The sequence below is a fragment of the Ostrinia nubilalis genome, chromosome 18, assembly GCF_963855985.1.
Source record: "Ostrinia nubilalis chromosome 18, ilOstNubi1.1, whole genome shotgun sequence".
Taxonomy (NCBI): domain Eukaryota; kingdom Metazoa; phylum Arthropoda; class Insecta; order Lepidoptera; family Crambidae; genus Ostrinia; species Ostrinia nubilalis.
The window spans coordinates 13,849,327-14,112,206 of record NC_087105.1 but is presented as its reverse complement, the minus strand read 5'-3'; the positions used below and the strand labels follow the sequence as shown (position 1 = coordinate 14,112,206).

Here is a 262,880-nt window from a genome sequence, read left to right as displayed (position 1 = left end):
AAAGCAACATTTATCATCATCATCATCATCATTTCAGCCGTAGGACGTCCACTGCTGAACATAGGCCTGTACCCTAATGATTTTCATAATGACCGCTTGGTAGCGGCCTGTATACAGCACCTTCCTGCTTATCTTTATAAGGTCGTCGGTCCACTTTGTAGGTGGATGTCCTACGATGAGCTCTCCGGTACGTAGCCTCCACTTGAACCCTGCTGCCTCAGTTCTGCGAACTACTGTGCCTTGCCCTTTGCAACTTCAGCTTGCTGATCCGTCGGGCTATGTCAGCGACTTTAGTTCGTTTACAGGTCTCCTAATTTCTGATACGGTTTCGTAAAGAAACCCGAGCATAGCCCCTTCCATAGCACGCTGTGCAAAAAATCCACGTTTCCGAGCCGTGTATCATCACGGGCATCTGTCTATAGGCACATTTATAAGGTGTAAAACAAAAAATAAGTAATCACAAAAACGCAGAACGGACGGCCGATGGGGCAACAGGGTTCAAGTGGAGGCTACGTACCGAAAAGCGCATCGTAGGACGTCCACCTACAAAGTGGACCGACGACCTCATAAAGGTAAGCAGGAAGGTGCTGGATGCAGGCCGCTACCAAGCGGTCATTATGAAAATCATTGGGGTACAGGCCTATGTTCAGCAGTGGACGTCCTATGGCTGAAATGATGATGATGATGATAAAATGTTGCTTTATTAAAATTCCTACGCCAAAAATTATCCATTTGTATTTTGATGCCACTATGCAGTCCTAGTTTAACTATTACGAGAAAAACTCATTTTTGCAGTTTTCATACTAGTTGCTATTCAAGTAGCCATAAGATAAAAACAATACAGAATACATAAGTTTGTGATACCTTTTCAGAATCTCAATTAATCAAGGAAGTTTTTAAGGTAATGGGCACGATGGTCTTCCTACATTTTTTTTACACGACGGCTGATCAAAAGTGCAAGACAATGTATTAATTTTTCCTTCTTCTCTGCAATTTCTTAAAATTTTCATACTTTTGAACTAGTTTGTTGAACTTTAATCTTTTCTTTTGATAGCCCAACTATCCCTTGTGATAAGGAAAAAAACTAGATTGAAAAGTATCCTCATTTGTAGAAATGGCATGAGAAAAAGTAATCGCAGGTGGCAATTTTCTAAAAATGCACAAAAACTTAAAAATCTTGAAAACGGTGATATTTTTACTGGGGTCAAAATTGGACGTTAGGGAGGCCATGGCGAGCCCTATCGATGGTTACAGGGTTATCCATTGTTTTTGGGACACCCTGTATATCAAATTAAAGACAATTTAATACACTCCTTTGGCTCGTGTAAAACTTTTAGTAGAGTATAAGACATTTTGTAAAAAAATGATTTAAAAAGTAGTATCACAACAATGTCAAAAAAATCAATTTTCCTTTAATTACTAACTAAAGGTTGATTTTATCGATACAATTTATACTACAAAATATCAAGCGCACACGTAGAGCTTTGATTTAAATAAAAAAGTAATGTAATCGGACAAATGGTTTTCAAGTTATGGTTGATTTTCTAAAATTGACTGCCATTTTTGTTAGCTTCCACTTAGAGATGCCAATCATTGTTTTATAATAGCGTAATACAATTATTAACCTCCTGTGAGAAGGGAATTGAGTATCCTCAAATTAAATCGATATCTTGGCTTAATTAGGAATACATTAAAATCGCGCGCGTAAATGCCTAATTCTGGTCAAAAAGCCAATTCTGTTTTTAAAGTATTTATGGATTTATTGGTTTTTAAACTATTTTAAACCTTGCTGTGACTCATTTTGTACCCTAAAATTTCATAAAAACGCTATTTTTGTATTACTTATAGTTTATTTTAGGAACCTCTAAAATAGCAATTTAAAAAATTTTAAAGGACAAGTAGAGGCCTCAAGATGACAGATATCTAATTAAATTAAATGCTAATCGTAATATATATCGCCCATTTGCGACGACACTGTGACATCTCGACATATACGATTTTTTGTTTTACCGAAATTCTGAACCGCGATCTTGCGCTCTTTTATCTCCAAAAACAGGGTATTTGTTACTCCAAAAACAACAATACTATGAGAGAAAGAGACAAAATATTACGTTATAGCGCTGGCTCGTTCGGCGATCTAGTTGGCTTCGACACTGTGACAGTTCAGTTGCCACCTGCGCTTTGAGATGTGAAGTGCTCTTCGTTTATAAGAAAAACGTGACATCTCGAGGATACCGCGGTATTGATGACAAAGGTAAAATTTTAAAATATTTTTATTTTATTCGACAATGTGGCACGTCATACTTATCACAGTGTTCTTGTAAAACAAAAAGCAAAGTAAAAGAGAAATTATTTATATGTCACGTTATTCTTGTAAGAAAATCGAAGTATCATCGGGACATCTTAACTAGTAACGTTGTAGATGATGAAAATTTTTCCTATATTGAAAATATGTTGTAGGTCATTTGTTGATGTTCTGTTATTGCAGAATACATGTTATTGAAATTGAATGGTAAATCTACTTGTCACGTTGTATACGCTAAACAGTAATACTAAACTCCAGATATCATTACAGATGGGGACTAGCAATGCAAAAAAGCAAAGGTTAACATTTGTGGCGATGCACTGCCTGAAGGAATTCCACAACCTAATCCGACAACATGACTAACAGCGCTATGCGAGCGCTGTGAAAGGGTCTCTTTGAGCTACAATAACGTCGGAACTAATACGAGTAGATGTAGACTGATAAACATACATTCGTTTTGAAGAATAGTTCAAATACTAGAAATACAGTGAAATAAAACATACTTATACGACTGTCTGTTTTTACAGACACAACAAGCAAAATATTTTATATTATCATACGATAGCCTTAGATTAGCTTAATCTAAGACGATAGCTAACAAAATTATCTATTAGTAGAAGTATGCTAGAATAGCAATGCGTTAGATGACCCCAGATATTTATTTATTTATGTAATTATTCAATGTTACTTAGCTGTATTGGTTATGTTTTGCTTTCTGCAAAAAATGTATTTTAATGTTTTAATATAATTACAGATAATCAGCAATTGATGGAATTTAATCGCTTCTTGCCCAAATATACTTTGGCGGGTGCAACATTGTTTTGTATAATAACATTGCAATAGGTATAACTATTTCAGAAAAACTACGCCAGTAAAATGGCTACATTATTTATAAATAGTGGTTGTTATTTTTCACTATTAATACATTTTTTAAATATCTCTTATAAATTTAATTTTAAATAAGTATTAAACAATTAAAACACCCTAAAAGGTACCAAAATGTCGCTTCTTTGCCATTTTATGCGCCGGAGACGGCGATTTTTGCGTTGATAATTTTAGGATTAAATTGTCATGACTAGTCAGTTAAAAAACATCTATTTACTAACCTAGTAGGTACCTACAATTTTTTCTTCTGCATACATACATACTTATACAGTTTCTCTTACTGTGTTTTTTTTTGTAGTAGTTTACGAGGTTTTACTTTTGAGAGTTTTTCGTTTATTTTGATAAGCATTAGTTTTTAGAATAAGAAAACTTAATGTGAGCTTAAATATTGTACGTATACAACTGTCTGTCTACTTAGATAATATTTTTATAAGTGTAATTTAACATGGCAAAGCGAAATATTCGCCTGTTCCAATAATTACCTCATTTTTACTGATTGTAATGTTATTAAAATAAAATAAAAATTTTCAAGATCAACGTTTTATCTAAATAATGACTTATATAAATATATTTTTTTACATCATCTTCAACGTGACAACTGAACTTACCATCTTCAAAATATTATTTTTTACTAGAACAACGTGATAAGTTCTCTCTTTTTTTTTCAATCGCTATAATTTCATCAATTTAGACGCAAAGCTATGTCTTACTTTAAATATTTAAATTCATTAATAGTTAATCTTTAAACGTTTCATACACAGTTAGGTAATCCTAACCTTCTATTAAGAGTTATGGTCATTCAAAAGTTAAAAAGTCGATTTCTGTAAAACCACTGTTTTTGATATATCACAGTGTCGTCGCAAATGGACGATATGTCAAAACGCAACTTTTGACACCTGTTGCGTAACCGTAGCTCAAAAAAAATTTTTTCCCATACAACGACGGGACACCCTACTGTACACAGTATGTATGTATATCTAAGCAACGTAAGTAATCTATTTTTTTTTTATGTGACAGGAGAAATTTTATTTTTTGCATAATTTTAATTAAAAAATAATTACATTGACCGTTGCGAATTTTTCGTTTCGCTGTATCACCATCCCGCATGTCTCAAAATTTGCATATAGACTCGTGAACACACCGCAACACTTCATTATTCACGAAATAATGTATACCGACCGCCCCTTTGACGGGGGCTAGATAAATTAAAATAAATAAAAAGAGAGGAGACATGGGAAAAATGGTGTAGCACTTTCTGCGGACCCCAGTTTGTCCGCGTCTGGTCGTGCCTCCTAACTCGTAAATTACCCCCGTCCACCCATTTCGGTACATATAAAGTATTTTAATACTGTACAGTAACGTTTGGGGAGACGGGGGAATTAGCCGTACGGATAAATAATTAAAAAAGCAATGCCATTTAAAAGTAAAATGTATTGAATGGTTCCACGGATTCACACGGTTTGTAAATTAATTTTGTAATGGATGGCTCGGTTAAAGCAGTGAAAATGGTTCTGAGAAAATTGTGTTTGTTTTTTAAGCTCGTTAAAGTTTTAATAAATTAACATCTAAAGCTAATATAAATTAGTGCTCCATTCGCATTTAAAATGACATCTTGGCTTCGGCGAAAATGCTTAGTGCTTAACAACTATTTGAATTTTCAGAAATTCGCAGAAAGCCTGATAAAGGCAGAGACAAAGTGATTTTCAGTTGATGATATATTTTTAATAAGTTAATAATACCTAATATATACTTGAACATTCTATATACCTCCTTCTAGTTTCAAACTAACATAATTGATACTAATAGATACAGGTCAACAACAAAAAAGTTTTATTTATTGACACATAAAAACAACAACTGTCGCAAAACCAAACATTAAAAAATTTAAGAGAGATTATTGGTCCTTGGAAAAGATACATTTTGTGGAAACAGCCTTTTCATAATATTTCCACTTATGTAAGAGTCTCGTGGAAATTCATAATTATATATAATGAAGACAACAAGTAGAATAATTTATATTATAATTTTCATCAGATTTGTAACAAAATATTTCACGAAAAAGTATTTTATAAACCGTATCAAAACATGTCGTATTCGAAGACATACATTTATTAGGCCATCGATCACACATAAAATTACCCACCTCCCCTTTTCTAGTAAATGGGGGATGACAGGCGCTTTTAACCGATACACCCCGTGAATGGTATATGCTATGGTGTATACTCATATTTTTGGGATTGCGGAAAAATTCTGTAACGATGATACACATTTTTCTATTGAATAAAACATTCGGGTTTAACACAAATAAGGAAGTTTGATTGACAATTATTGATTCCGTTGATATCGGTCTGATATAATACCGTCAATTCTGTTGGTTTATTTTTCTTTTGCCTTTTGGTGTCACAGTGTTTGTAACAAAACTCCTACGAAACATTTTGACCGATTCATATGAAATTGTTCTGAGATTATAGGACATAAACTATTTTTCACACAATTAGGGTGATTAGAATTTTTCACCATAGTAGTAGTAGCTCACTGCGTGATCGAATCAGAAATGAGGAGATCCGCAGGATAACCATAGTGACTGATATAGCCCGCAGAATCGCTAAAATCAAGTGTCAGTGGACGGGGCACATAGCTTGTGTAGAGCTGATGGCCGCTGGGGTAGAAAAGTTCTCTATTGGCGATCACGAGCCGGAAGACGTGGCAGGCCTCCCACTAGGTGGACTGATGATCTGGTGAAGGTCGCGGGAAGTTGCTGGATGCGGGCAGCGCAGGGCTGGTCTTTGTGGAAAACCTTGGGAGAGGCCTTTGTCCAGCAGTGAACGTCTTTCGGCTGAAACGAACGAGCGAGTAGTAGTAATTCTTTTTCTAAAATATAGGTTGCTAATCATCATCATCATCATCATCATAATTTCAGCCACAGGACGTCCACTGCTGAACATAGGCCTCCCCCAATGCTTTCCATGTTGATCGATTGGTAGCGGCCTGCGTCCAGCGCTTCCCTGCTACCTTTACGATGTCGTCGGTCCACCTTGTAGGTGGACGTCCCACGCTGCGTTTTCCGGTACGCGGCCTCCATTCCAGAACCTTTCTGCCCCATCGGCTAAAATCTCGTCAAAATGACTGGTACAACAAACAGGCAAACAAAAGATACATAATACTTCGCGTTCAGTTTACTGCTATTTTAACGTTGTAACTTGTAATACAGTCTTCAGTTACATAAAGTACCAGTACAAGATTCAATTAACTTATTAAATTAGAACACAATCAATTTCACGGGATCAAAACCATTTTAAATGCTAATAGGTTCTAATCATCGTTCTCAATTACCGCAACAACACATCGCTTACCTAAATAATATATGTGGATTCAATCTACAAGTATAATTGCGGGTAGAACCCAATTTACATTTCTATTTTGATCTGTATCACGTTTGTGTAATCCGATAATGACGACTATTTGGCTGAAATATACAATGTAGTTGGATTAGTTAATAGTACTGCAAACTGAGTTGTAAGTGGGCATCCCGCTCTACGTTTCTAATTTTTCACCATCAATCCCTAATTTTTAAGTGACCCCTATGATAACACATAACAGGAGTTTCGTTTTCATAGGGTTCACTTAAAAATTAGGGATTGATGGTGAAAACGGGCATAAGTTTCGTTAAAACTTCTACAGATTTAGTTGATACTTAGACAGATTTAAGTATACAGCCCACTTCCGTTACGAAAGTATCGAAACTCTCAAACTCTTTTGTTCGTTGAAGAAGAAAGCTAAGTGGATGAAAAAACGGCTGATCGTAATATCTGGGTTCTTCTGGGTTGCACCATCTCACTTTGACTGTGACAAACGTCAAAAATCTGTCAAACTCTATACAAAAAACACCGGTTAACGTTATAGTTACGGTCAAAATTAGGTGGTGCAACTCAGCCCAACAAACAAAAAATCTAAAACATCTGTTGTAGATAATTTTAATTACTAGTTTTTCTTTAATATAAAACAGGATCACAAGGCTACTCTAAACCCGGTAGTGAGACATTATTCATAATTTACAATTCAATATTTTAATAACAACTTAAATATGAAAGCTTCAACAAGAGCGTCCATCGAATTGAAATAATTTTACAAATTAAATCTGACACAATAAATTAAAATTATCCGTATTCGTTATACTTAATTAAATTACCTAAAACACAACGGTTAATAAGGAGCCCGTTTACATGAAACGATATTTCAAACATAATGATTATTAATTTAAATAATTTCAGTCCTAAAATTGATACGAGGTTTTTAAATTAACGTGACATTTGCTCGACATTACTTTTTTACCCGACAGCGCCAGAATGAGGGTTATGTTTTTTAATAAATGATTTAATATTAAAGGTGTGTGCAATGCATGTGTCAAGAATCTTTTTTGATTTTTCTTTTTATGTATGTTTAAATTAGTGTCCATTGTTTCTGGAAGCGTACATTACAAATGGTACCTATGTAAAAACTTGCAATGCTCGCATCCAGAACAAGTATTTGACCAACTTATAACACTTACTACTTAAACTTCATTTAACTGCACTTAATAGACTTATAACAAGAATAATAATATCGTCGCAATAGTCTTGGTCAACGACTTCCCAACTTAAATAGCACTTATATTCAAAGCAATTAAAACATAACCCAACTCGGTCGTGTCGTTCCCATCTCGTCCGCTGCAAACTCAAGTTCGTCTCCGTTTTTAATGAGTTCCAGTATATCCGCTTACTGAGCAAAGTCGGGGATTATTGCTGTATCATACAACTATAATGAAATTCCCATGGCTGCCATTGTGATAAGCACGTGAGTGTAAATTGTGTCGGCCAACATTGTACGACTTTGACAAAGTTGAATTTCGTAATGTGTTTTTGAGTATTTTTTCATAAATGAGACTTTTTCGTTCGCCTTTTATTTTCGGGTTCTCTTAGGCTGGGTTGCACCATCTTACTTTAACTTTGACCAACGTCAAAAATCTGTCAAACTCCATACAAAACACCGGTTATCGTTATAGTTACGCTCAAAGTTAGGTGGTGCAACTCAGCCTTAATTTGTACAGGTGAAACATTTAAAATAAAGTCAGAGCAAAAGTTGTTAATCGTTATTAGATGTATTGTTTCTCTTGAATAAATTTAAACGTATAAAAGTGACTGGTTTGTTTAGGATTATTTAATTAAGTTAAATAAAATTCATTTATTCTTAATACGTTGTTTCAGAGAGCGCTTATACTTCTCTGCAATTTCTTTAAGACCAACCCTACCATTGCGGCGACATTGGACATATCGTCACCGTCGTGGCAGAATTAAATAACTGACACTTTTGGCAAAAACCACTTTTTCCACTTTTTGTATAGTAGAAAGTGTGACCTATATTTTGATCTTACTCTCGTGGCAATATCTATGATATTTCCAAAGATATCTTCAGTTTAGTGAAACTATTGACCATAAATTACAACTCTGTTTGTTGTAGAATTTACGTGGCAAAACTGAATAAGTGACTTTATTTAATTCTGCCACAACTCACTGCGAACGTTGCTTCAAAATACTTGTACTAAGAAAGTCAACAAGTGACTTTATTTCATTCTGCCACAACTCAATCCGAAACATTGCTTCAAAATACTCGTACAATTGTGTTTTTGATTTATTTCATTTTTGTAACATTACTTTAAATATTACTTTTAATTTCAATGTTCATTACTCAGATGTTGAATCTGGATAGTTACCTTCATCATTATCATCATTTCAGCCATATAGGACTCTACTGCCGAACATAGGTCTCCCCCAATGATTTTCAATATGACCGGCTGGTAGCGGTCTGCATCCAGTGCTTTTTTGCTACCTTTATGAAGTCCACGTTGTGCTTTCCGGTACGTGCCCTCCACTCCAGAACTTTGCTGCCCCATCGTCTGTCAGTTCTGCGTACTATGTGCCTTGTCTCTTGTACAGAAAAACCGAGCATAGCCCTCTTCAAAGCACGCTGTGCAACTTTGAGCTTATTTATAAGGCCTATAGTAAGAGGCCGCGTTCCCGAGCCATACATCATCAGTGGTAACACATACAGATCGTAGATTTTCGTCTTTAGGTACTGAAATATTTTGGATGAAAGGATGTTGTGTAGTTTCCCGAACGCTACCCAGCCGAGTTGGATTCGACCTCTTTCTCTACCTAGTTGAAACGTTTGTCCGAGGTAGACATACTTGTCAACAATCTCGAGATTCGAGCTCCTAACCGAAACTGGGTAGGGCGCAACATAGACATTCGACAAAACTGACAAAAGCTTCGTTTTTCCATGTTGTTCACCCGAAGGCCTACCTTTTGGGAGATTAAGGTCTTCGAGCATTGTGCCGAGGTCTTCCAGTGATTTTGCACTGACCACACAATATCGTCGGCAAACCGAAGGTGAGTGATGTACTCGTCGTTGATGTTTATGCCGAATCCTTTCTATTCAAGGAGTTTGAAAGCGTCTTCCAATGCAGCGGTGAATAGTTTCGGAGATCCGGAGATATAACATCTCCCTCATGCCTCACCTGTACTCGGACCAACATGGTGGCGTGTATAAGCACTTCAGCACCTCGATATGTACCGATACTTTTCAGAAACCGGCTTGTTCGGGAAGCTGGAAGTCATCGAACCTACGCGTGAGATCATTCGTGATAACTTTAGAAAACAGCTTGTAGACATGACTCAGAAGTGAGATTAGTCAGTAATTCTTCAGCAAGGTTTTATCCCCTTTTTTGAAGAAGAGTACCACCACGCTTCTGTTCCATGCCTCTGGCGTTGTTCCCTGGAGTAAGACGAAGTTAAATAGTCTCTGAAGGACTTGACTTTAATATCGATGTTCCACCCGCGTTCAGAAGCTCCGAGGTTATTCCGTCATCACCCGGTACCTTGTTGTTCTTTAGGTGTTTGAGAGCCATCCTAATCTCGTATAGGCTGATAATGCTGATATCCACAATATCTTCGTCGAGGTATATAGCTGTCCATAAAACTTTTCAATCTCACCCAGAACCTCGGCTTTTGTTGACGTTACACTACCTTCCGCAGTCTTCAGCTTCGTAAGCTAGCTTCGCCCAATAGAGTAGTCTCTTGCGAACACTTTTGAGCCTTGGTTCCGCTCTATTGCCTCTTTAATACTATTTGTATTAAAGTTGCGAACATCATGTTGCAAGGACTTCCATATCTGTCTATTGAGCTGCCGATGTGCCTTAGCGTCAACGGAGATCTGCAGATACATTGAACGTCGTTCTGCTATAACGTTGAGGGTAAGGAATCCCTAGGGAGAGATCCCTATTACAGTTTTATTGTTTTTGGATTATTTTAATTTTGATATTCATTTCGATGTTGGTTCTTTCAATTGGACCCATTTATGCAAACGGGAACCAACCCACAGTTTGAGTGAAATTGAGTTAAGTACATAGATGGCGCTCAAATAACGCATTCTATCTTGTAAAAAAATTTGGTTCATTTACAACGACTAACAACAGAGATACAGCACTGTCACTTGCGGAACCAACCCGCTTTGGCCAACTTTTAAAAAACTGTAAAGAACTAAACAGCATGGTCCCTAAACACTTAATTAAACTAATTATGCAAACCAGAACCAATGTTGGTTGGTTCCATTTAGCAAAAATAGTTACAATTTTTTTATAAATAAACAGAACCAAAGAGTTTTGTTCTTGTTTGAATAATGCAAATTAGGTTAGTCTTGAAGGAACCATATAGCATAGTTCTTATTCTCGCAAATTTCCGCAGTATTTATACGAAAATAAAAGATCCATGTAGCATAGTTCTTAATAGTGTTAAAATTAAGCTTTATTTAAAAATAAAAAATCCGTTCTTATCGTTGCGTTGGTACCTTTAACATAAATGATTTGAATAATAAATTTATGAAAAGAGTTCTACTCAAGAAAAAATAAAGAGATGAGACGAGGCAGTATGATCGACGACGACTAATAACGACGTTGACAGATCATGAATGAGACGATTCGTGATGACTCTCGAAAACAGCTTGTAGACATGGCTTAGAAGTGAGATGGGTCTATAATCCTTCAAAAAAGTTTTTTTGCCTTTTTTGAAGATGAGTATCACCACACTTCTGTGCCATGCCGTAGGCGTTTTTCCCTCGAGGATGACGGAATAAAACAGCTTCTGAAGAGCCTTTAGTACCGGCGTTCCTTTCAGAAGCTCAGCCGTGATTCCATCATCAGTCATCACCCTGTGCCTTGTTGTTTTTCAGCTGTTTGAGAGCCATTCTAATCTCGTACAGCCGGGATATCTTCGGTATAGTGTCGGGTCAATCTAGCTCTTGGGTCTTCGGCTAGATTTGTGACAGGTGTACGTACAACTTCCGTACGTTCCGTATCTTCCGTCCGTAGAACTTCTCAACCTCTTCCAATAACTCAGATCCCAACGAGATGTCTCTGCCATCCTCGGTCTTCACCTTGGTTTGTAGGCTTTGGCCAACAGGCAGATCTCTTGCGAATACTTTAGAGCTCTTGTTACGCTCAATCGCTTTTTTTATACGGTCTGTATTAAATTGGCGTCGGTCGCGAGTCAAAGATTTGGAAATCTGTCTGTTAAGACGCCGATACTGAGCAGCATCTTCAGAGGACTGCAGAACCAAGTTTCGTCTCTCTTCCATAAGTTTATTGGTGAGGTCAGAGATCTTTTTGGTTTCTTTTTAACGACGGGTTTTAAATAACTTAGACCCAATTGTCCACACTACTGGTCGTTTGGACAATTTTTACAAACCTGTCATTGTATTCGTCCACATTTTCACAGTCTCCTAGGCATTCGAAACGATTTTGCAACTCGAGCTGAAAGCTTTCGGGTTTTAGTTGGAAGGGCGCTGGGCGGAGCGTAGACTTCATCAGTCTTGGGTCTGATATTCATTCATCCATTCGGTGATCACTTCCTGTTTTGACCGAGTTGATCACAGAGACATCATTGAATATATGCTTCTTCGTCAACAAGATGAAGTCGATCTCATTTTTTATAGCGCCATTAGGATGCAGCCATGTCAACTTTGTCTGCTTTGGCTTCCTGAGGAAGGAGTTCATCATAAAGAGGCTCTCCCACTCCATAAAGCCAGCCAGCAGTCGGCCACCTGCGTTCCTCTCTCCGTACCCAAATAGCTCCACTTTCAGCTTATTATCGGTTCATTTACCCAGCTTCGCGTTGAAGTCCCCCATCATAACGGTAAAATGGGACCGGGAGCTATGTATGGCTCTGAAAAGATCCTCATATGTACATATTCTCCACTTTGTCGTCGGGCTGTTCCGGGGTCGGTGCGTATACGTATATGACCTTCAGCCAATACCGTTGTATAAGGTACGCTACCCTCGCCGAAACACTCTCGATCTGGACCACGTTGTTGACAAGGGACTTGTGGATGATAAACCCGACACCATTCTAGGACTGCTGGTCGCCCTCCCGGAAATAGAGCAGATTTCCAGATTTGAGGATTATGGTGTCCTCCCCCTCTCTTCGGACTTCACATAATCCTACGATATCCCACCACAACCTGCTCAGTTCTCCCTCGAGTTCGGCGAGCCTCATGTCAGTCCACAGTGTGCGAGTGTTAAAGATTGGCCAGAGGTCGTCGGAGTTGGTAGCCTGGCATTATCCGGTGATTCTTCTGTTGGCGGTGGGGACGAGTACCTATTATTTATGGCCGTCCCCACACGGCACAAAGAAGTTAATATACAGAAAAATATCAGAAGCAGGGTCGTGATAACCAAAAGTGATATGGACTACAAAACCCTGAAATGTAGCAACATAGAAGACAATAATATCGACGGTTTTACCGGGCCTATCGATTTTGAGGTAGAAGACGATAATAATAGTGATTTTAGTTTAAGGGTTCGTGATTCCATCGTATAATTTTCGTATTAAATGAAAGATAATGATTCACTATGTAATAAATGGCATTAAAAACTATATTTTATATAGAATGACTTTAATTTTTAGAAATATCACAACAAGAAATCTTACATCCGTTTTGCAAGAAGGAACTAAGCAACAAAATATGTTTTTGCAAGAAAGAACCAACCGGTTTTTAACGATTTACTTTATATTATAACTTTATAAAATTTATAAATCTGATATTCCTAGATAGGCTGCAGTATCCCACATAAGATTAACAAGTAATCATTCATTAATATATTATGTACGCATTTTGCAACATTTGTTTACAAAAGTCTCGTTTTCTCGAAACCACCCTGCTGTGGGTTGGTTCTTGTTTGCATAAATGGGTCCAATTGTATTTCAATGTTATAGGAATCTGATGTTGATGGTTACCATACCAATTTGTTAAAAATTTATAAGTATTAAATAAGTAGGTATATTCTAGTATTATTTAACAATTTTACAGATTTTGACTAAAATTGCATTGACAAAACAAATAAAATAAAATGAATAAATCAACATTTAGGTCAATAAAAGTGTGGCAAAATTAAACAAGTGTACTTATTCAATGGAAATATTCGTTTTTGTAATACCTTGGTTGAGGCAAAACTAAATAAGTGACATACAAAAACTAAATAACTGCAACTTAGTTGTAAAATACGGTTGTGGCAAAACTAAATAATTACATTTTTATTTTTTTATTTAAAACAATACAAAGTAACATCATCGAATACTATTGAATTAATAAAGGTAAATTTGCTGTATAAAATATCAAAAGACCGACAATAAAATATTTTAACCCTTAAAAGTTATCGCCATTTTTAACGAAAAAAAACACAAAAACGTGAATATCTCGCAACTTTGGTTTTGTCAGTTATTTAATTCTGCCACGACGGTGACGATATAACGTACGGCAACCTAACCTTTCTAAAGAAGGAACTACATTAGTTATATATAGGTCACTAAAAATTAAAGCAGCAAGAATGAAAACTTCCCCAGTGCACTAAGAACAGATTGGATTGGATTTCCCACCTAAAATCGGAAGGTTGATTCATTGTAAGTCCACCAGAGTGCGCCTCTATTGATTGTAACCTGAATGCCGTCCTAAAAAAATAAAGGAACTAGTATGTCCAATGATTAAATCTGCTGAGGCAGCTTTTGAGGCTGGGCTCTAGTCCTTTGTTGGGAGAAAGGAATTAAAATGGTGGTGAAGGTAGTATAAGAAAATTCATTGGAGATTCAGCATAATTAATATTGTACGTAGTATACCTTAATTATTTTTATATTTATTTGAAGACTTCTTTTTTACCTTGACCAGAAGATATAAGTAACGGTTGAAGTCCATACCTAAAACAAAAACAACAGTTTATATTAGCAAAAATGTTGACTTAAAATCAATTTCATGAAAACCTCTAACAAACCATCTTCTAATAACTATACCTAGTATCAACTGACTAGCTATCAGTTCTAAACAACTAAATAAAATAATGTTATTTGAAATCAAACCAAAATATACTTATTCATATTCGAAAGTAACCATAGATATTTCAAATCATTCCCATGGCTCCAATGAACGATAATCACGGCCCCCATTTGTGTTGTCACAAAAGGGAAAACAATTGTGACCTATATCGACGTGGATGGGGTAAAGTTCATGACAAAAGTGACAATAGCACTGACCTGCTTCCTATAATGGGGGACATTGAGACTATGAGTAGCGGCCATGGTCGGACTACACGCATTCGGATTCGAATATTGTTTAACCAGCAGCATCGACTCAAACATACTTAAGGCTGTGATACGTGTAGGTAAAATTTAATAAGCTATACGGATAAGCTTGAATCTTGGAGGCTAGTTTCCTAAAAAAATTTTTTTAGTCCGTCAATTTTATTATAAAAAAATATTGGACACGTACATTTTTAATTGTCAATCAAACAAATAATTACAAAGTTATAGTGCGTTGAAGTTCCGCGCGACGTCACAAAGTGCTGCACTTTTACGCACTCTCTGACGTCACGGGCCTTTTCTTTAGAACTTTGGCACGCTTTATCTCTTTACATTTTCATTAATTTCAAAAAGTGAAAAATACGTGTTGAATAGTTTTTGATAAGCTAACTGACAGACTAATTAAAACTCTTGCTTTTTTAACCAGGATACGACCTGCAAGCTTTCAAGAGGAGAGCGTATCTTTACCTTAAAGGCCGGCAACGCACCTGTAACGCCCCTGGGTCTGCGGGTGTCTATGGGCGACGGTAATCACTTACCATCAGGTGATCCGTCCGCTCGTTTGCCTCCTATCACATAAAAAAAAAAAATCCCTTATATTGGTAACCCAGCACGGGACTATTCCCACTTCTCGTTCTCAACGCTGCAACTCCTGTGTAGCCAGGATCTACAGCTTGACCGTCAATGAAAACCCAACCAATGAAGGTCAAGTTTGCGGGGGAAAGTTAAACTGTCATTGGACCGCAATGTAATTAACTAAAAGAACATAGGAGGAGTTCGAAGTTAAGGTTCGCCTGCCTACCTACCTGCCTGCCTGCTGCATTTGAAGCGATTTAATTAACGTTTGATTAATTAATTATAACAAAGATATCACATGTAGCTTGGGAACTTACTCCTACAAAAAAAATTGCTTTGAGCACAAAATAAAATTTTCCATACTGTGAGCAGTATCAAATCTCAAATTTATAAAGCAGCACAAACAACAAAATGGCCGAAACCACACTGACAAATTCTCAAAAGGGGACAAGACCTTAAACTATGGTTAGACCGGTCACTTTACACCTACCCACCTCACGGGCAAAACTAACATTACCTAGAATGTTAAATCAGACAGGTAAATCGGTGAAGTGGCTCGCCGACGGAACACTCAGGGAATACAGTTTAGTGGACCATTATACCAGCTGTACCCTAACCCGTTGTATTAATAACTAATGGGGTTGCGGGAGTCACGTAAGGCATAAGCTGAAGCGGGAATAGGAAGATTTTAGTCACATGCCTGAATTTTCGATCGTCACTCATACAATTTAAGTTTTTTTTATGCATGACAAGGCAGGTATTTGACCGCAATCGCGCCTGGTGTTAAGTGAGAAGCAGTCTAGAATGGTACATATCTGATTAAATGTATACAGGGGCTAGATTAAAATTTGACTTACTTTCGCATAGAAAGCACGTCAAATTTAGCCTTTAGTGATACTTCATAGTGATAGTCCTGTAACTTTAATTCTTTAAACAAAGGTTAATGCATTCAAAATCAATACCGCAATACCGCTTTATTTATGCATATTTCAGAATAATTGTAGTAACAAAGGACTCGCGCAAGGATTTCTACGGTACCATTCAGATGCTTCCCGCAGCCATCTATTGTGGAGGCCTCCTCATTTCTGATTCCATCACGTAGGGAAACTCTAAGGATAGCAAAGGCTATTATGAAAATTAATAAGTGGGGATGTTAGCTGTCAAATTATAATGTTTCAAAAATCGCTCTCTTTCGTTGCTTGTCCCACGCCCAATCCAATGGGTCAAGTTTATGGGCAGTCGTCTGGCGGGCAGAGATAATTTTTTTCCCAACCTGATAGTTCCCCGGACAACAAGGCTCTGCGGTAATCGCCGGTCGGAATTACGGTGCGTTTTAAAGTTTTAAAAATTCATGCGCGAATGTGGACTAGTAGGGGTTGTTAGTTTGTAAATTGCACATTTTATGAGTAAAATTTTGGTTAGTTATTTTCTCGCTGAAAGTGTATGGTCTATTTGTAACAAAATTATACTTTTAGATGTGCGAGAACCAAATCACATGATGCGTTGCGAGGCGGTGCGACGCCGGAGCGGTGTCACTGTGTCGTCTTACATAGAAATACTTTCATAATTTCCTGTTTGATTTATTATCATCGTTGTAAGTATTTATGTATTATGTATTTTTTTTTCATGTAAGAGTCTATAACTGTCATCAATTTCTCCGTATTCGTCCGTCATTTTCGTAATATTAAGATTCAATAACCCACAGTTACCACGCATCCTAAAATAATCTTATTTTACATACAATGCCAGAAATACCAAATAAAAGTAAATAAAATCGACATTCCTCGAAGTTGTTTTCACGTGGGTGTTCGTGGGTTTAATTACACGCAGGCAAAGCAAAGGTCTATCAATAATAAATTTAACACGAAGGACCGTGTACAAGTAACTAACTAATGACATAACAGCATCCCAATCCCGAACGGAATCCTTTCAAAAATACCAGAAACAAAAATGGAAAACCGCTGGCACAACATAAGCAATTACAACCAATGAGGGATTAGATTAATCAAGCAAAAACCTCCCTTAACGGTCTGCGGGACAAAGCTTGGAAGGATTAAAATCGCCCAACCGTTTTATTGTTTTCGAATATGCTGAAAATAGAGATGCTGGGTGGCTACGATGTGTATATCGATGATATAAATCCATGCAAAAAGAAATTGAGGTGCCGTTTTACCTACAATGACATAGCAAAGCCTAATAGATTTTAACGTTCCTGGTATTCCTTCCTTTTACTCCTACAACTGCAACTGTAACCGACACGCTTGCGCTTAAGCGATATACTCGATCAGTTTATAGGTTTAGTTATCCACTGAGGAACTTTAAACTATCATTATGAACGCAAACCGAAATCAATCATAAGAATATTGATATAATAATTATGTAGCAGATATTGTTTAAAAAGAGAAAAGATTTTTTTTTATTATAATAGCCGTTGCTTTTTCCCGAACACTATAATTCGGGCATATTCAAGGTAAAATTGAACAGGGCAGTACCTACTAGTACAAACATCCTAGATCGCATCTCACAGAACAGCAGATGTGATTGGAGTCAAATAAGTACTGCCTTATTCCGCATAAAAACATCTGAATGTGGTATCGATATTTATCACTGTATCGATACACAATTTTTCCACCTCTAGCTAAAAGGGTGTGTAGATTGTACCAGAGAGCGAAGTGATTCATCTAAATCCAGAGTGATCCAGTATGAACCAGTAATCTGAATGTTTATTGGATCATTTTGTAGGTTGGACTAATTGCTGTAATCTGCGATAGAGAATTAGTAGGAATTGGATTTTGTAATTTAGTACAGTGAAAATAGGGTTTATGCTCAGTTATTGCTTTATTTAATGTATCCTACTAATATTATAAATGCGAAAGTTTGTGTGGATGTTTGTTGCTCTTTCACGCAAAAACTACTAAACGGATTTTGTTGAAACTTCACAGTGTTATTGTTTATAACCCAGAATAACATATAGGCTATAATTTATGACGATATGTGACAAACTAAATTTCACGCGGGTGAAGCCGCGGGCAAAAGCTAGTTAAATATTTACCTGGTAACGTAATGGCGCGGTATATGCTATGGATCTAAGATCCTATTCCTGGTAGGATCAATAAAATTCAGTAAATATTTATGAACTCATCAGGGTCTGTTGGGGAAAACCTTTATTCTGGGATATACAGCACAGTGATGTAGTTCTTCACTTTCAGACCATATAAAAATAGAGGACCGAAGTCCACTAGAAAACTGAAAAGCTTTTTGTCTGTAAAGCTTAGCATCTGTTTTTCTATAAATCAATTTATTTACTCGTATACTCGTATCTATGACTACACCGAAAATATCTAATTTAAAATAACTCTTCTTAATGATTTCATTTATTACAACTTATTTGATTTATAGTAAAATTGCAAGATACGATAGGTACCTATATTTTACAGGTTTAATCGATAACACAGTCGTCTAAACATATTTGATGCAAAATAGCATTTGCTACAAGAATTTAAAGTATGTGGACTCTACATTACCTCTGAAATGGTTACCTAGACAAGATCCGACGCGCCGATATCAACGCAAGCAGCGCCAGAGAAAGGCAACTTGTATAATATAAAAGCTTTCAGAAATACAATCGAAGAGTTTGTATAAAACGGAAGAAAAGCGGCAATTCCTATGTTAAACAGGCGTTGCAGTCCGATGACATTTGCAATGCCAACTGGGCTCCTCGCAACGTGCATTTCGAGTGTTGCAGGGCTGGAGATAAAGAAAATGGTTGCTGGTAGTAAAAGTATGATTCGTTTGGCCAAGGGAGATTAAATGAATGAAAATTTGGAAGTGTGTTGTCGGGCGAGGTTGCGGTGCTCCCGCTTCTACAATTTGTGAGAAAAATTTCTTACATGGCAAACAATGGAAAATAGTTTTTTTAAATGATGATTGTAGTGAGAAAGTTGTAGATTCTTGCCGACCAAATAAGACATAGGTATACAGTCATGTACATTGTACATACACACAATAACTCGTACATAAAATGTTTATAGGTCACAATATAAGTGCTAAATGCTATTAAAATATTAATGGTATCAAAATTACTATTAAAAAAAGATGGCAACATCTGTTTAAAACAGGCAGTGATCCCGTCATTACGACGTTCATGCTTCTGCTCATTACATTAATATTTCATGACTACCGCAGTATTCGAACTGGCATCCAAAATGGGAATCATCTATCCAGGTGACTGGGAAAGTTGTTTGTTTAAAATTTCGTGTGCTGCATCCAGATCTCTTCTTGCATTACGACTAGACAAAACTTATGATTTCTGACAAGGCCTACATACACCATAGCTAACACAATTGTTTGTTAACCAATCACGCTGTTTGCGGCGCCAATGAAGAATGTTCACTAATTTTGTTTTTTAGCTTTCTGTATTCTCTGTTAAAAATAAAAAATACACGTGAAAGAATTATTTCGATACGTTAATTAGTTTCCAAGATATTGAATTTTAAAAGTGCGGGCGGCGGCCGGCCCGCCATTTTATGCGCGTGACGTCATATTACAACGACTGGCTCATATTTGTATGGGTGGAATCTTGCAAACTGAATTAAGACCCACTTCCAGGCAACCGATTAAGCTGAAATTTCGCAAACACATGTGATTTGGATGACCATGCAATATTATGATGACATGGAGCTGATCTGATGATGGAGCTGGAAGGTGGCCATAGGAACTCTATAATAAAACGACTTAAATGCATCGAGTTTGGGCTCGTTCGTTTTGTATTGATGAGTATTTTAATTCTATATAGTAATCGGGGTCTAATGATGGAGCTGGAAGGTAATTCGCAATAAAACGACACAATCGCATCAAGTTTGGGTTTGGTTCAATTTTAATTTCTGTGATGGGTCTGGGTGTTAATATGTATAATAAGTTTGTATTTACAAAAAAAAATATATTTAAGTATGTTTATATCCGTTTTCTAGTGAGCGGACGCTGTGAATGTACGTCACACGGGGTCACGTGACCGTTGGCGGGATTAAATATTTAAGCGAACTTTGAATGCCTATAAAATCATAACTACTGGGTATTTTTGAATGAAATAAAAACTAATGTATTTGTAAATGTAAAAGCTTAACTGTAACATAGGTTTCAAGTGATTTTGCATACCTAGTAACATTCTCAATTATCAATTGTGCGCGATTAGCTCCCTCTGTTTATCAATTAGCCCTTTGAACGCTGCAGCGACTGCCAAATGAGGATTATGGATATATTGCACTATTGTGGTTGGAATCTAATTGGTTAGTTGCGAACAAAGTCACTTAGGGCTTCGTTAACCATCTCTGTGAAGTGTCAAGTAGTCTACTCGTCGCTTAAAGTCACGAGAAGCAACGAAACTATGATACTGACAAGACTTTGACGCAAAAATTCTTCTTACGTTTACAAATGCTAAATAGTTTTAATCATGAAGTATACATACATGTCATCGTTTCATCCACGATGACGCGCCCCACCAATTTTCGGTTGAGGAAAGCGCGGGGTTTCGGGGGGAGTTTGATCCGAGCAATCCGAGCGTCATTATCGTAGTGTGCGTGTGCACTCATGGATGATTTAGCGTGTACCGATAACACTCAAACATTAGCGGAGGAATGGTGGGGCGCATCTTCGTAGATGAAACGGTCTATGACTATTTAGAATTTTAGTCGAAGATCGTAAGGCCTCTAATATAGAATGAAAATCAATACCTAAAAGGAAGTAACTAGCTAGGTATTGATCTACAAGTGATTGTTACTAGCTAGGTATTGATTTTCATTCTCCCTTTCATTGTGTGGTAATGACGTTTGTCATTACCCAGGTTGTCAACCCCAGTGTCAGAATTTGTAATGGCTCAATAAGTGTCAGGTGAATACCTGACACGATCTGTCAGAGGCCAACCTTGATTTCTGTGCTAAGCGAGTTTTTAACTCTATGTTGTGTATGACAGTTGAATGGGTAGACGCAATGATTTAAGACCAAGGGGTATCTTTGAGATTTTTTCTATCGAGTAAAGTTCAACAGAACATGCGATTGAATGCGATTTTGACTAGACAACATGACCCTTAATTTTGTATCATCTTTTATATCTACTATATTCTTTAACTCAGATTATATTAAAAATACTTAAATTCGCGCCCACCTAGCCATAAATTTCAGATGGGACATACTAATTGAAAAATCACTTAGTAAAATGGTACTCATTTGGATCAGGATATTCCTGGCTTTAATCGACCTGGCAGTCCGGTACCAGAATTATCTGTGCTCGAGAGGGATCGTTAATCTGTCAATCAGATAGAGCTCGATCCAGCACTAGCTCCCTTATTTCAGGTTCTATCTGCCGCAGTGTCCTGTGAGCATATTATTTGTGAATGAGAGAGATAGGTGTATAGGGAGAGCTGCAGATTTAAATCTTCTGACGATTTTAACCTGAGGAAAGAACATTTTGCTTTTTTTCCTAGGGTGATGCTCGCTTTCCTTGATAAACCATTATTCTAAGTTGGTTTGGTCCAGGGCGCCAAATTTAGGTTATGAACAGGTTTATGGGTGTTTGAATGCAAAGTGTATCCCCAAGTCAAAAATATTAAATTCCTTTGTTTAATTCTAAAGCCTATGGAGGAATGAAATGATGGCACGACCGCATGAGTGCAAATGTGTGTACTTTTCGCATTTGATCCAAGTCGGCGACGCAAATTTCAGTCTTGTTTACCATTATGCCTATAAAACCAGCCCAAATTTATTCAAGGAATCCCCCATTGAACTACATTGTTTATAGCTTTACACAATATTGAATCCATCGAATTACACGGCCAATATCAAACTGAGAGTTTGCTAAATATAAAGTGGAGAACACAATAGAAGGGTTCCTTTGCCTCCATAAATTTGGATCCGGTTCCTTTGTTTAATTCTAAACACGATCTCCTAAATTTATCGCCGCTGAGCAAATGGTAACAATTACGCCCTCTGGATTGATTTTGACTAATTAAACAGTTTTATTGCGCTGCGGTTTTGGAAGGGTTACAATCGCTTGAGAAACTCGTGATTGCGCAAGAATTTGCCTTTGAACGGTATTTTTTGAGCTCTTATAATGAGGTATTGTTCCTTTGATTCTGTGTCGCCAAGTGGCAGGAAAGGATTCTTGCCTAATCTATGAACAGAATTTACAACAGAAAAAAGTGTTTCCTTTTAAAAATCAAATAAAGCTCCTGATTATTAGAACTTACTTTATAATTTTATGATAGGAGTATATCTTTGTTAGCTATTTAAATATTAAAATAACTTTGTATGAATCAGAAAGAGCAACAATCCCAGTATTGAGCCTTGGGGCACTCCCATTTTTAGAGGGGCGCCCGAAGAGTTATTTCCGTGAATATTTACTTTTTGTAATCTGTCTGAGAGGTAAGAGTCAAATGGGCTTAAGGCCTTGCCTGATACGCCATATTATTCTAGCTTAAATACTTAACAGAGTTTGATGATCAATTCAACACACATCGGTTCACAGCTTCGCTACACATCCTCGCTCCACTTAACTTCCTAGCACTTCTCTGGTGGTAACGCAGCGGTCTTACTCTCATATCTAGCTAAAAACGTACATATAGTTTATAACTATTGCAATATAACTATATCGACAGAAAACAAACGACCCACAACGGCGGCAGCGGTCGCACTCGCGCCATAATCCGTTACGTTCAATAAAGTGTTGTTAGTGAACGCCGTCCGATGTTTCGAAGTTCATTGCAGCTAACTACACCGCAGTAACTTACACAGAAGTTTGTTGCTCGGTTTGTTGCTGGCAATCTGCAACTATCCGGTGGATTGGCAGCTGAAGAGAATTAGTGAAAGAGCGTCAGAAAACCTAGAATCCAAAGTGAATATTTTTAAATTGCATTGATGATAGAGTTTGCTGTTTTTTTTTAATTATTAAGAGCTGTTATTTTGCATATAGAGCCTAGAGGGAAGTTTTATATACCTACGTCATGTTCAAGAGTATATCTTACTAAGATGGCGATGCTACAATAAAAATTTCCACTTCACTCTGTTTTGCGCCACTTTTCGCAAGTAATTTTCACAATTTTTATTTTTCCATCGTACAGATCACACTACGTTTAAGTCTAGTATATCATTTGTGTGTATGCGAAAGAAGTGCGGTGCATTAGGCACTTGCGAGCGTGGTACGTATAGGAGATATTAAATTAATACAAGCGAACACACACTCCCTTAATAGTGTGAAACAGATCAATAATGAAGTCATCATGCAGTTCCTTTGTTTATACGGCATGTCTTAACCCCATACAGGCCATAACTCACTTAACCTCTTGATTGCCGTTTTATGCAAAACACACCCCAGTTAGCGTATCGATTATAATATTACATACCATTCTAATAGAAGCCGATGTTTGTAATTGTTGGTATAGCTTGAAATTCAAATTTCTAGGAAGCTATTCGCTTGGTAGCATTGAAGTATTTTATGGGTAGGTTTATTGCTTTTAGTTGATAGTTAATTATAGTGGGTACTTTGTTTCCTGTAAGAAATAATTATATTCTTGTAAGAATAAAGATAGGTAAATAGATCTACGTGTACTTATAATGTAAATATTCAGCTATTTTAAAGAAAGATCGACCACTTGAATAATGTTATCTTTTAGTTTCAGCGCTATTTTTTTTATCGCCAGAATAAGTTTAACACAGGGCTGATTGTTCAATTGTCAAATAACTTTTAACCGAAGAAAAGTTTGGCACATTGACAGTTTCAGTATGGAAAAAACTTAAACCCAACTACGACAACGCGTGACTACGCCTTTCCAAACATGAAAATTACTATACTATGCAACTACATTGGCAACTTTGTTCAGTTCAGTATGCTAAAAATCTTGTTTTATACTTTTTCAGTGTCGTTTTTTGTCGTAGTTGGGTTTTAGTTTTTTTACTTTTTATTATTTGTACTATTTTGGTGTTAAAGTGTATTTGTGGCGCATAATATTAACAAAAGTTAAATTGATGAACTAATAAGTAGTAAAGAAGCTATGAACGAAAAGATGTGAATTATATGCAATCAGCCCATGAATACAGGTAAAGTCACAAGCAAATGCTAGTAATAAATATATATTCGAAATGTACAAGTAAAGCGCTTTCAAATGATACCAAACACGGCATATTTATCTTAACTTTATTTTTTTACTCTGTATGTTTTGTCCGCTAGAGGGCGCCACATTCGATTTTGTGAAACCCCATATAGCCTATAGCCAGCGGACAATTAAGACGCTTCTAATGATATGTCATTTGTCGAATTCTGATAAGCAGTTTAGAAGTTACGAGGGAACACACGAACATACATACATACATACATACATACATAGCCTGTCAAAATCATAACCCTCCTTTTGCTTTGCCGTAGTCGGGTAAAAATTTCAAAATGTCAACTTTGAACTAAAGTTGTCTGACGATTGAAAAATCAGCCCTTAGTGAATCCAATTTGGCAGCTTTCAGCTGTCGCGTTTATTCGCCGGGGAAAACGGTTTAAGTGCCACCAAAATACCGCTTCAAAATTGGCCAAGTTTCACAAAATGTTCGAATCCCTTAACTGTTAGTTTATAAACTCCTGCTAACCTTCCAAAGATTTTATTACGAAAGTGCCACTCCGACCCACTTTTTCCGCGTAAGGGTTGACGTTAACTAGTTGCTAGCTATGTCGTTTTAGCTGGTCTCTAAAGATTTTATGGACTTTTATAAATCGGGATATTTTCTTTCCTTGGCAAGTGTTTATTTTTCTTGCGATTAATCCGGAAAACAGGTTGAAACATATTGTTTTTCTACAGGTATATCATAAAGGTTCAAAGTCAAAGTCAAAGTCAAAATTTCTTTATTTGTTTGGACTAATAAATAGTTCTTACAAATCGTCATTTTGCTCTTAAGGAGCCTCTACATGTCTCATAATCTTTTTACCCTACCAGCGCTTCGAGACCAACATTTGGCAAGTGCTGAGAAGAAGCGCCGCAACAAACTCAGTCACCACTGTCTGCCGGTTAATATAAATAAATAGAAATAGCAGTAGTAGGTACATTCGATTCAGGAGCAGTTCACTGAATTTACCATGCATTCTTGTATGGTGTATCTTATAAGAATGGGTATACAAGATTGCGTGGTATATTAAACAAGGTAGTGACGTGCTAATATCTAGACTTACATATTAAGATACTAGTAGAAATGACTCGCATACATAAATTTGAATAACTTGGATTGACCAGTCCCCGAAAGCAGCGCCTGTTCACAGACATGACGAGTGAACCAGCCATCGCTTCACTCGACCATATTAGAGGGAATGTAACGACCCGCCTCACTACGCCACCACCCCAGAGACATTTTAGTGAGAATGACAATTCCAAGTTATCTCTTTAAAAAAAAACTAATAATAAAGCTAAGTAACAGTCCAGATTGAGAAGCATGACACTATAACATTTGAGAAATTATTATTAGTTTATACATTACTTTTCATTTTAATTCTTTTTAGTGCGAGCATGAGAGGACCATAATCCTACTCCCAGGATGACTTATCATTAAGAAAATCTCGAGTTGTATAATAGGCTTTTTTAAGCATGTGATCTTTAACTATATCTTTAAATTTATTATACGGTAGCTCTTTATATTTATCAGGGACTTTGTTATAAAAATGGATACCTTGTCCCATAAAAGTAGCAAACACTTTATTAAGTCTAAAAGCGGGTATAGCCAATTTATTTTTATTTCTAGTGTTAATTTGGTGAATATCACTTTTCTTTTTGAATTCAGTAATATTTTTTTGAATAAATAGAATACAGTTTAAGATGTATTGTGAAGCGGCCGTGAGAATGCCAATTTCTTTAAACAATTCTCTAAGGGATGCTCTTGCTTTCATTTTATACAAGTATCTTATCGCACGTTTTTGCAAAATAAATATTGTTTCAAAATCTGCAGCTTTGCCCCACAGCATGATTCCATATGACATTAGGCTATGAAAGTAGCTAAAGTAGACTAAGCGAGCTGTTGAAACATCGGTTAATGACCGTATCCTTTTTATTGCAAAAGCCGCTGAGCTGAGCTTTCCCGCCAGAGTTTCTATATGGGGGCCCCACTGGAGTTTTGAATCCAGGGTAATTCCCAGAAATACAGTAGAGTCTACCAGATCGATTGCATTATTATTAAGTTCTATTTGTGTACTAACTGTTTTTACGTTAGGCAAAGAGAATTTTATACATTTTGTTTTCTTTGCATTGAGTTGTAAATTATTTGTAGTGAACCAACTTAAAACTCTTGTTAGTGCATTATTTACATCGTCAAAGTTATTTTTACTTCTATCGATATTAAAAATCAAAGATGTGTCATCAGCAAATAACACGATTTCGCAAGAGTCCTTAACAAAATATGGTAGATCATTAATGTATATAAGAAACAAGAATGGACCCAGAATGGACCCCTGCGGAACTCCCATTCTCACAGGTGACCCAGAAGACAAAACACCATTTATGTCAACTTTTTGAACTCTAAAGTTTAAATAGGATTGTATTAAATCCAAAGCCGAGTCCTTTACCCCATAATAGTGCAGTTTGCGAATTAGCGTTTGATGTTCTACGCAGTCAAAAGCTTTTGAGAGATCACAGAAGACCCCTAGTGCATTTTGAGAATTCTCCCAAGCCTCGAAGATATGTTTAAGTAGTGCAACCCCTGCATCGGTGGTGGAACGACCCTTGGTGAAACCATATTGTTCACTATGAAATAGTTTATTAGAGCCAAAGTGAATCATAAGTTGCTCCTGTATGATTTTTTCAAAAATCTTGCTCAGAGCGGGCAAGATAGAAATGGGTCTATAATTGCCAGGGTCGGTTTTGCTACCAGACTTAAATAATGGCATTAGTCTACTATGTTTCATGAGGTCGGGGAAGATTCCCTTCTCTATGCAATGGACAACACGCATAAGTTGTAATATTAAGTTAAATTATGACTTAATTTAAAGTTTAGATCACACACATTACACTAGTTTTTATTTCACCTCAATCCATCCAGTATTACCGAAGATAGAGCCTCGAGAAGTTTACGGACATTTTAAAATTTTCAAAAATTTCCAATATTCGCGCGTGACGTCACAACATGATTTTGCAGCCCCCGCACGTTAACCCATTTACCACTTTTTGTCTTTTTCCAACTAAAATAAAATTTTACCTATCTGACAACTATTGTTAGTTGTCATCGTTCAATCACATTTCAAACTAGGCGCTAAAAAGTAACCATTATTATGCCACCTATTGCCAATTTTGTGCACTATGAAGCCATTTTTACATTTATGCACTTAAATATAAATTTTCTGGAAAAATAACCAAGTTTGTGTCTCTGTGCTCAATAACGAGTAAATAGTCCAGTTATTTGTTAATTTTACTTGGAAAGTTTTCCGGAATTTTTGAAAATTGGTGAATAAATAGATTTCGATATGTTTTTCCGAATTTTGTGACCTCGTTTAATGTACCTGCTAAATTGCGAGTTCTTTTTTCTTTGATCATGGCAGGACACGCTGCCGGGTGTCCTAAATATGCTGAAGTATAAAAAAAATCGCGTTGCTGTAGTACACATTTTTTTTTGTCTTGTTTGTTTCTACATTACATAATTGTATCCTACTAATATTATAAATGCGAAAGTTTGGATGTCTGGATGTCTGGAAGTTTAAAATAAAGTAAAGTAATGTTTATTTCTCACCAACATAACAGATAATATTATGATAACAAACAATCAGGAAAAACAAAAAATAAGAATGTTGGTGATTGATACCTGAACTAGGAAGATTCCTGTGTCTCAGGTTTGTTACTCTTTCACGCAAAAAGTACTCAACGGATTTTGTTGAAACTGTACAATATTATTGTTTGTAACCCAGATAAACATATAGGCTATAATAAATTATTTATGCCGATCTGTGACACTAAATTTCACGCGGGTGAAGCCAAAGGCAAAAGCTAGTCGTGAAATAAATAGGAAAGTTTAAGGATCTGAAACGTGGTCGCTTACTATGGGCCTTATAAGAAGGCTCAAGGTCACCCAAAGGGTGATGGAGCGGGCTATGCTCGGGGTTTCCCTGCGTGATCGAATCAGAAATGAGGAGATCCGCAGGAGAACCAAAGTGACCGACATAGCACGCAGAATTGCTCAAATCAAGTGGCAGTGGGCGGGACACAAAGCTCGTAGAGACGATGGCCATTGGGGCAGAAAATTTCTTGAGTGGCGACCACGGCACGGGCTGGAAGACGTAGCGTGGGCAGGCCTCCTACTAGGTGGACCGACGATCTGGTAAAGGTCGCGAGAAGTACCTGAATGCGGGCAGCGCAGGACTTTTCATTATGAAAAACCCATGGAAAACCCAAAGGCCTCTCGCCTTTGTCCAGCAGTGGACGTCATTTGGCTGTAACGACAAAATAGGAAAGAATGTAATTATCAAAAATCTTCTCTAAGGCAGCATTTTTCCAATTTCGCAACGAGCGCGGCAATCACACTTAACTAACAGAGAGCATAGCGAAATCTATTTTAATCACCAATTTTCAAAACTCCCGGAACACTGGACTATAATTTAATTGATATAAAAATTTGGGTAGATCTTCTCAAAAACAAAAGAACTGGTGCTAAAAGGGTTAAGTGACGTTTAGACATTTGTAAAGGGGCTTGTAGAATGGGAGGCTATGGTGCTGAATGTGGATTAACTCGAGTGTCATAGTAACTTATTAGGCTGCTAAGCTTGATGATAAAACGAAATATATTTTATTCAATGTACATAGTCTGGTCATAAGTTCTGTCATATGATCTCGTTTTCTAGTTCTGAATAAAGTGATTAGTTATAAGTATGATACATAATAAAATTAGTTACATAAAGTAATATACGATTTACTTATTTTTCAAGACATTTTCCTATTATTATTACTGACGGGATTGCTACCATGTACCTTAGTTTTGAGTTTCCAATATTTCGGCACTGTTGCAAGCGCTATGGTCACGGAGTAACTGAAGAAATTAAAACCAGACATCGTTCAGATGTGCGTTCAAAAGACCTGAGATTTAAAAAAATCTCACGTATTGTTTAAACAGTAAGCGAAAAAAAAGTGACTTGAAAATGGAATACAAAATGATAAGGTATGGTAAATGATAAGTCTTTATCAATGAAGAAGCAGAAGTTCAATTTCATGTGTCCTCCATCTAGGCTAGTTTCCATCGTCCCTCAAAGTTTGGCTGCGGTCTCAAATTTGGGCTTAATTGAGGTATTTTTTGGGTGAGAGGCATAAGAACTAATGCCATTTTATATCAAAAATTCATACTTAGAGGTACTCAACCAGGTACAAAGTATTTCCTTGTATGTTAGTCTGCCACTCTTTAGTAAGTCCCGAAATCCCCGCTTCGGCTCCCCTACTAACCATTCTAACCATTGTACACAGATAATATCTTACATGCAGCTTTTCATGTTACTACGTCACATTTTCAAAATCCGCGCGGAAAATCGCTCCTAGCGGAAGAGCGCACTTTGAGCTTGAATATTTCAGTCATTTTTAAAGATATCAAAAAAGTAAAAATACAGTATTCATTCTAATTTTTTGTAGTTTTTTTTGGCATCTTCAACAAAAATTGTGCGCCATGTCCATTATTGAATATTATCGCTAACTGTGGGGAAATTATATCAATAATGTGTTTGACTATCTTGACAGAGATGCCCCAGATATCAGTTGTACTCTTTACGTTTAAAAGATTAAAAGTTTTAGTGATATCTAATGGAGTAATATGTTTAAAAGAGAAGTGCGAGTCACAGGGTGTCACGTGGGCTTTCAATATTTCTTCGGCCTCGGAGGGAGATGACTTTAAGTTGGCAGTTGTTGCTGAAGCTATATTCCCAAAAAAATTGTCAAAAGCTTCCGCTACATCTTTATCTGCAGATATCAAATTATCGTGAACTTTGAGAGAAAAGTCATTATCTCTTGGTTTTAGTTTACCAGTCTCTCGGTTGATAACATTCCAAGTTTCTTTTATTTTATTACTGGCGTTCCCTATCTTGTCCCGAATATAAAAAGACTTAGCCATGAAGCAAACTTTCTTAAAAATTTTTGAATACTTTTTTACATGCTCAAGAAAAGATATACTATTATTATACTTTTTCATGCCATAAAGTTCATATAACGTATTTTGACTTTTGTATATTCCCTTAGTAGCCCAGTCACTAAACTTTGATTTGGTATTTGGTTTTAATGGCTTTACCGTAAAAACTTTGTCATGTTCGGTTTTAATACATTCGAAAAGGTTATTGTAAAGAGCATCTGGGTCTCCCTGAACATACGGGACTAAATGCAATTTATTTTCAAGATTATTTTTAAAACGTTCTAGACGACTAATGGTTACAGGTCTACATACGGCATTTTTTTTACTTTTATTATTCAAATTATTACAAATAAATTCTACTTTAATACCACAGTGATCTGACGTAAGATTGTGTATGACAGCTTTATTGTCAGGGACACAGCTAGAGAAAATATTATCTAGACAAGTAGCTGTGGTTTCCGTAATTCTAGTTGCTTCCTTAAATTGACTAAACAAGTTAAATGACTGAAAAAGGGAAAGTAGTCTTACAGAATATGATGATGAGCTATCTAGTAAATTGACGTTAAAATCTCCACAAACTAAGACCTTTTTGTTGCTGTTACAAGTTTTATTAAGAGCATCCTCAATAGCCGCTTCAAAAATACCAAAGTCCCCAGAAGGGGGTCTATACACACATACAATGATGTAACTCTCAAGCTCGACACAGGAAATTTCGACAACACGCTCAACTGATAGCCCTACTACATCTTTGCGTTCTTTATATTTAATATTATTATTCACAAATATTAAGGAGCCTCCGTGAATGGCAGACTTCCTGAAAAACGCGCTACTTAACTGATAATTATCTATATGAAAAGAGCTTTCATATTTCTTTAGCCAGTGTTCAGTAATACATATTACATTAATATCAAAACTTTTTAAGAATAGCTCTATTTCTAAGACTTTGCTGGCCAAGCCTTGAATATTTTGATGAACAATCTTGAATGTTCCGGGCTTGGCCTTTGTCGAGTGCCTCAGTTTAAACAACTAGTAGTAGGTACAGTCATAATATTGTTACTATTTACATACTGAGATATCAAATTATTAGTACCCTCACTATGATCAGTTTTATGAATATAATTACATTTAATATTGTTTGCAAACAATGAGGCTAATTTATTCTTCAATTTTTTAGAGAGATACATTGTATCTACAGTCAACTTAAAGCTAGAAATAAATTTATTTACGTCAAAAAGTAAAAGTGCGTCGCTATGACGATAAGTCAAGTTATACATAAGTATATTTAAATCAAATATGTTCTTGTTTATCTTATTTAGATTATACCCTGAATTTACATAGGGTAAAGTACACAAAATTATATTAAATTTTAACCTATTTTGCAAATTTAATAGTTGGTCAATATTTTGAATTATACTCTTTTTATCTACAGAGTAACTATTACCATACATTATAATTACATTGGAGTTCTCATCTAATTCTTGGTTTTTACCAATTTCGTAAATTATCTCTGTCAGAAACCTGCCTGGATAGCAATAATTCAAGACCTGTGTATTCAAGTGCTCCCTGAGCATAGAACCTAACCCCTGACCAAGCTGATCAGAATAAATAAAGGTTTTCCCTCCATTACCGGTATCACTAATTTTTTTAGACAAGGCAGTTTCATTAGTTTGGGATTCAATTAATAATATGTCCTGCGCCGGCTCAGTTTGAATAGACTTTGGTATTATAGTGGGCTGAAGGCCATTAATACAGTTACAAGACTGTTTTTTTGATAAGGACTCAAAACGCTCAGTGTTGTAATTGCATAGGTCAACAAGTTTGGAAGTGGCCAGTACATGTTCATTGATTTGTTTCTGTGCAATTTCATATCGAGATTTGAACTGTTTAAGATAAAGTTCCAAGTCATCTATTTTCTCATGTAAGATCAAAGTATTATCATCATACAACTTTTTGTTTTGTTCTATTTTTAAGTTGTATGATTTAAGCTTTTCTTTTAAAAGATTTTTTTCTTTCATTAGAATTGACTGTTTAGGTAAACTACGTTGAAATTTAATTAATTTTTTGCATTTTTTGATAAATTTCTTGATTTTAATATATTTTTTAAGTTTATTATTACTATTAAATTGATAATTTACTGCTGGACCGGAACAGGACACATCACAGGTCAAGTCTATTATGGGTATAGTTGGATTCTTCGATTCATGATCATTGTTCATCAATTCATTATACAGGCTAACGGTTGAGTTGAATTCTTGAGCCTGTTTTTCTTCCTCCATAGATTTTATGGTTTTATGTGACTCACATAGGCTCTTTTCGAGGTCATGGATGCGATCCAAAGCCTGCTCATGAGTGTTGTTGCATTCACTGAAGGAATTCACCGTTTGTTGCAATTTCAAACATTGTTCAGCGAGGTCCAGATATTTGCCATGAAGCTCGGCAAGCTCATTCTTCAGTTGTGAGTTCCTGTTTACAACTTTTTGAATCTCCTGTTCACTGTCTTCACGTTCCCGGAGAAGCTGGTCGCTGACCTCTCGTGAAGCTTTGAGGTCCAGGAGAGCCTGCCTCAACTTAACTTCCATGTCCTTCATGGTGGCCTTACGGGTCAACATCATTGAAGCTTGTTGCAGTGAAGTTTACCAATGCAAATAGGATTTTGTGTAGCGAGCCCGATCGAAGAACCGAGAAAAAAAATACAAAAAAAAGGGTTTTAGTGATCTTGGCAATAACAGTAGGTGATAGACTATTAGGGATCTGTATTTGAATACTATCTTATTATCATTTAAAAGTCTTATTACAGAAAATAACCAATTTATAAAGTAAAGCTAAATTGTGTGGGTAGGATTTTTTGTTAGGTTAAATAATTCTTCTACTTATTTCCACTAAAATGAAATATATTTTACACGAATTGTGTTATTTTACAGATTAAAGTTTTTAAACTGAGTAATTAAAAGGCAAAATATGAATATTTACATGAAAATATAACCTCAACGTTGGGAATTGTAATGTTTTATTTTCAGTGTATAATGCAAAATACATGTAATTTACCTATAGATATTAGTTAATTAATGAATAAAAACAATACTCCCCTGTTAATTTGTTCCGTAAATTTGAATTTATGAAGATTTTTCGTTGACAGCTGACGAAATTTTGTCTTCACTTTTTTGTCTTAAATATTAAATATTTTCGTCGGATAACACTCGTATACATTAGTATACATTATTTATACGATAAACAATTGATTTCAGTATATTTTATCACAAAATTACACGAAATTATAGTAAATTAACATTAAAAATTTGACCCGTTAAAATTACGCGTCTGACAGCTAGGGATGCCAGCGCAAAAAAAAAAAGAAAATGAAAAAGGTTATCGGTACAAGTTCAAACAAAATAACTTTTAAGTGAAGTTTAAATATTAGAAAAATGAAAATTTATGCGAGACTTTTTTAGCTCACGTTGTTCTGAAACATAATTATGAAATTAACAATTATGATTACAGTTAATCAACGAGTCAAACTTCGATGTCCCAGCAAGGAAATTTACATAAATAATTAAATCCAAATGGCAAAAAGTCGGCCACAAAACCAATCTTAATTACTTTCCTCAAAAATAGCCCCCCAGCTGCGGGCCGAAATTTCAAAACAAGTGACAATTACCAAAGTAATACAAACTCATACAAACTCCTTTGGACGCAACGTCAAAAGTTGTGTTCTAAATTCGAATTTGGACGTAATGGCCGCTGAAGGACAGTCAGAAAAGATTAACGGTCTTGACGTTGAGAGAAAAATAATGATTTATTTAATCTTTATGACAAGAAAATATTTAGCAGACTTGATCTGTGACACTGCAGCATATTATGTTTTTAGTTTTATGTAATGAGTGTGCTATCTTGTATTTTAAAATAGTCTGATTTGCAGTCAACTGTACTTAATGGCTTAGTTTAATTATAAAAAAAAAAACACATTTTTATAGATCTCTTATCCTATCAGGAGTCTTGGTTAACCTTACAGCGTGTCTTAGGCTGAGTTGCGCTACCTTATTTTAACCGTAACAATAACAATAACCGGTGCTTTTTGTACGGAGTACCCGATAATGTTGAATATTATCAAATCCTAGACTAATCTAGCAACGACTGCGTATCGTGATCGGATCGATCATTAAATTTCAAGCAGACTGTACACTGTACACGCGGCCACGGACGGGCGTTGCTTGGAGTTGTGGTGATATAGCCGTTAGGGCTCGTGATAAGGCGTTGGAAACACGCCCTGCGGTTTCTGATCACGGCTAAGAAATTAGCGGTTTTTGAAAGAAAATGGTGTAAAATTACTTTCACAAAGCTGTAGGTATTTAGCTCTGATGTAAGTCTAGTGTCAACCGCCAATGGTGCCAAAAGGAACGAGTGGATCAGAGAAAAGACGGGTGCAGCGACGTAGTGGAAGAGATTGAGAGCCGTAAATGGAGATGGGCGGGCACATTGCACGGATGAACCAGGATCGCTGGGCCAGAAAGACCTTGGAGTGGAGACCCCGCAACAGCACTAGAGTGTAGAAGGCTCATAGTCCTGCAGTGGACTGTAAAATGCTGTTGACAAGACACATCAAGCCAAATATTCTGAGTTCTTATGTACTTGTGATTAGATATTATATTTAGCAAGAAAAGTCAGTTTAAGTGGTCGACTGTTACAATAACTACAGCCTGCCCCTCACTCACGACCCTCCCAAATTTATTGTTACAGTATAAAAAGTTGTTCAACTCTTTGCAATTCAAAAAGCTAACAGTTCTTATTGTACACAAGGATTACATTTCCACTCGCATATTTAGCGGCCCGACTGTAAGAACAAACTTTTCTAATTTATTCATAACATGAAACTCGGTTGTGAAGTTGCAAGAGTTTTTGCTAACAATACGGACGAGCATTTCAAAGAAAAATCATTTGCCCCACAAAAGATATAAAGCACTGAGATTGAATGTACAGATATATTTTACGGAAACAAATCCTGGTATTTTTTTTCAGCGAACAAAGCTTTGGCACAATCAATGTAGCTCGGAGTTTGCAAGTTTGTAGGTCACGTCTCAGTTTTATTGGATAATCATGTTTGGTGATGATTGTTTCGAACAAACCAGTTAGATAAGTGTGAGATTTGTTTATTAATTAACTATTTTTAATTTTATTTTATTCACTAACTAGCTTTTGCCCTCGGCTCACGGTAAACTTTGTACCGTTGCATCCGCTTATCTGAATTTTGGAAAATCCTTGTGAGAATGTATCCGTTTGTGATAAAAAAAACCTATCTGTAGGCATAGGATGTGCGCCGTGATAAGTTTTTATCGCGCCATTTTATCTATTCTACGTGATAATAAATACGTTTGTCGTCTAAAATCATCGATAAGATTTTATCACGACGCGATCCGTTCAGTGTTTTGAGCTTTGTGTTTATAGATTTGTCAGTAACAGTTAGTTCACTTTAAATTGTAGAGGTGTTATTTATTCTTCTTAAATAATATTCTTTTGCCTGCATCAAACTTACATTCGATTATCAAAATTATATAGCATGCTATGAAGAAGGCTATGCTCGGTGTTTCTTTACGAGATCGAATCAGAAATGAGAGAGAAGTGGCAATGGGCAGGGCGCATAGTATTAGAGTAAATACAAATGAGTAGGTCATCTTCATAGAAACGCCCGAGCGCGGTTTGTATGTGAGCGCGCCAATACGTATGCGGCGCGCACGCACACACTGACAAAATTTAGCGTTGATTAGCGGTGAGGTGCGTACGCAGCACTGACTTATGACATTATTTAACAAATTAAAAAATATTCTATAGACTCATGCTGCTTTTCTATAAACAATCCTAATTCAAATCCATCCATCAACTGTCAAAATATTTCAATATGTTTTTGGTCAAAATAACTGCGATTTTTGATGTTTATTAGACTACTAGCTTTCCGCCCGCGGCTTCGCCCGCGTTGAATTTTGTCTGTCACAGAAAAACAATATCGCGCGCGTATTTGCTCACTGTTTAGACCTACCCTGAACTACGACAAACATTTTAAAACCAAAATCAGCTCAATCGGCCCAGCCGTTCTCGAGTTTTAATCAGACTAACGAACATCAAATCATTTTTATTTATATAGATTTAAATAACAATAATGTAAACGCATCAAAAATCGTGGATATTTAATCTAAAACTGAATTAAGTTTGACAGTTAAAATCCGGATTAAGACAAACATTGAATATGGGAAACGGGCGTATGATGTTGATGGTCTCCGTTTGAAGTCTATCAAATTGGCTGATCTACGAAAGGTCAACCGCAAATAATGTAGAAATGTTCACCTTGATAAGGTCATTATAACTTTGCTAACGGCTCCGACCGCATTATTAGGGTTTAGAGTTCAAAGAAATGATGTTGTTACGGGTAACTATATTGTTACTGGAGTTGGTAACTGCTTATTTGGTTCAGTAATAAGCTTCTGTAATGCAATTTAAGGTAGCTTTATTAGTAAAGTTGTATTGACGACAAAACATCAAGCTGAACACTGGCACCTTTATGTGATTGTTATAAGTGTGATTTTGCATCAATTACGCAGTCTGACCTGCTGGCATCCGGATCTGTACAAGAATCTTTTATTTTTATTCAAAAAGCATGCTGTGTTGATATAAAAATATTTGCATCTACAGACATTATGTTCATACGCAATACCACGCTTAAGTTTGGCTACTATGTTCAACTGTTTGTTAGATCATTTTATGCTTTTTGTACGTATTATTCATATTAGGTATTTTCTAAAAACTTTATAAAAGACGACCTCATGAAGTTAGCGCTGTGCGTTCAGTGCCTTCCTGTTACTACCAACCAATTTGAAAATAATTAAATGAGACCTTTAACCCTTTAATCAGCAGTGAGAGTGGACGTCCTGTGACTGAGATTATGCCATGACTATAAAATTTTATTACACAGATTATTTTGCAAAATACACTGGTCATCACAAAAATCGACCCTCCCGCGACAAGCACTTTGAAACGTATGCATTCCCACTTCCCACAAATGTTGGCACCATTTGAAAGCCTAGTTCTAAAGATCATTTCATTAAAGGAAAGGTGTTTATCCCAAAAATGTGTCTTTAGAAGGATCCAGAGTCACTTCTTCAAAAAATAGGTAGTTACGCTTGAGCCAACTTTTATGGTTTTAATACTGTTAAGTTCGGATTAATCGCTATCCATCTGTTAAGAGGACACGTGAGATCATTATTTGGTTTTATAACCATAAAAATTGGTCTGATTGATACCAGAGGTGAGCCCAAAGTTAGGTCTTTTTTCAAGTCACATTTATTGTATATGTTTCAACATGTTAATCGTTTATCAAGAAATTAAATGTGTTTTTCTTTATGGATATTATTGGGCTTTCAAATAACACCAATATTGTTGGGGCACCATGATTGTGTCAGTAGAAACGAGAGTTTTTCTGTAAAACGTAGGTGGGCCGATTTTTGTGATGACCAGTATATTTATTCAATAAGTCTAAACCTAATATTATAAAGCCATGAATGTGATAATTGTCATTCATATACATAATCAACACTCGGAGCCGGCAAATAACGATTCGGATGACATGGCTCATGTGATATCATTAATGCAATAGGCAATTTGTTCAGCCATTGATGCATGATTCAGTAATAATCACGCGAACTATGACAGTAATGAGATTTCGTGTTTTACACTGAAAGTTGAATAACACTGTAATGACGTTAATTGCTGCTGGCATTAAATTAAAATTATTCCAATTGTTTAGTTTTTGGATAAAGTTGTTAATTGTAATTTTGCATAGTCGGTTAAAAGAGACAGGGAGACATTGTACCGATTGAGCGAAGTAAATTTTAGCATACCTTCTTAGTTTGAGTCCATTGCAAGCATCCATAAGACTAAGTAGTAGACATGAACCCTGTGCAAAAATCATACGTAGGTAGAGTTACTACATCTAGCAAAGCATTCCACTAATTCATGAGATGACACAGCACTTAGCGTGACGTGACATCAGTCACAGGTGATCTAAAAAAGTAAGTGGTTTAGAGTGGATACCGAACGAGAAATGGGTTTGAATAATAAGTATAAGACAGGCTATCCAGCTCGTGCAAAAATACTACTATTTTCGTATATCAGAGGGCATGAAGAATATTAATTACATATGAAGATAAGATACCAAATTGAATTCTAATAGGGTTTCTCGAAATAACCCGGCAGAAAAACGAGTGTAACCAGAGAAGCGTGGGGAACCGGATATTCTAATTCGAATGTTTTGTTAAAGCCCTTTTTAGGGCACTTCACGACTCGAATATATCTCGTTCACCAATTCAGGGCTGGTGATGAAAAGAATGACGCAAGAATCAGTTAGTTTTGTCAGTCTTTATTTAAACTCATAGCTATAATAAAATTGTTCTCTTTTTTAATAAACATCTGATTTTAAATTTAGCAGCTACCATAATGAGCTAAGTTTTCATCATCATCATCATTTCAACCACAGGACGACCTGAATTTCCATATCGGCCGATTGGCATTGGCCTGTATCCAGCACCTTCTTGCAACCTTAAGGCCTCAGCCTCGAATTCAGCGGGCAGCGGGGCGGCGGCGGTAGCGGCAAGATCTTATGCGTAAAATCAAATAGACCGGTTCTCGAAAACAGCGGCGCGGGAGCGGGCAACGAGCGGGCAGCGGCGCGGGAGCGGGCAACGAGCGGGCAGCGCACTCCTTCTATTGCCCACAATAAATCGAGCGTTAGGAATAAATTTGAATCGAAATAAAATTGTCGCCGTTGTTCAGACATTTCGTTTGCGAATAAAAACAAATATCTCGACAACACAACCCCGAACACAACACTTCGCCGCTAAAGCGCCGCGCGAGCTGCCCGCTTGTTTCGAGAACGGGTCAGCGTTGCCCGCCCCGCTCCCGCGCCGCCGCCTCTCCCGCTCCGCTGCCCGCTAAATTCGAGGCTGAGGCCTAAGAGATCATCTATCCACCTTCTATAGTCAGCGTCAAATTATGTAGTTGATCAGACTAAAAGGTGCCATAAAGTAGCAAGCAATACGTAACTGTTACAAATTTGGTTGTGTTGTTAACTTTTTGGCAACTTTAGCTGTCATGAAATATTTGACGCTGACTGTAGGTCGACGTCCTATGCTGTGCTATGTTATTCAATTATTTGTAATTCTAGCCAAAGATGGATGGAGCACGTTTACCGAAGCCGTTTTGCAAAATAGACCCTGAGAAACACCTCGCAAAGTCTCAATTACCCTAATTAAGGGGGGTAATTAGATCAAACCTTAGCGCCGGGTAGCGGATTTTATTTCGCGTTGTTTTTCATATTTTGCAAACAAAGGCCTTTCTCGGAAGGGAAATTAAAGGGAAATTGTGAGCGTCTGCGACCAGATATTGGGAGGCGGTGGGAATATGGATGGAGACGTTTCCCCAACAACAAAAATGATGATAATGTGTTAAATAAAACTATATTATTATCATCTAAAAGTGTTATTTATTTATTTATTTATTTAAAGACTTTATTGCACACACAACAATGTTCCGTACAAAAAGGCGAGCTTAATGCCATACGTCATTCTCTACCAGCTGACCTTGAGCAAAACAGAGATATTGAGTAGGCGGTGCTAAAAAGCTACAAAAATGTACACAATATAATACATAAAATGAAGATGAGAAAGAAGAGTTATGTGAAGATGTAAAGGAAAACGTTTTAACCTATTGCATTATTAAATGATAGGCCTGTGCCCATTTTGTTGAATCTCAGTCTTGTGACTGACACATTATAATGTATATAGGATTACCTATCCATCTATATCAAAAGCTCAGTTAAATTCAGTGTAAAAGGTAGGGTAGATAGGATCTTAACTTTTGACTCGTTTCGACGACTCAACTCGAACTAACGTCGCTGACATGGCCTGATGGATCTGTTTTGCTCAAGGTCAGCTGGTAGAGAATGACGTATGGCATTAAGCTCGCGGAACATTGTACGGAACATTGTTGTGTGTGCAATAAAGTCTTTAAATAAATAAATAAATGGATTAGTAAGCTCAAGTGGCGATGGGCAAGGCACATAGTACGCAGAACTGACGGCCGATGGGGCAGCAAGGTTCTGGAGTGGAGCCCATGTACCGAAAAACGCACCGTGATACGTAGCACCCACAAGATGGGCCGACGACATCACAAAGGAAGCCAGATGCAGGTGGTTACCAGCGGTCAATATGGAAATCAATTGGGGAAGCCTATAAATTCAGAAGTAGACATCCTACGGTTGAAATGATGAGGATGAAGATGATATATATCTCTTAAGGTTGTCAATTTATATCTTATCTTTCCTATGCATGATAAAACTGAGAAAAGGCTGAAGTTCAAACAATTTACCATATAATTTCACTAGCAACTACCGCGGGTCTCCGAGTATGCGTGAACAATACATTTACATAATAAACGAGGCACTTACGTATGTCATACGTTCCTTTAGACCCGCATCCTAATTTGCAACATAATTATATGGTTAATTTATTTCTAAGTACATTTGGTATAATCGGCTTGAAAGTTGTCGGTGTATTTAATAATATTAAATGGGACCAATCCTTATCATTTAGTGTTTTCTCGCTACATTAAAAAACCGTTATTTGTTTAATATTAGTCACGTTACCTGTCCTACACCCACTACACCTACTACATTTATGAAATTAACTTAATCGGTACAAAAAGTTATTATTCGTACCTACATATCTCTTATACCTACGAAAGTCAAGAAACTTATGAAATATCTACTGGTAAAAGAATTCTCGTATCATATCCAAAAGCAGGTTATACACAGATACTAAAAAACAAAAGCTATGTAGATACTAAAAAAACGAAAACGATATCAAACTTTACGACATGTATTTTTATTTTTTGTATAGAGTTGCAGATTGCAAGAAGTACATCAAAGTAGGTATCTACATTGTAATAAAACATGTAAAGTTATGTATAGTCACGAACTATTTTTAATATTGTTCATAATATTTCATTTTGCAGACATTGCAGGAGAGGCGAGGAAATACGCAACAAAATAATACATCATACCGTCTGTAACATAAATTACGTACGTTTCTGAAAATATCCGTTATATTGTATCTTTTTCATTAACTTTAAACGTTGTGTTATTGGCATTAATTTAACTCACTCTATGAATGTTATTTTGAGAAACTTAATTATAATAAAACATTTTGAAACAAAATATTTTTCGCATTACGTAGGTAGAAAATTATCTACTGCGATCATAAGTAACAGAAAAATAACTAACGCCCGTATGCACAAACATTACTATGAGGTCTCACAGTGCGCCTGGACGCACAGGGTGACACGCGAATCAATCACAGAGCTCTATTCAACACTGTGCGTTTGATTTTACATACCTACCTTGCTCAAATATTACTTTATACATTTTATCTGAAGATCTCTATAAAAACTTTCAAAAAGGTAACTCAACTCAAATATCATTAACCCTTAGACATCTCTACCAAACAAGCTAAAAGATAAAAGTCCCAATCTCGGCTATCTACAATGCAAAAGCTCTCAAACGAAGCAATTTGCTTGCATTTAATAAAAATAACGGTTTTTTAAACCGCGCTCAGCGTAAAGGGTTTTCGTTGGAGTAATCGAGTGTCATTACTTGACTATGAATAAATTACACAAGTTCACAGTGCCGCTTGCCGTGTGGTGCAAGCGAGCTGTGGGACGTGGGTTTATTCGGTTTGAAGAGTCGCGAACTGGCATGTGGTGATAGCATAGGTACGTTATGCGTTTACCATATTAAATGTAGATACATGACGTGGCTAAAAGACTTGAAAGAAAATAAATGAATCATTTTTTTCATTGATTTTACTTTTATTATATTTTGGTATAAAGGTAAATTTCGTCATTTAATAATTACTTTCATATAGCTCTCTTGCCGTAAATCATTAAAATCGTCAGCAGTAAGCGAGATAGAGGTCAAACTAAAATCCATCTTACGTACAAGCCTTTTGGGCACTTGTTTACATCCCAAATAGAGATTTGAGAGATTTAGAGAATACTTTAGAACAACACAGCAGTTTTAACCGACTTAAAAAAGGAGGAGGTTCTCAATTTGCTTTTGACTAAGGAATTAATAAACTGAAAATGGTTCTATAACTTAATAAAACTACACAACATTTGAAAATGTCACACAGTATTACTGGCGCTGTCCTTATCTTTAGACCAAAGCCACTCGGAACGAGCGAAATTCGTTATTACACCCCACTTGTACGGCCACGATAAAATGGGTCTCGGCGACGCAAATTTACTTTGGAAGGTGTAACCTTTGGGTTTTAAAATTGTTACAAGGGTTAAATAGTCACTTGTGATACTTTCCGTTTCAACCTTTGAATGGATTGTTGATGATTTGATAGAAATGTATGCAAAAATGATTTCTTTTTTAAACAAAATAAGTTGCTTGACAAAATGATACCAATTAGGTAGCTGAAAACCTAGACGTGGCAACTACGTAGATAGCGCTAGAACAATATAATATTTAGATAGGGATTAGGTAAGTAATCCCATTGATAATTACGTGAAAGTTTATGAAGATGGATGGATGCTTCTTACTCACACGCTACTGAATTTTACGCGAGCGAAGCTGCGAGCAAAAACTAGCATATGTAACTAATAAATACGCAGTAACCTTTAGAATGTCAAGCCTTTAAAAACCAGAGATCTAGAAGATGTTTACAAAACGCGAGGGGCGTATCATATCAAATACTCGTATTCAAGAAAAGTGGTTTTAACTGAAAATCAGCACGGAGACGAGACGAATATCAACTACATTTTTATTTATTCGCCGCTGAATGGAATGAAAAAGAAACGTTAATGGAACGCGCGCTGAAATGCTAATAAAACTGAGACCCACGTCTGCAGTACAGAGACATTCCAGACTTTTACAGTGGAGGTGGATACAGAAACTTTGATAAAGTTGTCAAGGATGTCTGCCCAAGTTTAGGAGCCAAATATGTTATGTTCGCATTGAAATGATTAAGAGATCTGGAGCAGGTGTTACCTAGTTATCATCAAAGTTATAATTTTAGCCCGCAGAATTGCTAAAATCAAGTGACAGTGGGCGGGGCACATAGCTCGTAGAGATGATGGTCGTTGGGGCAGAAAAGTTCTCGAGTGGCGACCACGGGCCGGAAGACGTAGTGTGGGCAGGCCTCCCACTAGGTGGACCGACGATCTGGTGAAGGTCCTGGATGGCAGTGCAGGACCGATCGTAGTGGAAATCCTTGGGGGAGACCTTTGGCAATGGAAGTCATTTGGCTGAAATGAATATTTCTGATTTTTATAATTCACAAAGTACTAAGTACACTTTATTACGCTTACTTACAGCCCTATGTTTTGCTAACCTTGTTATTGAAGACAAATGTTCATTGTATTTTTATTCAACGATATTTTAACCCTTAACCACTGACGTACGTACGTGGTACGTCGGTCAAACGGTTTTTCGTTCAAAACTTCATTTTGTGCGGGAATTTTTGCGTGTCCTTTTTGGTAGTTTCCTAGTGGCCAGAGATGCGTGTGCGACGGGAGAAAATAGATGGGTAGCACGTCCCTAAGTAGGAGAGCTAGACCACCCGACGTATGTGGTACGTAACGTCAGTGTTAGTGTAACTTTTTCAACATCGCTTTTGTATGTTGGTCCATATATAAAATTAACTGTTAGCAGTCTAATTTATTTACTTGGCCGTCTATGTATAAAAAACCTTATTTACGCCAAAAATTATTACAAATGACGAAGAAATTAGCAAAAAAATCCAGTGGATATTTTTTTTTATATTAGTTGCGGTTTTCGAGGACAATCATCATGATGGTGAAGGAGCTTTAGTTCGTGGCTTTGGATTTGACTTCTTCTGAAGATTGTATACCATATTTTCATATTTCCTAGCTAGTAAAGCACAGCAAACTGCTGACCAGGTCATCAAACAAAAAAAAAACTATAAAAAATAGCCTTCCTAAATGAACTGTATTAAAAAGTGACTTAATTTGTGAATTATTGCAATTGTGATTTTTTCCTGATTAAAACTGTTATTAATCTTTAATATGGTCAAAATAGAAGTTCCTAGTGTTATCGAATAATTTTGTGTTGATTTTTTAAAAAATGCCCGTCTAACTTTTATTACATCTGGAAGATTTCACCAATATCATACAATTTTATTAATATTACTATGTTTTTTTTACTATCTCTATTTAATATAAACATGTGCAAATAATTTAAATTAAAATTTCACCAAAGTTACACTCTATTGATAACATCAGGAGGTCTTCAAAGTTACGTACGTATGCCGTACGTACGTCAGTGTTAGTGTAACAAAATGACACGTCAGTGGTTAAGGGTTAAATAGGTCTATGCGATTCAAAATGTTTTCATTTGAAATGAATTTTAAATGAAAAGAAGTTTTCGTGGGTTTAGTCTATATTATTTATCTGAGTTAGTATCACAGTAGTACGTTGTTATTGTTCTGTGATCACTTTTGCTATTAAGAGTAGGTACCTGTAGTATATTAATAGAATACATATAATAATCTGACTTAGCTTCGTGTCTACCGCAAACACTATTAATAAATCCGTACCGCGCGGGAATAACTTGACATGTCATTTTTGCGTACTTTTCAGGGGAGCGATTTTAAAGTTTAGAGTTCTCTGGTAAATCGGAATTAATGATAATTGATATTTTTATGATTGAAATAAGCTAATTTAATGCGTATCTTTCGATTGGCGTAAGAATTTGATTAAATTATCTTCTTAATCTATTAAAAAAAAGACTTGTCAAGTTGTGTACCGACGACTTGTCAAGTTATTCACCAAAGAAAAACAAACATTTAAGGTGTAAAAATTGGATTTAAGTTAATTATTTTGAATGTAGTTTAAGTAAAAAAACAAAACATAAAAATAGAACATATTTTTATCACTTTTGCAATAAAATAGTAACAAATTTATTAGAAAAATCAAATATAATCGCAGATTATGATTGCTTTTGATCAGGTAATTGTACGTTTACTTAAAATTAAAAAAAAAAAGACAAATAAAAGAACAAAAGCCATGCTTCATAACAAGCACAATTAATTTTAATTATTTTAGGCTTAACATTAAGCTTAAAATAATTAAAATTAACTGGATACATTTTTGCGTAAGGTCGACACGCCCTTTCGTGTCCACCGTCCAGTTCACGTCCAAATGATGGATCACTCTAGAACGTAAGCTATTGCTCTGATTGCCTGAATGTATGACAGGTAAACCCACATTAAAAAAATCTTATAGCATGCTACCGTTTTTGCCAAAAATAAATCCCACGTGAGCAGGTGCGCGTTTCAAGGTAAGTTTTTAATATATTTAGGTCTAGTTTGGGATTTACCGCAGTCTCTAAGCCTTAACCATGAACCATACAATACGGATAATGATATCGGTGATTGTACTTTATTAAATGACACTTAAAATAAGGTGGATGCGAATTTACTACAATGAAATTTCCACTTTGCGTCAAAAGTGATCGCGGTCTGGTCTAACTGGGTCTAAGTTATTAAAATATACAAAACAATGCATGTTGTATATTATTTAAAACGTTATTTACATGACTTATCGAACACAAAGATTTTTTTCAGTACTTAGGCCTTTTCCTGGACGCTAATACACGCTCCAAATGTAGCTTACCCTTTGTGATAGCCAATTTGCGTCCACATTATCAAGACAATTTTTTAAATACAGACGTTGTAAATAATAATATTAAAAAGCAAACTGTGCCTAGAGAGGAGACCATATTGCAAATTGAGCCATACTATTGAAATTTAAAAAAATGAAATAAACTAAAATATAAATGTATGTTTATAATTATTAAGTGTGATACCTAAATATTTTGAATACCAATTAGTAAGATTTTATCTATATTTTTTTATTTCCATGCTGTTATTAATTATTAGTGATTTTGAATGCATTTTTTCTATATTATAGGTATTAATATTACAAAGATATTAAAACTTCAAATGGTTTAGAGCAAGTTTAATACTATACTTATAAAGACTAAAGGGAGCACAATGACAACAATTTTTCGTTCAAAATGATTACGAAAAATTGTATATTATTTTTATTCCTCAAATCTACCAACTCACTAAATGGACGAGATCTGGCGTATCGACCCTACTTATCTCATCATTATTCCTAATTAATGTCATTGATGTCAATAGACTATAAAAATATCCGGAACTTAAAGTTGACCTAAAAGTTTATTATTAGATTTTTTACTTATATTCGGTTGTCAAACGAAATCTTAGTCTGTTATGAAAAACCATTAGTAGATAGTACCTACCTATTGACTAAACTTATCCTTCTACTTTCAACTTGCTATTTAAACGTTAATTTAGTTTTAAACTATTGAAAATAGTAATAAAAGTAATAATTAACGCTTAAATATTTTAAAAATATATTTTCAGGGGTTGCTAAGTAAAAAATATTTAAAGACGCTCGAAATCCTGACAATGTTATATTTTAAAAACTGCTAATGATACATATAAAAATATGATTATACGAATGTAATAGCTGGATAACTCCAAATATCCAAACTCTTGACAGTGTGCATAACTAGACAACTGCACATATCATGGATATGTTTAGTACTCAGAGGGGATCATAACTTGATAACTGTTTTTGTCAAATTAAAAACAAAAATCCATAAATGTATAAGTCGAGATATTATTATTAACAAATACATGTTCTGACATACATTGATAAATCGAAATATAAATGTTTGTACGAATAATATTAATTGGATATATCGTTATGTCAAATATTTATTGCCTAAATTGGAGATATTTACTTATGAACAAGAGCTGTATTTTAAGTATTTTTGGGTATTTCGAGTTGAGTTTTTTATACCAGAAGGGTATAAGGTAGAGGAAACGTTTAAGCTAATAAAAAAAAAAGTGCAGGTCGAGATGTCAAGTTATTCCCGCGCGGTACGGAAATAATAACCGGTGCTTTTCCCATTTCGCTGATCCATCACAAAGCAGTTCGTTATTCCGCCATCATAAGTTTGATTTCCATCAGTTTTACCTAAAACGAGAAATCGACGTTGCCCAACCAAAGGTCAAGTCGCTAACTAAGCGTAACAGTAGAAGTTATAAGACAGTAGGTTCATAGTAACCAATGAACCTCTAAAAACAACATCCAATTAAAGCTGCAATGTCGATATGGTCAGGCCATTTCTTTGTTCTCTATTGCAGGGTTATGATCCCTTCTACTTATCAAAGGCAATGGAGGATTTGGTCTCACTCGCCAATGCAAACCGTCGTAGACTTCACATTCAAGGTTCTTATGTACAAACCATAGAAAGTCCATCTTGTGGGTGGACAGATGACATAGGTTGCAGGAAGGCGCTGGATGCAGGTCGCTACCGACCGGCCAAAATAATTGGATTCTTAGGGGGAGGCCTATGTTATGCAGTAGACGACTATGTCTGAAATGATGATGAATTTCTGTAATGAGAAATCTTCTATCTTTTTAAGTAAATGTCTTGTAGTTTTTGATAGATGCGAGAATGCTGAATCTTTTTTATTACATAGCAACTGATGGACAGATTACCTACATGAATATTTAATATTACGCAACCTTTAATATGGAGGAAATAACACACTTTGTTGCGTGCAATGTTGATAAGACCACGGTCTAGTTTGTTTTAATGATGCGTAGGTCGTTTTCTTCCATTTTGGTAAGTGTTCTTGTAATTGGACAACCTCTATAGTGACTCCAAAGACCTTTGGAAAGGGTGGCATAGTCGTAGAAAGGCAAACCTATTTATGGATTGACGGGTTTGAAGTAGGTACAGCGTCGAAGAGTTTGTGACACCCAAAGTGACCAAAAAGTTGACACAACCTTATTCCAATTGTACAAAGACGTTTTGCGAACTTTTTGGCTTCTTTGGGTTGGGTATCACGAACTATTTGATTCTGAGTAGATGAGGACACTGAAAATCAGGCGTAGCTTTTGACAGCGTCAGTCGCGAAATATGTTTATCTGAGTAGGGTCCCATTGCAATGGACGTTGCAATTGCGACAGGGCGGCACGCTTATTCCACTATCTCTTCTTTCTTTGTTTCTTCTTGTGCTACTGTTATGTGTTTAATGAACTAATTTGTTTTCGTGTGATATTCCATTGTCACAAATGCTACTTTCTTTCTTAAACAGTTATTGCTGTCTGATGCAAAAAGTTACGAATAAATCATCACTAAATAAAAAACATGCAATTTCCATCTCATGAAAGTCATATCACAAATTCACATTGCAATAAAACTGCGCCAAAGTTGAAGAATAAAAGTCAAATTGTAAACCAAACACGAATGCAGACTTATGTGTCTGACTGCGCATTTGTTTAGCCGGGCAATGTAAATTATTTTTTGTACCGACGCATAAATCAGCGCTGGCTTTCCAATGACATGATTTATTTGCTCGATTTTAGACACTCGTATCTATTAGGTAGGGCGCACGATGCGCTCTTGTTTTTAGATACAGGACACTGCCACAAGCTACTGTGGTAGCCAAAAATATACATAATTATGTTCGTTTCAGCCAAATGACGTCCACTGCTGGACAAAGGCCCTCCCCCAAGGTTTTCCACAACAAACGGTCCTGCGCTGCATGCTGCCCGCATCCAGGCTCTTCCCGCGACCTTTACCAGGTCGTCGGTCCACCTAGGAGGCCTGCCCACGCCACGTCTTCCAGCCCGTGGCCGCCACTCGAGAACTTTCCTGCCCCAACGGCCATCGTCTCTATCGTAGAGACGAAAATATATGAGAGGTACAAAATTGACTCTATGCTCATAATGATTCTCCACCCCAAGCCCGCCGACACCCCGCGGCGGCATGGTGTCGGCGACTTCACGTGACTATTAACAACTTGTCAAAAATCGACCACTCATATCGGCGGGTCAGCATGTGTGGTGTGTAGACTGCATAATGCTCATGGGAAAACTTACGTGGAGTTGGGGAAACAACGAAATTCTTTTGAAATTATGTCACGACGCACTTTACACAAAAGATGAGTGTTGTTGAGGTACTGGATAAATTACAATCCAATTGCAAGTACGAATGCCTGCTGGGGGCAAAAATCGCTTTAAATACAAGCATTGTCATTATAATCTGATATTAGGTACGTTAAGTTTAATTATGTCCAACTATTCAGCTTCACGCCCCGAGCTTAGTTCTGCGCATGCATGAACGCTCGTGTGGTTCACTGTGGCATTGTAGCGCCGCAGCCAGATTACATAATATAAAGCTGGTACATATTTATTTACCATACCATTTATTGGACATAACCCTATGTATAATCTGGCTGGTACTTATTTATTTATATTTATTCTGTGATAAGTATGTGTTTGTTTTCCTTTGTTTCGTGACAACAAAGGCTTATTTACAGCCACGCCATTTGAGGCATATTTTGAAAATAATAGGTCATGACGTTTCATTAAAAATACATCTCAAAATTCTCCATTTAATAGCGTCCAAAATATTTCTCATTAACCGACTTTAACAAAAAGAGGAGGTTCTCAAATCGGTTTTATAAATGTTAGGGTACAAAATATGGAATTATTGGATGCCGTGTTCAAGTTGGCCACAAAAAGAGTCTTCGTGTGCACAGCGCCTTATTCGTTTTCGTTTCGTTTCTAATGAATAAATGATTGTATTCTCAATAGGGGGTTGTATTTCACGGCAAGGATACCGATGAGTTTGGTTATTTAAATTGATTTTTTATTGTTTTCGTTCGAGCTTGATTTAGTGTGTTTAGTATTGTTTCCTGATCATATTACATAAATCCAACATAATCGATGAGCAAGTTTTTGTAAAGTCATAGCGTACACTTTAAACCGATTGTTTTTGATTTCTTTTTGACGCTTTAAGTTCGGTTATGATTCGTTGGAGAATATTCAGTGAATAGATTGTTAGATATTAAATTGCAAAAAGTATTAAAATATACTTAAATCTAAACCCCTAAATAAAAAGCTTACTGTCATTACTTATTTATAGAAATACAACAATTTGTTATGCAAAAACGACTTCATAAACGTACTTCTAAGTTATCGCTAACAACAATGTTTTAATTAATTTAATACCGCACATAAGCAGTAATTAATTCCTAGCACTTTAGTGCCTAACATAAGGCTTGTCAAGATAATATAGCGGCTGTAGTAACCACACGACATGAATAATGGGTAGACTCTACACGACACTTGTTTTTAGTCCATGTTCTTTTTAACTAGATGATATTTTGTGTCTCCATTTGCTAGTGATTAAAGAACCTGGCGTCTTAGGTTCAATTACCAGCCGGGACTTACACAAAGTAAAAAAACTTGGTATAAATTGTTTTCAATTTGATTGTGATGTAAATAAACCTGGCAATTATTAAATTGCCACTAGGTGAACAGACGACCTCAGAAAAGCAAGTGGAAAGCGCTGAATGCAGGCCGCTATCAAATTGCCAATCTGGAAATCGTTGGGGGTGGTCTATGTTCAGCATTGGACGTCTTGTGGCTGGAATGATAATGATTAAGATGAAGGGTTGGCATAAAAAATCCGTGATTTATGGAAGACGTTAAGCTGTCCGTAATTATGTCAGATTTCCATGGCGGCTTACAAAGTCTGACACCAATTACAATTACAATAGAAGAAAAATAACATAGGACTTTTGAAGTAAATTCTTAATACTATACACAAGTTTGGTCACCCTACTCTCGCCCAAATTATGACGCACTGCGGTGGCGTTTAAGTCGGCAAGTATAATTTATACATTTTATTGCGAACGATTAGTCGTATTCGAGCTTGCTACTTTGTCGGCGATAGGTTTAATATTAATGATTGAGCAGGTAATTTTCCATTAATTTGATTAAAAATAAATACTCAAAATATGTTTGGAGCTCGGTGCTTGTTTACTTATTTAGTTGATGCTTACAGTAAGAAGCGACTTGAGAAGTGGGTTTACCTGTAACAAAATAGAAAATATAATTATTAAATGGTGACATCAAAGCATTTTAAATATTACCGTTAACCCCTCGTGGTAAGCTAAAGATGCCTGTGTTAGTAGTGGATTCACTACAATTGTCCAGCGGTGGAGTAATTGGACTATTGCAGAGAACGCACTTGTAACACAAGCATATTAAATGAATAGGAGTAATTGTGTAAAGCTTTTGTTAAAAGGTAATTATGCCTTATCCATAAAAAATGTCTTCACCCCAAACTAAAGATAAAAAATAAACATTAAATTAAAACGTCAGCATCACAAAAATGTCCATAGCCCATTAACAAGGCGGCTCTCGTACCATAGATCGTGAATGAAAGCACCTATACCTTATCAAGATCTGATCAGCTATTGACGGGTTTAAAGCTATAGCTGCATCGAAAGCTATAGTTTTATAGTAAGCTTGTGTTGCACCATCTTACTTTAGACTTTAAAAAACGTAAAAAAACTGTCAAACTCCACACAAGAAACATCGGTTATTGTTATAGTAACGGTTAAAGTAAGATGGTGTAACTCAGCCTAAGACCAAACACTATACAAAGAAATGACTTATCTACTTATCTTAAGGCAACTACACATTTAATAAGGCCTAACAAATACCGCACAAAAACATCTAATTTAATATTATTTATTTGTTTTCTTTTTTACGACAAACAAATTAATGGAAAACATTTACATTCCAGAAAATTACTGAAACATTTAATAAATACTTAGCAAGATTTTAAGTATTAATTTCGCCACGCGATCGTATTTTTACGATTCTCGACGGCAATATATTAATTTGTTTGTTAAAATAAGGTACCTAAATATTTATTTGTTTAATTTATTAGTAGGCAATTCAGGTAGGCAGCAACAGATGTTATTTTAATCTCATTCAATTTAGTTGTTTTTCCATCAAAATAGTAAGAAAACAACAAGATTTTAATAGTTCCCTTCATCGTGGTTTACATGATACTATTGACTTTGTTCCTACATCAAAGCTAACAAAGGCCTTCTATCTACAAGTGGTTAACTTCCCTATTAATGATTCAGCCCAATCTTCGTGTGTGATCCCCTATCGGAATAGTTTACGCTCCTTTATGTTGATGCGCCTTATCCGAAAGATAAGCCAAGGAATAGCGTGTTCTGATAAAGGGAACCTTTGAATATCTAGTGATGTTACGTTTCGGAATTGTTTCGATGAGAAATAATGTCAGGCTTCGTCTGAAAAATCTTTGAAAGAAGGTTTTATTTAAAATTTTCTATAGTCTGGTCTGCGAGCACGTAGAATTTTGTCCAATAACCTCACACACTCACTGCGGGCACTTACGCGCGAGCGATAAGGATGGGTAGCTTGGGGTCATTGGACAAAATTCTACGTGCTCACAGACCGGGCTTTAGCTTAGTTTTTTAGCTCATTTTTAAGGTCATAGCGGACATTATCAACTCGGAAAGGGATCAACACCGTATCGTCTTTCGCGAGCTGTCAACCGGCAAGGCGTTTACGTGACGGCGCGGATAAGTGTGCGTTGCAGTATGGAGTTTCATGCAAAGAATACTGACCGCCTCGAGTTGATACGGTTACGATCCCTTTCCGGGTTGATAATTGGCACGTGCTTTAATTGGCTTTTTTCTTTTAATACTTTTTATTTGACTATGATCATCATCAGGTCATTAGTTTAAAATGCAGGAATCCAACCTTTTCCAATTTACCAAAGATAAGCGGAGGATTTAGCCTACAATCCCCACGTGGCCAGACGGGTTAGGGAAGGAGCTTTTAATGTATTACAATTTTGTCCTTTAATTTTGTAATTAGGAAGAAGGTATACTTATTTTTTCTTCTAAAATAGAAAGACACGGGTCTTAACGCGGCGTTTATTAATGAATTTTATGTACTCACGGCTTGACGTTTCGGCTGCTATGCTGCAGCCGTGGTCACAAGCAGACTTCTTATTCCTTGGGTATTTTCAAACAATAATTCACATAACGTAGCAGTTACCCTACCCACATTATGCGAGTAGGTGTCCATTGTTAGATGTTTGATAAGATGTATTGTGAGCGCTTTCGCTTCAAGCTTTCAGACAATTTGTGGGCAGCAGATAAGCTATTTTATCTTATATCTTGTATCTGATAAAGATAAGATTCAATCTTTCGTGTTTATTGTAAAATCTCTACAAATAAATCCTTCATTCTATCGTTGGTTATCTTGTGTGGGCTGTAAAGGTCTCCATGTCAGAATGTGTCGGACATAATAATATGCTTCTGACAGAGGCCAGATTGTTCTTGACACTTTTAAATGGGGTAGTCAAAACTTTGAACCTCATCCAAGAGTAGACTAAGGGTGTGTCCATCAGGTGTGTAATATTGAATAGGTTGCTAATGAAACTGAAATCTCGTTTCTAACACAGTGAAAATGTAAATAGTTATTAAAAACCGACAAAGTGTGATTAAGTTTTTGTAAAATTACATTTGAAAAGGTACATAAAACCCTCGGGTAAGCTAAATCCCACCAAAAACATTCTGTAAAAAACTAGCCAAGTCTCGTTGGAGCTGCTTGTTTATCTCTAAAAAGTATTGAAATCTAGACAAAGTCGTGCCAAGTCTATGGTTCCTTACTGCGATTTCTTTATTATTATAGTTAATGTTGTGTGACTTGTCCGTTGAAGGGTGACAAAACCAAGTGCTCCATAACACCATTGCACCAATCTGTCGCCAGAACCGCTACCCATTGACGATGGAAAATTGCCACTTGGAAAACGTTGATTCAACAATAACCAGTCAATTGTAGGTTTAATAAAGCTGCGTATTTCAATAATACTTATGTATGATTATCATAATAAAGATTGTTCAACGGCCAAGTCACACAACATTAACTATAATAATAAAGAAATCGCAGTAAGGAACCATAGACTTGGCACGACTTTGTCTAGATTTCAATACTTTTTAGAGATAAACAAGCAGCTCCAACGAGACTTGGCTAGTTTTTTACAGAATGTTTTTGGTGGGATTTCACTTCTTTTTGTAGAACGTGGCAAAATTATTTAACGTCGTCATTTTATCGACATTTTTTTACGATATTAAACACAAATAAACTCAACGACCTTTAAAATTGACAACGAATCAGAATTGTTTTAATAACATAACCTTAGCGAACCTTACGAATAATAAACGAAATCAACGAAATGCAAATTACACAACATTCAACTTAATCGACGGGGGGCTCTAGAAAGGAAAAAAATCTGGACACCGCTTGCTAGTGCTAGCGCCATCTAGCGGTGAGCGATACAGGCGAACACCACGGTGCCGGAGTAGTATTGATTATGAATGTGGTGTTACTCCAGATCTTCGATTTTCCTAGTTTTTATAGTTTTCCCTTTATGTGGCCATTAAACCCTAACTCTGTACCAAATTTCAGCTCTCTAAGTTTATGGGAAGTACTAGTTCTATTTTGATGATCATCAGTGAGTGAGTGAGTGTCGTAAATGCGAAACTTTGCTTTCGCTTAACTTCGGAACTAAATGACCTACAGACTTGAAATTTTGGATTTTAAGTATGTGATTATAGCTTACTAGATGACGAAAATTTCTGCGTTCTGGTCTTATCCAGAGGTTCTCAAATAGGGGCCTGAAAATGCGGCCAAATGGTTCCAGTAAAGGATGGTACGGCAGTGTTTGCTTCGCGCTCGACTTGGCGGGGGCACTACCGTGCCCCCAGATATTATTGACTGAGGTCGAAACTATTGGACTAGATACCTCGTGGATCCCGTTTTACCCCCTTAGGGGTGGAGTTTCGTAAAATCCTTTCTTAGCGGATGCCTACGTCATAACATCTTTCTGCATGCCTTTCAACCCGATCCGTCCAGTGGTTTGGGCTGTGCGTTGATGGATCACTATGTCAGTCAGTCAGTCACCTTTGAGTTTTATGTATTTAGATGTTTTGGTACAAAACTTGGCACAGCAATATTTGACACAGCTTATAATAATATGGAACACATTATGTATTAATACAATTTACTTCAAAGACTATACCAAGCCTTAGACGGGGTCCAAAACCTATAATTTAACCAGTAGCTAGCTCGGTAGAGTTACATAATTTATCACCACCTAATTAAGACTTCCAAACAAACCTTTCATTTGAATTGGACATGAAATTATTTTTCACGTTACCTTTCCATTTGAGCTCAAATATGACAGTCAACTTTTTGCCGCTTTTTGCGATGGCTAAGCTTATTTGCAATGCGTATGAGGCTAACTCGGCTCGAAGCATTTAATATATTATCGCGGGCAAGCTGAATATTTATGAGCCACCTCGAACTATGTAACGTTTGTTATTACGAGTACGTTTCCAAAAGAAAAATATCTATTTGTGTTCACGAATTCAAATTTTAGAAAACTCGTTGGATATTACTAAGGCGAGAGTAGATAGGCAATACGTTCGTTTCAGCCAAATGACGTCCACTTCTGGACAAAGGCTTTCCACAATGAACGGTCCTGCGCTGCCCGCAGTGGCGACCACGGGCTGGAAGACGTAGCTAAGCAGGCCTCCTACTAGGTGGACCGACGATCTGGTAAAGGTCACGGGAAGAGCCTGGATGCGTGCAGCGCAGGACTGAATAAGCATTTACAAGGCAGATATGTACCATCCTAGACTGCATCTCACTTAACATCAGTTGCTTTATACCTGCTTTGATCTGCATAAAAAAGTCGTATTTAAAATGGTGATATAATAATATTATGCAGAATTTTATATGAATATTGTTTTATGTGATAAAAGATAAGATAGTAAAAATACAAATTACGTAGTTTCTATATAATATGCTCAGTTTCTTGTAAATGGTTTATTTTACGACCGCTGTATAATTATTATGAGTTGAAACCAGCGTTAGGCAGAGTAATTAAAAGGTACTGGGTATTTTGTAATTATAAATTGTAATCCTAATATAACGTCCTAAGCTCTGTTATCATCCACCGATTCTAGGCATCTATTTATTATCTAAAATATTATATCATCTCATACGCAGGAGATAAGATTGGATAATTAAAGTTATTAGTTTTTTTGGTAAATATATTTAATAAGAAATTGCTAAATAAACAATCCTTAACAGAATTATTGACCTATGACTAGGTATTGCGCTTCTATAGTTAGTTATCTTATTCACGAGAGTTTTAATATTAACTTGTATTACATTATATAATTCCTGGCAAAATGGAACCAAAATAAAAAGGATTGAACAAACTCTCGTTCCCAAATATTTTAGGTTAGCAAACAGAAATGGCTAAAACACAGAATCCAAAATCTCCGGACCAATCATCAGTTAGCAAATACAGGGATCATTACAGTACAAGAAATTAAAACAACCCATCGAAATGATGAATCTAGTTAATATAAAAAATATATAAATAATAAAAAAACCTTATCAAGGCGAGAGTGAATAGGCACTTACAGGGCAGATATGTACCATCCTAGAGTGCATCTCACTTAACACCAGATGCTATTGCAGTCAAATACCGGCCTTGTCTTGCATAAAAAAAACCCAGTAGCTTTAACTAAGTTACTTGTTAGCTTTCGCGTGTCATGTTAATGAAACTTCAACTTGTGACCACGATCGGAAAACCCGTCTAAACGTCAAAAACATTTTGTTAAAACTAAGCACTTCGAATTTCAGAGAATTCAACAATTTCGTTAAAATTACCACTCTATTCAAAACGTTATTAAGTCCTGAATTCTCTTTGCTTCTCTTTCTCAATGTCGTTAATATTACAAAATTTTAAGTATGAAAGTATAAGATAGTTTTTGTCTGCTTTATGCCACAGAAAAAGCATGACTAAAATACTTATAAAGTTCCTGAAGAATGAAATAATTTTACTCGCTTTATACATATTCCCGGTAGAAACTATTTAGTTTTTACTCTTTTCAAAGTGGACGACATTTTTAACGACTCATTTCTGTCATAATACGTTTTAAGCCCGACTCTGTATGAATTAGCTATTCTCTTTGCACTGTACCCCGGCTCTCAAAATCTCGAAAACACTGACGATTGCACGCAAAAATCCATTCCATTAGGCAACCTTGGGGAAATATTAAAAGTATTTTTCCACCCTCTAATCCGGACCCTGACGAATAGTGATGGGCTAAGTCGATTTAATTATCGAGTTTTTCCTTGAAAGGATTATGCAATAACGTCTCAAGAACCGGAGTGCTCAAGTCGAATTTTGTACTCGCTATATTTCATTCATTTCACGTCTTGTTAGAGCGATAACTCGTTCCGATTCTATTTTCAATTGAAGAGAAACATATTGCAAAACAATTTCGGGATATTGATTTGTTCTGTTACATTGTCGCGTATTTCTCATCTTATTGTCAAATTATTGTCGGACACTTTGTTTTCCATTTTAGAAGATATTGTTTTTATTATGTTTGTTCACAAATCCGTACATAGTGTAGTACTTGGTGCTTTTTGTTGATACGTCTATTTGTCTACATTTTGGGGCTTATTACACAAAAGTTAAACGAGCATTGAACACTTATTTATTTATATTAACATTAGTATTGAAATGACATTTTCAACACATGTTCAACGTTTGCTTAGGTTTTTCTATAACACCATTTGAGTTCCATTTTCGCCAAGTCGGGACTTTGGTACTTTTTGAGTGAAAATAGCGGGATTCTTCCGTCAAAAGCGGGACATAGTAAAAAAACGTATATAATCAAAGGTTTTCAAATATTTATCTTTTTATTTGACTTAAAATTACGTTTACGTGACAATAGATAGCAAAAGTAGCCATAGAAAATGTATTATAAAAAAAAAAAAATATTTTAAATCAGATTTACTCTTATAGTTAAATTCGTCTTTAGAATAGAATAGAATAGAATAGAATAGAATAGAATAGAATAGAATAGAATAGAATAGAATAGAATAGAATAGAATAGAATAGAATAGAATAGAATAGAATAGAATAGAATAGAATAGAATAGAATAGAATAGAATAGAATAGAATAGAATAGAATAGAATAGAATAGAATAGAATAGAATAGAATAGAATAGAATAGAATAGAATAGAATAGAATAGAATAGAATAGAATAGAATAGAATAGAATAGAATAGAAAGTATTTATTTGTCTCAAAACAGGTTTCATTTACAGTTTTTCACAGATACAAAAAATCATAATAGACAAAAAGGTCTATGACTCAGTGATTGCAGGAGACCCACAAACCCTGTTATTCTGCCATAGCCAAGATATACATAAAAAAAGAAAAAAAGAACAAATATCGAAATTAAAAACGTTTTATTCTTTAGAATAATATTATGGCGTTTCAAACAATAGTTGACGTCAGCTGTTTTTACCAATCGTATCGCAGAATCGAAGAAGCGTGTCTGTATTGGAGACGTTAAAATTACCGTAATCGGGGCTCTGGTGAAGTGAGTGTTTCTCTCCGAAAAGCGGGACCGAGCCTGTCCCGCGCGGGACATTTAAATTTGATTTAAAAATCGGGACGTCCCGCCAAAATCGGGACGTCTGGCAACGCTGCTTGTAAGTGCCTATTCACTCTCGCCTTGAAAAGTTTTGGATGTGTTTGGGATAGACAAGAGCAATGAACACTTATTTATAGACAAGAGCAAGCAGCGAATTCCAGTCCCTAGCTGTTAGCATTATAAAAGAATGTGTCTTTCATCATTTTGATCATGCTTTTATACATACATATTATGTACTCCCTGCCTGTAATTGTCTGTCTTTTTTTTTATAAAAACTGAACAGATTCATCTTGAGGTTGTCATTGATCAGTGAGCTTAAGAACGTCATCGCTGGCGAGAGTTCGTAAAAAAATCTGATGATTTTAATTCTTGAAAGTAGGTATCCGCTAGGGACGTTGCACAATCTGACATATATTTTTACGCAGTCGCTAGCGATGACGTACGGTGTAAACTCGCACTAAACACACGTCATTAAAAATATCGACATCAACATGAAATAGCATCACTAATACTCAAACCGGGGTCCCTCAATATTTGGGATTCCAAGCACCTCTGGAGCAGGTCTGTTGTCTTTCCTCAAAAATTCGCCGGAATATCCCGGGTCCGATAATTAAAAGCAATGTGTAGGGTCGTTGAGAGGTCTATCAAAAGGCACCAAATTAGCAACGGCGAAAATGTTGTTTTGAATATTTACACCAGCCACCAAGAGTGGATATTTTTATAAAAATTAAACATCACACACTGATAAAAATGACTATACTAAGTTTGGAATGAATTACACCCGTATTCACAAACGATGCTTACTTAAATGAAGTAGCAAATCGAACGCACAGCGTTGAATAGAGCTGTCTGATTGGTTAGCGTGTGACCCTGTGCGACCTCATAGTAATGTTTGTGAATACGGGCGTTACTGTCCTCCGTATGAGTTAATTTTGGGTTAAAATATGGATGTTTCCTAGATCTTACGAGCAGTATCAGCAGTTTAAAAGTTCATCATTATCATCATCATTTCAGAGACAGGCCGTTTACTCTACTTCAGGACTGTAGGACTATTCTAATATTAAGTATAAAGTTAATTCACAAATTAATATTGTTATATTTTGTGTCAACCAGCTTAGGCTGGACGTTATCTGAAACGGTAGCGTTGAAATGTTTAAATAGGTTTGCTTAAGGTCAATAATGTCTAACCTCGGTTTGTACGCCTGTCATAATAGCTTTTACGATGAAAATACTTCTAAGTAATATTTGTAGCCTACACACAGCACAGTCAGCAGCTAAATTACAAACCTGATAAGTTAGCTAACGCTGTTTTATTCCATGTCTGCGAGCCATAGCAAACAAAAAGAAGACAATTGCTAATAACAAGAACGTTCAAACTTCGGCCAGACAAAAATAAAATCGTGTGATATTTTCTTGCTAGTTGTGTCGTAGACTCGTAGTTAAACTGAGAAAGTTGCAAAACACAACTTGGTTAACACTAAAAAGAAGGTATCATTTTTATATTTCTTTATTACCTTAGGTCGAACCACATGACATTGTCTTGTAAGATACATACAGCTAGGAACTGGAATTCGTTGCCTGCTGCTGTCTTTCCCGAAAACTATAATCTGGGCCTTTTCAAGGCGAGAGTGAATAGGCACTTACAGGGCAGATATGTACCATCCTAGACTGCATCCCACTAAACATCAGGTGCGATTGTGGTCAAATACCTGTCTTGTTTTGCATAAGAAAAAGATATTTTACATACTATTTATTGATTTAGGCTACACCCGCGGGAATTTCACTGTCACAAAAAAACTGTAATAACTTCCAAAAACTGGGAAAAAAACTATATTTTATTTGCCCCTGAATGTCTCACTAATCTCTTTACCAAATGTTATGTAAGTATGTGTAAATCGGTTCAGTGGTTCAAGCGTGAAAGAAAACAAACATCTATCCATACTCTCAAACTTTTACATTTATAACATTACTTGAATTGTGATTCCAATTAGTCCAGTAGAATTAGCTTTTAAATCGGAAATAATTCCTACAAAAGATTTAATTGTTTTAATGGCTTCATTGGTTGCCCATTAAGACTCTCCTAAGTTTTCGACTTCGACGGAGTTGTGCTTAAGTGGTGGGGGCCCCCGAAAGAGGCATTTTTTCGGTTTTCCGGTTATACCGCGTAAAGGACTTACCCTATCAAAAAGTGGTCTTCATAACGATTGAAGGGCACTTAATCCTGCATTGAATAAGACCAAATTCATATGTTTTGGACAAACCGTTCTCGAGCTAATGCTCGGCAAAGTAGAAAATATACGTATAATTAATGACCCTCTCCACGTCCAATGGTTTGTTACCCACAGGCTTCCAAGTCTTGAAAAGGGCCACCTCAACCAGTGTAACCCTATCAAGGCTTACGAGCTTGATGCGCGTATCCTTGTTCGTCCCAGCCGTTCCTTAACTGCGGTTGCTGCACCTCTTCCTGGCACTCACCTGAACGACTCTGTGTTACCTACTGTGGCTGCCCCTCTTCCTTGTATCCTCCTGCATGACTACGTTGCCTAGCTGTATGGCTGGTCTAAGGTTCGACGCCAAAAATCAACAACAACAAGTTCATATTAAAACGCTAAAGAGTTTTTTGTTTGTTTGTTTGAACGCGCTAATCTTAAGAATTACTAGTTTGATTGAAATCATTATTTTTGTGTTGAATAGCTCATACATTGAGGAAGGCTATAGGATATATACAATCACTCTACGACTAATAGAGGCGAAGCAGTAAAGAAAAATGTTGCAAGCACGGAAAATAGTATTTAAACTATTTTCACGCGTACAAAGTTGATTTTGTGGCGTCGAACCTTGGACCAGGCATATAGCTAAGCAATGCAATCGTACAGGAGGGTACAAGGAAGAGAGGCAGCCACATTAGGTAACACAGAGTCGTTCAGGAGAGTGTCAGGAAGAGGTGCAGCAACCGCAGTTAAGGAACGGCTGGGACGAACAAGGATAAGCGAATCAAACTCGTGAGCCTTGTTAGGGTTACACTGATTAAGGCGACCCTTTACAAGGCTTGGAAGCATGTGGGTAACAAGCCATTGGACGTGGAGAGGGTCATTAAATATACGTATATTTTCTACTTTGCCGAACTTTAGCGCGAGAACGGTTTGTCCAAAACATATGAATTTGGTCTTATTCAATGCAGGATTAAGTGCCCTTTAACCGTCATGAAGACCACTTTTCGATAGGGTAAGTCCTTTACGCGGTATAACCGGAAAACCGAAAAAACGCCGCTTTCGGGGCCCCCACCACTTAAGCACAACTCCGTCGAAGTCGAAAACTTAGGAGAGTCTTAATGGGCAACCAATGAAGCCATTAAAGCAAAAAAATCTTTTGTAGGAATTATTTCCGATTTAATCAATTTTTGTGTTTAATTCTACTGGCCTAAATGTCCTTTGTAAAATTTGTTAAAAAAGTCAAGATTTTTTTTTTTTTTATGTGATAGGAGGCAAACGAGCAGACGGATCACCTGATGGTAAGTGATTACCGCGGCCCATAGACACCCGCAGACCCAGGGGCGTTACAGGTGCGTTGCCGGCCTTTAAGGTAAAGATACGCTCTCCTCTTGAAAGCTTGCAGGTCGTATCCGTCCGGAAACACCGCAGACGACAGTCCACAGATGTAGTCAAGACATCCAAATTTCTACCAACGAGCCACGGAAATTCCAAATTCATGATTTGAAATCCTCTGGGATAACGTTTGAATATCATCTTTCAATTTGATACATTTACAAGTTAACCAACTTCAGTTTCAATGGATTAGAGCTTTACCGCAAATCAAATCAATGAAGGTCAACCCAAAATTGGCCCAAACCGCCGCCATATTGTCTCCCGGAAGTTTCTGGCTATTTTGGAACCTTCGAAATTTACTAGCTGTGTCCGTAATTTCGTATGCAGGAATTTTTTTCCTGTTTTATCTGACAGTCAACCTTCATCATTTACATAGACATCATTAGTTGAGAGGTCATAAATAACATTTCAGGACCCCAAAATAAGTTCCGTGTAAGTTTTTCTAACAAAATTAAAGAAATGATACGTTCATGGGCTTTAGTGCCTTAAGGAGACGTCACATAAAATATTCATATTGTATACAAGTTGATACATAGAAATACATAATATTTAGAGGCTATACTAAGTTAACAGCCACATAGGTACTTATAGGTCGAAGCGATCCTCAACCCATGCGTTATTCAAGAATGGACGTGAACTGACGATCGTCTGAAGAATTTGGGGTAGTAAAATTACAAACCTACACTCAATCTACCCCAGGCTATCCATTACTTTTAGGTGTTTTTGTTAAAAATACCCGACGAAGCATAATTAAAAACAATGTTTATTCGTTTAAATTTCAATATCTTTACATAATTAAGGTGACGTAATTGCCAGTATCTTCATTCAGCTCCAAAACCCTGAAAACTACGATTTATTTTAATGATTTATTAGTAAATTTATTTATTTTTGCACAAATTACTTGCTTGTGTAATGAGTGCGCTACCACAATAATCGAACGGCGGTGGGTTTCGAACGCGTTCCTCGGATCAGTCGTCCAGTCCGACCCCTTTACCGTTCAGCTATCGTGACTTCGTGATTGAATAGACATAAATTCCAGGAAAGTTACTCAAAGTAGATCGCTCTGCATCCTCGGATGAGTTTGATATCTAAAGCAAGCTCATTTCCTAGAAAAGGAAAAAGAAAACCAATCTGAACTAAAGTTCAAAGATTTCTTGAAACCGTAAAGTTGAACAATCCTTAAGGATTGGCACACTGAATGCGTTCTGCGGTCTACTTTCTACGGTCAGATGTACGGTCAGGAGTACTTTATCGTGTATGAACAACAATATGTCGGTCAGAGCATACAGCTGACTGTATGCTCGAGCGGTCAGCGGTCAGCGGTCCGAGCAATATAATCTGTCATTAGTGGTGATAAGGCTGACAGATGTCAGCGATACGGTTTGCGTTCTTTGCTTGTGCCCCCACGGTCAGATCGCATTGGAACAAAAAGTATAGAGAGCGACAAGGTTGTTATTCATACATAATGCGGGCTTCGTTCCTTTTTACCTGACCGCAGACCGTAGAACGCATCCCGCGTGGCAAATCCTTAAACGTAAGGCCGATGGGGCAGCAAGGTTCTGGAGTGGAGGCCGCGTACCGGAAACACACGACCGACGACATCATAAAGGACATCATCAGGAAGGCGCTGGACGCAGGCCGCTACCAAACGTTCAACATGACAATCATTGAGGGAGGCCTATGTTCAGTGTAGACGTCCTATGGCTGGCTGAAGATGATGATGGAGGACTATGTACATGTACATGAATCTAGGCTCAGTATCACGATACTATTTAAAATCGTGGTATTCGTTAAGCGTGTAGCCGTCCCCCAAGACTGCGACTAAATTACTTCGTTCTTAGTTAGTGGTTTCCGCCTTAATGAAAGTAATTTTCATGCAATTGCCTTTATTATTAGGTGCAGTCAATTAACAGTCGGGGTTCTATGATGGAATTTTTTAATATACGCTCCGGGAAATTGAAATTGCGTTTTGGCAGCCGGCGCGGAAGAGTTGCCAACTATGGCAACTTTGTTGCCCGGGTGTGATCCAATTTTAGAGGTCTTGAGCTATTTTGATTTACGAAGTTGCGCTCACAGTTTGCAACGTTTGAAAACGTCAAAGGAGACATGTACAGTCAGCGTCAAATAGTTCGTGACACACAATGGCCAAAAAGTTGACAACACAACCTTATTCCAATTGTTTTGATACTTAACAGTTGGCACCCCTGGCGATTGACAGGACCTTACTCTACAGTGGCGCCATCTTGATGAGTGTAAATGCGATAGTCCTCCTACCACTTTCGCGCTCACCAGTTGGTGCCACTGTCTTCGCTACTAGCAAGTGACAGGACCTTACTCTACAGTGGCGCTAACTGGTGAGCGCTAAAACGATAGCCCTCATTGTAACAAAGATGTGTTGCGAACTTTTTGGCTACTTTGGCTATCAATTTGATAGGTTCGAATTAAAATGGTTTTTCTATGGTGAATTTGATAGGTTCGAATTAGAAAATTCTCGCCAAATTAGTAGGAATGTTGATTATGCAATCACTACTACTACTGATTTTAGCTCTAGATATTAATTATCATTCTTAATAGCACCTAGAAATAATTACGAACTACTTATCAAGAATGTAAAGCTTCTATGTTTCAGTAGTATAAAATTTTACGTTGATGAGCATTTACCTTTTTTGGTGTTAGATATTTTATAAATGTTCTTCTTCAGAAATGAAACTCCGCCTTCCAGAATGTGGACTCAATATTACAGCAGACACACCATCAATTCTGTTTGTCTTTAATTTCGCCGAAAACGTCAGAAGTATACGGCGTAAAATTAAAAATACAGACTCGGGAGAAACGTTCCTAATCTCATAACAATGTCATCCCTGAGGACGTTTAAGTTATTCATCCCGTCTATCCCTGTCTTGGTTGATGCGAGTCCGTTTACGAGCATGGGGCCTATTCTAATAAAATCTGTACTTTTGACTACATCTGTCACGTTTCCTCTTGAAAGAATCTCTGGGTGAGTAAAAGAGATGGTAGAGTCCAAAATACGGATGACGTCTTGCAGAGCAGTTCTGAAGACTCTCGGGAACAGGTCAAGGCCTGACATGTTATGACTGTTGTAATATGTAATAAGGTTCGTACATAAGCTTGTTATTAGATTTCTGGATCAAAAAAATATGTTAGAAAGTAAGTGGAGTAAAATATTTACAAAAAAAAAGGGTTTATGTCCAAAAGATCCTTAGGTCAGATTGAGTCTTATCCCATAAAATGACAAACAGCTTATAATGTGCTAAACTAGGGTTGTAACTTAATTAATTAAAACCAACATGAAATACCACATTCTAAAAATAATTGAGAAAAAAAGTTCTCCATTGAAATCGATTATCCAAACAAACAATTCACTAAAAGTGTAATCCGGTTCGAACCGGTAACGGGTCCATTTGTGAGATCATTATCTGTCCAACGACCGGTTGTGGTCAAATAATAAGAGTCTAGTGAACATTATGGCTACGGTAGCCATCAACGCAACAGAACCGTGTAATTTGATTTTAGCAGTCGATATATCAGTGTAAAGTGATTTCACTTTTGTACAGATGATGTCACGTCAAGCGTAACACTGTAGCCGCTAATTTGTTAGTAAAATCAACTGCAGCTGCAATATTAACAGACTGTAAGATCCTTTTTGGTGGGGTAGGGATCACCTATAAAAATATCTAATTATCCATAGAGTACTTTGTCAACTTTTTATATTTCATTGTACGATATATGAGTTATATTCTGTCGGCGGCATATTTTATCTGCTCCTCTCGCTCGCTCTCAGTCGAAAGAAAGACAAACATTTATTTTGGTTCGAACTCAAATTAAAATCAGAAATTTTAATCAATAAAATAAAATTAATAAAATTAATTAAAATTACAGTTGAGCCAAAAATGGAAAAATGGCTACCGCTCAGCATGTGTCATACTCTGAGGTAGTAGAACCCAGACCATGACGCTGTTATTCTGCGGAAGCCAGTCGACTAAATAGGATGCCAGTTATAGAGGTTGTTGATATTTATCAACAGCTTAATGAGCAATACCTCAGTTCAACATAGCTGTACCAGATTAAAGTATCTGCCAAACGCACGCCTCTACCACGAGAGTAGATAGTGTTATGTATTCGTAGAATTTGATAACTTGGAGCCGCAGGCTAAGGCCCAGTTTTTTTAATTATAGTTAAAATAACTAATTGTTAAATTTTGCTATTAGTGGTTTAATATTAACAAACTGTAAACTAATAGTTAAAAAATGTACTAAAAGTCAAGCTAACCATTGTTCGAAAACCATTTTTTTCTGATATTTAACCACTTGTCATTTGACATCATTCTGTCAAATTTGACTATTGGTTATTTTAACTACGAATCAAAAAACTGGGCCTATGACTGTATTAGAGTGTTCAGCTTCACTGATTAGCGATTTAAGTGTTAAAGATCGCTGTGTTTGATCATAACGTTGCAAGTTATCTTTTTTTATTGCCATTTTATGGCTTTATTTTATGTAATTTAAGTAGCTGCATCAAGTTTCTAAGAAGCTATTAGAGCATTGTTTAGTGGTGTACTCGTATATTGCATGCCTGCTATCGCTCTAAGGATATGTACGATTATGCACATGGTACGTGCATGCATAGCATAATAGTTATAACTAAAAGAAAAACGCAAAAAATTGAGGTAAAAACTATAATTACCTAATGAATTTACTGACTCACTGACTGACTGACATAATTACGATAAAATGTCATTTTTTTTAACAATATTGACCTACATTTAATTAAAATAGTCGATTTTAATTAACATAAAAACACTGTGATCAATCAAGTTTGAATCAAAACATTTAACCCTCCACTGTTCAATATTGACCCAGCCCTTTAAAACACCGCAGTATTAAATTACCGACCAAAAATATCATGTTTATTACAAATAAAAGTCGAACCAAGGTAAATTACGGCTGTAATCTCTTTACAATCGTATTATCAGTCGGTTCATACGTTAAGCCTTTGATGTATTATTATCTGCTGAAATAAAAACGACGACCAACGATACTGTTTAGGGTTCAGCCGGATTATCGGTGGATTTGGTACGGAATAACGTTTAAGAAATGGGATACTCTATGACGGAATATTGGAGGGAATGTTTTCGAATATCTTTATTTATTGTGTATTTATCGAGTCTTTTATGTGATGTTTTTTTAAAATATCTCGTTTTCAATCAATAGTAAAATTACATAGGAAAACTGAATATTATACACTCGACGTATATAAAAATAATTCAATATGATTGTGTAATGGCCATAAATACATAAAATCTTTACAATACAATTTTATGCGAATAATATTAATAATTCAGTTGGTAAATCAACAAACTAAAACTCATTAAATTAACGCAGGTTTATTTTGTTTGTTTTTTAAATTACTCATGTATTTAATAGGCTATTCACACAAATGCGTGAAGTAAATGGCCATTAAATTTATGTTTACTATGCAATTGACGTCTGTTAAGGTCTGTATTTACTTTGAAGTATCTAATTAACAATTTGCAGTGAATTTGAAAAAAAAAGGGCCACAAAGATTCGCTAATCACTAATCAGTATAACTAAATAAGTAAGTAGGTAAACTCAAATGACTGGTAGCGACCAGCACCCATTTAACTTTGTTAAAAAAATACATTTTCCTGTTATAATAATGGTCATCAAAAATATTAGCAAAAGTATACTGAGACCTGCCCTGTCTTGCAACTCGAACTTCAAAATTAAATCCAAAGGCGCGCGTGACAAGGCCCCATAAAGCTATGCTATGACAGCTCAATGTATGTATGGCCCATGTGTATTGTGCCTTTAGCATTTAAAGGTTAAGCTTTGTAAGCGAATATGTCGACTTTTTATCGATAGTCGTTTGAATGCTACTTTAAATGTCGCGGTGCATTTCGTCGATTTGTAGTAATTTTCGTAACTTTACGAGTAGGTACTAAATGCATCAATGATCATGATATATTTATAAAACCTTTTAAAAAAATATAAATTGCCATATTTCTAGTTGAGAACTCTAGGTTGATATAATCACGTATTCTTCTTCTTTTCGTGTCGACAACAAACCTACACAGTGTCAGCCCAAACTCCGCCACAAGAGTGGCGTTGTCAGCAGCACTCATCAAATCCTCCTGAGTGTAGTTGCTTGAGGGTGCCCTCTCAGACGCATAACATTTTTCATCATAATTTAGTTTGGCATAACAGTATTTGCATAAAGTTTTTTCGCAAAAACTTTGATATGCATAGTTTTCTAAATGCATAATGATTTCTTAGGCATAATAATAACTTTCTCTAATTTTCAATACCATAATTTAAATAATCATAAATGTAAAGAACATAATTTTTATATACATAAAGTTTGTTTTTAATAAAATACTATAAACATAATGTAATTATTTATAACATTTAAAGTCATAAATATTGTCTATAAGAGCAACCGACATTGAAGAGTAAATAATTATGTATTTGTGATGTTGCGAACGATCCTCCTTCCACCTTTATACTCTTTCGGCCTATAGATTTGCAAAAACTAAATTATCTGTATCATTGTCATTTTTGTTCTTAATTTTTGACCTGTCTCTTAGAAAACTTAAGCTCGTGAAATTACATTCTGTTTGATCTCGAATCCCTCTTATCTATTATAACGCACATATTATACAGTCCACATTTCTTTTACAACATTAAGCTTGCCTGGTCTGAAATTATGTTGATCCCGACTGGCCGTGGTCTCTTCCACGTGGTACTAGTCTGCCCTATACTAGAGTGTAATTTAAAAGCCGGAGGCGCGGAGGGAGTGCGGTCCTCGCTCGCTGTAACATATATCCGGCAGGCATGCCGGGTATATGTTACGCCAGAGCGGAAGGACCGCACTTCCCGCAGCGCCGGAGATAAGGCAATCCTAATGCTTGCTTGCATGCTTGCTTGCTTGCATCCTTGCTTGCATCCTTGCTTGCATGCTTGCTTGCTTGCATCCTTGCTTGCATGCATGCTTCCTTAATGCTTGCTTGCATGCTTGCTTGCTGCTTGCTTGCATGCTTGCGTGCTTGCTGCTTGATTGCATGCTTGCTGCTTGCTTGCATGCTTGCTTGCTGCTTGCTTGCTGCTTGCTTGCTGCTTGCTTGCAGGCTTGCTTGTTTGCATCCTTGCTTGCATGCATGCTTACATGCTTCCTTGCAGCTTGCAGCTTGCTTGCATGCTTGCTGTTTGATTGCATGCTTGCTGCTTGCTTTCATGCTTGTTTGCATGCTTGCTTGTCTATTTATATTTCTTAACATTATGGTATTTTGTATATTATGAATGGTAATATTTATGGCATTGGTTTAGATGCCAATAAATGTTATGCCTAGAAATCGTTATTAAAAAAACGGGAATACAGAAAAAATATATACTAAAATATTATTATAATAAATGTGGTTATGGCAAAAAATATATGCCTTATGATTTATTCTGTATGAACGTTATGCGAAATGATGAGTATGCCAAAAAACTTTATGCACTCTTAAATTATGACAATATTTTTTATGCAACCGAATATGGACCCGTTGCTTGATGGGCACTCAGGGTACGACATCAAGTTATTAGTGTAGTCAGATAAATAACATTCATTAATTAAACCTATTACTATTACATTAGCGTCACGTCATCCTATTATACGCGAAAAGCGTATTATTAGGCATCACACACCATAATTATTAAAATCTATCGATAGATAGAGGGCCGGAATCTTCGTCCCAACCTTAATGTGACTTTGAAAAAAACCTTACGTTTTGTTACCGTGTTTCTGAGTAATAATAATTCCATATTAACATGGCTGGTTGTCTTTAATTGTGTTGTCTATGATTTGTGTGTTTTCGCCCGCTCGTACCGTAATTGGTGGATGATTTGTTGTAATAGAAACGAGCTTTTTTATTGTGTTATGGATTAAAGGGCCGTATTACTAAACAGGTCAGAACTCTATTCATATTAAAGTGGGTATACTTACACGATTATTTGTAAGGTTGGTTTTAGTGTCACGCGGACAGCCGATCTCTATGAATTGCTAGGGAGCGAGCGGTTCCTCCGGACCGCATTACTCTAAAACGCTTCCTAGAAGTTCATACAGATTGGCCGTGTGGCGCGGGTCCGCACCGGACGGTCCGCGTGACACTAAAATCAGCCCAAAACAGTTGCCTACAGAAGAAAGGCTCTTCTCATCTTAAACAACTGACACTATTAGGCTGAAATGCATCATCTAACTTTAAAACCGTTACTTTAATGATAACCGGTGTATTTTGTATGGAGTTTAAGAGATTTTTGACGTTTGTTAAAGTTAAAATAAGATGGTGCAACCTAGCCTTGGACATTTATGCAAAAGTAACTCTGACTACCTGTTACTTTTGCCTTTTTATGTTTAGACCACTGCACTGATTTTGATGAAATTTGGTATGGAGATACTTAGGTACTAACTCGTAGTTTGTAACCTAGGAAAAACATAACAAATGATATTTTATATGTATAGGATAGGATAACTTTTATCCTGGTGAAAGCCAGGTGGACGTACCTACAGTCGTACATATTCGTAGTGTGACAGACTCTTAACTCTTCTTAAGTGTTGAATCGTACTTTAGTGGTGTTTTATAATACGGGCCTTAGTTTCTTACGTTGATACGGTTTTGTGTTCCATGTTCACTGTTGTGTTTAAAAAAAAGGATGACACATGTTTTGAGAATTAATTATCGCTGTCAAAATATTAATAATTAATGAGATAATTATAACTTCGATGCGTGATAAATTATTATTGTGCCATTAATAAGAACTATTTTAATGATGTGCACTTTTTTCACTACACATTCTATAAATAATTATTTAAAATCCTGGTTTAAACTCGTCATAAAAAATACGTTCTCTACGTTATGGTACGTTGTCTAGGACCCATAGTTAAATAAATAATAATAAATAAATAAATAATCTTTATTCACAAATATCATTTCCTGTGATGTAATAAACCACAGCTTCTGCACTAGGCTCGCAGGCCTGTGTCGCAGTAGTTGTGTTGAGTGAGCATTACAGATTACATTTTTACATTAAATATACAGCTCCAAGCTACAGTTACAAGCTTTGCTTAGTTTGGGACTAGAGGCGCAGCGTAAAATGTCCAAGGGTATTTATTTATTTTATTTATTTACGTTATGTTACTTACTGTCTGTAATATTTTAGTAACAATAACTAATTGATGAATTTATTTTTATTTACTGTTGCAAGTATCATAGAAAAATACCTAGACCAATAGATAGCCAACTCATATCAAATACTCATGTTCAATACACAACATTTGCCCTCCGTGGGATTCGAACCCGGAACGCGAACCGTCAGATCAAACATCGTGGATGACAAGCCCAATATTTCCGTACCGCGCGGGAATAACTTGACATGTCATTTTTGCGTACTTTTCAGGGGAGCGATTTTAAAGTTTAGAGTTCCCTGGTAAATCGGAATTAATGATAATTAATATTTTTATGATTGAAATAAGCTAATTTGATACATATCTTTCGATTGGCGTAAGAATTTGATTAAATTATCTTCTTAATCTATTAAAAAAAAGACTTGTCAAGTTGTGTACCGACGACTTGTCAAGTTATTCACCAAAGAAAAACAAATATTTAACCCTTATCTTGGCATGACCTAAAATTCACTACGATTTTAATTTTTTTGATAATTATGAGTTAAGTATGATCCTAATAGGCCAATAAAAATGTTTAAAAAAATATATTGTTTTCAGTTTTTCAGAAACCATGTGTATCATATATGATACACTGCCAAGATTAGGGTATAGAAAATTAAAAAGCTAAAATATTCAAAAAAATATTTTGAATGAACAAAAACATACATAAATAATTTAAAAAGGTAATTTATAAACTTCCTTATCAAAACAGAAACTCAGAGTGAAAAGAATATGCCAAATCCAATTAAAACAAATAATAATTACTCAGACTCTAGCTTTTATACCTACTAATAATGATAAAAGTCATAAAATCGAATAACTTTTTACCACACATAAAAGTTGATTATATTTTGTGTATTTTATACTTAATCTGCCTATTTTTCTAGTTTTATATTTTCCACAAGAAATGAAAAAAGGCCAACATTGTCATACTTGACGGCATCAGAAGGTAGGGTGGATGGAGTTTAATAGATTTTTATGAACTAATTGCACACCACAAGCTTGTCCACTCTAATTACTGTATTTCCTAATAATGTAACACTAATATCTTTTAAAAATAGGCATTTTTTCTAAAATTTTGATTTAAAAATACATCACGGAGCACTTGGCAATGTAACATATATTATGATACACAGGCACATGGACGGTTATCAAATCGGCAAGTAGCAATACACACCATCCAAACCAAACGAAAAACTCAGAGTAATCCTTCTTCTATAAAATTACATACAGAAAATAACACAAATATTTTGTGATATCGCCAATAAACAAATAAACTTACCACGCGTTTGAAGCCAACATGCTCGTGTTATCCAATTTTGACAATAACTGACAGCCAAATGTATTTTTGTGTGAATAGTTTTTTTTTATCCCATTCTATGATATATCAGGAACGTGTTATGTATAAAATAAATTATTTCTAATGCTTTCGCTGCCCTCAGGATTTTTTAAATTATGATGTATCACCCGTGTTACGATGCCAAGAAAAGGGTTAAGGTGTAAAAATTGGATTTAAGTTAATTATTTTGAATGAAGTTTAAGTAAAAAAACAAAACATAAAAATAGAACATATTTTTATCACTTTTGCAATGAAATAGTAGCAAATTTATTAGAAAAATCAAATATAATCGCAGATTATTATCGCTTTTGATCAGGTAATTGTATGTTTACTTAAAATTTAAAAAAAGACAAATAAAAGAACAAAAGCCATGCTTCATAACAAGCACAATTAATTTTAATTATTTTAAGCTTACCATTAAGCTTAAAATAATTTAGCTGGATACATTTTTGCGTAAGGTCGACACGCCCTTACGCGTCCACCGTCCACTTCACGTCCAAATGACGGATCACTCTAGAACGAAAGCTATTGCTATGATTCCCTGAATGTATGACACGTAAACCCACATTAAAAAAATCTTATAGCATGCTACCGTTTTTGCCAAAAATAAATCCCACATGAGCAGGTGCGCGTTTTAAGGTAAGTTTTTAATATATTTAGGTCTAGTTTGGGATTTACCGCAGTCTATAAGCCTTAACCATGAACCATACAATACGGATAATGATATCGGTGATTGTACTTTATTAAATGACACTTAAAATAAGGTGGATGCGAATTTACTACAATGCAATTTCCACTTTGCGTCAGAAGTGATCGCGGTCTGGTCTAACTGGGTCTAAGATATTAAAATATACAAAACAATGCATGTTTTATATCATGTAAAACGTTATTTACATGAAGTATCGAACACAAAGATTTTTTTCAGTACTTAAGCCTTTTCCTGGACGCTAATACACGCTCTTAATGTAGCTTACCCTTGTGATAGCCAATTTGCGTCCACATTATCACGACTTTTTTCTAAATACAGACGTTGTGAATAATATTAAAAAGCAAACTGTGCCTAGAGAAGATACCATATTGCAAATTGAGCCATACTATTGAAATTTCAAAAAATGAAATAATCTAAAATATATTATGTCTGTTTATAATTATTAAGTGTGATACCTAAATATTTTGAATACCAATTAGTAAGATTTTATTCATGTTTTTTTATTTCCATGCTGTTATTAATTATTAGTGATTTTGAATGCATTTTTTCTATATTTTATTAATATTACAAAGATAATATTAAAACTTCTAATGGTTTAGAGCAAGTTTAATACTATACTTATAAAGACTAATTTAAAGGGAGCATAATGACAACAATTTTTCGTTCAAAATGATTACGAAAAATTTTATATTATTTTTATTCCTCAAAAATACCAATTCACTAAATGGACGAGATCTGGCGTATCGACCCTACTTACTTTTACCTCATCATTATTCCTAAATAATGTCATTGAAGTCAAATAGACTATAAAAATAAAATTATCCGGAACTTAAAATTGACCTAAAAGTTTATTATTAGATTTTTACTTAAATTCTGTTGTCAAACGAAATATTAGTCTGTTATGAAAAAACATTAGTAGATAGTACCTACCTATTGACTAAACTTATCCTTCTTCTTTCAACTTGCTATTTAAACGTTAATTTAGTTTTAAACTATTGAAAATAGTAATAAAAGCAATAATTAACGCTTAAATATATTAAAAAAATATTTTCAGGGGTTGGTAAGTAAAAAATATTTAAAGACGCTCGAAATCCTGACAATGTTATATTTTAACAACTGCTAATGACACATATAAAAATTTTATAAAAAAAAAAAAACCGACTCCAAAAAACCTACACTAAAACGTAGAAAAATAATTACTAATTACCTACTTATTTATTAGGACGAATTATTAATATTTATGTAGGTATACCATGATTGATACTTATGGAGTCGGTGCCAAGATTATGAAACATGTAAAGTTTGCCTGCACCGACTCCAAAAGTATCAATCATGGTATACCTACATAAATATTAATAATTCGTCCTAATAAATAAGTAGGTAATTAGTAATTATTTTTCTACGTTTTAGTGTAGGTTTTTTGGAGTCGGTTTTATTTTTTTTATAAAATTTTACTTATTTCTTGCTTTTTAGTTAACTAATTATTACCTTGATGTTACCACTGAAGGTAGGCAGTACACTGAGACCAAAAAAAATTGGTTCATAATCGGCGGAGATATTGCGTATAAAAAAGTTCATCCCCAATTTTCCACCCTTGGGGGTTATTTTTTTTAATTATTAAATTTAAATGGGACCACCCTTGAGGTATTACCTATACGCCGAAAAAAGATTTGTTCAAATCGGTTCATAATTGGCGGAGTTATCGCGTAACAAACATAGAAAAAAAAACATACGGGTCGAATTGAGAACCTCCTCCTTTTTTGAAGTCGGTTGAAAATATGATTATACGAAGGTAATAGCTGGATAACTCCAAATATCCAAACTCTTGACTGCGTGCATAACGAGACAACTGCACATATCATGGATGTGTTTAGTACTCAGAGGGGATCATAACTTGATAACTGTTTTTGTCAAATTAAAAACGAAAATCCATAAATGTATAAGTCGAGATATTAATAAATACATGTTCTGACATACATTGATAAATCGAAATATAAATGTTTGTAAGAATAATATTAATTGGATATATCGTTATGTCAAATATTTATTGCCTAAATTAGAGATATTTACTTATGAACAAGAGCTGTATTTCAAGTATTTTTGGGTATTTCGAGTTGAGTTTTTTATACCAGTAGGGTATAAGGTAGAGGAAGCGCTTAAGGCTTGGTATTTCTTCTAAAGTAGGTATTTCGCGCTGTCAAAACCTGCGCGCGCAATTCTTCGCCGAAAACAGCGCGTCAAAGAGCTCCCGCCACAATTTCCAGCTACACAGTATAGAAATACGCAGTTGGTTAAGTTAGGTTGACTTCCTTCCCTTCAAGCGTCACACTCACAATTCGAAAGGGTAATTTGACGGTGTTTGGGGAATTCTAGGAATAAATACAGAGTCTCCTCATTGAGATTGAGACATTTCAATTTGAGATTTCACTTGACATTGAACACAATCTGAAATGGATTTTTCAAACACTTGTAAAAATAAAAAGTAATTAAATCAAAGGCACTAAGTAGTATTGATATCAACTTCGAAGAAAATGACTGCCAAAATTACTTTCTACCCGTTCCACACGTCTTTCATGAATTATATTAAGGTATTGTTAAACTAAATTTCAAGTAGATTGAACCAAGGAATCACTTTGTCCCATACAAACTTTGCCCCCTTTTTTCACCCCCTTCATTTCATGACCCCATTTCGGAAAATCTTTTCTTATGAGATGCCTACGTCATAAAAAGAACACACCTTCCAACTTTCAGGTCTCTACGATATCCGTCAGTCATTTAGGACAAAGCATTTTTATTAGTTGTTCAAAACTCTATCGTTCCAGGTATGTCATTGACAGGAGGGCGCTACTATCTTAATGGGTTATTCATTAGTCCCAACTTTATGCCACTTGACATTTCAGAATCGTTTGACTTTAGATACCTAAGCGATTTGATATTCGGAGTCTTTTAATGAAATCAAGTTCTGAAATAACTTGAGGTGTTGTACCCGATCAAGCTTTTCATTGCAGGACAGTTAAATAGTTTTATTATTAGTTTCTTCTCTAAGTCTTAATTTGTCAGAGTAGGTAAAGGCTCCATGAGAGCAAAATTTAGGTTTATAATAGTTTTTAATTTTTTTCTTGAAATATTTGACGCCTTGTAATCTCTTGTAATCTCTCGTTAATATAGGTCCACACAAATAAAGAATGTTTGACTTCGACTTTAATAATTATGCTCTTACATAATTATAAATAAACTAGCTTTCCGCCCGCCGCTTCGCCCTCGTGGAATTTTTTGGTTTTTATATAACCTATTACACTCAGATATAATGTGGCTTTCTATTGGTGAAAGATTTTTTAAAATCAGTTCAGTAGATCCCGAGATTACCCCTTACAATTTAACAAATATACAAACACACAAACTTTACCTCTTTATAATATTAGATTATAGATAGGTAATTTGAAACCCTATTTTGTTTTATTCTTTTTTTTATTTTAAATATTTCACGATCCAAACTAATATTTACTGTAAGTAAATGCTAAATAGTAAATATTAGTTTGGATTGTGAAATATCCTACTAATATTATAAAGGCGAAAGTTTGGATGTCTGGATGTCATGATGTCTGGATGTTTGTTACTCTTTCACGCAAAAACTACTGAACGGATTTTGTTGAAACTTTACAGTATTATTGTTTATAACCCAGATTAACATTATGACGATATGTGGCAAATAAATTTCAATAAATAAATAAGACGTGTCTAAAAGCGCCATCTATCGTCATTGGTTAAAATCTACAGCACTGGACAAACTACGGTATGACGTTCGTAAATATTCATTCGGGGGAAACCGTGAAACGCCATCTATCAACATGGGTAAAATGAGGTAAAACATCATATCTAACGGGGGTAAAACGAGGTCCACGCGAACGAAGTCGCGGGCGGCCGCTAGTTTATAATAGGTAGCTTTCCCTCCGCAACCTTATTGGTATTCCATGTATGTGTCTTTTAACTGAGTTCTGTTAAACATTTCATGTAAAATTTGTCCAATTATAACTCTATTTACATCTGCATCTGTAAGCAAGGATTCATGTTCTCCAGCCCAGATGCCGAGTAAACAGAATCGTCTTTCAGTGACGTGCAGCTGCCCCTATATTTGACCCACTGACCTAATTTTTTATTATTTATTTGTGTCAGTGTGCTCTTCTAAAGAGTGAAGACGATTGTATATAGGTACTATTAAAATGTAATTTTAACTCATTGGTTTTGTCTCATATTTGAGGAATGTATCATGAGTAGAGTCTTAGCTTAAAAGGATGCCAACGATTTAAATTTCAATAGGTAGACAAAATTCAGAATTCTTAATTATCAAAAATTTTAGCTTTCTCCAGTAACACTGGTATTATTATACTGTGACTCATCAAAGTCATCATTGTCAAAAATATTGACAAATCGAGAACTGTCACGGCCAAAAAACTGGCACGCGTCCGTCCTCCGTAAGCGCCACCGCGCGACTGATTGAGATTGTCCAAGCCGTCATGGGCGATTTTTTCCACATTTTTTAACATAGTAACTAAATAAGACGCAAAATAAAAATTTCATCCGTTAAAAGCCCTCAAGTTATTTCTGAACTTTAGTTTAGTAAAAGATTCAGAATCTCAAATCGCTTATTTTAAAAATAAAACCATAATTAGAAAACGAATAGAGGTAACTTTGGGAATTTATTCTATCGAGTCAACTTCATCAAATCGTGTTTCCATCCGTTAATAGCCTTAGAAAATATCCTCAACTATGCCCAAAAAAAATCTTAGCCTTTTATTTTACTGTTTAGTACCTCAAAAATGAAAAATGAAAACCTCATTTTCGCCATTTTCTCTGTTACCTGGCCTTAAGCTAATAAAAAAAAAAAAGTGCAGGTCGAGATGTCAAGTTATTCCCGCGCGGTACGGATTTATTCCCAGTGATTTTAGAGTCAATGAACCTATACAAAGATCAATACGTTTTGTTGTTATTGAAATATTCAAATAAATAAAAAATTCACACATAACTTGAATTTAATATCAGACCATATAATTTTAACGTTAGATTAATATTACCTTTGTGTTCGTCGCGTTTATTAGAGGTGTATTAAATTATTGGCTTTATTGCCTATATTTTATATTGCGTATCAAAGTGACAGAATTTTATTGCTTTAAACAGATTAATACCACTTGATTTTAGTTTGGTTGTCATTTGTTTTATTGGATGAATTTATTTACCATTCATCACTATTGTATGATGTCAATGAAGGACAGGTGTTTCATATTATTTATTTAAATAGCAGTAAACATTCATAAAACAACTTGTCAATTTTGTTTTATTGCTTGGTAAATGGTTAATAATATCAACGTACTTTTAATATCTCGCTTCATAAAGTTTTTTTAATTTGAATTTGAATTTAATTTGAAGTTTAACAAGTTATAATTGCAGTTTTGCAACGTAATTTACGGGGAAGCTCAATGCAAGTCTATAATTTACTTTTAATTGCACTTCATGTTCGGAGATAAATAATCGTGAACTTAATGTAAGGTAGGGTAGTCACATTGCTACTGGATGAATGCGCTGCTTGCACTGAACGAGAGAATGTTTGTATCCAGACACAATTTAGTAGCAAATTCAGTATGTTTTTCTTTACCTACTTGAAAATTAATGACATAGATAAAGCCGGAACCACACGGTAGAATAGAATAGATATCATCGCCACTCTTCCCGTGAATGTAGTAAGAGCTAGATGACTAATGGATAAAGGTACATCAGACCTCCCTAACCAGTCTGGCTAGCAAGAGTGTAAGCCAAAGCCTCCATTTGCCTCTGGTAAATGAGCGAAGTGTCGTCAGCCTGTAGTAGAAACTAAAAGACCCGCTGCTGCTGCCGATGATAATGATATAAAAATAGATCATGACCCGAGAGTCACTTTGACATCGCAATGACTCTAGCAATATTGTCACTAACAATAAAATAGATAATCGTGTGGTTCCAGCCGAATTAAATAGGATCTCTACTTCGTCTCGTAAGAGCTGATATCGTAAGAGCTAAGCTTAGGGATCAATAAGCCTATCTCCATACCGTCGGCCAGCGCGGGGAGTTTAGGCCAAATCCCCATTTGCCTCTGGTAAATTAGAGATGATCGTCCTTCAGTGGATACTAATGATGATGAAGTAAGCAAAACTCACCTGGCTTATCCAAATCGCTGAGAAAGTCCTCCGTGTCCGTATAGGCCGTGGACCGACCCAAGGCCGCCAGGACAGCCAGCCAGGCCCACGCGGCGCACCGGCCCGGCCCGCGGGCCCACGCTCTCATGGCCCGAGAGAGTCACTTTGACATCGCACTGACACTAGCACTCACGCACGGTCACACTTACACTTTTGAGGGGGTTACCTGGAAAGATAGAGAAAGTAGTTGAGCAAATTGAGTAGGTATGTAAAAGAGTGGAAGAATGTGGTGGATCTTTATTTAAGTTTGGGAAATAAATGACATTGCAGAAAAGAAAGGAAATAATTTAGAACAATGCACAAAATTTGATGGGATGTTTGCTGGGTAAAAAAGCAAGTGTTTGAATTAGTCCGTCATTTTCCAAACTAATGAAAATTGAAAGAGATACAGCGCGCCAAAGTTCAAAAGAAGAGGCCCGTGACGTTAATGCGTGCTTTAAAGTGCCACAATTTGTGACGTCATGCGGAACTTCAACGCATTATAACTTCGTAACTAGGCACGTGTTTGAATATTTTTTGATAATATAAATTGACGGAATAAAAGCTTTTTTTTAGGAAACCACCCTAATGGACTGGTATTAATTACTAATAAAAAGAGCTTATATCAAAATTATAGGAACGAGTCTGGATTATGAGAGCTGGTGCCTATTGGAGCCTAAAAGCACTGTATTAATTAGAGTTGCCACGAATAGTGATTTGGCCGAATACCGAATACCGAATATTCGGTAACGCTGTCGGCCGAAGCGCCGAATATTCGGCGGCCGAATATTCGGCACAAAGTACATGCTAGTCGAGTGCGTAAATAATAATACGACAGGTATGGGAATATTATGAGATTTGTAGTGAAAATAATAAACTGGCCAATTGTTTGCTGTGTAGTAGCTCTGAAACTAAGTTGAAATGATAATGAGTCTAGTAGTACCGATGACGATTCTTCTCCACGTCGTAAGAGAAGAAACTTGAACGAAAAGGATAAGTCATTTGAAATACACGACAGTTTCTGGAACTGCTTTGAGGAAGTCGCTAAAGATAATATGCGAAATAGTAATGATGAGGAGAACGTGGAGAAGAATACTGTGGCAAATGAGATGGATTTTTATTTATTTTTTTTTTATTTGTGTGTGGCTGCTAAATCGAATCATCTTCGAGACATGATTTTAAATTCTAATAATAAAGCTAAGGCTACGTGGAACATAATAAATAAACAAACATGTAAAAATAAATCGAAGGATAACACCTTCTCACTGAAAGTCGGGAATGAAGTTATAAATTCAGATACAGATGTTGCAACCACATTTGAGACATTCTTCTCAAACATTGCGTCCGAAACAACTAAAGCATTAAATTCATCGCCAATTCTTGCAGAGTCTCTCTTAAAATCTAATGTCACCGAGTGCCAGTCTCTACTCCAGTTCAGGCATATAGATTGTAATACAGTAATTAAAACCTTCAGAGAATTGAATATGAAAAAAACCGAGGACCTTTGGGGAATCTCTGTCAGTATTATTGGGACAATTATTGACACCATAGCTCCTCACCTTGCATTCATTTTTAACACATGCATTGATCAAGGTTGCTTTCCTAGTTTAATGAAATTAAGTAAAATAATCCCATTGTTTAAGGCTGGTGATAAATGTGACCCCTCTAATTTTCGGCCGATTTCTATTTTACCAGTACTTAGCAAAATTTTTGAGAAAATTATATTTCATCAACTTCTTTCTCATTTTATTTTCAACAAATTACTTCACAATAAACAATTTGGTTTTACCAAAGGTAGAAGTACTACTGACGCTGGAGTAGCACTACTGAAACACGTCTTTGATGCTTGGGAGAGTAAAAAAGACGCTGTTGGTATTTTTTGTGACCTTTCAAAAGCGTTTGATTGTGTAGACCACCAAACCTTACTAAAAAAATTGCGACATTATGGTGTTTCGGATGAGGCACTTGATCTGTTGAACTCGTATCTCACAGGCAGAAAGCAAAAAGTTTGTATTAATGGAACTGAGTCTTCTGGAGCACCTCTTACCATGGGTGTGCCGCAGGGATCGATATTGGGACCTTTGCTATTTCTTATTTATATTAATGACCTTCCCTACTTTGTAAAAGATCTATGTGATATTGTGTTATTTGCTGATGACACATCTCTCATTTTCAAAGTTGATAGAGGTAAAGTAAACCTTGATGATATAAATGACACACTCTCACAGGTTTTGCATTGGTTTACTGTTAACAACTTATTGTTAAATGCAAACAAAACTAAGTGCATTAAATTTACCTTACCTAATGTGAGGCAGGTTCCCACACAATTGAAGGTGAAGAATGAACCATTAAATAGCATAAGTTCCACAACATTCTTGGGAATCACTTTAGACTCTAAACTTCAGTGGGGTCCTCATATTGAAACCTTGTCAGCAAGGCTCAGTTCAGCTGCTTTTGCAGTGAGAAAGATAAGGCAATTAACTGACATTGAAACGGCAAGGCTAGTTTATTTTAGCTATTTTCATAGTATAATGTCATACGGCATATTGTTGTGGGGCTCAGCTGCGGACATTGAAACTGTGTTCGTTCTGCAGAAGAGAGCAGTGCGGGCCATTTATAACCTTGGACCCCGATTTTCCTTGAGAGAATTCTTTAAGGAGATTAATATACTGACAGTAGCTTCACAGTTCATTTATGAAAACCTTTTATATGTTCGCAAAAATATAGAGCAATTTACTAGAAAGAGTGATTTACACAAGTTCAATACAAGAAACAAAAATAAACTTGCCGTTCCAAATTTCAGACTGCACAAGATTGGTAATTCATTTATGGGGAAATGTATTAAACTTTTCAATAAATTACCACAAACTGTTGTAGAATTGCCCATTCATAAATTTAAAGCACATATCAAAAGCACCTTAATGAAAAAGGGCTACTATAAAGTTGATGATTATATAAAGGATAAAAATGTTTGGAATGTTTAACTACCTAGCTCGCATTAATACTTATGAATTAATGTAACCTGTATTAATCGAGTAATTTAGGGCAAAAACTGACTATACCAACGAAGAATAGGTACTGCTTGGCTTTATTTTTAATAGAAAAGTAGCGGCCGCCCGCGACTTCGTACGCGTGGATCCCGTTTTACCCCCTTCATCTATCTATCTTACGCGGTTTAGATTTTTTCATACAATTTTTTTTCCCGCTAACTCCCGTTCCGGTGGGAATTTTGCAATATCCTGTTGTAACTAAGCTTTAAGTTTACTAAGGTACCTGCATCCCAAATTTCAAGCGTCTATATTACGCGGTTTAGATTTTTTCATACAAATGTTTTTTCCCGCTAACTCCCGTTCCCGTGGGAATTTTGCAATATCCTGTTGTAACTAAGCTTTAAATTTACTAAGGTACCTGCATGCCAAATTTCAAGCGTCTATCTTACGCGGTTTAGAGTTTTTCATACAAATGTTTTTTCCAGCTAACTCCCGTTCCCGTGGGAATTTTGCAATATCCTGTTGTAACTAAGCTTTAAATTTACTAAGGTACCTGCATGCCAAATTTCAAGCGTCTATCTTACGCGGTTTAGAGTTTTTCATACAAATGTTTTTTCCAGCTAACTCCCGTTCCCGTGGGAATTTTGCAATATCCTGTTGTAACTAAGCTTTAAGTTTACTAAGGTACCTGCATGCCAAATTTCAAGCGTCTAACTTAAGCGGTTTAGATTTTTCATACAAAAGGATTTTCCCGCTAATTCCCGTTCCCGTGGGCATTCTTAGGTATCCTATAACCTGCCCAGGAGTATGAAGAATAATTGTACCAAGTTTCGTTAAAATCCGTCGAGTAGTTTTTGTTTCTATAAGGAACATACAGACAGACAGACAGACAGACAGACAGACAGACAAGAATTTTACTGATTGCATTTTTGGCATCAGTATCGATCACTAATCACGCCCTGATAGTTATTTTGAAAATATATTTCATGTACAGAATTGACCTCTCTACAGATTTATTATAAGTATAGATATTCTAGAAATGTACCTACGTACCTATCTACCTTTCTATCATATTCCTATCGAACTCGTATTTCCCAGTAAATCAGCAAATACAAACACCATCGACAATCGAAGTCCAAGTTTACATTTCAACAAATAAATCAGGTTCTGTGTACAGAACTTTTTCTTGTCGCATTGTAAATATTTGCCTCGAAGTAGATTATGTTTGCCCGACCATAGCAAATATGGGGGAATGTACGGAATGACTGGGTTTTACGAACTAGACTGTTTGTCCGCTTCGAATGTTAAGGAATAAGTTGTTATAATTTATTTCAGTGTTTGACGGCTACAGTTTGACTAAGTTTATTTATTAGAATGATAAATTGTTCAGAAAGATGTTATAAGAGATGAAAGTCCCTCATATTATCATTACAACCACAATGGTATCTCAATGGTAATTCATCATCATCATCTCAGCCATAGGACGTCCACTGCTGAACATAGGCCTCCCCCAATGCTTTCCATGTTACCCGGTTGGTAGCGGCCTGCGTCCAGCGCTTTCCTGCTACCTTTATGATGTCGTTGGTCCACCTTGTGAGTAAATGGTAATTATATTCAGCATATTATTATTACGAGTATCTTTCAAAGTACCGAGTATCTTTCAGTTTTGAGTAAAACTCCACTTGCATAATAAGCACGTGAAAAACTAAACCCAACTCGTATTTTTTTAGTTTCAGCTCCATTACGCTTTATGAAAATTCACTTCGCATTTTCGCAGTCGTGAAAAGCTGATATTTTATTTAAATTGTAATCACGTAGGACATTCTAAAATCTACCGACTAAAACAGGTGGCCTGCGCGAGACGGGAAAAAGGTCGGCTGTCGGTCGAAATAACATTCTACAGCATACAAATCGGTCGGCAACTTGCAAAAATGACACAAACCAAAAAATGAAAATATACCTTATGCAAAGTTAGGGACAATATTGATACACCCGGAATTGTATATTTTGAAAACAATTACATATTCTGAAACCAGTGAAGTTACGATTTTAATTGAATTATATTTGAGCTGGCTTTTCGAAACAATCTCTTTTATGTTTTTAGACCTCATTTTTGAACTGTGTGTTTTAAATCAGAGTGTAATTTATTATTTTTATTAAAACTACGATACTAAATCGAGCTATTGTCACCAGCTGACAGGTTTTTCAGGATTTTTACTTACAGCATTTTACTATCTTAGGATTCAGGACGAATGTACTCGTATATTACTTTGTATTTGACAAAGCTAGGTGTTTCATTTGAGAAATGGAATCCAAAGTAAATTTGACGTTTTACATTTAGTTTTCAAATTCGTAACGACAATCTTTGACGAGGGTTAGTTTATTATTTGATAAAATCCAATGCAAAAATTTAAAAAGAAACCTTTTTTTTTTCAAACAACATATAAATCAAACAAAATTCAGTATCGGAACCAAACAAAGCTAAATACATTGCTCGGCAGCAGCTTATCTTTAAAACCATTGAATTATTTTCCCTTTTTATAAAGCGAAATCTGTGCCTGCATTTACAACACAAAATTGACGAGCTGTTTTAATATTTCATGGACACCAACTCCCAACATAGTTGACAATGTGTTGCTATATGTTACACAAATAAAGATAGCTCTGGAAAACAGAATATGTAATAGCTAATAAATCCAGGTGCAAAAACTTCATTCTTATTCAAGGGCCGAACCGCGAATTTTCCTCGTTGCTGTTCAGCATAAGATGCAGAGCACAGTGAGGAAATACAGCGATTGTAAACAATCAATTATCAATAGGTATACTACCTTAATTATCATATTGTTACTAACCAAATAATTTCATAGTCCCATTTAAGTTTTTTTTTATCTAGGCTAAGTTTTGTTCAATAAATTTATCTTATCTTATCTAATTAAAACAACAATAATCAATAAAACTTTTACATTTTAATACAGCTTTGGGCGTCTTCTTATAAGGTATAGCTGATTTCGGGTCATGGAGTGCCTTAAAGAAAACATTTAAGTTGGTGGAAAACATTGGGTGGAGCCTAATATTGATAAAAGTCCAGTAGCAGGTACTCGTACACGTAAATTATTGCGTCAAAATGTATGTTAAAACTATCATTGGCATACAAACATCATTATTTTGCAAAGTTTATAAAAAACATAATACCCAACAATTTAAATCTACTATTTCTAAATAACATGAACATGAATATTCTTATCCAATAAGAATAACGTATTTGCAAGTTCTAAAAAATCCAAATTTTGCGAAATATTCAATGAAAACTGATTTTATTTTCTCTACTAAAACATTTTTCTGAAAAATACAACCCGTTTTAGCTCAAACTAATTTGAAAGCGTCCCAAACGAAACTTTAAGGGTCCATCGTAAACAAGGAGGAAATAATCGTATTTTCTCTCAGCTTACGACGGGGTTTAGTCAAACAAATCTTTCGGCTCCGCCCGCTCATCTAGTGTACTCGAACCCTTATAATGGATGTTCCTGTATCCATATTCATTGGATGGCCATTTTAATGAGTTATTGCGCGATATTTTCTGTTAAATATTAAAAAGCTACTACTGCGATTATGTATGAAATTTATTAAGGTGGCAGAGATCAGGGAAATCATTTACCAACAAAGTTACTGCAAGCAATACATTTACAAAATCAACTACCTCGTTTTATTTATGCTATGAGGTTGTTATCTTCAATTATTTGACTATTAATTCTTTCTTGCTAGCTTACATAATTCGGAACTTACCCAGGTTAGTAATATTGGGGAATCCCAAAACATCTCTTACTAAATGTACGTACACAGAGGAAAACTGTTTTTAGACCCAAATAATTGACGTGCTTGTGTCCAGAACTGACATCCTTTTATTTCGAGCAAAATTGACACATTTCGAGATGTGCCCATATTGGATGATATGCACAATTTTTTGAGACTGCCCTAATAGACAGTGCCACTGACAGTTAATAAACAGAAATTGCATGAATCTTCAATAATAGAGAGCCGTATTTTTGACTTCACTAGTCTATGGAATTTACCCGGCATGTGACCCGGGGTTGACAGACCAGGTATTTGGGTAGGTATATGCAGTGTTGATAGGGTTGCGAACTTGTGACATTCCGAACCCTTGCAAAGTAGGTTATGTGTAAAGTTCACTCAGATCTTAGTTAGTTACTTATTTCTTTTCTGGGTAGTTCCTTCATAATATTTGATTTCTCGTTCTAATAACAAGATTTTTGGACAGAAGTAGCTGGTAATATCTTGGGTATGTTTTGCTAATTAAGTTAATAATGGACGGTTATATCAATACCGAACTAGAACATATATCATCAAGTATAAATATTTTACTTTTAGGTTTAGACTTAATTTTGTCAGACTATAATGGTATCAACTCTCAAAATGTAGCCGCCATTAAAATAATCTCGGATAGCTTGTTTTCCCCGTGAATTTCAGCGATGTTGTGATTTACTCCCGGATTAGACTTATTCCTGAAATATAGTTTGGTAAAACGACGAGTTCCCTTACTCTAAAGTAATTAGTGTTTATTCCCGAATAGGGTTTTAACTTCGTAGAAAAGCAAATCGAATCAGCACTAATTGGGATCACTAGCACAACTGAAGTGAGAATTAGATCAACGATTTATTTTTGTAATCAGGCTACAAAGGGAGTTTTAAAGATTTTTCTGTCATTGTGGAAATTCTTGGAGGATGCTCTTGGCCAGCAGTGGACGTCATTTAGCTAAAACGAACGATATACTCTTTAGATACTTAAGTAGAAGAAATGGATGAAATTTTTATGAAACTTATAATGAGAAGAGCTACAGATTTAGTAAAATTCTATCTATGAATCGAATAAGATTAGGTTATTTTATCCACAACGAGGAATTCCTTGCCCTGCATCTATTTATATTCAAAGATACCGTAAACGGACCTTGTGGATCCACTAGTCAGTAAAACTGCCAAAACCAAGACTCGTGTCCTTACAGAGTGGACAACACGTGGCCCAAATTTCCATAACAGAGGTCCGGGCGGAATAATGTATGACGCGATCCTCGGATCGACTCCGCAGCCATTTTCGCCCTTGGTTTATGGCAGTGCGTATTTTTGCGAGATTTTCACTTAGGGCACGCATCTGCTTGGCGGAACAAAGGGTTGTGGTAATGAATATGAGACTGGCGGTGTTTATGGTGTGATGTATGGTGATACGGTAAATAGCGCAGTTTGTCTGCGTCGGGGATTAACGTTGAAGTGCCCGCCTACCATCCTTTAGGACGATAACTACAGTACTGTTCGCATCAAGTTTGACTTCATATTTTGGCTGCAAAATGAAAATTAAAGCTTTATATATGCCACAGTGTTAGGCTTGATATACCTACTGATCTTAGCATTGCAAAAAAAAGAGACAATAAATTGATTTTATTTATTTTCTATTAACGTAACTCTGCTCAATGTTCATTTGGGAAGGGCTAGTCGCAAAAACAAGGTAACTCGACCTACTAAACAAATTTTGATACATAATCTTATGGACTCTACGCAATCGGTAAGTATTGTCACTTATACCATCATTTACCATGTTTATTAACCGCATTACTATTATACTCTATTAACAAAATTCACCGTAGTTCCTCAATAAATGCATCAAAGGGCAAGTTCAAAAACCAGTCGACTTTCGAAACGTCCAAACAGACGCATAATCACAGTTAATAGTGGTTCATTATCAACTCTAAAATTTACGAGCGTCCAAATGAGATGTGAACAGATGTAAACAGAGTCACGCATCCGGATTGGACCGGTTCCGACCGGTGTGGTGTCAACGTAGGTGACCAACTTTTGTAATTAAGGGAAGTAATGGAATGCAGCTATGTTGATTGTCATCGGAACTGTGTCATATTGTGTGGTTTTTAATTAACACGATCACGGGATGTTACGTTACGGCTTTTGTTTTGTAAGGTAATTTCTAAAAAGACATCGTGACAGTTTTGTTTCACTCTTCCGTTCTCTTTTTTGCTGCAAGAATCTCGTGAATAACTTGTGTCATCTTATAATCATCATCATCATCATCATCAGCCATAGGACGTCTGTCGTCCACTGTTGCATATAGGCCTCCCCCAATGATTTTCACAATGACCGGTTGGTAATTGGTTGGCGGCCTGCATCCAGCGATTCCCTGCTACCTTTATGAGGTCGTCGGTCCACTTTGTCCATCCATTTTTATTCCTTTCCTTTCGTTATTATTCCTTAAATATTTTTGAAAATTTTCCACAGCTTGGTCTCGTAGGTATTACAAAATTTCAAGAAAAAAAAGAAAAGGAGAAATAAGTTCAATGTAGTTTTTAATGATTGTCTTGTTCCTAAATATGCATTTATTCTGGCCACACTACCGGTAATGAATATTTATCGACTATCGACATCGAAACCTGACCCGGCGCTTTCTTACGATCAGTTCGCCACCGTTTGTTTGCCAACTTTTACGGTTTACGTGACTATTACTTAATTTTTCTACATTTAATGAACTTAATGTGTTCAGAACAAACGTTTGTTTTTCTAATGTGCACCGGTTTTGTGTTTGTATTGCGTAACTTTGCAGCAAAGAAAATAAATATAAAGATACGGAATCATCGCATTGTAGAGATAAAAACCTGCCAGTTTTTCGAAATTCATATAGGCCCAAGGTTTTGTGGTTAAGTTTGCTACATTATACAACGTAATTATACACTTTGGGTGAGATTTGATCTTGGTTACAAAGTAGCTAGTACAAAAAACATCTAACGGGAATTAGGATGGTATACAGCTCATTCGATTCCCTCCCTTTGATCTTAACGTTTGTCAACTTGTCTGTCACTAGTAAAGGATAAAATATGCATTTATTCTTCTTACTGTATTAGATTTTATTTATTACAAAGAAACTAGGCGTGGCTCCGACTTTGGTATCTCTCTAAGACCCATGAGGATGCTGTTTAAAAGATATTGAACTTCGACTTCCTTAAACATTTATAAAATAGGTTGAAAACTCGAGCAAGATCAAGCTATATTTTAATTTAATATAAGCTCTATTTTCATATACCACAGTTTCACTACGCGCATTATTACGAATCTCTAATAACATGTGTTTCCCTTAATAAAGTCATCATTATCATAACACTTGTATATTATACAGTATAGTAAAAAATAACTTTTAATTTCATTATTATGTAGATGTGAACGAGCAAAGCTTTACATAAAAACCCGGGGAAGCCATTTTGTTTCCTTCACACTCAAGCAGCGGCAAAATAATAACGTTTCCGTCCATAATCTACATAAGGGAAATACAGTTGTGTGGAAAAATTAAGGCACTTTCAGCTCTGCAGTAATGCTAAAAATATAAAGCTCAAGGAACATAATTGGACAATAAAATGCATGGCATTTTGTTTTGTGTAGAAACTAAAAATATGAGACATTTATTTTATACAAAACAAATTAGAAATGGAAGTAAATTTTATTTGCCAACTAAGGCTGGGTTGCACCATATTACTGTAACTTTGACAAACGTCAAAAATCTGTCAAACTCCATACAAAAAGCACCGGTCATCGTCATAGTTACCGTTAAAATTAGGTGGTTAGCTCTTAAAACTTATTCGTCTTTTCCAAATATTTCAATAAATAATAATAAGCGTCCAATTATTGTGACGTAGCGAATGACAGTGACAAGTCATATCAAAAAATATCAGTTTCCATCGTCAATTTGCAACTCGAGAAACTTTTTCGTATTTCATCGATACTATTTACGAACTCTCTAGACTCTTTTTTGCAGACAACTGACTATTCAGATTTTATCTGCGAACAGAGAAAATCGAGGATTTAAATTCTAAACTTTCTGCCCTTTTTGCGTCCAACTGTACTGACGCACATACATAATTAATTGGTAATTTATTCGAGGCTCTATTATTGTAAGCAAAGAAATAACACTATATGCCCGCGTCTGTGTTTGTAAAATTATTGTATGACTAATTAATCATTTCGAGTAATGTAAGTTAGATAATTTAGATAGTCACTGAGTTTCTGGCGCTGCTTCTCAGCACTGGCCCATATTGTCTCAAGCAGTGGTAGGGTTGAGGCGTGTGAATGTGCCCTTTAAAGGCCTAGTAATGAATCAATTTTGTGAATTTAATTTTATAAAGGCATTTGACAATGTATCTTCTCATCGCATTTAATAAGCATCCCTACTAATAAGTTACTGAAAAACATTTAAATTGACAATTTTTTCTTCAATGACTAGACATAGGCAGGAGACATAAGAAGCAATTGCGCTTACGACAGTATTTCAATGTTAATACTTGAAGCTTTACATTTTTACATGCCAATAATAATATCGCCGTTAATGGAAAAATAAGAGCCTACTTAATAAATCAAAAAGAAGATCTTGTATATGGAAAAAATCTCCTCTGATATCTCGTTGATGAAATAAAAACAAACCAGAACGCAGATTTGTTTTAGTAATGAGCTTTTCTCATAAGAAAACGAAGCAAAAATTCCTAGCATAAATTTATACAGAATCCTGTATTTATTTTACCTTAACACAATGCAATAAGGTCTTCAATTGCGCGGAACTTTGTTACAGGCCGCTGTTACAGTTTCGGGCGTTACAAAGGCGCAGTTAAGTCAATTTTCGCCTTGCAAATAACATTTGGAATTCAATATAAGGAAGTATTACAATGTTCGCGAGTATACTTAACTAAGTTTAATGTTTTCTGTATATTAAAGGAGTATAAGAGATGATTAGAGAGAAATGTATGAGGCTGACATGTGTCTTTCTTCTTACAAAGATCCACTCATTTTCCTATGTTATAGTACATTATTCAATAGACGCAAATAGACTTATATGAAACCCCTTACTTATAATGGATGATCGGAACTACATACCTATGTTTGAAATCAAATTACTTTTCCTTCCTATACCTGCGTTGTCAATAATGACCAACAATTTTAGCAGTCTGCTGATTTTAGATTAATTCTTTCTTAATTAGGACGCATACTGTCCTGATCTAATCCATTAAAAGCTACTAAGAGCGTAGCTACAAAAAAAGACCCGCTTAATTACTTAAAATTAAACTATATAATATTTTAAACTATTATGTTGCATTTTTACTATAAAATTATCACTTCACGTAACTATTATTACCGTTAAAATAGATATTGTTGCAATAAATCCCGTAATCCGATAATTTTAAAATTAAACTACTTACCAAATATTTAGACCTTATATTCCGAATGAGTCATTCGACCTACTTATCAACACAGTTTTAAATAAATTCTCACAAATTCTTAACATTTAAAATAACTATTTAAAAACCTTTGAAAACTAAGCTAAAATAACGGTCTTACACCGACACGATTCGATCAACTGGCATGAATCACGGTCGCGGGTCAACTGTGCGCGAGCGCGTCAGCATTCTTTGGGTGCGGTAGAAAATCTTCACCTACCCCTATTTCTTTAATATTTGTACCGATGGTACAGTTAGTCAAGTAAACTACACAATTCGTATGCAAGTTGTTTTAGACGTATTAACATTACGATTTAGCACTCAGTAGCTTCCATGATTTTAATAGTGATAAATCTACGAGTTATAATTCACTCGTATCATTTCGTCATAGGGCAGACAGTCGTCCTACAATGTGTTCTATATGTGATCTTCAAATGTCCTACTTAAAAAAATATTTATTAAATTCTCTTTTAAATTAGTTTATTAAAATTTATTCGCATTTACAGTCTCACAATTTAAGCTTTTAAAATTTTATAAACATAAAATAGAAAGAATTCGCATTTAGGAATTATAAAAACACCCAATTAAGAAAACGTTAGAGGGTGCTTATAAAATGCCTCTTAATGAAGCGATAAGTCTAGAATTCAAGCTAGCCCACTTAACAATTGAAATATGAATACAAGGTCTTGTGAGAAAAATGTGCCACTTCACCGAATAGTACTTTTTCTGAACGCCATCAATCATGTCAACTTCACTTTTTACAAAGCCCTGGAGTATTTGCTGACGTACAGAGTACAGACGACGTCACAGAAAGCTTAATACTGTGACGTTTAGGTACTTGTGATAAGAACGATTTTGCGTTAAATTGTCGTATTTTCTGTAGACTGTATACTTGTCCTTCAATGCGTTACGTAATCCGGCACTAGGATATAAACCTACGCTAGATATTGATAGGGTTCCCATATAGTAGACCGAGCACAGAGTATCTACTTCTTTTGTGTGCCCTGAGCTTGATAAAAACTCATAAAACTAATTTATTTTTACAAATAGGCTTTTAAAAAGCACTTTTACTCGTCCCCGTATTAACCCTACCACTGCTTCGGGACAAGAAATGGGCCAGTGCTGAGAAGAAGCAGCGCAAGGAACTCGGTCACTATTGTCAGCCTCCCTTTGATATTTTGTTTTTTTTACTTTTATGGTCGCTGATTTAAATTAAATTGTTAATAGTAAGGCAATTTCTGTATTGGAAATGAACTTCAATATTTCGGCAAAGTTTTTAGCGGTGGTCTACTATGGATAGTCAAATTATTCTACCAACAAACCCATCTTCTTCACTTCATCTGTATATTTATGACGTATATATAGTACTTAAGCTACCAACCGGTCATTATGGAAATCATTGGGGGACGCCTTTGTTCAACAGTGGACGTCCTCTGGCTGAAATGATGATGATGATGATGACAAATGTACATGGGAGAAATCCCGTTACTCAAACAGGCTAAAAGGACCCAGTATACAGTCAGAAAAGAAAAAAAGCATAAAAAATTCCTCAACGTTGTATTTGCAATATACCCAGTGATATCTTGCCGCCAATTTGGCCGGTCACCCGTTGATAAATGGTGTAATCTCCTTTATCGTGAAAAAAGCAACGATAACAAAGAAAAAAAGAATTTAAAAGGCAATAATTCACCGCACCCCCCCTTCTTGAACCCTTCTCGGGAACGGGGATGGGGTATAAATCATGCAGTTTCAATTATGCTTCACTTATACGTAGGCCTACGTTTTGCACAAGAATACACACTCTTTTGCTTATTTTTTGTGTTGTGTTCCTGTTGATTTTGGATGACGCCGGCTTACAATGAAGTGTGTGTTATTTATAAAGAAGTGGATTGGGTCGTTGTTTTATTATATGAGTTATTAGAATTTTTATTTAATAAAAGGAAGGATTCTCTATTAAGTAGGTCTGTTTGTCTAGTGGAATACCTAATAGTATTTAACCATTTGAATAGCAAATAATAATGTTTAATGCTATGTTTAGATTTTAATCCAGACTTCAGTAGACCTTTTTTAAACGAAATCTAATGAAGGTTACTAAAGGTTCTACGGTTCTAAAGGTTACTTAAAAAATACGAAATAATATTTATTTAATTCCAGTAATTATCACAGCAATAATTGGGAAAATGTAAAGCTCGCATCTTAAATCTGATATAAATAAAATTAACCTTTCGCAAAGGAATATACGAATATGTGGTTAAAATAAAAAATAAGCCTACCAGCTCAAAGACACTAAAACCGCAAAGAACTGCGGACTTAACGCCAAAAAACGGACGGGAATAAATGTGATAAAATGCTACCAGATCCGCCCCAAATAAATCGGTCACACACGATGACAAAGCAAAAACAAAACGCAATACCCACGTCCTTTGAAGTCGGATTAATCAACCCGCCAGATACTGAAAAGTGGGAAGTGGGAACTTACTGAAAATTGAATTTCTTAATTGCCTATCCGCAACAGAGAAATACTTTGATGAAGTTCCTTCCATTCGGTCATCGGTGGCTTTCTGAAAATTTCATTAATATTTTTTTCCTCGCCAAAGGCCCCGTAGAAAAGTTTTTTAATCTCAATCGGGAGGAACGGTTGTCAGCGGAGAGAATTACATTTACCTTCGGGTCACGAAAATACTAAATGTTTTCGACTCGAATAAATCAACGATGGCGATGTAGCACAATTGAAATTCGTGTTATTTCGGGAGTTGAATCGATTCTAATTTAAAAACGGATTAAGAAGATTTGGGGTGATGCAGCGGTAATTGTGAGCTTCTGTTTACTTGAGCCGTGGTTTGCGTGGACATAACATTGTGCTCGCTTGAGTACTATTGCTAATCTTTAGTCAATTTTAAACTGCAGCATGTTGATACATAATTTCATGCAATCCTGTTCTATTATTTAACTATCCCCTTCTTCATTCCAAACTACATCAAAAGAGTTATTGTAGTAGATGCAACACCTATCTTTTTCATACTGTGTGGTAGTTTCGTAGGTAATGCATAATACCTAAGTCGTCATCAGTATGAATTATTGTCTATTTTTGGAGAAACATGACTTTTCAAAAAAAATTGTATAGTTTAATTTTCGTAACTTTATGGTTTCAATTTATTTGGCCAACAAGTAACTTTAATCCTCTTAATACAAAATCTATCGCCCCTTCACAAACGATGCTTTGCTTTTAAGAGAAGCAGCAAATCAGAGTACCTACTGCACAGAGTTAAATAGAGCTCTGTGATTGGTTCGTTTGTCACCCTGTACGTCCACGCGTACTGTGAGACCTCATAGTAATGTTTGTAAATACGGACGTTAGAGTTGAATTTTATATTTTGACAGCTCGAATAGGGCAGGTAGTTATTTAGTGTCAACTATCCAATTACTAGTATTTCACAGAATCTGTCGTGCTCCAGCAAATCATAATTTGCCACGTCATTTACACAATACGCACAGTTTATATTTCATAACTTATTTGAATCGTGTCATTATTTTCACCGGGCGAAATTATTTTAATTAAAACCTAGGGACTGCCGGCTTAGCACTGGTGTTTCTAAATGAAGCTAGTCTTGAATAAGAATGTATACTTTTCTTTTTAAGAGAGGCAAGAGATTGCGTGATATCAAAAAGTTAATTGAAAGAAAGTACTGCGTATACACGGTGTAGTAAAGAAGTAGGTACATAGTAAATAAGTGTTAAGTAAAAAGATTTTTCAGACGCTTAACTTTAATATTTGTTTATTAATTTACTTAAAGGCGCTTTAATGCGCTGGACGCAGGCAATCGATCAACATGGAAATCATTGGAGGAGGTCTACCGCAACCCCCGCACCGGCATACTTTATGCATTTCAATACATTTTCTTGACGCAAAAAAGGCCTTTATTCAGTATTCAGCAGTGACGTCCTATGGCTGAAATGATGATGATGATGATGATGATGATTAAATGTTCAATAATATTTTATCGTCTAACTCACCACCTACTTCTTGTGTGAAGTGAGTTATGATAATAATATGATAAATTTTGCTTGAGTCCTGCTTTTTAAAATACTTTTGTAAGTGGATAGTTTTAGAGCATGAGCTAGCGCATTGTTAATACGAGCTAAATGCTACAGTATTTAATGTATTGGCAATAAGAGCTATTTTGGAATACAAATTTATACTCTTCTCTCTGTCGTGCTGTCGTCTACACGTTTCAGAGCGGTCACGCTTCAACGTAATGAATTTTCGAGCACACATTTTAAAACGATTTCTCAAATGAACTACATTTCTCTCCTTTAAAGTCCAAAATTACGTGCGAACTCTTTCTAAGCCCGTGTGAAATAGTTGCCTCATTCGAGGTTTTATGAGAAATAATATCAGTGCAATTTGGTGTCATTTTAAAGGGTGGGCACTTACTGGGAGCTACACACCCGAATTCACAAACCATGCTTGCTTAGGTAAGTGAAGCAGCAAATCGAACGCACAGCGTTGAATTAGAGCTCTGCGATTGGTTCATGTGTGATCCTGTGCATCCACGCGCACTGTGAGACCTCATAGTACCTAATGATAATAATGATAAACAGATCCTAGGCCTATATCCAACAGTGGATGTCCTGTGGCTAAAATGATGATGATGATGATCACATGAAAGCTGAAGTGTTTAGGAATACACCTTGTATCACGAACGTCCGCGCGAATGATCTCAAAACAAAAAATCTCCTAGAACATATTTCACCACTTACTGATAAAGTGATTGATTGCAATTTATTTTGTATTATTAAAAACTAGGTCTAGGGCTTAACCCAGTTAGAGCCTGCGGTAAGGGAAGGCACGGGAGGGGTGATTTTGACATATGAAAATCAAAATCAAAAATCAAAATCAAAAATATTTATTCAGTTTAGACCACAAGTGGCACTTATGAACGTCAATAGAAAATAATAAAAAAAGAAAAGGTAGCCCTTATGGGGCGCTTTACATGTCTCCTTATCTTTTGGGCCCTACCAGCGCTTCGAGACAAACATTATGGCAAGTGCTGAGAAGAAACGCCGGAACAAACTCAGTCACCACTTATTGCCAGGAATTCCGAGACAAAGCACACAAATCTGAAGTCTCGCTGACATTTGACGTAACAAGAAACACCTACCCGTGCCGGTCCCATACCTCAGGCATCCACTGAGTTAAGCACTGGACTAGACCTATAGTCTTCTTCTTGCCGTGTCCACAGTAAACCTACACAGTGTCAGCGTAAAACTACGCTACAAGAGTGGCGTTGCCAGTGACTTGACTTATGGTCCTATGTCCCCTAGATGGGGCAGAGGGCGTCCACAACAGTCCTCCATCTCGTTCGGTGTTGAGCTTCTCGCTTGATCTCGCTCCAGGTCTTGCCGATCTTCTTCGCCTCGTCCGCTACAGTGCGCCGCCAAGTTTGCCTGGGTGGCGTTGCCAGTAGCATTCATTAAATCTTCCTGCGTGCAGTTGTTTGGGCACGACACGACATCATGTGCTTCGTCGACTGGGGAACAAAACCACACTTGCACTCCAAGTTTGATCATCCAAGAATCCCTACTTAAACAGATTGTCCTTACTTCGGCCGACCTGCGTGCGAAATCTATACAGGGTGACCAGGCAGTTGACGTTCAAAGCTAAAATTTAGATTCCTCACATCAAGGTGTATCTAAATCACCCCCATGTATGTTTTACGATTTTGCTTAGTTTAGGAGATAGAAATAATTTTGTGATTTATCCTTATCCTCACTTATGGTTGGTTTTAAAAAAAATATCACTTTGGAAGTTTCTCTAGCGTAAGCATGTAAAAACCAACCATAGGTGATAGTTAAGTGATGCATAAAAAAAATTGCTTTATCTCCTAAACTAAGCAAAATCGTAGAACATACATGGGGGTGATTTAGATACACACCTTGGTGTAAGGAATCTAAATTTTAGCTTTGAACGCCACCTACTTGGCCAGCCTGTATAAAGACCTTTGCACTATTGCAATAACATTTTAATACAAAGTAAAGGCTAAACGCTATTCAAGTGGACCTTCTTCGTTGTGGACTCAACTTAGTTTGTAACTAAATGCCTCAAAGGTCTATCTCGGTCATAAAATCCAGCTTTACGTTTGCAAAGAGGTTATTAAATGAAAGTGGATGAACGGAAAAAGGTTAGGCAACAATAAAAGGTAAGGAGAGGATCTCTTTATTGTAGTGGCCGTCCTTTGTTTCGAAGGCTTTTGTTCTACCCGCAGAATGCTTTTGGAGACGATTTTTCAGTGGCCATCAAGATTTATGTTGTACAATGTTGATTTCAATGTGTGGCATCGTTGGGACGTGCTTATATTTATTAACAAACAGATAATCCTACTAATTACAAATAGGTAAATTTTTTTTTTATCCATACATTTCCAACGTAGCATGTATACCTACTCGTAGCATGGTGAGTGCTGGATAAGTACCTATTAGGCTGAGTTGAAGCCAGCACTTCACCTTACTTTAACTGCCACTTTAACCATAACCGGTGTTTTTTGTATGGAGTTAACATTTACATACACAAGTTTGACGTTTGTTTTAGTTAAAGTAAGATGATGCAGCAACCCAGCCTTACTGTAGTAATTAACACCAATTTATAGTGATGACTGATTTTAACTGTGGTATATTTAGTACTCTCACAATATTACTTTAAAAAAAGCTGTCGCAACATTTTTAAACCGACAAAAACGATCACATCAAAAGGTCTCAATTCAACTCCTAAACACGTTCACGGCTCCATAAAAAGAATCAAAACCAAACATTCGGAATCGAGTAAATAAAACCGTATTCGTAAATCAGCTCAAAAACGTTATAAAGTCAGCTAACACCCACTAAAGAGGGAATAATTCGGGTGCCCGTAAAATCGTTACTAAACCTATCCCCTCTTTCAAACAACGACGGGCTGCCCGGACATTAGTGCCCCAAATTTACGTTCCTTTTATGTGCCACTTGAATTTCAATGAAATAGCCGGGACGCTTCCAGTCTACTACTCCGAGACACGTCACGGAGGATTTTACAGCAAATGAACAGTGCTTGAGCCTTTAGCCTTTTTGGCATAAAACACACACACCCTTCACTCATGACATGTACGATTTTTTGGTCCGCCTATTGAGAGATGTCTGGAAAATTTAGTTTAGTAAAATAGAGCAAAAATTCACTAGGCTCAGAATGAGATGTTATTAAACTCGTACATACCGTAGCACATAATATTACATGATTATTACAATCACTTACTTCCGCGACATAGTTGTTGACACCAACGTACATTAGCATACTTATTATAAGCTGTCAAAACATGACTCCGTATTGACAGCACTTGTCTGCCAACTCAATTAACTATTCATTGATAAAGCAATAAAAAAAAAGTTGATACAAAATTGTATTGTAGAGAAGTTTTGCATTGGACACTCACTAGATAACTTAAGAATTTACGCCCGTATTCACAAACAATGCTTGCTTAAGTGAAGCAGCAAATCGAACGCACAGCGTTGAATAGCGCTCTGGCATTGGTTCATGTGTCGCCTGTGCGTCCACGCGCGCTGTGAGAGCTCATAGTAATGTTTGTGAATACGGGCGCTCTAACTTCACAAAATATTAAGTGTAACTAACCATATTACTAAACCAGGCTTCTACTAAACTCTACGTCTCTTCGAAGTCCCACCAGCTGATGCACATCACCAAACGCATAGACCCAAAGCATATTTATCGTAAGAGCACTATAACCTAAGTCCCAGATTATGCCCTCCCGGGGTTTGGGCGGGCTTGTAATAAACGGATTTATGCCAAAGCCTTTCTGTTTGAGCACAGTCCGTTCGACCTTTCCTGCGAACATCTTTTTGAGCAGCCGTAAAGACCGGATTTCACCAAGGCGGAGCGGTGCTGAGCGGAGCAGGGAAGTTTTTTGAATAAACAATAAGATTCTACTATTTTCGTATCTCAACTCCACTCCGCTTCGTTGGAAATGGATCTAGCGGAGAAGTGTCAGGAGAATTTATTTTTTCTATAGAATTTGACAGCAAAATTTGCGGAGCTGTGCGGTGTTTCATAGATATCAATAGACTGATAGCTGACAGCTACGCACAGAGGGCTTAGTGTGTGTTTACATCAAACGCACTCACTAGTGAGCGTGCTAGCTCACCGCGCACCGCCAGGGGCACTGTATAATCCGTCAAACATTTAATGACATTTTTTTACGCGCTTACTAGTGAGCGCGTTTAATATAAACTTACACTCAGCCCTCAGCTAACACATCTCCTCTCGTCTCCGCACCGCTTCTCTCTTCTCCGCTCCGCTTTGGTGGAAATAGGCTGCTAGCTTCGCTGCACATCTCTCGTCTCCACATTTCTCTGACTCGGTGGAAACCGGGCCTAATACACGATGTGCTCGATCGCCGAGCTTTGATTTTAAAGGTCCTTTACACTGCTGACTTTGATGTTTACGGTGTCGTTCCACGACGTGAAGTGATTGTGAAATGAATGACATCAATACGCCCACAGCGCGGAACGTTTTTTTGAGAGCTAAGCTGAATTTGAGATTAACTTAGCTTTTTTAGGGAGTCAGGTAAAAAATTCGATTAAAATAAATTCAATATTTTGTCAGAGTGATTACACTTCGTGCCTCTAAATTTATGTTTTATAATGTTCTGAAACGTAATCTGTATGCGTGTGATTAAAACATGTTCTTTTAGCATATAATTACTCTTGGCGAGTCTTACCAAGGTTGTGTTTTCACTTCTTTTCTTGTTACAACCTAATCCATAAAAAAAGAATGAAATAGGCACAGCAAAATCTCTACTTTCAAAGCAAAATCTCTAGTTTAAACTACTTACTTATACTGTGGTTTATCTCTTGAATATAGTGCATTGCTTGAAGTTTAAAATAACTTAATCCATTTTTAGTTCTTTCATTGAATAAACGTTCGCACGTCCAATCGTAAACTTTATATTACATACAAACCTCACACTCGGCACCTGCACGGTAACCACTTCAAACCGGCACTTAAAACTATTTATTCTACACTTTCCTCGGTTTCTTACGTAAACTAACGTCCTTTTGATCATCGTGTTCAAAGAATTTTCGCTTCACTCTCCCAAATTGTTTTCTCTTTGATATCTCTATCTAGCACTTGAATCTGAGTGATTTCTAAAACCTCACTCGAGATTTATCTAAAAGAAAAATCTTTACAGATTGACGCTGCGAAAATATTTTTGACGTACCTACTTACTTATCTTGAAAATAGCAAAATTTTTATGACTAAGGCCCCTCGCCCACGGCGACTTTTTGTACCGATTCTGATGCGCGTTCGCATCGATACAGTTGCGGTCAATGCGGACAATGCGGTCGCTAGTTGTGTGCCCTCACCCATTTAAACGCGCTTTTGTCGCGATGCAAACGCAGTACTGTCGCGTTTCTGTCGCGATGCAAACGCAATTCAGCAACCCTCCCTCCGTTCTCTAACCGATGTCGTCTGACACGGTCGCGCGTTTTCATCGATACAGTCGCGCTGCTGTAACGCGATAGTAGCGCGTTGGCATCACTTCTGTAGTGCGTTGCAAATGCGACTTCGTTTACGAAACGCGCGACAGCATGACTACAAAAAGTCGCCGTGGGCGAAGGCCCTAACACAACCAGCGTCTTGAGATTTTTATGACAAGAATGAAGGTGCTTACTGAAAAGTTAAGTGCTTAAAGTCGCTTTACTGAAAACACTTCAGTCACTTGATTCGGCAACAAAGTTACTAGTCATGGTTAGTGCGGTTTATTTTCTGATTAAATATAAGACTTTTCTCTTTGAGCTTCGATCATTTATACGTGGAACTTGCTTAGAGCCATGCAGGCCCAAAACGCTGTTCACTGTGCTATTGACTCGATGTTCAAATGTCAATAATTATGTATTTTCAATACACTGATACTTATTGCTAAACTCCGCCTGTGTTTGAATGTACAGAAAGCTTCATTCTGCTTGTTGATTGCCTATTAACCATTTTAATGATTTACAATGAAATACAAGGGATCAGTGTGCTTACCATGAGCTTACATTAAGTGTGCTCGCTAGCGACTGCGTAAAAAATTACATCAAATGTATGTCAGATTGTACAGCGCCCCTAGCAGCTACTTTCAAGAACTAAAATCTTCAAGAATTGTTTGACGCACTCACTAGCGAGCACACCTAACTTAAACTCATGGTAATCACATTGGTTTGTTATCTAACCCACTCTAATGATGATTCTGAGACCCTAACCAAAAATGGTTTATCATCTCATATTTATCATACTTTTGGCATTCACTTCAATTGGATGCTTTGGTCATAAGAATAATACCTAGCTAGATAAAACCAACCATTATTGTACTCGTAATTTAGAAAGAGATACCATTAAAACACGGATTCTAAAACTTGTGTAAAAGTACAAAATAGAACGAAGCTTTTAGGTATGACAAGTTGGGGGATTCATATTTCAGCTCAACGAAATACATTTTTCCCGAATTCAAAGAAAGACATCAGAGAAGTTTCCAGAGTTATGTAGTTGCTTGAGTATTAGAAACGATATTTCACGGATTCCCAGTTCGGTTATGAAAACTTAACGCCAAGAGGAAATTTCTTAGGTCGAGAATGGCAATTGAGAATTTAAATGAAGAAAAACTCGGGAGTGAGGCTTACTTGCAAAATATGTGACAACTTTTCAAAGCCTTGCTCTGAGACGTAGGAGGTTTAATAAGTCCCATAAATTTGGAAAAAAACTTTGTGCCCTTAATTATTTACGTAAAAAGCGAGAAGATTTAGGTTTATTATTTTCACCCAAGTGTCTACATTAAAATTTAGTATACAGGAAAATGTCTAAACGCGTTCCTGTAAGATTGCGTAAAGTGGTGTTGAAGAAAAATTAAAGGTTTATTACATTTGATTTGATTATACCTACCGGTATTTACGTTAGAAGTTTAACTGTTGTCCAAGCAACAATAGCTTTACATATTTGATTCTCAGAAGGTTACATTAAACCTTCAAGCATGTAAATGATCATGCATTAATCTTGCTCTGTCACTCAGTATTTTTTGTTATTCAAATTTATTTCTCTCCCAAACTTCGCCATTGTGCGCACTCGGGCAGACCTGGGATGGTTCCTCTATATTATTTATAAGAAAACATGAAAATTTAATAAGCAAACCAGCACCGAGTTTCTTGTACCCTCAGTCGTTACTATGGATGAATAGATTACACGTATTCCACATAAATATTAATGTGGAAATGCTTTTAATTTTGCTTTCGTGAAATAGAGGGTTTTATTGGTATTTGTAGACGTTTTATAGGTCTGGGCTGAAGTAATATTAAAGTCAACAAGAGAGCGATTTTCATTTTTTATTTTTTCTATTGCTAAAATCAAGTGGCAGTGGGCGGGGTACATAGCTCGTAGAGACGATGGCCGTTGGGGCAGGAAAGTTCTCGAGTGGCCACCACGGGCCGGAAGACGTAGCATGGGCAGGCCTCCCACTAGGTGGATTGACGATCTGGTGAAGGTTGCAGTAAGAACCTGGATATGGGCAGCGTAGGACCGGTTGTTATGGAAAGCTTTCGAGGAGACCTTTGTCCAGCAGTGGACGTCATGTGGCTGAAACGAACTTTTTCTATAAAGCAAAAACATTGCATATTTTAATCATTTCAAGCTGTCCTGCAAAAAGGTTCTAATGTATTTGGCAACAAAATGTAAACTAAGTAAGAAATACCCCCACGAAATTAATTTGAGTCTAATAATTTATTAAATCGCAAAGCTTTTTTCAAATTAATTACTAAAAAATTCGCGGCCGTTATCTGCTAGACTAATTTCTGATCGTTTCACTAATTTGGATCGAGGTTAATTCAATTTGAGTGTCGCTTTATATTTAGCATAGTTCACACGGTTATTTGAATATTCAAACGATAAATATTATAAAATGCACTTCAAAGACATTATAAATTATATCACTAATAACTAGTTTGGAAAGATAACATTTCCATTGATTTCAAATTTAATTAATGCAGTCATTTTAGTTAAATAAATTTCGATATTAATTATGTGCCCTTTCCAATCCCTTTCATAATTTACATACCTAATATAATTGTTCGTTATTAATCACTTTTTCATCTAGAAATAGACTAAGTAGAAAGGATAAATAGACATAATAGTTTGAACATAATAATTTGTTCGATGTTTAATTCCTGTGTTTATCATTATCTACCATCCATTTGAGTAAAAAGCTAATAAAGGAATTAGATAAATATAATAAAGGAGACTTGTTACCTAAGTACCTAATATCCTATACTACTCTAGAGTGCCCGTATGACTATAATAGGTACGTATTTCTGCTAAGACCGATGACATAATTTTAATCATGCCTATCATGAACAAATCATGGGCCAATTAACACAAAAGCAATTAATCCCCTTACGCACCAGCCAATACAATTAATATACATTATTAATAATGACAAACTCGCAGCTATCGGCCCTACAGAACGCTGATTTCTGATCTATTGAATATTGATCAGGTGAATATATTACCAATAACACCAGTTATTCGGAAAATCGTCGTGTTTCCCAAATTGCCAATTTACATCCAAAATGACTATGGAAGAAACGACCAATTTGCGGAGTTGAGAAAATATCATACATTTGGGAAGTAATGACGTGCATCTATACTTGGTGTCTTTTGAGTTGTCGCCATAATATGATGGGCTGTTAACTTAATTAAGACATGAATACTCAAACTTGTATTATGTCAATAGAAAATTTGCTTCATATAACATCAAATTAGTGTGTTTCGGTCCAAGCGAGAGGTAAATAAGTTTTGTAGTAGGTATATTTTTGAGCTGAAAGTTGATTAGAAGGCATGTTTCTTCAATGACAACGTCCTACTTAATTGAAGAATATAAAAAGTATAGTAGAGAGACGACGAGTCAAATATATTAGACATCAAATAAAAAATATTCACGTATTCATCAAACATTTCAGGAGCTTAGTACTTTTTGTTAACGCTATCTAACGTTTGAGAGCTTCCTTTCATTTCTGCTTGTGTCAGTTTTGTCTGAGATCAATACAGACAAACTTTCAGTTTGAGCTCATTCTGAGATAAGTTACCTACAGTATAACTTTGTAGTTAGAACATTGCTGAAATAAGTTTCAAGCAAAAGTATTTGGCCAATACATTTTAAGTATGTTTATATCCGTTGTCTAGTACCCATACTACAAGTTTTGCTTATTTTGCCCCAAAATAAGCGGCGCAGTGTAAAATGTCCAAGGATATTTATTTAATATCATCATACCTATTTGTTTGTTCATTGTTAATCTTTTAGCAATTTCATAAAAGTATGCCATTAGTTGCGGATTTTTAAAACCAAAAGCTTTTCTGGCTACTAAAGAACGTCTGAAACGACCTTTTGTTTTACGACCTCTTGGAAACTACATGAACATCTCCAACTGAAAGTAAAGAGAAACTGATCATTTTGGTCCGGAATCGACTAAGATTTCATCCTGGGAAACTGTATTAGAAGACCGCGACCTGCGTCGTTAAACTTTTATTGTGCCATTACTGTTTTATAACAAAGAATATCGAGAGAACGTGGCACTGCCATAAAATCCAGCTACGGTGATGTGGGCCAACTTGGAAGCGGTTCGTTCAATTTCCTACATGATAGTTTAGAAGATAGGGTTTAATTTATAGGAGATTTGGAGAGATTGAGACCTTGGTTATTGGAGGGGAGGTCTTTGGATCTACCTAACAGATTAAATCCACAGCTGTGACACACTTGTAAAGATTCCCTATCAATTTCCTAAATACATGCATCGTAGGGAATCTAATTTTGTTTTCAAGACAGCGTTCTTAGCCTAGGCTCAGACCACCGATTTTAAGTTGGCCGATAGTCGGATCGGGCTGTTGATCGGTATGGAGATATATGAAAGTGCGCACATTACACAATTTGGTATCGGCCGATTCTTCATACAAATTAAAATTGGGTCCAACTATCGGCCAACAAAGAATCGGTGGTCTGCGTCAAGGCTTACTTTAGTGTTCGTTTGTTTGTTTTAGCCGAATGACGTCCACTGCTGGACAAAGGCTTCCCTCAAGTATTTCCACAAAGAACGGTCCTGCGCCGCCCGCATCCAGGCACCTCTCGCGACCTTCACCAGATCGTCGGTCCACCTAGTGGATTTAGCGTTCATTTCTGTATTATTTGGGCTTGTTTTATTGTTATGAAATTGCCGTTGAAAACCCTAAACAATCTAACTACTGTTTCAACCGCAAAAGTACACAAAACAATTTTCCATGAAACTACGTGATCACCAATTGCTAGGTATTATTTATTCAAATACAGTTTAACTTGTAAATGCCATTAGCCTTTTTTCGCTTTAATCAATATCAAAGAACTAGTTTGAATTTTCCAACGAATGCCAATTAGTGAGTAGTGGTTAATGAATTACGTAGAAACTATCCGCTCTATTACGTTTATAATTGTTTGATCTCAGTATATAACCCGTTGCTAGGAGTTGTTTAGTAGACACGGACATCCCGTTTGGAGTGTCCCGCAAAAACCGATTAGTTCGAATTTGTAATTACTATTGTGCTAACACGACAGTCCAGTTTTACGGGATAATGCATCACTGGATCCTAAAGATTTGGCCAAACCAACGCGTGTAGTCTGCGTGCGCGATGGCGATCAGTAAAAATCATTAGGATCGCCATCGCCATCGCGCACACAGGCTCGCGTTGGTTTGGCCAAACCATAACTATCATGATGCAAATAAACCTGCCAACAATGAGGTAATCTATACTCTATACTAATATTATAAATGCGAAAGTAAATCTGTCTATCTGTCTGTCTGTCTTGCTTTCACGCCTAAACCACTGAACCGATTTTGATGAAATTTGGTATAAGATAGTTTGAGTCCCGGGAAAGGACATAGGATAGTTTTTATCCCGGTTTTTGAAACAGGGACGCGCGCGATAAAGTTTTTCTGTGACAGATAAAATTCAACGCGGGCGAAGCCGCGGGCGGAAAGCTAGTTTAAGATAAAAGCTTTAACTTTCTTTTAAAAAGAAAGATTTTCCATGAACAGACTCAAGTCAACTCATTTTCATTCCCTGCTTTCTACAGGCCTAATAGTTATAGTACAAAATCACTCATGAGAACGTTATTCGTTCCTAACTCGTACCAATCGCGAACTAACATCGTTTGCTTTGAGCGCTGCCTTTTGTGGAAGCAATTGTATTAAGTAAATAAATAGAATACAACCGACGTCTAACTAATGAGAACCTGGCAGATGAAAGGTAAAGGAATAGTGTTTGCGACTTTCGACCAGATTTGTATTAAGTTTGGTGTGTTTAGAGGAGATAACAGAATGACAACAATATACTAGAAGGGAGATTTCGTTACGTAGAGCCGTTTACTCGTCACCTATTACTTTGTTAGTAGGTATTTTGAAGAAAACCAAACCAAGGTTATGCTATGGTCTAAAATACGGGTGAAGGACTAACTGCTGGTAAACTTCTTATATAATTTTATTCTAACTTTAACAGGTTTTTTATGTAAGTTTACAGCATTTTTATGTCCTTTTTCTTGGTGCTAAACTATTTCTTTATTGTAATATGGCGCCCAACGTGTAGCTATCAATATAGGCAATGTACGTACAATCAATACCTCTTGTGTATGTACCTAAATACAAATTTATAATTAATATTTAGAAGTTTATGGCATCGGCGGTATTGTTGTATATTTACGTCTTGTAGGTAAACGCTTTCTGAATAACAAGATAATAATACTGCAGTCTAAAGAAAGGCACTTTTAACATACTCGTATATGTACCTGCTAATAATATTCTAAACACCTGTCAATATGTCAAACTTATTCTACGCACAGCAGTTGTCTGAAAATATCTAGTTTCTACCATCTCAATAAAATACAAAAGCTTTATTATTCTCGTGCTATCATAAATTAGTCCACTATTAAATACATGGCAAGAAAGTATTGAGTTTTTAATATTCGTTGCAAAGTTTTAACTGTGTTTTTTCTTTATATTTCATCGAAAGCTGACGATCATTTTATTTTAAACCTTGGACGTGCATGGCGTGAATACTTTTGTTTTTGAATTTTTCATCGGAAATCTGCTACATTTATAAGCCTGGGATTTCGAGTAATGTCAGTATTTGATTTTCATTTCTGTTTTTACCGACGTGATTAAGTATATTGTATAATAAAGATTGAAGAAATTGCTTGTATAGTCAAGCGGGGAATCTCTAGTTCTCATAATATAGACTTTCACATCAGCTGGGCTAGGATGCGTGCCGTGTTAAAATTGTATCGATAATTTTAGGCGTCAAATCGATAAAAGTTGCGATAAAAGTTTGTCGTGGCGCGCATCTATGGCCTAGGTCATGATTTTTGTGTAATAATCACATCAATAACACATTCACCTAACTATCTCACCCAACGCAGGTCCAAACAAAAGGGTTCCTACCCTAGATATCTCAGTCCCCGCGCCATCGTACAAAGGTCTGCCCAAACAGATTGAGACCGCAAAAACTGTCGGAATTACTTATACGCCTCGGGCGGGCTTAATTAGAGAAATTAGTTGCGGTTCGTACCGCCTGTACTTTTGTTCATTCGTACAGTCGGTAGCTCATCAGACTGAACAGTTTTGCTGCAAAATAGCACCTATTGTAACTGTATAAGATGCCACAGTGTGTGTAGTGACGTCGCCTGTACGTGTAGGGATTACATGACAGGTTATAGAGATTATCTGTAGTTATGGATGTGAGTTACAGAATTTGGGTGATTATTCGAAACGGCATTCAGTTTTAACCAATGTTGTTAATACAAACAATGACACAATTATAAGACTCGATTTCTAGGTAGGGTACGGAGGGTAAAAATAATTGTTGATCAGTGATTTTCAGGTTAGGTAAGTCCAGGTAAGGCATTTGGATTTACCTACCTATTATTTTCCTTTCTATTATTTTGTTAGGAATAGTTATCCAATGGACATCATTAGTTTCTAGTACTTTATAGACACCTAGTTAGTATTTTAGTGAAAATAACAATTGTTTACAACAAAAATAAATACAATTTTACGAGGACTCTTTCTTATAAGTGCATAATTATTATTTCACAATAATCGTTTGGAAAATGCTGAAATAAATCGTTACAGCAAACTCTACCATAGCTGTGTAAATGTTTAATAGGCAATAGCTATTCTTTTGATTCAGGAAAATTAATAATAAACTATCAAAGATTTTACAATGATCAATAGTCAATACACATTGCCCATTGTTACAAAATTGTTTCCAGTATTTTATTAAAACCACAATAAAGGTTAAGAGAAAACAATTCCCATGGGGTTTATCATTCTGTGTTTGGAAACACAAATATTTTGATCCTCTATCAAACTGTATTTCATTGGAGGCTGGATTTATTGAAAGCTTTGCTATTTTTGTTTTAGGAAAATTGGCGCTGTGTTCAAGCGATTAAGCTTAAATGATTTATTGAAAAATTAGTTTCGGATTCGTATCGGCGATTTAAAAATCGTTAGTCCTTTGGTTTTGGTGTAAAATATGGTAGGTGTACGTATTTTTATTTAATTCGCTTACATTATTTTGTTTCTAGTTAAGTGTGAAAGTGCTTTTTGAAAAGCTTATTTTCAGTAAATAAATTTTTGCATTTCATTCACTTTTTTGTAGATCATAACTTCATTAACGCCCGTATTCCAAACGACGCGATGCTTGCTTAAGTGAAGCAGCAAATCAAACGCGCAGCGTTGAAAAGAGCTCTGTGTAGTGGTTCGTGTGTCACCTTGTGCGTCCACGCGCACTGTGAGACCTCATAGTAATGTTTGTGAATACGGGCGCCAGTCTACACTAATAGGACTTTTCTAGTTTACCACAATCAGATGCAGTATTTTAACAGTTATCATCATGAAATTTTAATTCCAGTTTTCACCATCAATCCCTAATTTTTAAGTTTCCCCTATGGTAACACTTAACAGGAATTTGTTTTCATAGGGTTCACTTAAAAAATAGGTATTGATGATGAAAACGGGCATGTCTCCTTGAAGGAGCACACCTTTCCTAATCTACCAGAAGCAGATGAAGGATTCGTCCTTCACTTCACACTAACCATATTAAATCCTATCCTCCATTTAACTATGTCGGACTGGGAAGTGGGAAGTGGGAACTGCCGAATTTACTCGCTCGGCTACCCCATCACGGCTGAGAGGGCCCTGGTGTGGTCGCCGTAATGGATCGAGCTGCGACAGCCTTTGGACGTTGACTGACGTCTACATTTGGAAGGGTTGTAGCGTGTTGCTAAGACGTGTAATTGACGATTGAAGAGAAAATTAAGGTTTAAGGAATTTGATCTTATTCTTGGTACAGCGCTAACTTTTGTAAAGTGTGTTGTTAGCAAAATTTTCAAAAGTGAATTCATTCATAAATTTTTGAAAAATAAATTCCAAAATACGATTGAGAAGTAGATGAAAAGATTACGGATTATTGAAGTATTTAAAGTTCTACCTACTGCTTGCTTATTATTACCTATTGCTTACAATTTATTTTTGTCTCAATTTCGACCATGTTGTGAGTTAAAACCTTTGTACTCATCTGCGTCAAATTGAATCTTGATTGAATAAAAACAGCAAACAAATCTGTATGAGTTGATGAAAAATAGGGATTCCATCCTAGGAAGATAAAATACAAAGACGCACAAAATAAACTTTATAAAATCCGATTTGTATGAAAATTAAAATAATTAAAATGAAGATATCAATTTTCTGACTTCACCATACCATTTATATACCCATGCGATTGTGGTCAAATACATGCCTTGTTATGCATAAAACAATATGTTAACATGGGCTAGTGTCGGCTCATATTATTATACCCATTTACCTAACACCCTGTAGTAATAGGTGGCCTAACTACGCAAAAGAACTCCAGTAGATGTCGTTTAATAAGTTTAAAGGCTCTATATTGCACACAACAGCTCATTAACAACAAAAAAAGCTATAAAATAAAATGAAAAAGATTTGCATAGCATTAATAATGTCGTTGTCATATTGGCGGAACACAGGCACTTACATTTCTGCATTAGGATGATTCATAGTTTTAATATCCTGAAACAAAGGAGGACTGAATTAGATATAAAAACAAAATAAGCACAATACAGTTTGCATAAGCACCGGCTGCCTTTGTATAATGAAACAGCGAATATGAGTCTGAATCTGTACCGTAAAAAATAAGATTGGGCGTGAAAATAATAGCAATATTTAGTATTTAATAACAGTAAAAGAGTAACACTCGTGTTCGCAAATTGAGAACGATTCCAAAAAACATTCTCGTTGATGTTCGGAGTTAATGTTTGAATATTATGAATATCAAGAACTCTATTTTCACTCATACTTGATAAAAAATCAAGCGTAAATTCAGTTAAATACAGACAGTCGCAATATTATAATTCAATAAACACACACAAGATTAGTTTCGATTTCCTGTGACCTACGGTTTTCTTTTCTCCGATAATTTCTTTGTCCATGATTTCTACGTTCAAAGTACTAGTTAGTTAACATTTACGTTTTTTCTGTCAAAAAATTGCGAGTTTGGAATGCGCATATGGATTGTGTTATTCAAATGCCCCATAATACCCGTATTCACAAACAATGCGTGCTTGCAAACGCACAGAGCTCTGTGTTTTTAGGTTTTAGGTTTTGGGACCCTGTGCGTCCACGAGCACTGTGCGACCTCATAGTAATGTACGAGCACTGTGAGACATCATAGTAATGTACGAGTACTGTGAGACCTCATACGGGCGTTAGTAGTCTTTGTAAGCATGCCACAGAATAAAAGACGATCGCAATCACGACACACGTCCCATTAAAAAAATGATTCCTCTGCTTCATCAGCAGACCTGAAATATTCAGTCGCCACTCCGTCAGTCGGCCGTATTTCACCCGGTATTATGGCGGAATCTCATTACCAGCCAATGAAACGCACGCTAGATCTCAGCATAAATCCGCGGATGATCAGCGAGAAAAGTGCTTAACATGTGAAACGGTTGAAACTTGTTTGGTATTATTTCTGTTAACTTTTGAAAACGATTTAATTAATCTGGGGTCTGATAGGGCTGAAAGACGTAGCGTGGGCATGCCTCCTACTAGGTGGACCGACGGGCAGCGCAGGACCTATCATTGTGGAAAACCTTGGGGGAGGCCTTTGTCCAGCAGTGGACGTCATTTGGCTGAAACGACCGAACGAAACGAACTGATATTCTAAGTTAAAATGTGAGCCTATTTTACTTGAGTTTTGGAAGATTATTTGAAAAAGTAGAGACGGCCAAAGTTTCAGTAAAATCTATGAACAACGAGGTCAAAGGGGTCACTTTAAAATTAGGGATTGATGGTGAAAACGGGCATTACTGTCTTAGGGAATAGAGACTCTAGGCTCACTAGGGAGTTAGTTCCCTTCCTGACCGCATATCCCGGGCACGGAAGCAGTGCTTTACAACAACTGCCGCCGCCCGTACAACCTTTAAGGTATTGTAACGAGTTAAGTAAAAAACGCATGCTCTTTCACTATAGATATATTCATACTACCTGTAGAGTTCAGAGGTACTAAAATCGAAACTCAGATCTTCGTGAGATAGAATTTTGGAAACTAAAATTCTAAGCCACTTCCTTAGCGACTGTACCACTCGAAAGACGAATGCACTCTCCCACCAGAGATGAAGGTTCAAATTCGAATGAACCCACTCTCACAATAAGCGCTCATAGCGACGTTTTGACGCCGTCACCAAATGATTTATTCGGAATACCGTATTTTCGATGCGAAATAAAAATTATTTGCACGGAGGTAGGAAGATGGAAGTGACATATTGTGCGCGTTCCAAGTGTTATCTGAAACGGTTTTTAAATATTTCCTGGATTTCACGTGTGGGTGATATTGAAGGGAAGTTTTTTAAACTCGACTCTACTTTTGCAAATAGATAAGTGAGTGAATTTTGAGTAGAGCGAAGTCAAAACGTTATAGTGACCTGCCCCCCTAGACAAAACGCACTTTTTGATCGAATCGAAAATCGAATCCGTCAAAACTCCATACAAAAAAGGGGCTTTTCGACCACTTTTCGACTGGTTTGCGATTAAAATTTGCACTTTGTCTAGACCCACTGATCCTATTGGTCTGGAAGATAGGATAGCGTTCTCTATCTACTTTTGCAGGTACGAACTTTGAGTAAACCGAAGTCAAGACGTTATTGTGACGTTGAACCACGTCTTCGGTCTGGAGTAAGAAAAGGAACTCTTTTTGTTTTGAACAGAAAACAAAGACTTAATTTTTTAACAACTTAATCGACCAAAAACTACTCATTATGAATTTCTATCTATTCATTAATGGTCAGACATCATTAAAATAGCTTTTTTGTTAAAAATCTCAACACACAATCAGCAGTAAAATTTTAAAGCTGAACCTAATTAAAATAAGAATTAATTCAATCTCATCGACTGTCCTCGCTCATTTACGCCCGTATTCACAAACATTACTATGAGGTCTCACAGTGCGCGTGGACGCTCAGGGTGATACACGAACCAATCACAGAGCTCTATCTATTCAACGCTGTGTGTTCGATTTGCTGCTTCACTTAAGCAAGTATCGTTTGTGAATATGGGCGCCAATACCAAGTCAATATAGTACATTAACACATCTTTTCCAGCGTATTATAAGTCTACTACCAGCCCCACCCTACGAGTAAACTTATTGCTTGCTTTCGCTGCAAAACTCCATGGGTCATGCGTTTTTTGGGCCATATCAGCTCAGCTCCGATCGCGTTTTGTTTTTCCGATTCCCCCTATCTTGTGTTCGGCCAGTTATAAGCCTTGATCACACTGGGGGAAACGGGGTCTAGTTTTGTAAAGGGACGTATCTGTACGCAGGTACCTTTTTATTTTTCCTGATTGCTCTACTGTTCTAGCTTCTCGTTTGCTGGAAGTCATGTGTGTCACTAGGTTTACTTGATCGCCTGTTGAAAATAATAATGTGGAAATGTTCTGGTGATTTTCGAACTAAGATGCTTGGAGTTTTGGATGTTTTATTTATTTATTTAAAACTTACATGCACATTAAACACAGCACTTAAGGCGGGCTTAATGCCATTCGGCATTCTCCTTAGTTTTATGTATAATAAGATATATAATATTCATATGAATTGAAACAAAAAACGTTGCGAGTTGCGACATTGCCAGTATCGATGCCGAATGACATGAATTAATGGAGCAGGGAGTGTGTCAAAGTCATAAGTATGTATCCATTATCTAGTCACAATGGTTATTAGCACTACTTAGTTACAGGCCCGTATTCACAAACATTACTATGAGATCTCATAGTGCGCGTGGACGCACAAGGTGACATACGAACCAATAAAAACTCATAAAACTCATTTATTTTTGCAAATAGGCTTTTAAAAAGCACTTTTACACGTCCCAGTATTAATCCTACCACTGCTTCGGGACAATAAAAGGGCCAGTGCTGAGAAGAAGCAGCGCAAGAAACTCAGTCACTATTTCAAGGGTTTACAGTCTTTAAAAGCACACGCCCGTATTCACAAACGATGCTTGCTTAAGTGAAGCAACAAATCGACGCATAGCGTTGAATAGAGCTCTGTGATTGGTTCGCGTGTCACCCTGAGCGTCCACGTGCACTATGAGACCTCATAGTAATGTTTGTGAATACGGGCGTCAGTAATTATTATGACATTTAGAGCATTTTTTCACGAGAAATCCCGTCATTAACCCACCAGTGTATCCCCGCTTTATTGTTTGTCAATATGTAAGCTCTCGATTGGATTACGGGGCGTTAAAACAAACGCGCGTTTAAAATCAGGGCGGCCATTTTGTGATTTTGCGCGCGGAGTTACAGCTGCGCTGAGTTTATTAACTTTGTATCGCAAATTATACGTGATACGAATAGTCCGATTTACATTTTAATCACTTTTTCGTGTAGGACGTATTATGATTGAATCGTTTTTATCGATATTATTGACGAAACTTACGCCCGTATTCACAAACATTAATATTAGGTCTCACAGTGCGCGTGGACGCACAGGGTGACACACGAACTAATTACACGCCCGTATTCACAAACGATGCTTGCTTAAGTGAAGCAGCAAATCGAACGCACAGCGTCGAATAGAGCTCTGTGATTGGTTCATGTGTCACCCTGTTCGTCCACGCGCATGTGAGACCTCATAGTAATGTTTGTGAATACGGGCGACAGAGCTCTATTCAACGCTATGCGATTTGCTGCTTCACTTAAGCAAGCATCGTTTGTGAATACGGGCGTTACTCATTATTGCTCTACTAGATGTAGACTGTAATGATGATTGTGAATGACAAACTACGCTATTTATTGATTACATATTTGGTATGCCAGTAAATAATAAGCGCTTCGATATAACTTGATGGCCACATGGATTGATAATGGCTCGATCGATTGACTAGTCTTTGTTTTGATTGTAAAACAAGGTATTTTTTTAACTACAATTTAATAAACATAACTATACGTAAAATATTTAGGAAAAATAATTGTTTCCTGTACCTACCAAAAAACAAGCTATATGCATGAAAGGAAAATATTCCCAATTTTAGATTTTTCTCTCTAAAAGCTGTTCCATATTCATTCAAAAGGCTGTGTAAAATATTTGACGTATAACAATTTTATTCAGCAATAGCAGTCAACGGGTCGATCGAACGAAATAGAAATTTTATCAAATCGGCAGCTAGATGTCTAAACCATTTAGCTATTATCTCCTGAGCCCCTTATCCATGGTAGCTTTATCAGGATACACGACTTAACGTAGGTTTAGAAGAACTGGGGAGGAACTACTCCCCTGAAGGCAGTCGTCGCTTGCTCAGACAGAGCGAGCCAGGAAGACATTGTCAGGTTTTCCCATTTGGCAGAGAGAGTACATAACCCACTGGTCACCCCGGGATTTTTGTCATTAAATGCATTCAATATAATGCATTAATCCTAACGAAAAAACCGGCCAAGTGCGTGTTGGACTCACGCACAAAGGGTTCCGTACCATTGATTTATGAATTATTTTTTTTTTAATTTAAGTTATTCGTATGAAAGATTTCGCGGTAATAAGCGGTTTACGATTTACGAGGTATTAAAAAAAACTACTTACTAGATCTCGTTCAAAACAATTTTCGTTGGTAGTTTTTTATAGTAATGTACATCATGTTTTTTTTCGATTTTTCATTTTCTTATTTTAGAAGTTAGAGGGGGGGGGGGGCAACTTTTTTCCACTTTGGAAGCGTCTGTCACGCAAACTATTCGGTTTAGAAAAAAAGTATTTTAGAAACCTCGATATCATTTTTGAAGACCTATCCATAGATACCCCACACGTATGTGTTTGACGAAAAAAAAATTTTTAAGTTTCAGTTCTATAAAGTATGGGGAGCCCCTAATATTTTTTTTTTTTTGCTTCAAAATCTTAATGCGGTTCACAGAATACATCTACTTACCAAGTTTCAACAGTATAGCTCTTATAGTTTCGGAAAAAAATGGCTGTGACATACGGACGGACGGACAGACAGACATGACGAATCTATAAGGGTTCCGTTTTTTGCCATTTGGCTACGGAACCCTAAAAAGTCTCTTACAATGATTTCCAGATTCGCCAGTTGAAAAAAAAAGCTTATATCGCTTTTTTATTAAATCAAACTGGAACCTAATTCAATGTTCATAAACTCCAGTTGTCTGTAAGCATTAAACGCAATGGCCTTTAGTAGGTAGTGAAATAAGTAATCTTCAGAGTTTCACGAAAATTAACATCCAGGCCAACCCGGGATAACTGAATTAAGTTTAAATTAGTTATGAGAGTTGCCGGATGCCTTTTCAGGGATCCGCGAAAGAAAAACAAGGGTTAAGAAAGTTAGTTGAGGAACTGTGACGTCATGAACGGGTTGCTACTGGTGTATCATATTCGTTTTAGTTTTCAGAAATTTTAGTCGTGATATTAATAACTAGCTTCTCGCGCGCGGCTTCGTCCGCGTGAAATTTTGTTTGCCACAGAAAAACTTCATCGCGCGCGTCCCTGTTTCAAAAACCAGGATAAAAACTATCCTATGTCCTTTTCCGGGACTCAAACTATCTCTGTGTCAAATTTCATCAAAATCAGTTCAGTGGTTTAGGCATGAAAGCGTCACAGACAGACAGAGCTACTTTCGCATTTATAACATTAGTATAGTAGGGATTGTCAAAAGTTTTTTCTAAATTATCTTAGTTACTTACCTTCATTATGTCTTTGGATTTTTTTTTTGTTAGGTAGTCCCTAATCATTGCTTTTGGAATGTGTTTATCAGTCTGTCATAGATTTTGTTCACAGTTTCACACATCGAGTCACATTTCAATCGGTCTAGCTGTTTTAGAGATTTGCCATAAGAAATAGCAGAAGAAAATAAAGTAAGCAATTAGAATATTTTGAAATTACCTACAAACAAACACTTCCATTTCAATAAGTTGTGGCCGCTATCGAATTACCATTGAGCTGAGTGATTAACGAGTTAGTTGGAAAACTGTCTCTATTATTATCCCAATAAGAGTCCTTCTAGGAATCCCGCTCGCCCTTTACCGGTCCGTTACTAGATTACAGCGAGGCGACTGCTTATCAGGACCCTAATCCGCTTTGTTACTGTTTCACGAATTTATGTTTCGGCTCCTTAACGGAAAACAGATGTAAATGCAAAGGATTTAATTTCTGTTAGTTTATTAGTGAGCAACTAAAAAAAATGAACATGACCGAGGAAATTCTGTGCAGATTCTGCCATACAGAAGAAGAAACGGCCATGCATGTTCTTTGCTCATACGGCCCGCTTATGAGCAAAAGAAATGTCCATCTCGGGCGACACATCATGCACCCGGATGAGATAGCAGATATCACGCTCCAAAGAATTTGGGAATTTATAGACTCAACGGGACTAAGCAGTGAACTCTAAAGAAAAGGGCTGCCACAATAGATCAAACTTGGTCGAGCTGGCGCAAATGAAGGCCCAAAAACCAATAATAATAATAAAATAGTGAGCAACTTCTGTGAGAAGAAAAGCAATTACCTAATCTATGTTTTTTCTCTAGCAAACTATTAGCTGAACGATATGTACTTATGAGTAAAAACAAGTTTCTGGTATAGTTCTGATGTCTATGACATGCTATTTATTCATCTCACACAATATTTGTTTAACTTATACTCGATTTAACTTAACTATTTATCTACTTCGCCATAACGAACCGTGTTGTTGAGGACAAATAAATCAGCATACATTTAACTATTAAATAGTGGCAGATGTCGTTCTAATTCAAATCAAAAATATTCAAACTAGATGACCAAAATGGCCGCCCCTTGTTTATTTTCAAACAGTCTCAGACTGCTCACAGAATAAACACCAAGTTCTAGCATTAGCATGTACTGAGTGAAGAGAGTACAAACATGTTACGGTTTGTATTTCGTGGGATTTCGTTTATTTGGTACAGTAATTTGACGTAATTCTAAAATAATACCAGCAACTCTCCCATGAAATGTAGGAATACACATGGTATAAAACTCGTAATATTTTTACGCTGAGTTCCACCATCTTAAAATTTTAACTTTAACAAACATCAAGCATCTGTCAAACTCCATACAAAAAGCACCGGTTATTGTTAAAGTTACGGTCAAAGTAAGTTGGTTGGATGCCTTAGTGTAACAATCGTCATAAAATATAATTACTCGACATCACACTAAGAGTCGTATTTTGAAGCGATGCCTAAAACTCACGCATAGATCACAGGGTTTTATAAAACGGATCAACGTGTTCTAAACCGAGCATCAAAATTCCCTCAAAGATCGAAATGATATCATCTATGAATACAAAAACCTAAATATAACCGATAAAGAAATATTGAAAACTGAATTTGTTTGATTTGAAATTGTATTTTATTATCTGATCATCTTCGTCTTAAAATAAATATCTAGTCATCGTTTCCCATGATCCAAATTGATTGAAACCGAATATTAAAGATTAACATGTAAATAAAATCACCCTGGGTGTTCCGTATGGGAATCATATTATTACCTTAATAATACTTATACTGTACACTAATACACCAATAAATTAATACTCTATAATTAAACTAGAACTGTGTAACACGACCCGCAGATAATATCTGCATTTAATTGTTGGTCAACGATTGAAAACACACGAGTCGAGGAAAGGGGCGGCGTTAAAGATATTGAATAGTTTCTTTCATTATAGAAAGGGTGTTGACTGAACTTTGTATCATTAGGTATGCACGTAGAGTATAAGCTAAGCTTTATTGTGATTTTTATCAGTATTGTCACGACTTAACTGTGTTCTATGTTGCATATTTCTTTGATTGTGTTATCAGAAAGCTTTTTGTATGACTTTTGCCCATAAGTATTTTACTTTAGGTAGTAAAACTATGACATAATATTATGTGCCCACTGCCCATTCATATATCACCAGTGATGATTATTTTTTCAAGTTGTTTATTTAAAATTTATTATGATGTAACCATCGTCTCTGATAATCAGGACCATGTTGTGCAAATATGTACCTCAATTAACCGTAAGGATAGGAAGCTGTGTTTTAAGAACTTAATTCATAATTCAAATCTTCTCAACTATTTGAAAATAACACAATCATCGCGACGGTGACGTACAAAGTTTCCCCATGTATATTTCATTACATACGTGTTCGTGCCTGGATCGTTCGATCTCAGTTAGATTAGAATCAGGACTTAATCGGACGTTATGTACGCAGTAAGAGAAAAATCAAATTAGGTTTTATCTAGAACATAAATATGTTTTGTAGGACTGTTTTCCTTTGTGTGTTCATCCTTTATTTACGTTCGTTGGAAGTAATTAATTATGTAGAGAGAGGTAGCTCTGGACAGCTTAGTCTTACATAAGCTTAGTGAGGTCTCTGAACGGATTCTATTTATAACTTGAGTAGTTTTTTCTTCTTCACTGCCTTTTGAGTCACATAATGATAAAAAGATATTAATTTTAAACTTTTGCATTGCATAAATGTATCGCGTTAAAACCTGTTTAAATTAGTTCAATAAAAATAGATTTTTAAATCTATACTAATATTATAAATACGAAAGTAGCTCTGTCTGTCTGTCCGTCTGTCTGTCTGTCTGCCTGTCTGTCTGTCTGTCTGTCACGCTTTCACGCCTAAACTGAAGCGATTTTGAAAAAAATTGGCATAGAGATAGTTTGAGTCCCGGGAAAGGACATAGGATAGTTTTTATCCCGGTTTTTGAAACAGGGACACGCGCGCTATGGTTTTTCACGAAGCCGCGGGCGGAAAGCTAGTAATAAATATATGTATCAGGGACAAGGATATGCATTACCTTTTAGGGCTAGAATTAGGATATGAATGTTTATTTAGGGAATTGACTTCCTCAAGTTTGGGATACAAAATAGACTTAGTAAATGCAATGGAAGAAAGTTTAAACAAACATACAGGATAAGCTATCTTTGTGAACTCACTAATATTTGCAGCCGACAAGATTACGTATGTAACTGTAATTTGAACTAAAACAGCTGCTTCTACTACAAAAAATTGTCTAAAATAACAACTTCTTTCGTTCAAGACCAAAATCTTTGAATTTGCCGCTCTACTTCAACGATCAATGAAGAAAGCACTCAATAATCCAACGTAAGCTGTATTGAAGCATAAAATAAAACCTAACATACGTATTTCGCATCAACACGTTTAACAAGTATATCGAATTTGCTAAATCCCGAGCGTTCAACATGTAAAACAGATTACGCCCTCAATCTCCCCGTCGACTGGTCCTGAGAATCCAGCCTTTGACCAAATCAGATTTCTAAGAGTTTGTTTCATTTTGTTCAGATTCGATACAAATTGTGTTAACTGTACCCATATTTAGCGAATATTACTTTTGGAAAATGATTGTTTATAGTAGGTAAATAATTTTTTTCTGCATCTGTTATGTTTATGTAGGTACAACTTAGGCCCAGAACAGACGGTGAAACGCAACTGCAACGAAACTGCAACTTTCTGATGATTCTGATGAATGAAACTGAAAGTTTCAAACTCTCAACGGACGCTATGGAAGAAACTTAGATGCAACTCAAAAGTAACTAGCAGTTGCAGTTTCGTTGCAGTTGCGTTTCACCGTCTGTTCTGGGCCTTAGTGACGTCAACATGAAAATTCGCATTGATAAGCAAATATTTCACAAAGTAGGTTTTACATTAATTCTTTAATCAACGTCTTTTACATTCATTCTTACTTTAATAAGCTTTTATTTACCCTTTGATTTATGACTGTTTCAGATGTCTAACTCTTTAGATAGCCGATTACCTAAACCTTAAGGACTTTTTATATTTCTTAACAAACTCTTTCTTTTTAAAAGGTAATTTAGTTTTCTGTAATCGTCGCAAAAATCTTTGACTCGTAAATCTAAATAAGAAATTAAAAATGGTTTTTAAGGTTCTCACAAAAATTGCGCGTTAAATCCTTTGATTTGCCAATATTTCTCCATTTCTTTCGTGGGTATTGTACCTAACAACAATTTCACAACCCAGGTCATTAAGTCAGTTTTAATCAACCAGCATAGTAGTCTTATTGTCCTGGGTCAATCGTACACTAAATAAAAACAATAGTCACTAAGAAGAACTAGAAATAATCACGCAAACTAATCTTTAATTTAATATGCCCTAACTGGACATAGAACATAGGAGCTCTGAAGTTAAGGACATAAACCTCTTCATAATACAAGATCACGTTGAGTCAGTAAAACCAAAACTGCCCAATCCGAACAGCAGCAATTACCTACAAAGATATCAAGTAAACCGAATGTAATGCTATAAATCGGACCGCCAAGATCATAGGAATACGGGAAAGCTGAAAACATCGGACCAATAAAAGTGGGATATGCCAATAAATAAGAATTTACCGCTGGCTTCAGCAACATAGAAATTGGATAAAGATATTTGAAATCCAGGAGAAATGCCTGAGTTTAGTGGGGACCACAATGGCAGTAGGCGAGGGAGGCTCATACAAGAGCAACATTCTTAGTTTTGAAACATTTTAGTTTTTTTTATGTGACAGGAGGCAAACGAGCAGACGGATCACCTGATGGTAAGTGATTACCGTCGCCCATAGACACCCGCAGACCCAGGGGCGTTACAGGTGCGTTGCCGGCCTTTAAGGTGAAGATACGCTCTCTTCTTGAAAGCTTGCAGGTCGTATCCGTCCGGAAACACCGCAGACAGTCCATTTCACAGTTTGGTGGAACATACGCGGTGTAGTTGTCAAAGACTCTACAAGAGGTGCAGTTTCTTTTCTTACTCTTGCAAGTAGCATTACCATCAAAAGATTCAACAAGAATTATATCTAATAGCATTTAGCATTTTATAATAATTATCATTGACTTCATTCACCAAATCATTATTTCATTGGTCCCAGAACAAGCACACATACGACATTATCTCTTTAAACGTTTTGTAGTTACTTAGTTATGTTTTGGAACATAATTATTACCTATCTCGTCTGCATTGTATCCCTTAACGTCCCCAATACTTCCATCACCGCCTATAACCTTATCAAAAATCAATGAGTTTTTCTATTATAAATATTGAATCTACTGGTCTTACCTGCATTTTATGGAGACTGAGTTAAATTGGAGGCACGTCGTTCAGTTATTTGTGTTTACCACAATTTAGAAATTAGTAGCCGTCTGCTTTTGAACTAACTACATCGAAATTACTGGACTATAACTACCAAGTCAGATTTCGTAATTTGGAAATTCTAAGTTAAAACATACAAGTACCAATTATATTTGATGATTTGATATAAATCAAAGTTGGTTTACTTTATTTTTGTTCAAAAGTAAGCACATTTTTATAATTAGTGACACGTGGATCTTTATAATTGAAAGAAGGCAAAGAATTATGCCTTCGAAACTTTCAAGGTCAAAAAAATAAATTCCTTCAGGGACAATATTTATTCGACCTAAGTCATTACGTTCTATAGAGGAAAGCAGAGAAACTAATCAAAATACATGAATAGCTATCGTTGTTACGTTACCTGAACCTAAATTACTAGCAAGGTATATCCTAAGTGAATTGGTTTGTATAGAACAAGGATGTTATGGATATCCGTAATCGTAACCGAAACTATCGGATATCCGAAATAAAAAAATAACCGAAACCGATTCAAAAGTTTTGGATATAGGTGGAGTCTAAATCTTAATGTTTTTTAATATTTGTTACTTGTCTGGCATTCCCTGATACAATATGATATCCCCGCTTGTTTTACCATTATCATAGGTCAGGTACATAAAGTGGCTACTTATATGGATCGCGCAGCATCTTGCTATTTAAATTTTACATTTTTAAAACAGTAATATCCGTAACCGAAATTTTCCGAAACTTTCGGATAATCCGAAATGATTTCATGTCCATGACCATAACCGAAACTGGTATAGTATTATTATAATATCCGTAACCGTATTCATAACCGAAACTTCATATTCAATCCCTGGTATATAGAATAACCGACTCATGCCTCTTCATTTATCAGGAGAACATTTATCCAAAAGATAGGTACGCTACATTTTTTCTCACAAAACAGAATATCGTTGGAATCCTAAATAACGAACAGAGAGGGCACCCCACTTTTATTTGTGTGTAGTCCGCTCAACATTTTATGGCTGAAATCTCTAGAGACGAAATGCTATAACATTTTCCCAGTTTAGCATGATGCCTTTCGACTAACAAGTGCTGTGAAAGGCAGGCGTTGCTAGTTTATTTACCTTTAGCTTTTATTTTATGAGATCTTTCATTGCGCTGTAAAGATAGAATGAGGAAACTAATTAATTTTCTATCAGTGAATTCCCACATTACTTATTTTATATTATTTTGCTTTTCATAAATTAGTTTTCATGATTGTGCTATAAATCTAAAGGCTTACAGCCAATGCAAAGCAATAGTATAGGTATGCACAACTTATATTTTTTTCCGTTTTGTCAGATTTTTTTCTGTATCGTAGGCCATCTATTATGTTTTGCTCTGAAAAAGGACAACCTCTCATCATATCTATTTTTATTTCTCCCTCTTTCCCATAAATATTGAATGTATGAAATTGTCACGATCCCAGATCCCCAGTCTTAAGATATTCAAAAAGTTTGTTCTAAAAAATCTCCAATACATTCAAAACCGTTATCTACGCCCCCATCTCACGGAAGCCATGTTGTCTTAAATTCAAACGATCGCATCGTAGGCTCCACCTGGCGGCGGCGCCATAAAACTATCGGCTTTACTACTGCGCTCACTTTTTACGGTTCCTCCGATGATATGAATAGTAATATTCGTACCGGAGGGCATTCCCGGGATATTGGACCGGGTTATGATTTAATATCTCAAATGTCTGCAACGGATTTGTAAACCTTTTTAAATGTTCGGGTGGTAAAAGGATATTGGAGATGTTTGGATCTTTTATCGTATGCTAGTGTCACTCACACGTCTCTACACGAGTGAGATTGTGGTTTAAAAACTTTGCTTCAAATGTTTTTACCTCAAAATGTATGATAATATTCCTTCAGCTTGAAAGAGCGTTAGCAAACATAATTATTATGACAAGAAGTCACCTCTCGTTTGGAACTTTGGAGTCTTCCAGCGGCTTGGACCACTTTTAGCTTGGTCCACGAGCCAAGTCGCGGGTTTGAATTTTAAAATATTTTTTCTTTCAGAAACTGAGCCCGCCTTCAATGTTACTGACCATCAGGTGAGATACAGGCCAAGAGCTTCCTCGTTGTGGATAAAAAAATGTTTTATTAATAAATCATCAAAAATTTACTCTAGAATAGTGTGTAATCTTAGGGTGGACTCAGTTGGCGGAAAAAATATATTTAAAAATTTAATCCAGTGACTTGGCCCGTGGACCAAGCTAAATGCAGGCCAAGTCGCTGGAAGACTACTTTTGGCACGAAAGCCCAAACCTGAAACTAACTACTTCCACAAAATATGGTGTCTCTTTTTTTTATCCACAACGAGGAAGCTCTTGGCCTGTATCTCACCTGATGGTAAGTGACGATCAGGACGAAGGTGGAAGCGAGCTTCACCCGGAACCCTCAACCACGGAGGAATTGGCTATCTTACCTCTAACTGCCGGAACACAACAATGCTGTTAACATTGTTGTTATGGCGACAGACTTAGGTAAGATGGTGGTAGCTGGCCAGGCTGACTTTGAACAAGCCCTACCACCAACCAAACCGAACAGAAAAATCTGCCCCCACTGGGAATCGAACCCGGAACCTCTGCGTCTGAAACAGGTGGTTTTACCACTAGACCACAGTGAGGCGGTCTCTTCTTTGTTTGTGATTCCAAGTATTGAACCTAACGTCCTTCTCCAGAGAGTGCCACTATTCCTTAACTTTTTTGTTTCAAACACAATCAATTATCATTAGCAACATTATCCGAAATATGTACATAGACATTCGACATTCGATACTGTTTGCTAAGATTAATTAATAAGATATGTAAGACGGGGGTAGCAAGTAGACCAATCTATTACGTCATAGTACAGGTAGGTATAGACAACGGCATATTGAGCTATACACACTTACACAGTGCACACTGGTATCTTATGTAGAGCTAATAGAAATTTTTTTGGTACAAAAATGTACTCTGTTGTTCTGTTGACTTTAGGATCACATTTTACTTTGATTTTATTCGTAATCATTTAGAATCTGACATGGCCTCGAATATTGTCTAGTCTAGGATATAATGAATTCTATCATCATTACCTTCTTAACTAATGAGATCTTAGTTGACTTAATATAAGTGTGAGAACTGTAACTGAAAATTTCGACTTGTACGAAATTCGTTCGTTCGTTTCAGCCGAATGACGTCCACATCTGGAAAAAGGCCTGCCCCTAGGATTTCCACAAAGATCGGTACTGCGCCGCCCGCATCCAGGCACCTTCCGCAACCTTAACCAGATCGTCGGTCCATCTAGTGGGAGGCCTGCCCACACAGTGTAGTTACGTGCCTATGATTATATTGGTACTGTGATGCCAGTAAATTTTTATTTTCTTTTACGGCAATCATCGCGAATTGTAGACTACACAAACATTCCTAATTAATTTATTATAATAAGCTCCCTACGATTCATTTGGAATAATTTCCGGAGGAAAAAGTTTCGGGAAAACAAAATTGTTTCCTCACTGAAAACATACATAATATATTTGTTGTAATCTTCTTTTGAACTGGTAAATTAATGACGATAGACTGAATATTTTTCCCGTTCTCAAATTATAACACATGAAGGACAAGTCTCGTGGCAGTCTTTTAACAGTCGAATAAATAATAAAGAAATAAGTAAAAATATATTTTAAGCGACTGTCGTATATTTTTTAAAAAGGCTGTCTATGGGGACCTGTCTTATTATGTGGAGCAGTCACTCACCAAGTCAGAAGGACAAGATATGCCCACTAAAAAGACCGCGGTACTCCCTTACTCGCCATAAGTGGGAGAGAGCTGTGGAATTCCGGACAAAGCCTTCTCTACCACAGTTTGACTTGATATACTAGATTAATTTTCTCGCTTAAGTAAGGTGTAGTGCTGTGCGCATGTTGTGAGTGGGTTGCTTATTCATTTTGGAACGGCATACATACAAAACCATTTAGGGCCTTGCCACACTGGCGGATTTCAAGCGTTTTCAAAGCGGAGCGGCGACGCAGCGAACACGCCGCGGCCGCGGGGCGAACACGTCGCGAATACGCAACGTTTCCGCCTAGAGTTTTCGTCCTCGCTGCGTCGCCGCTCCGCTTTGAAAACGCTTGCAAATCGCCAGTGTGGCAGCTCATAATAATCTCGAGCTCCTATATCAATGATGGAAGCGAGAACTAGTACCGTATGCATTGATGTGTCTTATTAATAATTTACCGGATCCAATCAGCCATTGTTCAGCTAATAGACATTTGCATCTCCTACGGTCTGTGCATTTTTAACAGGATGCATTACCAGACTGGCTCTTGGGAATTTAGAAAATTTAAGTTAATTTACCTCTTGGGAATATGGTTCAAAGTAGCAGAAGCTAATGCACATGAATTCTAAATTGCATGTTTTTTTAAATCATGTAAATGTAGAAACTAATTTAGTTACAGGTCGCTATCAACCGGTTTATCTGAAAATCATTTGGAAGAGTTTATGTTCTGCAGTAGACGGAACCTAAAATGATAATGATAGAAACTTCCTGTGACTGAAATGATTATGATAGAAACGAATCATTATGTAATGACAATAATTGAAACATTTGGATTTTAAACCTAATGAAGCTAACTTTATAAATTACCCTACAGCCAACAGGGCGGAGCAGTAAAGAAAAATGTTGCAAAAACGGGAAATTTTATTCACACTATTTTTAAGCTTACGAAGTCGCGGGCACAGCTAGTTATTACATAAAATAATGCTACCACTAAAATACCATATTGTTACAAAACCAATCGGCTTAATGGAACCCGGTTCAGATATAACCACGAATATTAGATTAACCAAACGTGGACATTTGGACAAGTGAAATCTATTTTACATATCTGATAATTATTCTCTAAAACACGGCAACTGACAAAATTACATTCTGGACTGTTGTAATTGGTAATTGTACAGTGGTCAGCAGAGCTGGCTTATGAAATTTTGTTGTAAATTAGGACTTATCACAGTAGTAATACAACCACAGTGTTCACGAGTATTTGGTATGTTGTACAGTATTCTGCTATTACTGGTTCACGCGTATAATTTCTGCGCACCCTTATGTGGATTATTTTAGAGTTGTAATTTGTACGCGTACATAAAACTAGCTCTGTTGTTCAGCATCAACAGAAGTTTTCATATCCATAATACAATCAGAGTGTTTTATAGGTAAAGCTTTCTTTCTGCCTTACCTATGCCACAAAAGATTTTTATACCTACCTAGGTACTGTGCTATGTACTGTACACTTGTCAAAGGGATAATTGTCAAAACTTGTAAATTCGATAAATTCAGCCAAATGACGTAAATATACCAGGGCAGATACCTCCCATAAGTAAATTTTAAATTGTAAATAAAAAATAAGTCATTTAAATGCTCAAAACAAATATAATTCTAATTAAAAGTTCTATCATCTATACTCCAACATTGCTATGTCTATCTAATCTAGAGCTAGAACTTGTTACCCCAGAGCACTTCTAACTCGATATACGTCGACTAACTTCTCTGTTACTGTACAACACTAAACAAACATAGTAAGTACGGCTAGTATCTACTCGTACTAGATGTACGGACTACACAGGATACTGGTAAGTACCTTGGAATCTCTATTTGCAATAGTGGCTATTTTACTACGAGTACAATAAATCTATCTATACTATCTATCTATACTAATAATTATTATAAATGCGAAAGTAACTGTCTGTCTTGCTTTCACGCCTAAGCTACTGAACCGATTTTGATGAAATTTGGCATAGATATAGTTTGAGTCCCGGGAAAGGACATAGGATAGTTTTTATCCCGGTTTTTGAAACAGGGAAGCGCGTGATAAAGTTATTCTGTGACAGACAAAATTCCACGCAGGCGGAAAGCTAGTCTATAGGTACTTATAATAAATCTGTAGAAAGGTCAATTCTGTACATGAAATATATTTTCAAAATAACTATCAGGGGGTGATTAGTGATCGATATTGATGCCAAAATGTAATCAGTAAAATTTTTGTCTGTCTGTCTGTATGTTCCTTATTATAGAAACAAAAACTACTAGACGGATTTTAACGAAATTTGGTACAATTATTCTTCATATTCCTGGGCAGGTTAAGGTATACTTAGGAATTCCCACGGGAACGGGAATTAGCGGGAAAAACATTTGTATGAAAAAATCTAAACCGCGTAACATAGATGAAGGGGGTAAAACGGGATCCACGCGTACGAAGTCGCGGGCGGCCGCCAGTTCTGTATAAAACTGTATATGAGTCAGTACAAATGTTTTAACTGTGGTTAAATTACACCGGAATTTAAGCAGATATTGCGTTCAGTTTAATTAAATCGAATAAATGTTTATTATTTAATGAATCCACTATTTAAACACATGATACGTACAGAGCACACAGAAGCCACTTATACACGTTATGTGTAATTAATATCCATGCATTGTTATTTTGTGAAATTATTTTCATGTTATGATACAATTTACGAAATCTATACTTATAATAAATCTGTAGAGAGGTCAATTCTGTACATGAAATATATTTTCAAAATAACTATCAGGGGGTGATTAGTGATCGATACTGATGCCAAAAATGCAATCAGTAAAATTTTTGTCTGTCTGTCTGTCTGTCTGTCTGTCTGTCTGTCTGTCTGTCTGTATGTTCCTTATAGAAACAAAAACTACTGGACGGATTTTAACGAAACTTGGTACAATTATTCTTCATACTCCTGGGCAGGTTTAAGGATACTTAGGAATTCCCACGGGAACGGGAATTAGCGGGAAAATCCTTTTGTATGAAAAATCTAAACCGCTTAAGTTAGACGCTTGAAATTTGGGGTACCTTAGTAAACTTAAAGCTTAGTTACAACAGGATATTGCAAAATTCCCACGGGAACGGGAGTTAGCGGGAAAAAACATTTGTATGAAAAATCTAAACCGCTTAAGTTAGACGCTTGAAATTTGGCAATCAAATCAAATCAAATCAAATAAGTTTATTTGCAGAACAAAATGTCATGATAATACAGGTATACAGTATCTGAGTCAGTTCCAATTATGTTCTACCGGGGATTGTACCGGTGTGCAAATGTTATACAATAATATTATTGACTGATTAAATTAATTAAGAATATAAAAATTACAACAATTATGATCACAATGTCAAATTTTAATACCTACTCAAATAATAAATGTCAAATAATCGCTAATTATCATTAAAATACTCGTCAATACTGTAATAACATTTGTCAAGAAGCCATTTATTTATGTTATTTTTAAATACCCTAAGAGGCATATCTTTAAAATTGTTAGGCAGTTTATTGAAGATTTTGATCGCCATTAAAGGAGCGTTGCTTGCATAAAAATGTGAATTGCATTTCGGATAAAATAATCTATTTTTATGTCTTGTGTGCCTCTCTAGAGATTCAGCATGAGTATTAAAATAGCTGGGATATCGTTTTACAAAAGTACAAATTTCTCGGACATACATACACGGTAAAGGTAATACACGTATTCTTTGAAACAAGGGCTTACAACTCTCCAGGAACCATGCACCACATACCGCACGTATACACTTTTTTTGCATCTTAAAAGCTCTGATCATGTCAACTGAGTTACCCCATAAAGGCAGACCATACAACAGCACAGATGACACATAGCCATGATAAGCGGCGAGAGCTGCTTTTTGCGAGATTGTTTTCCTAAGTCTTTTTAGGGCAAATACAAATCGATTTAATTTTGTACAAATATGTTCGATATGGGATTTCCAGTTTAGGTGTTGGTCAATTTTAATCCCTAAAAACAAATTAGATTCTACAGTTTTTATTTCTGAGTTTTGATACTTGATATTCATGTTAATAGATTTCATTTTATAATTTTTAAATTGTATCAATTGTGTCTTGTCAATATTTAGTTTAAGTTTATTTGCATTAAGCCATGTCATGATAGTATTAATAGAATTATTTATTTCGGATTCATATGTTTCTTTGTTAGTACATTTAAATATAAAAGTGGTGTCATCAGCAAACAATATGCACGTGTGATTAGTTATTTTGGGTAAGTCATTAACATATAATAGGAAGATTAAGGGCCCCAAAATACTTCCCTGAGGGATTCCGCGGTAGTTAAGTCTGAATTTTGATCGATGTAATTCCTTGGTGAGTACGTTTACTTGCCGTGTACTTGTCAGACGGGCTACTTCAGTACATTGTTTACGTCCTGTTAAGTAAGTTTTTAACCACGTATAAGCAGTGCCCCTTATCCCGTATTTTTCAATTTTCCCTAATAAAATTTCATGATCAAGAAGATCAAATGCCTTCGTCATATCCAGCATAAGAGCAACCACTGGTCTTTTTTTGTCAATACTTTCTGTTATTTCTCTAATAAGATTAAAGCAAGCCAGAGTTGTTGATCTGTTTTTCCGAAAGCCGAATTGGTTTTCGGTTAAGATCCCATATTTTTGTATGAATTTATTGAGTCTAGTATACATAGCTCTTTCGAATATTTTTGATACCACAGGAATTAAAGTAACAGGTCTGTAATTGTTAAGTTCCTGTTCATCCCCCTTTTTATAAATTGGTTTAACTACTGAAATTTTTAGTTGTTCAGGAAATATTCCTTCAACAAATGAGAGATTAATTAGAAAACTCAGTGGAGCAGATATACTATGAGCACATGATTTTAATATTTTTGTATTCAGTTCATCATACCCAATTGAATTAGTGTTTTTTAATCCCTTAATTATTTTTATAATTTCCTCTGGTTCTGTGGGTTGCAGAAATATGGTAGCTGGATTAGTATCTATACCTGTATGCAAAGTATTGTTAGTCAATTGTTTTGGATAGTCAATGTCAATTAGGTCAATAAAGAAATCATTAAATAATTCACTTATAATGTCAGGGTTAGTAATTGTTTTGTTATTTAATTTAATTGCGTCAATGTTCTTTATTTGATTAATTTTATTTATAGTTGAATTTACTGTGTTCCATGTTGCTTTACAAATATTATCACTATTTAAAATGTACTGTATATTGCTTTTTTGTTGGGATTTATATATACACTTTTTTAAGAGGTGACAATAATTTTTATATTTTTTTTTATGTAAGATTTTATTAGCGTTTGAATATTTGTATGTCAGGTAAAGTTTCGTTTTTGTAATACTTGACTGTTTTATTCCTTTTGTTTTCCACCTATTTTTATTGGATAGATTATTTCTTTTAAGTTTAATTATCGGAAAACATAATTCATAAAACAGAATAATCAATTTATAAAATGAGTCATAAGCCGCATTTATATTGGTCTGTTCGTAAACCTCAGAAAAAGACAGGCAAGAAATACATTGAACAAATTTTCCCATGTTTTCCCTACTGTAATCTCTGCGAGATTCACACCAATTTGTAACTTTAGCTTTTTTACAAGAGGGAAATGATATAATTTGGCCAGTTTCATGGTCCGATAGACCTAGTTTTATAACTTCTGAATTTACCCTGCTTATGTTGCTGGCCACCTGGTCTATACAGGATTTATTCCTAGTAGGAGTTTTTATGTGAATGGAAATATCGTGATTCTCCAATATTTCCAATAGTACACAACTATGTTTACTATGTTTAAGAATATCGATATTCCAGTCTCCACAAATAATAATTTTTTTACAAGTTTTCTGATTTGTGAAGCTGTTTAGAAGTTGATTTAGTTTAACAAAAAATATATCGATATTACTATTTGGTGTTCTATAAATGCAGATAATTACTAAGTTTTGCTGTGTTATTTCTATACCACAGCATTCGAAGTGGTGGGGACAAGCAAGTTGGTTAGCAATACCGACGGTTTTGTATTCCAGCCCTTCCTTGCCGAGGATACAAACGCCTCCTCGTCTTTGATTGGGGCGACAAAATGAGGCAGCCAGACAGTAACCCTGTAGTACTAAATTAGCCTCGCAATTTCGCTGTATAAATGTTTCACATAAACATAAGATGTCTATAGTTTTATTTGATTGCGATAATTCTGAGAGTGTCAAGTCTATAATGTCAATTTTGTTCAAAACACCTGCTATATTTTGATGGAGAAGACGAAAATAGTTGTTCCTATTGTTGGATTTAACGAAAAAGCTGACACTTATTTCTCTGGCTACTTACTTCTTTTGGAATTATATTAAAATAATAAGGAATTGTGCCTTTACGTGGTTCAAGTTTACCCTGATCAGGAAAATTTGTATTACATGGTTCTTTAGTTTTACTAACTTTTTTGAAGTAGAAAGGAATCGTTCCCGGCCTGTGGCTAGCATTGGCTCCCCGTGACCTGTAGCCTGGTTTTTTAGGTAATATATTTGGATACTTAGTCTTACATAGATAGTGCTTATTGTAATCGATGGTGTCAATAAATTTGTTAATCATGTTAATAGAATTTCCAATTAAATAGTCATTACTTAAGTCTATATAATGTACATTTTTGGGGAAACATTTCAATACAGTTTGAATTTGAGAATTGAGTCTTTCCACATTAAGATACCGATTGTCAATAACGCTGGTCACAATTACTTTTGCTTTATTATGCTTTTTGAGTAAAAATGATAATTCTACAGTCAGTTTTGTTGGGTTTGTGTCATTTGATCCAAGGCATAGAACAAGCCAGTCATCCTCGCCTAGGTCCTCCGACATTATATTAGAGCAATTGATCGTATGCTCAATTTTTGCATTAGGATATACTCTTCCGGTGATCTCATACTTTTTGGGATTAATATAGTTAGATCTCGTTTGTGATAGCGATGGGGCCATATTTCGTGCCATTTGGTCGCCAATGATGATTATTCTAGGATTTCGCTTTTTGGCTGATCTTGCTAACTCTGGTTTCATACAATTATTTGTCACGTCACCGCGTTTAATATTCCTTGTTGTCGAGGTTGTATTCGCATGCTTGTCATTTTTGCTTTGAGAGCTCTTCTTCAGGGAGGATGCCAGTGAAGATTGTTGTCTGTGCGCATTTTTAAGCTTACGAGTACTCGCAGTTTTCAACGGTGTAGACTTTCGTGGACTCGGTTCGGAGAGTAATTGTTTGTAAATGTTGCTTTTTTTCTGTTGGTTATCCATTTGCTTTTGGAGATCAATTATTTGTAGGTTCAGTCTCTCAATCTCTGCGTGAGCACTAGCTAGTTGCGTCTTGAGGAGGTTGACCTCGTCTGTAAGCTCTGTATTGTTATCGACAGACGATAAGTTTGGCAAACTTTTGGGCGTGTCTTCCAGTAGAGTTGATGAGTCACCACTCATGCAGTCCTCGGTTGAATTATGTAGAAGTTCATCTGAGGAGATGTGGAGTCTGCTTTTTGGCTTGCGCTGAGTTATATGGTCAATTTCATTGTTATTATGGTTGTTGCCAATACTACTGCTATTTTCTGATATTTCTAATGTTGTTTGTTTAGAGACTGTTGCGTGTTTATTTTTCCCAGCATTTTTTTGTATGCATTTGTCACATCGCCACTTTTTTTTCCTTTCGGAGTCCATTAAATTAAATCTAGCGAGTGAAACATTAGCACATCCTAAGTCGAGCCTCAGTTTGCATGTTGAACAGTTTAGGTACTCTCGTCTTGGAATATCTGATTTACACACATCACATTTTATTTTAAGTGCTATATTTTTCGAAGAAGACATTGTGACTTATTCCTTTTAATCGAGGTAAAGATTCCAATCCAATCCAATAAATAATAAATGTCAAAAATTTCGCCGATGGTGAGATCCGAACCCAGCGCCTCTGTTAGGTTTCAGTCCAGTGTTGTCTCCGCAGCGCCAGGTAGACGTTATCGATACTGACGAATTTAGTGGTCGTATGAAGTCAAGTAAAAAAGCATGTCGATCGACTTAGTTTCCAATACAGATGACAGATGTCACCACTATCGCACTTAGCACTCAATATTGATGAATGATATTCTGGTCGAGCATTCTTAGTAGGGGATCGTTAGATGGCGTTAAGATCGAGTTTATCCGATAATAGTGTTTATGTTTAGCGCAGTAAGATCCAGAGTCCCACTTGTGTTGTCACTCATTTAAATAAAATAAACCGCCACAATTAGGTTAATTCTGGTAAATGTCTTTAAGCAATAGTTTATTCACTGTGTTGTTGTCTCACTTATTGTTTATCGTTTACAGATTGGGCGCAAACAGTCAAACTTCACTTTGCATTAGTCACTGGCCTTTTTCACTAACATTTAATCACAGCACTCCTGAAGCGTTTTTCTTAATATCGTCTTTAAAAATCCAGTGGATAACACTTGTGCACATTATTCTTCAACTAATTCACGCTTGTATCACAAATTAACTTGATTTTGCTAAGTTTTGCTATTATTAAACGAGCATGCAGGACGCAGGTACCTTAGTAAACTTAAAGCTTAGTTACAACAGGATATTGCAAAATTCCCACGGGAACGGGAGTTAATGGGAAAAAACATTTGTATGAAAAAATCTAAACCGCGTAAGATAGACGCTTGAAATTTGGCATGCAGGTACCTTAGTAAACTTAAAGCTTAGTTACAACAGGATATTGCAAAATTCCCACGGGAACGGGAGTTAGCGGGAAAAAAATTGTATGAAAAAATCTGAACCGCGTAAGATAGATGAAGGGGGGGTAAAACGAGATCCACGCGTACGAAGTCGCGGGCGGCCGCTAGTACTAACTATAAATCACTATTTCAATCGCTGTACAAATTTCAAATCGTATATCAAACTCTACTTTTAAAGGTTACATAAAGCCCGGTTTCCACCCAGGCGGAGCGGAGCGGAGAATGTAGGACCGTCTAATTTTTCTATAGAATTTAACAGCGGTGGCGGCACGGCGCTAAGCGGAGAAGGAAAGTGGCAATAATGAAATCTGATTGGTCATTCAAAACACATCTCCGCTCCGCTCTGCTTTCGTGGAAACTGAGCTTTAGGGGAACTATTGAAAAACTACCTAACAAGCTCACTCAAATCTGTTCTCAACTTTGAGTTCCGTTTCACAATCCGGTCCCAAGATCGCCCGTAACGTATTAACCTCGATTGCAACTTCCCACTTATCCTCAAACACCCCACTTTGTTTAGTCCACGCGTGAGTCTGAAACTCGTCGATTGTCGTTCTCAATAGACTTCGTTCGTAACTTTTCACTCCTCTAATTTCCTCTTAATCAGACCTCAATCGAATCGAGGGACTCTAATTGGGTTATACCAGATGGAAGTAATAAGTTGGTGAATTAATTTGATGAGTTGGTGTTGGAGAAAGCCTAAGTGTAATGGATTTGAGATAAGATTTAAGTTTCGGCGATCGAGATGTTTGCTTCAGTGTTGGGGCAAGGTAATTGAGAGTTTAGGTATCGATATTGCTCCGCTCCAAAGTTATTTTTGACTGATGATTCTTTAATCTGGCTTTGACACATTTTTTGACCAGTTTATGACATTATTTTTTTATTTGTCTCTGAGCACGAAATTAATGAAAGCGGTCTGACAAAGAATCATCAAGTAACCTGTAGCCTTATTCACGTCACAAAACTTCAACGACAACAAATCGCTGAGTTGCGATCCTATCGAGTAATCGTTCTATCGAGATGACCCTTGTGAATACGGATTTAGAACTGTTTTTCAATAGGACGACTTCTAAATTTTAACGAGATTTTGACTGTGTCAAAATACGTGAATTAGGCCACTGAAGTTTTTGCTCTCATTGCCTTTTTAGCACTTAGCTGAACTATCCCCATTCTTGTTCCCACTACTGCAACTCCTGTGTAGCCAGGATCTACAGCTTAACCGCCTATAAAAACCCAACCAGTGTAGGTCATAAGTTTTTCCCAGGGGAAAGTTAAACTGTCATTGGACCCGCAACGAAATTGATCAGAAGAACATAGTAGGAGTTCGAAGATAAGGTTCGACTTCTTTCCAGTGGGAAGCTGATGACCTAAGGTTATTTACAGTTCTCGGTCTAAAAAACCAAGATTCTGTTTTACTTAGAATACACACTAGGTCTCAGTGAGGTTAGAACATCGCAAGCTACTATCGATCTTACAGAATAGAAGAAAGAAAAGTCTGAACTTAGGAGAAACGTTCAGCCAGCGGCATAATTTATTTAGTTCACTTTGTTAATTACCAGCTAGATTAGATCAGTTAGTGTCAGATGCCAATTATAGAGCACTTGTGATTTACCTTTATTATTGTTTGCAAAAAGTCTACTATTTTCTGCACTTATATTGTTTTAGATCAATGTTGAACGATTACCTAATTTGGCTGGCTAAAAGGTTTTTTGATATGAGAATTTAAACTTATTATAGCGAATATCGTATTACCTATGTTCATCAAAAACAATGTGAGACTCTAATGGTGAAAGATTTTTTAAAGTCGCTCCAATAGTTTCGGAGTCTATTCAATACAAACAAACAATCTAATCTTTCCTCTCTAAATATTAGTGTCAAAACGTAAACAAACCGATCGACCAACCCAAAAGAACTAAACAATATAAACCAAAACCGGATTACTTGAAAAACGGTTCGGCCCGCGAATCGCGCGCAATTTTATCATCGGGGCAAATTAGACCATGAATAGAGAATGCGGCGGGCCGAGGAAGTGGTTAGATCCAACATCCGGCGCTAGGGGTGGCAGTTGGGAAACTTTGGATAATGCTGCGTTTGGCTGATTGTGGTCGGTTTTCATTTGTTGGGTAGTTGCACCACCTAATTTTAACGGTGACTATGACGATAATGCTTTTTGGATGGAGTTTTACATATTTTTGACGTTTGTTAAAGTAAAAGTAAGATGGTGCAACCTAGCATTAGTGTAATAAATAGATGTTATATGTGATGCATGATAAACGTAGTGTACCACTTAAATTAGAAATTAGTATTTTTTCCGTAAATTAAAAGCTTATTAAGTTAATGTGGATCAAAAAAATAAGTCACGCCTCTTTTGAAAAATTTCTCCCGTTTTAATTTAGAACAAAAAGTACGAGAGAAACAAGTCTGAAAATTGAGTCATCATCATCGTAATTTCAGTCATAGGACGTCCACTGCTGAAGATAGGCCTCCCCCAATGATTTCTAATGATTTATATGATAATGATTTATACCTTTATTACCTGTGAGAAAAGTGAGTATTGCCTAATCTCCATTATTTAGATAACACAATCAACATTACATAGCTGTCGACAGCCCTACCGTGCGTACTCCCTCCGGAAATTGGCCGAATAACAATACGTTACGAATATTATTCATTGCTTCGTATCGGGAATAGATGGGGATAGGCCGTCTCGGGAAACAAATAAATGTGGCTACTGCACTTACTTGGGAACAGGGAATTGTATAGCCTGGTTTAACGATGAACGGATTTCTTGAAATAGTATGTGCCTGAATATTCGTTTGAAAGATCGCTTTGACGTCGTCAAGTTATACTTACTTTTTGGTCGAGAAAATGAAAGATTTCAAAGTTAAAGCAGTGTTTGATCACGTATCTTAATAGATTTTTAAAGAACTATCACATTCTTTGCTCAAGTATTAATTTGACTATGAAAAGTTTTATACTTAGAAAAGCACGCTCAAGTCAACAATTTCAATTCAGAAACCGGACATAATAATTACGTGGACAGAATTAGTAGTTGCTACATCACTAAATTAAGATTAATGAAAACAGTATAAAGTAGGTTTAATTTTAGACTTAATCGATCTCTATCTACGACCAGTTTTCAGGCAGTCAAATCTTGAAATGAAAAATCAGGCTTCGTAGGTACTTATAATTTACTTACAAGTTTTACGACGCTAGCAGTGATGTAGTGATGGTTGCTTTACTTACCTGAAAAATAAAGATGACATATTAGAAAGAAGTTTAAATAAAATTTATCTTATTTTTTGTATAATAAAGCTTATTATAGCACAGCACATGAGTAGTTGTTTTTATAATCCACACAAAGGTAAAGTAACTCGACTTTTTACCTTTTTTAAAGTGCACCGAAATCCCACAAACATAGCATTTGCTTTACAAATGTCAGTGTTACATTACAAAACCAAATCTAGACTTTTAGTGGTGCTTAACCTCAATGCAACAGTAAAGGGAAAAGCAGTAGGGGAGACCTAGGAGAGTTGTGACAGAGGTGAGTTGTGACAAGGACGATTTCTCCTTACTTAATATAGTTAGGAAGCTGGTAAAAACGCTTGTTTGTCGCTTTTATGACGTTCTTCTTAACTAAGTACCTGCGGGCAGCGCTTGAGGCACGGTTACGCAAATATGACGTCTGTGTACAAAAAAATGCGAAAAGTAAGTTTTTCGTCAAAATTTTATTTCTATTTATATCATGTTTTAGTATATGTGCACTGCTGTGTTATTTTTTCTCAAGTTGCATGGTTATTCAGGTCTCAACATGTAACACTGATATTTTGTGTGCGCATCGTGGTTAGAAAATAAAAATTATTATTCGAACCAAGTCGTCATTTTAAACACATAGGAGAGTTGTGACAGGCTGTCACAACTCTCCTAGCTTACTTAATTTTTCTGATGGGCCAGTTTCACGATGTTTTTAGATGTTTTTGTGTGTTAGTAGGTTCATAATTTGTATAATTGCTTGCTGCTACTTTTTTGATTCTGAATGCCTAATAATTATACATGAATATGATGCCATATAGAGGAACTCCTTGCTGGAGTCGAAATATAGGACCTGGCTTATGAAGTGATTAGGTTAAAAAGGGTTAAAGTTTAAGATATGCTGCGACCTCTTACAATCTAAACTTGTTAAGATATATTAAGAAGAAAGAGGCTTAACAAGTAAACCCAGAAGGCGAAGCTCCGTCTATGGATTATATCACCGCGACTATTTTATTTTTACAGAAGCGGAAGAAAGTATATTAAGTGACTATATTAGCTAAAAAATATTTTAAAAAATCCAGTGTCGTGGGAGAAAAATGAAAGCTGGAGAAATGTGTCTCAATCTGTGTAACGACATCCTATAACTATTTGTTTTAATTGTTACTAAAGGATGATTGAAGTATTTTTTGCTAAAAAATCATATTTGATTGAGTATTATGGTATTTTTATATCTAATAGATGAAATACAATGCTGTCACAACTCACCTCGGTACCTGTCACAACTTACCTCGGTGCTAGGAGAGTTGTGACAGAGTGAGTGGTCTAAGATTTTTGTGATTTTCTTAGAAACCCTAATACTTTAGTTAGCTTTGGTGATTGTTTTGAAAACAGAAGGAACGGCGCTACATTAATTTGTATGATTCATAGCTGTGGATTTTTTTTTGAGCGAGATATGGCCCCTAAAGTGAAAATTGTCACAACTCTCCTAGGTCTCCCCTAGTATTTTAGGGCGTTCTGTTCGTTCGTTCGTTGCAGGCGAAAGACGTCCACTCAGGCACCTTCCGCGACCTTCACCAGATCGTCGGTTCACCTAGTGGGAGGCCTGCCCACGCTACGTCTTCCGGCTCATTCATTGATCATTGTCGGTTATCATGTCCGTGATATAGGTATTTTTCTGGTGTCTATTATTGTACTTATTTCTTAAACCATACACCTATCAGAGCATCTGTACTCGTACTAAAGTTAACTGCAGACAATTTCCTCCCTATTACAAAAAGTTCGACTCAGTTTGAACCCTGGTTTAAATTGACATTTAGTATGAAAATGACATTTAAACCAGAGTTCGTTAAACCAGGGGGTTTACCTTTTTTGTAATAAGACTCTTTAACTTTAAATACAGAGATAGCAAGCAGCGCGTAGTAAAAACGGTTTATGTATTTTGTTATGTACTCAAATAATTAATCCAATTCCATTAAATAGGTACCATTTTATTGTTTAAATAAAAGATAACGTATCTAAACTTAATGTTTGCTTACAATTACCTACATAATTTCAATACAGATTCTATCTTCTACTAACTTCAAGGGCTCAACTAATTTAATACTACATGAATAACATGGGTTTATTTTATCAATAAACAATAGAACAGCAATCTCCATGCCGATCTGTTTTGATAATTATTACAAATTGAAACACTAGACTTACTATAAAAGCAACTGATATTATCAATTTAGGCAATATTCTCGGTAAACATCTAAAGGTGAGAGAAGCCTGGCTTTCGAGAACTGCCTTTAACATAATTTTGACTGATTAAATGTTGAACTATAATTAGAAACATTGGTACTTCATACGGATTCATAAAATTTGCCTACAGGTAGGTACACATTCCGAAGATTTCATTAAAATTAAAAGCTATTTATGAAAATTAAACATACAAGTTTTTTTTTTCAAATAATAGTGACTCTATCCAATTTTAAAATTAACTAATATCCAATTTCATCATCATCATTTCAGCCATTGGATGGTCACTACTGAACAAAGGCCTCCTCCAATGATTTCCATAAAGGCCGGTGGATAGCGGCCTGAATCCAGCGCCTTCCTGCTACCTATGAGGTGATCGGCCCACCTTGTCCAATCTAATCGCTCGAATTATCTTGCCCTATACAAAGAGCAACTATGGCGACAAGGTAACCAATAATCATGGATAGTAGATTCTTTTAAATATCTACAGCGCCACTTGCGTGACTCCGCGTATTTATCTATGTATCATATTGTTCGTTTAGTTACAATAATATTTGATGTTGTTAGAATTGTAACTTGTAACTGTAGCTGGGCTTTATACACTTTTATACGCGAACCACCCGGATGGTTGTTAATCGTAAAAAAAACTTATAAAACTCATTTTATTTCTGTAAGATAGGCTTTTAAAAAGCACTTTTAGCCTAGGCGCAGACCACCGACTTTTAGTTGGCCGATAGTTGGGTCGGTCTGTTAATCACTATGGAACATGGAGGTGAATGAAGGTGCGCACATTACACCGATTTGATATCAGCCGATTCTTCATACAAATTAAAATTGGGCCCAACTATCGGCCAACTAACAGTCGGTGGTCTGCGCTAGGCTTAAACGTCCCAGTATTAACCTTACCACTCCTTCGGGACAATAAATAAGCCAGTCGATTCGTTAAATTTTAATAAATCGATATCTGCTATCTGCTGAAATATTTTTATTTGAAAGTGGTAACATAGTACGTTTGTGAGTCAACTGGACACAAGTTCCACCTAACCCTTAGCTGTCTAATCAGTGTCAAAGTGACAAAGACTTCTACGTTGAGGAGTAACTTATTATTGATAACTATCAATTAATACTCGTAGTGGAACACGTGTAATCCATTTCCCAGTTCTAATAGTCAAAGGCTTCGTAATACCTATTGATTTGTTATAAATAGCTTATGCTCAATGTCATATTTGGAGACCCATCAAGCTGTGGAACCGCGGGTCCGGTTAAAAGCAGGATCAATCAACGGAAGACTCCTTCATCATCATTATTATTTCAGCCACAAGACGTCCTTGGTCCTTGTGGGTGGACGTCGCCACGCTGCGTTTTCCGATACGTGGCCTCTACTCCAGAACCTTGCTGCCCCATCGGCCGTCATTTCTTCGAACTATGTGCACTGCCCATTACTACTTCAGCTTACTAATCCTTCGGGCTATGCTAGCGTCTCTTTAGTGGTTCTATAAATATGATATCCAAAAGCCTAAAAATAAACAGAAATTCTTTATCGGACAATCCCCACTCAAAGTGGCTTACATAGCTTGTTACAATGTTGTTTTATTGTTTCTACGTGGCACGCGATAGTGTGATTGTGTCGAAAAATCTTAGCATTCCACCGTAGATCGCCGGTCGAAGGGAAAACTTGTCAGAGACAAGATAAATGTGGAGCGAAACATCGGTTTGTTGTTGTTATTCGGAGACTACCTTTTTAATTTCGAATTGAGTAATTAATTACTACTTTTTAACTACAAGATTATTGCATATTATCACAAATGTGACAATAGCGAAAAGGTCGTGCTACTGTAAAGGTAGGTAGACTGTAGAGTTTCTTTAGTTAGGAGTCTTATAGAGTAAGAAGCTTGACTCTACATGAGATCTGATATTTTTTTTACAACGCGAGGCATTATGGCCTCGTCTTGGCAACATTTGGTATGAAAATGTTTTATAGTCCCTAATCAAGTCTCTACTCGAAAAGACTATGATAGGTAAGACATTTTTTCGTACCTACCTACTTATTATCAGATTATACTCGTACATTTTCGGCCTATACTCGAGCCGGAAGACGTAGCGTGGGCAGGCCTCCCACTAAGTGGACCGACGATCTGGTGAAGTCGCGGAAGGCGCCTGGATGCGAGCGGCGCAGGATCGGTCTTTGTGGAAATCCTTGGGGGAGGCCTTTGTCCAGCAGTGAACGTCTTTCGGCTGAAACGAATGAAAGAACGAACGAACGAATACCATAATCTAAAATACATTTAAAATGTACCCATTTGGTAGCGTCAATCTAAACAGTCGCCAAAGAAGAAGCTAAATCCGTTAACTTGGTTTCACTTCGTCCATTATTTGCCTACCCCGTTGCCATGGCAATAGTTTAATTTGATTAATGTCGTCTATCCCGCTCCCACCAACCTTCGTTTCAGTCTAAAGAGTAATCCTACCAAACATTCCTAAACAGGAACTTGAAATTAACAACAAGGATTTTGTTGGAGGATTCCAGAAATCTGGATATACTAAGACCTAAGAAATATGTTTTAAAACTAACGTTATGGAGCTTTCTTGAAAATTACATTTAGTAAAAGGAATAAATAAATGTATTTTATTATCAAAACATGAATTACTACAGTTCAATCAACAATATGATTTTTATCATAGAAATAGGGCATTTAACGTAGTAACTAATATATGGAGTTGATTTGTAGATAATACTCATTGGCATGAAGACTGCATTTGTACAACCCTTTTTGGCTGTACATTCTAAAAAATTCTAACAAAATTCACCTCAAAGGAGATTTCATCTTTAGGTTTAGGTACCTAAAGATGAAATCTCCTTTGAGGTTAGTTTAAATTAACTTAAAAAAAAAACGTAATAAATGGCGACAGCCAGTCGAACTAATGATAACACGTTTTCTGTCATGAACAGAATAAAATTCAACCAGGTCAATAGACATAATGACAATTTCTATTTGTCCAGCAACATTCTTCGCAATCAACAATCGTCCATCAAAATCCAAATCAAATAGCAATTTTCTAGACTCCCAATAAGCCCAACCAAACAAAAAACACCCAATCCCTTGTTATCTTTGTTTGCTAGGCGCACAGACTACTTAGCTTCATAGACGCAGGCAATTTGAGTCTGTATTATTTCAAAGAGAGTCAAAACTCGATTTATACTCAGGCAGACTTAAATCTGCCTGTCATTGATTGGCCCCCAATATTTTATTTATATTTATATCAATCAGGTGTCGATTTAGATGCTTTAAATCATAATTGATTCACAAATTATTGTATGCCTGTCGTAAAAATATTGCTTTTAGTATCGACAGTTAGGGTCATGACTAAAATTCAAAACACGACGAGCACTACTACAGGGTCATAGGCTACAGACACTACAGGATCGCGAATCTTAAAATGTGTACCATCCTAAACAGCATGCCACTTAACACCAGGTGCGATTGCGGTCAAATACTTACCTGCCTTGTCTTGCATAAAACAATGTCTAAATTGCTGAAATGAGTCCATACTGAAATGACATACTATATGAGTAATGCATTGAAGATCTTACTATATAGTCAAGTGCCTTAGCGTAATTTCACAAAAAAGGGAGAGGAGGAAGCTTAAACTAAATGTGATTGAAAGACAAGACATTCAAAGGATGTCTCTTAAAGTCTCAAAAAAATGTAGCGTTGCACTACATTATGTACTACACTAAGCTGCACAAAAGGTTTGCTTACGTAATGTGGTGTCTTTGAGGTCAATTTGTCTACGATTGGGGTCAATTAAGTTTGTCATTTAATGGCGTCTGCTTTCACGCGACGAACGTTTGCCGAGCAATAAATTGCGCCTTGATGGTAACGAGTGCATTCGATTAGTTTGATTGACTTTTTGGAGGGGTCGATTACCCCACGATAGTTCGAACTTTCTGACAATTATTATCGAGTAGAAATTATTCTAATTAAGTCATTTGTAACAGTCGTTAGTAACATAGTAGTTAGTGGTTTGGAAGTTGGAGCTCTACGAGGTAAAAAAAGCAAACAAAAAAAACAATAATTAATCAGAACCTATTTGATCTCAATTTCTGGTAGAGCAAAACACATTTTTTTAACAATCTTTTCAACTAGGTAGGTATAGAAAGTGTTACCTCATTCCAACGTATCAGTTTAAAGCAGATTTTAAAGAACGCGTACCGTATTAGCCAAAAAAGAACTTGATAGGAAAACGTTAAATTCGTAGAATACTACTTTTTCAATCAACATTGATCAAAACAAAATATTAAGTCGTCGTTTAGGTACTGTACTTTATCAGTCACGGATGACGAAGACTGCTGAAAATTGTTTCCCTAAAAGTTTAAACGCATAACTAGATTAAAGTAAAAGTTTATGTTTCTATAATGAGGTAAAATGCTTTGGGTCCAATCACTAGAAATTATGTCTTTTTCAAAAGGTTGTAAATGTAAATGATAGGATGGGACAATCAAGTACGTAAATTAGTTACGAAACTGATGGCTGTAAGCTCGAAGTATCAATAATCATGATGCATCATGCTTAGATGCCAAATTTTATTCATCGGCTTTAGATCAACTTCCAACTTCTAAAACGTGATCGTTCACCAGCTGAAACCCTGAAGCTTTGAGATCAGATATCGCGGGTAATGGCCGCGCCGTTTGCGAAGCATTTTAACCTTTGATTAGTCGCTTTTGGTCCAATCGGCCACAATCGAACTTTTATTTGTTTTTCGACAGCAAATTCAACTTCTTTAAAAGTTCTTTTATTGAGGCTAAAGCGGTTCTCGTTGGACTTGGAATCGATAATGTTTGGTTTTAACCTTTAGAAATAGGTACGTGTTTTGCAATTTCGGTGGTAGGAGGGTAATTTGATATCGTTTAGAATATTGATCGTATTGAATGCTTAACAGTATAACCTATAATAGTTTTTTTTATCGTATGGTAACATTGGATGCATGGTTTTTAGTATTGAAAATTTGTTTATAATGCGCTGTGTAATATTTAAAACCACTTCTGAAGTGTTTTTTTCACTCCAACAATGTTATAGTTTTCTAGAGATCCAAAAACGTTATCTGAGAATACAACCTTCGTTTCATGCTTTGATTCCGGCTTACAGAAAAAGATTTAAAAAAAACCTATGTACACTTATGAAGCAATAAATGATTATGATTAAATGAGCAGAGAGCACAAGAAAGGGTTTTAGTCTTACCTGAGTCAGTCAATATTTCCAGCTGAAAAAATCAAGAAAATTAAAAAAAAAACCTGTAATATTGAAAACACAACACTATTTCGCGTCAAGATTGCAGATAGGTGTCTCCGTGACAAACGCGTTAAGCTTTGACTTACGATAACTGGACAAATAACGCCCCACCCGCTTAAACAATTCTGGAATAAACTAGGCCAGCACTATTTCCGACGTTCAACAAGGTCAAAACAAAATCAATTTCAAATATAATATGGCGAAATAGTAAACGGCGCAAATGAGCAGCTCACGTGACAGCAACAAAAAGCTTCGGGAAGTTCTGAAAGCTTTGGAAGTTACTATCGCGAGATCTATACGATTAATGACGAATCATTTTTGGACTTGAGTGTTGGGTTACGGACAAAGAAACTGTAATGATTGCGGGTCGTTTTCGTGTGTGCCTGTTATCGGTCCATCTGAGTGGTGCGGGTTCGATTTCTGGTAAGGGTAATTTGGGAACCGTCAGAAGTGAGTTATTTTCTTCCTGGTGAGTTTTGGAAATTATGGTATTTTGATACAAAAGTTTGGTATTTTCAATTTTGATATTTTTTTATCCGCACTTAACGATGTCTAGCCGGGCTAGGATGCATGCCATGATAAAATCTTATCGATGATTTTAGACGACAAGTGTACGGGTTTATCGTGTAAAATAGATAAAAAGTATCAATAAAATGTCTATCTTATGGCGCGCATCCTAGGATTACTGGTAGGGTTTTCAGTGTTCACAGTTATTGCCTGAAATTTTCAGGATTCCATTCAACTTTTAAATTAATGAAATCCTATTGAAACAAATACCTATGAAGTATGGTTATTGGTGACAAAATGGTGTAGTGTTAGTGAATATTTTATTTTATTTAAAGGCTTAGTTAAAACTAATAAGATAGGTACCAAATTGTGTTTAACATAATGTGCTGTCAACCGTACTTGAATTTGACCGTCAGAATTAACTTACTTCAATAATATAGACGTGCGAAAACCTCTTTTATTCCTTCGTCATCATCATCATAATTATCATCCATAGGACGTCCATTGCTGAATATAGCTCTCCACCAATGATTTCCATTTTATTCCTTTACCAAAATAATAATTATTTGCCCTATTTTCGCTACCTTATTCTGGCACAAAACAGCCAAGACCTCAAGCAATAACATCGTTTAATCACTCACCTCTGTTTGTCTGCACGCTCTGATTGGCCCAAGCTAACAGACTGCGATCGATGCTGAGCTCACTGTACTTACTATTCAATGTTGTTTTCAATGTACTTACGTCATTTGTGTAAATAATTAATTTAGTGTGACAAAGATCATACCTATTACAATATAGTTACGATATTTGCAACGTAAAACTTTTTTCAGCTTGGCCCATGGCTGAGAAAGAACGCCATATACAGAGTGGAAACGATAAGTGATCTCATTCGTCATTTTAGGGTAGTGGGAATATTTAAAATTCCCACCATACTGTTTGAAGTTAATCCAAAAATAATAAAAAAAATGATAATGACTATTAAACGGTTAAATCCCTAAGGCTGATTTGCACCACCTTATTTTAACCATGAGTTTTAACCGGTGTTTTTTGTATGGAGTTTGATAGAATTTTGACGTTTATCAACGTTAAAGTAACATGGTGCGCCTTCAGTCACAACACAAGAATATTTATTTATTTATTTAAAGACTTTATTGCACACACAACAATGTTCAGTACAAAAAGGCGAGCTTAATGCCATAAGTATATTCTATAGTAATATTCCCTTAAGACAATAGCTAAAGATTTCATTAAGCATACTTAAGCTAATTTCCTACGCACATCCCTCTTCTAATGGACTTATATATTCGTTGGGAACAGAATCCAGCAAACAAAGTGAAAGAGAACCAGATATTTTTCTCTTTGTTGAAAATAAGATTGTGCCGCTACATTAAGCCTAGTAAAACGAAGCATCATTACAGCTACGCTAATGCCAGAAGTAAATCTCATGTTATTACATACGGGGAGAAGTTCTTTGTGTTTTGCACTAAGATCTCCCTGTCGCTTCACTCGCTTTGAAGATATGGATTAACTAATATACAGAGGTCGCTAGGGGGCGCTGTACCTAGCAGGACACACAAGCGTTAGTCTCCGTATTTTTTATTCTTAAAAATATAAATAGTGCATTAATCTACATATACTGTTCACCATTATAATCGTACGGATTTGGTTTTCGGTTAGTTTTAGCGAATTTCAATAAGATTATTTCAAACCAAATACCGAAAAAAATAAATGAAAACACTCTAACAGAAAATGGTCTCTTATTTGGTTACAAAGAAGGAGGCTATCTAACGAGAGAAATCGGATCGGAGATTCTTACGTCCGTATTCACAAACATTACTATGAGGTCTCACAGCAAAATAAATATTTTATTTTATTTACATTCATGTCATTATGAAGATCTCATATCCCTGAATATCTTCTTAATTAAAATCATCATTTTCAATCATCTTGTATCTACACATCTCTATGTGTTTGCTGTTAATACAGACCGATTAATGGCACGTGGACTTCATCAACATACATTCAAAACCGTTCCAATTCAATTCCGTTTCTGACCAGTGATCAAACGGCTTCAATACCAACACTATGAGTCCGTATCACAGTCGGTATAGGATCATTAATAGGGAGAGCGTGTTGTGCCTAATTTGTGCACACCAAATGACAGACAAGTGGATTGATTGAAGCCTTCATTAGTACGAGGCTGGTCTGAATTCTAGCCAATGACTAGTAACAGGACTAATCAAGATTGTTCTATTGTCCGTTTTGTTGCTGCTTTTTTGTTGGCTCAACCCTACATGCTTTTTTGTTGGATCAACTCTACCCTAATGTGGAACGGACGCTGCTGTGTTGACCATTCGAGTTGGAAAGGATAGACACATCGGTGTTACAATTCTTAAAAAACTCAAAGTTTTTGCAAGTAGGCTTTACAGAGCAATCTTACACGTCCCAGTATTAACCCTACCACTGCTTCGGGACATTTAATGGACCAGTGCTAAGAAGAAGTTGTATTAAATAGACTGGCGAAAAAGAAGTCTTTTTTTAGATTAGACTTAGTACACGTTTGGCCGTTTTAACGGTATGGCATTTTTTTTAAATCTTCAGCTGATATTATACAAATTAATGATTTATTTTTTGCCTTTTGAGGAAGCACAACACAAGTCGAAGAAGTGGCGAAATAATCTAAGACACCTTCATCTGCCTCTTGTTAGATTCAAATCTACACTCGCGAGCAAAAATATGGAATCGCTCACATGAAGTTGTTTCCACGCGATCTTGTAAACTAACGAATTTGTTAATAATAAAAAAGTGACACCATTTTAAAGATTAAACTTTTAACTTTAAATTGATACCAAATTCATTTAAATCACACTAGTATTTAAAAAGATATCCCGGCTGATGTGAAGAAGTAAGGAAAAAGACATGTATCAACTGTTTGATACATCGCGAGTTGCGGCCTATTTACCCCCTATAAAAGCACGTGTTTTCGGATTTTTGCTTTCACACTTTAATCCATACACATCTCCGCTTCTTTTGACACTTTACCTGGGATTCTACACCTTCAGAAGCAGCACAAATCGTTGCACTATTGCAAGAAGGGCTCAGTTAGCGGGCAGTCGCACGTCAGCTCCACATAAGCCAGTCCTGGGTTTCAAAAGTTTTAAGACGGTTTCCGGAGACTGGTGGCTTTATCCCGAGACCAAGTTCTGAACAGCGCCGGTGCACATCGCAGAGGGATGACCGTTTTTTCATGTCAACCTCTCTATGAAATCGTCATTTGACTGGTATCGACGTCCAGCAAGAGCTCAAAAATGTTCGTAGGATAGCTGTTAGCAAGTGGACAGTTCGTCTAAGATATAAGCAATAGAATTTGACTCCGAAAAGGCCTGCCACAGACTCGAAACTGACGGCAGGTCACCGACTAGCACGCTTTCAATTAGCTCGCACTTATTTTGATGGGAAGGCGAGTAATGGAGGCGAGTTCTGAATGCAGACTGTGTTTGCAGTGCAGCAGTCGAAGAGGTCGGGTCTATAGGCGGCCTGGGGAGCGATTTGTGCAGTGCTGGTTGGCTGAAACAGTGGCTTATGGGGGTGGCTTGCTCGACTTCCCATCGAGATGTGTACGAACAAATTGAAAGCGTGCTTATCGGTGAGCTGCCGTCAGTTTCGAGCCTGTCGCAGGCCTTTTTGGAGTCAAATTCTATTGCTTATATCTTAGACGAACTGTCCACTCGCTAACAGCTATCCTACGAACATTTCTGAGCTCTTGTTGGACGTCGATACCAGTCAAATGACGATTTCATAGAGAGGTTGACATGAAAAAACGGTCATCCCTCTGCGATGTGCACCGGTGCTGTTCAGAACTTGGTCTCGGGATAAAGCCACCAGTCTCCCGAAAGCGTCTTAAAACTTTCGAAACCCAGGACTGGCTATGTGGAGCTGACGTGCGACAGCCCGCTGGCTGAGCCCTTCTTGCAATAGTGCAACGATTTGTGCTGCTTCTGAAGGTGTAGAATCTCAGGTAAAGTGTTAAAAGAAGCGGAGATGTGTATGGATCAACGTGTGAAAGCAAAAATCCGAAAACACGTGCTTTTATAGGGGGTAAATAGGCCGCAACTCGCGACGTATCAAACAGTTGCTACATGTCTTTTTCCTTACTTCTTCACATCAGCCGGGATATCTTTTTAAATACTGGTGTGATTTAAATGAATTTGGTATCAATTTAAAGTTAAAAGTTTAATCTTTAAAATGGAGTCACTTTTTTTGTTACTAACCAATTCGTTAGTACACAAGATCGCGTGGAAACAACTTCATGTAAGTGATTCCATAGTTTTGCTCGCGAGTGTATTTTAAGACTTTTAGAAGATTATGGATATCTAAAATACGATCCTTGAAATACTGTATCCATCTCACAAGCACAAGTTATTTACACATACAGCCGTATATGTATATTGTTCTCTACAGTCAGACTCGTCACTAATTTGTCCGTCCAATGACTGACGGACAAACGGACTGATTGACGCGCGTTCATTAGTGCGCGCGGTATTGTTTGCGAACGAAATGCCAGAGCATACGGCGTATCAAGCTGCGCACTGGCACCTTAACTCGTTGTGTTAAGTGCGATTTTGCAACAAAGATAGTTTTGGTAAGTGAATACTGCTCGAGTTGAATTTGTTTAAGTTTGACTTTGGTGTATTGAAGTTTGCTTATTGATATGATACTGGCACGGTGGGCCTTACATTATTTTTTATTTTAAATATGATGGTCATATAAACATAATAATATTTAAAGTACGAAGTGAGACACTTGTAAATGATTTATCAAATTGAAAATGAAATATTGTTGTTTTAATTCTTTAGACAAGTAATTATTTTTAGTTGTCAAGTAGGTAGTATTGCATTTTTTTGTACTTAGCACGTTTAAAAAACGCAAGCAAATTCTCATTAAAAACGGTCTTAAAAATACTTTTACATTGAAAAACTCTAGGTATATTTCTGAACTTAAATATTTCTTGAAAATCATAAGACATCAATAAAGAACTAATTAAGTTGTAGAGTTCACAACAAATCAACAATAAAACGAAATCCGTCTCAAACTTCTGCCCACGCATCAATAAAATCCATTCTTTTAAAAACATCGTTCGCAAATGGTTACTTTTATGACTTTATTAGCTGACCAATTTAAATGGTCGCTAATAAATTGAAACCAAGATAACAGTGTCAGCCGATAAAGGCGCTCTTAAGATTGATTGGTAATTAAATTAGTTAATGTATTAATTTTATATTTCCTGCACTGGATTAAGCGTAACCAAAAACTCATATAACTAGTTAAGGCTGAACTTGTGGTTACTTAATTAATAAGAATCATTAGCGCCAATTTAACCAATTAACCAAAAACTTGACGAGAAGTTAAATTAATGTTAACTTTCACGCAAACATTATGTAACTAGATGCCACGATAGTCGAACGGTGAATGGGTCGGACTGGCCGACTCGAAATCCGAGGAACGCGGGTTCGAATCCCACCGCCGCTCGACTATTGTGGTGAGCCCACTCGTAACACAAGCTTATTTAGCTTACCACCAGGGGCTATTTTTTTACTCAATGCTCGATTTAATCAAGGAATTCAACACTCGAGCGAATACGCACAAATTATGGCATTACTAACAACCACTTACAAAAAGACTGATCTAAAAATACTAAACAACAATCACGTCCTTCACCTTTCCATTTTACATAGCACGCATAAACACGGATAAAACGATTATGTTTAAGCTTTAAAACTTAATCGCTATCGAAATCTCCATCGCATTCGAACAATACAATAGTGCTCCAGAAACAATAGTTGAAACCTTGTTAAAATTATATCAATCCACAATCAAAGCGTTCCATTTTGCTTTAGGTAGTATACTAAAGCGGTTACTGCTAAATTACACAAGGTCCGGGTAATATGGCTCACGCCGTATTCACAAACATTACTATGAGGTCTCACAGTGCGCGTGGATGCACAGGGTGACATACAACAAACCAATCACAGAGCTCTATTCAACACAGCGTTGATTTTCTGCTTTACTTAAGCAAGCATCGTTTGTGAATATCATTATTCCATTCTGCATGCAATTAGAAAATAGATAGCTGAAATAAGTACTAAAACTCAACATAATAAACTGAATTCATGAACTCAATACTCGTTAATCCTACATTTCTGCCTGTTTAATAGTTCACAAGTAACTTTTTTATTCGCAACTTTTTTATGGGAGCAGGAACTAAAAGTTGAGTTAATAGCACTAACTTTAACCTATTTGTTATGAAAAAACTAGCAAATGAAACCTTCGCGATCCTAACACGCTTTTTGATAGCCATTGAAATCAAAATCGCTATCAAATTGAAAGCGACTGCTTGTCACGTCATAGCATCTACAAGAAATCGCAATCAGGCCGCCCCGTTTTGCAAATCAACCCTATGTAGGTACGTACATGATGTAAAATCGTTTGTTATAAAAAATCCGGGTAAAGCGATAAAAGCTCGGCGATCCAATCAAAAGGCTTTAAGATCCACCGCGCGCAGATTACGCTGCCTCGCCGTGGAATTATGGGACAGAATTCCCGTACAGGATTGCGTGACGACATTAAAAAAGAGTTTTTTATGAAAAAAAAATCTGCAAAATTGTGGATCGCCTTTTCAATTTAGTTTCCTATGAAAATTTCAAATATGCGTGCCCGTAATTTCATAAGCTCAAATATTTTTTATGCTGACCCAAATACGAAAACTCATACAATATTTACATGAGAAATGTTAATAAACGCTACATAACCGCTGAACTGATTTTTGCTAAAACATAAATCAAATAAAAATTCCAACAAAAAGCTACACGTAAATTGGTTTCATTTATTCGAGAGCTTACATCAACAAACACATCCAACTTTTTACCCATTTTATTTTGCGTATCAAAAACTAGATAAATCCAGTTGTAACCAGTTTCTACCCATATTTTTTATTACAAACCAGATAATTCCAGCTGTATCCAGTCCCATCCAGTTTCGTGGCCCGAACCGAAGCGGAGGGAACTACCCGAACGCTTCGTTTAACCTTCGATCTCCGAATAGGGATTGGGCTGAGGCGGCGTTGCGGGACTGGTATATGCATAACAATACCGAGTATACGCGTAAGCTTCCCAAAACCGTGGCGTGTAAAAATACGGGCCGAATAGTGAGCTCTTGATTTACCTAAAACACCTGAATACGGTTATTCGAGGATATTCTAGTTAATCCACTCCTGGACTAGGTATTCCAGTCTATTGTGCGGTGGTTAACGTTCCTTAGTTGTATGGGCAACTAACAGCTGGATTTACAGGCTTTTATGAACGAGATTAGTGTAGTGGAGTTGGGGTATTCATAGTGAAATAGGTTTAGCAACGCTTTGATCGAGGGTCGTAAACTTGTAGCGCTCAAATTCGCACTATAACGGTATTAAAGCAATAAGACGACCTCTTTAGTTAAACATAGTTTGTCCCAATTATCTATAATAATATTATAAATGGAAAGTAACTCTGTCTGACTGTCTGTGGCTTTCACGCCTAAACCACTGAACCGATTTTAATGAAATTTGGCATAGAGATCGGTTGAGGCCCAGGAAAGGACATAGGATAGTTTTTGTCCCGGTTTTTAAAACAGGGACGGGCGTAATAAAGTTTTTCTGTCACAGACAAATATCCACGCGGGTGAAGCTGCGGGCGGAAAGCTAGTTTATTAAATAAATCCATGTGATTGAAGCTATTGGTAAAGTTAACCTCACCTATAAAAATAGAAAATATTGAGCTTAAAAATCAAGTGTTTCGAGCTCAGACTTTCGAATATTATGTTGGAATAAGGGTCTCTTCAATGACTAATTATTATTGAAATTACGGTTTTAACGTTTATTTAAAGTGACAGGTTTACAGACTGTATGCAACGAGATCAAATTGTCGAGTGTTTGAAACGTTCGATTTTAAGTTGACAGGAGGGCGGCGCGGCGCGAAGTTAGCTGCGATCTTCACTCTGGTTCCGCGCCTTTGACGTCATGAGTTGTTTTCTTGCGCCCATAGATGGCGCTAACATACCGCCAGCCTTGAAAGCTCATGATTGACTTTCAAAATGTAGTCCGGTTGTAGGTTCTTCGATCTTCGTTTAGTTTCATTGATTGTTGATTGAAGCGATGCGATCTTCATTTTCATTTGTTGTAGGAAGCGGAAGAGGACAAAGTTTTGAAAACGCCCGCTTCACTATTCCAGTCGATGTTCGAATGTTTGCGACGCGGGCAACTCCATCTTTGCCGGGAAAAATTTCAGCAATTCTTCCCAATCTCCACTTGAGTGGTGGTGGTTGATCGTCCTTGATTAAAACTAGACTATCCAGTTTTATTTCATTTGTGTTTGTCTTCCACTTGGTTCGAATTTGAAGCTCAGTGACGTATTCAGTGGCCCAGCGCTTCCAGAAGTGTTGGCGAAGCTGTTCGATCCTGTCGTAGCGTGTCAGGCGTCTAGTCTGTGCCTCGGTGATGTCAACAGCAGCTGGAGCGGTCAGGGGGCGGCCAATGAGGAAGTGGGATGGAGTTAAGGGAAGGTAGTCGGTGGGATCTGTGGATAAACATGACAAAGGACGGGAATTCAGGACGGCTTCGATTTGTGCTAATACCGTGCTAAACTCCTCGTATGTTAAATTAGCATTGCCTAGTATGCGTCTCAGGTGATACTTACACGATTTGACCCCTGCTTCCCAAAGTCCCCCAAAATGAGCAGAATAGGGAGGAATAAATTTAAATGTAATACCATCATTTGCAGCTATATCGATTATTTTATTACAATTAATATTAGAATAAAGCGGAAATTCTTTTTCTGCGCCGACAAAGTTTTTTCCATTATCGGAAAATATTTCTTGAGGTTTTCCTCGTCTAGACATAAAACGTTTTAAAGCTAAAATGTAATCAGCTGTTGATAAGCTACTTACGAGTTCCAAGTGAATGCATCGTGTTACAAAACAAATAAATAGGCAGATATAACCTTTAATTAATTTTGCACCTCGCCCTTTGCGATTGAGTATAAAGACTGGCCCGGCATAATCTACGCCAGTACGTAAAAAAGGAAAACCTGACTCTAATCGTTCCACGGGTAAATTTCCCATTATAGGTTTGAAAACATTGCCTTTCATACGAACGCACGTTACACACTGATGTACTACCTTCCTGGCAAGATTTCTACCTGCTAGCGGCCACCAACTTTCACGGATAGTGCTCAACATGAGTTGAGGTCCCGCATGAAGTAACGTTTTATGTTGATATTCAAACAAAAGTATTGTAAATCGACTTTTGCTACACAACAACATCGGATGTTGTTTATCAAACTCAAAGTTGGTCGCATTACAAAGTCGCCCGCCAACACGAATTACTTTAGAACTGTCTAAAAATACATTTAAACCGATAACTTTATTAGATTCCTTGCATTTTTCTAAAGGCAATCCCTTGAGTAAGTTGTTATAAAGCGAGGGAAAAGATTGCATCTGTGCGAATCGACACAACATTTGCTGCGACTCGCTCAACTCAGCGGCAGATAAGGAACCGGTTCGCCTCAGCTGTTTATTACGCGCGTTATAAATAAATCTAAGTAAGTAGGCCCCCGTACGTTTTAATCTATTGAAAGATGAGAATCTATCAAAATCGAATATGTTTTCTGAATTGATGCATAAAGTACTTACGCTTGTAGTTTTTGTTTCAGGTAAGTCTTTACTACAAAATGTCATTGGTTGTTTGCTAGGTGACCACTCAGAACAATGCAAGTAACTGGGACCATGCCACCATAAATTATTATTTTTGAGTTCGGCAGCGTTTAAACCCCTTGACACTAAGTCAGCTGGGTTATTTTGGCTTTCAACATGAAACCACAATGTGTCATTTGTTAGTTCATTAATTTCTGTGACTCGATTTTGGACAAATGTTTTAAGTAAATGCTGTGACATACTTAACCAACCAATGACGATGGTCGAATCTGTCCAGAAATAAACAGAATCGAATGTTAAGCTTAGAGAATCGATAATATTTTTATATAAGCGTGCACCTATCAACGAACCACACAACTCCAATTTAGGAATGCTGATAGTTTTTAGCGGCGCTACTTTACTTTTTGCACATAGTAAATTCATTCGTGTAGTGTTATCATTCAGTATTAATCGTACATAAGCACAAGCGCCATAAGCTTCCTGTGACGCGTCTGAGAAAATATGTAATTCTAAACGTTTAGTATGAATACTCCTTATGAATCGTGGAATTTTTATTTCGTATAAGTATTTTTTAATTGAATCAACGAAATTTGTGAACTTAATTGAGACATCGTTTGGAACGGGATCGTCCCAATCGAGTTTACACAGCCACAACTTTTGTAGAAGTATTTTCGCTACGATCACAATCGGCGCAAGAAAGCCTAAAGGGTCATAAATTTGCGAGACTACTGATAACATATTGCGTTTAGTCAATGATGACGCATCAAACGAAGTAAGTTGTGTTGTGAAATGAAATTCATCATCCCTATTGTGCCAGCCTAAACCCAATGTTTTGGTTTGAGTGTGTTCGCCTATAGCTAAATTCTTTATTTTCGCAGCGGTTGTGTCATCACAATTTAACGTCCACTTGCGCAATAAATAACCGTATTGGCCCAAAATGTATGACGTTTTTTCGCAGATCTCAATCAAAGTTTTAGAATCGTCATGTGATGTGAGAAGGTCATCTACAAAGAAGTCTTCCCGTATGACACGCGAGATCACTGCATCGTCGCATTCATGTGCAACCTGATGTAAACATCGTATACATAAGTACGGCGCCGACGCAGTACCATACGTTACGGTATTTAACTGATAAATGCCAATTGGATCTGACGATTTTTCTCGCCACAGTACTAGTAGTAGATTTCGTTGATCGGGTTGTATGAGTGTTTGTCGATAAGCTTTTTCAATATCAGCACATGCAACCCATTGGTGTTGTCTAAAGCGCAACAAAATTGAAAACACTTCATTTTGAAGCTTAGGGCCAATATGCTGAATGTCGTTTAGTGACTTTTTCGAAGTTGTAGCACAGCTAGCATCGAAAACAACCCTTAGTTTGGTGGTCGTGCTGCTCTCACGAAATACCCCATGATGTGGGAGGAAATAATGTGGCCAAGTGTACGTATCTACTTTAGTCATATGACCTAAATTGCGATATTCTTTCATGAAATCTGAATACATGCGTTTATAATCAGGTGTACGATCTAATTTTCGTTCTAATGCAATAAATCGTTTATAAGCTGTCGTATAGGAGTCACCTAAAGAATCGGCTGAATCTTTCAGTGGAATACGTACTGAAAATCTGCCGTCTAATTCACGTTTAGTTGTATTTATAAATATTTCTTCGCATTCACGTTCGGAATTAGTAAGAGTGTGTTTTTTTGATAACTCTTCTAATTCCCAAAACTTTTTTAATTGTAAATCTATGCCGACATTTTGAATAAAGTTACATCGGACGGTATTATTTTTCGATTGCAATTTATTCGTATAAATAGGTCCTGAAATGACCCAACCTAATTTTGAATCTTGTAAATATAATCCTGATGCTAATCGTATTTTATTTTCGTTTAAAAGATCCCAAAAAACATCCACTCCAATCAATAAATCAACTTCAGAGGGTATATTGTAAGTAGGATCTGCAAGTTGAATATTTTCAGGTATTCGTATTGATTCTACGTTAATCTTCATTGTTGGCAAGAATGATGTTATATTACATGGCAAAACATAACACCGAATAAGCGTATAAAAATCGTTTAATTTTGATCGTATATTTAAATCGCATAATTTATTGGATTGTGTGACCGACTGTCCCACTCCAGAAATTTGAACAATGGACTGTATATAATTCGTGTAATTTATTCGTTTACAAAACGCTTCTGATACAAAACAATGCTGACTACCGCTATCTAAAAGCGCGCGGGCTGTGTGTCGCATATTGTTTTCGTCGATCACTTCAACTAGCGCGGTAGGTAACAAAACTTGTTTTGTTTGAGTAGTCAGCTGAGCGGTGTTTAAATTATCGTGACTATGCGAACCTAACGATGAATGCATTACGGTCGACTTTATTTGAGATGTGCTTGACTGAGAGTTAACATTGCCAATTGTATTTTCTTTTAATTCTTTATGTAACAAGCTATTGTGTTTACATTTACACTGTTGGCACGGCCCGAAATAACAGTTAGTTATAGAATGGCCACCGCGCAGACAATTATGGCAAAGTTTCTTTTCATTTACTAATTTGTACCTATCCTCGATTGATAAATTCAAAAACATACTACACATATATAAAGCATGATTTCCGCGACACATCTCACAACAACGGTTACGTTTGGTCGTTTTCCCGTTATTTGTAGCTACATAACTCTGAGTGTGTGTTTGTGCTACCTGCGGTTTCGAATCATGAAATTGTTTACTGTGATATTTATTGTAATGAGAATTAGGGGGCTTGTGAAAACTATGAGCACTATTTGCGTTACTACTGACGTTCACCATTTCTAACAAATCAGCTCTATTTCTCAGGAATGTTAACAAGTCGTTTAATATTAATTTACGTTTAATTTCTTGGCCTTGAAAACCAGAAATAAGCGTTCCCTTATAAGTTTCCCATTCGCGTTCGGTCGAAGAATCAAGTTTGCAGACAATTAAGTATATAATTAGTGTATCCCATGATTCTGTGGGCTCGCCCAACGATTTCAATGAACGTAAATTTCGCAAAATAGAATCTATGAGTTTTCTAATGAGCAAAGGAGATTCCTTATTTATATTAGGTATAGAAAATAAGGCTTTGACATGGTTGTGCACCAAAAGTCGATCATTTTGAAATCTATTGTGTAACAATTCCCATGCGTGGGTATAATTTTCTGCTGTGAACTCTAACGCACTTATAACCTGTAAAGCACCACCGCTAAGTGATGACCGCAAGTAGTGAAATTTATGAATCGCATTTAAATCTGCCCGTCCGTGTATCATCGTTAAATACGAATTTTTGAATTCGAGCCAGTCATCATACGAACCACTAAAAGAGGGTAATTTGATGTCAGGTAATTTAATTTGTAACGATGCATTTTTGTCACTTGAAACCTGCGTATTTACCGAATTTTGGTTATTACTTTGGTCTTCTATAATTAATTTAGCGACAGAAACACTTCGAAAATATTGTTCTTCGAAGCTTTCGCGGTACTCAATATTTATTGAAAGATCATTTTCATCACAAAACTGTTCGATTTTATCTTGAATTTTGTAAAACTCATCAATAACTGATTCCAACTTCAAAATTCTTAAATTTAGTTCAACTGCTTGACATTTTGTAATAACCAAATTCTGAAATTTTAAAATATAGCTTTCAAAAGAAGTTACACGACCTTTCAGAATTCCTCTTTGTTTTTTGAGGTCTGAAACGGTTAATTTAAGTTCTCTAGAAGGCGAATGACTACCCTCTCTTGACTTTGGTACATTCAGCTTTGATCTATCGCTATCCTCGCTCATTCTGAGAAGAATTTAGGAAACAAAAGGTACTTACAATCGTATAGATCACCCCGACGCTCGTTGCAATAGGCAGACCCGGCACCCACCAACGCGACAACGTAGGTAGGTAGTTGTAACGGTTGCAATATCGACTGAAATCCGCAAACACGACACAATATTAGCACAAATCGATTAAAATAGGAAGGGAAAGGAGTGGTTTAACCTGACCGTTATTCCAGAGCTGCTTCTTTCACAGGGTTTCTCTCTTGACACGCAACAGGTATCGACTTCTGTGGTATCTTGAATCCCGTCAGCTGGTGCGATGGAACATGTCATCCAGCTCGAAGGAACATGTTTCGAGCTCAGACTTTCGAATATTATGTTGGAATAAGGGTCTCTTCAATGACTAATTATTATTGAAATTACGGTTTTAACGTTTATTTAAAGTGACAGGTTTACAGACTGTATGCAACGAGATCAAATTGTCGAGTGTTTGAAACGTTCGATTTTAAGTTGACAGGAGGGCGGCGCGGCGCGAAGTTAGCTGCGATCTTCACTCTGGTTCCGCGCCTTTGACGTCATGAGTTGTTTTCTTGCGCCCATAGATGGCGCTAACATCAAGTTTTGTTATAAAATCAAAACTCTAACCGGCCATTTATTTCAAACTTCAAAACGAGATAATAACAGCCGATTGATTTACTTTCCAAAGGCAAGAGAAAATTATTTTAGCGTAACTTACTGCCAAAGTAATAATCATAAATTCCTCGTGACTAATTAATCTTAATCAATTTATGTATGGAAAGCGTCAAATTTGCTGCATGCGTGGGAGACGAGCAAATTGCCCACTTTACACGGCCCCAGTTTTGAGTTATGGTTATGACTGAACTCATTAGATTGCTTGAAAGAACTCTTTGTATACCTTAATTTAGAATAATTTACTATAAACAACTCATGTATACTTTAAATTGTTATTGAAGCCACAGCGCACACCATTAAAATATTATAAAAAGAAGTAACGATTTAAAAAGAAGAATGAAAGAATTTCTAGCGTTAAGAAACGGTTTTTCAGCCGGGATACAAAGTAGGTAAGTACTTACTTGTTCTAAAAAATTAAATAAAGTCAAACTTACTTACAATATTGAATACAAATTTTATTTCTACACCAAGAAAAATAATCTAAATTATGATAACTTTTTTTTAATCACAATAAAGGTCTTATAAATGTAGATAAAATTTCTCAACAAAAAGCCTTAACCAAGTTAACTAGATTCATTAGTTTAAAATGGAATCAATATTAAGCGTAATCAGAAACTACTAAAATATTCAAATTAATTGTTTTATAAACTTTGACACTGATAACTTTGGAGATAAGGTATTTCTTAGAAAAGGCTCGCAGTCCACTGTTTCATTATAATATCTTACAAATTTATTGATAAAGGGTCACATTTATTAATGGATTGCTGGAAAACCAATGTTTAAAATATTATGATTCCAGGAAGATTGGGAACTAAAATGACAGCTGTCAAACTTAATTTGACAATTATAGATTTCGGAGTCAGCTATATTAAATTAAACAGTAAATTAACACTTTCCAGCGCTGTTTCTTCTCAGCAATGCTGCAATGGCCTGTTTATTGTCTTGAAGCAGTGGTAGGGTTTAATACTGTGTAAAAATTATTTTCAAAAGCATAAAAAAAAGTTTTTTAACCTTACCAAAGCGGTAAGGTTAGGGTATCTGAATGAAAATAATAAAAAAATAAGTCTTAAAAGTATTTTCTTAAGCAGTGCATTAAAGACAAAATAAAACACAAAGCACTCCAAACCAATCTAAAACTGTCACTTGCCGTACACAGTCTCTATTAAAAAGATACCACAAACGCGTTTATAAACAAAAGCTGCATATTTATCGCACTGCCTCAGATAGTGGGCACTGGCTTATCATTTGACTCCATTAGAGAGCCCTTAAAATAAACCGTCCCTATAAGTATGTCAATAAAAACAATTAAACGATCAGAACGGTATAAGAATTATAATACTAAGAAATCTAATCAGTGGAGGCCTATTTAGAGTATTTATGACAGCGGATCGGTAAATGTGATCACTTTGTTACGAAATTCAACGGGATTTTAAGCATTGTGTAAATTAAATTGATATTTAGACGAAGTTTATAACAAACTACGCTATTTAAAGACCCGAAAGTATACATTTGAATAGTGTGACAGTCTTTTAACTCTAATTTATAAATGCAAAAGTGGGTAACTCTGTCTGTCACTTGTTAAGGTTTCACGCCTTATGTGCCGTAAAATCAATTACCTATTGTAAATAAGAAATTTTTGCCGGAGCAAAATAAAAATAATTATTTAAATTGATAACAATTTATTGTGGGTGAGACACAAAAAATTTAAAAAGAAAAAAAAAAGGAATGGGTCGTTGGGCCGTTTGGTTGGTATGGATTAAAAATACTTAAGAATACGGGATTAGCGCGCTAGTCACCACCACTCGGCTCAACCCCCTCCGCACCCGTCGGGCGCAGCAAGCGTCTGGCACTGCGGGACAGCCGGTGCCAAACACCTCCTAGTGTACAAAAAAATATATTATTAAAATATCGTTACAGTAAGTGCACCACTGGTGCATTAATACCCTACAGCTTAAACAGGTAGTAATAGGCATATTAATACAAAGAAATTAATTTACTTGTGTTCGCTTAGTTAAATTACTACGACACACAAAAAAAACAATCCATCGCTCTCAAGGATGGAGCAAATGTGAACACAGCAAAATCCAACGGTAATTCATTACAATGGTAAATCTATTTAGAAGGTAACATTTTGGTAAAATGTAATCATCGTAATTATTACATCATTTACATTCACAAAGCGAACTAAAAATAGTTAACCCAACGAAATCCATCGAAAATACATCACAATGGTAAATTTATTTAGGAACTAACATTTTGGTAAAATGTAATCATTGTAATTATTACATCATTTACCTTCACAAAGCGAACTAAAAATAGTTAACACAACGAAATCCATTGATAATACATCACAATGGTAAATTTATTTAAGAATTTACTTTTTGGTAAAATGTAATCATCGTGGGTAATCTACTTTTTCAAAGTAAACTAAAATAATGGACAAGCTCAATAGAAAACGGAACCAACCTATGAAGTAGGGTAGCCCAGGACCGCGGTGGACGGCCTCGGTAGTGTACATATCGGCCAGTCATGGTCGGGGAACGACTCTCAGGCACCATCGTCACCTTTTGAACAAAATTTACTAAATTGCGGACACATCACCGAGTTCCATGTTTCTAATAATTTATCCTAACTCAGCGGAGAGGTGAATGAGATCGAGAAAGAAATTACAACATACCTTCAACGGAGGAAAAAATCCGGCGACAGCCGCTAAAGCAGGACACAGCGCAGAGCTCGCCACCGAGCACTGCCCAACCAAAATCTGTGAATAACAACCACGCGCATTGGTTAACAATGCCGCTAATGCAAACAAGAAAATAACAAGGAGAAATCCTAGGTGATCCTTGGGATAGCACCTGCTTACCTCGATTAAGTGTGGGTCTAAGCGTAGCACGTGGCAGTGGGTCCGCAAAATTACGGGGCTTTCGGATTTATTTCTGAATTCCCTTATTTTCGCTGAGGATGACGATGCGTGCCCTGCCCGTTTATTTGGGAATCGGCACGGTTCAGACCCCTTGGAATCGGGACACTAGGACACCACGCACACCCGAACCTCCACTCGCGAGCACGGACAACCAAGCAAAAAGGAAAGGACACTCCAAAAAGCGCCGGTCATCACCTGTGACTTGTGGTCCGAATCAAACCCAACAATAACAAACAATAAAAATGTTTCTTCATTTTTATTTTTTATTTCTATTTCTAATAAGTTCTATTTGAGTCAACCAGCCTCTTATTGAATAATTTCGATATGAGAACTCACAAAACTGCTCCTCCGATTTAAATTTAATTAATTAATTTAACTTTTAGAAACAGAAGAAACTTCACTCATAGTATTCGGACCGTCTCCCGCGCGTTTCGTTTCGCTCAGAATATGTCAAAGGACATTGTCAGAAACCGCCTAAAAACCGCCCAAAAACATTAACCCATCATAATTATTTTCAATTTTTTTTAATACATTAAGCACCCTTTCATTCTAATGGACACTTAAGCATTGAAAAATTAAATAAATAAGTCTTTTAACGTTTATTCTATAATACTATTACAACTTCCGGACGTTTTGGTGCGTGGCATGGTCTAAAACCTATCAAGTTCCATAATTTTTGCCGATAAAATCTGTACGACGCATTACCGTACTTTATTGCTGGGAGTCCATGTATAGTGATGTTCCTGCGGCCATCATAGACAATAAAATATCGATTTTGAAAATAAAATAAATCGATTAAACTGACTTGAAGACTAGATTTGCGTTAAAAGCTAAAAAGATATTGACACTATTACAAGAAGCTATCTAAAGTGTCCAACTGGTCGAAGGTCGTAAATAAAATAAAAATAATTAGGACCATAAACTGATATTCATGGTATCATAACTTTAAAAGTGTCAGAATCCGATGTTGAATCCAATGCCAGTTGAAGTGAGAGAAACATATATCAACCTAGTATAGTTGCCAGTCTCTCATAATCTATGCCAATGAGGGTTTTCGCGATTGAAAAATCCGCCAGATGACAATACGTGAACGTGAGGTCCAAATGCTGCATGATTGGTTATTTTTGACATGACATTGACAGATATGTCAAAATCCACCAATCATGCAGCATTTGGACCTCGCGTCTACGTATTGCCATCTCGCGGATTTTTCAATCGCGAAAACCCTCATTCATAGCACATGTATAATATAGACCAAATGAACTTTTATAGATTGTGAAAGAGAAGATAAAGATTTTATTATTTTATTAAAATCTTGCCACGACGTAGTTTTTCAGTAGAAACCAAGATTGGATAATCGCTACAGGCAAGTATCAGAACATTTTATAAATATTTTTAATCGATTATATCCTTGTGAATCGTTTTAATAAATTGTCATTTTACTTTTTCAATTAAAACTTTTTCAATCCCTAGTCTTGTCAAACTGTCATAATGTCAACAAATTATAAATGTCACGTCAGTTGACTCAATTTCAGTCTTCTGTGCGTTTATTGTATTTTTATTTCAATGAAATAGTGCTAAAGGGTTAGTACTAAAAGTGAAAGCCTTTTTTCAGAAAGAAAACCAATGTGGTGCCCTTATTATTCATACTGTTTGAAAGTTACAAGTCAGTGATACAGAGTTGCCGCCATTATAACTCCGTAGTGATACCATACCAAAGAAGAAGTTTTCCTAAACACTTGTTTTATTTTTATATGTGATCAAATAAAAAGGATTAATTCTACTGCTCAAATGGAATAACTTATCCCAAGAGACCGAATAGAAAAAAAAAACCTCTCCATAGAAATTATCACCATCACGAGGATGTGAATTTTTTTGAGAATTTGATATTGGTCCTGTAAGAAAAGTAGTTGTATTTCAGTAGTAGAATCAACCCTTCTTGTTTCATCAGCAAGAGTAACTATAAAAACGCCCTGTAGGTAGGTATTATTAAGCTGAAGAGTTTGTTTAGTGTCAAAGACTGTCACACAGTGTAACTTAAATTGGCATATTATGATAATGAACATAAAAACTTAAATAAATATTTATGTTAATATTTTTTCTATTTATTTATTTTCCCAAAGCTTCACAGTGACAGCTGAAACAGCAATACTGTTGTATAACTAAACTTAGAACAAACTGTTACAAATATTTTACAAATTAAAATAAAACCGCATGTTGCTTTACTGTCTCGTATAGGTAATAAATGTAATTAATGGCTAGATTATTAATGTTACTTTGTTACCCTCAATAGTGAGGAGATCTTATAAAATGGTAACCCTGATTTTCATTGTCATTCAAGTGCTCTTTCTTCGCATAGGCTTCTGTGATTTGGCCAAGGGCCACACACATTGCGATAACATTATGCGACATTGATTTGACAGCAGCGGAGTGAAGTCTTGCGACTATGCAAAATGATACCCTGTAATCGTAGCGCATATAGACATAGACGGGGCGGGGCACATAGCTCGTAGAGCTGATGGCCGCTGGGGCAGGAAAGTTCTTGAGTGGCGACCACGAGCCGAAAGACGTAGCGTGGGCAGGCCTCCCACTAGGTGGACCGACGATCTGGTGAAGGTCGCGGGAGGTGCCTGTATGCGAGCGGTGCAGGATCGGTCTTCGTGGAAATCCTTGGGGGAGGCCTTTGTCCAGCAGTGGACGTCTTTTCGGCTGAAACGAACGAACGAACGATACGTATTACCACTATTTACCAGACATTACTATTTATTGCATACTCGCCGGATTACACGTAGGAGCACGCCCGTTACAGCTTCGGCCTTGCATTATTATAAGATCTTGTTCCGCCCTTTTTCGAACTTCCTCCGTGAGGATATCCCCGCCGAATTCTATGATGAACCTATCAAAAGTCATATTCTGCAATGTCAACCCACCACAAGGTGGACCGACGACCTGATAAAGGTAGCGGGAAGGCGCTGGATGCAGGCCGCTACCAACCGTGCGATGTGGAAGTCATTGGGGGAGGCCTATGTTCAGTAGTGGACGTCCTGTGGCTGAAATGATGATGATGATGATGAAATGAATGAAAATGACAAATCTTCGAACGTGTATAATACCGTGCCAAAGTAATCATATAATTTTGGCACCTTAATAACTATTGCCGTTTTTGTTGTAAAGATCATGCAGCGCTACTTGCGGATATTATTGGAAAGAAAACTATGTGGGCTCTAGATCTGAAGCCGCTTTAACGAACACGAAGTGCTCATACAATGCGGCGTATTTTCTTCCAGTCTTTAGTCAGTACTTTAGTCGAATTAAAACCCCGGTTGAACGTGATATAGCCGCACTAGAATACGATGCTTTTTTGCATAATCGCAAGACTTCGTTCCGGTGTCGACCGAATGTTATCATGATGTATGTGGCCCAGGGGTTACTGTAGCCGCTAAGGTTTGAAACTTCTTGCTTAAAATATTGTAGTCTTTGGCATAGACTACGACGGTAGTCATGGAGATAGGAGTTTGTTATCTCGTGTCAGATGTAAATGGTGAAAAGAAAACTCATGATTCGTGTTATTTTTATGCAATATGTAGGTATTTTATAAAAGTGGAACCCCGAGTGATCTCCAAAACCCATTCTATTATTATATACGATTCGGCTTCGATATCTATAATACAATAGGAGTTTATTTCATGTGTCAGATGACAAGGGTGGAAACAACCTACGATTCATGTTGTTTATTTACGTGCAATATGTGGGCATATTATAAAAGTGGAATGCCGAGTTGTATTTCTAAAACTTGTTCTATTATTTTATACTATTTGGCTGCGACTCGGCGTGACGACAATACAAAACATTTTTCGCGAATCGGTGTTCATACATTCACACAATACATTAGACGCCATGTTGTCATAAACGACATATTATAAAATCGCTGTGATTTAATATTCTTATTCATTAATTTTATGGCAAGTGTCCATCAGGAATCATTGTTCTTACACACAGAATCGTATTATTTCGCTTTCGGGTAGTAATATGTCAAAATTGTTGGTTCTTAGGCGAACAATGTATGGAGAACGAACATTGTCCTTTCTAGAACGTTCCGAACCCATGATCGATCAAGATACATTACAATGTTATTTTAATATAAACATTGAGGAAAATACTAGAAATAGCTAGAATTTAAATTAAAGAGCCTAAATATTAAGTTTTATAAAAATTTAGTGTTGAATATTTAATTTCATTATACACTTCTTCTATACTAAAAGAATGGAACGTAACGCATTGATCTGTCAAACGGAGACATTCAAAAGTGAGGTTATTTATTGCTCTGTTCACCAAAACAACGTAATTAATTTTTAATACAAGTTAATCTAAATTCAGTGAATCTCCAACGACGACACAATCAAGTGACAAAGGAAATACTGTACACTTTGTAATATGTGACCTTACGGTCAGTTGGAATGTTTGTTTGTGGAAATCGGTAAGTATTCAATCTTGCCCAAAAAAAAGGTGTTACACTATGTGAAATAGTTTTTGAGTAACTTATGAGGGGATCAAAAGTGGATCCAAATGGTTCGTGTTACACACGGTGCTGCTCGCCAGTTTTTTTTTATTGACCATGGCTTGACACGCTACCGCATGTCTATATTTTTTATTAATTTTGGTGATGAACAGCTTAGGCTAAAGCTTATAGTAAAACACTTTAGAGCATGAAAGAGTAACTTATCATTTATCATATAAAATGAAAATCTTTTATTCAGTAAAGCTAATCTTGATCGTCAATATTTTACATTATGTTTCAGTTTGTGGTTTCTCATTTTGCTGAATAAAAAAAAGATTGATTGTCCACTATAAAATAAGTCTTATAGTAATTTTAATAGCAGATATCAAAAAATAGTTTATACACTTTGAATTGTCCTATCGATTAAGCATTTATCCTAATCCACCAAAAAACCATTTGCTTACAAAACTAGTGATTAGTGCTAAGCTAGATAATTAAATTAATTGAGGGGTGAAAAAGAACCAACCAATTACAAGTTATACTCGTGTGCAGAGGATTCCGTACATTGTAATTATGTAGTTAGCCTACTAAAGCTCTACCTATAGAAATTGAATAATCTATAGTAATTATTATAAGGCTGAAGAGTTTGTTTGTTTGTTTGCTTGAGTGCGCTAATCTCAGGAAGTACAAGGTTCGATTTGAAAAAAATTTTTTGTGTTGGATATCCCATTTATCGAAGAAGGCTTTAGGCTATACAGGGTGTTAGGTAAATGGGTATATGAGCCGACACTAGCCCATGTTAACATGGGCATATAAATGGTATGGTGAAGTCAGAAATTTGATATCATCATTTTATTTTTTTTTAATTTTCATATAAAATTAATATTATAAAATCCGATTTGTATGAAAAATAAAATAATTAAAATGAAGATATAAATTTTCTGACTTCACCATACCATTTATATGACCATGTTAACATGGGCTAGTGTCGGCTCATATACCCATTTACCTAACACCCTGTATAACATCACCCTACAGCCAATAGGGGCGGAACATTGTGAAAAAATGATGCACAAACGGGAAATATTATTAAACCTATTTTCACGCGTACGAAGTCGCGGGCACAGCTAGTAAACATAAATTGAGATAATAAGTTCATGTTAAAGAAGCTTTTTTGTTAGCCTTCAATTAGTTTGCTCATCAACGAAGTTTAATTAAGGTTTTTATACTGAAACTAAAATTATTGTACTAATAAATTCTATTGATGTGTCATATTATATTTGAAAAGATAATTATTCTGCTCATCAACGTCGTAATTCAAATTGTAAATGTGTCAGAATTGACAGATTCACATCAATAAAACATTTGAATTCAATTTGGTTGCGAAGGCGGTGGTTTCTTGGCACGTTTGATGTAACTAAATAACGCCCGTATTCACAAACATTACTATGAGATCTCACAGTGCGCGTGGACGCACAGGGTGACATACGGACCAATCACAGAGCTCTATTCAACGCTGTGCGTTCGATTTGCTGCTAAGTATCGTTTGTGAAAACGGGTGTTAAAATGTAGATGATTTACCTATAATATTCTTCCAGTAACAACATATTTCAATTAAAGGATTAAAAAGATAATAAGGGGTCAGTTGTCCGTAGTGATTAGTAATTTGTGGTTTAACAAATATTAAACCACAAATTACTAATCACTATGTTTTTATTTAATTAATACCTCAAATTACAATAAGTAAAAATGTTTGTATTATTTAGGTTCACCACAATACTTAGCGGTCGAAAGTGGTGTAAAAGCTGAGCTGTGAGATCCCATAGAGAGTTCTAAATCCTGAACTCACGTAAGCGTGGCACGACTGTCGAACCATGAGACTTGCACTCACGCCATTATGTTCACTATTCCAAAGGTACTAAGGGTAGGTTTGAAGAACGTTAATTTCTCGTTAAAATCACAGTCACTTACCATGGGAATGAGGGTTTTCGCGATTGAAAAATCCGCCAGATGGCAATACGTAGACGCGAGGTCCAAATGCTGCATGATTGGTTATTTTTGACATGATATTGACAGAAATGTCAAAATCCACCAATCACGCAGCATTTCAAACCCTCATTCAAAACTATGTTCTAACCAGAAGAACATAGTAACAGATTTGTTTGGAACCCTTAAGACATCAGTGAAAATTCAATGTGATGGACATTTTAACATTTTTAAATTTTTTTGTTTAAAGTATAGTTATTTTAAACAAATTAACACGATAGCTGGTAGCTAGATAGTGCTATTCTATAGATTTTCCAGCTGTTATTGTGTATCAAGAATCGTTCATCAAACAGGTTGAACTGTATAAGAGCACTAGCATACTATAGGTAAGTATCATAACTCTTTCAGAAGCTCAAATAATTTAACTTTTAGAAGCTTTTTTATGCAGAACTTTGTATTTGACTGCAATCACATCTGAAATGAGGCGCATTCCAGGATGGTACAGATCTGTCCTATGAGTGCCTACTCGTAGGTTTATTCACTCTCGCCTTGAAGAGGCCCGGATTATAGTGTTCGGGAAAGTCAACAGCAGGCAGCGAATTCCAGTCCCTAGCTGTTCACATTAAAAAATTTCATCATCATCATCATCATTTCAGCCACAGGACGTCTACTGCGGAACATAGGCCTCCCCCAATGACTTCGACATCGCACGGTTTATGGTAGCGGCCTGCATCCAGCGCCTTCCTTTACAAAAACATAATGAGAAAGATTTGTTGTGAACTCGTTAGAATTAACAGTTTATTTTGTGATTTACTACACATGGAACTTGGCTTCGACTAATTGACTGACATAGAAATATTACACAATACAAAACGAGAATACTTGTTGAGTCTTGTCTCATTAATAAAATGTTACGAGTAGATCACACCTCGCTTGCGTAAGATGCAATCAATCTGCTTTGTATGTTGACGTTTTGACAGACATGACATACTGTTTCTTGCTGGTGACTTCACCTACGCAGCTGGAGTATTTACTACATGATTATTATTTATTGTATTTGAAATATTATACTAATCCAATTGGTAGGAAATGTCAAGATATTATTTATTTGATATTAATTTCCTTTTGTATAATATTATGTAGTGGTTATTATAAAGAATGTAAGCCAAAACCAGAAATAATACACTACTTAGGTATATTGAAAAATTTATAATGTTATTTTTTTTAAATTGTAGTTTACAACGACTTACTTTTTCATAAATCTTAGGTAAGAATACTATTCAAGTTAAAGTTATACTATAAGAAAAACTGTTTTTTCATTGAGAGCTACGATACAGAATTAGAGACCCTCATCAATGGAATTTACCATTGAAAAATAAAAAAAAAGCTCAAAAGAAACAAAAGAGACTCACTATATTGTCCGACAGCATGTTTAAATACTTCGAGTGTCAAACTATCCATCATTTCGCCTACAGAAATATTTAAGTACCTTCAAAGCGTCCGTTCCTGTTTTTAATATTTCATCGCCCACGGCTGGCTAGTTTTTCAGGAGGGTAGTTCGTGACATTCACAAATATGTAATGACCCTTAATGTATCATACCTTTTGGGCATGAGCCATATTTATTACAAAGGGTATTATTAAGCAGGAAGATTACTGTGTATTTTTGATGGTTTGGGATTGCGTTGAAATGGAAAATTTTGTGTATCTAAGTACTGTAACTTCAATGTACACTTTGTACACTTAATCAGTGACTTGGTCAGTAATGGCTTGAAGATGGTCACAATCATCATCATTTCAGCCATAGGACGTCCACTGCTGAACATATCCTCCCCAATGATTTCCGCAATGGCCGGTTGGTGGCGGCCTGCATCCAGTGCCCAACTGGAAGAAAAAATATTTTAAACTTCCGTTCCCGTGGACCAAGCTAAAAAGTTGACCAAGCCATTGGAAGACTCGATTAATGAATAATAGAGTCATTTAGGTAAAAGTTCGTGCCTTCTGATTTCTAATTTTGGGTGTTATGTGCCCTGTCAAATGCACCATCTGCATCAGCTTGTTAATCCGTCAGGCTATGTCAGCGACTTTAGTTCGTTTATAGATTTCCTCACTTCCGATTTGGTCTCGTAAAGTAACACACACATGCTGTGCAACATTAGCGGTCGATGGGGCAGTAAGTCCCTATATTGTTGACATTCCACCAGCTCGCACTAAGCGTTTCGATGACTCTTTTATAATGCTAGCTAGGGACTGGAATTCGTTGCCTGCTGCTGTCTTTCCCGAAAACTATAATCCGGGCCTTTTCAGAGCGAGAGTGAATAGGCACTTACAGGGCAAATATGTACCATCCTAGACTGCATCCCACTTAACATCAGGTGCGATTGTGTTCAAATACCTGCCTTGTTTTGCATTAAAAAAAAATTAAAAAAAGGTTCCGGAATGGAGGCCACTTGGGCAGACGATCTAACTAAATAAATCTATACTTGTAATGTGTATTTACTGTTTGTTTGCTTGAACGCGCTAATCTAAAAATATTTTTTTGTTGGATAGCCCATTTATCGTGGAAGGCTTTAAGCTACATTACATAATATCACCCTACAGGGTGCGTGACAGTTTATATAAGTTTATATGATATAAATTCATTTCAATAACATTCATATTGTATAATAAACGTATGTTATAATAACACTTGATATAATTTTGTAACATATAATGTTTACTTCATATAATATTCAATAAAATTCAAATAAGTTATTCAATAAAGAATTTATTTATTTATTTAATTTATTTATTTAATAAATCATTTCTAATAATGTCATTTCAGATACCAATCAAAACGCATAAAGACATTTGATATAAACCTTACTTAATCTAAGACTCATTTGATGTAATTTTGTTTAATATAAATAATATTTCATAATTATAACCATTACATAAAATAAATATTATTTGTTATAACGACTATTTGGTATACTCTTTAATTGATATAATTTCTGATAGATATAACTTTTAGTATGTTCTTCTTTAGCTTGACTTATAAATGACTTTAGTGACAAAAACGAATCGCTGTAAAACCGACTCCACGTAGTCTTGTCTGCCCTACCCCTAGAGTGTAATTTAGAAGCGCGTAGGCACGGAGGGGCGAGGCGGCCCGCGGGCTGAGGAGCAGGTGGCTGAAAGCGAGGCGCCGCGGCTGAGGCTGGCTGGCGAAGCCGGCCAGCAAGCCGAAGACGCGGTGTCGAGCGAAAGCCATCTGCGACGATTAGCACGCGAGGGACCGCCAGAGCCCCGCAGTGCCGGAGCCGTGACAGAAGTCTCAAGTTTTTAGTCAAATTTGCATGCTGCATGCCTGCTTGCTTGCTTGCTTGCCTGCTTGCCTGTTTGCTTGCTTGCTTGCATGCTTGCCTGCTTGCTTGCTTGCTTGCCTGCTTGCTTGCCTGCTTGCTAGCTTGCTTGCCTGCTTGCTTGCCTGCATGCTAGCTTGCTTGCTAGCTTGCTTGCTTGCTCGCTTGCTTGCTTGCTCGTTTGCTAGCTTGCTTGTTTGCTTGCTTGCTTGCTGCATGCAATGCTTATTATAACAATTGAACTATAAATAAAATTATTATTGTTATAAATGATTTAAGTTTTATATGAAAATAATTTTATCTCATTTGATTGTTCGACATTTTATTTTTATATGATTTGAATGTTATTTGTTTTAAATAGTATACATTGTAAGTTTTATAGAAAACATTCATTATATCAAACCATTTTATATCAGTTAATAGTTATTTGTCTTAAAATTATTAGTTTTAAAATCATATCATTCGTTTATTATAGTAAATAATTATTATATTAAACTAGCTTTCCGCCCGCGGCTTCGCCCGCGTGGAATTTTGTCTGTCACAGAAAAACTTTATCGCGCGCGTCCCTGTTTCAAAAACCGGGATAAAAACTATCCTATGTTCTTTCCCGGGACTCAAACTATCTCTATGCCAAATTTCATCAAAATCGGTTGCGAGGTTTAAGCGGGAAAGCGTAACAGACAGACAGACAGACAGACAGACAGACAGAGTTACTTTCGCATTTATAATATTATATTAGTTAGGATGATTTTATATAATTTGATGTTATATCCTCTAAGTATTATATGATATGTAGTTATATCATACATTACACACCCCACCCTACAGCCAATAGGGCCCAATAAGGGCGGAGCAGGAAAGGAAAATGTTGCAAAAACGGGAAATATTATTCAACTATTTTCACGTTTAAAAAGTCGCAGGCACAGCTAGTAAATTTATTGTGATGATGAATTTCTACGAAAAAATAATGATTGAGTACGAGTATAGGTAAGTAGTTACACTGCCATTGTTGATTCAAATACTCGTAGGTAAATAATTTAGAACTCTTTGTGACGATAAATCACTCACTAATAAACACGTCTAAGTTTAACCAATGTCAAAGTCAAAGGGCATGTGAAATAGTAAACAGGTTTACATAACTAATTAACATCGAAGGTTAATTCCAAGCTTTATTTAATTATACCCGAACTTTGGTCAAATCGATTGACATCGAATCCTAATTTGTTAAGTTTTGTGAGTTCTGTAATTATAAAATTAATAATTAATTAATCTTGGTAGTCCATTTATTTTTAATGCAAAATAAAACTACATAAAATAAAGATACGAGGCATCAATACTTATGACTATAATTTGTATATTTTAAAGACTGTAAACCCTTGAAAAGGAGGCTGACAATAGTGACTGAGTTTCTTGCGCTGCTTCTTCTCAGCACTGGCCCATTTATTGTCCCGAAGCAGTGGTAGGGTTAATATTGGGACGTGTAAAAGTGCTTTTTAAAAGCCTATTCGCAAAAATAAATGAATTTTATGAATTTTAATTTATGATAAGAATCTTAATTGGATTACAATGTGAAGTACTCTACTACTAGAGTAAATAAATTAAGAATACTGTGCCTACTTAGAGTAATACAGTGAATTAGGCAATTAAGCAATGCCTAGTTGGTAGACAGTGATTTATTGGTGTATTTTTTAAGTACTTATGTAGATAAGTATCAATCAACGACGACCCAAAACATCCAATAGCTGACTTACTGTGGCAAGGCTAATATCCTGAGACATGTTTATTTACTTTCATAAGGACGAATACCAAATAATAAAAGTACCTAAAGGTCGACCTTACTAATTACACTAATAACAAACGTTATCATGGAAAATACAGATGATTATTGGAATAATTAAATTTCGATAAAGCCACCGTCACGTATTACGAGGCCGTATTTTAAATCATCAGTTTTCCCAATTTTTCCAAAAATGTAATAACATTGATTGTCAAACAACACTGTACATAGCAACTTATTACATTGCTACTCAACAAGGATGTCACGCTGACAAATTGAATAAGTTTAATTTAAAATACTTTATATTAACTGAAATTAACAAAGAAAGAAAGAAAACCTTTTATTTTGTCCAAAATTCGTAATAAGACTATAACCAGGCCTGTTCATCTCCGCGAGTTTACATCGAAAACAAAACACGCACGATGGCCCACCTACAGGATACTATTCAACAAGGCCTCACATTTTTTTTTTTTTTATGCATAACAAGGCAGGTATTTGACATACGAGCGAACATTGACTCACGCACGCGTATTCTTGTGTATGATGGAAGAAAATAAAGAAAATGGTGTACTAAATTTACTGTGCAGTATTTAACTGCCTAAATAATAATAAAAACACAGAATGTACTTTTTTAAGTTGCCTCAAGACACTGAGAGGTAAATAAGTAGTTAATTTATTCATGCTAAATCATGTATTTCCTCCGCCATTTTCCGCAGTTTGGCACCTCACGTCACATCATTTTACCGAAGTCAGCCCTATAGCTTCGGCGCAGTGCCGATCACTGACGTTTGTCAACAAAATGGTGCTTGACTCTTGAGACAGGCCAAATTACACCATATTGTAAATGACATTCTGCATACATTTTTTAAAATACCTTCGCGAAGTAAAACTTCTGTACGTAGTACTTATTATTATTCTGTGCTATAACAAAGATCCGTGTACATAACTTTTTTAATTTTGGATCAAAATGGCAGCCACTCAGATTGTGTTATGCTTTAGCTTAGAACCTAGAGCATAATGCTGGTATTCTGAGCCAAAAAAGATTATTGAATCATACTTTAACTTTGACAAACGTCAAAAATCTTTCAAACTCCATACTAAAAGCACCGGTTATTGTTACGGTTAAAATAAGGTGGTGCAACTCAGCCAAATTACTTAAGTTAACCAACATTAAGCAAGATTTGAGTAGGTAAGTCCTTTACAAACCACTTATAAACACCTTAGGTATTAATAAACATGAATGCTAATGTAATCACAAACCTGTGTCAAAGTTGATCGCTCGGTCCCTCGCTGTCTGCGCGCGCGCTAGTCCAATGCCACAGCTCGGCGAGAACCAACGTGTTTTAAAACCGGAAATTATAGTAAAATTTATGTGCTCATCTTAGTCAGTTCTTATAATGGCATTCCACAGCGTAAAACTTTTGGAACGAAAGCCACAATGGATATCTACCCCATATTCATCAGCACTGACAGCTAACTGTCTTCATGAAGTCGGTTCTACACCATGACGTGGTCTCCATTCATGAATCGTTCGGTCATTCGTTTCAGCCAAATTACGTCCACTGCTGGACAAAGGCCTACCCCAAGGTTTTCCACAGTGCACGGTCCTGCGCTGCCCGCATCCATGCTCTTCCCGCGACTTTCGTCGGTCCACCTAGTAGGAGGCCTGCCCACTCTACGTCTTCCAGCCCGAATTTAATTCATGAATCACTAAAACTTTACTCTACATTTTGTCAGTTTGTACTTTTGTGGTGATTCTCTAATTGCTTTTTATTGCGGCTTCATCAATATTGCCGAGATGCCTAAACTAATACAGTATACGAATAATATAGAATCTTCTACAATTCACACCTGTTATAAATAGATGGGGATTATGCTTTCTTTTCTTGTTTAGCTATGATTTAAACATCGTAGGGCGTTACATTTCCTAACCGTCACATTTTTGTAAAACCCATAAAAACAGGTTTTGAGTAAAATTAAAACATGCCGATTAGTTTAACGTTTTATGTAATAATTTGGAAGATATGCAAATAAGCTGGTTTAGAATAAATACATAAATTCCATGTGGCATAAAAACAGCTATTTTGCATAGTTCACACCGGTTTTTCTATTCGTAAACATAATCCGGCTTTTGATCAAGAATTCTCAGCAAATTTCTTCCTAAGTAATAAAAAGTATCATCAAAATAAATGAATCGATTAAAACAAATTCATAGTTATATGAAGTTTAAGCATTTTCAATAAATATCTTTCATATCAAAATAGTAATCTTGATTTATGTGTGAATTAATTGGTGTTGATCTGTATCAATTAAATCTGTAACATTTATATTAATTTCATGCAAATAATCTGACGAAAAAAAACATTTTAATGTATATTAGTCCTATTATGTCAAAAGTATTTTAATCAAATTTCATTGATGAGTTAACGACTCATTCGTCCATTCATTCATTAATAGGCCTTAAAAAATTAATTAACATTTTCATTCTAAAATGGCCTACTATATTACGTCATGTAGTACCTAGTAAATAAAAGGCTACAGTTATTGCTTGACGTTTCATCGCCTGTAATAATGTATTTACTTAAATCATAATTATATATTTGCATTTGGCAAACAGGATGCATCTATCTACCAGTGGTAAAACACAACAGCATAAAAAACTAGCAAGTTCGAATGCGGTCAGAAACCTAGCATTTGTCAAACAACCTGTTTAATTCAACGAACGATATGATACGAAATCGAATCGAACGCAATAAAAATTTCCACATCGAGGCCTCCGATTGTATCTTAAGTTGTTTATTTAAAAACCTTATTAATTAATATAATTAATGTATGCTCAGCCCTGATACGAAGTATCCAGTTTACTGTATCAATAATATTGTGTCGGAATCTCAAATATGTCCAATAATGAAGACGCGTTCCGGGCGCTGTTATTTTCTTGATAGGGAAATATGAAACTCGTATTCTAAAATTCAATATAAAATATCCGGTCAAGTGCGAATCGAACATGGTGGACTGAGGGTTCCGTGTGATCTGTCATCTTTTAATCTCTTAGCCCTCTCTCTAATGTCTACTCTATTGGATAAAATATTATTATGATTTATTATTCCTAAAGATTCCGATTATAGTTCATAGAGTATTAACAGAGACCTAGTACTTATTTATTACACACTATACACTGAAATACAATTGACAAATAAGAAACGTAAACAGCTCATAAGACTATATTTTTTTTGTTGAAAAATAGCACCTACCTATCTCAACATAAGAAGCCACATTGTTCACCTTGATTTGCCAGCGTTTGTGCAAAAATAGGAACGACTCACGCCTATTTGAAAATATTTTTTTTCAGGCATCATACTCCGCACTCGATGTTTCGTTATTAATTTTAATTTAATAACAATCTGTATGAAAAAGTCGTCAATCGTTAAAATAACGTTTAAACTTTAGGCAGGCCGTCGATAAATATAGATTTGAATATTGATAAGCTTGAAACTCGATGCCGAAGCAATATCGCAGCGGTGGTGGCTCGTCGTTAAAATTTAGTTTAGTTTTTGTTTGTGTTATTTATTTCGGTTTGGTGACATTTTTATGGCGAAATAATAGATGTATTTGGTAATTTATTACAAAAGAAAGAAAGGCATTTCATTGATTTGCTAATTTTGATTGTATTTTTGCTTCTTTACTACTTTACGATAACATATCGATATAATGCTACTTATTATACATATATTTTATTGAAGTCAAGAAAAATCCTTCCTAAATCGTTTGAGGACTTAGTGTGAGTTTACATCAAACGTCGTCACTAAGCATAAAAATATACTCGACAGCAAATAAATCGCACCACCTGCGACGCGAACTTTAAAGATTTTCTTTTGACACAATAATGGTGCCCCAACAATATTGGTGTTATTTGAAAGCCCAATAAATATCCTTAAAGAAAAACAAATTTAATTTCTTAATAAATGATTAACACATACCATAAATGTGACTTGAAAAAAGACCTCACTTTGGGCTCACCTCTGGGATCAATTAGACCAAATTTTATGGTTATAAAACCAAATAATGATCTCACGTGTCCTCTTCAACAGATGGATAGCGATTAATCCCAACTTAACAGTTTTATAGACATAAAAAATGGCTATAGCGTAACTACCTATTTTTTGAAGAAGTGACTCTGGATCCTTGTAAAGACACATTTTTGGGGTAAAAACCTTTCCTTTAATAAATTGAAGTTTAGAACTAAGCTTTTAAAAGGTGCCAATATTGGTGGGAAGTAGGGATGCATACGTTTGAAAATGCTTGTCGCGGGTGGTGCGATTTATTTGCTGTCGAGTGTATATGAAGATTTTAGTTCTTGAAAGTATCCGCTAGGGTCACTCTACAATCCGTCATACATTTAGTGTAATTTTTTACGCAGACATAAGTGAAGACGTTTGATCTAAACTCACACTAAGCCCCCAGATTACCAAGAGAAGTGTAGACCAAAATAAACAAAAAACCCTGCGTAAAAATGAACTAAAAAGAAAGATAAAAACAAGCCTTAGTGTTCACAAATGCAGTCGGAGGCATCAATGACTATTTCTTTTGTTGGTGATAATATGTATATTTTGATGTCTCTGACTGCATTTGTGAACACTAAGGCTTGTTTTTATCTTTTTAGTTCATTTTTACGCAGTTGGGTTTTTATTTATTAAATAATAAAAAAAAATCATCTTTTTAGTTAGATAAATATACATTTTTGTAAGCTTAAAAAGACCTTTATTTTGATACCCCACTCAATAGGTTTTGAGAAAAAAAAATTTTTTTTTGAAGACATTATGGCGCTTAAAATTCGCCATTTTGATTTTTTCAATTTTAATATAGCCAGTGTCACTCTCATGATTAAGACGAATCTAACGACACCTCTCACGGTAAAATCGGTCAAGCCGTTTAGGCTGTAGGCCGTGCCAAAGAAATATACATACATACTCTAGAAAAACATAACCCTCCTTCTGGCGCAGTCGGGTAAAAAGTGGCTATGCTATGACCAGTTTATACACCGGTGTCTATCCTACTCAATTTGGTGTGCAACTAACTCAGTAAGGTCTATACCCCAGAGGTGTAGATCCGAGTGGGAAGACAATTTGATAACGCGTCGGCGACTGGATAACCGCGCGATTGACACGCCAACCACCAAACCATAGGTGGAAACTGACATAAGCATGGCATACCTATTTATTCCTAATATTAGATAAATATTTTAGTTATTAGGTACCGGCATAATTTTTTTGCAAAGAAATAAAATAAGAATGGTTAATAAAGAAAAATAAAAGTTGGTATGGGGATCCATAATTTCTCAAATTTAACTCACCCGGACAATTCGATGGGTGCCTGGAATAAAGCCGCAATAGCCATAGCCAAATATAAAATATATACAGGACCAAGAAGCTGCTGTCAGACGAAGATATAGAAAAGTATGCCATACAGAAACTTTTAACTCTTCTTTTGCTGATAGATTCTTTTGTACGCAAGGACCAAAACTGTACGATAAAATTAATGCTTCGTTGAACATTTACCCTAAAAACAAGCACGAATGTAAAGAAATCTTATTTAGATGGTTAAGTAAGTTATCTTACCAAGAGACAGAGGATATCTTTATAAAGAGACTGTAACATTAAAATATGTACATGATTGTCGTACTTATACCTAAGTATTTTTAAGTAAGCCACGGGTATTACTATACCTTAAGACATGTCTGGGGGTGGAGACCTGGTGGTCTGTAACACAAGTATTTTTTACTTACCATAGATCACCAGTCTCCACAAACAGGTTACATATACATATTTGGTTATACCTAATCGTAAGCATGTTACATTGTATCTTGTTTGTGGTGAGAAATAAATTCCATTTTTATTATTTTTTTTTTTATTATAGCAGCAGTTTTCCGATTAAGCGATTTTCGTAATCTGGGGGTCCCTATACACCTTGTGATTTTTTTTCAGAATTTTATCTTTGAAACTGGCTGATTTACCAAAAGCACTATGGATATTGAATCGTTATTCCCGGAAATTTGTTTACCAGAATAATCGTGGCATGTTCAATGTTAAAAGTTTTATTTCAAACTTCTACAAGTAACGGCCATTGCGGCTTTGTTCCCCGAAACAAACTATGTGTACCAAGTCACAATAAACATTACCTACTTGTACAATTTCTTTAAACTTTCTTAAGTAATAATACTTCATGGTGTTCTTTTATGCAATAAAAATATGTTGATTGGATTTACATTAAGCAATGCTGTGTACCTACCTGACAACTGCTGGAACACAGTAATGCTGTCAACATTATTGTTATGGCGACAGACTTAGGAAGATAAAGGGGACTTAGGAAGAGAAGAAGGAGGGATATTTGGTTTATGTTCATTAAAGCTTATTTATAATAACAATATGTTTCGGCATTGGAGGTAGGAAGCCATAGTTTCTCTGTAGTTGAAGTTTCCTTCTACCTTGAGCCTGATCACAGTTTCCACCAGGTGTGATAAAGGGCAAAAGCTTCCTTGCTGAGAATACAAACATGTTCTGTTCAGTTATTGTCTCTAAATCTGTTCTACGTAATGTAAACTTAGAAGATTGCCCATATTAATTCACTTTAAGAAAGTCAAAAACATTTAGCGACTTACCACTTTAGTGGAGCGATTACAAAAATAGTGGCCTATTAAGTACATGTTTTTTTGTATTATTATGAATGTCCAGAAAATTGCGCAGTTTTTAAAATTATTTTAGACCTATGAAAGTTCTCATTTTTTATTATTTAAACATTTAAGTTGAAATTTTGAGAATGTTCTGCTAAAAGCATTTTTTTTATGTTTCTAGCAAAAATTTTGAATCTTGCATCAAAGATAGGAAGGTGAATATTTTTTTCAAACATTTGCAATTAATAGCGATATTGTCAAAATAAAGAAATCTGAGATAAGTCAACCCGAAATAAAGATAAGTTTTTTTAAAGCCTACTAGGTCATGAAATTGAAAAAAAGTTACAAAATTATTGATAACTTCTAAACTACGAAAAAGCCGCGGGCAAAAGCGTGTAATATTATAATATTATCATTATGTACTAATGAATTCCACTACTTTATATAAAGATATTAACGAAACACTCTAGATATTCAACTTTGTACTCATTTCGATACGGACTATATGAACATATAATGTACACAGCATTCACCAGTACATTTTCCAAGTCGATCATTAAATTCAAGCAAACCGCTATTACTGTATTCGCCATACATCCTTCAGATCAGCGCACAACGCTGCAATGCACTATTGCTGTATGATTACTTTTGCACTTTTTACCGGAATAAAACCACAATGGACTCTTACGGAACCGACTTTCAAAGTATGAAGCGGCAATATGTATTTCTACCTTTTTTAAGGTATATTCTAAGCACTATAACCTTATGCACATTATATGTTACTCCAGAAAAAATAACGCATCGTTTGATATACAAACCATTTGGATCTCTTCTCCTGTAAAATTGTGTTTTGTCGATTGCGGCTTTATTCCAGGCACCCATCGAATTGCAATCTTCTATTGTATAACAGCAAAATTGGAAATACCACTCGCTGATTAATAACGAAATCTCAAAAACTATAACACCCACAATTTGGCAGTTAATTTCCATATAGGATGTACCTAGACATACATTAAGAACGGATTTTACGAAACTCCACTCCTAAAGGTGTAAAACGGGGTCCACGCGTACGAAGTCACGGGAGGCCGCTACTATTTATTAAAAAATAAACGTAAATATGAAAAAAAAAATCAAAAATCAAAATTATCTTTATTTGTTTAGACTAATTAAATTAGTACTTGCAAATCGTCAAATGCTCTTAAGGAGCCTACCTATACATACATGTCTCATTCTTTTTTTGCCCTACCAGCGCTTCGAGACAAACATTTGGCAAGTGCTGAGAAGAAGCGCCGCAACAAACTCAGTCACCACTGTCTGCCGAGATAGAATATTGTGAATAATCCCCATTATTTCTCTAAGGATACTTTACTGTATGTACAAAATTACCTACTTAGGATTAAGGTATTGTAAATTAAGGTATTAATAAATTTCAAGACTAAAAATAATTTTAATAGGTACTTAGATAAACTTCAAAATACAAGACAAGAGAGGTTATTTAAATATACATAGAATAAACAATATGAATACTAAGTCGCTACTAAGTAAATACCAACAAAACTAGTTTCAACTCAAAAGTAAGTGCTTCAAAGTTTCGGTGCTACTGAAATTTGTTACAACAGTATGATAAATAGTTATATTCATTATTTAAAGTGAATTACAAGCATTTACAATTTTCGACATGAATTTTAAACTAGTTAGAAGTTGATTAATTCTGATAAAGTTCTGCGGCGATTAATGTTTTAAATGTGAATATTTAACAACATTTCACTAAAAGTAGACCAGAAAGTCCACTTTACTAATCGAATTGAAACAAATTGATACGTCTCAATATACTTGTATAACTAGAAAATTTAAGACAGGAAGTGATTAGATATGAAAAATGCATTATGAAGTTATTAATTTCTTCGGAACTCTTTGGTGACTTTCTTATCTACAATTCACTAAATACACACCTGTCTTGTCTTGAATTTAATAAAACGAAATCCTGATAAAATTACTGCGGTAAATGATTAATTTAGTTGATGTTTATGTGAAGATTTCTAAGAACTACGAACAGGTTTGGAACCTTGACATTTCTTCTAAGAAATCACAATTTCAAGCCTCGCGTTCTCATAAATAATAATAATTAGCAGAACGTAACGGATTTTATCACGGATAAAATGATGAAAGTGATGAGTGTTAATTTTGCTGCAAAAAACGGGTAGATTATATTGAATAGTCTCCTCTGATGATTCTAGCTCCATAAATCGTCTTATTTACGTACTTAAACTAACGCCCGTATTCACAAGCGATGCATGCTTAAGTGAAGCAACAAATCAAACGCATAACGTTGAATAGAGCTCTGTGATTGGTTCATGTGTCACCCTATGCGTCTACGCGCACTGTGAGACCTCATATTAATGTTTGTGATGGGCGTTAGTGTCTGAGTTTTAGTCGTTATTTTTGACTTTTATTACATCTACATTTTATACAAAATAAATAAATATCCTTAGATATTTTACACTGCGCCTCTAGTCGCAAACTAAGCAAAGCTTGTAATATGGGTACTAGGCCGTACCAGACCCGTCACAGAAATTCACTTTATTTAACATTATAGTTAAATCATCTCTCCATCGTGGTAGGTATTTCTAATTTACAGTTTAATCACTATGTTTACGGAACATTGATTATTATGATCATGGTGGGCGTTGATGTCTTCGACATAGTTTTAAAATTTATGCAAGCATTAATTTTATCAAATATTATGCCATTTTTATTGTAATTTCGTGTTTGTTTTGTATTTTACAGTAACAGTACTTTGATAGTTCATTTTAATGTTATAGTCAAAGTTATGCATTTAGAAATAATTCATTCAATAAATTAACAAGTCGTTAAAAATACAGATAAAAAGGTTTTTAAAACTTTTTACTCTACAAACGTTAATAGGTTAACAATATTAAAGTTTACTTTCCATCCCAGCAATAACTTCCCAACTCGAACTACAGAAATTCGCTCATCCACTCTGTATTTAGTAAACAAACAAAACGGGGCTAGCGCAGAATCATCTTGTGCTCCAAGTTGGTAAAACTCGACGGGTCTAACCTTTGTGCCGTTCCTGATTGCTTTGTTCCCGGGAGCATCGAGATTTGAATTTATCATTAGAGAGCTCACAGACGAGCGATTATGTCGGCGACTGCTTGCGATAGGTACCTAGGCGACAGTCTCTGACTGGCCCCATTCGCTGTCGTTAGAGAGCTCACAGACGAGTGGCGTTATGTTGACGACTGTTTGCGATAGTTGTAGGCGACAGTCTCCGACTCGCGCCATTCGCTGTCATGACATGTTGACACTTTGACTATACGTTAGAGAGCTCACAGACGAGCGATTATGTCGGCGACTGCTTGTGATTATGGGAGTCTTCCAGTGACTTGACCCACTTTTAGCTTGGTCCACGGGCCAAGTAGCCGGGTTAAAATTTTTAATTAGAAAAAAAAACTCCCGGCAACTGTTCCCACTCCAAGATTCTAGCGTAGATTTTTGTTGATTTGGCATTTAAACCATTGAAAGTAGCCAGTCGCTGGAAGACTGGTAGGAGTGAAGGTGACGGTCAGTGACTCAGTCTCCAACTCGCGCCTTTCGCTGTCATGACATGTTGACACTCTGACTATACGTTAGTAGGTAGTAACTGCCTGTCTTCGCGATGATTCGGCGGCTGTCGGCGACCGTCCGCGGTATTCGTTGGTAACGTACCTAACGTCATCGTCTAATTTGAATATCTGTCGTCGCCGATATACCGTCGCTCGTCTGTGAGCTCCCTTAGAGCGCTTCTTGCGTCGATGTGGTGGGGCAACTGAAATGTACTGAAATATTCAGAAGGGTTGCTCTTAAGGATTCAGTTTTTGATGCTCACGCCTACCTTGAATGGGGAGTTTGGTACAGTTTTAGTAAAGATATTTTTTCATGAATTTTAAGCGGTATTTTGATGCTAGGAATCTGATTTTTTACTGTACTTTGACTGTATTTTTATTCACAGTATATGGAGCTTAGTCACAATTGACTATGTCGTTCCATAGTTGCCACACCTTAGACATTATTTTTCTTAAAAATAAGAAATGGCTTTTTCGGGCAAAGGCTTGGCAGGAATGCTGCTAGTAGGTATTCTTTAGAAGTTGTATTTTTATGGGACAGGATGTTTTATATAAAATTAATTTACTATCTTATCTGAAGTTAATCCACTAATCATAAATTGTATACACCATAAATAAGGGACTATTATGAATTGATACTTTATTCAATCTTACTTATCAATAATTCAACGACGCAAAAGAATGACTATTGATTTTCAACTTTTTGAAATACCTTACTTGCGGCGATGAAAAATGTATGCATTAAATAATGCTGCGCTGAATCAAAGGGGTTCTTTCACAAAAGCTTTTATGAAATCGATCAACCGAAATAATTTCCGCGAACGGACGTGGCGCAACTTTACGCATTCCCGATACAATTCCTGAAGTTGTTTAAAATCATGACGATTACTGCTTGGTGTTGTTTTATCAAGCTATAGCACTATGATAGCATTGTAAATGTTGTGTGTCAAAACATTTGATTTGCATTCATAATAATATAATGTTTTTGGAAAATAAATTGTATGTACGAGTAACAGCTAGGGATTGAAATTTGCTACCTGCTGGGGTCTTTCCCGAACTCAAAAGATTTCGGTCAAATACCTGTAGTATTGTTCTGCATAAAAAGAACGATACGATACGATAAGTTTGAAACAATACAATGTTCATATTAAAAGCTTCGTAAAAATGCTTCGCATTTCCAGGTGGTAAAAATCATCGGGAACCGTAAAAATTAAACATTTTCTGTAAAAACTAATTTGTGGAATGATGGTGGAATCATGGTAATTACGTAAGGCAAATTACGAAGAGGCGTGGACGAAGCATGGCGGTTAAAGGTAGCCATTACCTACTTACATTACTTAGTACTTACTTTCTTATAATAACGTGTCTTAACATAATTCATAGATTACTTCAGAACTGCTGATGTTGTACACGTTTTGTTTAATTTTTATCTAAAAATAGGTATTAGACTAACTAGACTAAAGGCGTTAGACGATAAGGTAGCGGAAAGGCGCTAGATGCAGTGCGCTACCAACCAGTCAGTATGGAAATCATTGGGGGAGGCCTATTTTCAGCAGTAGCTGAAATGACGCTGAAGATAAGGTACATGCACTTGCCGTCTGATGTCTTCTAGCTGTTTGCAGTAAGAGTAGTAAAAACTTATTGGAATTCTTTAATTAACTTGTTTTTGTCGTTTTAAAATTAATATACCTAACTTGATTTTTCCTGTTTTACACACACATTACAATATTATTATTATTATTTATTATTATAATTCTCATTATTACAAAAAAGTTAATATCCATCGCTTTCGTCCTCGTTTTTTGATGAGCGGACTTCTTATCAGTTTTTATGATTTTAAGATATCAACGACCTTCATAAACGTGAGAGCTGAGAGGTCATCGTACCTTCTTCCTAATAGCTACGGAGCCTCAAAAGTCAAACGTCGCAAACTACCGAAATAATGGTAAGAGAAGCTTCCCGAATTACCGCTCTGAAATATGATATTTAATTCCCAATTTCGCTGGAGCTCCCGCTCTTGGAAAATTCGATTCCTGATATTATACGTTTCATTAAATTGTTACTGGTTCCAGTAATTATTGTTAAATATGGCGGACGGAGAATAAATGGGAATAACATAGAGTAGGTATGTCGGCTGAATCTTTTGTACGCTTTGTAAAATTAAATGGTTTCGTGGACTATTATAATTTTAAACTTACAGTCCAAGTTTGGTATTGATTGATAGAAAAACAAACCACCTACACATTTTTGTTGCTTTGTCACACGTACTACGATGATTTTGCGTGGTGTCGTTCTTGATTTGGCGTGGTGTCGTTGGTATCTCTTAAACGCTTTACGCGGCGTACGACGTCAGGATCAAACGTTCCTGTCGATGTCCATAGTAAGGCTGGTTTTAGAGTCGCGCTGACCGCACGCTGACGGTCGGCGCTGAGAGTTTAATATGTATGTAATTGAAGGGAACGTTCCTGAGTGACGCTGATCGCTCGGCGCCGACGCTTCATACATTTCGGCTGTCAGCTGACGGTCAGCGTGCGTCAGCGTGACTCTAAAACCAGCCTAACGCCGACGTCAACTGAAAGGGACCACAACAGTAAATTTCTATAGTAAGCATTGTGACGCGGCATACGGTTGTGCCTAGCTATGGCGTGACTTACACGGCTTACAGCGTTTATAGGAGACCACAGCCTTATGCTTCAATCACACCAACGCGAGCAAATCGCCACCGCCGGCGCGATCACGGCGCGATCAAAGGCCAATGACAGGTCGCGTGAACTGTCATGGGTCGCGCGACCTGTCATTGGCCTATGATCGCGGATGGCGATCTGCACTCGTTGGTGTGGTTGAAGCTTTATAAGGTGATCTTCAATGACAACATTGATTTGTTTTTTCATGCCTTTCATGAATGCTACTGACAACGCCACTCTTGTAGCGGAGTTTTGGGCTGACACTGTATAAGTTTGTTGTCGACACGACAAGAAGTAGATGATCTTTCTTGTCAGTTTTACAAAAAGGTAACATTTCGACATTCCCGATATTTTATCCTAGATATTTTTATTTCTTTTTCAGTAAGTAACTCTTTAGCACGTTATTTATGTCCTGTCCCAGATTCAAATGTTAGGCGTCTACAAGCCGGGATATGTGTAATTTCAGCCTGGCTAACACGATCCTACTCTATTTTCTTTGAAATATTTATGGAAGCGTTCCTTCAACCGGCTAGGATCCAGGCTAAGCTGCTTAAAAATAACTTGGGCGTTATGTTTAATATTTTTGGCATTTGGCTCAAGATTAAGGAATTTCGAAAAGAGTTCATTGTACGAGTATGTGTCTAGGTTTACAGAAGATAATGAATACTAGAGATGTTTCTTTGTCGAATAAAATTGGTGTACAGTCAGCGTCAAATAGTTCGTGACACTCAAAGTGGTCGAAAAGTTGTGAACTTTATTCCAATTGTAACTGTGGCGACATCTACGATACGCCACTACAAACTAGTGACCAACAGATGGCGCTGTTACAATCTCACTATGGCATACTCCACCGCGCTTACAATCCTGCATCGCGGTGTCGGAGTTTTCTGCCCTGACAAGTATATAGAAAAACCAAGATGGTAGAAATTGGACCTTGGTCCCCGAGCACAACACCCGCTCGGAAGGAAGCACTAACACTTAGCTTCCTGATGAACATCATATCCCACATAACAAATAACAAAGACATGTTGCGAACTTATTGGCTACTTTGGGTCTCACGAACTATTTGACCCTGACTGTACGCGAAAGATGTTTGAAATCTTGTAATCAAATGATTTAGTTCATCGTGTGTTATGCAACATTTCCTTCAGTTAAAACTACAATTACAACTCAAAAAGACGTTAATCATAAACAGAGTAATAAATCTTACACTAAACGTTGAAATAATCTTCAAAATTATTGTATTTAGCTCTCCATAATTCAAGTGACCTACTTAGCTTTCAGTTGCTACGTCACTAATCGGTTGGTTCTCTAAATAAATTTATTTTCATCTCAGATCAGACTAAAACTAAAACACAGAACGGCGGATGTGTCCGTTTAAACGTTTTTAGCTTCATCGTATCCAATTTATATGCTAAACAGAGTATGTAGATTATTTGTTGCCCATTCCTTTGACACCAAGGCAAATTATTAACAAAACTGCCTTAGAAGAAATACATAGATGTTTTAATGGTGTCTTTAAAAAACAAAAATAAATAAGAAATCTGCTAGTTACTTGGATAAATAAACTACAAATTCATCCATCAATATCCATCCATGACAAGCCCCAGCGAGATTCGAACTCGTAACTTATGACTAATGCTAGTCTGATACGCAAACCGCAAAGTATTAGGCGCATTTTCATCATCATCATCGGGTAATTTAATCTATGCTGGTTTTCTATATTCAATCCTAATCCAAATCCGTCCGTCAACTGTCAAATTTCAATATGTTTTTGGTCAAAATATGTACGGTTTTCGATGTTTTTACATTTAGAGTGTAACCGCATCAAAAATTTAAATATGGGAAACGGTGTTACATTACAGGAGAATGATCATTTCTAATTTACCACGGACAAAAATAGGATTTGATCTACACACCTTACGATGGCTTGGTTCTTAATCGCCTCATGCGACATCCATGGGAAGAGTGAAGGGTGGTCCTATTTTACTTCTACCGGAACCACACGGCTATTAAATAATCGTAATCATTTCGTAGCGGACCCATAGGATCCCGGATGCTTATTGTCTTTCACCATTCACTGGCAACCATCGATGGCGCCCCATGTTTACGTCATCTCATACAAATTAAATTAAACTCAAGCATGGTGTCTGGATTTGTTTTATTCATGGACTTCAAGTTGAGAATAATGAATTAAATAATACGAAGCAATGAATACAAAAGAAAGTTTAATTGGTTTGGACTTCATAAATAGAGAACGATCTACTATCTTGTCTAATGTTTTCGAAAAGCAATGTTTAGGCAATTACTTGAGTATCGATTATACTAAAGGTTGCTTGGTTTATATCAACCATGAATCAATGGCAGCATCAAATAGTTCGTGACTCCCAAAGTGGCCAAAAAGTCGCCAACAGTACTTAATTCCAATTGTAACAAAGACGTGTTGCGAACTTTTTCGCTTTTGACGCTGACTGTGTATGGTTTGTATCTAACATTACTCGTATAATAATATCATCAATTATAATCATCAACTCATTGATGTCTCCCATAGAGCGCCCTAATAGATACAAATTGTAGTCATGTCGTAACACAGTTCATGGTCATCACTTGTGAGTCTTACCCCAGATTTCCGAGTGATGCGACTTGCCAATTTAACTTGGCAAAGAAAACTACGTCGGTGACTTTAATTCTTTTTAAGATCTCATTCCGTGAAAAACGTAAGTAGAGCTCTCCTGAGGGAGTTTGTAATTCTAATATGTATGTATAGCTTAACTACAAAGATCCTCATATGTATTTCTGTACGCTTACCATGAGTTTACGTTAGGTGTGCTCGCTAGCGACTGCGTCAAAAAATATAATATGAAGATTTTAATATATGATGTCATTTTTTACGTAGTCGCTAGCGAGCACACCTTACGTAAACTCACGGTAAGCACACTGATTAATTTCATTACGGGTCCAATGACAGTTTAACTTTCCCGGGACAAACTTGACCTTCACTAGTTGGGTTTTTATTGGCGGGTCCTGACTACACAAGAGTTGTAGCGGTGAGAACAAGAGGTCGAAATAGTCTCGAGCCTAAAATATAGAGTCACGAAATAAGGTGGTCCATTATTCATTAACAAAAAATACTTCATTAGCTCCCTTCATTCTGCTGCTACTCCTTTTAATCACACGTAGCGTAATGACTCAGAGATATGTACCTATATAAAAAGTTATCATTACTCATTCTACAGCATATCCGAATCATAATGATGTTTGTTATAACTCACCACTTAGGCGGGACCACAGTACAGAAATGTCCAGTAGATTTAGGCTGGCTTGCACCATCTTACTTTAACTTCGACAAACGTCAAAAATCTGTCAAACTCCATACAAAAAACACCGGTTATCGTTATAGTTACGGTCAAAGTTAGGTGGTCAGCCTTAGTCTATCTAAATATATAAAAGGAGAAACTGACTGACTGACTGACTGACATATCAACGCACAGCCTAAACAGCTAAACGTAGGCACTTGAAATTTGGAAGGGACGTAGCTTAGGTACCGTAGAGGTGCACTAAGAAAGGAATTCCCGAAATTCCGACGGGAACGGGAATTAGCGGGAAAATCCTTTTGTATGAAAAATCTAAACCGCTTAAGTTAGACGCTTGAAATTTGGCATGCAGGTACCTTAATAAACTTGAAGCTTAGTTACAATAGAATATTGCAAAATTCCCACGGGAACGGGAGTTATCGGGGAAAAACATTTGTATGAAAAAATGTAAACCGCGTAAGATAGATGAAGGGGGTAAAACGGGACCCACGCGTACGAAGTCGCGGGCGGCCGCTACTATTAACTAGTCCATTACAAAAACTCTAGGGCTAGGCAGATTATCATAGGCCTGAGCACCTTGAACAAATACAAGGCATTTTCACATTAAAGTAGGATTAGCAGAATGTATGTAGGTACAAGATATTTGTTTGAATAAAACTCTAATTGATGCATAAGCTGCCCGCCTATGATCTCATACAAAACGTAACGTTTGACTAAACAAGCAAATCAATATGAATGAATATTCCAGAATGCAATCAATTTCCGAGCCAGTATAGTTCAATTATACGTATAGGTAAACTTCACCTAAAATAAGACATCCACAAACAAACTCTCTGATTCAACAATGAGTAAAAAAGTTTATAAAAATATCTTAAACAACAAAAACATAAAAATAATATGTAGAAGTGAACCTTTTACATCTCAATCAGTTATGGTGCAACCTACCGCAATGCTTCATAAAAACACCGTGACAAAATATCCAAAACAAACTAAAAGTTTCTTATAATCAATTCTATGCCCATCGGTTTTTTCAACACCGACCTTTTGTCGCCTGCGCGGCATTTTTTACCACAAGAGTAAGATATTAGGGTTTGATTTTGACCAAAGTTAAATAATATAAAAGGTTAAAAAGACGTCGGTTTTGACATGCGTGTCGAGTAACTTAGTTTCGTTAGGGACTTGATTTGTTATTTTCCGCTTTTAAGGTTTATTTTTAAAATTACGAAGAAACATTTTTATTTCCTGCGCCTAGTTTTTAATGGGACAATATTATTTGATCCTCTAAAAACTAATTCGATGGGTGCCTGGAATAAAGCCGCAATAGCCATAGCAGCAGTTTTCCGATTAAGTGATTTTAGTAAACTGCGGGTCCCTATACACCTTTTGAATTTTTTTCAGAATTTTATCTTTGAAACTGCCTGATTTACCAAAAGCACTATGGATATTGAATCGTTATTCCCATTCATCATTTAAAATTTGTTGACCGGAATAATCGTGCCATATACAATGTTAAAACTTTTATTTAAATCTTCTACAAGCAAACGGCTATTACTGTATCCTTCAGATCAACGCCCGAGGCTGCAATACACTATTGCTGTTTGATTAATTGCACACTTTTTACCGGAATAAAACCACAATGGACTCTTACGGAACCGACTTTCAATGTATGAAGCGGCAATATGTATTTCTACCTTTTTTAAAGTATATTCTAAGCACTATAACCTTATGCACATTAAATGTTACTCCAGAAAAAATAACGCATCGTTTGATATACAAACCGTTTTGATACGCCTAGTAGTTTAGAATTATTCAAAATTGACACTAAATCTCTTCTCCTGTAAAATTGTGTTTTGTCGATTGTGGCTTTATTCCCGGCACCCATCGAATTGATCTTTTTTGTATGTGCACTTTTAAAAATAAATGATGTATTTTATTATATTTTATCTTTATATTAATTATTGGGTCTATATTAGTTGATCTACGGATAAATTATGAATGATCTTCATTTAAGGTAACATAATATTTATGTTTAACATACTCTTTTAATATTTGGTAAACAAAAATAATATTTGATCCTCTTTTTTAGTTATTGATCTTTAATTTTGTTAATTTGATGATTTTTATATCAAGTTTGCCTTTTAATATTGATCACCTAATAAATACATTTCGATCTATGTATAACTTAACTTTAAAATATATTTGATCTAACTAAAAATATTATTGGTTAATATTTTTAATTCAAAAATATCTTTTAATTTACGCGGTACTTTGTGGTTGAGTGACAATCGTCCGTCATTGGTTACTGAGTTGGCCAAGGGCTTAGCGGCCAATAAGCAAGCAGAATGGTACATTGCCATGTTTGTTTAAATTACAAGCTTTGCTTAGTTTGGGACTAGAGGCGCTATGTAAAATAATTTCTTACTTCTGACATCCCTGAACCCGACATCATAATTTTTACCTCTTAATTTTTTTTCAAATCGCAAGGTTGATTTTCTCTTAGTATACCGATCTTGACCATGATCAGTGACCATAGAGTCATCTGTCAACGGGTCGATTAGACACGATAAAAGCACTGAACGATATTTGTTTACTTTTAGTGCGACATCGGGTCGTGAGGACCTGATAAGTTTTTTTTTTTTTCAAATATTTACTGTGTTTGACGAAACAATTGCAAAACAATATTTATCTTTCGTACTACTGAAAAGACCGAATGATGTATCCATCCCGCACCAACGCATCCAGCACCTAAGGTCAATTCGACCCGATAACGCAGTGTGAACGTGTTAAGTATGCTTTTTTAATAAAAAATAAATCTTTGAACATCAAGTGCCTTTAAATAGTTTCAATCCTTTGACTACAACTTAATAAAAATAAGTACCATAACATAATTATTTTGAAGATTATTTGATATAGACAAAAAATAATTTATACAAATCGAATTATTTAAAAAAGTATCACAATATTGAATATTTGGTGCTCATTTCTTTTATTTTTGAGGACCAACAAGTAACGATCAGATATAATTTTTACATCTCAAAATTTTTTTGCGTAGTTCAAAAGAGGTTAAAATATCGATCGATTTCATTTATTTTATGTCTCAAAGAAAGAGGATCAATCATTAAAATAGATGACCATTTAGATTTTTTTATTTGCCGTTTTTGCTAATTTAAAAAGATCATTTAAATACATGCCGTTTTTAATAACGAGTACAATTATCACATCCATGCACACGGAATTCATTTTGTGTAGAGAAACCTAATGCGAAGGGACCGTAAACTTTCTTCTTTAAATAAATAAATAGAGTAGGAACTGAACTGTTTGATTTTCCTTAGCAAAGCAAAAAAAAAACGTGTACGTAAGTAAGTATGTGTACGTTCCTACTATATTTTATCTCTAAATAGTATCCCTGTTACAAAACCTGATTATGTACCATCCAAAAAACAGCAGCTTCTAATATTAAACATTTTAAAAGTCTGATACTGGCATGATAAGATAATTTCACCATTTCCAACTCAAACGGAAACGTTATCACATAATTAGATACACCTATTTATGTAAATTTTCCATAATGACGTGTCTTAACTGCAGCATTTCCTATGAACCTTTTAACTAGAAGATAATCACGTGTAAAAGTGACAACGATTTAACACGATATTGATCAGAAAACTGGATTATATGCGCTTGATCGATCAATGTAGTTGATATGAACTGACTGGTAACTACAGTTCTTTGATGGAATTATTTGATTGCATCTAAATATAGTATCTTACTACGGACACAATGTTATTACCGGTTTTTAAAGGTGATAATGATATTATTATAACAGTTTTAATTATTTTATGAGTACTTACATATTTGACTCGAACGGTGATCTGAAAATAAATAAAAAATGTTAAAATTAATCTTAAATGAAACCAGCATAATTTTCGAAAAAAAATACTTAGGAAATGTCATAAAATAATAATACCTACATATTTATGTAAAAATACGTACTATTAGATTACAAGTTTCTTATAAAACGACCTTCATATTACGATTTTCTTAAACTGAATTAAAAATATTAGTAGCTACCTACTAATTCATAACATCTATAAGTATAAGATTTCTATGAACCGATAACCTCCCATAATAAGTGCGTGAGCTAGAAAATATTGTATTCTTTCTTGTTTAATTACAAATATTTTGTTACTATGGAGAGTATAAACGCTAGATTTTTGTGATCGTAATTGTATTTGGGATGGGATTTGGATAGTCTGTTACTAGGCCCAGGTAATATTATATCAGTTGAAATGATACGCATATCTAATGTCGTAATTCGGATTGTTTGGTGTGCTTATTTCCCTTGGGTTTTCTAGTTTATTGTCTATACAGTTCTTTGTATGCTAGGTTAGGCAGGTATTTTTACTTTCAGTTTGGTAACGGTACTGTTACTATGCTATTCTTAAAATCAAACATACGTACAAGTAAGTAATTTGATTTAAGGTCAAAGCTCTAGTTTTTGGTGTGGGCGTACAAGAGTGGTAACGAGGTTTTTTTAGTATTTGAGGTTTACACTCTGCCTATTTTTGTTACCCACACACTATTATTTTGTAGAGTTTTCCTTTTCAGTAGTAGTATAATGCCCGTTTTCACCATCAATCCCTAATATTTTAAGTGACCCCTTTGAAAACAAAATGCCTGTAATGTGTTACCATAGGGGTCACTTAAAAATAGGGATTGATGGTGAAAACGGGCATAAGTTTATTTGAATTGAAATTATGGTTTCTCTTTATTAATTTCTTGAAGCTGAAGTTACTTAGGCTGAGTTGCACCACCTATCTTTAACAAACGTCAAAATCATTCAAAGACAAAGTCAAATAAAAACACCGGTTATCGTTTCTGTTAAAGTAAGTTGGTGCAACACAACCTAAGTCTTCAACACAGGTTTACAAAAGCAACGCCGACTCAATTAAGTATACGCGTATTATGCGGAGGCGTCCGCACCGCAACAGGCCTTTCATAATTACTGGCAGTCAGTAGCAACGTAACGCTACGGTATTAACAGTATTGTAACGCAAAAAAACAATCAAGAAGTAATGCTACGGTATTTATTAGTATTATAAGGCAAAAAAGCTGTCGTCTTTTTGCCGTGTCCGTGGGCATTTATACCCGTGTCCGTGGGCGTATGCGGGTGACAGTATGTACCTACGGTCACTTACGACCACCAAAGATTTTTGCTGAGCGGGCGCCTATTCAGCATATTATGTTTTTATTTATTGTTTGTTATGTTTTTATGTTTTTTTTTTTTATGTACTTACTCTTGCCTTGTATACCTTAATTTATAATTATGCTGAATAAAGACTTTCTTATTCTTATTCTTATTCTTATTCAAAGACAATAGCGAGACAAATGATGGTGATTTTTGTCTTTGTCTTTCATTTGGAAACGAAACTATAGGTTTTTTTGCCAAGGATGCTTGTCATTGTGGCATACCTTTACTTTGCTAATTTCTCGATTGTTTTTTTAGGCTTCAGTGCCCAAAAAGTGGCAAAAGGAATCACTGTGCTACCTTTGTTTCTCTAAAAGTAGGTTTTACTAACTCTTACAAAAAAATCGATAGATAAATCGCTATGGTTTGGTTATGTGACATCTCTATAACTTTCAAACTCGAAACGTCATACGAATCATCTTACGTGAAAAAGACTATAATGCCCTATCAGCCTATCAGTTTATCGAACGTCCTTACAAGATAGAGCTATATCGTACAGCTCGCTATATCAATTTCCATTTGCTATTGTTACATCTAATCACATCTCCAATCACATCTAAACCTCTGAAGGATGTTTGATTGCTATAAGCAACGAATAATAAGTCAGAGTCAAATACGTAGTTTATGACATCCAAAGTGGCCTAAAAATTGACAATACAACCTTATTCCCATTGTAACAAAGACGTGTTGCGAACTTTTTGCCCACTTTGGGTGTCAGGAACTATTTGACGCTGACTACAAGGGAGCTGTTGAAAACGAATATTCGAGGATCCGGTTCAATGATCTCCGTTCTATTCTACTCGTATAAGGCGTATATCTAGCACAGGACTGTATGAAGTTCAAAATAGATGGATAGAGCATGATAAAATTTACTGTAGCTGCCTCAACCTTTGTTTTGTCACCTGTCATCCGCTTTGCACTGGAGAGTCGAACCTTAACTTCGATCGAACTCAATGTTCTTCTGATTAATTTCGTTGCGGGTCTAATGACAGTTTAACTTTTCTCCGGAACAAACTTAACCTACACTGGTTGCGTTTTTATTGGCGGTCAAGCGGTGGGAACAGGAGGTGGGAATAAGTAAGCTGCCTCAAAAATAAAGTTACAATTTCTGTATCTTCTAAGTTAACCAAAGCAACACCAACTCAATTAAGTACATACTGCAGAGGATTCCACCGCAACAGGCCCCCCTTAATTACAACACGCACCGCTCCGCAAAGGGTAGAGTCGGTTTTCAGACGCTAAACCAACCTTTGTAGAGTCTGTGTAAGATGCGTATGGACAGACCATTGAGTTGTTGATTAGACAGACATTTAGAAAACATTATTGCACACTGAAGAGTCAATCGATTTTGAAATTTATTAGATTCTGAAATTATTGTGGATTTAACAAAATCAAAGCAACATAGAGCTAGTAGTAAGACATTCGTCAGTAAATATTGAGTTTTCTGCAGAAAATACCTAACTTTCCAAACGCGTCGTAGGATTTTTTTAGGTCTAGAGCTTTTTGATTTAACTTGCTACTCCATTAGAAACAAACTGGTAAAACAATTATGAAACCTTAAACATTCTGCACTCTACCTAATAAACTTAAAATATTCAGTCATTTTTCTTCATGCAAGATGCTGTGTATGTTTTATTTCTAATAAACAAACCGCCACTTTAGCCGTACAAGTCACAACTCCTTGCAACGCTCTGTACGCTCTAAGTTGTGTACGAATTCTTGCGATTCCTCATTTAAACCTCAAACGGTTAATTTTATGTACTAAACTTACTCTGCATAATATCAAAGCGTGCGTGCCGCATTTGACCGTTTTAACCGCGGCCACAGCAAATAATAATGAGCCAGTTTAATTCACATTTTCTAGAAAAGGCTGTCATCACATATATTATAACTTTACTATGTTTGACGAGCATCCATAATATTAGAAAAACTGAAAACCACGATATACTTCTTTGTAACAAACTACTAAAAAGTGGAGCGTGTTCTCAATATTTTTATCTGTTGATTTAAAAATGAAAGATTCCATCTACTCATTTTATAGCTATGCTTACAGTGCTCAGCAGATTAATTTTCATTGAAGGTGCTTTTATTAAAGTACAGTTCAAAAGTTGGGCAAAAAAGTACAAAAGTGGGGGAGACCTTTGTCCAGCAGTGGACGTCAATTGGCTGAAACGAACGAACGAAAGACAGTTTAAAAGTAATGAAGGGTATGTTAAGCTAGCTACTGTCGTTACTCGCTGCAATAGTTTTCATAGTGGTGTGGCTGATCTCCCACAGGCTTTGTCACAAGTTAGGGTGTCAAGAGGCTCGAGCGCGCCTTAGTGCGTGGACGTAATTAAGGCACGCCCTATTATGGCACCCGCCTTCCGCAGTTTTACGTTAGGGCGCCTTTAATGCAATGCCCCAATGGCTTCTATTTGGTTCATGAATATTACTTTTAATCTTTAGTTTCATAGCATGCTGAAAAGTATGCCTTGAAAGAAGTGAACAGAGTTTAGTTTTGAGGTATACGTTTAATGTTCCGATCGATGACCGCAATGATCAAAACGAATACAAAGGCTTTGTATAATAAATCAAAATATTTTTTGATGTCGAGTAGACTAGTAAATTCTTTGTGGCATACAGCTGGTATCGCGGCGCGTTCACACAGGATTCGTCATTAACGGTTCGTCAAAACAGATGAATTGTCCTGGTGTGAAAGGTCACTGACTCACTCACTCATCACGAAATCTTAGAAACTACAAGTGCTTAGGAGTCTCAAATTTTGCATGGGGGTTCCTTTTGGAACGGAAGTGCTCTCTAAGACGGTATTTTGCAAAATTCAAACCCTAAGGGGGTAAAATGGAATCCACGTGTACGAAGTCGCGGGCGGCCGTTAGTAGGTACTCGTACTTACTAAATATTTATCTCAAGCAAAAGTGAAGTGGTCATGGTTTCATCACAAAAACTGTAAAATCCTAACTGTCAAACTTGTCAAACCTGTCAAACTAAACAATCAATCTTTTATTCGAGAGTAACTTTTCAATATTTTAGTTTAAAATGTATTCTCGCTACAGCAACCATTGCTATGCATTTTGACACATTTCAGGGTTCCGTACGATTGGGTTTTCATATCTAACAAATAAAGGGAAAATGTTAAGATAGTAAATATAATCATTTGTTTTACTTTTCTACTATTGCAGACTTACTTTCTGTGATGCGATGGGGGGACGCGTAGTTCAATAAAGTAATGAAAATTAAGTCTATTTCAAGATTACGTTACGGAAACCTTCGTTCAAGATCCGAGGCAGTCTTGGCCGATTTTTATAAATAGAAATCATTATCTTCTCTTTTTATCACTATCATAATATAAAGCTCTTTGTGTCTTGCCAGATTATATGTTTGTCATCGAATTAGGAAACTAATTTTAACACAGACTGATCAAACAGAGAAAGTCAATTAAGGATGAGATATTTCAAAAATAAATTGAAAGCACAAACGTTTGGTGGAGTTTATATTCATTTCATAAAGGCGAACATTTTGTTTTCAACATTTTCTGCTTTGGTGTTGAGATGAAAATACTTTGTTTTTAAAACGTATTTATAAACAAAGGATTAACAGATTGAAAGTATATTTTTTAAGTAAGCGGCTTATAGATTGTAAAAAAAATTAGTAAATAATCCCAGAGGTTTATATTTAGGTACATTTTTTCATAAACTTAGTAGAATGATGATGATCATGATTTACTCATTTTGTCTTAGTACACTAGATGACATACAAGACTGATTCATCCAGTGTCTAGTAGCTCAGATGGAAGAGCAGGGCCCGGCAAGCAAAAGGTCGTGGGTTATATTTCCGATTTAGGCAGTTCGATTTTTTCAAGTCATTTATAATTTAAGTTTGAGGTACGCTAAGAAATTTTAAAAACCATACAGGCCTTGTTTATAATTGCACTGAAAAAGATACTCTAAAGTACGGAATACGAGTAACAGTGGTCTCAAGGCAAGAAGGTTCTGGCTGAAAACACCCCAGCTTGTGTACAAAAATATAATTCTGTTGCCCTTCTTAAATAAAGACCTGACTCTGCTGATATTTTAATCCAAAGCATTGTTCGGAGGTACTGTAACCAAATCCGTAAGAATTACGATAAAACACCCACCTTTAAAAATATTAGGCACAATTTCCATAATGGGCAACACAGAATACTCCCGTAGAGCCCTTTAGAGGGCCAAAGGGACGTCTGATAATGCCCTCTCCATTTACAGAGGGCTGGGCCCTCTGTAGATAACGACGAGATTACTCTATGGCACAATGATCGTTCTATAAACTCGCCATCGTTGCCTTTGATGCTAAATTGCGGGCATAAGGTTTTTCTAATTCAATTATTTGGAGACTCTGTTCGAGAATAGGGTACTTATTCTGTTCTTATTTTAATGGAAACAAAATAATACCAACATTTGTGTATTAGATTTTTTTTCTTTTTTTTTTATATCTCCAACGAAATTTTATGATAAAAAAACATACGGGTCGAATTGAGAACCTCCTCCTTTTTTTGAAGTCGGTTGAAAATTATATAGTATAATATGTTTTTATATTAAATTCAAATACCTACTCAAGATTATGAAATCTGCTTGTGTATTAGACCAATCTTTTCGATATGGTTGGTCTTACCTTGGTGTGAGCTTTAGACATTATTGTAAGTTCTTTTATACATATGTAAAATATTGTATGATAAAAACCAGTCACTATGGAAAATCGGATTAAGTCATATAGAATGTTTCTACCGAAAAGGCAATGATCCGAGCACGTATCATAAAAAAAACAAACGCTGGCGAACTGATAAAATATTGCATAGAATCATTGGATGCTATGGATCCCTGGAGATCCATTAGAGGTTTACTTTCGCACAATAAGCGGTTTATGTTAAACGATGATAATATCAGCAAGTTTCAGATATTTACCAGACAAAAGTACTACCGTATTTGAAACGAGATCCCTGGACACAATACATTAAAGCCAATAAAAATACCCCTGTCTTCGCCTCAGACAATCAGCATCAAACGAGTCTAATCCCTTTGCGCTATTACTTATCGTATCACTTTTAGCAGCAGCCCTTATCGCCTACTGCAAACGTCCACACTATTATTCAGTGGGGATAAGCCCACTTTGAAACAAGATACAATACAAAAGGGTCCCCATCAAAATTCGGCGCCCGTCAGAACCCCTTATTTATCATTTTCCGCAGAATTTTCACTCAAAGGGACATATTAAGGTGCCCGTACAAGTGTTAGTGCAAAGCGATAAAAATAGACCTTTAGAAAGTATATGTACCTATAATACGAGTTTATTAACATACGGATCCCTTGAAGGTGTATTTCGAAGAATGCGGAGTGCGTTCACCTATGTTTTTTGCGATGGAGCTGATGATGCGGGCATTTTTTTGGAATTTCTTGGATCTTGTACTTAAAAAGGTTACCTTGGTTTGAGTATAATCATCACAGTATTTATAGAAAATATTGAAGAAGACCACCTTATTTTTTGAAGTACATAAGTGCCAGCTGACAAATTACATTCCTAACTCAATAAGTTAATGATATTAACGCTAATCCGCAATCGAATTCCAGCTTAGTCACTTAAACTTAGATCAAGCCGTGTCGTCAAGTGATTTCCCAAATGATAGATCAAGAAGTAGGCAAGATAGACTTCAGGTCTACGAATTCATTTGTATACTCAAAAAGGCAATACAAACTACAGTAGTCAACCTCCCACCGCCTTCCGCTTACAACTCGACGCGTTGACCCCGTACAACGCCCGAATACGGTTTTCCAGCCGTTTACCGTACAAGAAAATATAAGAGCTTTTATAGTTCATTTTTACAAGAATATCATCTTCTCTCGAAAGGTGGCCAGAACGTTTTATGACGTTTAGGACCTGTTATGACTACCGGATCAAATTGCTTTTGATAAAAACAACAACGGAAAGAATATAAATGTGATACAGAGCGGTTGAGGTCGGTTGTTAACAGGGGCCATTTGGGAGTTAACTATGTTATTTGGAAGACTAGGTTTCGACTTTCATTTTGGGCTTTATTGCTGTAGACATTATTTCGTATTGGGGTCTTTTAGAACGACTATCAGCAACTGAATTGAAATTTAGAACTGAAATTTAGAATAATTTTATCATAAGAATTATTTCTTTCAGACACCAAAATTATACAATAAATAAAAAAAAGTTGTGTGGCGGTTGATAAGTGGATGTTTCTTAAACGTTTTTAAAAGAAAATATAAAAATACTTAATTTAAAAATTTATAATACCAATTGAAAACTAAAACTTACACCATGCTAAATACTGCCACTGAACTTAGCAGTTCAACTACCAATTTCATCAATACCCACAGTAATTGGAGACTGAATAAAATTCGGCTGGCCTGATAAGCAAAACCGGGTGCATTTAAGTAACACTAGAAAATACTCTACAGTCCAACTAAAGCTGAGGCCGATCCCTAGCGTCCGAATTTAAAACTAACCCAATGCTAAAAAAACGCCCACGAACTCAGCAGTGCAACTTCCAATTCCACCATCCACAGTAATAATTGAGAGTGAATAAAATTTAGCTACTCTGATAAGCAGAATAAAGCGCTGCCCGCACTGAGCCTAATGGCGCACTTATACTATGCGAGAACTTCATCGATTCAGATAGTGTGAACACACAGTTCAGTTTGTTTCGCCGTGCATCGCCCATACTTCCATGCGCGTGTACGCACGTGTGTTCATCAAGTTTGTCCAAAGTGTAACTGCGCCGTAACACCAGAAAATACAGTCAACAATGCTCCATAGTCCAAGTAAAGCCACGGCTGAGTCCTAGTCCTCTACACCCATTTTCATGCTACGTGCTCATCTTCATCATCATCATCATTTCAGTCATAAGAAGTCCACTGCTGTCACACTGTCCTACGCTGATTATCCGGTACGTGGCCACCACCCCAGAATCTTGCTGCCCCATCGGCCGTCAGTTCTGCGAACTATGTACCCTGCCCTTAAAAACACCACCTGCCAATTACCCATAGTAATTGGAGACCAAATAAAATTTGGGTACCCTGATAAGCAAATGAAGCGCTTTGCCTAACACCAGAAAATACTGCACAGCCCGAGTAAAGTCGCGGTCAAGCGTTTATCGCCATCGAATTTAGCAATGCAACTACCAGTTCCACCAATTCCTATCAGTGTCTACCTACAGTATTTTTTAAACAGTTGGAAAGCTAAATAATTATGTCTGTTACGAGTGAGTTCACCACAATAGTTCAGCAGCGCGGCGGGGGTTTGATCCCAACACGGGTTATCCCGTTACCGACTCCATTTGCATTAGGCTATTACCGCAGTAATTGGATACTGAGTCAAATTTGGCTACCCTGACAAGCAAAAAGGGTGCATTTAGTGTTAGACTACAAAATACTCTTTTAAATAAAACGCGCTTTATTTGGACTGTATTCCAAGCAAAGCCGGGGCCCATCCTTAGTCCCTACACGCCTCTGGCAACCACCCAACCCACGCCGCGTGCTGCATATCGATATACGCCGCAATTTTTGTACGCCAGGCACATAGGAAGCTTTTAGTATTACGCTCTATCGGCCTATTTTTAAGACTTAATATTTCATTTGGCCATAAATAATGTTATTAAATTAACTAAATTGAAAAGGAGCAAAACGGTGTATTGGTCTGTACAGACATTGATATTTAAGTTTAATCTAGCGGCCGCCCGCGACTTCGTACGCGTGGATCCCGTTTTACCCCCTTAGGGGTGGAGTTTCGTAAAAAAATCATTCTTAGCGGATGCCTACATCATCTACCTGCATGCCAAATTTCAGCCCGATCCGTCCAGTGGTTTGGGCTGTGTGTTGATACATCACTATGTCAGTCAGTCAGTCAGTCAGTAACCTTTGAGTTATATATATTTAGATAAGCGAGGAGATTCGTGATCGTAACCATCAGCTCCCAATTTAGTCAGCGACATTATGGTCAAAATTTATAAAACTAGGTAACTGATAGTGCCTAAATTTCATAGTCGTTTCATTACGTGGCATTTTCCCTCATGGTCATGGTATAATATAATTTATAAGAACCAATCAAAAGATCCAAAAAAACATAAAAGGAGATAATAAGCCCGTCTCATTTGACAAATTAATCAACAGCCCATTGGGAGTCAACTTTCGTGGAAGTGTAATTAACAAGCTCATAAATGTCAAACGACACGTTCAATGAGGGCTATCGTTTTTATACTTAACAGTTGGCACCCCTGGCGATTGACAGGACCTTACTCTACAGTGGCGCCATCTTGATGAGTGCAAATGCGATAGTCCTCCTACCACTTTAGCGCACCAGTTGGTGCCACTGTCTTCGCTACTAGCAAGTGACAGGACCTTACTCTACAGTGGCGCTAACTGGTGAGCGCTAAAACGATAGCCCTCATTCTTTCTATTAATAAAGAATTACACGTAGGCGAAGCCACGGGCAAGAGATCACATTAAAAATCTAACTGAAGGTAAGTATAGACTGGAGCATTTCTATGTAATGTAGAGCGAACATACGCGAATGGCGAATGGTACAATACAAGTAAAATGTATGACACTTGGTTCGTAACACTAAGGCTGAGTTGCACCACCTAACTTTGACCGTAACTATGACGATAACCGGTGTTATTTGCATGGAGTTTGACAGATTTTTTTAAGTTTGTCAAAGTTAAAGTAAGATGGTGCAACCCAGCCTAAGACTTTTCGTTGTTCTGTTACAAGTAAATGATCTATTCTATACCCACCTTAAGGCTTCGTGTGTTTAAACTAGGGGTAAGGGTAAACATGAATCCTACGCAAACAAATATTTTGACGTCTCATGGCGCTTCATTTACGGGAAACAACTGTACGATGTGTACACTGAATGTTAGCGAGAATTAAGAACGTTTTGTTAGTGCTGCCGAAAAACCTATCGTGTATCGATGTGTGATAAGTAAGGCTGAATAAACAGGCTCTTCGCGATTTACATCATCATCATCATCATCTCAGCCACAGGACGTCCACTGCTGAACATAGGCCTCCCCCAATGCTTTCCATGTTACCCGGTTGGTAGCGGTTACGTCCAGCGCTTTCCTGCTACCTTTATGATGTCGCGGTTTACTGTAAACCGCTTACATGCTAACATAAAATGATAAATAAAAATAAACTCTTGACACAACCTTTGAATTTGTTTGGGCGACTTTCGAACGCATTACTTACCAGATGGTTTTCTCTCCATTACATTTCTCTACCATAATTTGGTATCAATCATTTTCGGTTAGGTAGATACCTACATAATATACCATTGATCGTTATTATCAACGCTTTAATATTGGTTTAAAAATACAATCAGTAGTGACACTATACTACCTACGTTATTGAATAATCGATACTAAAGTTTTGCAACACTTATTCGCGCCCAAGGCCGAGACCCCAGCACACAAAACACCTTACATTAACTTGATTAATCAGTGGAAATAGAAAGATAATATCATTAGCTACAGTAGGTACACTTTGTTTTGGAATACCTGTCTTTGATCAACCTAATATTCGCATTTTGTATTATCAGGGTAAGATTATCACACAGATTTTCCATACTTATACATTAAGCATGTGTATAGACAAAAGTAAGTACTTATGTAAAATGTAATCTATTGTCATTGAACCGAAAATTTTGCCTCGATTAAAACTTATGTCCTACTTTTTGCCTCAAGTCCTAGAGTTCATGAAAATACCTGAGACTGCTTCCAGTACAAAATTTGGATAGAACGAATATAGAAAATCCACTTGTAAGGTGAAAGTGAGCCCACTGTGCCCTATCCTGTACATTCGTATTCGATTTTCTATTAAAAAAAGAAGCATTTGTGAGTATCACAGATCAAACTTAACAGACTGAACAGAAACTGAAAAAATGTAACAGAATCAGAAAATTTGATGGTGATAAATAAATATCAAAATAATATTTTTTCCTTTCGACGATTTCCTTTAATTTTCAAGTAAAGGCCTTTTATGATTTAATCACGTAAAAGATATAATACATTAGTGATGGGCTGAGTTACGAGCACTAGCCCTAAAATACAGACCAAAAACAACAAACCAGCACACCGCAACCTAAATACCTAAAGGGTACCGCTTGGTTCCATAGACATCAATTACCAAAACTATCTGCGTAATTACAAAATCCACTACAAATTGCAGAGTATAAACGATTCTATACATTCAGGCATTTGTGTGAGAAACTATAGACTGAAAGGTTTTAGTGCTGGAATGATAAAGGTTTTCAAATAGATAATGGGATTTAGTCCGAGAGACTAAATTAAATTAGCATGTACCTTTGTTGTTGGCCCGTTTATTAGTGGATCCGAATGGTAGTCTGGTTTCGTGATGAATGGAACTATTGAAGATAGGATTCGAATTAACTAGAAGTGCTCGTTGGTATTGAAATGGAGATACAAACTAGGTTTACTTAAGATTTTGCAGTTACGTAACTTATACCCAAGTAAGATACTAACGCCCGCATTCATAAACATTACTGAGAAATCTCACATTGCGCGTGGATGCACAGGGTGACACATGCACCAATCACAGAGCTCTATTAAACGCTGCGCGTTTGATTTGCTGCCAAAATGAAAAAAAAAAATTCGTGATAAGAATGAGCAAGAAAACCTTGTTGACATAAAATTCCTACAAAAATCTATGTTGACGATAAAAGCAAATCTCGAAAACTTTCATCTCGAAATCACTCGTAAATCCAATATTATTGCAGCAACGTATATTTATTGGCAATTGTGGTTACCCTTCAACCTATATTTCATAGCTGGGGGCAACTGAACTAAATTTGGCCTACCGGAATAAATTATGTGTACGTCATAAGGCACTGTGTACATGCGAACATGTTTTGGCGAATAAACTGTGAATAGATGTATCAAGTGGCAGTGGGCGGGGCATATAGCTCGTAGAGATGTTGGCCGTTGGGGCAGAAAAGTTCTCGAGTGGCGACCACTGGCTGGAAGACGTAACGTGGGCAGTCCTCCTACTAGGTGGTCCGACGATCTGGTGAAGGTCGCGGGAAGAGCCTGGATGCGGGCGGCGCAGAACCGTTTATTATGGAAAACCTTGGGGGAGGCCTTTGTCCAGCAGTGGACGTCATTTGGCTGAAACGCTTTGTATTCGTTCGCTTGTTCGTTTCGTCTACTGCTGGACAAAGGCTTTTCTCAAGGATTTACATAACGACCGGTCCTACGCTGCGCTCAGGTACTTCCCGCGACATTCACCTGATACTTTGTATTAAAATAATATTAAATAAACTAAACATATTGAGTAAAGTAGACAGATGTCAGGCCGCTACCAATCGATCAACATGGAAAGCATTGGGGGAGGCCTATGTTCAGCAGTGGACGTCCTATCAATGGCTGAAATGATGATCATGATGATGATGAGACAGATGTAGTCTGCAACTTACAATCCGTGGGATTCTTATCATTCCTAATCTACATAGAACAGCAAATGGTAACTGTGTATAAAATCCAAATTTTAAATCATTCATCGGTATTCATAAAGCATCATCAACTCATCAATAAATTAATAAGAATTGCGAGAGCCTAAAGTATCTTCAGTTTGAACTGTGCCTTAACCAACAATAGGTTTGGTACAATCGAATTTGCCAATAACAGCGTTATTACGTGGAATGACAATATCTACTACAATATTTATGATACGATAATGGCAAGAAAAATGTCTTTACCTACTTCTGTATTGAGTATTAGTGAATGTTTTCGTATGGCGATTATTCAATGCGTAAATACAAAACCTAAACCAAATCAAGAAGTGTTGGACGTTCAAAATTTTAAAAACTTACTAGGTACTTTAATATGACAAGAGGTGGCGCTAAACAGACCAAAGGAGGCCAAGACTCACTTTGGGTCGCTCCGTCAGCTTTGTTAGGTAGTGGTTACTTTTGTGTTCAAAACAATATTGATAAAAGTCATAAGCGCCATTTTTAAATCAAAATATCATTTTTTAATCAAAGGTCTGACTGACTGACTGACTGACTGACATAGTGATCTATCAACTCACAGCCCAAACCACTGGACGGATCGGGCTGAATAATTTGGCATGCAGGTAGATGTTATGACGTAGGCATCCGCTAAGAAAGGATTTTACGAAACTCCACCCCTAAGGGGGTAAAACGGGATCCACGCGTACGAAGTCGCGGGCGGCTGCTAGTTAAATCATATAATTATTTTATTAAAGACAGTGCTGCATTGTGGGAAAATTGAGGACAAAGGTTTAATCAGCCAGCCACATGGTATTACATAATACTCCATGCAAATGAAAAACTACATTTGCGTTACTACGCGAATGTCAATACGAGTAACCCATAGTTGCAGTTCAAAGAATTGTTAACGTTTAGCAAGTTTAGTATAATAAGAAAATTCTACGTAAAATCAATAGAGCACGGTGCATGATCGTTTAAAGTTTAAAGGGTTGTGGTGCATTTTGTTAAAACCACTAGGGGAGAGTGGGGTAAGACGGGGTGGGGGGCAAGACGGGGCGACCGATCCTGAGTGCGAACGAATTAGCCAATCAAGATCGTTTTAGCACCTGACGCCGCACCACCATTACGGCAATCAGTTATCGAAGTGAGCGGACAACGACACTACGCCTTTGATTTGTTTTCTGGAAAAAACTGTTTTTTGCTAAATAGCTAGTGATTTTTCTATATTATACTGGGCGTGTATTTTCCGTAAATAATAACACCTCGCAATTGATTTAAATGTTATCAAATGTGAAAATAACAACACTAACAGGTAAGAACTTGTTTTCCTCATTGCTGCGCACTGGTTTTATTCAGTTATTTTTTAAATTTTATTTGGCATACGGGGGCATGATGGGGTAGGTGTTAAGGGGCAAGATGGGGTATGAAGGCAAGCGACATAGAAATGTCTAATTTTACTAATTCTATAATGGTGAGAAATTATTAAAAAAAACGATTAAGAAAAAGAAAGAAGCGGAAGAGGATATACAGCGAAAAAAAAGAGTTGAGGGAACTTAAAAATCTCAAAAAAAAACTCCAACTAAGGATAAAAGAGTAACAAAGAAGAAAAAAGGGGCTAAGAATAGATCATTACACGAGAATAGTGACAGCAATACTGAAAATACACCTTTTTTGTATTGTAAAGGCCTATATTTGGACTCAAATGAAGGCTGGGTTGCTTGTTCAGCATGCGGCAAATGGGTTTACTGCAGCTGTGCAGGTTTAGATGACGAAAATGCAGATACCGTGTTCACTTGTGAACACTGTGAAAAGTAAATAGTCGTTTGCTGCCATACCCCATCTTGCCTTCTTATTGGTACCCCATCTTACCCACGGGGGTACCCCATCTTACCCTAGGGGTGGGGCATGATGGGGATAAGGGTGTATTTCTACTTTTTGTTTTTTTAAATTTTATTATGTTGATTAGACTGCCAAATTACACGTGAACAATGAAGACTGATTATCGAAGAAGATTATAAGAATAAAACAAATTAATAAAACTCTCTACGGTCAATTTTATTTACCATCAAACGTTAAGGACCCCGTCTTGCCCCACTCTCCCCTACTTACATGCACGACGGCACTATAATGTGCTATCTTACTAGTTTGAATACGTGCCATTTTGCTACAAAAATGTACTGTTAAGCTAAGGACTATACCTTATGTTCGATGACTTACGCCCGTATTTACAAACGATGCTTATTTAAGTGAAGCAGCAAATCGAACGCACAGCGTTGAATAGAGCTCTGTGATGGGTTCATATTATGTCACCCTGTGCGCCCACGTGCACTGTGAGACCTCATAGTAATGTTTGTGAATATGGGCGTACCTATACCTAACAAGTGCCAAAATGTTGGTTTAAACTGAATAAAATATTTTTGATCTTGATTTATGTTCGATGACTTGGCGCAATGTAATCATGTACAGAATATACACTGACGCACAGGGTGACACACAAACCAATCACAGAGCTCTATTCAACGCTGTGCGTTCGATTTTCGCAAGCAACATTTATTGTGAAAACAGTATTTTTACAGATACCAAGCGATGGCCAAAAAAGATTTCACAAAAGCTTCATTAGTGTTATTCTATGCTAGACTAGATAGGCAGTAGGCCTACTTATACCTGGTTGGTAACCAGCCTTTGTGAATATCATTGGGAGAGGCCTATGTTCAGCCCACTGCTGAACATAGCCCTACGTCCTATAGCTGAAAAGATGATGATGACTACGTCGAATAATGCTAGCAACTAGCTCTTCGTGACTCAAAAAAGTATTTACACGGGACCTTCCAATTCCCGTGTCAGTCCCTTTAACAATTAGGGTTGTGGGCGGCGCGGGACGGGAGCCGGGATAACGGGATGTTAGGAGCTGTTTGCAGCGCTGATTGAACACGATCGATTGGTAGGAATGTAGTGATAATACGGTGATTCGATCACAGGTTTACGAATACTCAAGCAATAAAGATGGCTCAAAACAGACAAATGTTTCTTCGACAATTACATTACTCCTATACTTTTATCGATTCCGCACATTTTATCAAATTATGTCAAATGTGCGGAATCGCTGAACATCACGAAATCAGCGGGCGACAAATTATCCTAGCTCGGAAGATCTCACTCATAAGTCTTCTTTTGTTAATGGCAATGAACTTGTGTTTTTTTACCACTGTGCACTGTTCCGCCAATGTCACCGAACATTCATTAGGGGTGTCGGTACGCCACAGAATCAATGCGTCACGAAAAAAAAAAACACGTGCAAATTCGTCTTTATTACTTACATTATAAGGAACTTTATAGTGTGATGAATGGAAGTTATAGCGAATCGACAGTAACCCTTCATAAGTCATGTCGATATTAAATAGTGTCGAAGTAACGTAATGTCGAAGAAACGTTTGACGAAGTTCAGTTTTTGAGCCGATACAACGCTACAATCGACCGCGATTCAAGGAAAAGGTCTATAGTTAAATATCCCGAGTCCATACATTTACATTGTGATTTCACACGAATATTACCCTTTTCTTCTTTATAACAAACTCGGAAGATTCTCCGAAAATATTAGCAAATTTCAGGCTTTCTTGGAAAATAATGCTTTTTTGAGCGTCTCTATGTATTATTAGTCATTCCAATGGTTGTGAAGCACGTGTAATTACCTACTTCTTTGTGTACTTTTCAACCGACTTCAAAAAAGGAGGAGGTTCTCAATTCGACCCGTATGTTTTTTTTTTTTTTTTTTTTCTATGTTTGTTACGCGATAATTCCACCAATTATGAACCGATTTGAACAAATCTTTTTTCGGCGTATAGGTAATACCTCAAGGGTGGTCCCATTTAAATTTAATAATAAAAAAAACAACCCCCAAGGGTGGAAAATTGGGGATGAACTTTTTTATACGCAATATCTCCGCCGATTATAAACCAATTTGAATGATTATTTTTTTGTTGAATAGGTATTATCAAAAGGGTGGTTTCATGCGAATTTGAAGAAAATATTTCATCCCCAAGGGTGGAAAATTGGGGATGAACTTTTTTATACGCAATATCTCCGCCGATTATGAACCAATTTTTTTTGGTCTCAGTGTACTGCCTACCTTCAGTGGTAACATCAAGGTAATAATTAGTTAACTAAAAAGCAAGAAATAAGTAAAATTTTATAAAAAAAAAATAAAACCGACTCCAAAAAACCTACACTAAAACGTAGAAAAATAATTACTAATTACCTACTTATTTATTAGGACGAATTATTAATATTTATGTAGGTATACCATGATTGATACTTTTGGAGTCGGTGCAGGCAAACTTTACATGTTTCATAATCTTGGCACCGACTCCAGAAGTATCAATCATGGTATACCTACATAAATATTAATAATTCGTCCTAATAAATAAGTAGGTAATTAGTAATTATTTTTCTACGTTTTAGTGTAGGTTTTTTGGAGTCGGTTTTATTTTTTTTTATAAAATTTTACTTATTTATGTATTAATCCTGTAAATAATATTATGGTTTTTCGAGGTAAAGCCAAACAAGATAACAAAAATGTGGGGAGAACTTAAACGAGATTTAAAATTACGCAACAAAAATATACCATATATTATATATACACATATATAATAGTAAAATAATAGAAGATGATAAACGTCAAACGATGAGGTGATGATGAATTATTGATCATAAATAGGTAACGTGACGTTTTCTAGGTACTAGCTTTTGGCCACGGCTTTGTCCGCGTAAATTTTATTGTGTCACCGAAAATTCATTTTCATCGGGTTATGGCCTATACACTTATAAATATGTAACTTTCTGTTGGAAAAGGAATTTTCAAAATCAGTTTAGTAGATCCAGAGATTACCCTCGATAACTTTACAAACTTTAAGTAGGTACCTCTTTATAAAATTAGTATATATTAAATGTAGGCACGTTCCCAATCTGACTACTACTAAAGTCCGAACCCTCTACAAAATAGTTTTAGCACGTAATCCACTTACAATCCAACCTGTTTCGATAAACACTTACAATTTCTCCAGACAATAACAAGATCATCCAATAAGCTCTTTACTTTCAGAAAAACAACTTAAGCAAGGCGAAAACAAGTAAAAAATAAACACTTTCAACAATTTAATACTGAATTGCGCGTAACCCTTGGACTTAATAAACAATAAAAATTCACAAGGTGTAATCTTACCACCTACCCTCGGTCACGTTCAAGTTATATGCGCAAGCGATCATTGAATAAATTTACTTTTTCTAGGCTTTTATTAACAGGAAAGATTTGATTCTTTCTTTGTATTGAATAGACTCCGGAACTACTGAAGTACGGGACTGATTTAAAAAAATATTTCAAAGTTAGAATCCTACATTATATTTTCTGATCACCATAGATGTCACGGGTCAGTTCGTGTCATTATAAACATTAATGAAACTGAAAGCTCATATAAACAGCTGGGTAAGCGTTGCGTGGACGTCATTTGACTGAAACGAACGAACGAACGAACGAAGCGTTGCGTGGCATCAGTATAGTACGATTTTAGGCTTTAAAAAATATAGCAATAAATGTAGCATACGAGATCAATAGTGGAGATTTTAAAGTGGCAACTGTCAAATCTTAGGAATACCTACAGTCTGTCAGAAACTCAAATTATTATCCTGGCCTGTCCTGGCCTATTTATTGTCCCAAAACACTGGTAGGGTTAATACTGGGATGTGTAAAAGTGCTTTTTAAAAGTCTACTTGCAAAAAATAAATACATTTTTGTGGTGATTTTTCATTTTGTTAAAACTTGGCATTCAGGATAAATTGGTAACACTTACAACGTTCATTTTGTGGTTTAATAATTACGTTATTTATTTATTAGGAAAAATACATAACCATGATTGACATTTTTAACTAGGCCTCCCCCAATGCTTTCCATGTTACCCTATTGGTAGCGGCCTGCGTTCAGCGCTTTCCCGCTATGGCAGGATTCAGCAGTGGCCTATGGCTATGATGATGATGATGATGATATTTTTGGAGTCGGTGCCAGTCTGCTAAATACCAAGCTCAAGAACCAGCTGAAAATGAAGAGGAACTTCACCTGGAATCCTCAATCATTGAGGAACGGACCATCTTATTATTACTAATTGAACTGTGGTAAACTGGTAGAGAGTGCTACCCGACATTAAGTCCGCCACTGTATAGGTAGTTGTTGCAATTCACGAAGGCGAGTGAGCTTTACATGACAATGTGTGGTGGCTCGCTACTGTTCGTTTTTCAAATGTTTTGACAGACATTACACTATCGTTATGTGCATGTACACGTACACACAAGTAAAGCTCACTCGCCTTCGTGAGTTGCAAGAACTTATTAGTTCCATAATAATTAACTTTTTAAAAAAATTTAACCGACTTCAAATGCGTGAACACAAAAAAAAACTAAAAATTAAAAATATTGCGTATAAAAAAGTTCATCCCCAATTTTCCACCCTTGGGGGTGAAATATTTTTTCTTCAAATTCGCATGAAACCACCCTTTTGATAATACCTATTCAACAAAAAAATAATCGTTCAAATTGATTTATAATCGGCGGAGATATTGCGTATAAAAAAGTTCATCCCCAATTTTCCACCCTTGGGGGTTGTTTTTTCTATTATTAAATTTAAATGGGACCACCCTTGAGGTATTACCTATACGCCGAAAAAAGATTTGTTCAAATCGGTTCATAATTGGCGGAGTTATCGCGTAACAAACATAGAAAAAAAAAAAAAAAAAAAACATACGGGTCGAATTGAGAACCTCCTCCTTTTTTTTGAAGTCGGTTGAAAAACAATGTTATTTATAACACCATCCTACGAATACACGTTTAAAGGTTTCTTCTACCTACTCGAGAAAGATAATTGAGTACTAAGTAAATATCTTTAAAATGTTATTAATGAAGAAATATAATTATTATATTTTCATCTTACAAAACAGCTATTCGTGCCACGTTAATTTTAGGTAGGATTAGTGTACTTCTCTTGTTTCATGGTGCCTTCCACCCAATTCTTTTTGTAATCTTACTAATATCTACGAGTATACTAATATTATAAAGCTGAAGAGTTTATTTGTTTGTTTACTTGAACGCGCTAATCTCCGGAACTACTGGTCCGATATGAAAAATTCTTTCAGTGTTAGATAGCCCATTTATCGAGGAAGGCTTAAGTCTATAGGTATAACATCAACCTACAGTCAATAGGGTCAGTAAATAAAAATGCTGCTAAAACAGGAAATATTATTCAAACTACTTTCACGAGTATGAAGTCACGGGCATAGCTAGTCTTAAAATAATTTGACAAGTTCAATCTTCGGTTTCGTAATCTCTCACAATGGGTCATTGGGCGATGGAAATATTTATGTCAATTGAATCTGTAAGGTCATCGGTACACTGGGCGTGATCGAGGCGTGGCGTGAATGTGGCGTGACTGATGTTTTTATAAGATTTGACAGACGTTGACAGATTTGTCATTTGACACTTCACCATCTACTCCCAAATCATACTATGAGCAGTACCAGACAACAGATGAATACATACGATTAGTACAAAGATACACCCACTGATGGAGGCCGCGTACCGGAAAACGCAGCGTGAGATGTCCACCTACAAGGTGGACCGACGACATCGTAAAGGTAGCAGGGAAGCGCTGGACGCAGGCCGCTACCAATCGATCAAAGTGGAAAGCATTAGGGGAGGCCTATGTTCAGCAGTGGACGCGGTCCTATGGCTGAAATGATTATGATGATGATGACACCCACTGAATAATAATATATCAATGTAACAAATAATACAGATAAGGTATCCTGTATACTAAACACAAATGTTTGTAAATACAGGATTTAACTCTGGCATTATACCAGTACGAACGAAACACAGCCTCGTCTTGATAATCAGATCAGATTGATTCAAATCCATACGATTTTTTTTAAATAAATAAAATTTGTGTAAACTATTATGTCCTACGAGGGAATAGAACTCACGACTCTCTCACCTCTATATCACACATCTATCGGTCTATTTCATGCGTGTCTTAACACTTGCGCCGCACCCTACCCGCAGTTAAACGTTTCCCAAACGAAAGGGCGTGATAGGAATATCAATAAAGCAATGAATTTAATTAAGCTGAGAGCGTAAACTTTATTTGCATTTTTATCGGTTTTTAATTAAAATCGCTTCAAGTAATTACATTGGTAATGAATATGTTTTTTTCTGACGGCTGAAGATTAAACTTTGAAGTTTCAGCAAAAAGATTTATACATTTTTTACTACGACGCTTAATTAGTACGCAATAATTAGTCACTTGTGCTAACAACTAATTAGGGGATCGTCGGTTCACGGTGTAATATAAACAGCTTTGCTTGACCTCATTCCTGTACTAACATCATTTATGTATGTAATGTACTCTATGTAAGAAATTCAGGCTCGCCTCTTTTACGTCATACCTTTGACGTGTCTTGGTTTACACTTGAAAACATTACTTGACCATGTCATTAATCATTAATCTAATGTTTGCCTCCAGTCCCAATCCTAACTCAAATTCGAAGTTATCGTGAAAACTACATAGTTACTCTTCCACTTATTACTTAAGCAAACCTCATGGTGCTCATGGTTACCATACATAAAAAGAACATACGAATAAAAATCATTAAATAGTTATAATATTTAGAATGTCACCTCTTTCACATAACAAATGCTAATAATGTTCTTTAGTGTTTCGATTTAGATTTTTTTTGTATTTATAAATAACAAAAATGTTTCAACCATCTATGTATTTCCAAAAAGCATTAATACCTATGTTATTGTTTGTTTAAGCCGATAAAACCATAACTGTTCTACGAAGTGTACTTTTAAGCTCTATTTCAATATACTGTATCGAAAATGCAAAGTGTTTTACAAAGCTCAAAATCGGCTCACAACAAATATTTTATTCCTTTAATAACATAGAGTATTACGTTTGACGATAAAAATATATTTTAGTAGTATTAAGAATTTAAGACTTACCATAAATAAAAAATATAATGCTACTTCATCCATCAAAGGTACAATTGGTAGTACTGATTGATTTTAGGCATTAAAGACACCCAAAGCTCTCTTTGTAGCTTAAAATACGTAATCGAAGCTCTAGATTCTTTTGAAAGCTAAAACGCGGGCTATTCCCATTGAAAACTATAAGGTTATAGGTGAACGATCAAAACCCGGCAAAAATGATGACTCACGGGCAATTCGATCAATTAATTTTGTGCCAGTAACGCTCGACAAAATGTCAAGTGCAAAAGATCTAATGGCATTTAAAAAGAGCGCGCCTTCTTTTGTTTCTTGTTTGTGGTTGGTTTTTTAGAACTTGTTTTGTGCCAGTTTCTTTTTTGTTTATTTTATCTGTATTAAAAAGCTTTGTATTTACTTTGATATAATAATCGTATGCATAAATTAATGTCAGCAATTCAATACACACAACCTACTTAAGTAACTTTTTTAATGTATAGCAAGACAATGCTTAGTGCCATTTGTCATACTTCCATCCACTGCCAAACATTGATATTTCTTCTTTCGGAATCAGTAATCACTGATATTCAATTTGTTGTTCAGGCTACAAGTAAATTGCTTGAAAACAAATATAAAATAAAGCCTACAATACTCGTAAAGTAAACTACGTTTCAACATTTTGTAGAAACCAGATTATTCACAGAAAAATATTGAATACAAGAGGAAGACAAATCTAAACCACATCGTTATCCACAGAAAACCCAAGAGTGTTACAACATGTATTTTTGAGGGAACATTTTTGAATTTTCCCAGAAAATGCATTCAAGTCGCCGGTTAAAATGTCGTTTCATAGAGAAACCTTGTGAATAGGAAGCCAATATTAAAATTGCTTACGTCTAGAGTATCAAGGGCGGAGCTGAAATATCAAAGTAGGTAGTTGTTAGACTTGTTAGTAACGTAATATCTTTGAGGAATTTGCTCCTTTTCTTATTATATTGTCATTGTTTGTAATATGCTTTGATTTAGGTCTTGTTATTTCTAGCTTGTAATCGTATTTTTCGTTAAAGCCTCTTAATTTGATGTTTCTTCGTTCCACGCAACAGTTTGTATTTTTTACGTTGATTGTCGCGGGAAGAGCCTGGATGCGGGCAGCGCAGGACCGTTCATTGTGGAAAACCTTAGGGGAGGCCTTTGTCCAGCAGTAGACGTCATTTGGCTGAGATGAACGAACGAACATTTGATTAGTATCAATTTCAATCTTTGTCTTAGTCTCGATGAGCAATGCCTTAAAGGTACCTAAATGGCCATTTTTTTCTGTGACCCACCAGCGATCTCTAACAAAACTAGTAGTATGTTAAAGACCATGAATTGAATACTTACAACCCAATGAGATAATTCGCATTCCTCAAAAGCACGGGAGAGATTCTTTTAGCAAAACAAGAATTAAGAATTACATGTAAACTTTTCTAGCTCGTTTACGTCTTTTTTAGAAGAACTTATTTTTAAAACCTCTTAATCTTCCAAGTGGAAAAAAAACACTTTCACTGCACAAACTAAAAGGAATGACCTGTCACTTTCTTGAAACATACTCCGTCCCACTAACGCACAATTCCTTCAAACTACAAACAACTTAAAGTAGACAATCTGTGTCAAGGACGCAGTAAATTAACACCTTTCCCTACTGAACTCGTCCAAACTTTACACTGTAATAACGTGAATAAGTAATCCCAGGCCTCCCCCGATAGTTACCGTGTGTACAAACTCCCAACTAACACCCCAATCGGATGACTATAGCTATTATCTACACCATTGGTTCCCAAAGTGGGGGGCGCGCCCCCCAGGGGAGGCGCTAAGACCTTTAAAGGGGGGTGCGGGCCATCTGTGTAGGTACTTAAGTATAAAAACGTGCGACCACAGAGAATGCATACCAGACTGCTCGATACGACCAATTAAATAATCTTGACTGGAAGAAGAAGGAAAGGAAGAATCTTGACTGGAAAAAGGGGGGAAGCGGAATTTTTGTATGGTCGAAAGGGGGCGCGACTCAAATAAGTTTGGGAACCAATGATCTACACCAACCACGTGTCACTGACTTTATGAATATGCTCAGTATCACTTTCAATGGACAATCAACTTTAACGTACTTGAAATACGATTCCAAGCCTTGTATAGAGGAAGAAGCATTTCTGTTCCAACAGTTTTGTGGGCAAGTGGCCAAAATGAACCGAAAAAAACGATGCTAAGCCATTGGTCTAAGTTACTGCTCCCGTTAATGGTCATTGCATAAGTGATCCAATACGCCCAAGAAAGCTTATCAAGAACTAGCTGTGCCCGCGACTTCGTCCGCGTGGAATAATGACTTTGGGTAGGCACTTTTAATAATTTAGTCTAATTATTTTACAAATAGCTTTTACCCGCGACTTCGTCCGCGGAGAAGTCGAAAACGTTCTCATACGATTTTTAAATGTTTTAACGTTATTATCTAAATGTTTGAATACTTATAAATCATAAAAATCTTAAAGGTTAAAACATGAAAATAATTTTTTCTTATATTTTATGAATATGCAGCTCGGCCTTTGATCCGGTGAAAGTTACTCGGTGGTATTATCTTTTTACAACGAAATCGAAAACTACACCTACCGCAGTATTAATAAATAAATAATAAATAAAATAACTTTCTACCCCTTTTTAACATAGTTAGGGGGTGCATTTCACTAAAATACGAAACACATCTTCCATTAATTCTGTTATAGAATGCTTATGCGAAATTTGAAGTAGATTGAAAGAAGGAATCTCGTTATCCCATACAAACTTTGCCCCCCCTTTTTACCTCCTTAGGGGTAGAATTTTGGAAAATCCTTTCTTATCAGATGCTTACGTCTTACAAAGAACACACCGTCCAAGTTTCAGGTCTCTACGATCAGCGGTTTAGGCTGTGCATTAATCCATCAGTGGCGCGCGCAGTACTTGATCAGTATTTTGCTGCGATGATATTTTAAAACTGCGATATCTCCTAAGATATTTATTGAAATCGAATGGTGTAAAGGCCAAGTATGTTTAAAATTAAATACTTGTGATGAATAACTTATTTATTTGGATAAGGATTAATATCATGTTTATGAAAAAACCTCCGCAAATAATGCATTAATATAAAACAGATTTCTTTTTGCATAAAAAGTGTTACTATGAGCCAACCTTAAAAGATAGACATATACTATCGCGGACTTTTTTTTAGAACTTTTAAAGGGGAACAATCCTGTCATACATGATTTTTGCGAAACTTTAACCGTTTACGCAGCGTCAGCTCTCAAAAGGAAAAAAATCACTGATTTGAAACATTCTTCATTGGTGCTCCGCTCCTATTGGTCTTAGCGTGATGATATATAGCCTAAAGCCTTCAGGAACTAACGGGCTATCCAACACAAAAAGAATTTTTCAAATCGGTCCAGTAGTTCCTGAGATTAGCGCGTTCAACCAAACAAACAAACAAACAAACAAACAAACAAACAAACAAACAAACAAACAAACAAACTCTTCAGCTTTATAATATTAGTATAGATTAACGTTCATGTATAATTAATATAAGATTTAATAGTACACCCTAATGAAGCAAAAAAGGTTTCATTTATAAGTTTTATATTTTATTTGACAAATGGTACTGACTGTCACTGTTTCTAAATATGCACAGTGCCAACATCAACGTCTTCAAGGTCTTAAAGGTCCAAGTAAAGAGGCTTCCTTTGAGTAAGCTCACTTCATCGCACATTACAAGCGTGAAAACAGTTGGAAAATCATGAGGCTGTTGTCTCCTATAAACGCCGTAGGCCGTGTGTACAGCGTCACACCGTAAGCCGCGTCACAATGTTTACTGTAGAAAAATATACTGTTGTGGTCTCCTTCAGACATACGTCGGCGTTCAGACGCGATAGGAACGATTGATACTGACGTCGGACGCCGCGTCTAGCGTACAACGTATAATGGAGACCACAGCCTGACTTCTTAACGGAGTTTGAACGTCATTATCCACAACGCGAAGCCTTCTTTCTATACGCGTATTCTTCATTTTTCGCTACAACGTCACGTAGATTCGCTGTCACTTCGTCGATAGAGTTACATTGTTTTGTATAAGCTGCAAGCAGGCGTGCACCAAGCCTAATGACGATTACGCATCTAGCTATGTCGCCGATGACTCTGTCACTAAGTACCTAAACGAAATAATTATCGTAATCACTAAGTTAGCATGATAGTCTAAGCTCCAAATATGATGGTTATTATAGCACTTAGTTGTCTCAAATCTTCATAGTTAAACCAATGCTCAGAGCTCACAAGCTCATCGAGGCGTCGCTAGATAAGAATGAATTTTATTAAACCCTACAACTTCGGCAAGGTCGCGGAGATTGTAAAGCCAAACATTTACCAAGTTTGCGAGTTGGGAGTTAAGCCGCCATTTTGCAAACACACTTTTTATGTAATAACAGTTTCGGTTTTGCCATTCGGATACGTTTTACAAGGCTGTGAGAAAATGGTTGTTGGTTTAAATGCTTGGAAAACGATCATTAGGATTATTTAAACGATTTTTTTATAATTGAGATTATATTTCTGCTGGTTTTGATGACAATAATGATCACCAATAAATTCTTCAAATCTTTATAATCTTCAAAGTTATTGTAGTTCCAGAAAAGGAAACCAATACTGATACGTCTAAAGATAACATTCACAAAAAATCCAACACCTGTTATCCATTCTCTGAAATGCCAAATGCTGACCTCAAACCAATTTGAGCTGACATTCTCGTGGGAATCGCGGTCTAATGACTTGACAGATTTCGGTGAGGCAAAAACGGAAAACAATAATTTGATGACGTTCTGAGGCGACAGCCGGGTAACTGCTGAGGTTACAAACTCGATTACAGAAAAAAATGCTTAATAAATGTGAAGCTTTCTTTTTTAGGAATAATGATTCCAAATAAGTAATTGCTAGATGATACGAGGGTGGTCTGAAAAGTTTCCGACCTAACAGAGATACAAGATTTTTTTTCTTAAAATTTATTTATATTTTTCTACTTAGTCTCATCTACAGTAATTAGTCGGCGCCAAAACTCGGATTTATTGCGTCTAAACTGCTCCAACAGAGCATTGGAAATGTTCATTCGAACACGTCGTTGGTCTGACGTTAGCAAACGCGGCACCCAACGCGCGGACAGCTTTCTCATGCCTAAATCTTGATTTAATATGTGACAAACACGTTCTTTGGACATTTTCATTGCCTCTGCTATCTCTCTCACTTTAATTCGGCGGTCTTCTAACACCATTTGGTGAACTTTAGCGATGTTATCGTCAGTAGTTACAGTTTTTGGACGTCCCGAACGTTCATCATCTCCCAAGCTCTTACGGCCACGTTTAAATTCGGCTGCCCAAAATTTTACTGTGGTAAATGACGGTGAAGAGTCCCCGTACACAGAATCTAACTCATCTTTGATTTGCGTAGGGGTATTCCCTTTCAAAAACAAATATTTTATGACAGCTCGATACTCGATTTTTTCCATTTTCACAAAAATACTCACATCGACTCACTCAAACGACTTTCAAATAAAAACCGCGCGTCAAAAATGGCTGAAACTTTGAAGTGTTGCTGTCAAAATATGCACAATTACATTCCCTGACTTTAATTAATGTGTGCTGCCATCTTCACGTTGAGGTCGGAAACTTTTCAGACCACCCTCGTAGGTTTCGATCGCTATGGTCACAGTGAAATTCAAACTGTGATCTATAGAAATAGACAACAATCTTCATGGTTACTATCTTCTTAAAAATCTAACAGAAAAGCTGCAGGACAGATATAGCGCCACTATTAACACTTAAGTTGTCAACAGATCACAGTTACATTTAACCCTAAAACACTCTAAATTTAAACCTTAGAACCCGGAGAGCACAATTAAAATTATTGTAAAACTAAGCGGCTTAGACTTTAAATTATCGCAAAGGTACAAGCGCACCTTTGACCCTAATTAATAAGGCAAGGGTGTGATTAAATCGTAATAGGGCCATGAAAGTAAGGTTAGCCACAACGTTAGTTTTAGCCCCATAAGCTGGGTAGGCTTAAGTTGTACACTTGGACTTATTGCCGAGTCCAACTTAGTTTTTAAGCTGTCATTTGTTGTGGAATGAGGAACAAACTGCTTGAACATGGACAAGTTATGTCATACAGTTGACAGCATATTGGAATGTACTTTTTTGTTGCTATCACATCGATTACAACGACAAAAGGTACTACCTTGGCCTTAGTCTAGCACGTGACTTACTTTGACTGATATGATGATGATAGAGGTGCTTCAGTATTTACTGTGATGTGCCATAGTCGAGACAAAACTAGAAAGAATTTTTACTTAAATCCAGCTATGATTATGGATCATCGTAATACATAACTTTGATATAACTAATCCAGTAATTTCTAACATCACCCAAAACATCAAAGTACCTCACAACCAAAACCAAGTGCACGTCATAAGTAAATCATTTTGACCGTCAATAGGTCTTCAGATAAAAACAAAATCTAAACACAACAAGTCGAACAATACCGTGACCGCTTTAAATCGCTTCCACACTTACATAACATCGATTGAGAAGTGAAGAATCATCTCATTACGAGGGACAGATAATCAAAACATACAATCAACGACATCTCAAGTACCGAGACCCGTATTAACCAACCGGACTCAAAAGTTACTTGAGTTTGTATAAGAATAAAAATGTAGCCTAGGCGCATATCACCGACTGTTTGTCAGATAGTTCGGTCGGGCTGTTAATCAGTATGGACATGACGTATGGATGTACGCACATATCGGCCGATTCTTTATACAGGGTAGAATGGTAAAAGTTTGTAGTATGCGGGGAGTCTTAAGTGTCAGTTTCATACAGTCAGAATAATAATAGTTCATGACACCCAGTAAGCAAAGAGCTGACAACACAACCTTATTCCGATTGTAACAAAGACGTGTTGCGAACTTTTTGGCTTCTTTGGGTGTCACGAACTGTCACGAACTGTACAAATGACAGAACATCAAATAAAACACTGCGGCAGTTGTAATAATTGGTATTTTGTCATACACAATTTCAGCTAGAATGAAAAATTAAATGTTATCTACATTTACGGATAGTGGGCTTATTTTCCTAATTTAATCATAATATTTTGTCATGAAGATGACACAAAGTAATAGTAACTATTCAACTGCTGAAGATTGAACTGTGTTATTACTACGGGCCCATTAAACTGATGGGTGACCTTAGAGTTGTGTCATCGTACTTAATGAAACGTTTATGTCATACATTCGTATAGTATTATTATATGAACTTAAACGTTTTCGAATGTTTACTATGTCATTATGTGTATCACGTTTGGTTTTTTTTTCGGTCAGTTAAAATATTTATAAAATGGATGTTTAGTTATTCGAGCTGGTAGAAAATTTAAGTTTAAAAATGTGGACACTATGACAGCCAAAATAGCAAAGGTATTAAGTGAATTTTATAACACTTACACTATATTACTAACATTTTCAACGTCCTTGCATTCCGTGAAAACCCAAATTCGCAACAAAAAAGAAAAAATGCAAAAAGGTAGCATTTTGGAATTAGTCATCAAAAAGGGTCCACCTCCTCACACAGGGTTATAACTTCATTAAGCTTAGCCGCCCCGAATAGCCCATTATACAAAATGACATTTTTTGTGCGGGCTCGTCGAAACATATAAAGACATGAGTCCTTTAATCAGATTAAATTTTCAAACCCACCCGAATAACTGGATAATAAATGTTGGTAAGTAGATTTAAAGTTGTTTCATTATACATTTTAACTGAACGGAAATTATTTGAAACGAGCGAGAAATATTTGGTCCCAAAATTAGCATAATCCGTACAGGGGTGGAAAAGGGTAAAACTCAACCCCGGTGCGCAGCTTACCATGATGTATTAGAGTTTGGGAACTGTATAATATTTTTCATGTAGTGATTATAATTTTGTGAACAGCAAACTTGTAAGTGAGGAAATTGAGGCAGAATATTATGTACAACACACTGAAAATTGAAATGGTCTCATACATACTAAACACAAGCGAAGAGTTCGCTTCTATGGGTCTATTTAAAAGATTATTCTATGGGATCAGTGAGGATTGGTGAAAAGATGGATTTAAAGTACCATAATTTTTGTCGTGGTAAGATATTAGACGCTCTAAAGATCCCTCGCTCTAAAAATCGCTCTAAAGATCATGGCCTGATACAAGTTAGTAAACGTCATAAAATGTTGGATTATAATAATATAGTTGTTTATTTGTAAGAAGTTTTAGTTAACAAAGACGGCTCTGTAGCAGTCACTTTGGCGGTGAAGATGTGGGTTTATCAATGATCCGATTAATGGATAAGACTTTAACATTTTTTTTTATAATAGTAGTAAGATTAAGCGCTAAAAATAGCGGTAGGTATAAAAATGGACTACTAAATCTGTTCATCAAAATGTAAGCCCCACAAAAAAACTGACCGTTAAAATAAAAATAAAGTGAATAACAACGAGATCCGACTAATTGGTTGATTAAATGAAATATAAGCGTAGCCGATTTGAGCTGACAGCTATCTGTGCTGTCTTAGTAATTAAGCTTTGACAATACAAATTGAGATATCAATACAACGATACCTACCGATCGGGTTTCGGACAATTAACTTTGGAGTTCCATCAAGATCTGCTAAACAACTTGATTAAAAAGCGGGCCGGTCCTAAATAAATCGCGATCAACTTCCGACTAAGGGATTATATCGATTTGTTTCTTTCTGTTTACAAAACAACAATTTCTTTGAGCGTCTTCGAAATTATACCCTTTGTGAAGTCCCGACGTCAGAATCACGACCTCTTCTGCTTAGAAGCAAAAATGTTAGAAAAAGGTCAAGTCAGGATTGTATGGTCCCGGGTCATCCGTCAATATTTACATGAAGTCGGGTAATTCTTAGGGTTTGCTTTGTATTTTCGCGTCCCCTAAAGCGTACGTTTCAAGATCCTTCCGTATTATCCGTTTGTCTTTTTTCACTTTGTTCCCCGTCCCTTTGTTGATTTCTGAAAGGGAAATGGAATCTTTGAACGTCGATACGACTGACATTAAGGGACGATAAATGACTAAATATGTTTGAGTACAATGCGAAAGCCGAAGTAATGAAAAGTGTCGTATCGAAACTTCCACTTTTAGGATTGCGATTCTTTCACGAAAAAGGCAGATATTGAGATTTGACACGTTCCTTCATTTTGATATTTCGAACGCACGAAAAATGTTATAATAAAATTCATATAGGTAGGTAAAATTATTCGTGACTCAATTCAAACTAGCCTACGGCATCGCTATTTTGTAAAATTCACTTACGTGCCAGAATACTGGACTTTGTAAATATTTTTGATTTAATATTCTGAAATATTAATTTATGTCTTACCTAAAGCATGATTCTTCATAATCCCCAACTAAGATTGTTATGTGGAGAACTCAAAATAGGTTTCTAAACTACTACTGACCCTCATTGTCGAAAATGTAATTCCCATTCTTCTCGGATTCCAAACTTTACTAATCTTAAATCAAATCCTAAATAATAATAGAATATTCACAAAACGTCAACAAACTTTTAAAAAAGTATTAATTCAGTTTCGCAGGGATCTAAAACAAAACTTTCTGTAGGTCTGGAAATTTTGTGTGATAATTTCCAGTTTGATATTAACAGAACAGAAGTAACTGAAGTTAATCAGAAGCAAAAGTAGCTAAGATACAAAATTACTTCCTTATTCAATCAAACGATTACAAGACTTCATTGTGCAACTTAACTAATTCCCGATTTGCCTGTTTTACATACGAGTACTGTAACAACAACAAGTAACAAGTAAAGTACATTATACTTACCAGATAATGTCTAGGTTATACCTAGTAAATTCCTAATTTTCTTAGGTTATAAGAACATAATAAATCACAAGCATAATAATCATCATAATATAACCACATTAATGATCCTATTGTCAAAGTAGTAAATAACAAGGACGATGTCCATCTAATGAAATAACAAATAGTACAGAGTTTGTTCATACTTACTAGGTAACGTCTAGGTTCTAGTGAATTCCTTATTTTATTAGGTGATAGGAACATAAGAAATCACAAACTTATCATCCTAGTACATTATCACATTGATCTTATTGCCAGAGTAGTAAAGAACAAAATCGAAGTCTAACTGATGAAGATAAGAATGAGGAGGCTATTAAAACGCAAAATAAGCGCTTAATCCAATAAATAAAATATTGACGCCTTAAAATAACAAACAGACAATCCGGCTAACGGTCTGTAATCAACTTGATGTATCGGGCCCAATATCCAGAAGGTTTTCAATTAAACCCCGGCTGCTATCAATCTATCCGTAGTAAACGTTGCGAGTCAATCATAAGCGATCTCATTGCCTTGCTTAATTAGACTCCGTTGTATTAAGTTAATTATGGCCTCGATCAATCTTGGAGATAGCATCTTGGACATTTGAGAGAGAGCGATTTTAAAGTTAGCAAGTTTGCCGTCGGAAGTTCGTCTTGTTTTGTTGATTTTGATGCTTTGGCACGTGGAGTTGTACACAATATTGTTTAAATGCAATAAAGGTCTTTTAAACAATGATAGTTGTAGGTAGTGAAATTCACAAAAAGACAGAAATAATTTCGACTACGTCATGAAGAACTTTCTTGTTTGTTTTATAATAAAACTTACTACTCACATTAAGTAAAGTTTATTTACTATTATTAAGAATGTTTTTACATCTGCTCGTCTTCTTTGCTATTTATTTTTAACTTCAAACACCGTTGGTTAAAATAGGCGTACCTACATACTTAAGCTATTTCAGATAGAGACGTGTGAAGTTGATTAAGAAAGACAAAGTTGGTGAATTAATATTTCACGAGCAAACATTTTAGCCCTTTCCTTTAGCTTGAAACTTCTAGGGGCAAAAGTTTCGTTAAAGCTAGGTCACCTAAATTCTACGTTCGGTTCTTTGTACTTGAAACAATAACAATACAGCTAAAGTTTATATAACAGATGTTTTCTTTCATCTTTCCTTTTGAATTTTTAATTATTCAGTTTTACTACTTCAGTGTTTGTTTTAGTCGAATATTCTTGCTGAGTTTTATTGTTCTGAGTAAAATAAGAAACAGTACAATTGTTAGGTATTTTGTATTACTAACTAGTTTTCTAGTGTGGTTTATAATTAAAATCTACGTGGGTGTGCCACAGGGCAGTCATTTGAAGCCTCTACTTTATTTTTATTTGTATTTGTTACAGATAAAAATGAGAAAACACGAGTACTAGTATGGGAGCAGTAATTTGGAAGAAGCTTACTTTATGGGTGAGTTAAATCAGATTTTGTAATCTAGAAACGTTTTGTCGGAATTTAAGTAGATAGAAGCCAATATTTTGAAGTTCATTGAAGCTAAATGTGAAACAAAAAAAAATCATGCGACAAATAAGTAGGTACATGATAGTTATGTAATCTTGAGATTTGAATTTTAAACTAAATAGAAAGGCATTGAAGAACAAATTTTAATAGTACTTACTAATTCATCTCAATAAAATGTAAAAGCTTCAAAAATGGTCCGCCCTAAACGATGACTACTCTTGAATCTTTTCTTTGTCGTGACTAAGAGATTTTTCCTTTGACATCAATGGATCTGTAGTTTTCGTGTAACAAGGCTCAGACATTTATTTAAGCACTTTCATTTACCCATATTTTATTCTTTATAAGTAACGCCAGTTAAAATAAACGATAACAAAAGAAAATCAAGTTTTTAAATAAAGCATTCTGGGATCTCGAATGAAAATTCAAAAGCTAACCTAAACCGATCGCAAATTACGCACATGTCACTAGCAGACCTAATTTTCCATTATCACCGAATAAATAACATCATAAAAGTAAATAGAAACATAAAATTATCCGATAATGCCACGTTAGCTCTCATTAAGTATTCATAGCTGGTATTTATGTCCGTCATTAACATAATAAGCAGATGAAAATATTCGGAACCCTTCTGATGAAATAGGTATTGTAAACAAATGGGAGCACAATACGGACTCCCAAAGCGATTGAAGGGCGTTTGCGATCAAGATTGATGCCTAAAAATAAAGAAGAAAGATTTCTTCAAAAATAATAGTCGGTGCATTGACTTATTTTGTTTTCGATCCTAATATCTTCGGTTTGTTGGGGAAGTGATACTAATTTAATTGATTTTAGTGACAGGTCTGATAAAGTATTGCATGTAGAGGTAGACCGACAAAAAAAATATACCTAAGGGTAATGGAAATCTTCGATTTATCTAATTTTTATTCTGAGTAGGTGAAAGGTTGCAAAACAAATCTAAGATGGATTCATTTTCCAAAAGTTTGAAGTAGATAATTAATACTGCCAAATACACTCGAGATCAAATAAATCGCACCTCCCGCGACAAGCATATTGAAACGTATGCTTCCCCACTTCCCACCAATATTGGCACCATTTGAAAGCCTAGTTCTAACCTTCATTTCATTAAAGGAAAGGTTTTTACCCCAAAAATGTGTCTTTAGAAGGATCCAGAGTCAATTCTTCAAAAAATAGGTAGTTACGCTAGAGCCAACTTTTATGGCTATAAAACTGTTAAGTTGGGATTAATCGCTATCCATCTGTTAAAGAGGACACGTGAGATCATTATTTGGTTTTATAACCATAAAAATTGGTCTAATTGATCCCATAGGTGGGCCCAAAGTGAGGTATTTTTTCAAGTCACATTTGTGGTATATGTTAATCATTTATTAAGAAATTAAATGTGATTTTCTTTAAGGATATTTATTGGGCTTTCAAATAACACCAATATTGTTGGGGCACCATGATTGTGTCAGAAGAAAATCGTTAAAGTTCGCGTCGCGGAAGGTGCGGTTTATTTGATTTTGAGTATTTGATTTGATGTATGACCTGTGATAATACAGGGTTAAAAAAATGAGAATGGAAACAAAATCAGCTAAAACAGAAGTCATCCAAAAAGTTTTTTGAAAAATGACTTTTAAAGCGGCAAACTTAAATTCCTCGTAAGTGGGTAAAGTGGCAAAACACGTTAGCTTAAACGAATCACCCGCTACAGTTTATATTACGACCCTGCTGTATTTACAAGGTATCGGTTACGGTTCGCTCGCATCGAATGTAATGTAAATAAGCCCGAAATCCTTGCCAGCCTTTATTCGTTTTTGACTGTGAAAATTGTCGCTTGCTTTGTATCATGTTGGTTCTGATCATGTTTGTGTTTATTGGTTTTTCTATTTTTAACCTAACATACACGAGCCGAGCGTTATTTGTTGAAGAAATAATTCATATTTTTGGAGTGTAAATAATAATTATTTTAATAGGCAGTTTACAAAGCTTAAGGAGTTTAGGTTATTGGACTGCCTGAAGTAAGTAATTATTCCAACAACATGGTTAAATTGTTCTGTCAAGATGCTACAGATAAGAATAATATTGTGATAACTGTTAGACGAATAGTTAAGGTCAATTATAACGAACATTAGTATCACCTTTGTTAAATGACAAATTTCTTTTAAAGGTTCAATCTACCAACAATTAAAGTTTCACTTTCATCCGCTATCAATATGGGTCCAAGAAAGTGAATTTACTAACCAGATGTGTGACTGCCTATGAATTTATAAAGAGGGAACCAAGATAAACTAAGTCCATTAAAATTACAGAAACAAGTTTAACTTCGCATCAATTTATTACTTCGGTTACACCATCCAGTGATGTATTATTAATTTTAAGATCATTAATATGCGTCTTTTACACGTCATATTTGACCTTTTGATTACTTGAGGACGATATTGTTTTAATTTATTATATCATTTGCACATGGTTTTATGGTATTTTGTTAACTGGTAGTTCAAAATCAACATTAAGGTCATCGAATAAATTATCATCACCTTCTTTAGATGTTGTTGAGTTTAAACCTCCACTAGTACCTAATCACTTACGTATATTATGAAATTGATTATATCAACCGATTTAACTGAACTAACAAAAATAATGAAATTGTAATTACTTTGTATGTAATGTTGTTGGTATACCTCAATAAATAAATAAAAATTGCTAATACCTATTTAATTTGATTTTATCCATCATTTTAGTATGATACTTACAAACAAACCTTTTTACTAGTAAGGTTTTGTTGAGGAAAAAATCTATTCTGTTGAAGCTGCTTTACAAGAATTGCATAACTATTATACTCGTATTAAACGACTATAACCTATGAATAACAAGTAACAATATGCATTAACTCAGATTGCCGTCATATCAGATCCAAGTACAGCTCAATTAGGAGTCAGTTTCTGATAATTTGAAATGATAACTAAAGGTCTGCGACACCTGCAACTTTCTCCATAATCGCACCTGTCTCGACGCTTTGTGAGGAGTTTTAGATTTAAATCTACTTTTTGAATCTGCAGTAATTATAGCCGATTATAAGACTTTAATTAGTTTTCCCTATTTTGTTTATTTCAAAGGCTTGTTGTTCTTAAGCCCTTAAAAGACACCTCAACTACAGATTTTGTTGGCCGATAGTTAAATCAAGTTCAATCAGTATAGATAAGTATAAAAGTACGCACATAACACCGATTATGGTTTTTTTCTTATAAATTAGAAATCGATCAAACTATCGGCCGATAAAAAGTCTATAAGTAGTATGCAATGTCTCTAAAAGTCCGTTCAAACTATTGGCTGATATAAAGTCTTTATAGTAAGCGAGAAGTAGATTTTCAAATTAAGAGGAAGCATAAATGCGTTACCGTGAATCAATAAACACCTACCTGCTAAATTATATTACAACAGTTGACATAATCAATCTAATGAATTCCGATCCACCTCATTAGACGACAATCAAACCGAATCAAATAAATTCAAAATAAACAATTAATGATCCCCAAAAACAAGCAAGCGAAGTTTGCAGATCACAAATTGCCGTCGCGATAGCACGAATCGGGGTCGGCGACACTCCGTGCTCAGTCATCAATTTTCCGGCCGCAAGTCACGGCGTCTAAGATATCAGGTGGAGGTTCGGGTGACCAGAAACAGATTGAGTTTATGGACAGGGCTAAAATAATGAGCTCATTTTGGAAACTTCATTTGAATTTGCTGATAGAGCTAAGGAAAATTTTCTGGCAGAAAATGGACAAGGCAGACCGCATGAAATGAGGTTTGGTCACAGCGAGCTGGAATTTTACTTCGTCACTTACAATCTTTGTGGTAGGAACAGCCAATAGCACTACACGATTTCGTTTTAAAGTAGCACTTACTACAAAGCTATAAAATGTCATGGTGTCTAAGTGGTGTCTAAGTAATTCTACCATCGTCGGTGCTTATAAGCGATTTTAGACAGTTTTTACATGTGACATTGTATGTTGATAAAACATCTGTAAGATGGAAAAGACGGAGTTAGTTTGTTCCATAACAGCTGCTACAGCTAAGACAATAAAATATCACTGAAACCATGGCTACTGGAACCTGACAGTATATTGAAACTTTGGAATATACTAGACGCAGCAATATCTCCTAGTTAGAAAAGGGTTGATTGATGATCCAAACCATAGACATTATCCATTTTTACCGAGCCAACAATGATAATGTCATTACGCCATTCTTCGAGAACGTAGATAAACATTTAGATAATGCTAAATTTATTGTTGAAAGTACTAAGCCTTTCGATTAAAATATGATCTTTATCAATCACAAAGACGGTGGGTTTAAATTTATTGGGGACACGTTATCTCAAGCCGTATTAGCTAATGTCAAAGTTCAGGCCGAAATTAATAAAGGAACTTGACGCGAATATTGATCAGGTATAATGGATAGTATCAGGTAAAATTAATCCTGATCAAGTTTCAAAATGTAAGCGACTAAGCCAAAGAGTTTAACTTGATCCCCTTTTACCTTCAAAATTACTAAATTTCCATGATCTTAGACTATTTCCTGAACATGAATTATCTTCTGTTAATATTTTTAACAACGTAATTAATAAAATTGATGTAGTAATAATTCAAAATAATTGTGAATCGATGATATTTATTAAGATCGAAACGAATAATTTCAAGACTGTCACACCCACACTGTATTGCCAAAAACGATTGCAAACTCCTACGATGTAACCATTATAAATCTTAAGATAGTTAAGTATACTTTTTTAATTAGGTTAAGCATCTGAGTGTTATGATTTATCTACCCTCGAAATAACTAATAAAAAATTTGCCGATTTTGATAAATTCACGCCTAAAATCTTACTGTGAACAAAATCTTGATGATAGCTTACACTGAATATAAATGGGAAACCTAATAACTGAAACTAGAGTACATAAAACGAGCACTTTCATTAAAAACACCTCCATAAAGATTCTAAACAATTACCTAAAAGCCTCACACGGACGGAGCCAAATTCGCGAATCCTCACTTCTGCACAATAAAAAAGAAATTAGCGGAGCTCCTCAAAGGTAATCTTCGAAGATTTATTGCACTAATTAGCACCCTTAAAATAATGGACACAGGGGGAACAGGATTATTTTCATGTTTTACAATTTCCACTTTCATTTCTGTTGAGTGTTTTAATATGATTAAGGGAGGGGCATTTTTCTGTGTATTGTAGCATTAGGCTCCAGTCCATCAACGTCTTAATTTATTATTCGCGAGTTCTGGGTAAAAAAGGATGAGTGAATTCCGGCAATGAACGCGGATTTCGGAGGGTACCTAATAAGCATAATAATTTTTCAGATTTAAATTCCAGATCTTTACGCCATTATGCACTGTTTGTATAAATATTACAAGATAACCGAATAAACATTATTACACACTACTTATCAGTTCAAAAGATCCTCAAGTGCAAAGGTCACTTGTGAGTTTTAAATATGCAGCCACAGATTAGATAATAGTTACACCGCGGCTACTGGTTAGTGCTAACTTTAGGCTAAAGTTGATAATGTTCGTGTTTTCTCAATAATTTGAGCCATATCATCATCAGACATTTTAAGCTTCTGCTATAGAACAATAACTTAGCATATTTGGGATGAAAGTTAGTCCTGGAAAATTCTTAAATCTGCCAGACATGGATATTAAAACTTACTTAGTGTCGCAATAAACAGTTTCTGTGCCAGACTCAAATCAACTTAAGCAGAGATAAATGCAAACTTGTCTGCAAACATAAAAGAAAATACGTTTTCATTTACATTAACTCCTAATTTGAAAGCGTCTTCCAAACATTTATCCACAACAATTTCTTCCATATCTCCAAATTGTTATGCGGCTATAACTTTAATTCTCAAAGTATTACATAATAAAATTTCGAAGCGGATTCCGCGGACGTGAGAGAGCGTACGAACATCTATTCGATAGATGATGACGTTAAGAGCTGGGGAAACTCGAGCGAGAATCGTGATATAAACAATGTCTCTATATGAAAATATGTATTTAATTAAAGCTAAAGAGATGTTGTTAGGCGAACGTCCTGACCTTTTAAAGTGCCTTTAGCTCTATAAATACCTCTGAATATTATTGGGAATGTAATAAGTATGAGGTTTTTGGTACGTAGTTTCACTAAGTCTCTAAGTAGGTATACAGGATGGAATTTTGTAATACCACCTGGAGAGAAAGTTACCTACCTACCTACTCTTAATGCTGTACTAGAAAAATTTACTTAAAGAAAACATTTTTAAAAACAAACAAAATCATTTTTGAAAAGAAATAGCTGCATTCAGATATTTCCTAAAATTCACTTGCGACACCCGGGAAACGAACCAACTAAAATCTGTAAAAAATTACACCCTGTATTTTTATTGTACTACTTAGTTTACTACTCTACTTTTCCTCCAGGTGGCATTACAAAATTCCACCCTGTTGTATAGTAAATATCATAAATGATGTAGAACTGAATCAAATCATAATGTAAAATGAAAATTACACAAATCACTAAGTTTACTGGAATACAGTGCTCTTGAACAACCAAAGTATCATATTCTTTTCAGTAATGATGCTCATATATCTTCGCATTAACCGCCCTGGGTAGCACTGGCTTTACATTTTTACTCCGAATTGCTTACTTCAACGCCTCTACAGAATTTGAATGCAGAACTCCCAAAAATAGGTATAATACACCAGGCTGGAAACGAGAGAACCCATTGAAAATGAATTTCGACATAATGAGGGATTGTGCGGTGCTGAATGAATTTTCCCAAGATTGTTGCTTAATTGGTCACAGGGTTGGTTGGTTTTTCTGTTTTTTATTAAAATACATGAAATTTGAGATGGAAGAGAACTTTCAAAGATTCTAAGTTAGTAGTGGAAGTGATACTTAACAGTGAAATTTTTTTCTTAAAGGCTGCGCCAAAATTTTTGTGTCTTATGTAGCATACAAGTCACTAGACTCTTTTTGTGTCCAGTTGCTTCCACTTGACACATAGGTACTCAACTTCGATCAAAAAAATGTTCAGTTTAGATAACCGGAAACTAATAGTCGTCAGTAGAAGACACCAGCCAAATAAAATAACCTTACTATGTATTATAATACTGTGCTGCGCATAGCCAATAGTCGCTATAGCTCTCAACGTCTTACTTTCCTATGATGGTGTACGTGTAAGCAAAAAAGTATGTCCTTTTATTCAGCCTCTTATGTACAGAACTCTTATTATTAACCATTGTCCTCATAATACGACTGAAGAAAATCGGAATTTCACGTTAGTTCTGTCTTTCTGCATTCAATGTACTCATATTGTTTCACGCAAAATAGTTTTTTAGTTCTACTGAATGTGTTTCTCGTTACTCTTCTAAAGCCGGGCACAGTTAATGTAAAAGTAGCTGGAATAGCGTAGATATTTTATAAACAGTAAGTAAAACTTCCTACAACAAAATACGAGTACGTAAGTGACAACTTTTAGATTCAGGTTATTCGGTGAAGTTATTTTTGGAAGTTTATTTTTAACTACCTTACACTCTGAATGTCACCCAATACTTAATTATAACTTGAGCCTAAAGTTTTCAATTTCGTTAAAGTTCAACTTTATTAAAAAGTTAGTGATTCTGAAGCCTAAAAATAAATGATGAGTTATTATTCTAAATATGGGTAGCTTTTTCTATGTCGAAATTTCTAGTAATTTTACTTTTTAGGGTTCCGTAGAGTTATGCCCGTTTTCACCATCATTCCCTAATTTTTAAGTGACCCCTGTGGTATCAAATAACAGGAAGTTTGTTATCACTTAAAAATTAGGGATTGATGGTGAAAACGAGCATTAGTCTATAAAATTTTGAATATTATATTATGTTTCTGAAATTGTAGCAAAATATACAATTTAGGGTAGGGTTGCTAGATTTGTGGAAGGTTGGGTCTAGGTTTGTCCTACGGCTAAATATTTAATTAACAAACTTGGTTACAGAATTTTGGGTTTTGTTTGTAGTAGGTCTACTTGTAGATCGTGCCCGTTAGTTTGGTGGTTTGAATAGGACAACGCTAGTTGTGGGTTCAATCCCACAGGGATCAAAATGTTAATGTGAAGTGCTCTCCACTCACACACTTATTTTTAAATGTTATGATCTCATCACAGAATAGTTTTTTTTTTTAAATTTTGATAAACTCTACATACAATTAAAGAGCTAAGTAAAAATAAATAAATACGAGCTACAATCCCAGATTTAAGTATTTTTATCTAATGAAAATAAAATACAGCCGTAATTTGGCTTGCAGATTTTATTGACTCGTTTATTAGAGGTTTTAAAAGTAGGTAATAAGAAAATCGCAAATAGTGGTCCATAATTTTGTATACGAAATTAAGGCTGAGTTGCACCACCTAACTTTACCGGTAACTATATATGACGATAACCGATGCTTTTCGAAGGAGTTTGACAGATTTTTGACGTTTGTCTAAGTTAAAGTAAGATGGTGCAACCCAGCCTTAGTAGGACATGTTGAGATAACATTTATTTCCAAGAATATGGTACAATGGTTTGGTCACAAAATAGGTACATAATAAAACATATTTTAGTAATTAAAAATATAAAATTAAATAGAGTGATTAATTGTAACAAAGTACGACTGTAGGCCTTTGTCCAGCAGTGGACGTCTTTCGGCTGAAACGACGACGACGACGACGACGACTGTACTTCAAATTTTTAAAGAGCTATGGATAGTTTTTTTACTAGAGGCCAAGTTATAAATCTTCGTTCTGTTTAGAAAAACAAAATCAACGACACTACTTAACTAGCAATTACATGAAACTAGAGCTGTAATATAAAATTAAGTTATTTATCTGTTCCAACCAATAGCGATTAGTTAAACAAATACATAAACCAGATGCAAACATGTCCGAATTAAACATAATCTCATTAGAGGATTCTATTATTAATCCCGGTTAATAATAAAGCCAAACCACAGTTGTGGATTTGAACTATAATTAAACTATTATGTTAGAGGGAACTGAAACCGCCATTTTGCATAATTCCTACTTTAGGAAGCTAGATTATTATATTCAACATTTAACTCAAATCTCCAATAAATGTTGATGGTTCGATTAGTGACAAAAACAATCAATTTCATAAATAAAAGTTTTATTATGATAATACCTTTTCAACCACGTTGACACTAGAAAAAATCATTAATCAGATATGAAAAGTAATAGTAGTAGTAGGTCTGTGTGCTTACCATGAGTACGTCAAAAACCTATGAAGATTTTAGTTCTTGAAAGTAGATCAGTAGACGCTAGGGGCGCTGTACAATCTGTCATACATCTAATGTCATTTTTTTACGCAGTCGCTAGCGAGCATACGTAACGTAAACTCGTGGTAAGCACACTGGAATGTAGCTTTAACGTAACCGTAACACCCACCTCATAGACTACAGTTTTGAAACGAGGTATCGAAATATAAGGAACTCAAAAGAAGTACCTACGTTGCAGTGCTTAGTTTATTGTTCAATAATATTAAATGGTGTTTCATAGATTTCATTACAATATGATTTTAATTTCGAAGAATTTAGGATATGAAAATTTTCCAGGATGAAATTCTTCTGGCTTTCAAAGTTATGTCCGCTGAAATAGGTGTCAAAGTTGTTTAAATTACTTTAAAACCATGTAGATAAAAGATTGTGTTTGATAAGCATTTCGTACCTAATAGTGTTTTAGTGATTAGAAACTTGAGGCACGGTTTAAGGGTCTTGTCAATTAAAAAAAAATGTTCAAATCCGTTTTTTTTAACGTTTATAGTTTAACCAAGACATTGCTAGGCTTCACTCAGATTGAGGTCTCATTGTTCGAAAAGAAAAATGACAACGCGCTTCAGAGGGCACTTTAAGCATGTCAAACGCCTACAACTTTTGACCTCAGTTACAACCTACATTACTTCAAAAGAAGATTAAAAACCTTGAACTAATTACAAAACGTCCACACACGAATTTAAATGGTCCTTTACATTGTACGTTATTACGATTACAATTCAGTCAGTACTATAATTGGTTTCTCAGAATGATATACCATTATGAAGCAATCCTTGAATAACCTCGTATGTCTATAATTACCTACATAATTACCGTAAATTTACTAAGCGTACAATAACTTTTTGCTAGTCATTTGTTTTGTCACCCCGTACATTGTTTGCATTGCATTCAAGTTTATAAATAGTTCTTGCAACTCACGAAGGCGAGTGAGCTTTACTTGTGTATGTACGTGTACATGCACATAACGATAGTGTAATGTCTGTCAACTTTTGAAAACGAACAGTAGCGAGCCACCACACATGTAAAGCTCACTCGCCTTCGTGAATTGCAACAACTAATAAATCTTTTGACTATTATGAAAAAAACTTATTTCATTTTGTTTTTAACTCTATTTAGTTTTAAATAAAAAGTTCGATGTCGTATGTTTTGTACGACCATCTTATGTAGCTTTACAGTAAACACAATTTTGCTGTAAAAGCCTTCTTTAATTATGTAGTCTCAAAATGTAGGTAAAAACGTCAAATCTGTGGCGCAGTTTTGAAAAAGTATAGAGAAACAGAAGAAGTTTTGAGAAAGTCAGAGAAATAAGGATGTGGGTAGAAACATTATTTTATAGTTACAGTTCAAAGACACTCGTAACATTACCTACGAATTATGTTTTATACTCGTAGTATAATTACCGATGCTTTCAGGTCTATAATTAAATTAATTTTTCAATTATTTTAATTTCACATAATAGCCTCTGATGTTTATTTTCTCTATTAAATATTTGATAAAGATATTTTGTATGAATGTATTAGCACTTGAATGAAAAAAAAGTCGCTATAGAGAAAATAGAAACTGTCATACAAAAAAATATTTAACAATTCCCAAATAAACAAGAGGACGACAATTTATTAACAATTTTAGTTAAAATATGAATGTACCTACTTTAATCTCGTCAAATTTTCACTGCTATCAAATTATATGTAAGTTTAAGAGTGTTTCTACCCTCCGAAGTTTCGTGTGATTTAGTAGGTACGAAACAATTACGTACCTAGTAACTTACTGGATGGCAATACGAACTGGTATACCAAGAGCAATGAAATGAAATAAAATAAGTAGGTAAGCACTGGGAGTTCGATAAGGCTTTTAAACAATCCTGAAGGCTTGTTCCCACTGAGACATCCCGTTTTATGCAGGACCTGTTTTTTGCAGGTCATAAGTGTTTTAATATAAGGTTCTCACGAACATCCCGTTTGCAATGTCCCACAAAAGCCGATCCGTCGAGTTTTGCAGGATTGCCGTGGGAACGAGCTCTAATACCAAGATTGAAATTGAAGTTGTAAGGTTAATTTGGAAAATATGTCATTGTACTGGAAGAACCTCAGAGAAAAACTAAGGCTGAGTTGCACCACCTTATTTTAACCGTAAAAATAACAATACCCGGTGCTTTTTGTATGAAGTTTGACAGATTTTTGACGTTTCTCAAATCTATTAATTAATTTTTAAGTAACGGTACATAATACAGGTTTTTCCGGCGTCATCTAAGCACCAAGATGTTATTTCTAAATCTAGACAGGTTTTTTAATTGTACCCGATTGCAAAATAAACCTTGAACTCTTTGAAGGCGATTCAGTCGCATCCCAGACACATTCGTTAGTAGACCATAAAAAACTATACAAAATAAAAACATTTTCGTATTTTTTCATGAACATTTTTAGGCATAAAATGTAGAGGTACGTTAAAAATACAAAATTTCAGGGCGTATCTAACATCGTTTTTAAAATTATGTAAGTTTAGATTTCTAACCTACCAAGATGTTCATAAAATTTATGTAGCGGTAGTTGTTAAAAAAAAACTATTTTTAGATACACCCTGAAAAATATAGCTGAACTGACGTAAACAACTAAACAATTATAAAACACTAAAAACTTACTTGTCAATAATTCCAGTAAAGATTAAAACGATTTCAACCAATCACACTAATGTAATGACATGCCACAGAAATTCATTCATTCACAGTAATCACCATTACCTATATTATCATTCATCAATCAATCCACCACAAATTAGTGTCGTGTATCACAAACGTAAATCACACAAAATCACGAGAAGTTTAAAGCTGCCGTTGTTTATTTCAATTTAGTTAATTACGATTTTCTGTCAAAATGTGACATAACATTCGCGGTCTTTTCCTAATCTGTGCACAAAAGGTCCGGTCAGAAAATACGAACGCGTTCGAAATTCGAATTCCGGAGCGCGGGCGACGCGCTCAGCGCTCGGGCGTCCGAATAGAACTGAGAAGCCTACGTTCCAATACCTGCAGAGTCACGCACACAGCTGCAATGTACGCATACAGCCCGATGTTAGAACTTGCGCTTTAAAGCGCTGTGCTGTTAGCCTGTCCGCGTGCGTTCCTTTGCCTTTTTTATCTTTTTATTTCTTTTCTTATCGCCCATTCGACACAGTGCCGTAATTTATGCTGTTTCGGTTATTTTGCCGCATGATTGACAGGACGAAATTAACTGTGGAGACAATTTAGGGTGTAGCGACAACAAAAATGACGGTATTGACGTAATCTCCCTTTTATGAGACGGGAGCCTGTAACGAGAATACAATGTAATCGAATTCGGTTTTGCACCCTAGTCATTTTGTTGGGATTTTCCATTAATTTCCGTTGAAATGTATTCCGTTTCACGCGGTATAATGAAAAACTTGAATTCATAAATAATGAATCAAATGGAAACATTTTAACTGCTGGTGATTTTTCAATATTTTCCCATTCAACTGTCTTAAAAATACCTACGTACAAAAACATAAGTAACTAAATATTTCTCAACTCCCTCATTCAGCAATTTTCAGTGTGTTTCAGTATTTAATGTTTGCTTCAGAAAATTATTTCTTCACAGTCTTGACAACAATCATTAGCAACCATTTCCCGCGACTACGTCTGCTTCTGTCATATTATGTGGAATAAAGTAATGTAAGCGAATATATCGAATCGAAAGCGATAAGAAAATTACCTACGTAATCTAGAGACGCTGATCAACAATTTCAGAAATAGCAGTTCATAATAAAAATGAATATGAGTAATGAGTATGAGTTCTCACAATGCGCGTGGACGCACAGGGTGACACACGAACCAATCATAGAGCTCTATACGGGTGTTAAACTATGTTACGAGTATAAGGCTGGGTTACACCATCTTACTTTAACTTTGACAAAGGTCAAAAATCTGTCAAACTCCATACAAAAAACTTCAGTTAACGTTATAGTTACCTTCAAAGTTAGGTGGTGCAACTCAGCCTTAGTATGTATGAACAAAAATATTGACAAGCTTGTTTTATTTTTTTATGTTATTCAGATTTCCATTGTATAAAGCCACACACGTTTACCTAATTGTTACTTTAAACATTAATTTCACTAGTTATGAGCAATAAAATCCTTTAACTAACATAAATGTTGAACCCTCATTTTCGATTAGTGTCGGTTATCATAGATATTGGTGCAATCCATCCCTTTTACCTACGATATTTTTTTTTGTCTGGTATAACTCAAAGTGTCTGACTGACATAGTTCACATAGTGATCCATCAACGCACAGCCCAAACCACTGGACGGATTGGGCTGAAATTTGGCATGCAGGTAGATGTTATGACGTAGGCATCAGCTAAGAAAGGATTTTACGAAACTCCACCCCTAAGAAGGTAAAACGGGATCCACGCGTACGAAGTCGCGGGCGGCCGCTAGTTGAATATAAGAATGTGAATAGCTGACCCGGCGACAACGGGATACGCAAACACATGTATTGGAACTGGTAAAATTCTTACTCTACGCTTCAGAATAGTTATGTAGACATTAAACTGTCGCAAATAATTAAATACTATGGTGAAACGAGACAAAAAACAAAGCCGTAATAATGTTCCCATTGTGAGACGGTCTTATTTCCACAAAAAATACCTTAATAGTCATAGTTAGATACCATGAAAAAACCGGCCAAGTGCGAGTCGGGCTCGCACACCGAGGGTTCCGCCGTACAAACGTAGCGGTTTACAATTTATGACGTATTAAATCAAATTACTTACTTGATTCCGTTGCGAGTAGTGGCGAATTTCAAAATATGCGGTATGATTATTTTTTATTTATTTATTTTTCCTATATTTGCATTATAGGTAGGTACCTACCTCAGCGTTTTGAATTTTTGCGTTGATTTAGAATTTCTCACAGTTTAGAGGCAATTAGATTTAAGAAGTGTTTGATATGAATTTCAACTTTAATATCTCTACGCGTTCATGTGAAAAAGGGTAGGTAGTAAGTTTATAATTATTAAAAAAATATTTTATGTCATGTAAGCAAAAATAATATTTTAAATTTTATATAACTTCAAATTTATCATTTTCGCAATTTTTCCTTTATCTGTACTATATAACGTTGCTTCGTGCCGAATTTCAAGATTCTGAGTTCACAGGAAGTACCTTGTAGGTTTTGATTCCCTAGCGTGTGACGGAAATTCGTCTAAGGTGTCGGTATAAACTGCTGTATCTTTTGATCGCGTTAACTTAGAAGTTTGATTTTTTTACTTCTTAAAGGGACAATAGATCTAGGTATTTGGTATAAATTTCAATTTGATACCTTTATTCGTTCGTGAGAAATAAGGTAGTAAGTTTCATTTTATTAAAATATTTTTATTATATTATATAACTAAAAAAAATGAAATTTTCGCAATTTTTCCTATATTTGCATTATATGACAATGCTTTATGCCAAATTTCAAGATTCTGAGTTTACGGGAAGTATCCTGTAGGTTTTGATTCCTTTGCGAGTGTCGAAAATTTGTTGAAAATGTCGACATAATCGGCTGTATCTTTTGATTGGCTTGGCTTAGAAGTTTGATATTTTCACAGCTTAAAGGGACAATAGACCTGAGTATTTCATGTGAATTTCAGCTTGATACGTTCACGCGTTCTTGAGATAAAGGGTCTTGACAGACGGACGGACGGACAACAAAGTGATCCTATAAGGGTTCCGTTTTTTCCTTATGAGGTACGGAACCCTAAAAAGCCATAAAATTATCCTTCCCAATAAGTTTCATATTAATTTCTTGTTCCATCACATTAACTGATGTTCCTGACGCGGTGTATTAGTGGGCGAGTCCAGGGTTCTGTTCTCGCGGGATGTGTTTACAAAGGACTCGTGTTTGTTTTAAAATTGTTTATTACTTAACTTGTATAAACAGAGTTGTTATTTTATTAGCTTTATTTAAAGTTGTTTGTTTTTTGTTCTGTATTTTTGTAAAATTGACCCTAAAAGGTCGTTCATGTGTCTGACCTCTGTCTCAGGCAAATTTCTTTGAGATGTCTACATGAATTTGAGATCTAGTTCTAGATCTAGATCTCCCAAAGAAGGAAGAGAGATGCAAACAGTTTAGAAGATAATTTGACGTATTGAAATGTTAGTTAAAGGTCGCGGGAAGAGCCTGGATGCGGGCAGCGCAGAACCGTGCATTGTGGAAAACCTTGGAGGAGGCAGCAGTCCAACAGTGGACGTCATTTGGCTGAAACGAACGAATAAGGTATTATTATACGTTTACAGTACTCGTATATACTACTCTATCCCAACTAATATTATAAATGCGAAAGTAACTCTGTCTGTCTGTCTGTCTGTCTGTCTGTCTGTCTGTCTGTCTGTCTGTTACGCTTTCCCGCTTAAACCTCGCAACCGATTTTGATGAAATTTGGCATAGAGATAGTTTGAGTCCCGGGAAAGAACATAGGATAGTTTTTATCCCGGTTTTTGAAACAGGGACGCGCGCGATAAAGTTTTTCTGTGACAGACAAAATTCCACGCGGGCGAAGCCGCGGGCGGAAAGCTAGTTCTCTATATTATTATCATCTTATACTTTTTAGGTAGCCATTATGTCTGAATTCCTCAATGGATGATCTACTAGGTAGTTATTAAAGGTTTGTATGAGTTTGTAGAGTAAGAGTAATGAAAAACTTATTAAGAGCATAATTTGCACAGATCCGAATCCAGGACAATACCTATTAGGTACAAATATCTCTACGACTACTCCGAACCATAGATGGTTTAATCGTAGAGATATTTGTGTACAGTTTACGCAATAGATCTACCTGTAATCCGGTTTCCCTAGTAGTTTTCTAGATCCATTATTTTGACGAATTCGGATTGAATTCGGATTGGACGTAGTACGGAAGCGCTCTACGGGCGTATTTCCATGGAGACATCCCGTTTTTTGCAGGATCTGTTTTTACAGGATTCCGTTTAGTAACAGGGTTTTAATATTAAAGTTCACACAAACATCCCATTTAAACCTTGTTCAGGCGAGCGAATTCGTCGCGAATCCTACGCACGTAGAATCATACGCGCTAGGGATTGCAATCCGGTATCATTTTCAATCCGGCCGGATTTCACCGGATTGACGCTAATCCGGCCGGATCCGTCCGGATCCGGCCGGATTGCAAAGTTACTTGGTCTAGTATTTAGTGATTTTCAGTTTTGATAATAGTACATAAAAAGAAAAATAAAATATGTATTTATGGAAAATAAAGTCACTTTTATTTATATTTTTCGGTATTAATTGTAATTTTTGGTAAGTAAGTACTATTTGTACTAATAAAATTATGAAAATTCTAAATAATAAAGTTAGTAATCAGTCTGACTCTCACTTATTGCTGTATGTAAGTATCTGAAAGTACTTAAGTAATAATACTATTAAACTCTTATTAATAATTTACACAGACTTAAATCAACAAAACAGTCTTTTAAATTTGTACTTATAAATTCAACTTCAGTTCTTTTTAAGAAATAATCTGACTCCTAAGAAACAATAAAACAAGAAGCATTTATTTTTTGCAAAGGAAAATGCAATGTAGTGTCGCGGCACGTCTAGCGATCTGGCAAATGCGCGCGCGCTCGACTTTTCCAGTTCACGTTCGCGTATTTTTTGCTTTACCGGATCCGCCACCGGATCCGGTGCCGACTCACCGGATCCGGTAAGTCCAAAAACACGCCGGATCCGCCGGATTACCGGATCCGCCGGACCGGATTGCAATCCCTAATACGCGCGAAGATATTCGGGGCGAATTCGCCCTCCAAGGCCTTAGAGTAGGCGCACACCGTTGATTTTTCGTCGGCCGATAGTTTAGTCGAGCAGTTGATCAGTATATGCATGTATGGGAGTGCGCACACTACGCCGATTCGATTTGGCCGATTCTTCAAACAATTTAAAATCGGGCACAACTATCGGCCAACTAAAATCAACGGTGTGCGCCTACTCTTACAGTGTTACCGAAGAAAAACCGATCCGTTCGAATTTCGAATTCGAATTTCAAACGCATATAACACAGTCTAGTTTTAATTATGCAGGATCGCAAAACTGGATTGCGTGGGAACGAGTCCTAAGAAAATTACCAATTAAATACCAAATACAGCATGTAAAAGCACATTCTAGAACATCGAACACGTCTAATTTCGCTTCACACGTCAATACGTGCCACGCAAACAGTATTATACCTGTGTTCCGAGGAAAAACATTTATTTAGGCAACAGCACCCGGAGTGGCTGCTCCGTCCATTTGCTCATGCGACGGTGTACAGTCGGGTGCAATAGTTTGTGCATGTACTTATTTGGAGAACTGTCGGGCTAGGATGCGCGGTGATATTTTCAACCGACTTCAAAAAAGGAGGAGGTTCTCAATTCGACCCGTATGTTTTTTTTTCTATGTTTGTTACGCGATAACTCCGCCAATTATGAACCGATTTGAACAAATCTTTTTTCGGCGTATAGGTAATACCTCAAGGGTGGTCCCATTTAAATTTAATAATAGAAAAAACAACCCCCAAGGTTGGAAAATTGGGGATGAACTTTTTTATACGCAATATCTCCGCCGATTATAAATCAATTTGAACGATTTTTTTTTGTTGGATAGGTATTATCAAAAGAGTGGTTTCATGCGAATTTGAAGAAAATATTTCACCCCCAAGGGTAGAACTTTTTTTTAATTTTTAGTTTTTTTTGTGTTCACGCATTTGAAGTCGGTTTTTTTTTAAAGTTAATAATATAATCTCTTATCGACGTCACAATGGCGTGATAACCGCTTATCGCGGCGCGCATCCTAGGCCTGCTGGTCTTCTAATAAGACTCTTCTTTTCTAGGTACAAGTAAGAAAGGAGTTCGAACGTGTGTGTATGTGTGACAACATTATTAAATCTCATGTAGTTGTAATCAAGAGATCAAGAGGTACGACATCCTAAACCTGCACTGGAGGGTGTATACAGAGTGGAAACGATAAGTGATCTCACTCGATTGTTTCTTAACTATACAAGATATCGAAAAACTGGTTCATCATCGTCATCTCAGCCATAGGATGTCCACTTCTGAACATAGGCCTCCTTCAATGATTTCCACAATGACAGGTTGGTGGCGGCCTGCATCCAGCGCCTTCCCGCTACCTTTATGAGCTCGTCGGTCCACCTTGTGGGTGGACGACTCCGAAGCCATTGGGCTATTGCCGCCTTAATTAACAAAAGTAAATTTAAATGACATTAATAAAGTGATTTTGAATAATGTTTTTTTTTTGGAATAATGAAACCATTATCCGAATCAATAATCAAATTTTTAGAAGATAAAATCTGATACAATGACAAGTTAAGAGCTGTTAGTTGTCAAAGGGCACAAAACATTGCGAGATTGTTTTCTACAGCCGACTGTACTAATACCTGACCCCGATTGATAGCTATTAGAAAAATATTTGGACTTGTATCTAGGACAAAATTGTTTGAGACATCTTGTTTGATCTTCCACGATGCCCGGAGTGCTTGCCAATAAAGATGCTTGTGTAATCATTAGACGCCATCAAATTACAATCACACCATGTTTTGACTGTCAACACTTAGACGGGACACTAATGAAATCAAAATATTTTGCGCAAATATTGGCAAACATTTTGCATAAAATATTGTGTGCAAACATATCTATAAGTAACTACGACTAGTTTTATGGCAAACGACAGAAGATCATTTTTTTGCAAAATAAACCTTATTACAAAGACACAAGAACCCACCGTGTTAAGCTTCATATGATTGTAGTCTGTACTTACCTAATTTTCGTTTTATTTTCTTATGTAAGTATGTTTATTCAGGACAAGTAGGTATATAATTAAAATGAGCCACGAGCTCAATCATAACAACTAATAAATTGTATGTTTTTAGAACGATACAAGAAAAATATGAATTTGATTTAAAAAATATTGGACTCGTGTCCACGGGTGTATCTAACAGTTGTGTTGTTAGTTTATTTATTTAGCGAACGTTACATAGGTACCCCGAAATAACATTGTATTCTAAAACTAATAGACCTTTAAAATAATAATGCTGAACGAAAGCGTAACTTGATTAGACAATACTAAAACAAAAACAGTATCTGCATGCCACTGTTGTTTTATTTTACCAGAGCTAATTAATTTAAAATTTAAATAAGTTACAGTTTACCCACTAACTAGCTAACAGTTTGTTTACGTTGAAAAAGTTGAACTGTTAAAAGTCTACCCACAGTATACGACACTACAGGGGGCGTGTGTGAGTTTACGTTAAACGCATTCGATGGCGACTGCATTAAATGTATGACGGATTGTACAGCGCCCCTAGCGGAAACTTTCAAGAACTAAAATCTTCATAATATTTTTTTAACGCGCTCGCTACTCCACGTTTGATGTAAACTCACACTAAACCTTCAGAACATAAATTTGTGTTGCAAAAACGAACGTATTACAACGGTAGAAGAATTGCAGTAGCGGTTATGATAACTCCAGTCGCCTGTACCTGAGATGAATAGGCTTTTTAAGATATTTTTAGGACCACAAAGCCCTTAGTTTCCCATAAAAGAGCCGTATTGATAACTAAGAGAGCTATGCCTCTTCCAAAGTCTATTGGTTCCAAAGCTATCAATCTTTCGAGTGAAATCTACTTAAAATATTGTGACAATAATATAATAGTATCTGTACTGCATGGAAAGCACTGTTACAAAGGCATAAACACTCAGTTCAAATAATAATATACAGGGTGTCCCAGAATGGGTGAATCAAACTGATATGGGAAGGTAGCTCTACTAATGTAATAACTATCCCTAAGAAATATGAAAAAAAAATGTTTGAGTTCGGTTTTTTTTAAATAATGTGTGTTAAATAAACTCAAAATGTAGTCATAATTTTCAAAAGTTTAAGAAAAAAGTACAAATAAACTCCAAACGCAGCAATTATAGCCCGATAAAGCTGATTTATTTTCACTTTTTTAAAAAATATTTTTTTTGTGTCCTCATGCGCTTTATTTTTTTTTCATATTTTTTAGGGATAGTACATTAGTAGCTACCTCCCCTATCAGTTTGATTCACCCATTCTGGGACACCCTGTATGTGAATTTATTAACCAAAACATCTCTGACAAAAGACATCTGAAAATGTATCGAATTATTCATCAAAGAATTCAAATATTTCGTCAAGTAGGTTTACGCTTGTTATGAGTTTCTCGATATTTTTTCTTAGAATTACGGCTTAAACGAAAATGATACGGATGATAAAATGCATGCCATTTATGGGTACGTTCTTCATAAGTATTTGTTATACAAAATCTCCAAAGTAGATACTTTTATTATTAAGGAGTATTCTTAGGCAAATAATACTGTCTAGTACCATACTAAGAATCGTACAATATGCTTAAATACTTTTCATTAACAATAATGATAGAAATGTGAAAGTTTGTGAAGGTGTATGTTTGTCAGTCTTTTATGAAAAAAGAATGAACGGATTTTTATGAAACTTTCAGTGAAATAACATAAGTAGTTTTTATCGATCGGTGACAAACTGAATTTACGCGGGCGAAGCCGCGCTCGTTAGTTGTTAATATACCGCATGGAAAAACAGCCAGCTCTAATACAAACAGTTACGTACAAGTACATGTAGATAATGTTTATATTAAGCGGGATTTTTATTTATTTATTTAACAACTAAAAGAGTTACATTGGGCCAATTACATTTAGATAGCTTTAAAAACCACTAGGGTTTGATATAAATAAAGCTAACGAGTTCACAGTGAATGTACATTCACAATTTCACATACAATTACATAATACAGCATAAAATGATTTTAATATTGTTACATTAGCTTAAGGAAATAGTCCTTAAGCTTATATTTAATATTTATCACAGTGATTTCTTTTACAAACTCGGGTGGCATTTGAACCTGTCCTAGTAACCAAGTTATCAATATTACTTCAATGGTTATCAACCGCTGCATTCAATCGTTATCAAAATTGATGGTTCACACTCTACCAAAGTTTTTGTTTAAATCGGCTCACCTTATTGGACTGAATATTCCTGGAACTTGACCCATTATAAAATAGAGCTCACCCGAGAGTCCGAGTGCCAGTCCAAAATAAAACGTCCATTTTTCAGCCGACGGCGAAAAAAATGGTACACTGTTGGCTGTATAAATTTTTCATTGGAATTTGCATGGAATTTCCGACTACATGTCAAAAGTTCAAAGCTCGACTTGGATAAAGTTTACATTTTATCCACATACTTCGTTAAACAATCCAATAAAATCGTGTCACTGGAAATGTGAACGGGAAATTTTATTAACCTTCATACAAAGTTAAATTAATTTTCTCACGGTGTAATGAACTGCACGTCGGCAAAGAAAATGAAAATTTATAAATTGATACTTTACACCGAATTGGTATTTAGGTACAATCCAACGCAATAGTTAGACGTTTTAAATAGCTCATCAAGAAATGTATGTTTATCGATATAGCTGGGGCAGTTTCGAATAGGATATAAAAACTATATAAACGTAGAGACGCGTCTTTATTATTATAGTCTTCATTTCGCTATCATATTTCACGTAGTCTATGGTAGCATCATACACACTAAAAGATTGTCTGAGTCTCTACTCTACACATCCTTTTGTGGATGAGGGTTCTCCCTGGATCGAAGCAACCTTGCCCTGCTGGGATTCTTTATAAAAAACCTACAAATAAGGATAAATCTAAAACACTTTTAGGCTGGGTTGCAGCATCTTACTTTAACTTTGACAAACGCCAAAAATCTGTCAAAAGCTATACAAAAAACATCGGTTATCGTCAAAGTTACGATTAAAGTTAGGCGGTGCCTTAGAATCGTTCGAGTTTTTTCTCAACTGTCATTTTTCTTTAGAAAACAAAACTTCAAATGCGGTCTGCATAGTTAAACTCAAAGGACTTCCGCAAAGTCATCCAGTGGGTAACAATGTCTTCACTGTTAGGAAAGTGGTGATTACAATCTATTTAAGTAATGACTCTAATTCGCGTTTTAAAAAATGCCCAGCTGTGGGGCCAGACAGTGTAAGGTGGGTTCGGGAGTGTCGTGACGTCATCGATTACCGACAGCTCGGGACGTTGATGGATCGCCTCCCCGACTGTACAGCTTTTACTGAGACATTTTGTGTGGGCCAAGTTAAAGATTTTGATACCTGTCTTAGGTCCGCATTATAAACAATGTTCAAAACGCGATTCAATCTCAAACAGATTATTCGAGCTTCGAACTTCAGTATGATGCGCACTTTAGTCTTTTTGGCAAAAAAAAGGATGATTTCACATCATGCTGTTCAAATTGCATTAAAAGAGTTAACATAGCGTCATAGTGATACTAAACACAGCCCTAATATAGCCCTAATAACTTATAGCACGTTTTCACCATAAATCCCTAATTTTTAAGTGACCCCTATGAAAACAAAATGCCTGTTATGTGTCACCATAGGGGTCACTTAAAAATTAGGGATTGATTGTAAAAACGGGCATTAGACGCATATAGGTTGGTACTGCTAGACATAACAAATTATAATTAATCACTTTAAAGCGCATGTGAGCCAAATGAAAAAGGTATTATTCAAGGAGCAAGCAAGTAAATAAACCTAAACTTACAATAGACTTCAGCCTAGGTATCTATTAAAAAAAAGGTACATTAAGATATGTTTTTTTTTTGCCCTCAAGTCGCAGTTACTTTTAATTTAGACCACGGTCGTACTTACTTTCATTTACTAAGTAAACATAGCGCTGAAACTTTTCTATTACTGATGTTTGTGATTGGCTAGATATTTTTGGTCTATTTGCCATCGCCAGGGAAGATTATTTCACTTGGAAAGTTGCTTTTTAATATCCAAGACTGTTGATTCTTGTATCCGTCTTGGACGCTGCGTTGGGGACGAAATTAAATTACTCTGTTCCCGATTGTGGAAGAATGTCCGATTTATGTACTTATTTCATGTCAAATCAAATTAAAAATATTTTATTTAAATTAAACCAGTATTTTCAGTAACCAGTTATTTTAGTTTATTTATTGCTCACTATGGGTCTCATAAGAAGGCTCAAGGTCACCCAAAGGGCAATGGAGCGGGCTATGCTCGGAGTTTCCCTGCGTGATCGAATCAGAAATGAGATCTGCAGGAGAACCAAAAGTAACCGATATAGCTCGCAGAATCGCTACAATCAAGTGGCAGTGGGCGGGGCACTTAGCTCGTAGAGACGATGGCCGTTGGGGCATAAAAGTTCTTGAGTGGCGACCACGGGCTGGAAGACGTAGTGTGGGCAGGTCTCCTACTAAGTGGACCGACGATCTGGTGAAGGTCGCGGTAAGAGCCTGGATGCGGGCATCGCATAATGGTTCATTGTGGAAAACTTTGGGGGAGGCCTTTGTCCAGCAGTGGACGTCATTTGGCTGAAAGAAACGAACGAACGAAACCAGTATTTTGGCACTTATGACTTAATTTCTACTTCGGTAATACTTAAATGCATGCCGACATTCGGTAGAATACGCATGTACCACTAATAAGTTTAATTCCTTCATTATTTTTTGGAAAGTTGTATTCTAAATTCGACACGCGTCTAATTTTTGCATCTCCAGATATTCACGTTAGAGTAGCAGATAAAACGGGAATCACGCTAAAATGGCAACACTTAAACGTTATCTCCCCACCGTATAACGGATATTTGAATATTTAATATAATTTCAGAGTTGAGTCAACATTCACATTTAACATTTAGAGGTAATGAAGCGATGTTGGCGGATCTCTTGATACGTCTGATAACTTTACGATTGCTATAATAGCTAAAATCACAGTAGTGTACTTTAGTGGAAGGTTTATTTTTATTAGAACAAAGTTAAAAAGTTTACAAATGAATGTTCCACAGTGTGTACGAAGCTAAATTAAAAGCTAAAATTAATATTTTGTTTCAATAAATTTCATTAGATTATTTTCTGAACGTGAAATAATAATTAACTCAATTTTACCCGGAATCGTTAACAGAAATTAAACTGGCTATTTTAGCACCAACTATAGATTGCGATAGACTAACGCCCGTATTCACAAAAAATACTATGAGGTCTCACAGTGCGCATGGACGCACAGGGTCACACAAACCAATCACAGAGCTCTATTCAACGCTGTACTTACGTTCGATTTGCTGCCTCACATTAGCAAGCATCGTTTGTGAAATACGGATATTAGATAAGGCTGTAGCTAGAGAGACTTATGCCCGTTGTCACCATCAATCCCTAATTTTTAAGTGACCCCTGTGTAAAAAAAATCCTGTTATTTGTAACCATAGGCGTGACTTAAAAAATTAGGGATTGATGGTGAAAACGGACATTAGAACTAGCCCTATCACCTATCAACCAAAGCTAAACAGAAACCCACTTTCTCAGTATACGAGAATATTCATATTTGTTTATCATACCTACTTAATACGTATACTTATAACCCAAAATCCTCTAGTCTCATCGCAGATTTAATTAAAAAGTGAAAAAACATTTATCGAAGTTCGAAACAAAACCACGAAGACACTTTTAATGAAATCCTCATAAAAGTTGACAAACCAGATATTAATGAATCCGATTTTTATTAATCTCTCTGAAATAAATCGCCCTCTTGCAAACTACTTCAAAGTAGGAGTTCTGGTTTAGGCTCATCGCAGACGAGATTTTTGCATTTATTTATTACTTGCATTTACTCGTGGCTCATCACGCTTAAATCTAATGGTAGAGAATGCAGTAAAACATTATGGCTGGTTACACTATCTTTCTTTAACTTTGACAAACGTCAAAAATCTGTCAAACTCCATACAAAAAACAGCGGTCATCGTCAAAGTTACGGTCAAAGTTAGGTGGTGCAACTCGGCCTAAGTTTCTTTGCGTGAGTCGTATGAATAATATTTTATTTGTACCGCATGTTAGTCGTTGTGTTTTTATAATTTAAGGACAGATTTGTTTAAGATTGCCTGAAGGAAGCCCTATGTCATGGTCTCATTGACCGACTAGTAGACTAGTAGATATAGTTTTATTCAAACCGTGTAGTGTGTAGTTATGCAAGTTTCCTCACGACTCATCCTGCCCCACATAAGTTGCATGGATGACCACGATCTGTTTAGTCTGAATACATCTAAGGTATGGAACGACGATCTGGTGAAGGTCGTAGGTCGAAAGTGGTAGGGATTACCTAGATACGAGCAGCGCAGGACCGGTCGTTGTGGGAATCCACTACTATGTGATCTTTGTCCAGCAGTGGACGACATCAGAAATGAGGAGATCCGCAGGAGAAACATAGCTCGCAGAATTGCTGAAATCAAGTGGCAGTGGGCGGGGCACATAGCTCGTAGAGACGATGGCCGTTGGGGCAGGAAAGTTCTCGAGTGGCCACCACGGGCTGGAAGACGTAGCGTGGGCAGGCCTCGTACTAGGTGGACCGACGATCTGGTAAAGGTCGCGGGAAGAGCCTGGATGCGGGCAGCGCAGGACCGTTCATTATGAAAAACCTTGGGGGAGGCCTTTGTCCAGCAGTGGACGTCATTTGGCTGAAACGACGGACGGCATTTGTTTGAAAAGAACGATATCCATCCAAGTTCTACGTAATGCGTGGACATTTTCTTGGGATCGGTCGTCTGTAATAGGCCTTATTAAACGTTGAAGTTCCTATTTAAAAAGGCGGGTTGTTGAGCGATGAATATTTTAATTTCCGGCATTTTTCTTCCATTCAGATTATGGAGATAGGAGAATATTCCTTATAACAGTATTTGCTTTGGGACTGTTTTCTTGTAAACACAGATTTAGGGATCAGTTTACATTTTAAATTGCTTTAAACTTCTCAATCATTTAAGTAGAGAAAGTGATTTTTCTTTCAATATATATTTTTACATTTTCATTGCATTTTATAGACCTTTGCTTGTCTTTACTACTGCATTATGGCTTTTGTACTTTCACCTTATTTTTATAAACCATATTCCTCCTTGTTTCAGCCTAATGACGTCCACTGCTGGACAAAGGCCTCCCCCAAGGATTTTTATAACGTCTGATAGTGGTCCTGCGCTAACCGCATGCAGCATCTTGCTTCGACCTTCACCAGATCGTGGGTCCACATAGTAGCCTATATGGGTTCCTCATGTTACACAAAATATTTTGAAATAAAGAAAATAACAAAATTTGAGAACCCGTTCTCTTCGAGCACGTTCGCCCTTTGCCATTTTTTATATTTGCCAGCCAAGGGCTGTGTGCTAAACAGAATTTTAAACATGTTTGCGAAGTCCCGCCTTTGATTATGAAATCGTCCAAGAAAATCTACTTGCAGTTTTGGCAGAGTTCTTTCTTTATAATCAGGAAAGTAATGAAACGAAAATTAATTTGGACAGATGATTCATAAGATATTTGATGGAAGATGACTGTATCTTTTGCATGAGATGTTCTAAATTTATTTTGTAAATAAGTATTTGCCTTATTTTGAGTTTTATACAATAACACTAATTAAAGACAGTTTTATTTCATGTTTGAACTGTTGATCATTAAAATTTATGTGAGTATATTATTATGTACTAGCTTTCCGCCCGCGGCTTCGCCCGCGTGGAATTTTGTCTGTCACAGAAAAACTTTATCGCGCGCGTCCCTGTTTCAAAAACCGGGATAAAAACTATCCTATGTTCTTTCCCGGGACTCAAACTATCTCTATGCCAAATTTCATCAAAATCGGTTGCGAGGTTTAAGCGGGAAAGCGTAACAGACAGACAGACAGACAGACAGACAGACAGAGTTACTTTCGCATTTATAATATTAGTTGGGATAGTTGGGATTAGTAGTTAGTTAACATGACTTTATGCCGAGCCATACATAATCCGACTTGATGATGTAAAATGTTTGCTTATCATGTTTATTTCTCAATATTATTTCTATGACTAACCGAAATTACACGGAGACTAAGCTAATTACCGAATAATAATTATATCGAATCGTTAGTAATGTATGTCTTAAGTTATTTTTCTTTGACCAATTCAATACTAACTTATCACTCTATGTTTACTTAAAAAAGTGGTCATAGCTCAAAAAGCCAGACACATTATGAATATATACTGCTCATAATAACGGCAAGACCACAATTATTTCGTGGCCAGTCTACATCTTTTAAGAGTTCCTTTTGTGCCTAATTGCCGTTATCACTCTGAAGATTGTAGGCGTCTAGAATTATCATAATTGGGACAAGAGTGGTAAGTATGTTCGTCAAACCGACGTTCGCGATAAGGTGCCCGATCAGTGGCGTACCCATCTAAAGGGTTGCGTCCCATCGCGGTGTTGGACCAAAGTCCAGCCTACGGCGAGCTAACTCTGATGGGCCCGGTCGAGGGGACTACGGACGCGGCCTGTGGGTGGGCGCTAACGGTAGGCTCGGACCTCGGCTCAGGCCGTGTCCGGGGGACGAGTTTGGGAGAATCGGCCCGTGACACCACCAACCAATCGGCATTCGTTTTATATGCTGTCAAAATACGATTCAAGTTACTTACCCAGTCGCTGGAGAAGTTCTTGGGCCAGAAGTTGAGGTCCCTTGGCTGCAATGATGATAATAATGTAGATTAAAAATTTAGAAGGTAAGTATTTATATAACATATTTTATATCCATTGGCGGCACTAGCGTAGCATATAATATTATCTCAATGTTCAGGCAGGGATCAAACACAAGGGCATAAAAGAATTAAAATTGGTATTTATGTCTACAATCTCATAAAATCATTATTTAATTTAGCAGCGGCTCTTCTGAAGATTATTTATACTGTGAGAAAATATATTCTGGTGGGCGACAATAAACAGTGGCCTTGCTCTTTTGTGAGTTAGTATTAAGAATTTAATAAAAAGAAAATATACTTAAATATTTTTCTCATCACGTTGTAAGCTAGAACTAGACACTTTACGTCAATGGGACAAGACAATGACATTCAAATTCAAATTCAAAATTATTGATTGTGAAACATAGGTGTTTGACGTAACGTATCTGACTGATAGTCTCACTATGTTTCACCTGGTTGGCACAAAATTATTAATTCACATGCATTAATGAGACATAACAAACACTTATCATGTAGTCAAAATTATAAGTCACTAGTTGTAGGTAATATTACAATGTCAATTCAATATTATAAGTTAAAAATGTCAACTTTGTCCCTTTCAATCCCAGTATTTAATTAACGCCGAATGTTATTCCCTAAAGTTAATAGTTCGGATAAATGTTTTGGCTTCCTAACCGTAGTGCATCCATAGTATTCGCTTGTAAATAATTGAGGCAATTCGATGAAAAATTTCAATGGAATTATTTTCTTAGGCTCAATAACGTAATATTTGGAATAAATTTAAATACACATTGTTCATTGCATAAGCATTGGTTGAGTTATTTTATTTTAACAAAATAACGTTGTTCAAAGTTTATTTCAACAAACGTAATACTAGTAATACCTAATACAATAATAATATTTTACTGATACACAATCAACGAATGTTTGAGACATTTCAATGGCCGCTTGGTGTAATTTAGCATACAGAGTAAACTCAATCTACATAGATTGGTACACTACTCAGAAACGGAAACGGTATTCGCTAATTCTCACAAGACCTCCAATGCGGAGAAATACTGGCGAATGCTAAGAAAAATCATAAAGGAAAAGAAGTAAATAATCCACTATATTGTAGGTACCTCATAGGTGGGCTGCGTCCATCCAGCCATAATAATTCATTTGATCCACACTTTGCACCAAATGTTCACACTTCACACCGATTTACAATCCACAATAAGTTCCAAAAGTAAATCTAATATTTTAAACAAATATCACAAAAAACATTTTTAAAAGGGTAAAAAGTTATTTCCTTCCCGACGTGTCGACTCGGTTGCACGAGTCATGGTCGCGAGCAGACTGAAGAGATGCGGCATCGTCTGCTCGGGCGCGATGAGTTTTCTTCACCCACCCGCATTTGCACAATATTTTCGTCCGTTGTACAGTCATTATGACAAACTACTAACAGTGTTCGGGTTTCTTTGAGACGGCCTAAAACGCGATTTGCACTTCGTTATCACCGACAGTTAAACGCAAAAGTATTCTAACGCGAAGAGACCGTGGTAATCAACCGAATCTATTTAACGACTCCGTAAAAACTATCTACCCTCTTAAGTCAAAGTCAAAAGTCAAAATTTCTTTATTTGTTTAGACTAATAAATAGTTCTTACAAATCGTCATTTTGCTCTTAAGGAGCCTCTACATGTCTCATAATCTTTTTACCCTACCAGCGCTTCGAGACCAACATTTGGGAAGTGCTGAGAAGAAGCGCCGCAACAAACTCAGTCACCACTTGACTGTCTGCCGGTTAATATAAATAAATAAATTATATTTATAATAACTTCAAACATACCACCTGCAACAATAAAGAGCATAGGGATGTAGACCTATAAAAATCTTAAGAGCCATTTCACAAAAATATTCCGCGCGAATTTAGGTAAAAGCTGTCAACGCAACGTCAAAAGAGTAAAAAGAACGCTGAAATGGACAAAAAAATCTTGAGCCGTGACCGTATTAAGACTTGATTTAAGTTATTAATTTTAAGGTAGAATGGGGTATTCAAACTTGATAAATTAATTTAAAATTTTAATAGAGTTTATTAAGTCTTTTATATTTCGATTCATAATGAAACACGAATAGGTATAATATGTAAAATATATATTAAGTATGTGGCGACACCGACGATACGCCACTACAAACTGTGCACCAACAGATGGCGCTGTCACTACACTACACTAAGGCACACTCCGCCGCTCATACAAACCTGCATCGCGGTGACGGAGTTTTATATCCTGCCAAATATATATAGACAAACCAAGATGGTGTAAATTGGACCTTGGTCCCCGAGCATAACACCCGCTCGGAAGGAAGCACTAACATCTAGCTTCCTTATTGTGGTTGAGCATCATATCCCACATTGGTGACCCCGACGTGATTGGAACGTGACCTTCCATCACCACCATCTCCGGCATCAGCCTCCGCCATCCTCACCATCTCCGCCACTCCGTCATCAGCTCCAGTCTTCAACAAGCCAGCATCCAGCCTTCAGGGACCATCGCAGATCGCAACCGACCTTCCTGGTTCCTCGGCAGCAAGCAACCGTCACTTCACTGGTCACGGGTACAGCTCTGGCCCAGCTCCACGCCCGACCATCGAAGACGCCTCCGCTCACTATCCCGACTCACCGTGGATAGAGCACCGCAACCTGCTCGTCTCGACTCACCGCAGACTTGAGCACACTGGCACTTTGTAAGCTCATCACGCACAGACTGCTGAGCTCATCCTGACGTCATCCACCTCCGGTTCTTCCGGGGGGAGTGGTGTGGCGACACCGACGATACGCCACTACAAACTGTGCACCAACAGATGGCGCTGTCACTACACTACACTATGGCACACTCCGCCGCTCATACAAACCTGCATCGCGGTGACGGAGTTTTATATCCTGCCAAATATATATAGACAAACCAAGATGGTGTAAATTGGACCTTGGTCCCCGAGCATAACACCCGCTCGGAAGGAAGCACTAACATCTAGCTTCCTTATTGTGGTTGAGCATCATATCCCACAAGTACAAAATAAAGACAGTCACATAGTGAAAAAAAAATTTGCCCCCTTACAGCTCCATCATCGATACCTTTGGTTCACTCAGTTCCGATACGACTCTAGTGCTGTGTGTAATCATTTTCGTGAATACACTGAGTTTATTAATTTCTACGAGTGGATTTCATTTTGACTGAGACCTACGCCATGAACCCTGAACCAGAAGACCCTGTCGCCAGTGACAGCGACGCTCATCCATCCATGGCGTCGACCAGAATAACAATGTAATGGCTATAATTTATGACGATCTGTGACAAACTAAATTTCAAGCGGGTGAAGCCGCGGGCAATACTACATAATAATATTTCATACTAGCTTTTTGCCCGCGACTTCTTCTGCGATGAAGTGGAAAATGGTTCTAATAGAATTAAAATATTCTAAGAAAATTAATTTTGTTAAATGATTATATTTTTTGATATAAAATCTACAAATTATTATGTTTAAATATTTTAATACTTACAAAATTATGAGATCTTTCTAAAACAAAATTAAAACACTACACCTGCCGCAGATTTCTTTGTAAACAAGGTTTTTTTGTTTTTCCTTCAGGTACTAAAATCACCAGGCTATTGTGTGCGCACACTCTGGAGTATTCCACATACAACTGGTCGTCGGAGAAGCATAGATTTCCATTATATATAGCTTCACAGTTCATTTATGAAAACCTTTTATATGTTCGCAAAAATATAGAGCAATTTACTAGAAAGAGTGATTTACACAAGTTCAATACAAGAAACAAAAATAAACTTGCCGTTCCAAATTTCAGACTGCACAAGATTGGTAATTCATTTATGGGGAAATGTATTAAACTTTTCAATAAATTACCACAAACTGTTGTAGAATTGCCCATTCATAAATTTAAAGCACATATCAAAAGCACCTTAATGAAAAAGGGCTACTATAAAGTTGATGATTATTTATAAAGGATAAAAATGTTTGGAATGTTTAACTACCTAGCTCGCATTAATACTTATGACTATAATTTGTATATTTTAAAGACTAAAACCTTGAAAAGGAGGCTGACAATAGTGACTGAGTTTCTTGCGCTGCTTCTTCTCAGCACTGGCCCATTTATTGTCCCGAAGCAGTGGTAGGGTTAATATTGGGACGTGTAAAAGCGCTTTTTTAAAGCCTATTTGCAAAAATAAATGAATTTTATGAATTTTTAATTTTATTAAGTCTACTCCCGCTACCATATAGAACTCCGCTAAAACTCGTGAGGGCGCCAACACTTACTTTTGTATCGAAAATTAGTATGAGCAGCTGCGCACGCGGTTGCCCGTTGCAGGCTCTATGCAACCACACTATTTTAAACCGTGGTCCATAAGCATGAGATGGGAAACTGCACTCTCTTGAATTCTCTTGAATTTGATGGTGTTAGGGGAATCCTAGGAATGAATACAGACTTTCCAATGGAATCTCCTCATCAATATTGCGAAATTGCGAGTTGCAATGCAATGTTACGTTTTCACTTGTTATTTTATTGTTATCTGACCTTGATTTTTCAAACACGTGTCAAAATAAAAAAAATAATTTAAATCAAAAGTACTAAGGAATATTTCATTGATATCAACTTAGAAACAAGCACAGATCACAGAAACTAAAGGGAAATGTGACAAGGGACAAATTGGAACATATTGCTTGTGAAAGCAATGATGACAGTAGCGACGTCATTATGTAAACAGTTTATATTGCTTGCATAGTACTAAAGATTATTCGAACGTTGAATACTGATACCGCAGTGGATAATGAGCACATAATTTGATTTCTTTGTGTGTGTGAATTTCTAATACGACACTGAGTTTCGAACTCAGCGCATTACTTAGCATCTCTCTATATTTCTATGGAACCAAGTTATCTCCAAAATAACATTCCACACCTTTTTAACCTAGTCAGGTAATAATTTTAATAAAATACGAAGCACGTCATCTATCAATAGGATATAATGTATATTTTAGAAGTTAATAAATTATGCATAAAATATAAACACTTAAGAAGTTTAGTTAAATCGTAGAATTTCTGAAAAACAAGTACTAAAATCGTACTGAAAAAAAAGTATTAATAATATGTTATCTAATTTATTTATTAAACGTCGAATTTTATCAAAGATTTAGGACTAAAGTTTTTGAAAATATTTTATAGCCTACATAGAAAAAAATTAGGATTCTAAATCGTGAAAGAATTTTTTTTCGGAGCCTATTGCCTCCAAACAAACAAACAAACAATTAAATCTTTCCTCTTTTATTAGTATAGATTTAACAACAAAGCTTCCCTCTAGAAACAAAACGCTTCTTTTTCTTCTTCACGAAACAAAACTCAAAGCGGATAAATAAATAAACAAATCTTTGGACAATTTCACAGCGCCATCTAGTCCAAAAGTAGGCAACCAATATGCTTGTGTTAAGGGTGCTAGCATAATGGATATACTTTTTTATAATTTATTTATTAAATTA

General features: G+C 36.1%; 2 long non-coding RNA genes across 3 annotated transcripts; both read right to left on the bottom strand.

The window, feature by feature from the left end:
* Window positions 1-80,181: 80,181 nt before the first annotated feature.
* LOC135080784 (uncharacterized) lies at window positions 80,182-241,698 on the bottom strand. The gene is made up of 4 exons (XR_010259078.1): window positions 241,358-241,698; window positions 195,982-196,002; window positions 111,573-111,607; window positions 80,182-80,354 (listed from the first exon to the last, which is right to left on the bottom strand). It is a non-coding gene; the product is annotated as an uncharacterized LOC135080784 (long non-coding RNA).
* Window positions 163,035-164,642, bottom strand: LOC135080439 (uncharacterized). 2 transcript variants are annotated; one of them, XR_010259015.1, is made up of 4 exons: window positions 164,173-164,642; window positions 163,987-164,070; window positions 163,776-163,873; window positions 163,035-163,186 (listed from the first exon to the last, which is right to left on the bottom strand). It is a non-coding gene; the product is annotated as an uncharacterized LOC135080439 (long non-coding RNA). The 2 variants fall into 2 exon arrangements; XR_010259014.1 differs by lacking the exon at window positions 164,173-164,642 and having other exon boundaries at window positions 163,987-164,166.
* Window positions 241,699-262,880: the final 21,182 nt, after the last annotated feature.